This window comes from Ciconia boyciana, chromosome 2 (genome assembly GCF_034638445.1).
Source record: "Ciconia boyciana chromosome 2, ASM3463844v1, whole genome shotgun sequence".
In the NCBI taxonomy this organism is placed as follows: domain Eukaryota; kingdom Metazoa; phylum Chordata; class Aves; order Ciconiiformes; family Ciconiidae; genus Ciconia; species Ciconia boyciana.
Window position 1 is genome coordinate 97,128,629 of NC_132935.1, and position 274,991 is coordinate 97,403,619.

The 274,991-nt window shown below is 44.9% G+C and overlaps 10 protein-coding genes across 13 annotated transcripts; 6 read left to right on the plus strand and 4 right to left on the minus strand.

Annotated features, from left to right (window-relative positions):
- Window positions 1–18,983: 18,983 nt before the first annotated feature.
- On the minus strand, window positions 18,984–34,681 carry TFAP2A (transcription factor AP-2 alpha). The gene is given in 8 exon segments (XM_072851377.1): window positions 18,984–19,272; window positions 20,841–20,982; window positions 23,295–23,413; window positions 24,462–24,693; window positions 26,635–26,686; window positions 29,609–29,925; window positions 29,928–30,042; window positions 34,631–34,681. Coding segments are annotated over 8 exon segments (1,317 nt in total).
- A 24,766-nt stretch (window positions 34,682–59,447) lies between these two features.
- LOC140647235 (N-acetyllactosaminide beta-1,6-N-acetylglucosaminyl-transferase-like) lies at window positions 59,448–68,084 on the plus strand. Its single transcript, XM_072851598.1, has 2 exons — window positions 59,448–60,369; window positions 68,077–68,084. Exons 1-2 carry the CDS (start codon window positions 59,448–59,450, stop codon window positions 68,082–68,084), a joined length of 930 nt encoding a protein of 309 aa, XP_072707699.1.
- Window positions 68,085–70,785: 2,701 nt separating this feature from the next.
- LOC140647236 (N-acetyllactosaminide beta-1,6-N-acetylglucosaminyl-transferase-like) lies at window positions 70,786–79,230 on the plus strand. The gene is made up of 2 exons (XM_072851599.1): window positions 70,786–71,512; window positions 79,223–79,230. Exons 1-2 carry the CDS (start codon window positions 70,813–70,815, stop codon window positions 79,228–79,230), a joined length of 708 nt encoding a protein of 235 aa, XP_072707700.1. The 5' UTR covers window positions 70,786–70,812.
- A 2,701-nt stretch (window positions 79,231–81,931) lies between these two features.
- Window positions 81,932–89,081, plus strand: LOC140647013 (N-acetyllactosaminide beta-1,6-N-acetylglucosaminyl-transferase-like). The gene is made up of 3 exons (XM_072851378.1): window positions 81,932–82,658; window positions 87,627–87,719; window positions 88,891–89,081. Exons 1-3 carry the CDS (start codon window positions 81,959–81,961, stop codon window positions 89,079–89,081), a joined length of 984 nt encoding a protein of 327 aa, XP_072707479.1. The 5' UTR covers window positions 81,932–81,958.
- A 9,053-nt stretch (window positions 89,082–98,134) lies between these two features.
- LOC140647014 (transmembrane protein 14C-like) lies at window positions 98,135–102,057 on the plus strand. The gene is made up of 4 exons (XM_072851379.1): window positions 98,135–98,297; window positions 98,810–98,911; window positions 100,908–100,992; window positions 101,230–102,057. Exons 1-4 carry the CDS (start codon window positions 98,222–98,224, stop codon window positions 101,285–101,287), a joined length of 321 nt encoding a protein of 106 aa, XP_072707480.1. The 5' UTR covers window positions 98,135–98,221; the 3' UTR covers window positions 101,288–102,057.
- A 3,848-nt stretch (window positions 102,058–105,905) lies between these two features.
- MAK (male germ cell associated kinase) lies at window positions 105,906–134,317 on the minus strand. 3 transcript variants are annotated; one of them, XM_072851380.1, is made up of 14 exons: window positions 134,217–134,317; window positions 132,383–132,437; window positions 131,310–131,431; window positions 130,181–130,260; window positions 128,249–128,381; window positions 127,986–128,157; window positions 123,712–123,879; window positions 121,617–121,937; window positions 120,285–120,451; window positions 119,624–119,754; window positions 117,846–117,977; window positions 115,851–115,925; window positions 112,961–113,089; window positions 105,906–106,060 (listed from the first exon to the last, which is right to left on the minus strand). In XM_072851380.1, the coding sequence occupies exons 1-14, from the start codon at window positions 134,315–134,317 to the stop codon at window positions 105,906–105,908; spliced, it is 1,941 nt and encodes a 646-aa protein (XP_072707481.1). The 3 variants fall into 3 exon arrangements, with proteins under 3 accessions (XP_072707481.1, XP_072707482.1, XP_072707483.1); XM_072851381.1 differs by lacking the exon at window positions 115,851–115,925; XM_072851382.1 differs by lacking the exons at window positions 112,961–113,089; window positions 115,851–115,925.
- Window positions 134,318–147,121: 12,804 nt separating this feature from the next.
- GCM2 (glial cells missing transcription factor 2) lies at window positions 147,122–152,077 on the minus strand. The gene is made up of 5 exons (XM_072851383.1): window positions 152,036–152,077; window positions 150,445–150,697; window positions 149,936–150,048; window positions 148,201–148,326; window positions 147,122–148,003 (listed from the first exon to the last, which is right to left on the minus strand). The coding sequence occupies exons 1-5, from the start codon at window positions 152,075–152,077 to the stop codon at window positions 147,122–147,124; spliced, it is 1,416 nt and encodes a 471-aa protein (XP_072707484.1).
- A 3,815-nt stretch (window positions 152,078–155,892) lies between these two features.
- On the plus strand, window positions 155,893–182,446 carry SYCP2L (synaptonemal complex protein 2 like). Its single transcript, XM_072851385.1, has 32 exons — window positions 155,893–155,928; window positions 157,244–157,268; window positions 158,284–158,369; window positions 158,498–158,586; window positions 158,688–158,722; window positions 159,476–159,618; window positions 160,060–160,112; window positions 160,477–160,522; window positions 161,322–161,414; window positions 161,504–161,564; window positions 161,988–162,136; window positions 162,967–163,027; window positions 165,396–165,514; window positions 165,954–166,023; window positions 166,190–166,235; window positions 166,875–166,920; window positions 167,974–168,038; window positions 169,605–169,653; window positions 170,829–170,884; window positions 171,498–171,552; window positions 172,126–172,282; window positions 173,375–173,424; window positions 174,545–174,641; window positions 175,082–175,173; window positions 175,336–175,399; window positions 177,105–177,236; window positions 177,989–178,113; window positions 178,747–178,841; window positions 180,296–180,395; window positions 180,476–180,534; window positions 181,076–181,145; window positions 182,387–182,446. The coding sequence occupies exons 1-32, from the start codon at window positions 155,893–155,895 to the stop codon at window positions 182,444–182,446; spliced, it is 2,484 nt and encodes an 827-aa protein (XP_072707486.1).
- Window positions 182,447–192,460: 10,014 nt separating this feature from the next.
- Window positions 192,461–215,888, minus strand: ELOVL2 (ELOVL fatty acid elongase 2). Its single transcript, XM_072851386.1, has 7 exons — window positions 215,858–215,888; window positions 210,217–210,404; window positions 198,980–199,057; window positions 197,672–197,843; window positions 195,627–195,751; window positions 193,224–193,358; window positions 192,461–192,589 (listed from the first exon to the last, which is right to left on the minus strand). Exons 1-7 carry the CDS (start codon window positions 215,871–215,873, stop codon window positions 192,461–192,463), a joined length of 843 nt encoding a protein of 280 aa, XP_072707487.1. The 5' UTR covers window positions 215,874–215,888.
- Window positions 215,889–252,104: 36,216 nt separating this feature from the next.
- SMIM13 (small integral membrane protein 13) lies at window positions 252,105–265,870 on the plus strand. Of its 2 annotated transcripts, XR_012041042.1 has the most exons (3): window positions 252,105–252,586; window positions 261,860–262,148; window positions 263,061–265,722. XR_012041042.1 is itself a non-coding variant. In XM_072853267.1 (2 exons), exons 1-2 carry the CDS (start codon window positions 252,511–252,513, stop codon window positions 262,051–262,053), a joined length of 270 nt encoding a protein of 89 aa, XP_072709368.1. In that variant the 5' UTR covers window positions 252,106–252,510; the 3' UTR covers window positions 262,054–265,870. The 2 variants fall into 2 exon arrangements, 1 of the variants encoding a protein (XP_072709368.1); XM_072853267.1 differs by having other exon boundaries at window positions 252,106–252,586; window positions 261,860–265,870.
- Window positions 265,871–274,991: the final 9,121 nt, after the last annotated feature.

Below are 274,991 nucleotides of genomic sequence, written 5' to 3' on the forward strand. Positions count from 1 at the left end.
AATCTTCTCTCTCCAAGCAGGGCTGTGAGGGGCATGTAAATACTGCAAGCCACTGCTCTCCCCTGACTTGCAAAGCCTCTCCTTGCCTAGCTGACTTATCTGACTCACTCAGAACAAAATTTGGAGAAGAAGGACTGATCATGCCCTCACTTGCCTGGGAGGCATTGCTGAACCATCATCGGAAATGGCCTGATTGCTATGAACAAGGGGAAGCACATTTTGAAGAGGCCTAGGCAGGGATGCCAAGACATATCACGCTGCTCAGCTATGTTCAGAGTCCTTTTGTGGAAGTTCCCAGGAGGCGCTTAGGGACAGAATGAAGGGGCAACGGTTGAGGAGCCACAGGTCTGTCCACCACTCAGAGGACCCTACAGAAAAGGCCACCAGGATGCATTCTGCCAGCAAGATTCATGTCGAATACCAGAGACTGGGTCTGGGGGAGGCCATTGAGTTTAGGGACAAACAACCCCTTTGAGGAGCAGTGAGAGGAATGTGACACAGCCATGGAAGAAACGCAGCAGTAGATGCATGCAACCATCCCCACCCTGGACTCTGCCAGGGCGACAGCGAGGAGGGAATCTGAAGTGACAGTACCGCTTTCGCACTCAACAGGGTGAATCCAGGACACAGGCACAGCTTAAAATGTGACTTCCCCGTCACTTTGCGTTCAAACCTTGGTGTTATTTATAAGCAGGGTTGTGGGGTTTGCTTCCTTTCCTTGAGAATTTTTCCTTGTCATGAATTTTATCGGTAAAACCAGAAGAGAAGGATCTGTTGGTAAGGGTGCGAGGGATGACACTTATCCTCGGCAGCTCAACCTCTTTGTCCAGATCTCCAAATGCCGAGGCCTGGGAGTGGCTTTCCTGAAGTGAGGAGTCCCCCCAAACTCAACTCGTGCAGACTGTCCCATGTATCGTCATCTGCAGGATCCAGCTCCATCTGGCATTGTTAGATGCTCCCCTGACAAATGTAAGCTTGAATAGCATAGACTCAAAGTACCCTTTTTGTCTTTATTTTCTAACTTATACTTAGAAACAGGCCAGCGAGTATTTCTGGTAAAATTTTCACCTGCTTCCAAGTCAGTTAGGCTGATCTTAAGATAAGGACATAGACACACAGGGATCAGATTTTTAAAGCACAGAAGTACCTGAAAGTGCAGAGAGACACCTAGCTGTTTCCCATTGCTCTCAGTGCAGAACAACTGGGCACAGACTAGTGAATTTAATCCCAGTACCTCTATTCTGGAAAAATATGAAGAACAAACTGTAGATTACAGAAGGAACACGGTGCCTTTTTTTTCTCTGAAATGTCAACAGCTTGCAAGTCACGTTTTGCAACTTAATCCACACCAGACAGCCACATGTGTTGGGGACAATCTTAGTACAAGAGCCTGTGCTAATCAGTTATAATCGATTCTATTTCTCAAACAGACAACAAAAGCATGGTACTTGTGTACAGTGTTATGATCCCATCTCCTCCTACCTATTCCCTATGACAGAAGTTACAGAAGGGCGTGTAGGTCTCCCAGGTCCCAGCCTGGTTCCCAGTGTCCCCACCACCATCGCTTCCATCCCCATCCCAGCACACCCACCAAGCCATCAGGCTGGCCAAGAGGTGAATGAGCAGCCCCACTAAAACTGTGCCCATGCAGAACATGCCATGAGTGTTCACACTAATAAAAGTGAAATGTTGACAAGTTTGGGCCCTAAATATGTCAGCATTTATTCTTATGACTTAACTAATCATTGTGTATAATGTTGGTTAAGAAAATTTACACTTCCCAGTGAATAATGTATAAAACAAGACTCACATGAGGGCAAATTTTTACAAAAAAAAAAACAGTAAAATGCTTCAAAATTATACTGGCAACAGAACTGCAATCGGCATGGCACTTAAACACAATGTTAGTCAGGTATGAGCAAAATGAACCAGAAGGTTATTTTATTAGCCTGGGAAAGATGGTCAAGCTCCTTCCAGCTCTCATTTACCATTTCCTTTAAGGTTATGATGACGATAATTTTATTATTAGATTCAAATTCCTCCTGTTGTTTTTATCAGGAGAGTCCAACTGGCTTTACAATAGGGTAGTTACTTAAGTCACTCTCTCAAGGAATTAATTGTGTACAAAGCCACTGCTGCACTGAATCACTTTTATTTTCAAATCCATCTGTCCTGGCTATTTTTAATGTAGTCATCCTGATAAGAACTGCACCCACACCGCCACACCATGCCTCAGGCAAAGGGGACTAAGGAAACCACACCTCAGCTTCTCCAAAATCAGTGTTCTAGGCTGTGAGCTTCACTTAAAGCCTGTCTTTAGGAGACAGGCAGGGCACTGTGGGCACCCTCATAGCTTCCCGCTCAGCTCCTAAATCTCTTCGGCACCCTACCACAAAGAAAGCCATCACGGTGTTAGGGCTGTCTCACAGCACACGGGATGCTTGAAGCCCTGTCTGAAGTAGGGCTTCTCCCCTTGCAAGACCTGATAGCATACCTTCAATCAGCCCGGTGCAGGGGCCTGCACACCCTGGAGGGATGCATAGCAGTGTGCATTCCAGGGAGCATGTGGGGAGCACCCCTGCGATGCCAAATATTGGGGTTCAGCTCCCCTGTGTGCACTAGCCAAAGACCACTGCGGGATTAAGTAGCACGAACCTACACCTGCAAGCAGGAAAATGAGCTACGGCGTCCCTCCCTCTCCAGTCCTGCCAGCGCTCCCTGGAAAGGGCAGTGGGATCGCTCTGCAGGTGTTCGCTGAAAACAGCACATAAATGTTTCAAACGCCACTGCATAGGTGTCACTCCAAAGCCATAAAGAAAATGGAAGGTGGAGAGCCCCAGCTCAAGCCCTCAAATATCAGGTATTCTTCTCCCCCCTACATGATTTTACAGGCTGAGGAGTGATGTTAGCTGAAACCTCTGTTTGACAGCTTTTCCTCAAAAACTCAGCATGAAACCAGCCTCAGAAGTGTTAGCGATGTTGCCTGGAGAAGACCTCCTGGATTTACAGGCAGTAATTAATACTTAACCTTTAGCTCCAGTGAGGCAGCTGTGCTGCGGGGTTAGTAGGATTCACTGTGTTGGTAAACAATAATTGCACCGCACATACAGCCCTGAGCTGAGCACCCTACAATTATGGGGGAAGGTTTCCTGGGCCTCTTGCAAAGGCCCTCGGGTTAGGAAGGTCTCACCAGGCAAGCTGGAAAGACCCTTCTTCTCCCTGTGAGACAGACGCTAAGGCCAGGGTGGCCTGGGCAGCTGAAGCCCCTGAGGACAAGGCACAGACAGCACCTAAGAAAGAAGGATCCATTGGGCCACCCATGTCCTGCTGGTAGCAAGAGTGGGGGGTGCTCTCTGCTATGTCTTTATACACTGAAGCATATATTCAATACCTTGGGGCACTCCGAGTTGCTCCATCAGACCAGCTGAGGGGGGATAAACAGGACATTGAGCTCAGGTGTACTTTGCTCCCAGTGATTGCCATGGGATGAGAGAAGCACTGCTCCTCTCTCTCTGTTTTGACTTCCACCCCAATTATATCCTTTCTCTGGGGTGGGAGTACCATTCGTACATCTCCTCAACTGCTTTGGCTGAAGGAACCCCTTCCCATCGTCTGCCACACTGGTGGATGGGAATACCTTGGATGCAGCCCGAGATGCCTACAGGCACCGAGAAAGTCTCCTGCAAAGGTGGAAAAGGGTCTATGGAGAGCAGCGACGTGGGTCACTCTTCACAGAAGACCCATCTTCTTGACACCTGGCCAAGTCTGGCTCCTCTGGGAATAAAATAAACAAGCATTAGAAGAGGCTGTCTTCCATATGAGCCAAGGAAAAGACAGCTTGCCTACTGTTAAATATGAGTAATACCAGCCAAACATCAATACCAGCAAAACACCACTATGGATATTTATAAGGGGCCAAATCACAAAGTCATGAAGTCATTCATGAGTCACGGCTGTGAGGGCTTCATCTGACCCCCCTCATACTGCAGGCTGTCGTGTTTTACCACGTTACTTCTCTGTTGAGCCCAGCCACTTGGATTAGACTCGGTCACATCTTCTGTGCGGACATCCACTCCTCTGCCAAAATACAGAGAGGAACGGGACCCGCTCCTGCCCTCAGTAGCTTATTCAAGCGGTTGATCACCTGCATGTGCCTTATCTCACATTTGAATTTGTCTGGCTCCAGCTTCTGGCCTCCAGTTTTGGAGAAGGTCCTTTCTGTGCGAGGTATTTTCTCCCCGGGGAGGTATTGTCATGCAGGGCACTTGTTGCTCACCGCAGGCTTCCCCTCCCGGCCCCAAAGGCAGAAGCCGAGTCACAACCTGACACTAAGTAAACACCCCGGCTCCATTTGAATGGAAGGGGTGTCCAAGTGGCCTCCAAAAAAAATTTTCAAAAAAAGGAAAAAAAAAAAAAAAAAGGCTTGCAGGGCTCTGCCGTATTTGTTTTAGTCGCCCTTTGCTGTCTGGGGGAAGGGGAAAGGAGAGGACAAGGGCCCCTCAGCCCCCTTCTCCCAGCCCTGGCCGGGCGTGCGTCCATCCCACCCTCGCCCCTGCACCAGCTTTCGGCTTCCCTGGAGCTGAAGAGCGAATAAGACCTCTCGGATCTGGCCTCTAAGCTGATAATTGCAGCCCCTTCACTGGCACAAGGCGGCTCTCATGCCATTTTGACCCAAACTATGTCTTCTTTCTGTATATTTTTAATTAGGCTCAAGAATGCAGAAAAACCAGCGTGAGATCCTTTCATTCCCCTTTGTTTAATATCTGTTATTATGACATTAAGTGGAGGGTTTTGTTGTAGCGGAGAGTTCAAAATCCCCCTCGGTTCTGCTGCTGTAGCCATGGGTTCGTGTACATTAAAGTGGTCATTTTCGGATTAGCTCTTGCTTTCCCTTTGATGCGTATGAAACGCTGAGCCAGTTCGTCGGAGAAGGCATTTTACCTCTTTTGTTGCCCTTCCTCGCAACCAACGGCAGGGAGAGGACGAAAGCCCCCTGGCTCTCTCTTCAAATCAGAAAGGAATTTCCAAAGGGTTTAAAGCTTTAGTTGCCACTTCTGTCTGGGGTTGCCTGACCAAAAATAGATGGGGTTTGTTTTCAAAGGAGCAGGCGACGGGGAGCCTCGTATTTGCTGCTGCTCTCGTTGCTGTCGTCGTCGCTGGTGCGCCTGTTCCCTGGGAATTCAGGAATCCCGAGAGCAGAACCGGGGCTGAGCAGTGGCTCAGCTCAAAACTTTTCTCTGGGACACGCACGTTTTAGCGGTGGGAATCAGCATTTTGGGGCAATCACAGTCTTTTTTTTTTTTTCTCTTGTCTCTTCCTTTTGGGGCTTTTTCTTTTTTCCCTTTTCTTTTTGATTGGGCAGTTAATGGGAAGCAGAACGAAGGTTTGATTGAACAAACGCTAGATTTCACATACGCCTCACATTACACCGACAGCCCTATGATTTCTTTCCATCTACATAAGACCTACACTCTGCACGGTTATTTCTGCAGGATGTCGGATATTTTCTTCCGAGGAGAGAGCGTTTTCCAGCCTTGAGCCCTTCCCACCTTAACCATTCGTATCGTTACAACTAATCCTAAGGGCTCTCGATTAAAATAAAATTGTGTCAATTGGAAAAAAAATAGGGAAAAAAATAGTTAATGAGGAAAAAAAACCTAAATACACACGCACAACTTTTCTGCCAGCCTAGAGATCATCCCAAATACTCGCGTGAAAGTCAAAAAGCGGGGGAGGGGGAGAAGGTCGGGGGGAGGGGGTGTTTGTGTCAGCACCGCTCGGTGATGGGCTAACGCGCCCCAACGTGAAGTCACAGCCGCGGGGCATGTGAAGTCACCACTTCTGCAGGTGACAGGTGCTGCAGCGACCGAGACGCGGGGGAGCCGCTCCCGCTCCCCTCCCGCCCAAGGCATCAGCACCCGGGGAGCGGGGGCCGCCCGGCCGCCCCTGCAAACGCGGCTCCTCTGCTCGACATACAAAGAGGGAAGCAGGGCTCCTAAACATTCCTGATCCACCAGAATTACTTTTTACCTTGGGAAACCTGCTTCCTTCTTCTTCTGCTTTTTTTTTTTTTTTAGGCGCTAATACGTGCCTAATCAGCGAGATATGTTTTAATTTAAAAGCCAATAGACTGCGGCTGAACGACGCTACAGAAATCCGATGTAAGGATAATTTGGAGTATTCAAAACCGCTGAGTCAGCGGCGGAGCCCATCTCCATGGCTAGAATATTGTTGCTAACTCCTGCTGCTGTGTTTCGCTTACTGTTATACCGATTGTATCGTGTAATTATTGTTTGTTTTCCAAAAATGTAATTACTTTTTTCCCCCCCTTTGTTTCCTTTGCAACATTAAATCTGCCAAATGCCCGACTAAAGCAGCTCCAGAAAATAAAAAGAAAAAAAAAATTTTAAAAGCTAATGAAAGGGGAGGAGGTCTCTTTCTCTCTCTTTAGCCAAAGATTTTCTCTCTCAGACACCTTCTGGCATCGAGGATTTAATAAAAACACCGGCACGTGTAGAACAAAACCTTTGTAAACGCCCAGCCCGGTGTGAGGAAGGCATCGGCTCCCGGGCAGCCCCACGCGTTTCTCGGGTGGCTTTCCCTCCTCCCCGCGGGCACGGGGGCGGCGATTCCGCACAGAGCAATCTGCCAGGGGGTTAATAGTAATAGTAACAATAATAACGATAATAACAATAAAGCGGTTGAGCTGTTTCCAGCCTGGCGCTGGGGCCAGGCTGCACGGCGGACCGGGTGGCCCGGGGCCGGCGGGGTGGTCTGGGGGAGCCGGGGGGGAGGGTCCCCCCCTTCGCGCCCGCCTCCCCTCGCCGCAGGCACATGGCGGGGCGCGAAGTGGCTGCCCGCCGGCGGCCACCGTCCCCAGGCGGGAGGCGGCGGGGATGGGCGGGGATGCCGCCCCGCAGCCGGGAAAGCGGGTCCCCGCCCCGGCACCGGCCGCTCGGCGACAAGTTTGGCTCCCGGGCCGAGGAGAAGGGAGGATGGAGGATTCTGACCTCACGCCGAAACGTCGCCTTGCTCTTCTTGGGGGCAACTTTAAAGGGTCGGCCCGGCGGAGGGGGGCAGCCCGGGCGCAGAGAGGGAAGGGCCGGCGTGCCCAAATGCGGGGCGTCCCGCGGCTCTCGCAGCGCCGGAGATGTCCTGGCGAGAGTCGGAGGAGTGAAATGCCCGGACTGGTGTTCAGCAGTGCGCCAGGAGAGGTTACTCGCCTTTCCCTCTTCTTTAATGTATAGGATCCGGGAAGTGTGAAACCGTGTACGATCAGCTCTCCCCGTGAATTACACCTGCTTCAGTCAAAACGGGGCAGAAGGGTCAAGTGTCCCCCCCGCCAGCAAACCTCCCCTTGGCTTCCCCGGCGCTTTCCCCTGGGCAAGGGCTTGCAGAAAGCACCGGGGGACCGGGCAGCTGAAGGCACTTCTCACCGCACCAGAGATTGCTGCCCGGCTGATTTTGAGAAGGGGATGGAAAGGGTGGGAAGGCTCGCCCTCGCCTTGCCTGGGTGGGAGGATCAGCCGCGGTAACTCCTGTCCTCGGGAGCGTGGGGCTGGGGTTCCTCAGCACCGAGAAGCAGATAGTCCCTGAAACCGCAGATTTTATTTCTGGCAAACAATGCTCCCCCAGCCAGCGTTTGTGTGCGAGACAAGTAATTGTGCTCCCTTGCTTAAATAAATCATTGATGGGTGAAATTACACATGCTCACTTAAAATGTAATGTGATTAAGAGATTATGGGATCGCAGTTAATATGTTGCCTCACAGCTTCTGGACCCAATTCCTGACACCAGAAATCTATCAGCCACAACTGTCCCTCCGTGCGGGGAGGCGGCTCCTCCTGCCACCGGCAGCCGTGAGGGCTGGCCGGGGAAAGGAGGGGGTCTCCCGCCTCTGCTCCCCGCGGGGGCCAGGGAAGGTGAGAGGGAGCGTCAGGTTTGCGTTCAAATGGATAAATAACTTCTTGCTGTTGTTGTTGGGGGGGGCGGGGGGGGGAAGTTAAATGGAAAGGCAGGAGACGGGGTGGGGGGGGGAAGCGAGGGGCTGGGGCTGCGCCTGCAAGCTGATTACCTCTCATCTGAAAGCTGCTCCATTTCCTCACACATCGGGTAAGTCCTTTATCATGAAGTGGCACAAGCCCTGCCGGGGGCTATTGGTCGCCCCGAGGAAGGAGCCGGGATGGCAAGCGGGATCCTATCATCAGGCTGCATAATAACCCCAGGCTCGCCACAGCTGCGCTGTGACCCTTTGTGATGGAGCCGATAGCGCTCCCGTGAAATAATGTCCTCCTTTTGGGTGTGAAATCACCATGTTTATTAATTGAGCTAGACATGAGGGTTACCTTTTTCTTTCCAAGCCATGAAAATTTGTGATTCAGGGCAAATGGTTCCCCCTTCCCCCCCCAGGTTGTGTTGCCAAGGGGTTGAGAGAGCAGGACCAGCTGGGGAGAGGAGCTATTTTGGAGGGTCGAGCGGGACCGGGCTCCACGGCAAGTTCCACGCACAGACACCCCACGCCTCCCTCGGCCGCAAAAACAGCCCCCCCCACTCCGGGCGAGCACCGCGGGGAAATGCAAAACGCACCCCAAAAGGATGGAAGCCGGGGTGGGGAGGGATGCGCACTGCGCAGCCTGCCCGGGCCGCCCTGCGTGGGGATGCGCGGCATCCCCACGCAGGCACTGCGGGAGGTGGGTCATGCCGAAAGACTACGGCTCTTCTCTCTCCCCACGCACTTTTTTCTTTCCTTTTTTTTTTTTTTTTTGCGTTGCAATTAGGCTTGTAACGAGCTTATTGCAGTATGTGTTTCTGGGCCAATAATACTTGTATTTAACCTAATTAAAGCCGACCTTTTAAAAGATCTGAAATATAAACACGCCTTTTTTTTTTTTTCCTCCCCCCCCTCTCCTTTCCTACTCTGGTTTAGCAATTTAACGTTTGAATCTCTGGGCTGGAACATGTAACCTTTCACCAGAGCACGGAGAGAAGGAGGGAGGGAGGAAGGGAGGGGGGAAAGTAGCAAAAACCTGCGGATGAGGCGGAGGGACTGGCTTTGCCCGAGCATCCGCGACAGGCTTCCAGGTAGGCAGCTACCCCTACCCTCCCCCGCCTCCTGGGGCGAGATCCCCCCCTTCCTCCTCCTCCTCCTCCTCCTCCTCCGGTGGGCAGGGGGCAGCAGGCAGGGAGCAGGCCGGGTGCCCCCCAGGAGTCGGGGTAGGCACCGCTGCCCTGCCGGGGGCCAGGACCCACGCGGGAACACCCTGATCCCGGGGGGGGGGGGGGGAGAGAGAAGGGCATCTCCCTGCGCGCCGAGCAGCCGCGCGATTTTCAGCCGAGCGCTGCCTGCCGGGGAGCGGGCGCAGCTGCGTGGGGCCCGACACGAGCCTCCCACTGGAGACAGCGGCACTCCTGCCTGACTGCCGCTCCCCAGCCGGGGTGAGGCTGAGGCAAAGCCCCTGAAATAAGTCGGTAACGAGTGTGTGCATTAATGCCCTTTACGCCCATCACGTAGGAACTGATCGAGCCTATTTCCCGCGAAAGCCCATCCTCGCAGAATTTCAGAGAGTTTTTTTTCCGATCAATGGGAGATTTAAACTTTTTTTTTTTCCCCAGGGCAAACCCGAATATGCTAATTTTAAAAATTTTTTATTTTACTTTTTTTTAACTGGGTAATCAAAATTATCCCGGGATTTTTTTTTTCCCGCTGAATGACATTACAAAGAATTTTGTTAAAGAAAGCCAGACTAATTGCTGCCAGAAGAGCCTTTTCATAGAAAAGTCTGGTTTTCATAAGGCAGTTTCTGTGGGTGTTGCGGTTAAATCCAAACCTAGTGGAAAGGGGATTTTTTTTTTCTTTTCTTTTTTTTAAGGCGATTTTTCTCAGCAGCAGGAAAGCCCCACGCTTTAGTTAAAAAACTATTCAGGGACTCACGGGGCAAACGTTGCCAGGAGAAAACGCCGGCGCACTCCCCCGCCGCCGCACGTTTGCCGGGCGCTCTCCCCTCTCCCCCGCAGCAGCTTCCCCGGCGCCCTCGCCCCCCGCCCCGGCCGGCGCGTCCCGGCAAAGCCCCTCGCAGCCCCCGCGGCAGCTTCGCCCGGGTCGGGGCTCTGCCGGCTCCCTCGGAGCCTGGGGCGGGGAGGATGGAGGGGAGGCGGGGTGTGAGGTGCGGGCATCCCGGCGCTGCTCTCTTGGGAAAGCCTCGGTCCTCACCTGCGGCGACCCCAAAGAGCTGATGGGGGAGGCAGGACACACACCCCCCCCCCGCCCCCCCCCCGCCCGCCTGGCAGCCAGCCCGGCTCCCCAGCCCAGCAAGGCGGGCAGGTTAGCAGGCAGCCCCCCGCCTTAGGGAGCGCAGCGGCCTTCCCGGGAAAGGTGGGCCCGGGGTCGGCGGCGGGGCCAGCCCGGGGTGGGGGCCGGCCCCCATCAGCCATCCCAGGCAGCCGCGCAAAAACAAGAGGTGAGAAAGAGCTGAACCGTCCCGCGAGGACGTAAAGATCGCGCACATCTTTATCTTTCTTTTTTTTCCTTCCCTAATTTTAAGTCTCCCTCGGTTCACCATCCTGCCGTCCTCTCCTTTCACTCCCTCAGCTCGGGGCTCCTCGGAGGAATTTTTAACCCCCTTCGCAACATCCACGACCCCCTCGCCTGAAGGCGAAGGGAGGAAAAATAAGTAAAGAAAAGACGGAGCCCTTCCCTGCCGCGGGGCAGAGCCTGCCCCACGCTGCCCCTCCGAGGAGTCCGAGCCGGCCGGGGAGGGTCGGAGCATCCCTGCCCCTCTCCCGCGCCCAGCGGCTCTGTCCCGCCGGGCTGGGGCTCGCTCCGCCGGGCGAGGGGGGAAAAGCCGGGCTGGGGGCAGATTCCTGCGAACCCCCCCGCTCCCTCGGCCACGGAGAGTCGCGGGAGTTTTCCAGCCGCGAATCCGCAGCCCTTGCCCTGTCACCAGCAGCACGGCTACCGAGAGGCGGCGGTTTCACACACACCCTCCCAGCCCCTCTCCCTGCACCGGCGTGCTCGGTTCGGCTGGCTACGGGAGCTGCCCCTCTTCACCGCATCAGGGAAAAGAGCTCAACCACCCGCGGGATGGCTTTTCTTTTTTTTTTTTTTTTCTTTCCAGCAACAACAAACAACGTACTCAAACGCCTTCGCAGGCAGAGCAAACTCAGCCCGGTGCTGCTCGGTGGCCCTTTTGTTCCCGGTGGGGGGACGGGGGGCTCGGGCCGGCTCAGGCCCCGCCGGGGCTGCGGGGAGCCCGGTCCTCCCCTCCCTCCTCTCGCCGGAGCGGGGACGTGATAAAAGGAGACAGGGCTCTGAAAGGATTTGATTGAAATGGCGTGTGCCAAGCTGATGGGAGCCAGCGAGGGACAAAGCGCCGAGGAGCCATGGACACTCGAGCAATTATTCCTCCACGCTGAAGGTGGATTAGTGCAATGGAAAGAAGCATATGTTCGGCCTGGGGCGACACTCCCCCTGGCTGGGTTTAGAGAATGAGAGCGGAGAAAGAGGCTGAACCTGGAATATCAACTATCCGGGAGACAGCCCACCCCACCCCCTCTTCTCCCAGCCTCTCCAAAAGTCTCAGGGATGGAGAGATAAATACACACGCCCATAAAGATAAATAGATAGATACGCACATACACACCAACACCCATAAAGATAGATGCACGCACACCTCTACATACAGCCGCGCGTGCACACAGCTCTACGCACCGGCACACAGACAGGCAGGGAGAAAGAGTCGCCTTAGGTGAAAAACCTCCCCGGGTATGGCAATGTGAACAAATAAACAGCCGGCCTCTGAGAGGGTCGAGGCAGCAGCCAGTTCTGCTGGAGGCTCCAGTTTCCCCAGCCCTTTCCCAGGAAACTTTCCAAAAGCAGCTGCAGCAAGGGACAGGGTGATCTCCATCCCCCCTACCAGAGCCCTGTCCAGGCTCTTCTGGAGACACAAGGCAAAAACCTCAATTGCCTCTTTTCCATGTGATTTTCTTCTAAGCCACATCCACCTCCTGCTTTCTCTCCCTTTCCCCAGCTCCCTGCAAAACCCCATCCTTTCCACCAGGATAGCTTCAAGCTCTCACAAGGGCACGGGGATGGGAAGAAGCCCCAGTAGCCAGCCTGCCAGCCCTCACCCCAAACACCAGCACCCCAGGAGCAGCCTGCAGCTAGGCTCTGTAGCAATGGGACACCCATCAGCTTCTGGCCTGGGCCATCTACACCGGTACTAAGAGCCACAGACTCCAAAACCTGGGCAGGGATGGCAGGAGCACCTTTTTAGCACTATTATAGTGTAGCTCGTGAGGCCTAATGAGGAAAGACGTGCTGAGGCCAGGCACAGACCCTGCCTTCCCGCCCAGCGCTGCCCCACTGCCCTTCCCCTGCCTGGGCACACCAGCATGTGTCGCAGCATGGGCTGTCGCAGCTATCATCCAAGCCGCCCCGCTTGTACAGCAGAGTGATAACCTCCATCACGGGAGAGAGATGGCCACAGCATCAGAGGAGAGACAGGACAAGCACAGGGAGCAGCATCCAGCAGCCAGAGCGAGGGCAAGGAGGACAGGAGGACGTGCTGGAGGGAGGGGAGCCTGCCAGCAGGCTTAAAAGGGAGGGAGGGAGGGAGAAAGAGAGAAGGAAGAGGAACGCAGCTCTCCCTGTCTTCGGGGAGCCTCAAAAAATGCTCTGCTCTACAACCAGAAACATGCCCCAAATATTTCACACCTCCACTTCTTCAGCCTCAGCTTTGGGGATCAGGGTGGATCATACACAGAGAGGAGGGGGCCGGCTGTGCCCAAAGCAGCGTCGAGGCAGGAAGTCTTGCAGGATGAACGAGTGGGTAGGAACATAACCAAAAACATCGTGTAGAAGAAATATACATCCCTCGGCCTGCGAGTGTGACTGCAAAGCCCACACTCCTGCTAGAAAACAACTCTCTATTCAGAGCCCCTGCATCTGCTTCCAATAGAGTATTACAAAGGGAATTAACTATACCACAGGCAACAACAGCAATGGGGCTTGAGAGCATCTCTGGACAGGGAAGGGCTTCATGTAGATGCTGCAGATCTCCTATAGAAACTAGGATGTGTGCGTGTGTGAGTGCACAGCACACGCGAGCAATGACGTGGTGAAATAGCTCGCACTTCACACCCGGCAGTCCTCCACCTTCCTGCTCCGAACACAAGACGATTTCTTCCTCACCTAGGCTATGCTTTTCCAGTTTATCCTCCTTACCCTGGTTTGAAGGTGTCTGTGCAAATGAGCTCCAAGACTACGAACAGGACAATAACCATGGAGCTTGGAGTAACCTCAGGGCCCTGGTTTCGAGAGGGAGGGACTCACATACTTGCACAGGGAAACCACAGGCTTTGGGTGCAGGCACCTGCCTCGCAAAATCAGGGCCCAAAAGAAAAGTGCCACTGGGAACCAACGGGTCACTCCTACCCTCCCAGAAAGCTTTCGTTAGTCTTAGTGTGATTTCCACACTGCGTTCACTCAGTGACGGTGCTCTAACCACTCCGTTGGTTAGATAAAGACATTTTGGGCCACCAAAGTTGAACTCGGCATCAGAGAGACATGACTACAGTGGTTCTAAGAGGGAATAAAAGACCACAGATCTGTCACCCTTATATCTACAGCACCAGGCACGAGAACAGAGGAGTAACAGCTCAAGGACACAAATCTTTAACACCATCATAAGGTATATTTCTATTTACCCTGCCCGAAATATCAGCTGTTTCAGTCACCCAAGAAAGCCTAGAAACTTCAACTAGGAGAAGAGAAACAAGGCTGTTTTGCTATCTGGAAGCTGGTAAGGCTCCGCTAGTAGTGGCTCATGAAAGACTTTAACTTTTCCTCTGTTTCCAATTGCTTGCTTTAAACTACTTATTTTGGGGAGTTTGGGGTTACTAAACTAAATATTGCAAATAGACAGGCTGCAACCTATGCAGAATAAATGATTTAAGAACCGGGCTTGGCTGATTTCTTTTTTCCTCCATGTTGGAGATAAAAAGAAGGAACACATTCTAGTAATCCCTGCTCATTTTCACTGCCATTCTTGCACCTGTAACTCAAATAATGAAGCCATTTGTTATTTATATTGCACTTTCCCCTCCATTCTAGATTTCTAACGATCTGACCCTGTTTTATGGCCCTGACAAAGCCTGAAAACGGTGTGGACTTCCAATAATTGAACGATATAGGGAAAAATCTTTAGCTGGAATGAAGCAGATGTTAGCTTCATGCAGTCCCCTAACTTGATTATTCTTTGGACACGTTAGACAAGCATTAGTGATTGATAATGACGCTAATTAACCCCTTTCCTTTCCAAAACAGCAAACCAACGCCAGCAGGATTCTGCAAACAACACACACAAAGTACGGCGTATACCAATATCCGTTCAAAGTGGATCGGTGACACAACCTCATTGCCCAGCGCTCGACAAAAATCTTCTCCCACTGACACCAAGCCGGCCCCAAATCCGCTCTAAGAGTTAACAGCTCCCGCCGCTTGCAGGGCAAGGAGCAGAGACATAGCCCTTCCATTCAGAAAAGGTGCACGGGACAGAATCAGAGGCACCATTTATTTTTTACACTCCCGACCTTTCGCGTTTGATTATCGAGCCGGTTTAAATCACTCTGCCCTCACTAGCTGGGAAGGGCTTCACGTTGCTCCCCGTCAGAAGGGCGCTTGTTATTTTAGCTACACTTTGCAAACGCGAGGACTGACGCCCTGGGAATCTAGTCTGGGCTGAGACACGCACGTACCAGGAGGGAAAGGGAAGTGCACATTCTGGAATTTAAATGCGAGGCAGAAGACGAGTAAACAAACAAGGAGCTGATCTGATTACGCAGTCGAATTTATCATGGACAATAAAGAAATCGCCTTTAAATGTAAGGGTTTGGATAAATGAATACTCCTAGCAAGTGAATAAAATGTATTCAATTAACTAAAAACCCCGTGCACTTCTGAACTGAAGTGGAATCGACTGTAATTGATTTATTTGAAACCAGAGGTTAAGGACTGAATTAGCTAAGTACAACTGGGTATTTCAAGCCACTGACTTCTCAAATGTCAAATCCCTTCTATTTTAAATATTATTTCAGCTGCGGGGCATTGCTGTCCTGATGGCTGTTCCACCAGTTAAATCTCAAATTATATTAATATTCGATTTTTGGAGGGTGGGGTAAATCACGGTACAAAGAGGAGGGCTGTCCTTGTTCATGGTGAAAGAGCACCGAGCTGTATTTAGGTTCACATGTAGGAATGAGCTTAGTGTGGCAGCAACGGTCTAACATTCAGCCACTGCTCACCCTCATTTCAGCCAATCTGGGGGAAAAAAATAACGGCAGATTTTTGTTTAGTGTATAAAAGCATGACCTAGAATTTCACTGCTGCGCCTTGATCACAACGTTAAAAACGCATCCAAAGAAAGCTAAAGTAATTAGCACGTTTTCGTAACTGCATATTGGTCACAGCAGAAGAGGCTGAACCGAAGCTAGTCTGATTTCCATTATCGCCTGCAAAATCCTTCCTTAGAAATAATAGTAATAAAGAAATCTATGCAAGGTCATTTCATTTCTGTTTTCTGGTGGCTTGCTAATGCAGCAGCAGGATACTTAAAATGTGCTCTCCTAGCATAAAGTACCTAATTATATCTTTAAAACATTATTTATTATGACCTTATAATGTTCTAGCATAAGACTGCTTTATACATTGCCCAGTATAAAACGATTATATTGGGTACAGGTTTCAAAAAGTAACAAGCATCTGTAAATCCAGATATGAATGAATGGTATTTAATAAGATTGTTTTCGTTTAAAAATGAGTATTTATGTGTTGCTGTAGAAAGAGCAGCAATGTAGTGCTGTTTATGAATGCTATTGTGCCTGAGGTTAGGATCCCACACGCAATCTGAGATGCAGCCAAGAAAAACAGCCCTGATAGACAATGCTTCACTTCACCTGCTACAATACTGTGCATTTCATTTATGTCAAGAATATGTACAGTTAGGGTTCATTCACCTCATTATTTTGTTACATCTACTTTACAGTTAACCAGTCTCTCTTGGAAATAATAAATAACTGTTTTTAAAACAATTGCAGCTTTGCATTCAAAAGATCCACTTTCAATTTATAGGAAAAAAAATATTCACCATTTTTATAAACTGGCTGGCTCTCGAAAATAGAATTTAGACTCCACCAACTCTCTTTCTGCTTGGCAAGATTGATTTTACACTGCCGTCCATAAGTAGATTACCAAAGCAAAATGAAACATCTTGGGCTTTATCTAATGCTTTGCTTCACCAGCCCTACCAAACGTCAAAATATATGAGCAAATGTTAATTCTCTTTGCAGCTTTATTGTAAACACCTCCCTCTTAACCTCCTCAATTTCTGCCTGAGCAAAAAGGAAAAGAAAGGGTGGGGGGGAGAGGGGGGGGGGAGAGAGAGTGTGTCAGGGAGAGAAGGAAAGAGAAAGAGAGAAAAATCAGCCACCACCACCAAAATATCATCAGCACTTCAAGGAGACCATCTCTTTAAAATGCCTTTACATTCTAAACTGCATTAGCCTCCCTCCCTATGATATAATATAATCCAGCCTGATCCTGACTTCACCTACCCCCTGGGCCAAAGAAAATATATTCAAAGTCTGAATTCTCACATGTTTTTACAGCCCATCTTCAAGACATACACTCCATTTTTTTTTAAAGCAAACTTCCCTATTTTACAACTGGTTTCCACAAGAAGAAACGCAAGATAAAAATTGCAGTCCCTTATAAACTGACACAACCACCTCAAAATGTCAATCTGTGCATTCCACTAAAACACGAACCATCAATCAGAAATAATCTGTCTCCTGCAAGATTTCACTAAAGTTCACAACCGTGAGATGATTTTGTTGGCATCGACTACGGAGCTTTTCTTTTTTCTTGAGGGGGAGGGAGTACACAGCTCTGACTCACCAGTATATAATTTTTTTTCATAGCACCTAATTTTCGGTATTTGCTCAGTAATGATTCTTTTTAAAATGTCCTTCTCGAGATAATGTGTTTTTTTTTAATCTCCGCTCTCCGTTAGGACAACTACATGTAGAAAATTTTATAGGCTTATAATTCTGCACGCTATATATAAACATAAATAAAAACCTAGAGGTCAACATAAATAAAATAAAACTTTATTTTTTAAATAAAATTATGTTTTGGTTAAAGAAAAGATAGTGTGTCATTTTGTTAGTAGTACAGACAATTTTTTATCCAAAAGAATACATTGTGCTTTATTGTGTCATTTGTCTGAATACAGACTCAGTGGAATATCTAAATGATACCCTGCTCTGAACTCCAAGTTGAAAGTAAGTTTTTATTATACTTGAGGGAAACAATGGGTTCAGCTGCTTATTGCAAGGAGCAATTGTCAAGGGAGAGTTAAACTCAATTACTGTAACCATACTGAATAAAAAATACTGCCAAGAACAAAAATACGCCTGGGTAAAGACAGCCACTGAATAAAAAAATCGACATAAAGCGTATCAAATATTTATTTATCTGGGCAACAAAGGACTATGATACATTGATAGGCATGGAAACTACTGCCGGCACAACTCAATACAATACAACTATAACTGCTTCCAATATGGCCAGTGGAAATACAGGATACCAGGTGGTCCCGAATGTTTGAAGTTCTTTGGAAAAAAAGAAAAAAAGAAAAAAAGGAGAAAAAGAAAAACAACAGAAAGGGAGAAAGAAAAAAAAAGAGGGGGGGGGGGAAGGAAAGAAAAGCTAAATCTTGTTTTAAAAGACAATATTAATTTATTGCTCTGATGGTGCTTTCGGGAGAAGGACAGTGGATGAAAATAACTTCTTTCATTTTCCACAATACATAAGGGTTGTAAAACCACTAACATGTTTAAAAACCTTGCCAGGGTCCGACATCACTTTATTTTATCTTCAACGAGAAACTAAATGTCATACTAATTATATATAAAAATTCATGGTTTTTTATTTGTTCAGCTGCTTCATTGTCGCCTTTAACATGCTACAACAGGGCTAAAAATGATGAATCCCAGAGAAAAAACCCCAAAAAACCTCTGATATCTAAATAAGTACCATGAACCACATGATGAACTAAGAGGGGAAGATTTAAAACCCACTAAACAAGAGGTAAACGAGATCACCAGATAAATAAAAAAAGGCTTAAAACAGACTCACCATATTTACAATTCCCATTAAATTACACATAAATAAATATATACATACATGAACACTGATTCCCTTATATAATAACCGTGAATCGTGTTGCAATAGAAAGTTCAAGTTGGTCGCTTTACCTTGGACAGGAAAAAGTTCTACAACTGAAGATATGACATGGAACTGCTTGTGTTTTGTGTTCAAGTTTATTCACAATACTGATAAAATGTCATCAGTCCTTTTTGCCTTTTGTTTGTTTGCTGTTGTTGCTGCTGTTGTACTTTTTTCGCTTTTTTTCGTTTTTAATATGGCTACAATCTTAACTGAAGTTTATGTAAGGGAAGGTGGTGATTCAGTCCGGTGAAGCTCATAGAATTTTTTAAGTATTATTTATTTCTTTTTGGTTTTTTTTTAATTTTTTATATATTTTTAGAAAAAAAAGTCCTTTTTTGTTTTGTTTTTGTTTTTTTTTTTCCTCCTTTTGTTTTATTTAAAAAAAAGTTCACAAACTCAAGACAGAACTTTTTTTTTCTTTGCTGGCTCCGTCCCCCTGTTCTGTTCTCTTAGGCTCCAAACTGGGATAAAACGATGGTGGCAGCGGGGAAAGGGGGGGAAGTTAAGAGGGAGCAAATGGAAATGTGGATGCTGGGAAGGGGTGTGGGGAGAGGGCAGAGCAGTCCTGCAGAGTCAGAGAACAGGACTGGCAGAAGGACGCTCATTCTGTTGCTGTAGCCTGGGGTGCTGGGTGCAGGGGAGAAGGAGGAGGGAGATGAATGGATCGATGGGCTATGAGGGGGAAGGGGGGGGATCCTCACTTTCGGTGCTTCTCCTCTTTGTCTCCGCTTTTGGTGCTGTTGTCTGTGTGGCTGTTGGGATTGTTGCTGAGGTACATTTTGTCCATGGCCTTGAGCGCCTCGGTGAGATAGTTCTGCAGGGCGGTGACGGCAGCACACACCGCCGGGCTCCCGAAGCCGTGCGAGATGAGGTTGAAGTGGGTCAGGCAGCTCTGGATGCCCGGCTCCAAAATGGGGTTGGGCCGCGAGTTCCCCAGGGGAGATCGGTCCTGAGCCAGCAGGTCGGTGAACTCTTTACAGATCTGTCTGTAGCACAAATGGAGCAGAGAGACAGAGGGAGGGAGGCAGGGAGGGAGGGGAAGAGAGAGGGAGAGAAATGAACCATCACTGGCGGCAGCAAAGCCTGTGCATGCTCCCTGCTAGATTGCACAAGCCCCTGGATCAAGGGGGCCGCTGCCCCCGAGTGCACACACGTTCTCTCGCCTCTCCCTCTCCTCTCTACACATCCTTCCCCCTGATTCTCACACTTCCCTGGCACGCACAAACCTCTTCACCTCGCATGCACACATGACTGTGCACACGTATCACGCCCCGGCCCCAGCCAACAGACAGACAAATAACAGGCACACAGATACACACGCACCTCCCGCCTACCCCGCTGATCCCCGTATTGCAGCCCCCCGCACCCTCCCCACAAACACACATCCCTGCCCAGCTGGGTTTTGGAGCAGACAGGCAGTTTAAAGTTCCCCAGCAAGGCAGAAGGGAATAGATGGGGCGCGATATCCCAAGGGCGGTTCAGGGATTTATCCACGTCTTGGAAGATCCTTTTTTATTGGAACTGGAGAGAGGCATGGGCCTCTTCCTTCACAAGGCTAAAACACGCCTCCGTGTCGGGAAGAAAGAGTGAGGGCAGAGAGGGGAATCGAGGCTTTAAATTAGGGTATTCTGAAACATTTATATATGTACATCTATATCTCCAAATCCAAAGGGACCTTCCCACAGAGGGGAAGGCTGACGCGAACTGGGGTCTGGAAATTTCCTTCCAGGGAGGTGGGAAGAGAGGATATGAGGGCACGGTGCAGAAGTTAGGTTATATCATCCACTTGCTGCACAAATGGTTGGGGAAATAACACACCTTATAGCAAGAGAGCTCAGAGGCGTGTTGAAACAGTCTGTATTCTAAAACCCGCGTTAATGTCTTCCAGCCATAAAGCAGCTCCCATCTTCTGCCTGCGCCCTCTGGCACTGTGCCCTTTGGTGACACCTCCATTGGTAATTAAGGGCTACTAAACAACCCTTTTAATTTCCAGCAAACATATCAAAACAATCATTTTCTTTTCACGCACCACCTGGAAGTCTAGTCAGCCCCACCAATGATAAACTCCGCTAGCATTTTAACTGCGTACAGATTGTCATTTAAAATATATTTTTAATATCCCTATATTCACTAAGTAACAGAGCTGCTTAGGCAGAAAGAACCATTGCCGATTGTAATGAACTGAAATCAGTTTAATGTGCCAGTTTTATTTTACTGTCAATGGGAAGCCTTCCCCTTCTACCTAAACTGATAAGCTAAGTGAAAAGGCCCAGAAAATGTTTCACTCTGAAGAATTACTGCTTTTTCTTTAACTAAACATCCACCCACAATTTTCACGACTCGCTTTCAAGGTAATCTGCACAAACTGTCTTGATGGAAACCAAGCTGGGTTACAGAGTTCTCCTATAGCAGGAGAGCAAATATACCCCCTCACAATTTGCCAAACCATCAGCCACTGGCCAAGTGGCAAACGCTCACAAATAAAAGCCCCCAAACCGGGTTTGTCGCCCTCCCCTCGCTTCTGAGCAACATGCCAGAAAGGTAAATGTCTTACTTTGTAGCTAGAAGCATGTTTTTTCTTGTGACTTGCTCGTTTGGATCGGAATGTTGTCGGTTGAGAAATTCAGCTACTGCTTTGGCAGGAAATTCTGTCTCACAAACGTACCCAAAATCTCTAGCTAGATGTACTGCTTCTCCTGAAAAGGGAGGCACGGGTGGGGATGGGAGGGAAACACACAGCTCATCAGTACACATCGCACAGAGGCAAAAATCCATTAGGAAAAAAAAGCACTACATTCTACTTGGGCTTTTCTTCTAAAAGGCTTGGACTTTTTTTCTTTGAAAAAGGTAGGGTAAGAAATGCTAATCACATCTTATCTTGCAGGAGTTTTCTTTGCTTCAGTCGAGGGCAATGCAAATGTGTATTTTCATGACAATCGTTACACGTGAAATCTCGCATAAGAATTTTTTAAAGTTTACATTGACTACCAGATACTTTTAGACAGGCAGGCTCCATCCACCTAAAATGTGTGCTCAGATTTACATATCCATACCTGTACACAGCCACTTACATACACTTCGTTCACAGCTATTCTGGAAATGTTTGTTTGCCTCAGCCATGTCTCTATATTCTTTTGCAATGCATCAATGATTAATATTGATCATAATTACTCCTAGAGCTCTTCTAAATAAAATGCATTAAACAGCTAAGTGTTTAAAATTTAACTTGATCGCATATAATTATATGTTCACCCCCAAACGATTAACCATGAGAATTTTAGGGTCATTCCACCGAGTCTGTCTGTTTTGTTGATTTTCAAATCTTTGGTTTTAATTTCCTGAACCAGTTGGTTTTTACTGCAGGGCTTCCTGCCATTAGCTCTAGCTCCGGAAGAACGCATGCGCCAATTAGAGCTTCAAAGCCTCAGTCCAGTGAGCTTGTTTCCATAAAATGGAGCGGATCATAAACAATAACAGTACTCTAGAAACTGCCTCATCGCTACAGGACTCAAAGCCCCAGCAATGTTTATACTATCATCCCCCCAAAATTAGCCACCATTGCTATGTTATCTGGAGATTGGGCCTCTGTTTTTTGTTTTGTTTTTTTTTTTTTAAATCATTCTTTTAAAGCCATTGTATGTGAAAGCCAAACAGAACAGTAGATTACCATAAAACCTTCTCCATATTCATTAACATCACAAACAATGTGAAGCATCTACCAAATCTAGACTTTTTACAAGTTTTCCCCTCGTGATTTTTTACTACAGCGCATCGATGCAGTTGCAAAGCCTTTTCAAAAACATGAAGACGCAGTAATTTTCACGCAGTATAAATATAGTGTGGCCACTAATCCTGATGTTTAAAAAAATGAAGCGTGGCATTGTGCAGCGCTTCTTTCCCCATCCCTTTGAACATGAAACATTTCTCGCAGAATGCAAAGCGACAAGAAAACAAAGCAACAAATTCCCTCCTACACAACCAAACTTAAGCTAAACCTGCGCAGCCTGGGCTGAGCTTAAAAGCACTCTGCAGACTGAACCGGTCTAAAATGCAGTTGAACCCGTAAGTGAGGGGAAAGGAGGAGGATCTATTTGCTGGCCTTGGGCTTACTTTGTGCCAGTCAGTGTGACACAGCAACTGCTTCAAAACTAAATGACTGCTAACTCTTGAGCTTCCCACCTCCCGGTTCTGACAGCATAGGGCATCCCAAGGCGTTATAAGTTAAGTTGCACCTTTTCTGGACAGAGCAAAGTAGAGGGGAACGATACAGCCGAGGGAACATGTGTTCTGAAAATGAGAACCAAAAGGGAGTGGGGGGTGGTGGTGGTGCTACTTTGAGGCTTTCAGGACACCATTAATTCATGGCTGAGGTCAAGGATTCCCAAATTAATTCAGGAAGTAATGGTCACGCATTTCTCAAATGCAGATGTCAGAAAACTTAAATGATTTACTGTTATGTGGCTGCGGGCTGGGAGGGAGAACAAACTTAAAGTAGCTGCAGTTTCTGACATTTAAAATTGCTTGGCTGTCCACCTGTGGCAGAAGGATGGCAGTGAAGCATGAGAGGCTCTGCTCCCCGCAACTTCCAACTCGACACTCAGGGGGTCTCTTACGGGGCTGAGCCCACAGCCCCCATTCGCAGGGATCCTTCCCATGCTGCTCCCAATGAGATCCGCTTACTCTGGGGAGAGATTACTCACTTGAACAAGGGAGCAAGATGGGGCCCCGAAAACGTCTAGCTCAGAGACTTAAAAGCAAATAAATGGTAGAATGCAATGCTGAGTCTGCAGGACTCACACAAGCCCGTTTCAGGTTAAAACAAAAATAAAAGGCATGCAATTAATGTTTTTTTTCTGAGGCATAGAAAATAATGCTCTTCCAATTTCCAACAAGCAGCACTGACTCGGGGGAAAAAAAAAAAACAACCCAACACCAAGTCTTCTCCCGTTAGGCAAAAGCAACAGGCACATTTTTTAAATGAGCCCTCCCGGCTCTTTGAGTCACTTACCCTCCACGAGCGACGTGAGCAAGGTAACGTTAGCAGCTTTACGCCTCCCGGCTGGCAGGTTTAATCCTATTTTGTCCAGTTTCTCCCTCAGAGATCTCCCTCCGTTTTTAGACTTCGCCCTGCTCCGCACAGAAAGGCATTGAGAAACAAGGCTGGTGGGGGGCACCCGCTCCCAGATCCCCCAAAATGTCGCCTTCCCGTGGAGGGGAGTAAGGGGTTTGGGGGGATGGGGACGCTTGTGGCGGGGGCTGAAGAGTGAGCGTTGCTGAAAGCTGGGTTTCAGACATAGAGAGGGGCTTTGGGTGGCTCCATGTCTAGGGAACAGAGGCCCTCACTAAGGTCCGGGTCAGCCCCCAGGCCGGTGGGGAGCTCTGGGCACGTCATGGCCAGGGCTGGACCCCTGAGGCAGTCGCCTGAGCTCCCAAGGCACCAGGGACCCGGGGGCAGCTTCTCCCCACAGCCCACGGGCAGCAGCCCAGGCGTTACGGGAGGAGGCCGATTTGTAAGGCCGGCAGCCCCCATGACTGCCACGGAGCATGATTGCCCTCACACTGATCCCTGCGTGGCACATCTGCGGCTTTTCGGCAGAGCCGGACCGAGCCGGGCCGTGGAGGTGGGAACTGGCTTAATTAATCCTGGATGTTATTCCCTGCCCGGGCGCTGTGTAATTGCCTGGGTGAGGTCGCAGGCCCAGGGCGGCGGGCAGCAGGGTTGGGTGCCAGTGGCGGAGCACCCGCCGGTAACCTCCCCGCTCCTGGGGTGCGTGTGTGGAGGAGGGGTTCATCGCCGTGACGGGACACCGTGGCCCGGGGCCACACACACGGGCCGTGCTGGGCCCTCGGCCCGGGGCGCGGGGGCCACACAAGGCTGCGCGTTGCCATGGCTACAGTGCCCCCCCCCGCCCCCCGCCGCCGCCGCCTCGCAGCGCTGCCCCTGCGGCCGCGCGCGCCCCGACCCCTAGCGGCGGGCGCCGCGCGCGCCCCCCCCCCGCCGCCCCGCGTGGGCTCTCCTCATCCTCCTCATCCTCCTCATCCTCCTTCTTCTTCTTCTTCTCCCGCCCGCCCGCCCGGCCCGGCCCGGCCCGGCCCAGCCCGGCCCGGTGGCAGCGGGCGTTATTCGCCGCCGCCGCCGCCACCCCGCCTCCTGCGTTCGTTCCCCGCCCCTCACCTCCGGAGCACTCCGCCCAGCAGGGAGGCGTTGAGGCACTCGGGCGGCGAGAGGCGTCTCTGCACTTCCGCCACCGTGACCTTGTACTTGGAGGTGGAGCTGAGCAGCGAGAGGCGGCCCGGCACCGAGCAGAAGACCTCGTTGGGGTTCACCACCCCGCCGAAGAGCGTGTCCTTGTTGATGGGGATGGAGGAGACGGCGTTGTTGTTAGACTTGGAGAGGGACACGGGGCCTGCAGGGAGGGAGGAGCAGGGAGGTGAGGGTGAGGAGCGGGGGGGGAGCCGGGGAGGGGGAACCCGCCGCCACCGGGCACCCGGGCCGCTCGCTGCGGCCAGCCCCGGCCCCGCACCGCCTACGGGGCAGGGGGGGGAGCGGGGGCAGGCGAGGGCAGGGCGGCCGGCGGGGCTGCGGCGGGGCCAGCCCTCCGCTCGCCGGGAGGAGCAGGGAGAGAGCGGGGCAACCCTCGTCCCGCAGCAAAGACATCGGAGAAGAACCCGGCGGCCTCCCGCGCTGCCCGGCCGCCCCAGCCCGCAGCGGGCGCACGCCGTCGGGGGGCTGATGGCTGTTCGTTAAAGCACGGCGGCACCGGCCGCGTTAGACACCACGGGCAAGGCCGGCGCGCAACCGGCGCCGCCGGCAGCCTCGCCCGCGGAGGGCAGGCCGTGCCCGGGGGAGCCACGCAGCCGGCGGGCCGGGCGTCGGTGCAGCGCGGCGATAGGCGCTGGGGTACCGGCAGGCTCCCCCGGGGACGGCGGCGTTCCTCCCGCCCCGCCGCCCTCCCAGCGCGCAGCTTCTGGGGTGGAAAAGCCGTACGGCAGCGAGGAGCCGGTGCCCGGGCGGCGGAGCCCGCCCCGCCGGCGGCCGGCGCCGGTCGCTCCCCACAATAAAGCCTGGTCCCTCCCCGGGCGGGCCGCCCCTGGCCGCCGGCGGCGGGCGGGGAGGCGCCGGGCCGTGCCGCCGTTCGGCATGCGGTGCCCGCCGGCCCCGGGTCCCGGCCGGGTCCGCCGCGGGCGTGCGGCCGCCTTCCCCTTCTCCTCCGCCCTAGCCCGGCGCTCTTGGCGGGCGCAGTCCGAGGGAGCGGGGGGCTCTCTCCGTTTTGGATAGATCACTTGTGACGTTAATAGCTCTGGGAAGGCTAATAGATACAACAGGAGTTAAACGAACTCTTGAGATTACTAATAAAAGAGCCAATTATCATGTCGACTTGGAAAGAGCATCTCTTAAGATTTATCCCTTGCACATCTAATTTGACGTGACAAAGGCTTCACAGACGGGGGGGGGAAATGAAACTTTGAGCTCGCTGGCTGTACAGCGATTAGGGCTGGAGAGGAGGGCGGCTCTGCACAGCACCTTGCTCCGCTGGCGGCCGGGCACCCCAATTCCAGGCGGGCTGCGCAGCCGGGGCACCCCTCTGAGCAGGCGGCAGCTAACTACGCGTTCAGCCCCGCGAGTTTTACTCCAGCAGCAGCTCCCTGCACAGGATCCAAAGGCAAACCCACCGCTTTACACCGAGAACCTCCTTTGCAAGCTGCCCTGTGCCACCCTTCCCGATCCTTCGGTCATCCGAAGAGAAAGACGGGAAAAGAGAGCCGAGTGAAAACGCGCCGTAAAGATTTCGCACGATTTGGGGAACAGTTTCCAAGCAATTCAATTCCAAGCGAAGCAAGCGCACAAAGCCAACGAAAAACAACCCGCCCTGACGGACAGCCATCAGTTTGCAGAAACTCGCCCCTTGTTCTCCAGCAGCCCACCTCATCACCGCCGTCATTTAAATAAGAAAACCCGAAGAAGGAGGAACAACGTTTTCTCTTTCACAGCCCGGTTTCCCACCAACGCTTAAGCCAGATGCAAGGGGCAACCCTCCCACACCGAATTGTTTGCTAATGCGCTCCAATACCCGCTCGGATTTTCGAGATCATCTGCTAACATTTTTCCTCCTGAACGACAACAATAATTAAAATACCCGGCAAACGTGGCCGTTTAAGGAGCGGGTTGGACAGATTTCAACCCGCATCGCCCGTTTGCGTTCTCTGCCTCCAACCTTTCGGCCAAAAGCCCGTGCCAGGGGAAGGAGCCCGGGGCCGGGGCGGGGGGGGGGAGGCCGGTAAGTCCTCCCTGCGAGTAGTCCCCAGCCTGTGACGACATGTTTGGTATGCGCAAGGAAACGGCTTACCTTTCTTAATTACAGTTTGATCTGGGATGTTAATACCGGGGTCTTCTACGTGCTGCAACAAAAGGAACAGGCAGGGATGTAAATGTACAACCGCAACAAAAGGCGGGGAGGGCTGGGGTGCGGGAGAAGTTGTGTCCCCCCTCCCCGGGCACGGTGCGGGGAGGGAAACAACAGATCCTGCGGCGGGAGGGGGGGGGACACGGGATTTGGGGGGATTTCCTTTATCGGGAGGAATCCTGCATCCCTCCCGGCTCTTCCCTCGTTCCCCAAGAAGAAGAAAAAAAAGAATAAATCGCCCCCAGACCCCCGGGGCTTGCCGGCCGAGCCCGGCACCCGAGTGGCCTCCGGCTTCGGCAGGCTCCCTCCTCCCCGGGAAGCAGCCCCGGCCCGGCCCGGCCCGGCCCTTCCCGCCGCTGCGCCCGCTCCCGCGCCCGCGGGAGGGAAAGCACAAAGGCGGGGGTACCGGGGGGCCCGGCGGGAGGCCCCACGCCGCGCCACGCACCCCGGGGTCCCCCACTATTGTCCCCTCGCAGGTTCCGCGGTCGCGGCTACAGCTGGGGTTGGCGCGGCGGAGCCACGACGTGATTAGAAAGTCAAATGAAATCGTGTTTTCTAATTCCCAAAACTGACAGGCAATATAATGTCTGGCTGTGTTTACAAATTAACACCAGTGCTGCTGAGATAGAAGATTTCGCAATCGTTACAAAACCCAGGCATTACCATTTAAAAAACTATTACTTCCTTCTCTAGTCTTTGTCCAACAATAATACTGATTCTAACATTTTCCATTCTGTCTTGGATTTATGCTCCTGTTAATTGTGCCTGATCTCAATGATTCCGGGTGGATGGTACTAAGTTGCTTTATTACAGGTTTTATTATACTCAATGCTCTCATTTGTAACTTGCCTAAAGTGCTTCTGGATTTAAGTATAATTAAATTGAGAAATGTTCAGAAATGACTACTGCTGCAGTTCTTGTGTTTTAACTATATGGGGAAATATGATCCCTTTATGCATGCACCCTAAACCCATAAAGTAAATGTACTGTGGCATAATACTTTTATTTGTGTTATTTCTACGCATATTCCATACAGGGAGGACTGTTAAGTTTAAAATCCCACAGAGATATTTATGATTAAATAATTTTCACCGTCTACTTGATTTTCTTAAATATTTAGCAGTCATTTTTATTAAAGGTTAACTGTTGCAGCAACGGAAAAATTCAAAAATTACCCTTTCCCGACCCAGATTTCTGTGAAGGATTTTTTTTTTTTTAATAACTAGATAAAATACTCTTAAAAGATACATCCTCTTGTTTTTATGCTTTCCTTCATGCAGCCTGCTGATTCAGTTTTACAGAGAAAAAAAAAATGGCTGGGCTGGTTTAAGGATTTAAAACAGATGGCATTCGGTTTTCATGAAGTATAGCAATGCTATTAATTCATAGATCCCTGAAAGGCAAATCAAATGATTTGTACTTAAAATATCTGCAGAGGAGGCTTCCCGAATCAGCCCACTGCCACAGAGCACGACTGAGGAGGGAGAATTCAAGAGAACATTTTAGGTCACGTTCCTCCTACAGCAATCAGGGGCTCGCAGTCAACGAATTAGTTTATTCTTACTATTGCCTCCATGTTATTTTATATCAAGTTTAAAGAATCGACCTGCTTTTAACGGATCCAAATTGCTTACTAAATCCTCCACTTTGGGAAATGTATGCGTTTATTGCAAAACTGCTAAACGTAACCAGCAATTTTCTGTGGCTAATTTAGCCAGATGAGGGCTGTAATAAATTCACTATTTTCCCCGAGTATAATTTACAAAAGATTTCAAAATGACCCCCAAAAATAGGTAAGTTCATCTGAACATTATCCTTGCAACACGAAACTGTACTCATTAAACTGTCAGCGAAGATATTGTTGTAATATTTGATCCTGTAATTTGGGATGGCATTTCAGCAAAAATCACATCCAGATACCACAGTTCCCTCCTCCTCTTTCCTCCTGCAAGTCAAGCAGCTTCGGTCCCTCAGCACGAGCTCTGTGGGCTTTAATAAATTTATTGCCACGTTCCAATTCCATTTTCGGGGAGAAACCCAGAAAGATGAACTTTGATCACGACCTATCACGGTGCATAAGGCCACTTTCCTAACCGAACAATAGCCCTAGCTTGCCTCGTAAATAGCCCGTGCGCTAATGTCATGCTTAATTAGAAATCTTTTTTTTAATCTGTATTTATCGATAACAGAATTAGGTCCCCCAAACAATGCATCCTCCAATGGGCTCCCAACCTTTAATTTAATATAGGGTGTAGCAGGTCTGGCTCGAATTTGATAACCTATAGCTAATGATTTATGAGGTCATCCCTTTGCACCGCTGCTAAAAGAAGGTGGCAGCGTTTTAATATACCTCTTCCCTGATTTGTCAATTAATTCCTTTAGAGAAGAGGATCTGCCCGTATCCTCTTACAACTTCAGATGTCGTTATCCCACATGCCAATGCCGTAATCACGGGAAACCGATTTTTCCTTCTTAGGCCACTTTCACCCACTTTTTTTTTCCCCCCTTCCCCCTTTACGTTTGCCTGGGAGGACATTTAATGAGATCTCGCGTTTCAGACTCGTGTTTTTCCCAAGGCAGCGAGAAATCCCTGCATGCACGGCCCTGTGGTGATATTATATATTCTTCCAATCGTAACAGCTTATTGTCATTGAGAAGGAAAGATATTGTTAACGATGACAGTCATTTGATTTATTTATATTTTAGCGGGCGCGTTAGCGGGGAGGCGTCGCGCAGGGACGAGCTGCAAGAACCTATTGTTCTAGGTGGGGGCTTCGCCTTTCTCGGGGGGGGGGTCTCTTCTTCCCTCCCCCTTTTTTTTGCGGGGGTCCCCCTCCCTCCCCCCGAAGTTCGGCTCCCGCGGGGAGGGGGAGGGGGGAGAGGGGCGAGCGGGGCCCGGAGTGGCCCCTTTGCTTACCGGCACGTCCTCGATGGCGTGGGGGATGGAGTGGAGGGGCAGGTCGGCCAGCCCCGAGCCCAGCCCGTGCGGGGCGTGCAGCAGGTCGTCGTGCCGCCGGTAGTCCCTGCGTGGGTCGAGCCCCGAGAGCTGGTGGGGCAAACCCCGGTGCGTGTGGAGCAGCCCCGTCTCCTGGCTCTGCCTCTGTCCCGGCCATCCTGGGTGCTGGGGCTGCGGCTGGGCATGGAGGGGGTTGAGGCTGTAGGGGTCGTTCACGTGGGAGTAGGGGTCCTGAGACTGGGGGTAGATGGGCTGGTAAGGGGGGGGGAAGTAGGGGGCTGGAAGTCGGCGTTGGGGGTGTGGGAGAGCGGCGGGGCGCTGGTGTAGGGAGACTGACCCACGGTCCCCAACTGGGGTAGCCGGGCTGTCCCGTTGCTGGTACTGTCGTGGCGCTCCTGAGGTGGGGGGCGGCGGGGGGGGGAGAGGGAGGGGGAGGGGGAAGGAGGGGGAGAAAAGAAAAACAAAGATAAAATCAAACTGTTTCTCCTCAAAATTGGCTGGCGAATTTCACCTATCGGGCAAAGATGGGCAATTCGTCCGCTCCAAGGCGGAGGAGAGCAGACCTGGGGATTTCTCTGCCTCTGATTTCCCCTCGCACACAGTTAAGGGCAGTCTCTCTTTTATGATAATAATAATAATGATAATAATAATAATAATAATAATAATAGCCATAATTACAACAGGACTGCTTATAATAATTAATAAAACATTGCGGCGATACAGCGTGGATTCCCAACAGATCGCACCCCGGCATTTCAGGAGCAGTATTTCCCGTAAATAAAAAGAACAATTCGTAAGCGGGCATTATTAAAATAATAATTCTACCACGACCCAAAATCCTCCCGCTGGCCCCGGACAGAACCGAGACAAACACTGTCGCTGGGATTACCGATAAGGCATCCCAAGAAAACCCTGGAAAACCCAAGCCCACTGCCATTTTGTTACCAGAAGACGCCGAAATAGGCTCTAAACAAACCGGTCGTTCCCCCCGCGAGTTTTACAAACGCTTCGGGGCGAAGGCACTGCCACGGTCCCCCACCGACGGGGAGAGCCGCCCCGGTGCCCGGGCGAGCTCCCCGCTCGCCAGCGGGCGACTTCGGAGCGGCGGGGGCGGCGGCGGCGGCCGGGGAAGCGGAGGAATGCTCGGGCAGCCGGGGGGAAGCCGCCCCGAGCCCCGCCGCACCGACGGGCGAGCGGCACCGAACGGCGCCCGGGCGTTTCGGCAGGGCTCTGCCGGCTCCCGCGGCCGGGGAGAAGAGCCCACAGGTACGCCCGGGGAAAAAGGCATGGCCTCCACGGGGGAGGATTCCAGGGAAAGAGCCACGGTCCCGAAAAAGGGAAACGAGAAAGCTGAAAATATCCCGTTTGCAGGTGGCAAGGTGAAGGAATCGAAGCGGTGGGGTCCAAGCAAAGCCTTTTGCCGTTCGCTCGAAGCAGACCAAAAAGAAAAAAAAAAAGGGGGGGGGGCAGAAAAAAGAAAGAGAGAAGGCGGGGGGGGGGGGGGGAGGTAAATCACCGAATTTATAAAAATGAAGGAAAGGAAAAAAAGCCCTCTCCAGAAAGCTGGGTGCGAAACCCCGACCGCCACCGCCACCGCCACCGCCGACAACAATAGCAACACCCAGCACACACCAAACCCCCTCCGAGAGAAACGTGAAGCAACTCACCATAGCCGAAAAACTGTGTACTAACATCTGCGAAGAGTCGGGGGTTACAAGTCAAGGTAGAAAAAAAACAAAAGGCAGAGGAAAGGGACCGGCGGAGCGCGCAGCCCCCGGCGGAGCCCCGCGGGTGCGGGCGCGGCGCGGGCGCGGAGGGAGCGCGGCCGGAGCCCGGCGCTAGGCGCGGGCGGCGGGACCGGGGCGCCGGGGCTGCTCCTGCACCGCGGGCGCGCCACTATAATCCATCAGAACTTGCACCGATCTCTGCTGCCCTTCATCGGGTGTTGCCAAGGCGAGCTCTCTATCCTGGCGTGGTGTGAGGAGTCAAAGTTGGTTGCTTTTTTTTTTTTTTTTGCCTTTTTTGGTTTTGTTTTGCGCGCTTTTTTCGCCTTTTTTTGGTTTTGTTTTTAGCGTGTGTGTGTGTTTGTTTCTTAATCCTTTTTTTTTCCTCTGTCTCTTTCTTTCTTTTTCTCCTTTGACTTAGCTGCTGCTTCACTTGAGCTCCTAATAACAGATCTGCTGCCTTCCTGGAGACTCCTAATAGCAGATATTCATGACTATTAATATTACACGAATACTTAATAAGGGAAGAATGGCTGGAAATCGAGCGTGAAGCGAGAAGGCAACTCAAGGCAGAGCCTGTTCTAAATGACGTCCATTGAATGAAGAATCAGTGTATCTAATCAGAGATGGGGGAGAGGGAGAGGGAGAGAGAGACAAAAAGGGAGAGAGAGGGAGCGGGAGAGAGAGAGGGGGGACATGCTGCTGCGTCTGACGAATCACAGGAAAGGGGCAACATTTTAAAAGGTTGCAGGGCATGCAAAAGTGAAAGAGAAAGAGATCCGGCGAGAGGGAGAGGGTGGGAGCCAGGAGGGGGTGCGGGGGAGAGACGGGCAGAAGGAGAGAGGGAGGGGCGCGGGATCCCCCTTCCTCCCCTTCCCCTCGCTTCCCTTCCCTTCCCTCCCTCCCTCCCTCCCTCCCCCCGCCGCCGCCCCCCTGCCCCCAGCCCCGCCGTCCTTCGCGGGCGCACCTCGGGCTGCGGCTGCTGCGCGTAGCCGGCCTCAAAGCCCAGGGAGAAGAGCGGCTGCTGGCTCCCCGCTTGGCTCTTGCCTCCCTCGGCCGCGCCGCCGCCGCCGCCTTTGCGCGGGGTGGGCTCCGCGGGGCCGCCCGCCGCCGCCGCCCCGTCCATGCCTCGACGGCGCCCCGCCGAGGGGCTCCCCGCGCCGCTGCCCCCGCGGCGGCCGCCCCGCGCCGCCGAGCCGGCTCGCCTCCGTGGCCTGCGTCCCGGAAACCGGCTGGGAAAGTTTTTTTGGGTGTCTCCCCTTCTGGGTGTCAGCCCTCCTCCGCCTCCTCCGCTTCGAGCCCAGCGCCGAGGCCGGCGGGCGCCCGGGGCGGGGGGGCTGGGGAGCCCAAGGAGCATCCGCCGGGCTCCCCGCGGCCCCCCTCTCGCAGGATCCGGGAAAAGACGGGGGGAAAAGGCAGGAGGCGGCGAGGCGGGGAGGGAAGGAGGGCGGGAGGGACGCGGGGGGGAGAGGGCGCCGGGAAAAGAGGCAAGGCGAGCGCTTCTCCCGGCCCAGACAAGCCGGGGCTCCGGCGCAACCCGTCGGACTGGCTTTGCAACTCCCAAACAACTCCCTCAAGCCGGCACCGCTCCGCTCGCCGCCGCTGCCCCGCCGCAGCCTCCGCGCCGCCGGCGCCCGGCCCCGCGCTCCGCCCGCCTGCTCCCGGCCCCCCGGGCGCCGAGCGCGGCTGGCCGGGCTTTTACTCCGCTTCCCCTTCCCTTTTTTTTTCTTTTAAAGGCAGGTCCTATCCCCGTCAAGGTACAGCCGCCCTCCTTTCCGTCCTCTCTACAAGCGCCGCGCATCCGCTCCCGAGGAAAAGCGGGACCGCACGGGCACGCACAGCAGCCGGCGGGCTCCGGCGGAGCGGCCGCGGCTCCCGCCGTGTTCGGTAGCACCTCGCTGCAAAGTCCCATCAGCGCAAGGCGACAAAAGCCGTTTGCCATGAAATCCGCACGTGTGCACGCTTGAACACCGGTCCTGGGAGGAGGGAGGGGGAGAGGCACGCTTTCCTCCCGAAATCCAGCAGAGGAATATGTACATTGGGTTTTTTCCGGCTTAAAAAAAAATATATATATAAAACACCCCTGACACCTCATTCCTAGAAATCAAGCATCCGCCAGCGAGTGGGTCTAAGAGCTCAGCTCCCGCACCGGGAGGCAGCTTTATCCCAAACTCCTCGTTCCGGGACTAAGCCACCAAATCATTTAGCCGGCGGTGAGTCTGGCGAGTCCTCCGTCCCTTTCCTAAGCTACAGCATCGCCCAAAGCAGCGGCAGGGTCGGAAGGGAGCGTGGCCCCCCCTTCGCCCCGCAGGCATGCATGTCGGCAAGGCTTCGCCGAGGCTGGGGGTACCTTCCCGCGTGGGTCATGACCAAAAAACTGCGTTCATTTGCAAAGTTGAGTCCTTTATTGCGCGGTTTAAACGCACTGCACAGGCAACTTTTGCGAAACGGGTGACAATAGTATTCGTTGGTTTGAGACTAGGCATGGGTCCGGGGCATCGCTCTTCTTTTTCCTCTTCTCCTTTTTGTCAGATTAAAAGACACTCGCCTCTTTCTAAACGTACGGATGCACGCACAGACACATAGAGAGATGCGCGCCCACAGTCTGTGCTGAACGGCTCCAAAACCAAATTAGGTGGATTTAAATTTTTTTTTCAAGCGGTTAAAACATTGCTCAAAGCCGTGGGAGCGTGGCCCTGAAAATTAGGAGGCTGGGGGAACACCACTCCCAAAGCCGTGATTTCAGTTCGCCAGCTGACCCCTGCAAATTTGTGCAGCTCCGTATGATCAACCCGCAGCTGCATCGAAAAGGCTGAATTTAAGCGTCGGTCCTGAGCCAATTTATTGGGATGCCTCGGGTACCTGGCGTGTAAGAATAATTCTCTTCCCTTTGTCTCTTTGCCCTTTCATTCACTCATTCATCCGTCCATTCATTCAGCCATCCATCCATCCATCCATCCATCCATATGGATGAGTGTAGCATCCTACAGAGCCTTATCTACGGAGGATCTACCTATAGACCAGACTGCTGCTGGGTCCTGTTTGCCTTTCCTCACACACTTCCGACAAAGCCAGGTTTCCACAAGCCCCGAAGTTCCTGGGGAAGGACCCCAGCCCCTCTCCAGCCGCAGGACCGCAAGGAAGCCTGGCGAAGGAGCAGAAGTTTTCCTAAACGAAATTGAGAGACGGAGGGATGCTGCAGGCTCCCGCTCGCAGCTGCGGGGCCGGGGGCTCTGCCCCGGCCGGGGGAAGCGCTTACCTCACATTCCTCATACTTGATATTATCCGTCAGTTTCCAAAGCATTTTCATGGATTGGCGTGAGAGAGAGGGTTTGGTTCTCCCTGCCTTTCCCTACGCTGGCGGTGCCGGGGCGGCGTGGGGAGCGCGGTGGCGGCGGCTCTGCAGCGCTGCCGTCCGCGCTCGGAGATCTCCCTCTAATGGTGGAAACTTTTCCCTTTCCCGGCTCTTTACCCGCAGCCCAATCGCCTCATTAGCATATCAACAACAGCCCAATTGCTCGCCAGCACAACAACCTGCAGCGATGGACACAGGTAGAACGGACCCACGAGCAAAAAAAAAAAAAAAAAAAAAGGAAAGAAAGAAAAAAAAGAGGTTTTCTCCAACCCGCCGAGCCCCAGCGCGGGGTGGGGGTGGGGGGGCAGGGGGGCAGCGGGCCCTGCCTGCCTGCCGCCTGCCTGCGGGCGGGCGGGCGAGCGGGGCTCGCTGGCCGCCGCTCCCCCCGCGCCTCTGCCTGCCAGCGGGGAGGAAAGTGGCCAGCGAAATCAAAAAGGCGACCGTCCCTTCATCTGCAAAGAGTTTGGGGCTAGCCATGAAGCCACCCCCTTTTCTCCCCCCCCTTCCCCCCCCCGATGTTTAAAGAAACCAAAGCGAGGAGAAACGAGACTCGGGTCTTGCTCTAGCGAGGTTATTGTCTGCGGAGGCTTCTGTTGCCCTCTGGATTTGATGTGATCTTTTTGGTGGAGATTTGAAAAGCTTCTTTCTTTTGTCAACTGTTTTGTTCCTCTCGGCTCTGTTGGCTATTGGTCTTCAAAAAAAAAAACAAACCCAAAACCAAACCCCAAACGAACCCCACATAACCTCCCAGATAGAAGTGGGCGAGCAGTAATGCGAATGCAGCAGGAGCCAAAGAGTCTTGTGCAAGCACTTGAGCAAAGGGGCAAAACAATGACCGTAATAAAACTTTGGTACTTTCTTAGGTGGAGCGCTTCGTTTGCTTAACAATGTGCCGCTAAGCGAGCGCTCAGCCCGCCCTCCTGGGGGGTTGCTTGTCCACCCTTCTGCTCTTTTATTTCCCCGGGTGCCCAGCCTTCATCCATCCACCGAAAGGCTTCGTTTTCCCCGACTTTCTTCTTTTTTTTTCTCCCCCCTCACTCATCCCACGCCGCTCCTAACGGCGAGGCATCCTCCTCTCCGTGGGGCCGGCGTGTCGGGCCTGGCGCGGCTGCCCACGCCTGCCGGGCCCCCGGGCGTGCCCCGGAGCCGGGCATCCCCGCGGATGGGGGGCGGGGGGGGCAGCACCCAGCTGCCCCGCCGCTCCCCGAAACTTCCCTCTGCCGACCGCAAAACCTGCCCTGTCGGCCTGGGAGACCCTCCCGGGGCCACCCCCCGGCGCCGGGGCAAAATTTACTGCCTCCAGGAGCAAACGGCCCCTCCGCTCCCCGGGGAAGCCGCCGTGGGCCCTCGGGGGGCCCGGCACACGCGTCCCCACGCCGGGAAAGGCGGCGAAGCCTCCAGGCTCCCGGGCCTGCTCCTTCACACACACACATCTAAATCCCAAAACGGATTTTTTTCTTTTCCCCCTTTCCCCTTCCCCCCTCCCCCACCCCCCCGATGCTCTTTTTCACCAGCGCTTTTGTCTGCGAGTGGCAGGAGAGTAAATTGTTGTTTTTACTCCCATTGAGGTTCAAATGGAGCTGGCAGATTAAGCCTAGTTAATGCCCGGGGGGGGGAGGAGATGAGAAAAAGAGGAGGGGAGGCGGGTAACGAAGGGGCCCATCGTGCCTGAGCGCCGTCCTGGCGGAGCCGGGCAGGGCGGGAGAGCCTCCCACCCGGGACAGCCTCCCACCCGCGGCCGCCCGGGACTCCCGTGGGTGAAAGGCCCGGCCCTTGTCCCTCCTGCCCCCTAGCCCCGGGCCGGCGGGGGTGCGGGGGTAGAAGGCGGCTTTCCCCGAGAGACCCGCACGGGGCAGTGGAAGGCGGCTCCTGCGTGACCCACGGCGGGTCCGCCCGGCCCGGCCCGGCCCCTCCGGCCAGGCACGGCGTGGGGGGGCCCCAGCTCCAGGGAACGGGAGCAAGGAGGGCCGGGGTGTAAGGGGAAAGTCGGGAATAGATTTCAAGGCAGATAGCCCGTAAGTGCGATTACGTAAGAGCTGACTTCAGTGCAAAAAAAAAATTTAAAAATCCTCTTTTGATCGCTTCTCCGCACCGACCCGATCAAAAGACGCCAGTTCTAACTGTAAAAATAATTTAAAAGATGTTTTTGATTACTGCGTTTTCTTCCTTTTTTTTTTGCAGACGACTTACTGCTACCGCAAAAAAAAAAAAATTAAATCAGGCAGTCAGGAGAGAGACTTACTCGAGAGATTTGAAAAGTTGGGAGCAGAAAAAGAAGCTAGGCTCCCATCTTGAACTGGCCTGTCCTGGAAAAAAAAGCCGGTTTCGGCAATAAAAGCCCGGGCGTTTGAACAGGACGGTTCGTCTTCCCTGCCATGAGCCGGCACACCGCGGCGATCCGGCCCGAGCGGAGGGAGGTCGGGAGGCTGTCGGGGCTTCCAGGTGTCTCCCGGTGTGAGAGCCGCCGCGACTCCACACGTGTCGGCTCGCCCGTGGTGCGGGTGGGTCCCCCCGGGTCCGCGGGGCCAGGCGAGGGCCCGGCGGGCCGCGTTTTCCCCGCCTGGCCGCTTTCGCTGGTGGGTGCTGCTTTTCCCTTCAGCGCATCCCCGCGGGAATGCTTTCCACGGGCGCTCCCGGCGCGTCTACTGCCGGCTGGGACCCGGCAGCGTTATTTTTCCACGGGACGGGCTCGGGTGGGAGCTCACCGCGACCTTTCAGCTCCCGCGGCCCGTTTCCGAAGCGCGGCGGGCCCACGCCGCGCGGCCCCGGACCACGCCGGCGGGCGCTGCCCCGCGTGGGGGCCCGGCGCGCTGCGGGGGCAGCCCCAGGGCTCCGCGGCGGGACAGCCGCCACCAGCCCCGGGCAGAGGGACGGCGGCCGGGCACACGCCGCCCTTCGCCGGCCCACGCTGCCGGGCGGCTCACCCCGGGCCGGGACAGCCCCGGCGGCGGCCGCGGCGGAGCAGCCCTCGCCCCTCCCGGCCCCGGCCCGCCGCTCTCTACCTGTTGCAGCCGGGCCTCGCCGGTGGCCGGGGGCAGCTCCCAGCCCGGGGAGCCGCAAAATCGCTAACCCCGGCGCCAGGTTTGCCCCCGCTCCCTGCCGCCCCGTCACCCGCCCCGCTCCAGCCCGGCCTCCCGTCCCAAAATAACGATAAGCCCCCCCCAGGGCGGGAGGGTCGCCTTACCTGCCAGTCCCCCATTTTGGCAAGGATAGACATCCTGGCTGCGGGCTCCGGATCCCCAGGTCCCTGCCGGTCATGGACTGCGAGGGCAAGCCACCCGCCCGGGATGCCTGTGGGTAAATCCTCCCCTTACCTGCGCCGGGACTCTCTCACCTGGCCATAAAGAGCTGGGTGCTCCCTGCCCGCGCCTGCGCGCTGCCTCCGCGCTGCCTGCGCGCTGCCCCCCGCCACCGCACTCCCACGGCGCCCGGCCCGGCCCGGCCCCGCCGCCCCCCCGGGGGGGCACCGCCGCCAGCCCCCGGGGAGCCTCCGGGCACGCCCCGGGCGCGGTGCGGCCGCCGGGCAGCTGCCCCCTTCGCTGCCCCCCAGCCCCCAGCGGGGGGGGGGTGCCTGCGGCGGGGTGGGGACGGGCGAGCCCCCCGGCCTCACCTCCCCGGGGGCCGGTAGGTTTCCTCGGGGGCAAGTTGCCAGCGAGTGCGTGCGCGTAGCAGTAACAACAATAATAATAATAGCCCCAAAAGACAAAGCACCGAGGGGGGCTGAACTAGCCCGGGTAGGTAACGGAGGCACTGCAAGTGGCCGGGGAACCCAGGGGAAAACAAAGAGCCCCCCAAGTGCAGACGGTCCTCCCAGCCCGTGGCCAGGCGGGGGCGGGCGGCAGCCCCGGGGGACGCGGCACCCGGGGTGGCAGCGCCCGTCGGGCCGGGGTCTGTCCCGCTGGGCTGCGCGGGAGCGGCGCGGGGTGAGGGATGCTGCGGTCCCCCGGGGGAAGCCGGCCTGCCCCAGTCCGTGGCCCTTGGACCTCTGGGTGTCCGCACCCCTTGTCCCCGCCCGTGTTTTTTTCCCTCGGGGATTCAAGTGCCGAAGCGCCCTGGGAACTTGCCAGGGTGTAGCGCAGCTCTGATTTCACGCCCCAAAACAGAGGGAGCACGGCCCCTGCCTCAGCTGCAGGGGCTGGGCACGGGGGGAGTGGGGGGAAGCAGTACTCCAGCTACAGGATTTTGGGGAGGGATGCAGTTAGTTTCCGCTTTGCAGCTGCACAGCAAGCCGTTTGCATTTCAGAGACAGAGGAATGTGGCATCGTGTCCCAGGTGTGGGTCACTTTGAGACCTCCTAAAAGCCGGGGCGCATTGCCCCCCACCTATGAGGCTGTGCTGGGTCGGGTCCTGGGGTCCTGGGCTGGTCTCAGCCTCCAGTAGAGGGAAGGGGAACGCACCCCCTTGCCCCACCCTAACAGCCTGGGGACAAGGACCTTGCAGAAGGGAGGTCAGGCCCTGTCTCCAGGCAGGTGGGAAGGGGGAGGCGAGAGCCGGCACCCGCAGCCATTCGGCCCCGGGGGAACGCCGGGGCCGCGGGCAGTTGAAGCCTCGGCTCCCGCGGGGCTCCGCTTCGCATCCCCCGCCCCAGCGAGCCGGGGTCGCCGGGGACCGGGCCCCCTCCGCGGGGACCGGCGGCTCCCGCGCAGCGGCGGGGCGGGGCGCGGTCAATGGGCCATGCGAGGCGCGCTTCGCCCCGCCGCTCCCAGCGCCTGCCCGCGGTGTACAGTTAGCGTCAAATTACAGCAATTAGCCGGGCACCGGAATTTAATTACCCAGCCCTGCCCCTTCCCCACCTCCCCGGTCCCGGGGAGGCTCCTGCTCGGGGCAGACGCGGAGAACGGCAGCCCCGTGCGAAACGGGAGAGGGACGGGGAAGATGCGCGAAGATTTCGTGGCTCTGGGACTCTGCCGCCTCTCCTTTGCCCGCTTCGCGGCCGCCCTGCCCCGCCGAGCCCTCTCGGGAGACGGCAATTTTGGCCCCGTAACGATTATTTCAAATGCTACTTTCTGTTATTATTATTATTGTTATTTTGCGGGGAGGGGTGAGGAATTAATCGGGTTTGAAGTTGGCCTTCGGCGAAACGTTCCCGGTAAACTTGGGTGCCACGTTTCTGTTGTCCTCCCGGTGGGATCCTTCCCTTCTCCCTGCCTCCATCGCTCCCCACGCAGGGTTAAATCTCCCCGGTCAGGACCCGGCTCCCGCAGCCCGGCTCTGCCCCGCGGTACTTGGCAGAGAGGCGGCCCCAGCACAGCCCGCCTGCGGGGCGGCAGCCGGGCTTTTGGGGCTATGGGGCAGCCCTGGCTCGCATCGGGCTCACCCCTGCGCTTTTTTTTAGCCCAGGGGAGGAGGGCATGGGCTGGGCGTGCTGCAGAGCCCGGGGTTGTGGGGTGCTCCTTTTCCCCTCCCCGGGGCGCTTGGTGGCCGCACTTCGGGGGTTAATTCGGCTTCCCTGGTCCGGGCGTTCCGAGAACTCCTTTCCCTCGCAGCCTTGAGGGCAAATCCGGCACGTAAAGGTGTAGGGGAGCTGAAGCCACCGCACCTTGGGCTACTGTCATCCCTGAGGTGTCTTCCTCGTCCTGCCTGCCCTGCCGCCTGCCTCCGCCCCGTGCGAAGGGAAGATGAGGCTGAGGAAACTTCCCTCCCCAGACAAAACAGTCTCTTTTAAAGCAAAGACACCTGCAGCACCCACCGCCCCCGCTTTGTCACACCGGCTGGTTCACAGCTCGGCAGTGATTTTGGCAGGTGGATCGGAGAGAGTCACCGCAGAGCTCCATCCCCTCTGATTTATTTGTGAAGGACGCGCGGGCAGCAGACGGAGCAAAGCTCTGCCCGCTCCCCTTCGCCTCCACCGGCAGCACCCCTTTGGCTAAACCCCGCCACGCATCTCTTCCCAGCCAGGAAGCGGGGAGAAGAGATGCTCTTGGGGGGCTTTCCCCTGCCTGCCATCAAGTTTCCCCAGCCGGTCTGAGTTACCGACGGGTCCTTGCACCCCTGAGCAGGGAGTATCCCCACTTGCCCGCCGGATCTTTCCTTCTCCCTCCTGCCTGCGCTGTCTGCAACCGGGGCGAGCCCGCAGGAGCGGTGGGATAAACCCGGCTCCCGATGTTCTGCGAGGAGTTTAGGGCTGGTTATTCCTCGCGCTGCTGCGCGGCTGCTTTCCACCGGCTCGCTGCCACATAAATCTCTTTTTTGGGTTTTTTTGTTTGTTTGTTTGTTTTTTTAAATTCATGTTTGGCAGTGGCCAGCCAGCGCCAGGGCCGGCAGAGGCGCAGCTCCGCGCCGTCCCGGGGCGGGCGCTCCGCGGGGGGACGCGGGGCTGCGGGCGGCAGCGGGTGGGCTTGCTCCCCGGCGGGGCGGGAGGGAGCCTCCCCCGTCCTCTGCCCAGGCTGAGCTGCTGGTGTCGGTGTTTTCGGAGGGAGAAAGGAGAGGTTAAGGTTGGTGTGGGTCTGCCTCGGCTTGACGGGGGCGGGGGGAGGCGGGGCAGTGGCCGCCCCCGGGATGAGGGTCGCCTCCGCCCTGGGGACGAGGCGCCTTCCCGGGCGCAGGTTTGCGCAGAGGGGGGAGCAGAAGGAAAGAGGCAAAACCCGGCAGGACGTAAAAAAAGACCAACCCAACACCCCAAACCCTACAAAACAAAGACAAAAAGGGGAAAAAAAAGAAGAAAATAGACACCCCCCGCCCTTCCTCGCCTCGCACTTTGTGGTCCAATATGATTCAGTTAGTTTTGGGAGGCCGGTGCCGGAGTAGGGGGGCTGCTGCGTCTCGGGTGTTAGCGGAGAGGCTTTTCCTCGGTTGATCTGGGGGTTTGTGTCTTGTTTTTATGCCCTGCCGCGGGGGAGCCGGCTCCCGGGGTGGAGCAGCCTCAACCCTCTCCCCGGCGGATCCGGGGAAGTCCTTTCCATGCGCGACTTGGGATGGGGTGCAGGAGAGAAAAGAGAGGGGAAGAGAAGAAATCCGTCCGCTTCCACCTGCGACTGGCCTGCCCACGGTGCTGTCTCCCGGCTGCTCATTTTAGCAGAGTTTGTTTTCCTTCAAGCCCGTTTCCCACGGGAGAGAAGCTCACCGAGCGCAACAGGTCGCTTCGGCCGCTCCCGGCACCTCACGAAACTGATGCCGCTTCCCCCCCTTCCCCCTCCCGCTCCCCCCCGTCGCGGCTTTGCTCCGGGGCACGCTTTGGAGGGGGGTACAAGGGGTCCCGCCCGCGGGGCGTCACGCGTGGAGCAGGCGCCGGGACGCGGCGTGGCCGGCGCCCCTGCGCAGCCCCCGCGGAGGAGCAGGGGGAAGAGGATGAAGATGAGGATGAAGGATGAGGATGCTGTGGCCCTGGGTACCGCACTGCGGTACCTCTCCGCGCCTCCCCTGCTGCCCCCCTTGCCCAGAGACCCCCGGGGCCCCGGCCGGGCGCTTTGAAGCCCCAGGGTGTTGTCAGGGGGCTGATCAGTTTGGAAATCAGCTCTGCATATAAATAGCTTTTTTTTTTTCCCAATGCCAAATGAAGGGCCAGGAGGGGTGTGTGAGTGCAACTTTTTGGAAGGGAATTGAAAACTTTTTTTTTTGGGGGGGGGAGGAGAAAAAGCAAAGTTTTTCCAAGGAGCACGTGGGTCTCGCCTGCTCCTTTAATATTTATTTGCTAAACTAACTACACTAAAGCAACTAAACAAGCAAAACCGGGAAGTAATTGAGAGTTAAACCTGAGCGCACACTGCGGTACCAATGCAATCCAGCTACTGAGGGCTAGTCGGTGTTTGCATGATCAACCACATGGTTCAAATTCCCATGCTATAGACGTCCTATGGAAATGTAACAGGTACATTCTGCTTCACCAGATACCTCTTTCTCAACCTAGGCCCTTTAGGGCTAGGCACTGTCATTGCCACCTCCAGAAAATGAGCTCCTAAAAAGACCATCTCTATGAATAAAGCATCAGTGGGGTAAAACTCTGTGCCTCAGTGGTTTTTTTTGATTACCTGGGGAGCAGTTGTATGGTCTCAAATGTAAATGTTTGTGAGGAAATCGTCTCTTTTGCAGAGCACAAGAGCTAAAGCCACCAAGCACTTTTGCCTTTAGAAAAAGAAATCTACCCACTATCAGAATGCCAAGATCAGATTATTTGTTTATTCCGACCTAGCCACTTTTTCTGTCGCACATTTAATTTCCTAAACAGAAAAAACCCACCCAGTTTTAATAAAATAGTTGCATTTCCAGCTCGGACATAAAATTGGAGTATTTTCTGGGCAATTCTGACTGCTCATATGTCCTCCAAAAAAGCTTTTGCATTTGCTTTAGAAACACAGGCATCTATTTTGGCAACAATCTCATAGCTGCAGTAGATTGCAGTTTTACCGACTGTGCCACCCAAATATAATTACAAATAAGTTTTCTTTGATGTTTATTTTTAATTTTTCATCAATGAAGTTGTCAGATGAAATCCAGAAAACAGTGTGCTGCCTAAGGTCCTTCAGCGTGACTTGCCTGATCAAAGCATTACTGCTAATAGAAATGTTCTAGGAAGGGCTGCTTTTCTTTAGGCAAAGCTTCCCTGACTTCACTCCCCCCCTGCCCTAAAATCCACTGATGCAACTGCACATATCCACCCAACTGCACATATCATGAGTACGAAACATGAAGTTACGCTCTAGCGTTAAGTCTCTACACAGGGAGTTTTGCTTGGATTAAGATTTCGAAACTGAGCCCATAATAAGATATGCCATAAAACCTCAAACAACCCTCCTCCCCCAGGGGTATTTATCTTACACATTTAATTGCCCAGTAAAATAAGTTCTGTATGTGTACACTTATATGGAAGGATTTTGATCTGGTAATTTCAGTGTATCTTCTGATCTGTAGCAGCTTAGAATGAGTCTGTACTAACATCCTTAGAAACTGTGGAGAAGCAGAAACTGTGCCCTGCTAAATAACGCCTATTCAGCTGCTAAATATTTACACATAGGCAGGAATGAGCTTTCCTTGTAATGCTATCTCTTAACTATATATTAGCATTCAAGAAGAAAAACAAATACAAGTCATTTAAGCATGGGCCAAATCCCTGCTTCTGCTAAAGCAAATAACAGAGCTCCACTGACTTGCATGTAGCAGAATGGGGCTCCTTCATGTTACCTTCATGTCATATTAACACCGTTGTTTTCATAATGACTTCCCTCTCAAAGCACTCGCTACTGTATAATAAGTTTCAACAAACCCTCGAGAGGTGCAGTGTTATTAGTTTATCTGCTTTACAGATAAGTAAACTGATGCAAGGGGAAGATAAGGAATTTCCCCAAGGTCTTGCAGCTGGTTTGCTGGAGATCAAGGAAAGGAAAGGAAAGGAAACCGAGAATCGGGACTGAACTAACCACCAGACCAGTATCCGCTCCTCCTACTGCTGGTGACAACATGTCCCATAGCCAGGAAAGCGATATTAAGAGGAGCAGCAGGTGATCAGGATCTCTATAAACCAGGTCATTTCCAGTCAGGTGCCTAACTGTGCTCTTTGATAGCTAAACTTGGGCACCCATGTTTGGAACTCTCAGCTTCTCTAAACGATACTTTGGTGTTGCATCCATCCCGGCATGATATGATATATTGGAAGTGGAATTTCATTCTTTAGTGCATTGAATAAAGCACCCTAATAATTCCAAGACATGTTTAAAAAACAAAGCCTAGTATTACCCACAGCAGAGTTTAAATAAAATCTACTTTGATATGTCTATGCTAACATTAGAACTGCTGTCTGCAAGGCATATATTTAAAGTGTCGAATAATTACAAAAAGCCGTATTACTGGAAAATGACTGTTGGAGGCTCTGATGTCCAAAACAATATTAATCTGCACAAAAAAACTCTAAGTGATTTTTTTTTAACAAGAAACTTCCAAAGCTGTAGTCTTTAATCTAGCCCAGCTTGCATGCAGCTGCAATACATTTAGCCTTTAACATTAGCTCTAGCCATTGTCCTAGCACATGCCTACACCCCACGACACTTTATGGTATTAAAAGCAATGCTGTATGGCTAGAGCAACTTGTCACTAAGATATATCACTTGGCGGAGAGCAAAACAAAGCAAAACAGTGAACAGCATGGCTTTTTTTCCATGGCAGCCTATACTATGGGTCTAGTTTGCTTGGCTCAGTTGTATTTATGTAGTGTTTTATACCAACATGTCCTGCCTGCCTCCCTGACAGCCATGGAGTAAAACCTCTGGAACTGAGTGAAAGAGCAGGCCATGCACTGGATAATCCGGTATAATCGTTCCATATAACCATTGAAGGAATACCAACCCGCTATGCGTATAATCTAATGGCAGTCAAGAGCTGATGTAATTGCTCTTATGCTAGCCTCCTCCCTATGTCAAAGGGAAACGAGGGTGCGGTTGGAAGATGGAGGTTATGGCTGACGTGCACCCACATTACAGCCATCCTGGGGATTTTCACCTTGGTGTCCACTACAGCAGCTGCAGACACCACCACGCCAGATTCAGCTCATAAGGACAAACCGACCGGACAGAGATTCAGACCGTCATCATCACACCCAGGAAAGCAGTTACTCAGACACTGGACAGCAAACTTTTTATTTTCCAAAGGGTGGTACTACCATACTGATGCAACGGAGCTTTTCCAAATTCAGCTGGGAAATCTGTTCAGAGCAAGTTTGGGGCCATGCTTGCGAGCGCTGTGCAAGAAGGACAAAGCGATGCATCAGCCTCCCACGGGAGTTCGGCCCCCCACTCCCGAGCGCACACCATCCCTCCTTCGGCAGCAGCTCCGCAGGACTCCCCTTGGGAGAGGCGCAGGGTTAGTAGCAGCCAGCAGCCACCTAGCCTGTTTACACCAGGCAAGTTTAAGCGATTGCGAAGCCCCAGCGCGTTTGCAAATGAAATCAGGCCCGGGCTGATAAGCTGCTCCCTTAACACTACCCGCTCCGGGGCAGAGCCCTCTGACTTGACGGGGTGAGGAGCCTGCCCCGAAAGGAGCTATGCAGAAAAAGGCTCAGGCTTAGGTTTCTTTTCCTAAGTCTTTGGCGCCCCTGTGTGTCTCCTTCTTGGGAAATTCAGTGGCAGAACAACCCCAGACTTTTCTTCCTTTAACCTAGCACCAGAAGCACCGCGCTTGAACGTGGGAGAGCTCTGCAAGGGCAGCCTGGAGAACGCTGCCCAACAGCCTGACCCTAATTTGAGCTCTGCAGTTTCCCCTCCTTACCTATCCTCCTTTAAATGCCGGAATTGCCCTCTTTGGCAACTTCATCCAAAGTGACTAATGTTTCTAAAGCATCACTTCCTGGAGTCATGACATTTATCATCAACTTTTCTACACCCCTGTATCTCCCAGCGTGCATGAGGTGCAGACTGGAAAAAGCCTTAAAGACAAGAAGGAAAAATAAAGCGTTTGAAGTATCTTAGGCTCTCAAGGGGTCAGATTTACAAATTGGACAGGCAATATGGTACTTATGGGAAATACACATCTATACTTCTGCATCGGGATTGCAATACAAGCCCCTCTGTTCTTCAAAGGTGAAGGCAGAAGCAGAGGAGATTCAGCATAAAAACTTAGGAAAATCCTAAGAGGAACGGTAAATATTTTTCTCTGGGGCAGGTGGCATTATTTATCTCATATCTTCAAGATAACTGGGACACAAAGGAATGAAAAGAGTTGCCTAAGGGTACAGGGATGTGGCGAGACAGCTGGACAAAGAGGAAGGAAACCCATCCAGCCTGAGTTCTGGCAAGATTTACTCTGTCGGATGTCCTGGTATAAATGGGCTCTGCAGAAGTGAGTCTCCTAAGTCTTTGCCCCCTTTCCTGTCTTCCAGCTGTCAGTACTTATTTCAAAACATGTAAGAGATGTGCGTGTCTGAGGGGTGCGGTGTTTATTTGGGGCTATTCAGAAAACACGCACACACACTCTACAAAGTGTCACTGGAAAAATATGGCATGCAAATGCAGACAGGCTATCACTTGCCCCAGAGTCAGCATCACCTGCTTCACACTTAACCTCACTAACCTGGAATGGGCCCTCCTCTCCTGACACCCTTCCCTGCCTTTAGACAGATGGCCTCAGCTGTAGGCGATGTAGATGTAGGCCTGCCCTGCCTATATTTATGGTGGGTGGTTGCCCTGCCTTTGTCTCCCAGCTGGAGTGCCTTTTACCAGCTCTTCCATGACAGCTTCCCTTGTCGCCCGTAGATCTGGCCCCTAAGGCCACAGCTCCCCGTGCCAGGGGAAGCTGTCCCAAAAGGCATCTCTCACCTCCCCTTCCCTCACTTCTTGTTGTTTCCCCCCTTCCCCTCCCCTCACACAGTATCGGGTTGCCTCACTAAAGCTCTCGGTAAAGGACACTGCTGAAGTCAGCCAGCCAACTTAAAATGACCTTGGAGAGAAAAGGGAGGGGGGTGTTTAAATCAGGGGACTCGTCCTGCCTAAAGACCCAAGACATCTGCCTTGCTGCCCACCTCCCTGCTGGATATGGGCATGTCTTAACCCCTGCCCAGTCTTGCAACATGCTACAGGTTGAGTTTCAAAATGTGTGAACAAGCTACTTCTTAATCTTCTTTTAGACCCATTAAGGAACCTGAGCTTTGTTAATAGTCCTGTGTTCATGTGGAGCCTCCCCAGGAGGAAAGCCTTTCCCTGTGTTCCTGGGAACCCTGCTCCCAGCAGCACCAATGGTGGGAGGATGGTCTTCACGTCAACAGGGTGAAGCTCTTTTGCTTACCTCCATTTTGTGCTCTTCCTGCACAGGGGGAAAGTGGTGCTTCTTCATTTGGGGAAGGCCAGCGTTGATTGGAAAAGCTGGTGGATAATCGAGTGGGTGAGTGTGGGGTCAAACTCAACCTTGCAATTGTATGAAATTGAAGGAGAAGTGTTTCTATATTTTTGCATTACAGCAGGGCCCATTAGCTAAATAGGGGATCTATCCCACTTGTGAGGGAGCACAGCACAAATATAGCTCCTAAGGGCTGTAAGCCCCAGCTACCTACACTAATGGGTCATGCATTGGCTTGGCCCGGTTTACAGGCTGTTGATTGAGCATAAGAATTTAGAGCAGGAACAAAAAAATGGTCCCATAAATAGGCTGTCTGCATTTTAAACTAAATTAGCCCCACAGTGAATGGCCTCCTCTACCGAATTACAGTATGACTGAGCCTGCGCTGGGGATTGAAAGGGATTCATGTGGCTGGTTAAGAGCAGCATTATTAAGATTATTATTGGGGGCTGGATCAGGCCCAATATGAATGCAGTTATTCAGGACCTTTGAGCTACAATTATGTGTGACAGAAGAAGCTTAAGTAGCTGATGGCAGAGAGTATTTGGCCTTTACGGCCATGTAACTCACATGCAAGCAGACAGGGCTTAGGGCACTGACAGACGGGTTGTGGTGAAGCTTGCTGTGCTGGTTGAAGATGTTTCCATCTCCAGCCGCTCACTCCAATAAAAGCGCTGGCAGAAGGGAATTCGTTCCTGAGCCTCAGTCGCTCGGGGGAGAAGCTCAGCACCTCAGGCTGTGGTTTCACACCTCAGAGAGTTCAATGACAATAGCAGCCTTCAGGGATTCACACCCTCTTCCTCAGCCTCCTGTCAACTTTTTGCAGGCCTGCTGGACCGATTCAGTTCATTAAAGAAAAAAAGGCAGGGGGATTATCCTCTCCTCCAAATTTAAGCAGATCAGTTCCTGATTATAGTCTGGCTCAAACTCTCCAGTCCATGGAGCTGAAGGTGTAGGATAGGGACAGCCAGTGATGCTGAGGACAGCCACCCATTTGGAAACCAGGACCTTACCTTAAACTGCTGCTGAGGGTGTTTTTCTCCTGCCTCTTCCATTCCTGTGCCTGGAAAGCGGCTTGGCTCCTGCCCGCAGCCCTTCTGGAGGACAGGAGCACTTGCCCTTGCAGGCAATCTCTTCTGGCTGGACTGTGCCCTGCAAGCAAGGAGACAGAAAAGCATGTATGAAATCAGAGCAGAAGCAGCATGGAAAAGAGTGTTTGGAACAGCACGCAATTTCGCATGCGTTTTCATCTCCAAGTTCGTCCCAGCCGGTTTACGCACAGCAGAAAACACTACCTCTTTATAATGGGTGACTACCTACAATTTATTGGAACTGAGCTGTTGCTAAACACATGGAGTAGCGATGTATTAACACATTGTAAAAGGCTGTTTGATCACCATGGGATTCCAGATGAGCTAACAACAGAAAATAAGCCGTGATTCACAAATGACTCATTTCAGCATTTCTCTTTGATGCAGCAGTTCAAGCAAGCCCTGTCTATGCACATTCAAATGAGTTCACTGAATAGTCATTGAGCCCAGCAATGCCATGCTTACAAAGTCGTTTTTACAAAGTCTAAGTACAGTTTTTAAGTATAGAAATTGGGCAATTTCTAGCAGGCTGTGCCAATGCGTGACTCTTACTCACTCCTGCCGGCAACCCCTTCCTACGCTTAAAACCTCGACACCAACTCTTAGTTTTCCATGACTCAAGTCCTCCAGATCCGGGGGTCCTGAGAAATCACCCCCCCCGTCAGCGGTGCATCTCCTGTCAGGTTGGAAGCAACAGCAAAAGGTGCGATGTCCCAGCGCGACGCGTTTCCCACGGACCCGGCACGACGGTGCCCGCTCCTGCCTTGCCCCTGCCCGTACCCTGCCTGTATCCTGCCCGGCTACCGGCGCTGCCAACCCTCCTCCTCCTCCTCCTCCTCCTCCTCCTCCTCATCCCGGTCTCCGCTACCGGCCGCGAAACCTCGGCGATACTTTAGTCAGCATTGCCATCCAGTGGCACAGGGGACAAATGACAGCGGAGAGGCTTGCCGGTAAGAGGGGGGCCCTCCTTCGTTACTTTAAACGCTATACCCGGCGATAAGGCGGCTCGACAGGTTGGCCCAAACTTGGGCAACAACCTAATGGCTGGGTGTAATACATCATTTATGGATAGCTTGCAACATCGCCGTTCAGCACCAGCTTGCTGTTAACCGGGATGTTGGGGTGAAGCGGGTGAACATTTAACGTAACCAGGGGATGGTGCGCTAACTGAAGGGTACCCGGCCTGTTTCAGAGAATGGCTGCCCGTGGATCCTAAATCCCACTTGTATTTGGAGTTGGGTGGGGTTTTTGTTGGGTTTTGTTTGTTTGTTTGTTTGTGGTATAGGGTTTTTGTGCTTCAGTAGGTAGAGGTCTGCTTTATTATGGCTTTATAGATTGCAGAGCTGAGTAAAACAACTGGTCTTTCTAATGCACTCGCCTGGCCATAGAATTTTTTTCTGTGATGTTACTAGCCAGGATGTTCCCCAAAACATCAAGCATTAAGTAACCAGTGCAGAAGACTACTGGGAAAAATAATCTTCAAAAATATAGGGTCATTCTCTTCCCAAGAAAACTTGCAATGTTTACACTGATCTGGTCTGGGCTTTGGAACATATCTATCACCCACCCGCTCTTCATGGTTTGGCCATGCTGCCATTTCTTGTTGCCCAGAGGGAAATCCTCTGGATCAACTGGGTCGCAAAGGACCAAAGCCCAACCCAAAGGAGCCAATGACATTTTCCACTACTAATCGGATGAGAAAACCCAAAAACCAGCTGCTTGGCTTTAAGTGGTTGCATAACACGAGTCAAAAGGACTGTTTTCTTTTTTGCAAAAGCTGGATAGACGGGACAGCACAGAGGTTACTCTGCAAGCCCCAAAACAGCTGCTGGCTCCACATTGTGAAGCAGGTCCTGCTGCCACAGTGGAGATCATCACCACAGGACAGAAGGTGCTGGCTGGTGAATGCCAAGGACAGACTGCTTGGGGACAGTATGATGGCCTGCAACAGTTTTGCCACAAAGAGCTGATATGTGACCCCAGCACCTATGCAACCGAAACCAGGATGGAATACGTGATACTTGAAACCAGGCAGCCAAAAGGAAGAAGACCACTCTCCTGGTGTCCCCGTGGAAGCAGTCAATTCCCAGCAGAAAGTGAGAACCTGCAGTGGCTTCAGCCATAGCTCCCCAGCTGGCCACACAGTTTTCCTCTAAAAGACATCAGTGTGGCAACAGCAGGACTGGCTGAAGGAAGAGGGAGCAAGAACCCACCTTTGCAAGAGAAAGGTAAAGCAGGGGGACGCTGACAGACATGGTGTGCTTTTATACCCAATCGAATAGTGTGTAAAACACCACAAATTTCATGCTGTACACACAGTGGCATCGCTAGAGCTCAGTCCCTGAGCAGGCTGGATATTAAATTGATCAAACTGGTAATGAAAGTGGGAATTACTCCATCTCAGCCGACACAAGGCAGGTGACCTTATTAAAAAATATGCCAGTGTATTTAATGGGGTAGGGCAGTTTCTTGGGGAATTCATGATTAATGTGGCTATAACTCTGGAGATCCCACAGCTGATGCCCCTGGAAGAAGTCTTACTTCCACTATGAGATGTCCTGGCTGAAATTTTTGAGATGGGACTAGCTGAATACAGGCGCATGAATTCAGCCACTGTTTTCTGACAGAGAAGCCAAGTCACTTAAGAGCTGCTGCACTGATTAAAGGACATGGTGGCCTCACGTTGGACGTGGCAAGCTGGGTATGTAAGAAACCTCAGAGCCTGCTGAGGGATGCAATGTGCCTCTCTGTGGTCTGTTCAGGCTAACCACCAGGAGCAACTCGAACTCCCATACTGTTTAGTCATCACTGCAACAACAGAAGCCACTGTCCGAGACGCTGACTGCGTGTAATGTCCTGAGCAAGACCTGACTTGGAGAAACTTCAGTATCCACTGACAACCAATGGCCTGGAGCAAGGCAGCGTTTGCAGCTGCCTTGAGCTGTATGCATGTATATGAAAAGGATCTGAGAGTGAAAAAAGCAACTGTCTGCACACCTCTGAGAGGGAGCAGGAACTTAGGAGGGTCATAACAACCCAGCCCAGTACTGTGTCCTCAGCAGGTGCCAGAAGCTGAGGCCTATGGAATAGCAAAGGAGCAAGGCAAGCAAATGTGGCACTTCTCCTGACACCCTTCCAGCCTCTAACCATTTGCAGACCAGAGTCTTCCTGAGATGGACGTGGTTGCTGTGTATCCAAAAATGGTCCTCTCTCTCATGAGCTTACCCAGCCACTTCTTGAACAGAGACCACAGAGCAGAGATTTAGGAGTAAAGTAGCCTGTTTTCTTCTGCTTGCTGTAGGTACGGGGAAAAGAGGCCTTTGTGCACATTCTTTGCAAATAAAAAGGAGTATAGCAAAACCTAACCTAAATACAGACTTGGAGTTCAGGCCAAGGAGCGTTATCAGTGTGAGCAACAGGCAAGAAGCTGTAAGTAGTTCCCAAACAGAGAAATTGAGCCAAACTGGAAGAAAAGAAACAGACACTTGCAGAATTTTGAGCCTGCAGAGTGGAACTGCAGTTCAAGGCAGGACCCAGGCACGCTGCAAAAGGACGGTCCCAGAAAGCACAGTGAAATAACTTGTTACAGGACAGAAAACCCACACCAGGGTACCAGCTGCCAGGTATGTATGGTAACTGGGGAACCTAATAAGAAAACCCTGGCCTGGGAGAGGCAGTTTAGCAGGAAGGGACCAGACAAGATGAGGCTGGCTGCAGGAGATGAGGAATGCGATGTTGTGCAAGGCAGGAGATTTCCAGTAGTTTTCTAGCCTCTTTACAACCTTCCAGTGATCCAATATGGCGAGACTAGATTGTCCCAGCTTCGGTAATGCCATCAGGGTCTGTCTTCGACCTTGTGGTGACTGGTGATTGCGGCCACTGCCCTTCCCGTAAGAGAGCCATAAAAAGTTTTTGTGTAAGTAGTAGAACAAGGGACCAAAACATAAGCATCGGCCTCCACCCAAAGCAAAAGCAAACAGGAAGGTGCTTGGCAATTTGAAACACCCGGGAGTGGAGTTTGGGGCTTTTGCTGAGTGCTGTTTTGGGTGTGCGTACATCAGCAGCTCTAGAAGATAATCAGGAAAAGGCCATGGAAATGCACATGAAAACTTAATAGAGCCCGAAGCAGGGCTGGTTCTGAAAAGGGTGACAGTGGTTAATTGGTATAAATGGCAAGGACAGGGGAAAAAGACTGTCTTCACAGCAGGACAGTGGTGATTTTAAGTGCAAGTTTGGGTCTTACACAATGTGAGGCAGATGGATCACCAACACAGATTGCTTTGCCCAGATTGTTGGTTATACAAAGAGGACATTTTGGCATACAGTAAAGCCTCTGAAGGGAAAAAAGAGGCAATAGAAGCTAATCTTAGACTAAACCTTAAGAAAAACATTGTACTTTGGGCTACAAAAGGCAGCACTTCTGTTGGCAGGAAGAAAACTGCAGCTGCACAGTACTGGCCAACTTCTTCCCCAGTCTGGCAGCCAGCGTTTGTCACTAGTCACAAGTTACTTCTGTCAGTGGCTTGTCATTACTCACTAAGAACCTGGCAGGCTCTAATGGTCATGGATGTCTAACATTATCTTCCAAGCAGACCTGGAGTGCAGTGTGATGGGGACACTTTCAATCCTAAAGCCCTTTGGGAGACTCCGGAGCCCTACAAATGAGGTGGCACCTCACTGCTGCTTACAGCCTGGTGGGGTGGGAAAGAGACTTTTTCAAGGCAAGTCCTGGCTTGGTTCTACCTAAGCCTAATAAAATGTCTGTCCCAGCCTCTGTCCCTCCCCTTTAAGGACAACAGATACCTACCACAGCCCTCTGAAAGAGGATCCTGATAATTCACTGAAAGAAAACTAAGCAAAGAGATGGAACAGGCATCAAGCTACTTTGTGTTCTGATGAGAAAAGACATGAGAGATTAAATAATTGTAAATAGGTAAACAGTTACAGATTTATCATTTATTAAATGATTTTTCTTTATGCTTAGGATGAATCACAAAAGTATCATACAAATGCTTTTCCTTCTAGAGTGGTCCAGGACTATGCTGAGCTTGCCAAAATTGCAATGCTAATGGTAAGTAGCAGAGATGACGAGCATATTTCTAAGTGATTACAAAGTCCTTTGTTAACAGTTCCTAGACGTAATAGGATCCCCAGCCCAGCTACAGCCAATCTAAGAGATACTGTAATACAGACAATCATAGGAAAGAGAGCTGGAAAAGACCTAGAAAATTACCAGGTCTGGACCAGTATGACCTGCAAAACTGCTGAAAGAGCCACGCCTAACCTGTTCATGAAAACCATCAGCGGGAAAATTCCAGCCTCTCCAGGCAATCTAATCCACATTTATCTGTTTATCACTACAAAGCTTTCCTAATGTCTGATCTTCACCTCTCCTGATGTTATCTAAGATGATTACTTCTTGTCCTATGCACAGAGAACATGGAGAATCAGCTACTCCCTTCCTATTTGCATCTGGATTTGCTTCTGGTTTTCCTTTTTTGCACATTTGAAGACTTTCTGCCTATCTCCTTTTTTTTAATGACAAAATAACCATATATATTTTTCAGTCACCCCTGACAGGTGATGTTTTCTAGGTCCCTACGGACTCTCTGCTCACTTCCTACCTGGCAACAAATTATATTGCCAGAATAAAGAGCATGATAATGCTAAACGTTTAGTGGAGCCATTAGAAATAAAGGGAGTGATCCATGTGGCTGCTCGCTCTCTCTGCCATAGCCAGACAGCCGTACCAGCAGGCAAGGCTGTGGTTAGCTTTGCTTGGCAGAGCAGGTCACTCCCAGCCTGCAGATGGAGTTGCTTTACTCCTCGAGCTGCTGAGGCACCTGCAGCTGGGAACGGGCCCTTGGCCACGCAGAGACCGGGCTGCAGGGACACTGCCCTGACCCGGCACCTCCCTAAGGGTCTGCCCCCAGCTGCCCCACTTCACCCACTGAGGGGGTTCATGTTCAGAAAGTTAGCAAGTGCCCAAATGTTTGCATAATCCAGTGTAAGCTACCTGTGGACACTCCTCCAGTGCAAGTAATAGCTGCATGTGCACATTTTTACTTTACTGTACACTAATGTTTACATTAATCTGCAGCAAGAAAACAGATCTCTCTCCATGCCTCGACTACACCAGTGTCACCTATAAAATCCAGTCATATTTAACAGAAGAAAACAAACCTCACCACCACAGCCTGCCTGTCCTCTATTAGGGCATGTTTAATTATGTCTTGCTTTCTCTGCGCAGGAGGATAAATGAGTAGGGAAGAGAACGCCATGCTGTTGCTCCTGAGCAGCTGATGAGGAGTAGTTTGCACAGAGGTGAGTACGTGTCCCTGTTGGAAATTAATTGGAGAAGGGAGCAGTAGAGTGCTCTGCTTTGGACCAGGAGCAAGTCTGACTTGCAAAATGCGCTCTGCTAGAGATTAGGCAGTTTACCTATTCCTGAAACCTTTATATCTAAAAGTCTACGGCAAATTCAGGCAATTCAGACAAATTCAGTTCCCACAGTGTCAGAGGCTCTGCGCCTGGAGCTTGAGAGCACGGCAAGACAAAAGCGGATGGGATGGTGTATTGTCTGGCCCCTGCTGTTTGTGCAGACGGATGTGCTCACTGACGGCGTATGATTAGATTACTCGATGATTTTACTGGACCATGTGAGCTGAGCTAGCGTTTGTCTTGATGTGTCATTTCATCTCTCCTCCCATTGCTGCGAGTGCTGCTGCGTTGTGACTGTCCGGTGTCAGTGTGTCTGCCTGGGAGCTCCTGTTTCAGGTAGGCTTGTATTTTCTTCTCTTTGAATAGCCAGATTATGGCTGGCTGGGAAGTGCAGGAATGCCAGGGGCTGCTCTGAACAGGAAAAAAAGGGAGGGCAGAAGAGAAGAGATAGGAATAAACTTTACCTGCTCTTGTGCTAAGACTGCTTTCTCTTTCTATATATATGTATATACCCTCCAACTCAGGCAGGGCATGTGAGTAAGGCACGTCTTAGAGAAGATTGCTTCCAGGCAGGGCTGCTCCAAGAGGGGAGTTCTGGGGAGACCATGCACGTTGCATGGCATCCCAGAGCAGCACAGGACCAAGGCAGATTCATCTTAGTGCAAGAAGGTGTGAGGGAGGAGGAGATCCTTTACTTGGGCACAAAACAGTGGACTGTGGCTACCTGCATTTCCTAACCAGAAAAACCACACTGAGGAGAAATTGTTTGCTTGCAACGGCCTTGCTGTGATTTTAACAACAGTGCAAATGCAAACTGACAGCTTTGCATGCGAGGGTCACGAAAAGGAATGTCATGATACAGATGGTTTTGTCCTAACAATAGAATAGAAAATGCCAAGTGACTCCAAATAGACATGAAATGTATAACGTTTGTCGCTACTGACCGAGGCCAAACAGGAACTCAAAACCGCTGTGCAAAGCCTGTGCATCTTGCTTTTTAATTAGCTGACAAGTTAGCTGAAACCAATTACCTGTATTGATTAAGACCAGAAGCAGTGACTGAGTACTAACTATATTCCTAAGATAACAGCCTCGTTGTCTGGAAAGGTCTGTTCCCATTCATCCACAGGGAAGCCATTTCAATTGCTAATCCTACTGGGGAGTGTGTTTCCACTCCAGGAGCCACACCAAAAGCTTCTCTCATACTAAAACCAGAATTGCTACAATGCAGGTCCAGGGAACAATAAAAAGGAGCTGCACTGCAAGTCTCTCTCAGCAGCAGTTTTAGTTCTACCAGCACAGACCCCTCTTACGCGGCCTATGCACGGTAAATTTGATCTTCTCTTATCTTTTGTCCAGTAACTCTGGTTTTGCACTCAAAATATGCTGAGGTCCAGTACAAACCACAACAGGAGAAGCCATGGGCATCATGAGGTCTCCTGCCACCTTGCTGCTTTTTCACTGACATTTGCCATAATATGGTTCAGATTTACATCTAGATTTGGCTTCTCCCTGCATCTGAACTTCAGATGAGTCTGTAAAATCTACAACTCACCAATACCTGAGAAAGAGTTTTTCCATTGAGGTGGCTCATGTGATTTGTACACTCTATTTCTTTGTTTCCCTACTCTTATTTTTTTTAAATTATTTGTGTGTGTGTGTGTGTGTGATTTCTGCCTATAATCCAAGGCATGGATCTTATTTCACAAGGTAGAACTATTAAAAAAAAAACCCCAAACCCAAAGGTTTTGAGAGCTTGGTTTTCCACATCAATCATTTGCATGCATGTTTTCAGGTTTTTAAATACTAACCGTGCCAGAGAATTGAGGCACTAGGATTAAGAAGTAGCACCAAGCATGCAGCCTTCTTTCCCCGAAGGCTAGCAGTACCAAAAGATCATGGTTATTCTGGATTGCTGCAAGGGTGTTGCAGCAAAGTCTGTGCAAGGAAAAAAAAACAACCAAAAGACACCATGGAAAAGTTAAATCATGCATTTCACTCCTACAATGAGCAGGCCTATCTCTTGTATTTACATTTCTCTACATTTCTGCATGTAGCTTACTTGTTTGCTATGGACCATAGTAGTAATGCAAACTTCAACACCTAAGACAAAAGACTCTCCATGTATGCACACAGACACACACAAATGTATAAATATATAAATTTTAAGTTCTTAAAAGTTTTCCTATCTGTGTAGTAGGTTACACAGCGCCTAAAATAGTTTTAAAAGCATCTGGGCAGACAGTTTCAAAGGCATCCAAATGCCTTGGAGGATCTCAGCCTTTGATACTTTGGAAAAGCTACCTGTGCTCTCTGCCCCCAACTAAGACTTCCCCAAGGAAACCCCGGCTCCTGCAGGAATGCTGGCACCTGCCCCAGTTTTCCTCCTTCCACATTTTCCTAACTCCAGCTGGATGGAGGTCTCATGTTAAGACCATGGCACAGGGGAAGAAATGGTCTTGCAGCCAGCTGGCCCAGTGAGCAGGTGGGAAGATGTTGAACAAAATGGTCTACGGAGTGCACAGAGGACAGCAAGAGGCTGCTGGCTTTATCATCATCTGTGGCGATGGCAGTTTGTGTTACTGAGGTGTCAGGCAGTTGAGTGTTCTTCATTCCTGGATATAATTCACTGTAACAATCAAATTAGGAAGGAGCAGTGGTTTCAAGTGCTCTGGGCAGACCTGTGCACCTCAGGACAGCATTCACCAGTCACTGACCTGGGACACGTTTCCCCTTCATGCTGGTGTTTGCTGTGTATTTCTTTGCTGGACTTGGACAGTGGTCTCAGCTCAGCATCTGCCTATCTCTCTGAATCCCCTTTTAACAAGCTGTACTGTTGGGCTGTGGCAGCATTTTCCAGATGACTTCTCAGCAGCATCAGGCAAGTCTCCGTTACTCCCTGGGACTTAGCACACCTCTGTTCCAGCCCCTTGGCTCCACCGGAGCCGTCCTCCCTCTGAATGCACTGGTGCCCACGAAGAAGGCTGCACTGGATCTCCAGTGTGACCACAGCTGGCCCCACCTGTCCCCGCTGACACCCTGGTGACAAGCTGTTCTGCTGCTTGCCATCACTGGCTAAGCTTGACTGCCAGGTCTGTCCTGACTGGTGTCCCTCTTGGGGGACCGTGTAGCCACAAGTCCTTACAAAGTTTCTCCACTGCTCCTCTCCTCATTACAGCTTGTGACTGTACCTGATGCGTTGGAGCCACTGCTTGCAGCCTTCAGTCTGTTTGAACGGAGACTCCCAGAGAGTGTTTGGGGCCAGGACGGGAGGAAAGTGCAGCTTCTGGGAGGGACCTGCCAGCACCTGAGGTGGCTTGTCTGCATGAGCTGGAAGGTATGTGATGGCATTTCTGCTTTTGTAGCATGCTGGGCTGCCCAGTCAAAACACTTACGGGTGTAATCTTAGATCATCTGATAGTGCCTCAGCATTACTACATGTTGGAGCAAAATGACATGATGGTGGAAAAAGTTTATATGCTTCAAACATGCTGTCTCATGGCAGCAGATCCACATGAATAGACTCAGAGTAGGAAGAGGAAGAGTTAGCAAGTATTTCACTTTAGTCAGAGCCATGCCAGAAGCTCTCATTGTGTAAACATGTTGTTATACCAAATGCATGCATGGCTCTTACAAACAAGAATGTCTCATCAGAAAGCCTAAGGTTAGCTTAAGTAGTTTAAACAACAGGTTTCGCTAACCCACTTCCTTGTGATGGATGTAAGCCCAGAGCACAGCACATCCATGACACTTAGAATGAAACTATTTGGCAGATTTCAAATTTACAAATGAAGAAAACATTGCTGCAAAAACCTGATGGCTCTGATATAACTCTACACAGAGGAAAAAAGCTTCTCCTGCTTCTTATATGTGAGTGTTGGTGGCCTTACATGGTAGCACAGTGTGCTGAACAAGCCTTTCATAATTCTGAAGCAGTGATGACTGATAGACTTGGTTGGTTCAAAAAAAAGTTCCTATAAGTAAAAAAATAGAATGACACCAGAGGTAAATATGAGATTTTCCTGTAACAGCATGCACGCACAGTAAGTTTTACAGCTATATGATACATGCAGGGAGAGTAGGGAGGGAGCAGTTAAGAACATACCCATAAATTGAATTCAGGGACACGGTGAAATATGTAGTGCTGGCTGTTCATTGCCAAGCCAGTAATTGTGCAACGTGTCTGTTTAATCTTCAGGGTGCTGTGGAGCAGCTTCCATCTGCAAGTTGTTTGCCACTTATGCTGCTTCCATATCAACAATGACTATGAAACTATTATTATTGAAAGTACGAACACCAGCTGCATACTATTCATCAGACGGACGCATGCGTTGTCCAACAGGAAGCAAGCACAGCCAGCGAAACAAGATGTTTGTGGTGTCTGATCTGATCTCTTTGCAGTATTTCAAGTGAGCCTCTTTCTCTGAGCAGCAATGAATACACTCAGATACTGCTTCTTTGCTCTCCTGATTCTCAGTGTCTCACTTGCACTTGTTTTCTATGCTGTTAATTTGCCTGCACAAAAATCTCTTAGGAGGCTGAACTTCTCGGTGAATTCAACTTTAGTAGAAGCCTGTAAAGCACTTATTGAAGGTAAGGTGCCCTTTCTGAAGGAAAACACTTTAAAAACATCATTCAGAGAATCCAGTTGCACAGAGTACATCACGCAGAACCACTACATCATCCGCGCCCTCTCGGCCGAGGAGGCCGCCTTCCCCGTCGCCTACATCATGACCCTGCACAAGGAGTTCGAGACCTTCGAGCGGCTCTTCAGGGCGGTGTACATGCCGCAAAACGTCTACTGCATCCACGTGGATGCCAAGGCGCCGGCCCCCTTCCAGCAGGCGGTGCGGCGCCTGGTGGGCTGCTTCCCCAACGCCTTCCTCGCCTCCCGGGCGGAGCGGGTGGTCTACGGCGGCATCTCCCGCCTGCGGGCCGACCTCCACTGCATGAGAGACCTGCTGGCCTCGGCTGTGCCCTGGCGCTACCTGCTCAACACCTGCGGCCAGGACTTCCCCTTGAAGACCAACCGGGAGATCGTCCGGCTGCTGAAGGGCCTCGGGGGGAAGAACGTCACCCCTGGGGTGCTGCCACCCCCCCACATCACCGCCCGCACCAAATATGTGCACAAGGAGCAATTATACTCTTTCTTTTCTTTCATGCTGTGGACATTTGTGCGCAAGGCACCCCCGCCCCACAACATCACCATCTACTTCGGCTCCGCGTACGTGGCTGTCACCCGGCCTTTCGTGGAGTTCGTGCTGCATGACCAGCGTGCCATCGATCTGCTGGCCTGGTCCGAGGACACCTACAGCCCCGACGAGCACTTCTGGGTGACGCTCAACAGGATCCCAAGTGAGTACACCTTCACTTTTGTTTTCTGTAGATACACGCATGCATGCACAAGTGCACAAATGCACGCACACACACACAGACATACATCTGTAAGTCTGAGGCTGACTTTCACAAAGCCTAGATGAAAAACTTAATCGGATCATAATTGATATAAAAGGCTGATCTATCAAATAAGCTTACTTGCCCTTTTTGACCACTGAGGGAAGAGATGACTGCGCCGTGCAGAATGTGGGTTGCCATTCTGTGTCTGAACAGGAAGAAGCCCAAGGGACCTAAGTTCAAATTGAAATTCATGGACATTTCAGCTGATTTAAACCTTTTACCTGTAAAAATTAAGATTAAGAAAAGAGAAGGAATAAAGATTAAGATATGTAGGGTATGCAAGCATTGTAGCGAAGGTGTTTTTTACAAGATGTTCATTTTGCTGGTCGGAATTTTATTTTTCCACAAATAGAAGTCAATTCTTCCCTCTCTATCTATTACTCCAGAGCCAGAAAATCTGCGTTCAGGCTCAAATCTACTTCTAGTCTTCATGTGCTTTTCTGTGGGCACACACACATGCACACACACCAGCTCTCCTGTAACACCTGCAAAAACCCACGTACTCATAACTACTGCCTAAACTGTATTGTACAAGGTCAAGGATTTGTTCAGAGAAACAGAATCAGAGCCAGTATTTTCATCTTTACCTTATGCATTTACAATTAGTTTTACCTCGTTCCTACGAGTGGGAAAGGGTCAGAAGATGCACAGGACTTCTCCCCCATGCACATTGCTTTTAGAAGCACCTGGTAGGACTTTACTGCTCCTGACTCCCTAGAGCTTCACAGCAGCCCAAAGCAGGGATATGAGGAATGGAAGCAAGGATAAATTTATTCTCCTGTCTTTTTTTTCCTTTCCACCCTTGCCCTACTGTAAATTGTGAGAAACGAAAACAAGGAGCAGTAACAGAGAGGCAGAGCATGTCTACTTTAATCTAAGCAGCGGACTGTGGGTCCATTTTGCAAGGCCGGCCTGCTTTCAAATTATCACATAGCTCTCTCTGAGAATAGTGCTTGCTCTTCCCGTAACTGTATTTTATAACTGGCATGCACAAGTTGCACAAACGATTACTGATCGAGGTATTTATGGTATAATCATCAGCATACATTATTTGTAGCTAGCTGACTTTTCCAGGAAGCTGGTTGCTGTGATCTTATTGTAGTCCATTGCCTCAGAAGCAATAAACCTGGGACCAGATAAGTTCTTCACAATCAGAAAGCTTTAGATGGTTGCCATTTGTTGTACTGCACTGTGTAGCTTATGTAGGCTGTGTATTTAATTGTTTATTTCCATGATCATCACTGTGCGCTTTCCAGTGTTGCACATTGGCGTAACATTTTTTTGTGCTTGTTCTCTTTGCATCTGAAAAAGAGGAAACATTTCCACAACAGATGTTTCCTTCCTCTTCCTTTATTCCCTGCCATCACTTTAGGGTGAACAAAAGTGGCCACGCAGCTCTGACAGATGTACTCAGGACTCAGGGCTGCTGTTGTCCAAAATTTTGAATCCAAACTTGTAAGCGTAGCATGGAGTGCCTCATCTGAATGTATCTGAGTCAGATCCAGAGCTCTGAGCAACTCTGGGGCGAGAGGTCCCTCTCAGTGCATAGACTGTTAGCCTGGGACTTGGTTCCTGGCTCTATCAAAAACCTCTTGTCCAAGTTTGGCCAAGCCACTTCCTTTTAGCTTTTCATGCATACAAAGGGAGATAATAGTGTCAAGCAGTGGTCCAGCTGTTAGAACAAATAGTTGGAGGCCTCCAGGCAAGCCGAGAGATCATTTAAGGACCAGTTTGGATGTACAGCATATCATGAAAGAACTAAACCAAACAGATATTCGTAGTTTCAGACAGCCATGATAATCTCAGTTCAGATAAAAGATAAAAAAAGACTGTTTGGTCCCCAAATCTTAAAATAGCATGCTTATTACCCAGAGCCATGCAATGAAGAGCAAGATTTTTTTTTTAGCCCTCTAAAGGCTAGAGAATTTCAATTCCCTTTCAATTCCCATTCAGTTGGTTTCCAAATAACAGCCTTAACTTATCTTTGGTATTTATCTCAGGCCACTTATCTCCCACATGACTCCTGTGTGACAGAAAATTCTTGAAAGTCACTTTTCAGATAAAAGAAGCATGGGGAAATTAAGGGAAAGTATTTGCGAAGTATGTAGGTTTGAAGCGACTGGCCCTAAATCACTTCCCCTTGGTTGCACAAGAAGGTCACACCATCGCAGTGCAGGTTAGTGGCCACGTCCCAGGCCAGCAGCGTAGCCACTGGGCCACCTTTCCTCTCTCTGCTCATGTAGAGCAGAAAGCAGGTGCTGGTCACTGTGGGAGAGGTGTGCATCCACAGACCATGCTACTGAGTCCTTCAGGGCAGCCTTACTGAATCCTCTTCCAAGCCAAAATCCTGTCCCCACTTTCATGCAATAGGGTCACAGCATATGCATGACTTGGGCTACAGGCAGTCTCTAGTGATAATCCCCCAGGGTACGCACTGATACGTACATTGACATGCACACACGTTGGTCCACTAGTAACTTACACATTGTTCAAGTGGGAAAATAAAGGTCAGGAGAAGTAACAGCAGCATTTCTCCTTCAGAGACACCAACACGCTTTACAAGGGAGATCAGTGCTATTATTTCCCATTCACAGAAGCAGGCAGAAAGGGGAGAAATGACATTCCCAGTGTCTTAAACCAGGCCATGGGCAAAGCCAGCACTGGAGCACTGACACCTGACTCCCGGTCTAATGCACTGGATTAAATTGCTTTTGCAGAATTGGCTCATCTACAGAATAACAGAGTGTGGTTGCACTGTCACTTCTGCACCAGCCCCGTTCCTTTACTAAGGGTGAGGGTGCACAAGATGGCTGAGCGCTAAAAGCTCATTGTTGCCAAAACAGGAAATTTTCTCTTGCTCATCCCTTCCCACTCCCTTCTGCCCACAAGCCCTGTGACAGGAGCCTTGCCAGTTCAACTCACTAGTTCTGAAGAAAAACAGTCTACTTTTTCTGAGTCTGAGAATTGAATGGACTTGGTGAAGAATCTGTCCAGTACTGAAGTCAGCACAAATTAAAGCTGTGAGTGAACATGCAGATGTGAGCAAAAAGGAGAGGAAAATGGGAAGGAGAGGAGGAACAGGAGCCAGACCTTCCCCTTTCAGTGACAGTGAGCCATGCGCCTGGCTCAAGCCACCTTCTACAAGGCCACCTGCATACAGGCATTTTTTAACACCTGAGCTTGGAAAGGTAGGGCAGAAATGTTTAAAGGCATTACCCATGTTTTATCAGTATCAACAGTTTCTGTACAATTTTCCTCCCAGTACAGACAAGAGATGTATTTGGGGAATCCAACACTGCTAGTTGAACATATTTTTGTTATTGTATTTAAGACATATTTCTAGGAAATGAGGATATGGAGATACAAACTTTAACTTTAAAGTCCCATGGGTTAGATCAGTCTTACAAACTTTGCCTGTCTAAAACTCACATGCTCAGGTCTTTACGCTAAAGCTTTTACCTATAGGAAGTTCTCTCACATTGATCACAATGAAATAAGTCATAGCTTTGCCTGCTTTAATCTTCAAGATTATACCACCCTCCACCTGACAAGTTAGCTATAAGGAAATATTCAAGAGTGCATCCTCAAAACCAAAATAAATATGTTAAAAGGGCTAGCCCATAGTCTGAAGAACAAATGTCATCTGTGTGCCACAGGTAATTTACTGCAATATCCTGTAAAAATAGCATCTGTTTTCAACGTTGACCTTTCTGCTAGGTGCTGCTGGCACCAGGTTCATCTATAGAGATGATTCTTCTGTCTTAAATGGTCTGGGTTAACACCAGTCTGGAAAATGTAAAAGAGTTTATTTGAAATCAGTCCTTGCCCTGCATCACTACATAGTCCTACAAATGGCTGTGCTGGCAGGACTGAAGGGGCTTGGTGGTTATGGGAACAAACAGCCAGGGTGTTTCAGGGACAGGGAATAAATCTCCAGAGGCCAGCAGTACATATTTAGGTAAGAGGCTTATCTCCCAGAGCACTTTAACCACCATTCTCATTCCTTCTCTCAACACTGTGACTGAATGCACTTGTGCATCTGCAAAGCAAGTCTCTTTCCTACTTCCCTGAACCTGTTTTCCAAGTTTCTTGTTCAGGTTTCGTTTTAGATAATTTCTCTCAAATTCAGGCGTGCCAAGAAGGTCCTATTTTATCCAGAGCAGAGGGCTCATCATGCTGCTGTTACTATGTGAGGCCTTTCCCGCAGTCCCTCTTGACAGCCTCTTGGCAAGCTGGCCTCTGTCCTCTCTGCCCTGTTACAAAGAGAGTAGAACTGTTACTGCAGCCTGGGAAAGAAACCCATCCAAGGCATTGTCTCTTTTACCCTTCTTATCCTTCCCTTGTCCAGCTTCTCTGGGTGTACTCAGCTGTACTCAGGGTGACTTGCTTTACCGGGGTACATGCAACTGCTTCTGCCACGTGATGGGGACAGCAGTGTTTTAAGTCGCTGTCTTTAGCTTCAAAACCTAACCAACGTGCATGAGATGCCGTACCACTGAAAACTAAATGGGGTCTTAGCTATTTAGTCATCAACAGATGCTGGCAGAGCATCCTCTTCCCCACAGGGCCTCTGACCAGAACCAGCCCTGACGTGCCCTTCACTCTGTTCACTAGTGGATATGAAGGACCTCTCCGTTCCCAGGGCAGGAGTTGCTACATCTGGGGGCCATGGCTACAGCTGGATTTAGAAGTGAACTGCAGTCAAGACTCAAGAAATTGGGTGAAGAAGCAGAGAAGTCTGGGAACACTCTTCTGGGAGCACACTGGAAAGGCACAGTGGAGTGTTGCATTGCGATATCCAAGCTGGCCAAATACTACAAACAGTCTAGGCACAACAAGAAACTCAGCTGTCTCAAGGAGAAACTGGGTTTTGCAACTGCACTCTGATGCTTTTGGGGAAGGATTATTCTTAGCAGGGTGCTGTGCCCCCAGGGTTCACTGTGTGACTCCACGGAAATTGCATCAGCACAGCTGAGAGGCCTGTGCAGAGCCACGAACACGAGGAGCGAGAACTTTGGGAATATGCTTCATCTGGCATTGTCACTGAGGGAAACGGTTGAGGAATCGCCACCATGCAACTAGCTGGCATGCCTCCAGAAGGCATTGTGTTGCTGCACAGACAGAAGCACAGCGCTCTGGACGCAGGCTTTGCACAGACATGTTTGCTTTGCTGATTGTGGTTACACAATTAATGTTTTAGTTGGGAGCAGAAGCATGCTTCTGAATTGCTTTCCCTCCAACTGTTCCCTCCTACTGCACCCTAGTTTTATTACTCAGATAATGATCTTAGTGCACGAGGGCTGGATTCCTTCTCCAGTGGAACCAAACCAGGAGATGTGTATTAGCAGCACCTCTAGTGCACTGCAGCAGCTAAGGGGGACATAGGGATCTGAATCAGGGAACAGCCTGCACCACTGCCAAGCGCAGTGCTGGTCCTAAAGCTCACACTGGCAATTATGTGCCAGTAGAAGACTCCAAAATGCCAAGGGCTCATGTTGCATAAGTAGCTAGGTGATGCATGGTCTTCCACAGTCCGCCAGTCTGGTTGATCCTTCCTTATCTTTACAACATTTCTCCTGCCTCAATATTCTTTCCTTGCTCTCCATCTTTTGCCATTTCTCCCATGCTGAACTTCCTTGTTCAGCTGTCATTTGTTTTTCAATGTTCCCCTTTCCTATTGCTTTCCTTATTTCATGGTAAGTGCAGGAGATTGCAGGTTCTGGCACTCACCCAGGATCCTTGTTCTTGGAAATCACAAAAAGCCCTGCAAGAGAACACTCGCATCCAGGCACACTGCTTTTTCTACCTCACCCCAAACCCTGTACCAATGTCTCCAACTCAGATGCACGTACGGCAGGGGAGTGTGGGGACACACTAGGCTGCTGGGGGATCACTTGTCCAGGGCATCGGTCTCAGTTTTGCACAGATGCAATGAGTACTGCCAGTCCCATGGTAAGAGCTGTTAAATCCTTAGCAATCCCCTCAGGCTATGAGTTGCAAGAGAAAGTTTGCATGTAGCAACTGGCTATTACAGAAATCACCCACTCATTCCCTGCCCTGTACGAGTGCCCAGTTATGTTCTGGCAGGTGAGCCAGGCTGCAGATGCATCCTGCCATGCTGGAGCAGCCCTTCTAAGCTTCCATGAAAAGATGCTAACACGTGGTTCCTTTCTCTCCCCCAAAATGCTGGCGATGCAGCAATGGTGCCACGCTCAGCAATTCTTTGGTTCCTGTCACTGCAGAGTGCAATAGCAACAAGTCAGGGGTGGTCTGCCCTTGCACAGAGTGCAAGGTGGGTGGTTAGCACCCATGCCAGCCTTTAGCCACAGTAATGCACCTCTCTTTCCTGCTGTCATTCTGGCCAGCACAAAATTCACCCAGCCACCCACAGACAGTATGGTTCTGCCTCTGGGATGTGCCTCGGTCATACACATCCCTCCACAGAGATCATGAGTGGCGCTTGGCAGTCACGTGGTGTAAGGGAAGCTGGAGCTTTGCAGGGAAAGTGCCAAGGCAGAACCACTTTTATTCCTGGTTTCTGCAAGAAGCCTGCAGAATGGGGACCAGCTGTGGGTCATGTGTCCCGGGGGTGGGGGGAAGGAGCACCATGTCATTTTTGCTCTTGTGCCGGCCTGAAAGGGACATTGGGTACACAGCATGCCATCACTGCCTGCTGCAAAAGTAGACAAACGTTTGCCATCAGTGTGAACGTGAGGTAGTTGATTACCAGAAGGCATGGCCCACAGCATCCTGTGCAAGCCTGGAAAAGCAGACCACACTGTGATCTGAATGGGTAGATCACAGAACCACAGGGCCTCCAGCAGCTTCCTGTAGAGCACAGGCACCTGGGGACATCAACAACCTCAACCTCTTTGAGTGAGGTTCTTTCTCCCGTGGCTGCTAATCTGACATGGAAATTGGGAACCCATCCATGGAAGATGATTTTGCATTCTAGCTTGTGCCTGCTTTTCCAAGGATTCACCCAGCTGTGTGCCTACCACAATTTTAAGTGTTCTTGACGCAATTGCGTATTGTGTCTGTCAAAGTGCAAAGACTCAGAATCCCCTCATCTCTGAGCAGGATGAAGGTTGCTAACGCATTCGTTCATTTTGTCAATGATCAGGAAGGAATGAAAATGATGGATACTTTTGTTTGCAAGTGGAGTGTTAAACCACCCCCAAACTTTGAAAATATATCTGCTCCATCCTGATGGTAGTTCCTCAGTTGGGAGCTGACTGGTAGACAGAAAAATAAGGAAGACAGTTGGCATACAGTATGTCTCAGGTAATGGCAGGCATGTGGTGGGTAATGCTGTGAGTCAAGCTAGTACGCTCTCAAGATGGGAGTTGTCCTTGTTAAAATTTCACTGCAGTTTATCTGAAACAGTAGCTTCGCATCCAGGCGAGAGCTGGTGGCTCTCAAGGAACATCTCACTCACATGCCTTGGATGAGATACAAGAGGAATACCAGAAAATACTGAGTAGCGTTGCTAACACATTAATCAATCACATTAGCCAATTCCTTATTTCTAAGTTTTTATACGGCCACTTGCTTATACAAACACACCCGTTTTTTGTTTTTGTTTTTGTTTTTGTTTTTTTACAGATGTTTAGCATGCACTGAACTTCTCACTACAGCAACTTAATAATTCATAACTACTTTGGTAATTCTCCATCCCACTGTCATTTGTAGACAGGCTCTTGGAACAACCTTCTCTGCAACACGTGCATTATATTAATATGCACCACTGCGATTCTGTTCTGCCTGCTAAAATTGTTCCTTTTCCTTGTTCTAGAAAAAAAAAATTGTACCTATGTCTGCATTGTTATTCATATAACTAATCCTTGTTTTCTTGTTCCCATTCTCCATTATTTTGATGAGACTTCCTGATTGAGCAAGAACTTCTCATATGAATAAGCTATGAAAAAAATAGGGATTTTCCTGTGACTGTTATTGAGTCTCATGCCCGCAAAGCTGTTGTAATCTCATCATCAAAACCTCTTTTTGCAAAACCTGCTTAAGAGAAGGTGTGGCAACACAGTCGCAGCAATCACAAATACACCTTCTTCATGGCAGAATTTCCTGAAAAATTACTCTTGTCCTCTATCCACCATTCAGATATTATAGTTCATCTGAGAAGATATAACTTAAAATAGGGTTTCGTCCATGCAATCTGCAGTCATTGGAATTTAAACACTGCTTTTAATAGGAGCAATACTTTGCTTCACAACCAATTATTTGCTTCTCACTAAAACACTACTTAGTGACAACAGGACAAGGAAGGGTATGTCTTCAAGAAGTCTTTTTGAAAAGCCACAGCCTAACAAATGGACTTGCACTCCTTCACTTGATTCTCCTTTATCTTCACAACTATCAGACATTGGTGTAGTAGGCTTCAAACAGCACAACTCCTTGAAGAACAGAATCAGATGAGAGTAATTTAAGGAAGAATATTTTTCTTTCTAAATTCTGGCATCAGGTAACGTCTGTCACAACTCATGCACATAACCAGCTAAATGTCAGTCCAGCTGCAGTAAGAGAGACTTTTCTTGGTGTTCTCAGAGGCTGAGCTGCCAACAGCCCTTGTTTTTGTTAGGGGGGCACTCCAGTCAGGCCACCTGAACCTGTCCCCTCCTTTCACCTACGAGCAAATTCATCTGACCGACACCTATGCATGTTGAGAGACAAACCCTGACACCAGCACTCTGCCTGGGCAGCCGGGGTGGAAGCTGGAAGAACCATGCCTGAACGGGTGCCAGGGTGGGCACCGGCAGTTCCTGCAGAGCGGCTCTCCCGTTGGCTGTCCTCGGCACCCAGCGCGTCCCCACAGGTCCGGCTCACTCCTGCTCCAGGAAGCTGGTGTTTCCTGAACAGCCCTGTAGAGTTCAGCTCCTCTGATGCAGGACTGCAACCCTGCCAAAGACACTAGAGTTAGCTTATGGGTCAATAACAGCTCAGAAAAACCTCTTTCAAAACATACTGTCAAATGAAGCTACTAGAGCTGAGACCCTTTCCTTATTATCCGTCAGATGATTCAACACAGGAGGTGCAGTTTAGCTCTCTTATGACTGTCAGCAGCCTGATGGCTCAAGGAGATGGCATGCATTGCCTTAATCCAGACCACTGTCTTGAAAGAAGTAGTTTTAAATAAGCTGCTTTTTTTCCTGAGTTTTATTTCCTTCTCTGCGGGTTCTGAGGTCTGCTTTAAAGCTTGACAATTTTGAGTTTATTTTAGTTAACCCTCACCCCTCCACACACATTTTTGCATTCACGTACCCCACTGAAATGAAAATTTATGGTGGCAAAATACAAAATCGAGCCTTTGTACATTTTTAAGGAGGGGTGGTGGTTTTTTTCCGCCATTGTTTCAATTTCATCTTGAAAGAAAATCTCTTCTTCTGAGGACTCCCCCATGTCTTTACCAGCCACCTCCCTCACGTAGACAGGTGGGAGAACTTGTCTCACAGGACAAACAAGAAAACAGACAAACCAGGATTTCAGAGCAAATTGTTTTTGCATGCTGTCTTATGATCCTGGTCACACAAATTCTTGTTGCTGCACAGGGTTAAGAGGTGACCGTGTCCATCCTACCCACATTTGCTCATCAGCTTCTCTCCATCCTCCTAACTCTGACAGCTTAACTCTTTGATTTCTCCCTATTGCAGTTCTGTAAGATGACAAAAGTTGAAAAAAAAAACCAAAACCCAAACAAACCTAATTTACTGTTGGAGAACCTGGAAGGGACTCAAATAGATTGGATGAACATGGGAGTGAAGCCCTGCGTCCATGAGTGGGACTTCTCATGCAGCTAGGAGGGTTGCAAGTGCAGTGGCCACCACCAGAAGGCAGGGCCAGACTGCAGGGCGGACGTACCCTTGCCCCCAGCACTGCCAGCACCAGCCTGGGGGCTCGCTCTGGAAACGCGCCATGAAGGCGGCAGGCGCAGGGAGCACCCTGCGGCGCTGGGCCAGCTGTGGGCGGTGGCAGGACTGCCCTTCCCAAGCGTGGGAGGTGGCTTGCGGCAGTGTGTTTCATGGTCAGCCTTGCGTTTGTGTCCTCTCGGCGTGGGACTGCCTGGGAGGTGCCGGCCGGGCCAGGCGTGGGCCAAGGCTGGCAGTGTGGGCCATGCGGTGGCGGCGGTCAGTGGGGATGCTGGTGGCCGCCACGGTGCTGCTGGGCGCTGCCATGCTGCTGAGGCATGGCAGGCAGTGGGTGGCAAGTGGTGGGAGCTCCCTGGAGGCCATGGCGCTGGAGTGGGCGTGTGGCACACCGCCAGACAGGTGGGCCCCCCGCCTGCAGGGCAGGTGGCTGCGACCAGCGCCGGGGGAAGCGCCCTGCAGCATGTACGTGTCCCGCAGCCACTACATCAGCCGCGCCCTCTCGGCCGAGGAGGCCGCCTTCCCCGTCGCCTACATCATGACCCTGCACAAGGAGTTCGAGACCTTCGAGCGGCTCTTCAGGGCGGTGTACATGCCGCAAAACGTCTACTGCATCCACGTGGATGCCAAGGCGCCGGCCCCCTTCCAGCAGGCGGTGCGGCGCCTGGTGGGCTGCTTCCCCAACGCCTTCCTCGCCTCCCGGGCGGAGCGGGTGGTCTACGGCGGCATCTCCCGCCTGCGGGCCGACCTCCACTGCATGAGAGACCTGCTGGCCTCGGCTGTGCCCTGGCGCTACCTGCTCAACACCTGCGGCCAGGACTTCCCCTTGAAGACCAACCGGGAGATCGTCCGGCTGCTGAAGGGCCTCGGGGGGAAGAACGTCACCCCTGGGGTGCTGCCACCCCCCCACATCACCGCCCGCACCAAATATGTGCACAAGGAGCAATTATACTCTTTCTTTTCTTTCATGCTGTGGACATTTGTGCGCAAGGCACCCCCGCCCCACAACATCACCATCTACTTCGGCTCCGCGTACGTGGCTGTCACCCGGCCTTTCGTGGAGTTCGTGCTGCATGACCAGCGTGCCATCGATCTGCTGGCCTGGTCCGAGGACACCTACAGCCCCGACGAGCACTTCTGGGTGACGCTCAACAGGATCCCAAGTGAGTACACCTTCACTTTTGTTTTCTGTAGATACACGCATGCATGCACAAGTGCACAAATGCACGCACACACACACAGACATACATCTGTAAGTCTGAGGCTGACTTTCACAAAGCCTAGATGAAAAACTTAATCGGATCATAATTGATATAAAAGGCTGATCTATCAAATAAGCTTACTTGCCCTTTTTGACCACTGAGGGAAGAGATGACTGCGCCGTGCAGAATGTGGGTTGCCATTCTGTGTCTGAACAGGAAGAAGCCCAAGGGACCTAAGTTCAAATTGAAATTCATGGACATTTCAGCTGATTTAAACCTTTTACCTGTAAAAATTAAGATTAAGAAAAGAGAAGGAATAAAGATTAAGATATGTAGGGTATGCAAGCATTGTAGCGAAGGTGTTTTTTACAAGATGTTCATTTTGCTGGTCGGAATTTTATTTTTCCACAAATAGAAGTCAATTCTTCCCTCTCTATCTATTACTCCAGAGCCAGAAAATCTGCGTTCAGGCTCAAATCTACTTCTAGTCTTCATGTGCTTTTCTGTGGGCACACACACATGCACACACACCAGCTCTCCTGTAACACCTGCAAAAAACCCACGTACTCATAACTACTGCCTAAACTGTATTGTACAAGGTCAAGGATTTGTTCAGAGAAACAGAATCAGAGCCAGTATTTTCATCTTTACCTTATGCATTTACAATTAGTTTTACCTCGTTCCTACGAGTGGGAAAGGGTCAGAAGATGCACAGGACTTCTCCCCCATGCACATTGCTTTTAGAAGCACCTGGTAGGACTTTACTGCTCCTGACTCCCTAGAGCTTCACAGCAGCCCAAAGCAGGGATATGAGGAATGGAAGCAAGGATAAATTTATTCTCCTGTCTTTTTTTTCCTTTCCACCCTTGCCCTACTGTAAATTGTGAGAAACGAAAACAAGGAGCAGTAACAGAGAGGCAGAGCATGTCTACTTTAATCTAAGCAGCGGACTGTGGGTCCATTTTGCAAGGCCGGCCTGCTTTCAAATTATCACATAGCTCTCTCTGAGAATAGTGCTTGCTCTTCCCGTAACTGTATTTTATAACTGGCATGCACAAGTTGCACAAACGATTACTGATCGAGGTATTTATGGTATAATCATCAGCATACATTATTTGTAGCTAGCTGACTTTTCCAGGAAGCTGGTTGCTGTGATCTTATTGTAGTCCATTGCCTCAGAAGCAATAAACCTGGGACCAGATAAGTTCTTCACAATCAGAAAGCTTTAGATGGTTGCCATTTGTTGTACTGCACTGTGTAGCTTATGTAGGCTGTGTATTTAATTGTTTATTTCCATGATCATCACTGTGCGCTTTCCAGTGTTGCACATTGGCGTAACATTTTTTTGTGCTTGTTCTCTTTGCATCTGAAAAAGAGGAAACATTTCCACAACAGATGTTTCCTTCCTCTTCCTTTATTCCCTGCCATCACTTTAGGGTGAACAAAAGTGGCCACGCAGCTCTGACAGATGTACTCAGGACTCAGGGCTGCTGTTGTCCAAAATTTTGAATCCAAACTTGTAAGCGTAGCATGGAGTGCCTCATCTGAATGTATCTGAGTCAGATCCAGAGCTCTGAGCAACTCTGGGGCGAGAGGTCCCTCTCAGTGCATAGACTGTTAGCCTGGGACTTGGTTCCTGGCTCTATCAAAAACCTCTTGTCCAAGTTTGGCCAAGCCACTTCCTTTTAGCTTTTCATGCATACAAAGGGAGATAATAGTGTCAAGCAGTGGTCCAGCTGTTAGAACAAATAGTTGGAGGCCTCCAGGCAAGCCGAGAGATCATTTAAGGACCAGTTTGGATGTACAGCATATCATGAAAGAACTAAACCAAACAGATATTCGTAGTTTCAGACAGCCATGATAATCTCAGTTCAGATAAAAGATAAAAAAAGACTGTTTGGTCCCCAAATCTTAAAATAGCATGCTTATTACCCAGAGCCATGCAATGAAGAGCAAGATTTTTTTTTTAGCCCTCTAAAGGCTAGAGAATTTCAATTCCCTTTCAATTCCCATTCAGTTGGTTTCCAAATAACAGCCTTAACTTATCTTTGGTATTTATCTCAGGCCACTTATCTCCCACATGACTCCTGTGTGACAGAAAATTCTTGAAAGTCACTTTTCAGATAAAAGAAGCATGGGGAAATTAAGGGAAAGTATTTGCGAAGTATGTAGGTTTGAAGCGACTGGCCCTAAATCACTTCCCCTTGGTTGCACAAGAAGGTCACACCATCGCAGTGCAGGTTAGTGGCCACGTCCCAGGCCAGCAGCGTAGCCACTGGGCCACCTTTCCTCTCTCTGCTCATGTAGAGCAGAAAGCAGGTGCTGGTCACTGTGGGAGAGGTGTGCATCCACAGACCATGCTACTGAGTCCTTCAGGGCAGCCTTACTGAATCCTCTTCCAAGCCAAAATCCTGTCCCCACTTTCATGCAATAGGGTCACAGCATATGCATGACTTGGGCTACAGGCAGTCTCTAGTGATAATCCCCCAGGGTACGCACTGATACGTACATTGACATGCACACACGTTGGTCCACTAGTAACTTACACATTGTTCAAGTGGGAAAATAAAGGTCAGGAGAAGTAACAGCAGCATTTCTCCTTCAGAGACACCAACACGCTTTACAAGGGAGATCAGTGCTATTATTTCCCATTCACAGAAGCAGGCAGAAAGGGGAGAAATGACATTCCCAGTGTCTTAAACCAGGCCATGGGCAAAGCCAGCACTGGAGCACTGACACCTGACTCCCGGTCTAATGCACTGGATTAAATTGCTTTTGCAGAATTGGCTCATCTACAGAATAACAGAGTGTGGTTGCACTGTCACTTCTGCACCAGCCCCGTTCCTTTACTAAGGGTGAGGGTGCACAAGATGGCTGAGCGCTAAAAGCTCATTGTTGCCAAAACAGGAAATTTTCTCTTGCTCATCCCTTCCCACTCCCTTCTGCCCACAAGCCCTGTGACAGGAGCCTTGCCAGTTCAACTCACTAGTTCTGAAGAAAAACAGTCTACTTTTTTTCTGAGTCTGAGAATTGAATGGACTTGGTGAAGAATCTGTCCAGTACTGAAGTCAGCACAAATTAAAGCTGTGAGTGAACATGCAGATGTGAGCAAAAAGGAGAGGAAAATGGGAAGGAGAGGAGGAACAGGAGCCAGACCTTCCCCTTTCAGTGACAGTGAGCCATGCGCCTGGCTCAAGCCACCTTCTACAAGGCCACCTGCATACAGGCATTTTTTTAACACCTGAGCTTGGAAAGGTAGGGCAGAAATGTTTAAAGGCATTACCCATGTTTTATCAGTATCAACAGTTTCTGTACAATTTTCCTCCCAGTACAGACAAGAGATGTATTTGGGGAATCCAACACTGCTAGTTGAACATATTTTTGTTATTGTATTTAAGACATATTTCTAGGAAATGAGGATATGGAGATACAAACTTTAACTTTAAAGTCCCATGGGTTAGATCAGTCTTACAAACTTTGCCTGTCTAAAACTCACATGCTCAGGTCTTTACGCTAAAGCTTTTACCTATAGGAAGTTCTCTCACATTGATCACAATGAAATAAGTCATAGCTTTGCCTGCTTTAATCTTCAAGATTATACCACCCTCCACCTGACAAGTTAGCTATAAGGAAATATTCAAGAGTGCATCCTCAAAACCAAAATAAATATGTTAAAAGGGCTAGCCCATAGTCTGAAGAACAAATGTCATCTGTGTGCCACAGGTAATTTACTGCAATATCCTGTAAAAATAGCATCTGTTTTCAACGTTGACCTTTCTGCTAGGTGCTGCTGGCACCAGGTTCATCTATAGAGATGATTCTTCTGTCTTAAATGGTCTGGGTTAACACCAGTCTGGAAAATGTAAAAGAGTTTATTTGAAATCAGTCCTTGCCCTGCATCACTACATAGTCCTACAAATGGCTGTGCTGGCAGGACTGAAGGGGCTTGGTGGTTATGGGAACAAACAGCCAGGGTGTTTCAGGGACAGGGAATAAATCTCCAGAGGCCAGCAGTACATATTTAGGTAAGAGGCTTATCTCCCAGAGCACTTTAACCACCATTCTCATTCCTTCTCTCAACACTGTGACTGAATGCACTTGTGCATCTGCAAAGCAAGTCTCTTTCCTACTTCCCTGAACCTGTTTTCCAAGTTTCTTGTTCAGGTTTCGTTTTAGATAATTTCTCTCAAATTCAGGCGTGCCAAGAAGGTCCTATTTTATCCAGAGCAGAGGGCTCATCATGCTGCTGTTACTATGTGAGGCCTTTCCCGCAGTCCCTCTTGACAGCCTCTTGGCAAGCTGGCCTCTGTCCTCTCTGCCCTGTTACAAAGAGAGTAGAACTGTTACTGCAGCCTGGGAAAGAAACCCATCCAAGGCATTGTCTCTTTTACCCTTCTTATCCTTCCCTTGTCCAGCTTCTCTGGGTGTACTCAGCTGTACTCAGGGTGACTTGCTTTACCGGGGTACATGCAACTGCTTCTGCCACGTGATGGGGACAGCAGTGTTTTAAGTCGCTGTCTTTAGCTTCAAAACCTAACCAACGTGCATGAGATGCCGTACCACTGAAAACTAAATGGGGTCTTAGCTATTTAGTCATCAACAGATGCTGGCAGAGCATCCTCTTCCCCACAGGGCCTCTGACCAGAACCAGCCCTGACGTGCCCTTCACTCTGTTCACTAGTGGATATGAAGGACCTCTCCGTTCCCAGGGCAGGAGTTGCTACATCTGGGGGCCATGGCTACAGCTGGATTTAGAAGTGAACTGCAGTCAAGACTCAAGAAATTGGGTGAAGAAGCAGAGAAGTCTGGGAACACTCTTCTGGGAGCACACTGGAAAGGCACAGTGGAGTGTTGCATTGCGATATCCAAGCTGGCCAAATACTACAAACAGTCTAGGCACAACAAGAAACTCAGCTGTCTCAAGGAGAAACTGGGTTTTGCAACTGCACTCTGATGCTTTTGGGGAAGGATTATTCTTAGCAGGGTGCTGTGCCCCCAGGGTTCACTGTGTGACTCCACGGAAATTGCATCAGCACAGCTGAGAGGCCTGTGCAGAGCCACGAACACGAGGAGCGAGAACTTTGGGAATATGCTTCATCTGGCATTGTCACTGAGGGAAACGGTTGAGGAATCGCCACCATGCAACTAGCTGGCATGCCTCCAGAAGGCATTGTGTTGCTGCACAGACAGAAGCACAGCGCTCTGGACGCAGGCTTTGCACAGACATGTTTGCTTTGCTGATTGTGGTTACACAATTAATGTTTTAGTTGGGAGCAGAAGCATGCTTCTGAATTGCTTTCCTCCAACTGTTCCCTCCTACTGCACCCTAGTTTTATTACTCAGATAATGATCTTAGTGCACGAGGGCTGGATTCCTTCTCCAGTGGAACCAAACCAGGAGATGTGTATTAGCAGCACCTCTAGTGCACTGCAGCAGCTAAGGGGGACATAGGGATCTGAATCAGGGAACAGCCTGCACCACTGCCAAGCGCAGTGCTGGTCCTAAAGCTCACACTGGCAATTATGTGCCAGTAGAAGACTCCAAAATGCCAAGGGCTCATGTTGCATAAGTAGCTAGGTGATGCATGGTCTTCCACAGTCCGCCAGTCTGGTTGATCCTTCCTTATCTTTACAACATTTCTCCTGCCTCAATATTCTTTCCTTGCTCTCCATCTTTTGCCATTTCTCCCATGCTGAACTTCCTTGTTCAGCTGTCATTTGTTTTTCAATGTTCCCCTTTCCTATTGCTTTCCTTATTTCATGGTAAGTGCAGGAGATTGCAGGTTCTGGCACTCACCCAGGATCCTTGTTCTTGGAAATCACAAAAAGCCCTGCAAGAGAACACTCGCATCCAGGCACACTGCTTTTTCTACCTCACCCCAAACCCTGTACCAATGTCTCCAACTCAGATGCACGTACGGCAGGGGAGTGTGGGGACACACTAGGCTGCTGGGGGATCACTTGTCCAGGGCATCGGTCTCAGTTTTGCACAGATGCAATGAGTACTGCCAGTCCCATGGTAAGAGCTGTTAAATCCTTAGCAATCCCCTCAGGCTATGAGTTGCAAGAGAAAGTTTGCATGTAGCAACTGGCTATTACAGAAATCACCCACTCATTCCCTGCCCTGTACGAGTGCCCAGTTATGTTCTGGCAGGTGAGCCAGGCTGCAGATGCATCCTGCCATGCTGGAGCAGCCCTTCTAAGCTTCCATGAAAAGATGCTAACACGTGGTTCCTTTCTCTCCCCCAAAATGCTGGCGATGCAGCAATGGTGCCACGCTCAGCAATTCTTTGGTTCCTGTCACTGCAGAGTGCAATAGCAACAAGTCAGGGGTGGTCTGCCCTTGCACAGAGTGCAAGGTGGGTGGTTAGCACCCATGCCAGCCTTTAGCCACAGTAATGCACCTCTCTTTCCTGCTGTCATTCTGGCCAGCACAAAATTCACCCAGCCACCCACAGACAGTATGGTTCTGCCTCTGGGATGTGCCTCGGTCATACACATCCCTCCACAGAGATCATGAGTGGCGCTTGGCAGTCACGTGGTGTAAGGGAAGCTGGAGCTTTGCAGGGAAAGTGCCAAGGCAGAACCACTTTTATTCCTGGTTTCTGCAAGAAGCCTGCAGAATGGGGACCAGCTGTGGGTCATGTGTCCCGGGGGTGGGGGGAAGGAGCACCATGTCATTTTTGCTCTTGTGCCGGCCTGAAAGGGACATTGGGTACACAGCATGCCATCACTGCCTGCTGCAAAAGTAGACAAACGTTTGCCATCAGTGTGAACGTGAGGTAGTTGATTACCAGAAGGCATGGCCCACAGCATCCTGTGCAAGCCTGGAAAAGCAGACCACACTGTGATCTGAATGGGTAGATCACAGAACCACAGGGCCTCCAGCAGCTTCCTGTAGAGCACAGGCACCTGGGGACATCAACAACCTCAACCTCTTTGAGTGAGGTTCTTTCTCCCGTGGCTGCTAATCTGACATGGAAATTGGGAACCCATCCATGGAAGATGATTTTGCATTCTAGCTTGTGCCTGCTTTTCCAAGGATTCACCCAGCTGTGTGCCTACCACAATTTTAAGTGTTCTTGACGCAATTGCGTATTGTGTCTGTCAAAGTGCAAAGACTCAGAATCCCCTCATCTCTGAGCAGGATGAAGGTTGCTAACGCATTCGTTCATTTTGTCAATGATCAGGAAGGAATGAAAATGATGGATACTTTTGTTTGCAAGTGGAGTGTTAAACCACCCCCAAACTTTGAAAATATATCTGCTCCATCCTGATGGTAGTTCCTCAGTTGGGAGCTGACTGGTAGACAGAAAAATAAGGAAGACAGTTGGCATACAGTATGTCTCAGGTAATGGCAGGCATGTGGTGGGTAATGCTGTGAGTCAAGCTAGTACGCTCTCAAGATGGGAGTTGTCCTTGTTAAAATTTCACTGCAGTTTATCTGAAACAGTAGCTTCGCATCCAGGCGAGAGCTGGTGGCTCTCAAGGAACATCTCACTCACATGCCTTGGATGAGATACAAGAGGAATACCAGAAAATACTGAGTAGCGTTGCTAACACATTAATCAATCACATTAGCCAATTCCTTATTTCTAAGTTTTTATACGGCCACTTGCTTATACAAACACACCCGTTTTTTGTTTTTGTTTTTGTTTTTGTTTTTTTACAGATGTTTAGCATGCACTGAACTTCTCACTACAGCAACTTAATAATTCATAACTACTTTGGTAATTCTCCATCCCACTGTCATTTGTAGACAGGCTCTTGGAACAACCTTCTCTGCAACACGTGCATTATATTAATATGCACCACTGCGATTCTGTTCTGCCTGCTAAAATTGTTCCTTTTCCTTGTTCTAGAAAAAAAAAATTGTACCTATGTCTGCATTGTTATTCATATAACTAATCCTTGTTTTCTTGTTCCCATTCTCCATTATTTTGATGAGACTTCCTGATTGAGCAAGAACTTCTCATATGAATAAGCTATGAAAAAAATAGGGATTTTCCTGTGACTGTTATTGAGTCTCATGCCCGCAAAGCTGTTGTAATCTCATCATCAAAACCTCTTTTTGCAAAACCTGCTTAAGAGAAGGTGTGGCAACACAGTCGCAGCAATCACAAATACACCTTCTTCATGGCAGAATTTCCTGAAAAATTACTCTTGTCCTCTATCCACCATTCAGATATTATAGTTCATCTGAGAAGATATAACTTAAAATAGGGTTTCGTCCATGCAATCTGCAGTCATTGGAATTTAAACACTGCTTTTAATAGGAGCAATACTTTGCTTCACAACCAATTATTTGCTTCTCACTAAAACACTACTTAGTGACAACAGGACAAGGAAGGGTATGTCTTCAAGAAGTCTTTTTGAAAAGCCACAGCCTAACAAATGGACTTGCACTCCTTCACTTGATTCTCCTTTATCTTCACAACTATCAGACATTGGTGTAGTAGGCTTCAAACAGCACAACTCCTTGAAGAACAGAATCAGATGAGAGTAATTTAAGGAAGAATATTTTTCTTTCTAAATTCTGGCATCAGGTAACGTCTGTCACAACTCATGCACATAACCAGCTAAATGTCAGTCCAGCTGCAGTAAGAGAGACTTTTCTTGGTGTTCTCAGAGGCTGAGCTGCCAACAGCCCTTGTTTTTGTTAGGGGGGCACTCCAGTCAGGCCACCTGAACCTGTCCCCTCCTTTCACCTACGAGCAAATTCATCTGACCGACACCTATGCATGTTGAGAGACAAACCCTGACACCAGCACTCTGCCTGGGCAGCCGGGGTGGAAGCTGGAAGAACCATGCCTGAACGGGTGCCAGGGTGGGCACCGGCAGTTCCTGCAGAGCGGCTCTCCCGTTGGCTGTCCTCGGCACCCAGCGCGTCCCCACAGGTCCGGCTCACTCCTGCTCCAGGAAGCTGGTGTTTCCTGAACAGCCCTGTAGAGTTCAGCTCCTCTGATGCAGGACTGCAACCCTGCCAAAGACACTAGAGTTAGCTTATGGGTCAATAACAGCTCAGAAAAACCTCTTTCAAAACATACTGTCAAATGAAGCTACTAGAGCTGAGACCCTTTCCTTATTATCCGTCAGATGATTCAACACAGGAGGTGCAGTTTAGCTCTCTTATGACTGTCAGCAGCCTGATGGCTCAAGGAGATGGCATGCATTGCCTTAATCCAGACCACTGTCTTGAAAGAAGTAGTTTTAAATAAGCTGCTTTTTTTCCTGAGTTTTATTTCCTTCTCTGCGGGTTCTGAGGTCTGCTTTAAAGCTTGACAATTTTGAGTTTATTTTAGTTAACCCTCACCCCTCCACACACATTTTTGCATTCACGTACCCCACTGAAATGAAAATTTATGGTGGCAAAATACAAAATCGAGCCTTTGTACATTTTTAAGGAGGGGTGGTGGTTTTTTTCCGCCATTGTTTCAATTTCATCTTGAAAGAAAATCTCTTCTTCTGAGGACTCCCCCATGTCTTTACCAGCCACCTCCCTCACGTAGACAGGTGGGAGAACTTGTCTCACAGGACAAACAAGAAAACAGACAAACCAGGATTTCAGAGCAAATTGTTTTTGCATGCTGTCTTATGATCCTGGTCACACAAATTCTTGTTGCTGCACAGGGTTAAGAGGTGACCGTGTCCATCCTACCCACATTTGCTCATCAGCTTCTCTCCATCCTCCTAACTCTGACAGCTTAACTCTTTGATTTCTCCCTATTGCAGTTCTGTAAGATGACAAAAGTTGAAAAAAAAAACCAAAACCCAAACAAACCTAATTTACTGTTGGAGAACCTGGAAGGGACTCAAATAGATTGGATGAACATGGGAGTGAAGCCCTGCGTCCATGAGTGGGACTTCTCATGCAGCTAGGAGGGTTGCAAGTGCAGTGGCCACCACCAGAAGGCAGGGCCAGACTGCAGGGCGGACGTACCCTTGCCCCCAGCACTGCCAGCACCAGCCTGGGGGCTCGCTCTGGAAACGCGCCATGAAGGCGGCAGGCGCAGGGAGCACCCTGCGGCGCTGGGCCAGCTGTGGGCGGTGGCAGGACTGCCCTTCCCAAGCGTGGGAGGTGGCTTGCGGCAGTGTGTTTCATGGTCAGCCTTGCGTTTGTGTCCTCTCGGCGTGGGACTGCCTGGGAGGTGCCGGCCGGGCCAGGCGTGGGCCAAGGCTGGCAGTGTGGGCCATGCGGTGGCGGCGGTCAGTGGGGATGCTGGTGGCCGCCACGGTGCTGCTGGGCGCTGCCATGCTGCTGAGGCATGGCAGGCAGTGGGTGGCAAGTGGTGGGAGCTCCCTGGAGGCCATGGCGCTGGAGTGGGCGTGTGGCACACCGCCAGACAGGTGGGCCCCCCGCCTGCAGGGCAGGTGGCTGCGACCAGCGCCGGGGGAAGCGCCCTGCAGCATGTACGTGTCCCGCAGCCACTACATCAGCCGCGCCCTCTCGGCCGAGGAGGCCGCCTTCCCCGTCGCCTACATCATGACCCTGCACAAGGAGTTCGAGACCTTCGAGCGGCTCTTCAGGGCAGTGTACATGCCGCAAAACGTCTACTGCATCCACGTGGACGCCAAGGCGCCGGCCCCCTTCCAGCAGGCGGTGCGGCGCCTGGTGGGCTGCTTCCCCAACGCCTTCCTCGCCTCCCGGGCGGAGCGGGTGGTCTACGGCGGCATCTCCCGCCTGCGGGCCGACCTCCACTGCATGAGAGACCTGCTGGCCTCGGCTGTGCCCTGGCGCTACCTGCTCAACACCTGCGGCCAGGACTTCCCCTTGAAGACCAACCGGGAGATCGTCTGGCTGCTGAAGGGCCTCGGGGGGAAGAACGTCACCCCTGGGGTGCTGCCACCCCCCCACATCACCGCCCGCACCAAATACGTGCACAGGGAGGGGGCCGGGCACAACGCCTCGGGGCTGGTCTTCCCCCGGCTGCGCAAGGCGCCCCCGCCCCACAACATCACCATCTACTTCGGCTCCGCGTACGTGGCTGTCACCCGGCCTTTCGTGGAGTTTGTGCTGCGTGACCAGCGTGCCATCGATCTGCTGGCCTGGTCCGAGGACACCTACAGCCCCGATGAGCACTTCTGGGTGACGCTCAACAGGATCCCAGGTAGGACATCAGGTCCGGGGAGGGCACGGGGGTCCCCACCCCAGGCATCTGCTGCCCCGGCACCTGCTGCCACGTGGCTGTTGCATGGTGCCAGCTCTTTGTGGTGGCCACCATGGCCCACCTCTCCATGGAGGTGTTTCCAGGTGTGGTGCTTGGTGGTGCCCACCAGTTGCTTGTCGCCACTCCTGTTGTTTCACATGGAGAAACAATCAGGCAGGTGACAGCCTGTGTTGGCAGCACTAGTGGCAAGTGAGGAAGGTGTACCGAGCCTTCTTGGGTTTGATGTCCTGGACATTTAACCATTTGGCTGAGCTGTCTTCTGGGGGCAACAGCACCTGTGACTGGGTAAGGGAGGTCCCAGGGGTGGTGGGCTTTGCCGTGTGATGGGTTGAGGGATGCTGCATGCCTTCCTGCTTAGCAGCAGCTGCCCTGCCCTATGAAGACCCAGGGATGCAGCTTGGCATCCACTCTCTTTGGCCATATGTCTCACTAGTCCCATGTGTGCCTCCTTGTACCATCTTGCTTCTCCAAAAGCCACCAAAAGGGGTTGTGAATTTCCTCTCACACACTGGTGGGCTGCACGCCTGCACTCGCAGGGGAGAGGGCATGCGTTTGCCCGCCTATACGTGGCCCAGCCCAAGCCCTGCATGTTTCCCAAACATAAATACATGGCCCCAAAGTCCAGCAAAAGTTATGGTTGATTTCAATCAGGTCTTGCAGATTAATATTCCCAAGGGTGATGTGTACACCATTTCAGGCAGATTTCTGAAGTACAAACTCCTGTGCACCAGCTTATAAAGTGCAGGAGAAAAGCTTGGATCACTTGGTGGCACAGAAGTGTAAAGAAGTTGTCCCCTTCCCTAGCGAGAGATGCCAACAAGGAAGCACAGGCTGCTTCAGGGGACAGGTAGAGACTAGCCTGTTGGCAGCTAGGTTTTAACCAGTGCGTTGGTTTGATCCTGGAATCACAGGTACGGGACTTGGAAGGTCAAGGGAAATCAGGCAGCCTTTTATGCTGCAAGATTTCCAGCCCAATATCGGTTTATGTGTGTGTTACAGAAATGCCAACGCAGTGACTCATTTTGCGTAAGCTGCCTGTGTTTGTCTTCATAATACATGGTAGCCGTGCAAGGAGGAAAGGGAGTGGGCTGCCTTTTGGAGCCAACCCTTTGGAGCCAACGCATACAGATCAACTCTCAGTGGAATTCCAATGGCAAAAAAACAGGAATAGCTTCGCAGAGAAGCAGGTTGTCTTGCCTTTGTCCTGTGAATGAGGCCCAGGCTCTGAAGCAGTGTTTTTCCTGCCTCCAAACCTCCACCACCAAGGGAAGACATGAAATTAAAGGCATCAGAGGGGCTGGCCTGTCTTTCTAGTCACTTGTGCCTGTCTTCACACCCTTCACCCCCAAGCGGTGCAGTTCTGCTGGTGGCTGTTTCTAAGACCTGGTGGCAGCAAACTCATTTCCAGGGCAGTGCTCAGTACTGCTGCCCGCAAGCTGGCTCTTCCACCCTCCTTGTTTTCGGAGACAAAACTCTGCTAACCTCGATGGAGTGGGAGACGAGAGCTGGACGAAAGTAGAGTGAGCAACTCATGCCAAAGTTTATATTAACTTTCACCATCAGCACTGCTTTTCAGACAAACTGCATTTATAAGAACAGGACCTCAGAACAGCTTCTGAATCTGAAATCAGTCGCTCAAACAAATATTTAACGGAAAATGTGGTAAATCAAATTTTTTTTGCAGTGCTGAGCTACACTTTCGCCCACTCTTTAATTAACTTACAAAAATGTCTAGTTTACTCAATCTGGGGGATGGTGAATAATGTGAAGTCAGTAGTTTTATATTCCTGGAAGGCAGTGCCTTCCAGTGTTTTTGTGGATGTCCTGGGGTTGTTCCTGTTTTGTCAGTCATCCTTCTGCTTTCCCACTGTGTCAGCATTTTCCAAGTCTTTCCGCACACTACATTTACTGCCATCTGTTATGAACAGGTTTTTAATTTGGGATAGTAATGCATGTCCCAGGCCATTTAAAGTGTTTATCCCCTGCCATCACTGCCTCTTTTTGTCTTTTATAAAGTGCTATCTTTAGCTTAATGCTTTCTGCAGAAGAGTAACGTTTTCTGAATTTTCCCCAGGACAAAACCACACTTTTTGGCATGTTATTTTATTTGATAATGGCCCAATATACAGAGGGGGAGAAATAAAGTCATGAAGTTCTGGTTATAGCTGCCACATATCTCTGTTTATGGCAAAGTGGTATGGTGGTTCTGCTGTTGGTTCATACAGTCTTTTTGCATCTGAGATAAAAGTCATGACTCGGTATTTGCAAACAACCATCCTTACTTACCAGGAACAAGCTATCCTTAGAAACACAGAGCAAAGCAAGCAAACAGAAAAAAACCCTTACGTTTAACCTTTCTCCCATCCCATTTCTCAAAAAAACCCAACCCCAACCCCACCCCCCCCGACATTATACAGTGCCTTTAGGGTCTCATTTGTCCTTCACTGCGCTTCTCTTCAAGCTCACAAGCAAAATAGTTGTTGGGTTATGGTAACTGTAGAGGTACTTTACTTGTTGCCATCTAGGAAAGGAACGGGAAAAAAAAATAGTAACAAAATCTTACTTTGCTTTCACCTTTATCTTTTACAAAACACCAAGGTTAGGATGATGACACACTCTCAGCTACTGTTTCGGCACCGAGGGCTTCCTGCGTGTGCTGCAATCACCAGCTGAAATTGTGCTTTACAGAACTGCTGGCAAATCACCCCGGTTAGGGTTGTGGTTAACCAGCAAAATAAATAGCATATATTAATACACATTTTAAATGAAGTTATGAAAATCAGGAAGAAGGGATAATTAGCCTTAAAGAAAGAGAGAGGTCAGAACTGGAAATTAAAATGTCACTTTTATTTTAGTTAAAATCATATTTGAAGGGCTTAGGTTCCCTGTCTTTGCACAGGTCCCACAACTCCTAACCAGTGCTATTATGCATTTCATACAAGCTCTAAAAGGCTTTGTTCTCATCTCATTGTAAATCAAGGAAAATGGCTATCTTTTCAGTATACAGAGTTAGTACAAACGACAGATAATAATGCAAGCGTTATGAAGATGTTTTCATAAAAAGCTGCATGGTTCCCCCCCTGCCACTCGTACAAGTGTTTCCTTCAGAAGGAAAACGGGAGGAAGTAGGAGTAACAGGCTTTAAATATCCCTACTAAAAATCTGGAAAAAAAACCCTTGAACATGTTTATCTGTTAAAACAGCTTAACTTTTGCACCAGCTATGATTAGGCTGTTACCATGGGTTATTAGTATGTATTCATAGTAATAATACTTGACACTGTTATCACTATCGGACTCCCCACCCCCTGTGTGTACAACAGAGATTGACAAAAATCGCAGAGTTTTGCTACCGAGGAGGGCTATCTGCTACGGGGGGCTCTGGGATAGGGGCTAAGCTTCAGTGGTGCATGAGTGGCACAGAGCAGCGATGCTGCAGCGTGCCTTGTCACCCCCTCGGCTCCAGCCTCCCGCTGCGTCGGGGAGCGCAGGGAGCGGCTGGGTTGGTACAAATCCTCTCCTCCCCGGTCACCGGCACCAGTCAGTGCTGGCGCTTCTGCTGCAGTTGTTAAAAAGCTTGAGTCCCAGGTACTCCCCAGCGGTAACGCTGCAGTAATTCTTTGCATTTGAGAAAGTCAGGCTTTTCCTTTGCTTTCAGCTTTGTCAGGAGAAAGCAGAAATAACGTCTGTGTTTTTGCACCTGCTGGCATGCATGTTGGCTCCCCACACGTTGCCTGTTCTGCCTTTTGATAGCTCAGGTACAGCATCGGTCATTGCTTGCTAGGCAGGAAAGAATAAAAGATGGTTATTTTTTTCCAAGCGGGCAAATAAGTTGTATACAAGTGTTTGTGCTATAGTGAGAAATTGGGGCTTTTCCAGCTTTTCTTAGTGAAAAGGTTTGTATATCGAGTGGCAATTACACAGTCCATATCGTTTTGTTCTTCAACAACTGATTGAGCCAATAAGAAAGATAAAATTTGCTGAAAGGGAGGAGTTCATAGAAAGCTTTTATTATTTTTTACCTTTGCTTTTTTTTTTTTTCCATATTCTGAAGACAGTTTTAGGAAGGACTTCAATAAATGTCTTTCACCGAATTGAATATGATAGTGCAGTACAGATCAGGCACGGAGGTTTCCCTAGCTCTACTTTCCTGATCAGCTCTTGCTTTCAAAGGCAAAGACTTCATCCCATGGCAATGGTCTGTTATGGTTATTGCCTTGTGCTGAAGATACTGAAATTCCCTTGACTGACAGCAGTTGCCTACATGTTGCCTGTTTACTCTTCAGCAAATACCAACCACTGAATGTTCAGCATTTCCCCCTTAATTACTTAAAATGGATGTTTGCCAGGTTATAGCAGGACTTGATAATTTACTGATGAGGAGAGGGCCTCTTACCAGTTTATCTCCTAGATAGGTCCTGTGATCTGCCTAGACTTATATGTATTATTATATAACATTATAGGCTATAATTGAGTTTCAACAGCTCCATCCAGTTATACCATGCTTGAATTTGTTCTGTTAGTCTCTTTTCTTTAAAAAAAAAAAGACAGGATTTACCACTAAATTAATATAAAGGTATTATGTGTCGGTGGCCCAGTGTTCAAATAGCCTTTGGCAGTGCTGGTTGGGAAGGTTACATGAGTGATCGTACATGCATGCAGTATCATACTGAGGCTGTTGCAAAAGAGGGATTTTTATTTCTCAAGTGAAATGTTTAGGTCTCTTGGGCTAACATCTGTTTTACGTCATGATGGCTGCTTTCAATGAAGAAACATTGGCATCTGTTGATGCATATTTCTAAGTATTTCATCCCAGTTCTGTGGAGCAAGGTCTCAGAGAGTGGACATAAACCTGAACACAGAGCTGTTAAAAGGACTAATTATTTGATTTTCTGTTACCTAATTGCAGGCGTCCCGGGCTCCATGCCCAACGCATCATGGGAAGGTGACCTGAAAGCAGTGAAGTGGATTGATATGGAAGACAGACATGGAGGTTGTCATGGTAATATGTACATTTTTCTCCATTTCTTCTTCCTGTTCATATAGTGAAAAACACTCGACTGTTGTTCCTGTACTCCTACAGCCTCTAATCATAGTGTTAGACAGTCTTTAGACAGCACTTCATTGGAGAGAAGAGATTAAAAAGGAGTCATGTCCTTCATAGTCCATATGTGAATAATAGCAGCCACATAAACAGTGAGAAAGCTGGAGCAGTTGCTTCTTCATCAGGAATTTTATAGCATATATCAGCCTTGGAAAGGGGGATATTTGGCAGCGCTTAGGGCTCACATGAGTTAGCTGACTATCTTCTTGAAGGCCTTGGGGGGAATTTTCTTGCAGGTGGGTGGGAATAGCCCACGTGTATGTCCCACGCTGGGACGCAGATGTGCTAGAGCCAGCAGCAGTGTGCAGGGCAGGTGTCCTGTGTGAACTTGGACAAATCCCAGCTCTCAGTTGGGCACCGATGCCTGCTAGAGCCACAGCTAAGGAGCTGCGGGCTGTTGATGATGGTTGAGCTTTGAGTTTTCCTATGTCACATTACTTCATGACGTGACATTAGCAGTAGATAATCTTCTGTATGGCACATTTAATTTTTCAGTCACTGGTTTGTCCATTGTGTACTGCTACTACTTCTGACATACCCAAGTGGGATGAGAAAGGGAATGCCAAAATGCTAATGATACACATTTTATTTCAAGAATTCTTAATCCATAACATAGTTATTTGTGTTGAGGAGAAAAATTTTGAGAACTTCAGTCAGCTTCAGTTACAGCAGTTTCACATTGGCATAACAACATTGAAACCAGTGAAATTACACCAATATCACCCAGAATTATTTAGTGGAAAATCTAGTATGAGTAAAAGTATCGGTTCCTCTTCACTGACAGAAGGAAATTCCCCTTTGCTGTGTTTCAGCCTTGTCTGAGAAAGAGTCTCAAGTTGTAACACTTCTTTTCTGTGCTATCGCCTTGTTTTGCTCATTAATTATTCTGAAGTAACTTTCTTCATTTCATCCCATTATTCATACTTATTCCCATTGCATGTCCACTAGGTCTTTTAGCATGTTTGTTGTGTAGGAAATTATTTATAGTGGCTTTGCAGATAAAACTTCTCAAAAAGAATGATTTGGATCCTTGATTCTGACATTGCTTTTCTTCTTTTTCTTTTGGCAGGCCATTACGTCAGAGGCATTTGTGTATATGGAACAGGTGACCTCAAGTGGCTTTTTAACTCCACCTGTATGTTTGCGAATAAGTTTGAGCTTAAAACATACCCCCTGACTGTGGAGTGCCTGGAGCTGAGACATCGGCAGAGAACCTTGTCCCAGAGTGAGGTCCAGGTGGAACCCAACTGGTATTTTTAGCTAGCAAAACCCCAGGCTACAACATCAATAAAAGCGGTCAAGAGAATAGCAGCAGCAATCTTAATTTCTGCTGTGCCAGAAGCATAAACTCATGAGATGGGTTTCTTTAGGATGTTCTGTAGATGCAGCTTGGGTCAGCTTGTCTCACTCTGCCTGCAAATCTCACCTTCCACTTAGCACCCGGAGACCAAAGCGCGAGAGATCCAAAAAGAGACACCAGGGCAAAGCTCCTCTTGCAGCTGGAGGAGCTTTGCACTTTTGCCATTTTTAATGGGCTGTTTTCCAGCCCCAACTTTTGTCTTGGTACACTGTCATTGCTATCTTTTTCTATAAAAATATAAACAGAGTCAAGCATCCCTGGCGCTTTGCGTGTCTAAAAGACAAGTGTGCACATTTGGTAAGCAAAAAGGTAATGAGACACAGCCAGCAAGATCTTAAAAGCAGGAACCCAACTGCTGGCTATACATACAGATACCGTTTTGTCAAAGATACTGATATTTAGTGCAGAGAACTGACAGAAAAGTACTGGAAATGGAATAAAGATACTGCACTTCCCAGATCTTACCTGCCCTTTAAATATCTGTCGGGACAAGGTTTGTAAGAGAAAACAGCATCTTCTACTAGATCAATGGGTGTGGTTAGAAAAATCAGATAGGCTTTCAGGCACAGGAGCCCTTCTCCATGTCTGAAAAACAGGGGCTTGCATATTTGTCTTACTTGGCCAGCTAACAGAACTGGAAAAAATTAAAAAACTGTACACACAGATTTTGGCCCACCAGTGTCCTTAGATCATCATATGTAAGGACGCAGCGGGAGAGAGGGAAAGCGGGGAAGGAAGTAGCAATATAAATATTTTCAGGACTGAAAGAACAGTAACTTGAGCTTTGGCAGTAACTCAGTAATTGGGTCATATTTTGATATGGCAGAAGCCTTCTTCCCAAGTTTACTTCCTTTCATCTTCATATAATGGTTAATGCACGTACTTAACCTTGGGGTTCACTTCCTCACAGCCCTATTTTTATTCCCCAATAACAGCCACTAGAGGGAGGCCATCAAATAGCTCAGCAGATTTTCCCTTCCAAGGCTACATAACCCTTTCAAGCACACAAAATCTCAACAGACTAGGCGTGCCACAGAGAAAAATCAGTGCTCGGGAATATTTTAGTATGGCAAACAGAAGGAACCAGTTACGGGTATCGGTCATTGTGTAAAAAACAAAGCAAGGAAGCAAAACTATGAATGCTTCTTCCTGTAGCTATGACGGTTGTATTTATGCAGCATTTTAGCAACACTGTTGAGTGACCTAGTCAGCAGCCCGGAGGCAGTATAAATCGGGATGCCTGAATCTAAGGAGAGTGTGTTCTGCTCTCCTGTCTCTCTTCTGAACAAGCGATGATGGCTCAAAAAGTACCTCTTGAATAACAGCAATTTACCACCAACTTTATTAAACCATTGCTAATTTCAGGGTCTTTTAACAAACTGGGTTGCAAACTGCAGCAGTTCAGAAATGACAACGCATCATATTTAGATGTCCTGAAGCATGGCTGGTAACCCCCAGGGAAGGTTCTGAACAGGCAGGATCTGCCTCAGTCAGCTTATTCTGCATTTATAGCTGCCAACACCTAATAACGCAGATCCCTGCAGAAAGGCACCGAGAATTTACCTCCAGAGCAGAACTTTTGTGGAAATCCTGTTCAGTTTTTTGGGGAGGGGAGAAGAAGAGGGCTTGGCTAACTTGCTGCCATGGTAGTAGCTGAAGAGAGAAGTATTTTGGAGAGAGTCATTCTTTTAAAGAGGGAGTTTTAGGGTGTCCAACTTGAGAGGTCTGGAACCAGCCCCCTTTGTTTTATCAAGCTGAATATTCCCCAGATTGAAACATCCCAAATAAAATAAAGGCATTCTCACCATTTTCTGTGAATATTTAAAGTAGCACAGAGTACAAACAAGATTACTTTTCATTGTTCAGACTCTGCAGGCAAATGGCAAAATATCACTCAACAGCAGAAGCAGTAAGCTAAGCAGTTTGAAACTATGTCTATAAAAGGGCTAGTGTACTCTGAGCCTGAACAAATATAGGTATTTTAAAACTGGGTTTTATTACCTAAACAGGTAATTTGCAGTAAGAACCCAGAAAAAACAGCTGGTTAGTCTGTTGAGAGACCTCACTTTCTGTCCAGCCATGATTTAGAGGGTTGTTTTTTTTCATGAATGCTACTCCATGTTATGTTTTTCTGGAAGTCAATTAACTTGTTTTCATTGGGGTGCAACACCTGCCTCATCAGCCTCTTCTTTTTTTTTTTAAGAAAGAACATTACAGTTAATCACCGTTTGCAAAGTGATGTGGAATGAAAAAAGGGAACAGAACAACTTCTGGCAGCCAGGCTCAAGAAATGCATCTGAATGAATGTGCCCTAACAGTATTAGCAGTACTTTGGAATAGCAGTAAAAGACAGGGAGAGATGAAAAACTGGAGGAGGTGGCTGGTAAGAAGGACTTTAAGGAGAGTTAGGCTCCTGAGCACAACAGTAACAATAGTGATTCAGTTCAGCAACTGCGGTGCATCTCCATAGAGGGAGCTTGCTCTCTGAGTAACGCACGTCTGTACCTCCTTGTTTTCTACAGTTATGACAAGGGTGGGGAAAAAAGTAAACTCTTTCCCAGTGCAACTTGTAGCTGCCTTTCTGAATCAGTATGAACAGCGGAGCAAAGTTTTCAGTTCTGTTCAGTCGCTCACTCAGAAGCTGACCGTGACGAGGCACGTAAAGAACTTGCTCTCTCTAACGGGATTTCCAAGTAAGTCAGACTTTCCATTGAAGTCAGTTTGACTTGCTTAGACAACCCACTGGATGCCTTTCTGCTTATTGAGCTCCTAAAGGCTTTTATATGCCTCGCCCAAGGAGCCAAAATATCCCTGTAAAATTTAAGGCATGTGCAACTGCAGACTTTTGACTTTGAGGACAGTGAAACAAGCACGGGAACAGGCTGTGCAGGGAGGCCGTGCAGTCTCCATTCTTGGAAGGGCTCAGGACCCCACTGGACAAAGCTCTGAAGTCATGACAAGTACATCTGCACAGGCTGTCATCACTTTGGGATTAGGATTCATGCCTGTGAATGAAAATCATCAGTCCCCTTTCCTCAGCCTTTGTGTACTCCTAACATTAAGGACATTTTTATATACTGTATGATGCTGTATGAGCAGCTCCATGACCCTGCAAACTTCTGTGCCTGTTCTAGATACTGCAATATTTTTCCTTCATTCCCTAGCACCTCAGATGTTCAAAATACTAAAAATGAGTGAGAGAAGGAGGATGCATTCCTCTTTTGTCACTCCATACGTGAGGTAGGAAGGAGAGGACATTTGGAGGAGCACTTCTGCACCTTCTTTCAGTGGAGGGAAGAGACATCACTATGGCTTCACCCCTTGCTTGCTGTTGTCTAAGCCTAGGACGAATCTTGGACTCATCATCGGGATTTGTTTAACTGGTCTATTAATGCAAAGAGGCAGTTATGCAAGACATGGAGTACTCTTGCTATGTGGCTGTACAGCATAGTAGTTGGGCTTGCAATGGGATGTATGAGCTGAGAGGCCTGGTGCTTGTTAAGTCTCAAATTAAGTGGAACTTTCTCCCACAGGGTTTTAAAGCATCTGTTGGGAGTGAGAGCTGAGAGTTTCTTCCCAAACTTTCATCTTCCTAAGACACACTGTTTCTTCACGTCCAGTATGCACCGTCAGGTGCTCGTTTTCCACCCCACAGAGCAAGCACCGTGAAGTTAATACAGCAGCTGAGACACTACTTAGCTCCCAGGGCCTGATCCAAGTCAGCAGAAAGGGCTGCAGATCAGGCTGAGCTGGCGCAGTCAGTGCTCAGCATGGGGTGATGAGCAGAGCTGCTGTAGACGGAGACCCTGTGGCCATGCATTCCCCAGAGCCAGCCAACATCAGCAGGAGCTGCAGTTTCAGGCTTACACGACGTGCGTGGCCTCAAGGTCTGTTCCCTGTTGTGAATAACTTGCAGGGTTCACGCTATTTCTCTTTCAGCTGAACACACCCAAATACTTCCAAAAATCCCCCATCCCTAGGGAGATGTATGCTCTGTGTGTACCTGCAACATCGGAGGTGTGCGCAGAAGCCAAAAATGTCCGGTAGCACGATGTGCCAGGCTGCAGAAATTGTGAAAGAGTTCCCGGGAGCACAGTTGTGAGAGTGGGTCCAAGAAAAGCAAGATACAGTGCTGTGCCTCATAATTTTCACTGCAGGGCTCAAGCCTGCTATTGCAAACCAGGCATCTGCGCAAATGCTAGGGCGGTGGTCTAGAGGCCTGAATTAAATTCCCTGGCAGCAGGTCCACAAGCAGGATATTTTGAAGAGAAGGGAGGGCAAGTCTTAGGCCTAGCTCATGGCTCGATGTCTGGCAGCAGTGCTGCAAAAGCCAGCCTAAACCAGCAGCCTCCCAGCCCTTCCATTCCTACTCCTGCTAGATTTTTCCACGTCCTAGCTGTATCAGTTCCTCTACCAAGAAGCCAAGCAGTACTTGTGTCAGCCCAAAAGAAGGGGTGGCAGAGATGATCCCAGGATTAGGAGCCAGGCAGCTGCTCAAGTTGAGTCTAGTGACAAAAAGAAAAAAAGGGAAAAAAAAAGGAAAAATAAAAAAAGAGAGGTTTACCAAGGTATCCTTTTAACTTCACTTAAGGAACGAAAGGAAAGCAATGTGGATATATTCATGTTTTCAGTTTTACCACTACTATTAGGCATCACCTTAGAGATCATATAGTAGCCAACTAATATGGGTCCAATATTGGACTCCCCCCCAAATGAATAACAGAAATGGTATAAAAGAAAGGAGAGATGACACTGAAGTTGCAGAACAGAGCAAAAGCCAAGCACACTCTAATGGGCTTGTGGTCTGCTTTGCTTTGCTCTCTTGCAATATCCCACTCCTCTGTTAAAGTATACTGCCTTGTCCTGCAAACCGTGTCTCACTTAATTTGTGGGCACCGCAGCTACCACAAACCCACCATTCTGGCACCCACAACTGCAAGACTGAAGCTTTGATGCACATGAATAAATCATTGCATAGCCACAGGAGGCATAAAACTAAAGTAGCCAGTAGGACTGTCTTTCTCACTGGCTTCTGAGTCAGCTGCTGGCTTCTAATCCAGTTAAAGCATGAAAGACTCTGGTCGGCCTGACTTCTGTGAGCTGTGAAGTCAGCAATTATGTCAGCAACACCAAACAATGAATTAAGTAGAAGCTGCAGGTGCTGCAAACATCACGGAGGATGGTGTCAAGATCTGCCCGTTAGCACACACTGACTCAGAGGTCAAGATGCTGTGTTACACCGTGACGTGCAGGAATACAACATCCTCAGCTTCCACCAGGAACCAGCCTATTGACATACAAACATCTAACTAACACAACATCTTGTCATAAGGCTTAAAAAAAGTTTTACTGGCATTGCTCCACATCAGAGAGGCACTTTTGCTGATCCTTTGCAAATAAATTCATTCTTAATGGATTTGAATGAAGATGGATTTGCATTGCTCCAGATCCACAGTGCCACCCTATAGCTACGGTTTTCCTTACCATTTGCTTCCTCTCCCCACACCAGAGAAGCCAGGGATGATTCATACCTTTGCTAAGGACCATCCAAGAAATGGTCATTGCCTAGCACATCCTGCTGGCTCATGGCTGGTCACTGCCAGCAGAAATTTTAAGGTGGCACCGTGGCGGTTTGCGATGTGAGCTGAAGGCTCACTCGCAGGAATGATAAACAACTGGCTGGTGTCTGAATGTCATTTTTGGGAGGGGCACCTGAAGCGGCTGGAAATAGGCACTAGAAGTAGGCCTAGAAATAGGCACTCAAGGCAAAACAATGGCATCAAGTAGGTAACAGGTAAACCTTACTATCTGATCTGATTAGGTGTGTCAAACCAAAAGCAAAGGTCCTGCTTTAAACAAAGGAGCCAGACTGGTTTTGATCAGCAAGTCATTGCAGACAGTCATTAGCACCATATTGGCTAGATGTTTCAAGCTCCACTGCAAACCCTGTGTGCCTAAAACACAAATATTGGCAGCGCATCTAATAGCACAGAAATGCAAACCAAGCTGTCTCCACAAAAGACGGCAAGCTTCTGCAGATGTGATCCATAGTCTTAGCCTTTTCCATGCTCCCATTAAGGGCAGTAGAGGAGGTCTTAAGAGGATATATGGAGCTCAGAGCAAGGGGGACCGGAGAACATGGGGAAGGCGAGGACAACTGAAAAGATAGAGAAAACCTTAGGACGAAAGTGGGGAGGAGGTAGGAGAAGGAAAACAAAGAAGGGAAAAGGAAAACACAGCACATGAGAGAATGAACTGAGAATGTGAAGAGCTGATAAGCTAAATAGGATAAAAATACTGTTTTGGTAAGTGTCATTCATTCAGTGTAAGCCTTCTTTTCCACATAACCTGGAGCAAACTGCTGGTTTGCCACAGAGCTCATAAAACTGCAATAGGTGGCCCTTTTTGGTTTTGTTTTGTTTGTTTAGTGAAAGCCTGACAACTGTATTAACTTTCTCTTGGTCAAAATATGTTTGTGCTAGTCCTTTAACCATTCATATACAACAGAACAAAGATGCAGCCTGCACACCTCTTCTTCAGAGTCTTTTATAGAAGCAAGCGTGGAGGAAAGTTCATTGCCTTGTGAGGGAATTGGTCTGACCATAGTTTGAAGCGTGCAAGCTTCAGATCTTCTGATTTTTTTTCCTTGCAAATATATTCAGGCCCAAGCATAGCTACCACCAGTAGTGCAGTTGGGGAAAAAAACCCCACAAAGCAGAAAGCATGATCGACCAGTCATTTGTGTTGTGCTACAGGCAAGCCTTGAAACTTGCCAAGTTCGGTAAACCTTTGGGTACACATTAATGAACGCGCTCTGCCAGGGGTCAGAAGGTAATTTGTTTCTTGTGTCAGGTGGCCCTCATGATATTTTCCTTTCTGTAAAATACATAAAAGATGTTGTCACAAGCACAAACCTCAGTGCTCAGTTCTCAAAACACAGCTGGGAAGAAAGGAGGCAGAGATCAGCCAGAAAACTTGCACCAACCTCATGGAGTTTGTGTCACACCGAATCATGGCCCTGCTGAAGTTGGAAGGGACCTCTGGAGACTACCAAGTCCACCCCTCCTTTCTCAAAGCACAGTCAACTTGCTCAGGGCTGTGTCCAGTTAGGTTTTGAATATCTCCACAGATGGAGGCTCCACAGCCTCCCTGAGCACCTCTTCCAGCATTTGGCTGCCTTCACAGTGAAAACTATTTTACTGAAGTTTAAATGGAATTTCCTGTATTTCAGCTTGTGCCCATTGCCCCTTGTCCAGTCACCATTGAGAAGACCCTGTCTCCGTCTTCTTTATTTTTCTCCATCAGATATTTACACACATTGGTACGATGCCCCTGAGCCTCCTCTCCTCCAGGCTAAACAGTCCCAGCTCTCTCAACCACTTCTTGTATGAAAGATGCTCCGAGCTGTTAATGATCTTCATAGCCGTTTGCTGGACCTGCTTCAGTATGTCCCTGTCTGCCTTGCACTGGGGAGCCCAGGCCTGGACCCAGCACTCCAGCTGTGTCTCACCACAGAGCAGACGTGAAAGATCACCTCCCTCGACCTGCCTAATGCAGCTCAGGGTGCCATCTACCTTCTTTACTGCAAGGGCATGTTGCTGCCTCATGGGCAACTTCTTGTGACACCCTGGGACCCCCAGGACCTTTCCTGCAAAGCTGCTCTCCAGCCGATCGGTCCCAGGCACCTCTGCAGCTCCAGACCGGGAGAGCTGCACCCTCCCTCAGGAGCGGGGACTGCATCCAGTGCAGTGCCCAGGCAGCCTCTCCATGTGGTGCCGGGAATTGTGCCCTGGAGCACATCACCGCCATCGCTCCACACGTGCACACTGTTGTCAGCAGAGCTTCCGCGGAATCCAGATGTCTTCTTTTGACATCTATATAGGGCTTACGTAGCAAGGTTGCGGTAGCGGGGGGCTGCAAGGGTGGCTTCTGTGAGAAGACACCGGGAGCTGCCCTCATGCTGGACAGAGACAGCTCCAGATGGCTCCAGGAGAGATCCACCGCTGGCCAAAGCTGAGCCCATCAGCAATGCTGCTGGCACCTCTGTAGTAACATAGTTAAGAAAGGGTAAAAACACTGCGCAGCAGCAGCTGCTGAGAGAGAGGAGTGAGAAAACATGAGAAAAACAGCCCTGCAGACACCCAGCTCGGAGCAGGAGGGGAGGAGGAGCAGGGATTCCCTGGCAGCCCCTGGAGAAGACCGTGGTGATGCAGGCTGTCCCCTGCAACCCACGGAGGACCACGGGGGAGCAGATATCCACCTGCAGCCCGTGGAGGACCCCACGCTGCAGCAGGTGGACATGTCCTGAAGGAAGCTGCAGCCTGTGGAGAGGAGAGGAGCCCACGCAGGAGCAGGTTTGCTGGCAGGACCTGTGGCCCTGTGGGGGACCCACACTGGAGCAGTCTGTCCATGAAGGACTGTACCCCACGGAAAGGACCCACGCTGGGGCAGTTTGTGAAGTGCAACCCGTGGGAAGGACCCACGCTGCAGCGGTTTGTGAAGGGCTGTCTCCCGTGGGAGGGGCTGCGCGCTGGGTAAGGGAACTGCGGGGGGAGGAAGGAGCAGCGGAGATGAGGCATCACGGACTGACCGCAACCCCCACGCCCCATCCCCTGGGGAGTCCGAGCGATGCTGAGCCTGGGAAGAAGGGGAGGAGGTGGTTTTGGTTTGGTTTATTTCCCACTTTCCTCCTCTGTTATTAATTGGCAATAAATGGAGTCAATCCCCCGAAGCCGAGCCTGTTGTGCCCGTGTCGGGAACGGGTGAGTGATCTTCACTCCCGCGGCACCGCAGGACGGGACGTGCTGCAGCCCGCGCACCCAGCCCGCCTCCTCGGAGGGGCTGCGGCGGGGCTGCCCCCCCAAAATGCCCCTCAGCCCCGGCGCCGGCAAGGCGGCGGGCGGCCGCCCAGAGGAGCGGCCTCCCCCCGGGTGCCCGTCACGGCCGGCGGGCGGGACCTCCGGGAGAGGCGGTGCCGCCGCGGGGAGGGCGGCCCAAGGTCGGAGCGGGGCGGCGGGGCCAGGCCCGGCGCTGCCCGCAGATGGAGTACGACTGGCTGGGCTTCGGCTACGCGGCGCTGGTGGCGGCGGGCGGCGTCGTCGGCTACGCCAAGGCAGGTGGGTGCCGGCGGCGGCGGGGGCCTGTCCCGCTCCTGCCCGCAGGCAGGCCTCCGCTCCGCCCGCCCCGGCCCCGGCCCCGGCCCCGGCCCCGGCCCGGCGGCGGGTGTCCGAGCGCTTCGGGAGGGAGGGCTGCGTCGCTGCCGGGCCGGCCTCGGGCTTAAGTCGCGCCCTGGGAGGTGCGGGGTGTCTGCCGACCCCTGAGCGCCCCGCGGGGGGCTGCCGCCTCGGCCGGGGCCGCGGGAAGCTCGGCCGCAGGTCCTGGTCCGCGGCGGGGAGGGACCCCGGCAGCCGTGCTGAATCCTTGCTGCATGGAACCGGTGCTCGGCTGAGGTCTGCAAAGTCGCTTACTAATAAAAAGCCCCACTCCAATGTCTTTTGTTTGGTTAGGTTGGGTTTGTGACTTTTTTTTTTTAGTAGCGAATGTGAGCTTACAGGTGCTTTTGTTTGGTTTGCAGACTTGCTTTCTATGTGTTCTTTCACTAACTGCTTTATCTTTCATTTCATTCAAGGCAGCGTCCCTTCTCTAGCAGCTGGCCTTCTCTTTGGTGGCTTAGCAGGAATAGGTGCCTACCAGCGCTCCAACGATCCCAAGAATGTGTGGCTTTCCCTCGGTAAGTTTGCTCGGCACCCAAGTACTAAGCGTTACTGGTAGCAGTGGGAATAGTAAGCTTTTTTCTAGCACGTTGTGGCCTATCTGTGCCCTTTTATTTATACAAATGTTGTAAGTGGTGGCAGGACCTCCTGCCCGCAGCCAGGAGGTATTTGTGTAAGAGCACGGTACCAGGTTCTAAGACCTAGGCTGTCCTTCTGGAAACCAGAGGTGGGGAGAAATACCTGTCTCCTCTGCCAGACGAGATACCGTGTTCAACTAAGGTAGGCACAGGAAACGTACGTGAAAAACGTTTGGCTGTGAAGCAGCATTTTTAGTCTGTGGTCATGGAGTAGGCATTTTAGCAATAGTGAAAGCACTGTGACAAGCAGGATGTGGCCTTATGGAATATTGCTTTGGACGAGCATCTCAGAAGAGCAGTATGTGTTTTAATGCATCATATGCTGTGGAAGAAACAGTCTGAAGTATATAAAAGAAAGGAGGGAACGATCTCTTCTCCTTGCTTATGGTAGATGGGACAAGAAGTTGTGGGCTTAGCTTGCAGTTAACCCTTCAGGTGAAGGAGAAGATAAAATGACAGTGGAAAGCATTATGAAGCACTGGAAGAGATCAGGTGAACCTCAGGGACTTCCATCACTGCAGGACTTTAATAACTGGTTAGACCAGTATCTGTCAGGAATTGATCTAGGTTAGCCTAGGTGATCTAGGAATTGCACTAGGTTAGCCTAGGTGGCCTCTTGAGGTTCCTTCTAGTTCTGTAACTACGCCATAGTATTATTAGTGTTATGATACTATAGCATTACAGTGATTTAAGACTACTTAAAACGAATGGGACTTGATCACATAATGTGCTGAAAGGCTTTGTGAAGGCCCTGGTAGATACTGCAGAGGACCAAACTGCCTTGTCAGTAAGGAATGAAATGTAAAACACAGCTCAGTAAGAAGCAAAGTTTCCACTTGCAAACTTTCTCTTCCACTCTGGCGTGCCGTGGGAGTGGCTGTGCATCTCCAGCACGAGTTTTTAGGCAGTGTCATGACAGAAAGATGAGCAGCTTCCTCATATCCTGATGCGGTGCATGTGGTGCAAGTGGACCTCTTAAAAGGGTGTTGTGTCCCAGTTTAGTACAATTCTTTATTCGTCCATTCCTCCTCGGCCCTGCTGCGATACGCTGTTGCGGCTCCTGCAACCTTTAGGTTGGTCACAGTACATCAAGGGTAGAAATCCAGAAAAAGAACCTGGACAGAGTATCTTTAGAATACCTTTTGCCCTGTCTGATGCAAACAAACTTGAAGCTTTGGAGAAAGGTATACAACACCTCCACCTGCCTTTCTTCTTCGAAGAAACAATGGCCCTGTAACTTTTATGTGAATATTGATGGGATTTTTTTTTCCAGATTTAGAGATTATATCATTTGGAGTAATGTTTAAAATGATAGTCGCTCTTTCAGTTTGATCCCTTAGATTGCTTTCTGTTTGCTAATTCATATTTTCAGGTGGGGTTGTTTTATTTCTAGTTGTAGTATTTAGTGCCACCTTCCAGTTCAGAATGTCACAGAGAAACGGGAACTGTAATAATATTTGCCTCCCACATAGCGAACTTTGTCACCGCCCCAGCTTCCTGGCAGTTTTGAGCCTATATGTATTCAGGGAAATAATCATTCTTCTGCAAGTAGGGAGAAACTGAGGGGAGAGTTAGTGATCTGCCCAGAGGATTGGAGGTTGTGGGCGATTAGACAGTGGTCTCAACCCTGATGAGATCTACTCGCTTCTAACGAGCAGTGGAGTATGGCTACCAAAGCTGCCGAGAACCTTGCAACAGCTCTGCTGCTTAACAAAAATAAGTAAAATGTTTGTGTACGCTTCCTTGAGGAGAGGAGGGAGGCATTCCTGTCTGTAGACATAGGCCTGTTTGGTTGGCACTGCTAAATGTCCAAGCGTTGCAGTGCTGCGCTGGTGTTTCTATTTCAAATAGATCTGACTGGGCTTCTTTTCAACAGTGGCGTCTGGAACCTTGTCTGCTGTTATGGGAATGAGATTTTACAACTCCAGAAAAGCAATGCCTGGGATAATTGCTGGTGCCAGGTAGTCACCTGTCTTTTGTTCTTGTCTGTATTTTTGAATAGGCATTTTATTTAACTTATTTGTGGATTATATTGTTTTAAAAATGTTATGTGGTAAGTTCTATGAAAAATGAAATCTTATGGTGGAGTTCAGCTAAATGAAATCATGTCAATGTTTTCTTCCTTCTTGTTCTTTATGGGATTTTTGCCTCCCCCCCCCCCCCTTTTTTTTTTTTATAACAACTATTCTGTTCAACAGTTTACTGATGGTTGGACGGCTTGGACTGCAGATCATGGAAAAGCCTCTTAAGCCATAAGTCTGCGTCAAGTCACTTGAAGATACGTGATTGAGAAGCCTGAAAATGCAACTGCCTAAATGTGCTACACAAAAGTGGAAAAGGCACGGCTGTCTGTGCATTGTATTTTTCATATCCTAACGTACGTGGGTTGTGTTTTTAAAGGACCGACATCAAGAGCCCTTGTTATGTCTTCCAAAATGGTATTTGTCTTAACATTTTCTGCACTGTGAAGTAAGAAAATATGAGTATAGCATTAGTTTAGCTTCTGGTCCTGCAACTTACTGTAGGCAAAGACCTCTTGGCACTTGTATACAGTCAGTTGCAGGATTGAAGCTCAAATGTACATCTGGACTTGTCATTCTAAAATAATCTATACCTCTAAAACAAGGCGAGAGGAGTTGCCAATTTGTCCCTAGTAATTAATATAACAGACATGCTTATTATGTTACCTCTCCCCTTCCACTTCCCTGCCAGTTTCTCTCGTCATCATGTTTGTCAGTCAGGGCCTTTGTTCTCCCAGCACTGTGCGTTAGAACCTGGTCCCACAAAACACAATCATGGAGCAGGCTGTCAAGGTTCTGCTGTAATGCAATGAATGTGAACCTGTTACTTGCAATCGCTTGTAAGCAAAAGTGCCCAGCTAAATGTAATTTGTTTCACTTTTACAGATATTATTAATAAATCAAAAATATACTTTATTAGATAATGCTGAATTGTAGGCATAGCTCTTGCATTTAGTGAGAATTAAAATCTTATTCTAAATAAACCAACAAATTATTATTACAAACTTTTGCGTTCTACACAACTATTTTTTTTTCTTTAATTGTTCATCTGGGTTGGTACAGTTTGGTGCCTTTCCTGCAGGGTGTCTGGATATATTTGTGAACACGGATTGTATAAATTACCTCTATTCTATTCCCTGAATCTAGTGACTTGTAATTACTAAAAATCCCATGAACTGGGCGGAAGTGTAGAGAACAAAAGCATACAGACCATATATTCAGACAAGTGTTACATTAAAATTTTTTTTTTTTTTCTTTTCCTGAGAGGAATCATCTGTTTCAGATTTGAAAAATGCTCTATGAAAGTTTATTTAAAGACTGAAGTGCTCAGTTGATTGGTCTTTGTCCTCAGTTGGTTCCCTTGATGCCCAAAATAATTCTAAATATCAACCTGCCATGCAGAAGTAATCCTGGGAGCTACACATGGATGGTAATATATCCCTTCTCTGGCGTCATTTAACTTACATCCCTTTCTGCACAGACCCTGAGCTTCGATTTCCTCAACCTTTCTTCTTTAGTGGCTGGTATGGGGAGAGATAGAAGCAGTGGGATTGATCTGTTAGATTGGTGAGACTCTGGAGTTGCTCAGAGTTCTCCAAATATCAGGCTAGTACCTTAGCAGGGGGGTGACATCTTGTGGTCTTCCTTCCTTCCTTCCTTCCTTCCTTCCTTCCTTCCTTCCTTCCTTCCTTGTTGCAGCAGAACAGGCAGGGCAGGGACCTCACACTGCCTGAGCAGGAGGCACAGAGCTAGTCCGGTGGCAGTAGCCAGGCTCTGCCAGCAGTGCAGTGGTTTGCCAGGCAAGTCGCAGTGATGGGGCAGGGCTGCGGTCAAGCCAGGATGCCAAGTCACCAGCCCGGGTTCCAGATTGGCAGGGACGCGGCCAGGCACGGGAACAGCTGCCGCACAGCTCCGGCAAGGGCAGGAGTCACAGCAGCCTGGTCCCAGGCCACACAATTTGGGTCAGAGCTGGCTTGAGCACAGACAGCGAGAGCTCTTGGGGGGGAACTGTACTGAGAGCACCTTCCTAGAGCCCTTACTCATCAGCCTGCGGAGTTCAGCTTCAGGTGCTTGCCCATATTTACTTTTCCCTCTTACCTCCCTGCATAGAAACAAGGGGTGCGCAGGACAGCAGTGGTTTGTTTATAAATCATCCTTTTTAGTGCCTAATCCCAGGCCGTGGACCCAGTATCGGTAGGCAGGTGTCTGAATGTCTGTGCTCTAGCTTGAAAAGGTTAATAAGCCAGGCATGAGCATTTAAGACACTTCTTTTTAAACTACTGTACGGGTTATTTGCTTCTTCATATTGCTTTTGAAGCAGTTTATCTTCTGTGGAAGTAAGGTGCAAACATAAATGCATCTCCTGCAATAAACTGAGAACAGTCACAATCCAGTAGTTTTCTAATTGTATAATGCTAGTCTCAAATCAGGTATCTTGTGAATTTGGGCTGCAATTGTCCTTTAATGGAATGAGGACAATAGAAAGCAGAGAATTGGACTGATAAGCTTTTAAACGCTTAGACCAAAGTGTTAAGCCTTGCTGCTGTTTCATGAGCTTTGGAAAGCAGTAGCTTGAATTGAGAACTGCTGGTAGAACCCTTGCTACCACTTTTCATGTTCAGGAGAAACAGTAGTAATCCAGACAAAGGGAGAGAAAAGCTTGAGCCTTATATACTTTTTACCCCCTTGGAACTTTATCAGCATATACTACATTTCTTGAGCATTAGATGGCATTTCTGTACTAACAGTTCAACGTGTATCAATGAATTGGAGTTAAAATGACTGTACAAAGCCTATTAGCCTCTTATTACTGTTTTTCCTTGCTGTTTACAAAGAGAATTTCTTAACACTTGTCATGCATTGATTATGGACAGGTAAAGGCCGTTATGGTTACGTCAAAGCTGTTTCAATGTTAATTAGCATATGGTAAGGACAGCATGTTTCTTCTAGCCATATTTAGTGCCATAAATAGTACCTTTTTATTTTTCTGCTCTAGGTGACTTATGAACATGGGAGCTATGGACACGTTATTAGTTAATTCCTCGACCAGACTGTGATTTTAACTAAGTCACTGGCATCTTGTACTAGAGATGAGTGATTAATTTCTCTTGTTTTCTAATTATAAAACCAGTGCATTTATGCCTGTTATAGAAAGTCCGAGGTTGTCCTTCGTTGCCATAGCCAGTCACAGATATATTCTACAGATAAATTAAGATGCATTTAAATAGCATAGGGACATCTGTTAATACTAAGGGAATGACAAATACTTAAGCCTAGACCAATGGCAATTGAATTAAAGTCTCTAGTGCATTACTAACCAGATATCCCTGTCCCTATATAGCTCTTCCAGTATTAAAGTGGCATTTTCTTTAGGTGCAATTTTTGTAACAAAATATTTGACTTTTTGGTACAACTGGTTTAGATTAAATTGATTTCCAGTAAATTAACATAACCCATATATTATGGCACATTAGGTCAACAACAGGAATTGAAATTTTTATATGCCATTGTAAAAGCTATACAAATACATTTCTTTTTTAGAATGCTTAAAGTAATCATTAACAACTTTACATCTTTAAAGAACATACTCATTTTGCACTTTAAAATGGCAGGTTTAATGTAACTACTAAGTCTAAAGCATCTATTCTAAATGCATTTGTTAACAGAAGTAGCCTAGCTCAACATCCTAAAAATAATGTATTGTACATTGCAAGGTCCTTTGGGGGATATTACTGTAAAACTTAGCATAGAAGCCAGGGAAGGTACTGAATGAGCATATAAACAGTGAGGTATTGCGTTATTAAAGTTTGTGTGTGTTTTTAGGGACCTAAGTTGGCCTTTAAGATCTAAACCAGAAAGCAACGTCTTTGAAGAACAGCTCAATATCCTCCCTCATGTAGCTTATTCAACTTCCGTAGTTTAGTTTGATCACCCAAAAAAGACAAGCAGAAACAGGACTTTACTGATAATTTATGCCTTTTTGGCTAATTCACCCTTAAAATTACTGACAGACTGCAGTGATTCAAGCTCCTTAAAATGTCACTGTGACACTCCCTTGACAGGACAGATATAAATCTCCACAGATCTTCGACCAAATATGGTCATAAGTTACTTTTAACAGTCAAATCTAATTTTTAGGCTTCACTACAGCTTGGCGAGGTAAGTCTAGCATTCAGTACTTGTTTAACTATTGTCCAATATTGCTATATCATTCTGTAGCCATATATGGGCCAAGTTTTTAGACGTTCCTTGTGTAGTATTTATCAGTGGATTGCTTATGTCCTGCTACAAGGAGTTAAGTTCTCATTGCTATCATGAATATTTGCACATTACAGGCCCTAAGTAACTCTTAGGTACAAGTGAGTTCTGAAATGCATGTATGAGAGCGTGGTGTTCTTCACAAAGCCTGATCTGTGATTTCACTCTCATCTTTCTGGTAAGGAACCAGCCTAATACCTGAAAGCCTGGTGCTGCTCTGCTTTAGCCCTGCTTCTAACTGCTTGTGTACTTGAAAGCAAGCATGTCCCAATAGTGGACGTTGCATTGGGCGAACCACCATAACAGTTGTTTTAAGAGTACGAGGATAGGAGATCCATCTATAGAAAAACGTCGAGTGAAATCTACTTCTCAGTAGTTTTGGCAATACGTGTTATACAATACTTCAATAAATCCTACTTTATAGTCAGTATTTTACATGGTACTATGTGTCTTATACAGATAATAGAACACAAGGTCTTTTTTTCTTCTTTACTATTGCATAGTCTTAGGAAAAGTGAGAGCAAATAGGCATTTCAGGTTTCCAGTGCAGGAGAACTGAACATAGCTCACACCATATCTATATAGGATGGCATTTTCTATCTGTTTCCTCCGTATTTGGCCACCCAGTCTGTTCTTCCATGTACCGGCTGAATTGTTGGTGGGCGAGTTAAAATAGTCATGTGTTTTGCCGCTGAATTGAAAGTAGGACCCGGTAACTGAGCACGAGCAGCTTTGGTTTTCCAGGAATAATCTGAAAGGAACAAGAACTCAGAATTAGTTACGACTCAAGTGGTTATTTCACTCCTTCACAGATAAAAGAATGAGAGCTTAAAGATGACTTGTGGTACTCAAGGATGCCAGCACAGCAGGATGCTTTGGTCTCTGATATGCTGTCTATGCTTGTTTTCAGATAAGGTTAATGTTTCCTGTACTTTGTGTATCTTATTAGTAATTCTCATCTACTGGATACTTGTTTTGCAACAACCCCTTGAGAAAACATTGAGACTGAAATTAAGTGGAAAAACTCTTGTGTATGTCTACAACTGTGTATCTCCTCCTACAAAACGGCTACAGAATGGAAGTATTCTTTCCTCTATCTCAAATATTTGAAAAAGCATGTAAGATTGCTAAACTTATTAAAACCCAAACAGCCTAGACTGAAGGACAGCTTCTGGAGACCCTCTTGTTCCTTTTGAGATTATGCCTTTTATTCCCCTCCTGCTTAGCTGAGAACTACCTGGTGGCGAGTCTTCTTCGTCTCCATTTCCTCTTTCTCTATCAATTTCGTAGTATCTGTTCCAAGTCCTCGGTTTTTTTTATCTCTTATATTGGCACCCACCTCTCTCAGGCACCAGTAGTAGTGCACTACTATATTCCCAGCCTTCCTACTCAGATTTCCCCTTTCTGCATTTCAGATGGTCACTACTTCCTCAAGCTTCATGTGATTAAAGTAATTGCCCTGGTGCAGGGGTTGTCTGCTCATGGTTTTTCTTAATTTTCACCACCAATTCTGACATTTTCCCAAGCCTTTAAAGTCAGTCATTTGGGACCTCTCATATATAAGAAGAAATCCTATTAGGATTTGTATATATAAGAAATAGATATACTCCTGCTATACCTTACCATTGTTTCCTTAGCATTCCTAAAGTACGCCCTACCCCTTCCATTCCTACTTTGGTAGTTTAGTCTTCTTTTACTAGGTATTACTGATACTTTTTTAATTTAACATGTTATGGATAAAATACTTTTTGTGGGTGCGTGCCTACATATCATTCTGTTTCTTATGGAAAACCACCTATTTTTGGTGGAATTTTTCAACAGTGCGTTGAACCCATTCAGGAACAAGTGAGGATCAAGACATTTAAAAAGGAGGAATCTCAAGGAACTGAAACTGGGGGTCAGGTCTCCACCTCTTTTGAAAACTAATACTGTTCTTTTTATTGTAGGCTGGCATTCCCTATCTTTCATCAGCAAGTATGATTCCAGCCTACCCTCTCTTGGCAATGAAGGTCACTTTTCTCAGGTCTTGGTATTGCATTTTCCTCAGAGAAATTGATCTTTTATACTACATGAAATTATTTAAATTATGGCATTAAAAAACTTAACAAATGAAGAGAGCAAAACCAATTGAAAGCGTAACTTATTTCAGTTTGGATAATACAAAGCAAAGGGCCACCAAAAATGTTAATGTTCAAATATTGACAGATAGGAGATAAAAACCTGCCATTTGCTTCATCCTTATCTCTCTTCCCAAGTCTGCAGAGTTTAGGCTAAATATGAGGGGTTTAAGCAATAGGATTCTTGCTCTTCTCCAGGACATGGAAGAGTCTCTTAATTGACCTCCATCTGCCAGCCTTTCTGACTTTTACTACACATTTTCCATTTCTAATTACAGATTAACAGTGAATTTATTTCCCTTTGGATCACGGTAGGTAATTCCTTTTCATTCTCGCTATTCACAGCAGTCTAGAGATAGTTGCAGATTTTGTCCTCCTGTGAACTTCTTGATCCACACACTGTAACAAATCAAAACTCTCGCTGTTGTGTTTCAGTGGTGAGTTGATAAGACAATAAAGTGCCGCTCCAGCCTTCCCTGGTGGGTTTCTGATCAACTCAGACTCAGAATATGCATACATCCAAGTGTATCTTATATATGTGTGCCATCTCCTTCCTTCCCTCCCTCCCTCTCTCCTTCTCAGAAGTCACTTGCAAGTTCCTAAGGGGAACAGGTAACTCAAAAGAGCAAGTCAGCAAAAAGACAACATTATTAAGCAGGACCATATCAGATTGGTCTGCCATAGGCCCTTTAGTTAAACAATTCACGATTAGTATAGGGCCTTGCTATTTCATCTGAAGGAACTAGAGAAGCATGCTCTTGAGTTTCGGACAACAGCTCTAAATCTTCACTCACAAACCAGTTTATTTTGCATCCTGAGCGCTTCTGTTCATCTTCTCTGAATCAGAAACATACCGACAAAGAAGGTGCTCAGAATGTCATCCTTACCACAGAGGATCCAAGGTAACAGTTACATTCAGAACAGAGTTCACATTATTTTTAACTGATGAATGGAACAGTCTTTTAATGTGTTTGTTATCATTACTGTATCATAACTGTTAAGAACTGGCCATTTGCATTCTCTTGTTTGGCTTTTACCTTCTATAATGTAGCAACATTGAAAGTTTAACTTCACAAAGCACTCTTGTGATATTTCATGGATACAAGAGTAGTGTCATCTCAGTATCCACAGACTTACATAGCCAACATAGTGAGATGAAGACACAGTGAAAACCTACCTTACATGACCACTGCAGAAACCACAGGCCAACTAGATAGGGCCAGTAAATAAGAGAGCAAATAATTTTAATTTACTGCTTATACCATATGTGTAACATTACTTGTGAATTTACTAAGTCACTTGATGAAGGGTCTTTGCCTTTTTTGAAATTGTTGAGGCCACTGTAAGCATCGATCAGCATCATTCAATTGCATTAAGTGACATTGAGCTGATCAAAGACCCACACAAGACAGCCCCAAGCTACATGAAGGTCACTGTCAAGAAAATTCCTCCAAATCCACTCAAATATAAGGCTTTTTTTAAAACCTGAATTTATCTATTTTGCATAGTTACTAGTTGGTACCAATTCCTACTAGTCACATAAACCATGGATTTATATTTGTGTCCAATTTACATGACCATTTACTGTAGAGTTGTGGAGTTACATATTTTTACAGTTCTGGTTAGCCCTTCACCACTAATGAACAGTAGTTTAGCAAACAGTCCAAACCTTCAGTGGCAGGGAAGAATACTGAAAGGAACAGGGAAACTCACCTGCTCAACACGTGGCTCAGAGGCTGGTGCCATCGGTGGAATTTTGGTTTTTTTGATCATGGGGATGTTTATACAGCACAAGGCCTGCTGGTGACGGATGGAGTTCAGCTATCTCAAAGGGGGGAAAGGATTCTTGCTCATGAGTTGGCGGGGCTCCTCAAGAGGCCTTTAAACTAGGTTTGAAGCGGGAAGGGGATGTTACCAGGCTCACTAGAGAGGAGCCTAAGGGTGGCATGCCAAGGTTGGGAGTGAAATTAATAGCCCAGCTCAAGTGCATCTACACCAATGCACACAGCATGGGCAACAAACAGGAGGAGCTGGAAGCCATTGTGCAGGATAGCTATGACTTAGTTGCCATCACAGAAATGTGGTGGGATGACTCTCATGACTGGAGTGCTGCAATGGATGGTTATAAGCTCTTCAGAAGGGATAGGCAAGGAAGGAGAGGTGGTGGGGTGGCTCTGTATGTTAGGGAGCGTTTCGATTGTGTGGAACTCAGCGATTATGATGATAAGGTTAAGTGCTTACGGGTAAGGATGAGGGGGAAGGCTAACAAGGCAGATATCCTGCTGGGTGTCTGTTATAGACCGCCCAACCAGGATGAAGAGGCAGATGAAGAAGCAGCTGGCAGAAGTCTCACAATCGCTAGCCCTTGTTGTCCTGGGGGACTTCAGCTTACTGGATGTCTGCTGGAAATACAACACAGCAGAGAGGAAACAGTCTAGGAGGTTCCTGAAATGTGTGGAAGATAACTTCCTGACACAGCTGGTAAGTAAGTCTACCAGGGGAGGTACCTCACTTGACCTGCTGTTTACAAAGAGAGAAGGACTGGTGGGAGATGTGGTGGCTGGAGGCCGTCTTGGGCTTAGCGACCATGATATGATAGAGTTCTCAATTCATGGTGAAATAAGGAGGGGAGTGAACAAAACCACTACCATGGACTTCTGGAGGACTTCTGTTCAGGACACTGGTTGAGAGAGTCCCTTGGGAGACAGTCCTGAAGGGCAAAGGGGTCCAGGAAGGCTGGGCATTCTCCAAGGAAGTCTTAAAGGCGCAGGAGCAGGCTGTCCCCATGTGCCGTAAGATGAACCGGCGAGGAAGACGACCAGCCTGGCTGAACAGGGAGCTTTTGCTGGGACTCAGGAAAAAAAGGAGAGTTTACCACTTTTGGAAGAAGGGGCAGGCAACTCAAGAAGAGTACAGGGATCTCATCAAGTCATGCAGAGAGAAAATTAGAAAGGCAAAAGCCCAGCTAGAACTCAATCTGGCCACTGTTGTAAGAGATAATAAAAAATGTTTTTACAAATACATTAACAACAAAAAGAGAGCCAAGGAGAATCTCCCTCCTTTATTGGATGTGGGGGGGGAACACTGCCACCAACGATGAGGAAAACGCGGAGGTACTCAGTGCCTTCTTTGCCTCAGTCTTTAAGAGTCAGACCAGTTATCCCCAGGGTATTCAGCCCCCTGAGCTGGAAGACAGGGATGGAGAGCAGAGTAAACCCCCCATAATCTAGGAGGAAGCAGTTAACGACCTGCTATGCCACCTGGATGCTCACAAGTCTACGGGGCCGGATGGGATCCACCTGAGAGTACTGAGGGAGCTGGCGGAGGAGATTGCCGAGCCACTCTCCATCATTTGACAGCAGTCCTGGTTAACAGGGGAGGTCCCAGATGACTGGAGGCTTGCCAATGTGATGCCCGTCTACAAGAAGATCCGGAGGACTACCGGCCTGTCAGCCTGACCTTGGTAGCGGGGAAAATTATGGAGCAGTTCATCTTGAGTGTGCTCAACAGGCATGTGCAGGGGATCAGGCCCAGCCAGCATGGGTTCATGAAAGGCTGGTCCTGCTTGACCAACCTGATCTCCTTCTATGACAAGGTGACCTGCCTAGTGGATGAGGAAAGGCTATGGATGTTGTCTACCTGGACTTTAGAAAAGCCTTTAACACTGTCTCCCACAGCATTCTCCTAGAGAAGCTGGCAGCTCATGGCTTAGGCGGGGGTACTCTTTGCTGGATGGAAGTGATCCAGCCAAAAAACTGGCTGGATGGCTGAGCCCAGAGAGTTGTGGTGAACAGAGTTAAATTTGATTGGCAGCTGGTCACAAGCAGTGTTCCCCATGTTGGAAAATAAGTGAGGAACATGTAAAGAATAAAGTTCAAAGGGTCAACCAAGAAGGAACAAAAGAAACCCCAAGAATATCCTAGTGAAACTGGATCTTCTAGCATGTGATATTTAACACTGGAGAAAATTAAGCCTTAAAAGGAAGAATGACCCTGAATTAATGACCTGAAAAGCATGGTTTTGGGGTCCACGACCACCAGTGACCACCAGAGGACCCCCATGTGAAAAACTGAGCATGCGTTATGCTGAACCATCATTATGTAAGATAATAATTAACATAGTCCCACCTAGTAGTGTGAAAACCTATGCATGTGAGAAGATACACTGTATAAATGAACCTAGATCTGTGTAAACTGGTATGCACGTTAGGCGGAAGGATCCCCTGTGCATCCAGTGCTGCAAAAAAGAGAATGCCTGCTTCTTAATGCTACATTGGTGTTAAGAGGTTTATTCCTGATTCCGGTGACACCCAGGGCTCAGTTTTCGGGCCAGTCTTGTTTAATATCTTTATCAATGACCTGGATGAGGGGACTGAGTGTGCCCTCAGGAAGTTTGCAGACGACACCAAATTGGGCGGGAGTGTTGATCTGCTTGAGGGTAGGAAGGCTCTGCAGAGGGACCTGGACAGGCTGGATCAATGGGCCAAGGCCAATTGTATGGGGTTTAACAAGGCCAAGTGTAAGGTCCTGCACCTGGGTCACAACAACCCCATGCAACACTACAGGCTTGGGGAAGAGTGGCTGGAAAGCTGCCTGGTGGAAAAGGACCTGGGGGTGCTGGTTGACAGCCGGCTGAACATGAGCCAGTAGTGTGCCCAGGTGGCCAAGAAGGCCAATAGCATCCTGGCTTGTATCAAAAATAGTGTGGCCAGCAGGACTAGGGAAGTGGCTGTCCCCCTGTACTCGGCACTGGTGAGGCCGCACCTCGAATACTGTGTTCAGTTTTGGGCCCCTCACTACAAGAAGGACATCGAATTGCTGGAGAGTGTCCAGAGAAGGGCAAGGAAGCTGGTGAAGGGTCTGGAGCACAAGTCTTGTGAGGAGCGGCTGAGGGAACTGGGGTTGTTTAGCCTGGAGAAAAGGAGGCTGAGGGGAGACCTTATTGCTCTCTACAACTACCTGAAAGGAGGTTGTAGTGAGGTGGGGGTCGGTCTCTTCTCCCAGGTAAAAATGATAGGACGAGAGGAAATGGCCTCAAGTTGCATCAGGAGAGGTTTAGATTGGATATTAGGAAAAATTTCTTTACTGAAAGGGTTATCAAGCATTGGAACAGGCTGCCCAGAAAGGTGGTGGAGTCACCATCCCTGGAGGAGTTCAAAAAATGTGTAGACGTGGCACTTTGGGACATGGTTTAGTAGGCATGGAGGTGTTAGGGTGATGGTTGGACTAGATGATCTTAGAGGTCTTTTCCATCCTTAATGATTCTATGTTTCTATGATTCTAGAATTACAAAACATTTGCACCTTTATTTTCTCTTTTACCTAACAAATAATTGTAGCAATAGTTTCTCTGGGTATCAGGACTGCCTCTAGACACCTACATTCAATTCACTTACATTAAGAACAATTTATGCCTAAGAAGTTTATTTACAAAACATGAGGAAAATTTACTAAGGGCTAATAAATCTTTTAGGAAGCATGGGAAATGAACATTTCTCTTTGTCTCAGGTATGTATAGTAAAAGGATGTTTTTTACCTGATACAGGTGCACCAAGAGGAGCTAGCTGTATCCGTTGTCCAGCTGATCCAACTTCTTTTTTATGAAAGGAAGGGATATATACTCCTGATGGGTTGTAAGCAGCACCACTTACAAAGCCAGGATTTCCTGTTGACATTACAGAGTTTTAGTATTTTCAGTTGCATTCAGAAAACCGTACCTACTTTTTATAGTCACTTCAAAATATATTTGCAATACCACGAGAGTAAGTATGAGTGTTCTTTAAAAACTCCCTAGTGTTTGTCTGTTGAAAAAAAGTATATATTCATTCTTTGCCTTGTATATTAGTTGGACCCTTTACAGCACTTAACAGACTTGCTAAGTTGCAGATCCAGTACATCTGATCTGCAGTTCAGCACGCATAAAGACAACAGAGCAGGATGAACATTTCATTAGTACTTTCATTAAACTTGGACCACAGAGAAATTTTACACTGAGTTTTAGAGAAAGGCAGGATCTTACCTTTTACTTACAGCTACTTGCTTTACTGGAAGCCGGTTTAAGCACTTCAGTATTTGAAAACTAGCACTCAACAGTACCCTGGTGCTCAACATGTTTGGCCTAAATCTGTCTAAAATAATGGAACCAAACTTCTCTTGTGGGAAGTGGTGCACCACTTGAAGTTGACTTTGCCAGTTCCACAGTTGAAGGCCTGCTATAAAAGTCAGACCCAATTACCCTCTTTCTTTAACCCCGGTTACAATTTTATTGTGCCTAGTTTTGGTCCAGATCTTTCTTTAAAGCACTGCTACCTTGGGAAGGCTGACATAGCCATCCTCATTTGGAAGCTGAGAAACATTGTGCATTTACACACAAAATTAGTACTGAAATTATTGTCCAATGGCAGAGGGATCTGTTACAATATTTAGACCCCTGCTCCAAGAAAATGTCTTACCTTCTCCATGTCTGTCATCACTTGGGACAGTGTTAAGACTGTGTTGGCACAATGTCCAGAGAGATACTTTTCTCTAGTGGTGTGGTTCTGTATTCAGTAGTATCAAACTTGTGAACTACAAGGCCATACACAGTAGTTTTAATTTGACCTTTATCAAGTGTGAGCATTTTTATCATCTTAATAATCAGCATGGTTTCAATGCATTGAAACACAGTAAAACACAGAATATCTGATCTGACAGTTTTTCTGTCTCCTAAATCTCTGGCCTCAGTGCAATCCCAAAATGTTCCTCTTCACACAAACACTCCCAGTCCTCTGTGATAATTTCAGCGCTCAGAGCTGTGTATCTATAAGCTGGAAAATTGGTAATCTACAAACTCAAAAAGGTATCCTCAGCTAATTACAGCTGTGTTGGGTCATTGCATACCTCCCTGTTCAGGAGCACTAACAAAAAGCATTCAGCTAACTCAGTTTTGCCAGTCTCCCCAAACTGTCACTTCTATCAGTCCCGCAAATAGTTGGGTCTCCATGTGGCTTCCCTGTGTCCAGCTGATGCCAGTCTCCAGCATAGTAAAGAATGATACAAAGGTCCTTGTGAAAAATACAACTTTAATAAAGTATTATAATAAAATTTAACTTTCTTGTAGTCTTTAAGTTGTTCTTCCTTTCCAGGAATTTGCCTGAAAAACAAAAGCAACAGTTTTAGTGGTTTGTTCACCTGCCTGTGCACATACACACACATTCTCTTATTCCCCCAGTTCCTAGTTATTTCACTGGGAGTGGGTCATAGCTGTGACAGCTCAGTAGCATTGCTTAAAATTCTAAGGTCTGAAGATAAGAACATGAGAGGCCTCAATTAATATAACCTCAAAAAGACTACTTCTGTCTGCTTCTTACCTACAGCTCAGCAAAGCTGCCTATCTGTCAAAAATTGCTCAACCATTTTTTGGTTCTCCTTACCTCTAAATGTCCAATGTCCTTTATGAACCCTTTTACAGGAAATGGAAGAGCGCAGCCAGGAGGAGCAGTCTGGGTGAAACAGAGGTCTGGAGGGATGATCTTTTGTTGGATGAGAACAAGGGAAGGAGGAAAAAAAAGGTTCAATATAAAATAACAATAACTACAAGTAAAAAAAAAAATCCTGTTGAAAAGCACAGTTCCTTACCTCTGACCACTGCTGTACAAAAGAAGGGGTTCTTGCTACAGAAGTATTCATCCATCAGGCATCCAGGAGGTCTGGCAGCACGTGTATAGACAAGCACTCATGGCCATGGTGTCAGCAAGCGTAAGCGTGGCCCAGGCTGTACCCCCTACCTCAAACAATATATACCTGATTCTTCATAAAGGATAAAGTCATTGAATCGTTTGAGCTGCGTAGTGAGTTCAAAAAACCCTATGAATAGTTGCAATGAGACATAGCACACAGGCAGTACACACCAGAGGGGCCAGAAACTGGGAGAGAGGTGAAACATTCCAGCAGCTTTACAATGCTCGCAGTGAACAGTGTGTTTAGACACAAACTAGGCTGCCTGGAAACCTGAGCTTCCACCCTCTTACCCTAAGGTAACTCCACCAAAATCTATGCAATCACAGCACTGTAAAATCAGTGCAACAGACAGAGAATCAGAATGCAGTCAGTAGTGCAAGTCCCAAGTGCTATCATGAACAGGCAGTCCTTCAGGAGAGATGCACATGCTTCTTTAGGATCGCTTCTTCACCATTATCCAGCAACAGTGCAATGACATGCTGTGGATTATAATTAGGGTAATAAAATATTCTCTGTCTTTTAAAGCACATTAAGCGCCAAGAGTCCAGAAGTCACAATGAAGAGAGCAAGGTTTGACAAACAGATTACAACTGAAAATGAAGTATATGATCATCTGGAATCTGCATTATAAGTGCAATTTTTAGAAGAAAATGTAAAACATAAACATGAAATGTGCAAAGAACAAGGCTATAATTGCTATAAATTACCTTTTGGATCCTCTAATTTTTCATTCACCCTTTCTTTGCATGATAGCTTTTCAATAGGTATAATTAAGTTCTCATCTGTAGACAAGGAAAATGAAAGGAAGAAGAAAAGGGGAAGACAGAACTTTAGAAAAAGTTTATGAAGAACCTGGCTAGGTGATGTAAAAGAAATGAGAGAAAACAAAGCCGGAAAGAATAAATATCTGACATTTTTGTAATTATAATGTGTCATTCCTATGTTTTCTCAAGCAGGAAATGTTACTCTAACAAGTTACTTTACAAGGTCCTTTCTAATAATGGAATGAAAATGTGATTTACCAACAATGCAATCACACTCCAGTCACACAAATACATAAATCACAAGCTTAAGCACTCAGGCGTATCTGCAAAGTTGACTGATCATAACCTTAATTCTTCATAAATAAAGCATTTGTAACTATTTGCTCTTATCTTATTTCACCTTAGGGCAATGTTGTGGATGAGGAAAAAAAAAGCACTTAAATAAACTAAACTTAGTTATTTAAACAGTAAACAGCACAGACAGTGTCAACTTTCAATTCTGTCAATATGAAAAAAGAAAACATACATAATTTACATGTGTTGTATTTCCGTGATCGGTGCCCCAGCTATCCTGGTTTCATGTGTGTCTGTCTTAAATGTTGTTGCCTCCCCAGTATATGAAACATCACACGCAATTTAAGATACTGATGGAAATAATACCAAATATTTTCGAACATACAAAATAATCACTTTTAGATTTTTTTTCTTTAAACTTTTGGTAGATACCCAAAGTAAGCCAGTAAGACAAAAGCAGGATTTTTACCATTAGCATTCATCTTAATTTTATTTTCAGTGCAATTCCGTAGGTAGATGTCTAGCTTATTGGTGCATACTTTTGGAAACAGCTCTTTGCCTTTTTATGTCTAATTCCCTTGCAAGACTATTTTATGAATATATTAATTAATTCTGAGGCACTCAGATACTATATTTCAGAAAACAAAAAGGTACATACCATGATTACTTAAAAAGGTCCGTTCCATTCCATCAAAATTCTGCTAGGTACTGTTATTTTTCCACTTCCTAAAATCTTTCACATAATTTCAGATGAACAACTTAGAGCTCACCTGACTTTCAGAGGGAAAATCAGATTTGTTGACACTGCAGAATGGCTACGAAAGTTCTATTAAAAAGGGATGCAGCATCTGCATGTAAACAAACCTTCTGTACCAGCATGTAAGGCTAGGTGGTTTATTGGCATTAAAGTATTCGGGAGTGACTCATGCGAGCTGGACAATGGCAGCAAAGTTGTTAACAAAGTAACCTCCCGTAACAGGGCTATGGGACTGTGTACTTAAAGTATAGGGCTTGGTGGTCAGAAGATAGATTTTAGTCTTGAGTCTGATGCTTTCCTCAGTGAAATCTTAGATAAGCTATTTAACTAGTCTTGGTCTTCACTCTATAAAATGCTGATAATAAGTGTTCTTCACCAAACGTAGTACCAAAAGGCACCTTACTGCAAGTTCCTTGCTGAAAATAAGGGGACTTTCATGCAGCAAAGTATTTAGGACAAGGCGCGTAGATTGTTAAAAGACATGTTTAGAATATTAGGCCATACTTTTATTACCTGAGCACACCACCCACCATCTTGTTTTCATATGTGAGACTACTGTTTGATAGAGTTCCACAGCACCCTGACCAGGCAGTAATGAGGTCAAACTATTTGCTTAAATTAACACAGTAAAATAATGGTCTAAGAGGATTACGGACAAAATTTATCTTGACAGAACTTTATAACAGGGGCTGGTCTATACTTCCTTTATGCTCTGAAAGAAAAATACATAGTTTAGATATGAAGAAGTTGTTATTTTGAGTCTGTCGTTAAAACAAAAAAAATGTTAGCTAAGCCTGACAACAGAAGTTAAACCAGATGGTCTTAACGAAATTAATTAAATAAAGTATGGTGAGATATAATGTGGCCACTTTTAATTACATTTTTACCTGTAGTATTTCTGTTGAAAGTCACTCCTCCTCCAGTATGTGCCAGTGGTTTAGAAAACAACTGGTTGTTCCAGGTTCCATGTGATCCTTCTTTACTGACTGCTACTAAAGAGGCACTCTTAGGGTTTACACCTTAGAAAACAAATTATGGAAAATGTTATAAATATCAAATTTCAAACATAATTCAACCAATGAAAAATGGACATTTCTAGAATGGTAAAACAACACTGAATTATTTGTGGTATAATGTAAACACCATTAATGTAAAAGAACAAGGCCTATTGATTAGGTTAGATTTTTCAGCCAAACCATGAAAACCAGAGACACTGATTTAAGAACAATTCTCTTCATGCTTTCGAGAGAACTTTTAAAAGCCTTTTTAGTACAGTTACTTGGTTTCTATAAAACCATAATCTCATTATTGATATTTTTGACTCTCAAACAACTAACACAAATTAAAAATACCTATAAAAAACTAGGGTTCTCAAGGCTGAAAATAAACAATTTCTTCAAGGGATAAGTTAAAAAGTAGGACAAAGAGGTGCTTGTTACTTCAGCGTGTTACAAGCATTACAAGAGTTAATGGGATTACACAGCATGGAAGCAGCTCCCAGATCTAGCGGTAACAGAACTAAAATAATATAGATAAACAACAAGTATGATTCTTGGAGCTATTATTCTCTTAAGAGCTCATATTAATTATTTTTTACATCTATGCCTTTCTCATTGAAAACTCCACTAAAACCAGAGAGATGTTAGAAGAAAAAAAAAATTTAAAAAAGATAAGAAATATAGATGAACTTTCCATTTTTTGTTTTTCCTTTTGGACTTAAACTCCTGAGTCTCTGGGCATCCTATTTAACATTCAAGAAGGGATTTCATATTCAGAAGTCATCATTGGCCTAATGAATTCCTGAGAAATTAGTGATACATTGTAACAAAACAACTGACAATCAGGAATTCCTCTGTGAGCCACCTAAATTCTCCTATGTGGATTACAGTAGAAGTCATGATACACGCACTGTAATCAGGCAAACCATCATGGCAATAAAGAAAACACACTAAGTGAGACACCAAGGCAATCATTTGATTATAGAATATATTCAGAATACTAACTGAAGCAAATATTCCCTTTTCTTTCTCCTCCTTCCCATTCTTATTCCTATCAATTACATAATTTCATGTTATTTTCCTGATAAAACCACTCAGATTTAGACTAAGCTATCTATTTATTTTTAAGGAGGATGACTGCCTTGGGAAGGGAAGTGAGTGGGTGAATTCCTACTAGTGCAAGTGACTGATATTTCTAAACACTTCCTACCAAGAAGGGTAACTCTGCTTATCAGAACTTTAAGATAAAAAAAATCCAAACCTCCTGATACTGCAAAACTGAGAACTACGCACTATATGTTTATATACGGGTAGTTTCTTTAGTCCTCAGATACACTTGCTTATGGTCAATCAGGATATATTCCTAGGAATCCAAGAAATCTGGGATTCCTATTATTGTGGGTTTTATATGTTACTTGTCGTAAGAGGGCCTATGAACTTTCATGGTGTACAAACAGTGTTGAGCTCCCTTCCATGTTTACGTAGCCAGGACCTTCTGCATCTGTTGTGATGAAGTATGTTATGGGAAAGGCATTTAGTCCAAAACTTGAAAATCTAGCCTGGTTATGAAAAGTGAAATTACCCAGTGTGATATCTAAAGTTTTAATGTACTGTACATAGATTGTTCACAGCTTGTATTTTCCGTATGTATTGACTTTTACCCTTACCAGGTAGATATCTTGATTGTCTTAGATAGTACTGTTTTGCTGATGTGTTTGATCTTCCAGAATCATTTCTCATCAGAACCTTATTTTCCCCTCCTGGCTGGATACAGCATGAAGCTTTTGGTTCTGGCACACTGAAAAATCAAAATGTTCAAACAATGTGACCAACAACTCCAGCTCAGAATACCACAAGCTGACCCTAGCCTGAAGAGTATAGTGCTCTTCTCTTAACCTGCCTTCATCAGTAAAATTTATTCCCACAGAAAGTAACAGCCAAATCTCATACCTCATGAGAGTTTGACCTGGGACTTCAAAGAAAAAAAAGTGTATCCAACACTACTGAATAAAAGCAAATGTGGATAACTATAGCAGATCTTTCCCTAACTTAACTGACGAAGGAAATGAAGTTAGTATATCTGATTTTAGTAAAACAGTTTCTTAATAACACAACGAACACCTAAACCATACAGTGCCTGAAAACAAATTTGATTCAGTTTGGATATTACTGGTGCTCTATCAACACCACACCCAAAGCTCATACAGCTCTTTGCATTCTTGCAGACTTTTGGTGACTTAAATTTTAGCAGATTTGACTCAATTAATCTATAAATCTACTGGAAACTGTTTACTAAAAAAATTGTGATTTTATAATTATAGGACTTACCTAAAAAGACATTCCTTGTTTTTCTTTTCTTTTAACAGTGCAATGCTAGGCTTCTTTGAACATGACATTCCAAATTCAGTGTCATCCAAGTCATCCCAGCTATCCACAGTCTTTACCAAAGTCTGACCCCATCGTCTTCTGCAGCTTTTAGGACCTGCTGCACCATTCTGAAGGCTACTAGCTGCTTGTTTCTATTATAAATGGGAAAAAAAAGCTTCAATTCCATTCTAAAATTTTGTATTTTGTATCTAGTTCACTTCCTGACTACAGCTTAAGAACTTTGAGGGAATTTTTCCCATTGTGTTGTGCCTACTTTGGTCATAGTCCTAGAATGATTTTAAGCACAAAACATAACAATAATGCTGGCAGGTATTCTGAGTGTAGCTTTTTCTGGACTGTCATCCTTAAATTGCTCAAATCTATCTGAAGTAGTGAAGTTAACCTTCTATTTGCAGACCCAGTTCAGTGCTCAGTCTCTACTACTGCTATCTTGCTGAACTCCTGCTCTCAACAGCGGTAGATGAACAGTGGTCAAGAAGTAGGGCACAGTGGTGCAGAACATTCACAGCAATCACGCTCAGGGTTTATGAGTGCCAATTGCCATGGCCCCAAAATAAATACAGCAAATAACAGAAGTTAGTCAGGGCTTCCCTTAACATTCTCTTCCAAAGAAATTATTAGATTTTAAAGCTGTCCTTTCATCTGACTGTAGTTTGCTTTCCAGTATTTTCTGAATACCTGTTATTTTTAACATACTTTATATCGTAGTTCAGTGGAAAGCAAAAAGAAGATTGTAAACCAAAGCTTAATATTAATCTTGCTAAAAATCTTACAAGCTTAGGAACTGGATGAAGTGTCAAGTTCCATGTGATTACAAGTGTTGCTCACTTTGCAGCTATCTACTAGTAGCCAACAGGTGGTAGTCAGAGAACTACTGTCATAAACAAGACTCTGAGCTTTCTCAGGTATTTTCCTGCTTAGGGCAAGGAAAGTTCTCCCTTTCCACTTCTCTGTTGTATACTAGCAATATTTTTAATATTTTTGTGAATTGTTTCTCAAAGGTCAATAAACCATAGTTGTCATAACTACATTACTGCATAAGCATGCCAGTAAAGGCTATTATAAATGAACATAGATTGTTGTTACAAGCAATCTATTCTTCTGATTTGCTGTAAAATTTCAATAAGTGGCCAGTTATATCCTTAATTACTCCCTAATTATCTATCTGTATTTCTTCCAATAAAAAGTATGACAATTTTCAAGGGAACGCCTGGTTGAATCTACTAAGAACTTTTAATAAAACCACCTAAGTATTTATTGAAGACAACTTACTGGCGATGAGTTTTTATTGATAGTTGGAAAAAATGGTTGTGCCTGTGGCTGCTGCTGTTTTGGTACTTGCTGGTTAGCTGTATTCTGAGGCAATTGAATTTGCTGGAGAGGCTGGTGGTTAACCTTTGACAAGGGCTGTGGCTGTGTTTTGTCAGGTATATTGGGTGAAGACAGAGCTTCTGGCTTGGATATAGCTTCCAGTTTAGGTAAAGCTGGCTTTGGCTCTATTGGCTGAGCTGGTTTAACAGGAGTCTGCTTCTCCAGATACTGTGGAGGAGGTCCTAAAAGTTGGCCAACTTGAAAGTAAGGGTACTTCAAAGCCTGAAGAAGATACAACATGCTAATTTTACTTAAAAAAATTGACTTTAGTAACATTATCAAGGATCTAAGCACGTTTCTGAAGCATTTGAGCAAGCTCTACAGCACAAATGCAAGATGGATGAATACTGAGATCATATGTAAACACTGTATATTGATAACTGTCAGTTCTGTATCTTAAACTCTTGCCATCATATAATTTAGTAAGATGGATCCACTTGTACATGTTACAGCAGTCATGTCCTTTCTTTCCCTCCTTTACTTCTAGGTTTTGTGGAGTCTGTGTTTTGAGGTACATTTTACATTCAACACCATTCTATATTCATGCAGAAACAGATTTCAATCTTAAAATACAAAGTCTCTGCTACCTTTACCACATGCTTTATTACATGTTTCCACTGCTAACTATGTTTTGGCAACTTGATGAACAGCCTTTTTTTTAATTTAAAAAACAAAAAAACAGAAGTGTGATGATTGCCATTTAATATTAATGTATGGGTTTTACAATTAGAGGATGTTAACAAACAAAGTTTCTCCTTCATTTTCTTATCACCAGCTTTCCCTGTTTTTGTTTTGCTTTGAAGTACATTCACTGTGCTTTCTGTGCCTTCATGGTGTTTATTAGGAAACTACAGTGTCTGTCTTCAGGCAGATGTGTATTTAATTCTTTTTCTCTGACATTTTCATGTCCACCGCCAGACACACAGCATGGACATACCTTACTAACACAGCTCCTCCTATGGCACACTCTGCTACTCCTTCTGGGTAGGATCCTACTCTTTGTTAGTTTTCAAAGAGATGTTTTGCCTCAGCTGCACTTGAGAATTGCTGCCTTTGTACACATTTCCATGTATGTACATTAAACTCTCCCTTTTGGCTGTGGATTACACAACTGCTGCAGCTGCTTCCTTGGCAACTCACTTGGGCAAAAGCTGGTTATTTGCTTTCATAAAGCACCATGCAGTATTCTGTGTAGAGATATATAGCACCGAACTACAATTAGATGTCAGTGTCTGTAACAATAGATATGCTTTAGAAAGTGGAGAGAAATGGTTGCTCTACTTGGTACCATCTGCTTAACCACTTCTGAATCACTTACATTACATCCGCCTAGGATAAGTTGCATTATGCCTTTTTTCTTTCCTAATTGTATTCCCCTTTTATACCTTCTAAATAGGATTGCATTAGGTATGAATACTCCAAAAAATCAGTAGAATGTAACCATCTTTGGTACTTGAAATATATTTTTTAAAATTAACTTGGAGAAAAACTGTGACCTTTATGACCTATTGGTATGTCCTTCACAAAGTTCCTTCCTTATCACTTAGTACAGTCTATGTCCTGTCTCCAAGTAAAAATAATCCTTAGCTCTTCCATACTGCATTCCATCTGCAGCTTCACAAAAAGCAAAGCTTAATTTTCAATATTCCCCTTCATACAGATGGGGGAGGAGAAAGGCAGCGGCAGAAGTGACTGATAGTTACAATTCAGGAAACTTGCAGCTCAGATTTTTCTCTGTCCTATACAGAGAAAGTTTTAGAATATGCCAATACAGAAGACAACATTGCAGAAATAACTAAAGAGTTTATGATGTCTGCTGAGCCAGGTTTGGAATTTTCTCTCCTCACTACTCAGTCTCATTCCCACCAAAGCGTTCAAAATGAGGAGACGTTTCTCTGGCCATCAGTATTATGACAATCAATTGGTTTCTGTATCTACAATTTTTTAACAATGCAAGAAAATTCAGTCTTATACTTAATCATTCAGGTGCTCAGACCTGACTTGCTGTAGGTCTCTTCTTTGGATTCCAGTTCAGCATATCACTCATAAGCTGTATTGCTTCATTGCTTGCATTTGGGATGAGAGTTTTTAGGCTTATAGGGACACATTGTGGGAAACGAAAATTCATGGCAGAAGCAAGGTGGTATCCTTCTGGCCAGTCACTCTGTTTCAAAGGAAAGAAAAATGAGTACCAAAAAAGAACAAAGGCTATATACCTTTGAGGTATTAGATCAAATTTAATTTTATGCAGCTTGAGTCACGCTTGGTCTGCGTAGCTCCTTCCTATGTAGTGGAAAACAGGCATTCCTATTTTCCATTACAGTTGTTACACCACCAGTGAACACAGCATCAGCTTCCAATGACAGCCCTTCTCAAGCTCTCCTGTAGGTAAAGGTGGAACTGCCATTGCAGATACCACACTTGGACATAATCTATCTGAATGAGAAGAGAGTGCAGCAGTACCAGGAGCAGTATCGAACATCCCATCTACCACAGAAATGAGCTCAAACAGATGACTTCAACATCCCTTCTGAATGGGAATATTAGAGATGAGGCCCTTCCACCCAGCATACCATAGTTGTGTAACCATGATGCAGCCTATACAATACACCACTGATTCCACCATTAAGATAGTCAATGATTAAATTACAGTTAGACACTACTGCAACAGAAAAGAGCCATGACTGCCAGATGAAATTTTTTTTTTTTGAGTGTTTAACTTTCCAAAAGTAAACCCTGAAGTCCTTAGCTGCTTCATAATTGCATTGTTTGAATACAGAATCACAGGATTATCAAAGACCTCAAGAGATGGTCTAGTCCATGCCCTTGTCCTTTCCGGACAGGTATTAGTCTCAAAAAGCTTCCAGTTTCCAGCACTCCACAACCACTCTAAACAGTCTATTCCAGAGCTTAATTCTCCTCAAGATTAGAAAAACGTAGGTTTCTCTTGCGACAATACAAGACCGTTGCTGAGTGTGCTATCATCCATGGATACCAAGAAGGACTATTTCTTTCTTCTCTCTAGAACAGCCTTTTTATACATTAGAAGGCATATTTCTTCTGCTTTCTTCCAATCTTCCTTTCTATAGGCTAAAGAAACCCAAACAATTGAATTCCTGGGTCTAGGCTTTTTAAGTTTTTCTTCTTCTCTGGACTCTGATTTTTCTCCCTTGAAAGGCAAAACTTATAACTGGATATAATATAGCAAGTTGAACAGAAAGATTAGTTCATACGTCAATGGACAATACTCCTTTCTCTACACACTGGTATGGTATTTGTCTTCGTTGCAACAAAATACTGTTGACATACAATGCACTATATAGCTCCTATATCCTCTTCTACAGATGTGTTAGCTGGATAGTTATCCCCAAATATTTATGCAGCTGATTATTCTTGCCTAAGTACAGCACCGTACACACTACTAAAGAAATTTTTTTAAAGCTACATCTCTAATTTTATAAGAAACTCTGAATTCTAATCTTGTCTTCTAACATACTCAAGCCTTTCCAGCCTGCTATCTACCAACTAAAGAAGTAAAATCTATTCCATCAGAAGGCCTTTAATACAATCCATCTTTCATTCTGAATGCGAACCAGTAAAGCTTACTCTCTAAATAAGGCTTTCAAAACAGTTATGCACTTATCATGCAGTTTGTTTATAGAAATATGCTGATGACATTGTTATAAGGGACAGTGTCAGGAGCCTTACTGAAGACAATGTATGATATTAGTGCTTCTCCTCTATCCACAAAGCTCGTTACACTGCTACAGGAGTAAATTGGGTTGATTTGATAGAATTTGGTCTTAGGATACCATGTTAGCTATCACTCGTTTTTTTATGTACATCAACAACTTACAGTTTTAGCTCTGTTAACAGAGTCTATGGTAATCAAAGAACTCAAACATAATTATAAACCAACTTTGGTTAAAATAAGTCTCATGACTTCAAGTGACTTCCTATTCCACCTCAGAGAATAATTTGTTCATTTAAATTAATAGAGGTAGACTCTTTCCTCCTCTGCTGCACCTCCCTCCTTTACTGGTGACATTCTGTCTGCCAGAGGTAGTGATAAAGGAACAATTTAGAAAGAAGTAGCAAGGGCTGAGTGTTGAACTGGTGAAGTACAGGGATAGTGTGAAAATAGTACCAGTGCAAAAATGAAAAATACGTTTCAATTTATAAAAAAATTAATTTGGAATTATTTAAAGTGCCATTGCCAACCTTCAACTAATGAAAATGCATTTCATTAATCTCTCCTTTTCACATCGTCACCAGCTTTTTCATTAAATTGGCATACTCCTAGTGCACCATCACACCAGTACTTGAATGGTGCAACTTGCTTTATTTTATAAATAAATTATTTATAAATAAATTTTATAATTATTTATAAATAAATTTTATAAATAAAGCAACATTTTATAAATAAAGCAACTTAATTTATAAAATAAAGCAAAATAGTTGTCTGTCACTATTTAAAAAATCCAAGCTCACAGAAGTCATTAGTATGGTATTATGGACTTAAACAAAGGAAGGCAAATTGGGATTAAGATAGCTTCTGGGCATAATTCCTGTAATTCCTTATTGCAGGATAATGGAATAAATGAAATTGTATGTCTGAAAAAAATACTATTTATAAAACTATCTGCAAAACCAGACTATTAAAATAACTGCTGGTGTTTTTCAGGATGCAGAACAGTACTTCACTTGTAACATATGCATCATTTATCATGATAATTCCTCTCATAATATTTAAGTACTCTTCTTACAAGGTGATCTCCCTGAAGAATGCCTTAGCATTGTTGTAAGGAGATAAAATTCCCAAGTCTGCCCAGCAGATGACAGGGGCACAAAGGAACCAATTACAGGTTCCTGATCCTAGAGGGCTGATTTACAGTGTCTCTAACCCTGAGGGTCTTTAGAAGAGGCTACAGTTTTCTCTGAAATACTCAGCTGGTAATGCTCCCTGCTTTCCCAAGCAATCAGCTTGCTAGTCAGGGAATGACAGAGTGGGAACAGTCATGATTTGCTTCTGTTCAACTACTTGTAAGGTTACAGAAAAACCACAGCAGCCAGCTCAGCACTGTGCACCTACACACAATGAAAATCTCTGTCTGATCTCCCTGCACTTCCAGAACTTGTTTATGCTATACATTGAAAATGTTCCAAAAGCTACTGTGTTGCTCTCTTTCACAGATATTCTTAATATACATCAAAATGTTCTTCTTACTATCCTAGACTTGTGAGCTGCTCAAGGAACTTAACATCTGTGTTTGAAAACTCAAGTCTTAAAATACTGCTCATATTACACATTATTTCTGATAATGTCACAATTGTCATAGCAAGCACTGTTTTACACATCATAGCAATTTTCACTTAGTCCTCTAGACTAAATTTTCTCTACCACAACATATCATCTATAACTCTCCACCTCTGACCTTTTACTCTCTGCTCTGTCATGAGTTTGCACCTGTTTCTCAGTATGTTCTCTTGGATGTTTTCCCACCACTTCAAGCTCTGCATGTTCCTAGCTAAGCTTAATCTATTTCTGTTTTATGTTTTTTGTTCCCCACTTCTCTATTGATAACACCTCCTTTACTGGACAAGAATTATGCTTTATTTTATATCAGTAGAACACCAATGAAATTGATGTTTTTCTCTCCCACCCTTAGGTTTTCCAGATCTAGAGATTCTGTGTTCAGTCAGTTATTTCACAAAGTTCTGTTTGCGCCCATAAAGTACTGATATACATCTGCCATCTCTTATTCTCCAAAAAATACATATATTATATGGTCTCTTTTCAGTTTATTCAAAATTTTAAAGGTAAACTTATTCTCTTCTTTCATGTTCATGTATCCATTTGCTAAAATAACTTTTTAACTGAAGGAAATATAATTGCATACATTTTTGTATGCACTACCCAAACCTTCCTTGCTGTGGCAAAATGAAACCCTAAGAGACTTCCAATTTTCTTTCCAATATGCATAGCTTTAAATAACTAAATTAAACAATTTTATCTAGCTTTCATCAGAGAGCAAGGCTACTCATAACAGTATGATATCCAATGGATGCTAATATACAACAAAAGACTAGCATTACATGCCTTAATGGAAGCTTAAAGAAATACCGCTGACAAAACCTTAAGTCTGCAGGAAACTTACTAAAACAATAATTTATATATATGTTCTGAAAGAGAGATAACATTCAATGTTTTATAATAACTTTATTTAACTTTTTAAAATACTATTCTCTGAATTTTTCTAAAAGTCTTACCTTCTTCGGAGTCCCCAATACTTGGCAAATTTTGAAGATTTCATCTACTTCACTTGTGCCTGGGAAAAGAGGTCTTAGTGTGTATAATTCAGCCATTATGCTGCCAACTGCCCACATATCAATAGGTGAGCTGTAAATAGACGATCTTAGCAAAACTTCAGGAGCTCGGTACCTATGAGGATGGAAAGAAATAATAGATAAATTAAAATTGTAAGAGAAAGGTAATTAGTTAAGATAATGTATTTATTTCTTAACATACTTACCACCTGGTAGAAACATAATCTGTATAAGGTGGCTGAGATCTTAGTTCTCTAGCCAAACCAAAATCTGCTATTTTCACAAGTTCTGGTCCAATACAGAGAAGGTTTTCAGGCTTCATATCTCTATGAAAAAATCCTATAGAAGACCAGACAGAAAAGAATGGTGAATTATTGTGTCATCACTTCTTAAACAGCAACCTCTAACAGAGTAATCCAAAATTTGCTTTAGGATGTTTTGGAATAATATATCTTTTTTATTTTTTAAATTCAAAATAAATGAATGGTAACCCTCACCCCAAGAAGCACACACATTTTCCCTCCAGTGATTATTACACCAGGTGTTCTTAAATTAACAAATGTAAACTGTCATTAACACACTAAGGAAAATGAATTGGCTCTTGCAGCAATATCAAGTAACAAACCAATTTCAGAATGAAATCTTTTGTGAAAACTACAACTGCTGTGTCAGTTTTGGATAATGGAAAACTGAGCATCTGACATACTTACTTGATTTATAAAATTCCTTGAACGATTTTTAACTAGTTTATTTATCATTGTGACAACAATTTGCAGACAGAGACATATAAAAGATATCAAAATTCTGCTCAGGAATGGTAATATTAGTAATGCAGGCACATAAAGTTTCTTTAATGCTTACTGTTGGCTTGACCACCTATATACCTGGACAATGGTTAAGTTGCTAAGCAAATCAATTCTGCTGTTTAACGGGTATACACAATTTGTTGTAATATAAATCAATTTGATTGAAATTCACTTGCTACAATAAAACATTCAATTTCTGCATGCAGAAACTGACAACCACTGTAAGAAATTGGCTGAAATTATTAGTGAAATGTAAATGTTCAAATTTATCATACCCATCATTCCCAAACACTTATGGTCAAAACAAAATATTAATATTGTAACTTAGAAATGACAGTTTTTCTTAAATTCTAATTTTCTCCTTTATTTCATGTAGCAATGAGGAAGGAAAAGAGGATGCTAATAATCAGAGAACAGTATATGATCTTGATCAGAAAGACATAAAATGGCAATTTCTGGGTATTTGATAATACTGAACAGAACTAATTATTTATTTGAATTCATCAACAGGCCTTGCCAGGGTACATGAAAGCCAGAGATCACTGGGAACATTGTTATTTAATTTTCAGCTAATATTTTATTGCCTGTGGAAAGTTTTAGGGATTCCAATGTGATGTGAAGGGCAAGTACAAAATAAAAGAGTTGAGCAAGAAAGTAAATTACTACTTTTTTAAATGCAAAGGCCCTTAATACAAGTATTTCAGAATGCAGTTTGCAGACAGATTCTAAACATGAGAATTAAAAGTTTTGTAAATGCTGTGAAACTTTCTGTTGTTGTTGTGAACACACAGCACCTCTTATTTAGACTGTGCTTGTAATTGCTAGAGAAGTCCCATATCTTAAAAATATTTAAATCCAGGTTGTATTCGATAAGGAGACTGTTTGAATTTCTTAGTGAACAAGTTATTTTAATATTTTTTTAGATGTAGGGTATCATATTAGTTGTAGTATCTCAAGCAGCAGAAACTGCCATCTGTAAAGTATCGATGCTCCTTAAATAAATCTTTTTGAGGAAACAGAAATGCATAGTATAGCACAGCATATGGGTTTCTTTAGTTTGTTTATTTGTCTGGCAACTAAGGTGGAAAAAAGTACTGAATAGCGTATGAAAAATATCCAATGCTTTCAAAAAGAAAGAGGAATATCTGATTATAGAACAACAAAGTGTAACTTCAGGTATGGTTTAAAAATGCATCATACTTGAAGCAGATAAAAATATCTAGCAAAGGCTATTAATTATCTCTAATAAAAATATTCTTATTCCTGTTATTACTGTGCATTATCTTATTTTCTAAAAAAGTGCTACACAGTTAACTCTAGTATGAAACCTACCGTGTTTATGGATAAAAGCTAGCCCTTGTAATATCTGATACATCATGTTTCTGACGACTGACTCAGGGAACAACTTGTTTCTGTGAAGAAACAGATTAACAACTTCACATTAAAAAAAAAAGTATTTTCAGAACATATGTATTTCTTTATTTTGCACAACAGATCATGAAAACAGATCCCTCAAGCCTTGCCCACAAAGTAAGGCAGATGCAACTGGCTCTCATCTCAAAACTTGCTTGCTGCCAGGCCTTACTTTCACTCATTAAGTGCTGCAGAGGGACTTCCCTGCAGGGAGGTTCATGGTCCTCTCTGCAGAAGCTGGTTGGCCGGTAGTGTGCTTGACCGGATGAACATGGAATGCACAGTAATGTAGCACAGAAGAGACCGCACAGCGCAGCACTGTGGTAGGTGCGTTACCCAGTGGTACCCTTAAGGGAACCCTGATTGTGAGCAATGCTTCTCAGCTGTAGGGTAATATTGTGCTAATATCACTAGCAGCTATCTCAGGATGTGAACCTAAGAGCTTTCCACATTAGGAGATAAAGGTGCATGACAATGTCTGAACGAAACACACATTAAAGGCAAAAGAATTCAGCAAAGAAAAATGTTATTGAAAAGGCAGGTCCTATTCCAAAGTCCACCTTGCAAGCCTTGCTATGTACTGTTTGTCCAAGATTGCAACATCACACAGTTAGTCCATATATAGGTCTTTCTTATGAGCATGCACACACGCACATGCAGATGACCATCCCCACCTTAAGCCAAATCCACAAGCAAAAGCAGAACAAACAGTGTTTATCCAATCCTTCCTATATTAAAGTGAAGGCTAATAAAGAAAACAAAAAAGTATTTGGAATTTCTCTCATGGCTCTACACACCAAAGACATGCAAACTATCGTGTTAACAACTGAACAAACTGTTATTTCTAAAAGCATTACAATATGCAATATTGTAATGCAGAGCAATGCAGAATTCTACCCTCAGATAAGCAGGTGCAGCAACTCCTGTTCCCATCAGTGGGGCTGCAAGAAGAGCCAAAAACAGAAATTCCACTGTGTTCTTCAAGATAGCATAAGAATCATTAAATAAAGCATGATAGCACACTATTTGTTCTGTGAAAAAGACGTACCTGTCCTTCATTAACTGATAGAGATTTTCCTTCATGTATTCAAATACAAAGTAAAGGTGGTCATTTTCTCGTATGACTTCTTTCAGTTTTATTACATTGGCATGATTTAGCTTTTTCAGAGACTGGAATAGAGCAAAATATGGCTTCATATAACTTGACAGTGACTTTGATTCCTTATCAGAACTACATTTTTAACATGTAAAAGTTTCTATCACAGAATTTACAAAACATGTCCATCTGATAGTCCGTATTTATCTTGTAATCTCTGTTTCAAAGAACAGCAAAATAGCATTTTAAATTAATTACAAAATTAAAGCAGCAACCATATTAATAGTAGCTTAAAACTTTTATTTATAGGGATTACATCATAGCTGGGGTGAAGATTAACACAAAAACCTAATTCCCTACAATGAAAGACAGTCCTGAAGCTGTTACAGCTCTTGCTCACAGAACTGAGTAAGAAAACCCAGCAATTTTTTTGTTATGAAACTTTCATGAACAAGGATTCTGTTATAGGTGCTCTTTTTGGAGATACTGATTACATGCAATCTCCAATAAGCTAAACCTAAATTACAGATACGCAACTCCTTTGTTAAGGAGTTTTGTATATACAGAAGATCAGATGCCCGAAACATGGGATGACTTGGAATTTAAACCCAGGATTTCAAGTGTTATTCTATCATTTGGCTAGCCAAAACTCTCAGTGATTTCTACAAATGCCCCAAATACAAGATGTAAGGACTGGATATACACCTAGAAATCTGCCAGTAAAATGAAAGAGCAGGATGGTAAAACACAGAAGCACAGACACACACAAAATCAATTTCTTTATCTTCTCTCAAAGACAAGAGGCTTGGCTATGAGACATGGCCACTGCTTGAGAATAGTGGGATATTCCACAAAGCAGCAGAAGCTGTAGGACTGCCAGCAGCCCATGGTTTTGTGGAATCTGTCGTCCTCGTTTAAAGAGTTCACAGAGTTTGGCCTTATGCTTGGACATTGTGGATGCCCTTTCCCTTCATGCAAACCTAACCAGACACCTATTTTTAAATATGGTATGTACACCACTTTACCTTGACTTCTCTCAAATTCATACATTCATCCCATGAATAGAACTTTCTTTTCATTCTGAAATACAAGTCCGAGAGAAAGTATTTTCAGTGAACAGTACAGAATGCTTTTAGAACAAAAAAATCTAAACGTTATTTTCCAAGTGTAGCATTAGCTATATTTTGAACTCAATTTAAAACATTCTAGAATACCCATCAGCAACATAATTAAAACCAAACTCAACTCTTAGAATTGCTAGAAATTTAAGTGTTTGATGATTAATCACTGCAAACATATTTTTAGAGGAGTAGTTAGCCAGAAGGACCATGATACTCCAAGGTATTTACAAAAACATCAGGGACACAAAATCCCTTTGTATCATTTGAACTGTGCTCTTAATAACAAGGAAAGCAACAGTGATGCCGCACATAAAACATGGATATTTCAAACCAGAAAAATCACCTCTCTGTGCCCAAGTTTCACATTCTAGGAAAACAAGAAAATTGTATTTTTGAAATCTGCAAAGTATCTTGACTGCTTAGCATTATAATTAAGCATCTGACTTGATCAGTCATTTTTACAAACCTGTTCCAAGGTATTAAATACCAAATAAAAATGGTTTCATTTTTTCAAGCAATACTCATACATACAATAGTCTCTAAACTAATCGTTATATATAACAGCGTAATACATTTATTTGTAAGTCTTGCATAGGTACAAACACGGATATTCGGTGTTGCTCAGATCTTGGGATGGGGTTGTGAATGTCATGTTATTTGCCATGTTTCTGTAAAGTTCTAGCGCCTACAGCGAAGAGATTTAAACCCAAGATTTTCATTTAAAATAGACATATCTTCAACCAAAACTGTCTCCCCCCAAATCCCAAACTTAAAAAAAATCACACAAAAGAATTCCAGATCCTGAAATCATGAGAATGAAAAACACGGCCCACAAAATGTTGTTCCTTTTGCCTAAAAATAATGAAAATAATCAATTGCAGATTTTTTTTTTCAGCTTAGATTAATATTAACAACTTAGGTAATAGTACTAGCAGTATATGGAGAAACCTGAAATCCACAGAAATTCTTAAAACAAAAGTAGTCAATTATATTACAATTATCTTTCTGCAGTAAATCCATAAATGGAGAAAAAAAAAATCTCAGCAACATACAATTTCTGGTATTTCAACTTACGCTTTACATCCTGCTTGCAATTCTATAGGAATACAAGGGGAACTTCCCCACTCCTCTAGTACAATTTTTGTTGTTTTGTAATAATCCTTTTTAGGCAAGTATGACAACGCTGATGATTATGCGCAACACAACTTTATTAGATCCAAGGAGAGAGCCTTTATTTACCTGACCAGATTGTTACCTGGTATTTATCATTGTAGCAATATCTGAAACTTAGCACAGTACCTAAAATGATTTGGGGGTGGGGGGTGGGAAGGTATTTCAATCTACCCATTAAGATGGGTATTCTTACAATCCATATAAATAAACAAACTCCCTAATTAGTCAACTGCACATTCAGTTTTACTTTTCCTTTGGTGTTAGCCTAACAACATTTTTAGAAGGAAGCACGTTCGAACTGAACAAAAGCAGCATGCAATTTTATAAGCCAAGATAAATCAGTAACTTATACAAACTGATGTGTCTCTATTGATCTATTAGCTGAAGTCTGACCCATGATCACCTTGTTAAGCATCTTAATTTAAAAAAATTAATTTTATTATGTTAATTTCCTTAAAAAGGGACATTTTTTTCTATTCTACACAGATAGCAGAAAACAATAAAGTTAAAAGTGAAAATCTCTAAGCTTTTGCAAGTACCTTTACAGAATTTAGATGTAACATACCTTTTGATAGCCACAAGTTCTCCTGACTCGTTGCTCTTCCCCATCAACACACTGCCATAGGTGCCATCACCTAGTTGTTTCATGATTGTGTAACGGTTCATTTTTTTAAAGACCTGGATAGCAAAAAGCTTATGAAATTCTAAACGTCTTCTGTTTTATTAAAGGATTCTATGCTCTTTTATTTTCTTAGAGAAATCTTCTTCCAGACTGTTTTACATTGGTGGACGTCTTCTCATAACGAAGCAGGATATTCACTAGTCTCCTCCAAATTACAGCTACTTTGAGATCCGGATATAAAGTTTGAGAGAGAGAGAAGAACATCATCATTCTCACATAGATCCTTAAAAAAAAAAAGAATAGGGAAATATGTAATTTTACAGTATTTTAGGAAAGAGACACTCTACTGTTTGTATCTAACAATGACAATCCCCAGATCTGTATGTGTTCTTTAAATAGAGCACTTCAATGTAACTAGTTCCTTTAAATCCTTCAAACCACAGAAGGTGCCTAGTCCAGGATTAGGGTTAGAGTAAACTGGGACCGGAGAGTCAAGATTACTGTCATAATTCCCTAGAACCAGAGAAGCGTGTTTAAGGCTGGTGTCCTCTAATGGAACTCCTTAATTTGCAGACAGCAGCAGGTTCTTAATCTGTAGTGAAGGCAGAGCTGAAGTTTGGGAAAACAGACAGGAGAATCCAAATTTTGCACAGGCTGCTATGGTAAACCTAGGGTCTCAATGCTGTGTTTTGGATTAGTAGTGCAAGCAGGCTCGCTACGCTTAAAGTTAGTGAGGAAAGGAGGTGAAGAAGCAAGATAAACGCTGCATTCTTCGCCAAGGTAAATTGAGTTGTTATAAATGTACTTGGCTATCTTGCTCTGAAGTTCACAGAATTCTTAGTCTATATCCACAGTTAGGATTAGGCACAGTAATGGCTGCAGAGTCAAGTTTATTGTTCAGTTTTACAAGGCCTGCAGAGAAAAGTATAGAGCTCACGTGCATTGGTATGGACAACTAGATCTGAACTGTCATTTGGAAAAGAATTCACATTAAGCAATGTTGAATCTTCATCTCTGAACATATGTAAACCTTAATTTGAATCCTGATCCAAACTTGAATCTGAACCCTAGCTTTCATTCTATGCAATACTATCTGCCACCAACACTTCAGATGAAGGCCAGTTCCCACAGGTCCTATGCACAAATCCTAATTCTAACCTTAGCACCGGTTGCCTACTAGACGCAATCCTAAAAACTGGTGTTAAGGCACTTATGCAAACCTGCAGTACTCATCCACTTATTTATGCAGGCCTAGGAAAAACTAACAACAAATCACTGTACCATTTACTCACCGTAACCCAAATGCTTAAACACGAACAAACCATTGACTGTTAACTGAATTACAGCATTATCTCTGCTTTTTGCCTCTGCTGTCTGAAAATGCAAAATAAAGCTCAAATCAACTGGCATCCACTGTCAGCCTACCTCTATAGGAGATGCAGAATTCAGCATGCAACTCTGTAGTCCTTACCCTTATGCCAGAATTAGCTACAGGCTGGTAAGGCTGTCCAAACAGATTAAGGAACTCAAATTCAGCTGGTAACAAGCCTCAGGCCTGAGATTTACAGGCCTGGCAAAATTCAGCAATAAAATTGGCCTCTTGCAAGCGTGAATGCAGCATTCTCGAGTAGACTAGCTTGCTGTGTAAAGGAAACATCTGCCTGAACAATACACAGCTGTTTCTAAGCTGTTACTACTTGAAATTCTGCTTCCTTGGAGAAGGCGTAGTGTGCACCTTGTTACTCACTGTTGCTTCTGTTACCAGGGGGGAATCTTACATCAGCTGTCAAGATGCCAGTAACAAGTGACTGAGTGGACACCTCAATTTATAATCTTTGCACCAGACAACCACCAGTTTAGCAGTGAAAAATATAAAGAAGTTTTTATCCATCCCCCCCAAAAGCCATTGCTACAGTAAAATAAGATTGCTGGTTAATAGCATATTCTGTAACAAAGCTAAAAACCAGATTTAACAAAAAGTAACAGTCATAGACAATTAAAATTATGACTGGGTTTTAAATTGGACTTTCGTATATTTAAGCCTATTGCTTTTCTCAGAATTCAGCTTTACATCTTATTCCCCAAAGTGCCTGCATGCACTCTAGTCTTTAATAGCTTGAATAATGCCATTTCTTCAACAAGACTATTTCTTGACTCTAGTAATAAGCAGATGATCAAGTGTTTATGCCAAGTTAAGATACATACTAACTACTCATATCTTGCAAGTTATCAATTGTTAGGTTTTTTATATATGTATATTAAAAAAACCAAACCAAAAACTTTCTGACAGTATTCTAATACACATTTTAAAACACAGCATCTGCATCTAAAGCATCAGCAATGATAAACTGTGTGTGCACATTTTGTGTATAGGTATACATAGACACATAACATCAAGTGAAGTTAAATGTAACAGGATTTGGGTGCCTGCGTTTCTCTGTTTCAACAAATATCATTGCACATTGTTTAAGACATGGTTTTTCAGGGGCATTCAGCAATATCTGCCAAAGATGGCCCTAGCCTGAACTCCTAGAGTTACATACTTTAAAAATTTGGAGAACTCACATGCATTTCATGCCCAACCTTTTGCTCTCTAACAAAATGAACCAAAATACCAAGATGAAAACCTTTGTATTTGCAATAAACAGACCCAGATCTAGACACAAACCTCAAGTTTTGACCTTTAAGTCCTCTAATTTTGCTGCCGAAATCCTATCAGCTTTCCAAGTCATTTTTGGAGTATAAATTAATCACGTGTTTTTACAATTATTCCTTTTGTCCAATTCTATTATTTCAGCATGTGCACTTGAAACAGCATCACATAAAGTGTTTCTTCCCTCCAGAAGTCCTATGTAATGTAACACATCACAGACACAATTGTGCATTTTGTCTGTTCTGTAATATATTTTATTGCCTTATTCCTTTTCTGCTGTATACTGTAATTTTTAGGGTATGAAAATACTTAAGTAAAGTACAGAAATGTCATTACATTCCTACAATAGTCAAATGGAAGTGTCAAAATTGCTCTGTGAAAATGCACAGAACCTGACAACAATATCTATGTACCATCATACATACCGCATACATTCACCACCACACTGATGCATGATAGGCCATTCCACCAATGGCTCTCATGAAAGAGTTGTCTTGGTCACTTACAGTTAAGAAAAAAGGCAAACGAGGGAACTCTTACAGTGAGACATCATCAACTGAAAACTAACCAAACACAGAGAAAAAATGGACCACAGGTATCACACTTAACTCTAAGCTCTTCTCCAACACTTTCGAGAATTCATCCTTCATACAGAAGTATCTAAAAAAATTGATAGAGTTCTGTGGACAACTAAACAGTCAATTTTATGGCAGTGCTATGGCATGGAGTAGTCTGTAAGAAATGCTGGAGGGTGACAGAAGTTTGCTGACCAAGAAGTACAGCACTGGATCCTGCAAGACTCTAACCGCCACTGTCCACCAAGTGCTTGTATTTATCAGCCTGGTGTGACATCAGGGTCAGGGGCTTCTTTTGCTCTTACTGGAATTGCAGAGCATGATGAGTCAGAATACAAATGCTCTAGAGATTCACATGTCACTACAACAGACTTTTGCACACTTCGTACTTTGTACCACATGTACCCAGCTCAGGTGTGCAACTTTTTTCTCTGTGGTCTCTGTTTTTTTCAAATTTGCAGTTCAGTTTTCTCTTTTGTACCAACCTGGGGAAAAGCAAGGGCTCAGTCTAGCTTTTCTGTTTAACACAAGCCTGTGAAGTGGCCTTTCCCATCCTAAAGCTTATATGACATTATTTCCTCAGTGATATGAAGCTCTAAAAAGTAAAATTGTCATAATAGTCAGCTACCAAACTGAAAAGAGAAATCCTACTGTAAACAACAGCTTGTTTTATATTCTTAAGACATGCTGCCCATAATCTCTTCACACAGGATTAAGGAAGGATTAAAGCAGGGGACAAATAGAGGACAAAATACAATAGCTTGAAAGAATCTAGTAATTTGTGTAAATTTAGAGAATCTGAACAAGTACTAAATAATTTAAGCAATTTTTCACTTTCACTATATTACTGGTGTTTTAAGCACTAGCAACAACTTTAAATTATTTTAGATGTCCGAATTACATTTCAAAATGTAATGAATGACAGCAAATCATCTGCATTTCTGCTGTACAAGTATTATGCATTACCAAAAGTTTTACATTTGCATGCTAAACAGGCTACTCTCAAATTAAAATACAAACTAGGACATATGACCCAATAAAGACCTCCCACACAGATAAGCTTACACTTACAACCCAATTCCACCAACCTGTTTACAGTAACTGCTGAAATCACCAAAGCAGTTCACAGAGCATGTTCCTACTCTCAATGATCAAAACTGGCAGTATTGCACAGTACAGAATGCACGCTGATACAAATTTCAAAAGTTAAAAAAAACCCCAACCACAAACCAACAAGCAAATTGTTGCTACAAGAACCTTCTTTGTAGTGACTGTATATTACTAGGGCTGACAGTAATCAGGTCCCATGACAGTCAGACCCAGTTCTTGAGATTAACTACAAATCCATTACTCTAATCAAAGACCAGCAGTTATTTAAAAGCATGACTGCTCAGCTGCAAGCAAGAAGTTAATAACATTGACAACAAATATTTGTACTTTCAAATATACTGCCTTAAATAAGTTTTTTAAAAAAGCCTCTTCAAAAGTCTAATATGTTGTTTCACTTATTTGTACCAGGCATTTGGGACAGGGCATATCAAACAGCAGGAACTCCAGTTTGCTGGAAATATTTTCCCTCATTTTGTTCCAAACCAGCTTTGGTTTCAAACTAAAATGATCCACACCAACTTTTTCAGGATGTTTCCACAGTGACCTGCCTGGATGCTGCCGCCCCGTGCCAGCAAGGTTACCTCTTCCCACCCCCGTGAAACCTCTCCCCGCTATGCAACGAGCAGCGCAGCGAGTTGCAGGACAGTAATGGTTTCGGTGAGACCTGCTGCCGGACTTCCAAGTCTCCAGCCTCGGGCGGTGTCCAGAAGGAACACACACCACTCATCTTTCAACATCTCCGCACCACTGTAAGTGTCAATAAACGCCCGTCCCCATGCCAATTTTACTTTCGCCTTATGACATTCAGTTATCTCCCAAGAGCGTGCAGTTACCTCCCTTAATGCATGCTCACGGGGCAAAGGGGAGCACAAGTCTCCTCTCACCCAGGCTGTGAAACTCAAGACCGCCTGGCCTGGAAGTTTCACCCTGGTTCTCACAAATAAAAATTCACCCCCTCTCATTAACTCTGAACACGTCAGGCTGCCAAGGCCTGGACCTGCCTTACCAGAGCCAAAGCAGGCAGGATCGCCATCTCCACACGCTGCACCTCTGATCCAAACAGAGCTTTTGCCCCTGAGCCCAGCACTGAAGAGCGGGCTAGCTCCTCATACACGCGAGGAAAGGCCACTAGCGACCCGGCCCATCTCAAATCAGCCGGGAGCCTGGGAGAAGCCGTCCTGTCCAGGGACGGACGACGGACCCTGCCCTACTCCCGCTCCAGCCTAAACCGGCAGCTCCTCCTTCCTGGCGGGACCCTGGGGCCGCCCCCGCCCCAAACGGCCCGGCCCCGGACAGGCGGAACGCGAACACGAACAGACACCCGCTCCGGACGCCCACCGTCCCCGCTGGGGACCCAACCCCTCCCCACCGCCACCGAGCGCGGCCGCCCACTCACTGCGGTGACAGCCGGGCGGTGACAGCCGGGCCGCCCCCACCGCCGGGCCGCCCCCACCGCCGGGCCGCCCCCACCGCCGGGCCGCCCCCACCGCCGGGCCGCCCCCACCGCCGGGCCGCCCCCACCGCCGGGCCGCGCTCCCTCGTCGCCGGGGCGACGGCGCGGGGCCGCGGGGGAGGGGCCTGCCGCTGACCCCGCCCCTCTCGCCGAGGTCACGTGGCGCAGCGGGCGGGCGGGCCCTGCCAGGTGCGGGCGCAGGCGTGTGCGTGCGTGGGCGGAGGGGCGTGCGTGTGCCCACGCGTGCGCGTTTGCGTGGCGCGGAGGGGAGGCTGCAGGCGTGTGCGTGTGCGTGGGTGGGCACAAGGGTGTGCGTGTGGCTCGTCGAGGGCGTCGAGGCGTCTGGGCGCGCCGGTGCCGTTCAAGGGGAGGTGTTCGAAGCGGAGCGGCAGGCAGGGAGGTGGAAGGCGGCGGCGAGGCGGCCACGCTCTGCGGGAGGGCGAGGGCCAGGGCAGGAGCGGTGGCCAGGCAGGGGCCGTGTCACGTGCTGCCTGAAGGGGACACCGTGACCCGCCAGCTCGTCTCGAGGCTGTCCTTGCTATCGTTACCGTTAACGGTGGCGATAATGATGTATTAAATACAGCCACCAGCTAAGCCACCCCGTGCTTGGGATTTGTTCAGAAAGTCCGAGCTGGAATATTCGTAGCTGTAATGAAGTCTGAAGGCTTTTTTGGGTTCCCCCCCCCCCCCCCCCGCGTTTTCCTTTTATTTATTGTAAGCAGTTTATTAAAATGTGCGTTGCTTATGTAGATGCAGGGGGGAACCTTTGAATGCTATGTATGTATTCTAATATATATATTTCTGTTACGAAGTTTATTCTCAGTCCTTTGTAACGCGCATTTCTCCAGCGTGTACAGAAGGCACGGTTAATAAAAATTACATATTTAGTGTCCGAGTCCACGAGTAACTTTGGCAGTGGAGTCCCATTTTAAGCTTTAATTCTCAACATGAGTTTGAACTTCCTATGTTTTAATGTTTTTGAGAGCGAGGGGCAAGAAAAGGAGGAGATCTTTTCAACACAGTAATTACTAGTGGCACCGTGGAGGGAAAGGCAGAAAATGGGTTTAGAAATTCAGATTCATATCTGCTGCACCAAGCTGGCGGCTCAGGCTTGCTGAGCAAAAATGGGAGGCTGTCTTAATTATACCTCCCCCTGCCCCCCCAGTTCCTCATTAACTGGCGTGGTAGCTTTGTGATGGTTTAAGCAGCGTTGACAGATTAATTGCTCCTACCTCAAGTCAACTGGGTGGAACGTGGGGCTATGGGAATCGGTTTTCTGGAATCCAAAGGATTCAACTACTCACACGCAGTGTACTGAAATGAAAGTACAAGAAAAACAACATTATATTTTCTGAAACAGAATATGCCATTTCCTTTATTGAAATAAAACATTGGAGGTGCCTCCCGGGTACAATGAAGCTCAAAGGTGAGACGTGGACGTGAGAAGGGAGAAGGTACCATCACCCCCACGGGCAGGATTCAGGCAGAGATTCAATAGGAGTTGATCATATGTAGCAAAGCATTTAACCATGCGTTCACCCGTAAGGATGTGTTTGAACACTACTACATGTATACATTACGTGCGTAGAAGTACCTCTCCACCATCAGTGGAAACGATGCAGCAGTTGCCCTGTGATGTCCCCTCCCTGCCCTCATGTCCCTTCTTCTCCGTCTCTTCAGCTTCAGTCTTGTCCCACGGCTGCCCTTCTTTCCCAGTGAGATGGGCTCCCTCCTCCTCCTCTGGTGCTGCCACCCAATTTCCACAGCTATCCCTCCGGCTACCTTCCCCTCCAGGGCCGTGGGGCTGACAGAAGGTTTCCTGGGATCTTGCTGTGCTTGTGAGCCTGAGTGTTAGTGGGCTGTAAGACTGGTTCGTGAAACTGTAATCCCTTCTCCCAAGAGATTCGACTGTGGAAGGGAAGGAGGCTACAGCTGCTTTCATGCTCTTATCTGGGAAGTCCCTATAACACTGTTCTTGGTTGCTTCTGGGGCATTTCTAGTCTAATTACAGTCTAATTACTTATAAGAGATCTGGCACAAGCAGGGGATCTAATGTTTAAACAATTTCAATATTATTTTTGCACAGGTGCAGCACTTAAGTCTGTATTCTGTTACCAGGACCTTGTGTCTGTCAATTGTTGGTACTTTCTGTAACGCTCCCCGACATTTCACGTGCACGAAGACAGAAAGGCTGTAGACAGAACTTGCCAGTGTTTACGCCAAACTGCAACATGGTGCGGAGTTGCAGGACAAGCACTGCAACCCAGTCACTTAACACTTCATTTTGTCATGAAGACATGAGAGAGGTGCTGTGCTGTGCTCTTGCTATGAACCAGGAAACCGAAGGAAAGGCAACGGGCTGGAACAAAGAGACCCAGGAGCTGCAGCGATGTTTGTAAGCCTTGCGAAAGGACCTCCAAGGCCATCCTCATGCACCTGCTTCCCTGCTCATTTTACACACCACCACAAGCAGACCCACTGCTAATTTTCTGTTGAAAGAACGCTCTTTGGTTGTGGTCCTTAAAGGTGTCGATGCTTTGCTCAAATGCCAGCCTCAGTACCAGAAACCGGCTTTTCCCAAACACCATCACAGCAAATGACAGCATGCATGTTGAAGCTAATAGGGGTTGTGTAAACTTCACTTGGTTTCTGTTTGTTTGAATGAGTTTGAGCCAAACGAGTGACGTTTCTGGGTGATACTTACTCGCCCCTGTACCATCCCACTGATCCTCGTGTTGCACAGGGACTCTTGCGAGCCCACGGAGGTGTCGTGTTGAAATGCACTCTCTGTTTTGCACAATCACAACCGTAGCGCTGCATAAACAGTAACTGGCTTGCCCTCCCTTTGCTCGTGACAGGCAGATATTTACACAGCTAGAACACCGAAGGCAGTTATCCAGACATGGGACACCACCATACACTGGTCTCATTACTTCTCAGGCAGAGGGGTTTTAACAGGCCTGGACTAACTTTTCACTCTGTGTGTTGGGAGGAACTATTCCAACATTAAAGGTCCCCTTTCTTCCCTTTTTATCTGCATGTGACCACTACTGATAAGGGTGGGAATGACATGAACTTTCCTAAACGTGTAATCCAGCTCTTCAGAAGACCTCCTGCATCTCTAGAAATGCATCGTGCATCCTGCTAAATGGTTGTCTCTCAAGAAGCACGATCCACTTTTGTGAATGGGAGCAGCTCGGTTGTGTTAGATAGCTTCCCCCAAAAAGACACCAAGAAAACCCCTAGAAATCCAGAAAAAATCCCAGAAAACCCCCAGGAGAGAAAGAAAAAAAGTCTCAGAAATCACATTCTGCTCTGTTGCATCATCAGTGTCCATACGGTAGCTCTAGTTTCCCCCCATAGAGCTCGGAGGAAAGCTTGCCTCTGTCTTTAAAGATGATAGTCTGTACCCCAAATGAGGAGATCAACTACCTCAAGCCCAGTAACCCCAAAAGAGACAAGTTTCTGTGTGCCTTGTTTGTAGCATTTAGTGTATTTGAAAAGCCCAGAGGTGACCTGCTTTCGGAGGAGGAGAAAAGGCTAGGCAAATTGCTCAGACTCTCACCGGAGGTCTTCGGTGGGACTAGGTGGACACACGTGGCCGTGGAGCGGGACAGCATGCCAGGCTCCATCCTCCCAGCAGGAGGAGATGGGACCACGAAGTGATGCCCACGTGTAGTTGCACCCCTCGGATGTGTGACATACGGCTGCATTCGGTGGGTACACGGTTGAAAAACATTTGTCACGTGGCCTCTTGTCTCTGGGAGGCACCCATTCTACACTTGAGCTTTTAAACTTTGCCATTAAGAGGCTGCTGTTTTGGTACAAAGAGCAGCCTCAGCGTGGGGACAGATGGTGCTTTACCTCAGTAGGGCCCTTGTAGTCCATATGAAGCCAGAGCCACAGGTGGCTGAGGTTTGAAAGCACCTTTTTCCCCCCTCCCTCTGTGACTTTGCCATAACAACTGGTATTTGTTAGATGAAGACGTCTGCCGCAGTACAGGATGCAGGCTGGCGAGGGGCTCCTCTCATGTGCTCGAGGCAGGACGAGAAACTGCCCTTGAAGGGGATGATTAATGGAAGAGAAGCTGCTTAGTCAGGGACCAAAGGGAACGCGTCTTTCTTCAGGATGCTGCTTTGCTTGAGAAACACGCTTTTAAAGTCAATCCTGCAGCTATATAAACCAACAAGGAGGCTTTCAATTTCAGCTTTTTTGTTACAGAAGCTCGTGCTGCCTTTACAGTTATATATTTTGGAGAGAAAACTATGTACAGCACTAGACTTATCCATCTGGTCTTTTATCTGAAAAAGGTAACATACAGATATCTTGTCCCAGACACTTGTGCGTGAAAGGGAGCAAGTGAAGAAAGACTGCAATAACCTTCAGAGTGGTTTTATTTGTTCTAGTGCTACAGATGATGCGGTGAGGCAATTGCTACCGTAGCTTTTTACTGTACTTAAACACCTGTCAGGTTTATTAGAATTAAGTCCACACCCAAAAAGTAGCATCTTAACACAATTGGCTGCATTTTCTTAACTGATGCACAAAGTTCTGCTTAAAAGGCTGTGTTTAAGAGCATAGCATAATGATTTAAGCATACAGCTACAATGACAAGTTTTATACCAGTAATATTAACAGCACAAAACCCCCACAGCTTGTCTTAATGTTTTAATACACTTGAAGCTTGAGTTGTGGTTGTTTAACTCCTCTAAAATCAATACAAAAGTGGAGCAACTTACAGCTTTAAAATTTTCTTTGACTTTTGATTCTGCTGTGAATCTTTCCAGATTTTTTAGTCATTTTGTTTGGTCTTATTCCCCTCAAATATGTTTCTTTTTCTCTTAAATTTAGAAGGCTGTAAATCTTAATTTTTATTCTACGTGCCAAATGCCTTAATATGATTTGGAGTACAGATGAGAAATCTCGGTTCTGTCAAACGGGCATAGTGTTATATATTCCTAAACTCTAAAACTTTGCATCAGTCTTTCTGGGTGGTAACTTGGGGGGTTTTTTGGTGGGTTGGTTTGTTTGTTTGTTTGTTTGTTTGGTTTGTTTTTTTTAAGGTTAGTATATGGGCTAATTATCAAACTGATGTTGCTCACCTGAATCTGTTCTTGTCAGTAATTTAAAACCTGGTAGAAGAATTGCCATGAGAGTTTAACAAGAGCCAAGTGAGGTATACAGCAAATATCCTAAAAGACAAGGTAAGCTTGCTGCAGATGAATTCATTTAGTCTTTTTGTAAATTCCAGCTTCACATGGCTTGAATTTTTAAAATGCTGAACAATCCACTGCTGAAACAGGATGCTATTAGCTAAATTCCGTTGGGGCTCAATTTCACATTATCAGAGTGCACACATTGTTTTCATAAAAATACAAAAAGAAAGAAAATAAACTACACCAGAAATAATGATTTTACAAACTCAGGTATTTGTACACCATACTTTACAAGTAAGATTTGTTTAGCAGTTTGATGATAGCATTACAAAGTTCTGTATGTCAAAGCCAACTAGTCAGCTGCTCATGTTAGTTTACATGGTGCTTTGCTTTTAACCGTGATTTCGTGTTTATTGAAAGGCTACAGTAGTATACTGTTACTCAAAGCATAGCAAAAATATACAAAAGCCAGATTTTCCAAAATATTTGAATGTCCAAAAAGTTAAAGATACTTGGTGACTTAATAATAAATTCTGTCACCCTGACCAATCCCCTGGGTCTGCGTAGCTCCCTTGCTCAGCACACATGGTTTGGGTATGGGTTCCATTCCCCAGTACTAAGCAGCTTTCAAAGTACCTAAGTCTTAAACGAGCAGTGCTCCTCTATTTCTTCTTCTTCCTGGTGTACCGGAGAATTAGTTCAATTAGCTAGGAATTTGGGGATGCAAGTCCTTACGTTTCCTTTGTTTAGCTCAGGGTGTCTGGAAATTTCGTTTTCTGACCTCTCAGTTTGTTGGTTGCTTCATTTCCAGGAGAACAGTGCTGTCATGGGGAGTTATGACTGCAGAGAGAAAAATGACTAGGAAAGTCCCTTGGAGGAAGGAGAAGGATCTAATGGAGATGCAGTGCAGAAAGGCAATGAGGGAAGGTGCATTCAACGCTGACCTGTACTGCTAAGCAGCTAGGATGTTGCATTTTTAGACAGGATGGAGTTGTTATTCGTGGGTAAAGCAAGTTTCTGCAGTAATACCTGCCCAGTATTGGTCTGACCAGCTTGCCAGACCCCTTCAGACAAAAAGCAGTTTCACTGCAAATAGTCTTCAGGACCATATATGCAACCCTGACACCCACGCGATGCTGGGCATGCTTGGTGAGGGTCACCTGAGCCCTCTTGCCTCCAGGTCGAGTGTTGCAGGGGGTCGGTTCCCGGTGGTGGTGGGGCTATGCCTGGGCTTTCCCTTTTGCATAGAAAGGCTGGACAGTCTGTAGTCTTGATGCAGGGGATCAAAAGGCAACATGAAGTGAGCATGTAGATTTTTCATTTCTCATTTCAGAGAAACCTAGCTGGTCTTTCCATTCATCAAATGGATCACAGCAGGTGAACAGACAAGTCAGGTGAATTATTCAGCAAATTGTCTTGCTTTCATTTATTTTATTTCTTTCATTTTCTGTCATTTCTTTCAGTTGACTATAATCTATAGCCACTTTCCTTCATCTTTTTTTCCATTACCTGGTAAGCATTTTCTTTTTTACAGATGGAGCATTTTCTCTCAAAGCTAGAGGCATCTGGCAGGAGTTGTGGCTACAAGCGGATTGCATCCCTCGTCAGAGGAGGCTGTTGACTTCCAGAGGTGCCGTGCCTCCACCCTGCCTTTGCCCAGATGTGTTTGGACTCAGCTCCTTGTGCCGTTTTAGAGATTAGGTGGGGCTGGTTTGGAATTTTGTGCAAAATATGCTTCACTCAGCACAGCTCCAGAAAGGCACTTTGGGGGGATAAACTGTTGTGATGTACTGCTTCCTCACCTCTCCTCAAATCCCAAACCACCGGGCTTAGCATGTACATGGTCAGCACGAGAATGTATTTTCCCATTTTCATGTATTTGCCATTTAGGCAACATTTAGTCAATAATCAGCACTCTCAAACCTTAAAGTCTGTCCTTCGTGCTCAGTATAGCTGTTCCCCAGCGGTGGCCCATACCGATAGGTCTCCACGGTCTCGGCTGGTTCGGACTTCGTGGGGACCGGGTCATGCTGGTAGAGCAACGCTGACTTTATCATCCCAAAGTCTTCCTGAATCTTCATCCCTGAATAGATAGCACCCGAGACGTTTTCTGCCACGTGGGTATAGCTCTGAAGATTTTTCATATCGCAGAGGTTGTCACTGTATTTCAGTGCGGACGGCTTGTAGGCCTGGTAGGACACCTTGGTGGTGGTTGTAATGACGGTTTGCAATGGCGGGGCTATGGGAGAGGGGCTGGAACCATACCTGCAGGGGTAGTCCCCACCGTAGTAAGGGTGGTTAGCGCTCGTTTGCATCTGTCCGTAGTCACTCCGGTCTCCGCTGCCAGTTTTCCCCCAAGCTGGTTTCAGTCCGTAATGTCTGCCAGGGTTATCAAAGCTCTTCTCATGGGCGGTCATGGCGTTGTAGTGAGATCCATTCAAACTGATGGGGTCAGCATCGATGGCAGGACTTGTCAGATCTTTGTAAAATGTTGGGTAAGGGTTGGAGCTTATAAAGGTAGGAACTCCAAAGTCGTAGCTGCACGGCCTGGGCATGTAGATCCTTGGATTGGGGCACTTTGGGTACGGTGATAGCTGGTCCTCTTGGAAGCTGGCTGAGTCGTAAGAGGCTTTGTAGAGGTCAGCGTTTTGCAGCGAAGGGTAAGACTGGGCTGGAATTGAAAAATTGGTGTCTGTGATGATACCGACCCTTTCTGGGCCATCCACGCAGGGCAGATTTTGTAGGTTATTGGCGTAACCGCCGCTATCGTCGTACCTTCCAGCCTGACAAGGACAAGTAGATCTTTGAGATTCGGGAATGGATCCTGCCCGCACACACGTATATGTCTCAACACTTGCGCTATTGCTCATTTCAGCCCCAGATGAACAGGCGTAGTGTGGTGTAAAGCTTTGTTTTGCCCTGGGATCCCTAGTACATGCTTATGACACCTTTTTAATTGACTAAAAAAATCTTGACTTACCTCTGAGTTTAGAGTTCTCTTTTTCTGGGAATGGTGAGAAAAGGACATTTGCTTCTTAATTGCACTTCGTCTTGCCTCTGCCTCCAATTTGCTCTCTGGCCTGGGGTGGTCATGGACTCCTTTAGCCTAAATTAGGTTTAACAAAGAATTAGATGTGAACTGGAAGGAGATAAGAGAAAATGCAATAGTAGAATGAGAGGTAGCCACAGCATGGTCTGTGGTTTGGCACAAGAAAACGGGGAGGAGAAACTAAACAACAAGGAGGGATTAAATTTAAAAATAAATAAAATAAATCGTGATTTGCAGGTAGCTAGAAGAAATAAAAGTGAGGGAGAAGTCAGTGAGGGCTGCAAGGCTGGATGATGAAGGAGCAAAGGTGTTACCTATGTTTGTGACATTCAGGAGTAGCTGATTAGAACCAAGGGAAAAAAAAGATTATAAATTTAGTTTGGTTGATTTTCTGCAGTCCAGGATCTCAGTTCTGCTTTATAACAGCCATCACTAAACCAGCATAAATAGGCTTTAAAGAGGTTTAATGCCACCAGATGACAAATATTCTCTACTCTAAAGACAGTAAACACCTTCTTCAAGAGGACTGGAAAGCATACCCTGGGGAAAGCCATCCAGAGATGCTCTGCTATTGAAACATCCGTGGATATGCAGAACTATGTATCCAAAGCTATACTGATATATGATAAAACAATATATTCTACATGTCCTTACACATTACATTTCCCTAAATGGATCTCCATATAGTCCCTAATATGAAGTGGGAAACTTAAAATTGCTTTTAAAATACTGTTCTTTCTCCAGTAGAAATTAACTTCTAAGTGAGGATTTATTGACTATTTTGATGGTAAAAATCTTCAATTTTCACATGTCTGTAACAGAATATCTGAATAATAGTAATACTACTAATAATAATAAAAAAAACTCAACAGGTGAGAATTTGGAATGTGGCCAGTTTTGCTCCATCTCTGACTGGAGAACAGAATTCACTGCAGTGTGGGTCAGGGAAAAAAAAAGAAATCATCCAGCAGAGAATGTAATCTCATAGAACAGAAGCTTTTTGTGAATTTTGTGTCCTAATGTTGCTAAAAAAGAACAAATCAACATGAAATTGCAAATTTTAGTTTTCTAAATTTCCTTTTTTCTGGCAAGTTTTAAAATTATCTTAAAATTCAAAGGTTATTTTCACATGAAATAGAATTTTCACATGAAATAGAATTTTCACATGAAATAGAATTTTCACATGAAATAGAATTTTCACATGAAATAGAATTTTCACATTTCAACTTGTGCAATTTAAGTAAGGCTTTCCTTTCCCCATTTATTTATTTTAATAGAAAATAAATATTAGGTCCTTGGTGAGATTCAGATATCAGACACGCCAGGGTGCAGGACAACTTTTGTGTTCATACTTGTGTACTGTGAACAGGAGAATTTTAGACATCTACAATGATGTTATAGTTAAAATTGATTATAGTTAACCCTCAAGTACTGCTTTTAAAAAGACACCCAGGTGTTATTGTTTTATTTGTTCTTGCCATGTTTGTACTACAGAGGAATTCAGTCATGGACCAGAACTCCACCATGCTCACCATTACACAAAAAAAAAAAAAAGAAAAAAGGGGAGGGGGGAAGAAATCTCTCTATATATGTGTATAGATATAGTTTTTGTGTATAGGTATAATTTGTGTGTGTGTGTGCGCGCATGTGTATGCATGCTTTTTACCTGGAAAAATATGGCTTTGCCATCAAGCCTCCAGAAGTTAGTGACTGGATAGCCACTGTGTCCTCGGCAGGGAATCAGCTCAAGGGCTGAGTTACAGTTTGGGCAGGCTTTCTCTGTGAATAGAGGTAAAGAAACTACTGAAGACACTGTTAAAGGTGAGGTGTTGTCTGAGAGTAAACAGAGCTCAAGAGAATATGATCAGCCTTCACTGAAATTCAGATTAAAATATGACGTTCAAGGAAACGCAACGTAGACTGCCAAGCGTAACCAAATGGTATGGACTAGACCTGCATCTTGATATAAATGCTAATGAGTTAAAGGATTGTAGATCCATTTCCCCTCAAATATTTGCAGACAGGCGTTGAAATTTGGAACTAAATACATTCATCACACTCTGCAATGACGCCTTAGTCTGCATGCAAGTAAGGGTGATCCCAGTTCAGAAATCAGGCCCAGCTGAAAGAAATGGGGTCCCTTGGGCATCCCAGCTCTCCTTGGGCACCCCTCACTTTGCTGCTTCTGCCGAGCCTTGTCACATATGGCGGGGCGAAGCTGCAGCCTGGCTCCGCCGGGCAGAGCACAGCTCCTGGCGCACACCACCACCCCCAGGCAGGACTTCTTGAGGATCTGGCAGTTGTGGTTGTTGGTGTTGCGCATGGCCCAGCCGCTGAGGTGTCTCTGCGCGTTCTTCTCCTCGCTGGAGTAGATGAACCGCACGTAGCCGTCGGGCCATTCCTGGAAGGCATCGAAGTGCTTGGGCTCCTGCGGCAGGGCAAGCGGGGTTGAGGGAGCAAGGCAGCAGGGAGGAGAGCAAGAAAATATTAGCAGGGTATTGCAACCTGATGGTTTTGCCCTGTTACAAAATACATAATGGGGAAAAAAAAGGGGCTTTTTCTATGATCACCCAAGCAGCAGAAAAAAAATTATTGAAAGAATAGCTTATTCAGAAATGCTCTATGAAAGGGGAAAGGCAGTCTGAGCTTCCATGTTTCTCAAGAAAGTCAGGATCCTTTCCTCTTTTGCATCATGATCCGTAATAACATGGTCTGTTGTCACAGATGCCTCCTTGCAGTGAGGTTACCCAGCCATGAAAGGTCAGCCTTGTTACCAGAACTTAATGAGTGGTCTACCACTGATGTGCCTGGACAGGACAGAAGCTGCCCCGCTCATACTTGCTATTAAGTTCTCCTCATTGTGGGATTGTGCACCTGCAGGCTGGAAACTAGAAGTTTTAGCTAAGGAATGGTTTCTTAAAGTGTGTCTAATGTAAGTTGAATAAGGCTTCTACCAAAAAATTAAAATAAAGAAAATTGCCATTGCAAATATACTTCCAATATATGTATAGGAGTTTGGAGAAAGAACATTTCAATTTGGGATGTTGCTGGCTTTCTGGAGTTCTGTACCAAAATGTAATTACCAGAACAATTAAAGAATGAGTAAGATTTTAAACTCCAGATATTTACAGTGCAAGTAAAGAATTCCTGCAATGCTCATTTAGCATACATACGTACCACATGCGAGCAGTCCTGGTGAATGCGGGTAAACTACCAGCATTTACAGCATTAAGCCATTCTATAATCGCATGGGCGATTATTAGTAAAATTAAATAAACTCCAAGATGAAAAAAGTTGTGAATTAACAATGCATTTGGAGCTCACTAGTAGCAAAAAAAGTGGAAGTCTCATTGATAGTAAAACATCACATCAACAGACAAAATATTTAGATGGCTTTAATTATATTAGCAGAAAATAGTCAATCCAAGCTTCTTGTTGACATTTCTTTAAGTGAGGAACAAGGGAGAAGAAAACTGGCTGAACGGCGGAGCTGAAGATTGTTTTAGAAGTTCATAACACAGCTGGCCAAAGCTGTGTCTCAAATCCATATTTTTAGTTACAAGTCATTTTGTAAGGACTGCTGCAGCCCATCAGGACCCATGTAACTATATTTGAAAAGGTGCGGGGGAAGTAAACTAGCCATGAAAAAAACGAAGCTTGGCTCAGAGGCAAGATTTTTCCCCTGACACCCCAGCCGCCCGGCCCCACGTTGCAGCCACTCGGGGACTTTTCTACCGCGCCCCCCACCACCCACCCTGCCCGGTACCTGCGGCAGCTTGGGGTCGTTGATGTCCCAGGTGAGCTTCATGCCGGGGGGCGGCGGCGGGCGGCGACTCCCGCTTTTTTATGCGGTCGGGGTGTCCCGGGAGGGGTGGGCTCCCGGCCGGCCCCGCAGGCGGGGCAGCAGCACCGTCGTCCCCCCCCACCCCCGCCGGGCAGGGTCTGCTCCCCCTCCGCCCCCCCAAGCGGGCTCCGCTGCCGGTAGCTGGAGGTGGGGGCAGCCGAGGGGGTCTTGCCCGAATCCCCCCCTAGCACGGGGTTGGGGTGGGGTGACCTCTGCAAATTTGAGCGGGGTCTGGCAGTCTACCCCGGCAGCAGCAGGGCTCTGCCCCTCGTTCCCGCGGAGGGTGGCAGGACCGGAGGGTGCCCATCTCCAGGCGCAGCTCTGCCCCGTCGGGATGCCCCTAATGTTTGATTTCGAGCTGCCCGCAGCTTGAAAAGCTCCTGGGAGTCAAAGGGGCTGGACAAATAACTTGCTCTTCCCTAAATGCAGGCGTACAGCCGCGCTTTAGACTTAGATATAAACGAATTCAGTGCTATTAAGCGTGTTCTCCGTTCTGTGCTGTGCTCTGTGACACAAGGTTTAAAACACAAAACCAGAGTCAGTGCCATCTTATCCATCGGCATGTTTTAACTTACTAGAAAGTTACAGGTAACATTTTTTCTACCTTCTTCTTTTAGGAAAAAAATAGCCGATGGGGCTTTGGGGGAGGAGAAAAAAAGAGTTTGCTTTTAGTTCTCAGAAACAGAAAGAACAAAAAATAAAGTATGCATAATATGATAGAGACGGAATCGTTGAACGGCTAGTGCTGCTGCAATCGTCTAAACGATCCCACCTGTTCTGGCAGATTTTTGCATTCGCTTCCACCCCCTCTAAAAATGTTCTGAACTTTACCCTTAGCTTTGCAAAATAAAAATCATCCTGTAGCTGAAAAGGCTAGCTGTGGCTCCCCCCGATAGAGAGCAGCCCCCGCTGGGCCGTGGGGCCCCCCTTTTGTACCCTCCTGCTCGGACGGGGTGCCAGCCGCCAGCACCCGGCTGCGGGGGGCCCTTCCGAGCCGCCGCCCGCCGCACAGGTGCGGCTCTTCACCGCAGGTGTAAAACTCGGCTTTTTTCCCCTGGGTTTTCTTCTCCCTCCCCTCCCCTCCCTTCTACCAGAGCCCGGGATAGAGTTAGGCGTGCTGAGGAAAGGAGAGCGCTTGGAGCCGTGGGAAACGCTGGCGAGCGTCTCTCCTCCACCCCAAACGCGGGTTTATCCAGCTGGCTGCGGTCGTGCGAGGGTCGTGGGGAAGGGGGGGTAAAGCGGCCCCAGCACCTTCCCCCCGCCCCGGCTCCCGGGCCGCCCCCCGCCGCGGAGCCGCAGCCCGGACCCGCCGCGCCATGGCTCGGGTAAGCGCCGCTCCCCGCGGCGGGGAACCGGCGGCCGGGGCGGGGAGGGGGGTGCACAGCGTGATGCCCCGGGGGACACCCGCGGGGCCCCGCTACGGCTTCTCGTGGTCCCGGCTTTGGTAAACCTCCAGCTTGGGAGCGCGGGGTGATTTTGAAGCTTTCCTTAGGAAATAAGGAAGGAAAACCAGCCTTTTGGCAGAGAGAGGGCGAGTAAACGGTCTGCAGCTCTTGGGCAGAAAAAGCGGGTTTTCTCTGTTTTTCTTTTCTCTCCCTTTTCTTTTTAAAGGAAGAAAAAAGTGAAGAACGGAGTAGAGAGGCGAATGGCAACATGGCAGCCAGAGCAGAAGACTATGTAAATATATTTTAAATGCATCCTTAGCTTTATTTTACAAATAGTTGTATATATTTAACAGTGCATTCTTAAATGGACATGGCATGATCTAGAATTTTTAGTAATTTAATGTCATGTGGGAAGTGCAGCAGACCCCTTAATCTCTTCTTTAGTAAGTGGGAAGAAATTATTGTAATAGTTGCGGGACATGGTAAGAATTACAAAGTGAGGGCACTGAAGGAGTTGCTTATTTCTTTACTCGGTATCCTTTAAGATTACTTAGTTTCGAAGGTCCTGTCTCTTTTGGAGATTAAGGCTGACATTTCACCTTCAGATGTAACAGTAAAATGAAGGTAGAGAAACAAACGAAGTAAAAACAAATAAACAAAAAGCCTACAACTTTTCAAATTACAAGTATTTTCTCATAATCAGTGCTGCAACGATTCAAATGCCCGCTTATTTTAATCGCTAGCTGTTTGCTTCCCCTCCCTCCGCAGCTCGAATCGCTTCTCACCGATGCTTTTAAGGGAAAGGGATTTCAGAAAATAAGCGAACTGCTTCAGGAGAGAGAAATAGAGCCTCCCCAGAAATACAGCAAATCTCTCTTCAACCAGCTAGATAAAGCACTGAAAAAAGCAAGTACCATAAATAATCTTAACCACCTTCATGCCCGGCTCCACGGATATCAGACTAATAAAGCGCGATGCTCTGTGTTTCTGTAGGAGCTGGAGAAGAATGAATTCCAGAATGTTTCGCTGCTGCTGAAATGTATTCAGCTCTACTTTAAAAGTGATCTTCAAGAAGGGACGAGTTTGTTTATTGAGCAACGACTGGTAGAAAAGATGAGTACAATACTATATATACAAGTTACTAATGTGATTTAAGGTTGCTTGCATCAGGAAAAGAACTCCAAGGAAGTGAGAACTAGAGGATGGCTTGCTGGCCATGCAGAAGCAAAATATTTTTTTTAACATATTGTATGAGCTGAGTGGGAGAAAACGTTTGCTTTCATTGTATTACTTTCAGTACAGCAGCTAACATCATGGCTTCACTTATCACCTGACTTAATGGGTTTGTGGGCTTTTTTTTTAAGCTGACAATGGAGGGAGAAGATGAGTTTTGATGACTCCCATCTGTGAAACGATATAGAATTTCTAAATACATTTTAAGTGCTCCAGCAAAACATGATTTTAGTACTAGAATTGATGAGCAGTTTGTGCTTTTAGAATTTTAAAAGCTGACATGCTCTTTATGAAGGTCCCTTTCTAGATGCGTAGTAAACCAGATGGATTTAATCTGCAATTGTATTTTATCTCCTAATGGCACAATACTGATTTCAGCTGGTAATACTTGTAGTAGCAGAAATGCACGTGAGCTGAAGAGGGCTAATACCTGGATCTAATGTAGCTAGGAGGGAGCAGTTAACACTTGCTCTCTGGTAGCAGGGTTGTACCAAGGAGTCCTCAGTCCAAAATGTTGTAATCCTGCCTTGTAATTATGCTTTTCAGGGATACAGTTGCTCGAAATTCCTGTATGGAGAGATTATTAATGAAGTTTCACCAATCTGAGCTCTGTACCTCCAGTTTTCTAGATTTCTAGTTAGCCATAGGCATGTGATGCTATGCAGTATGTTTAATGACATAAAGTATTAAAATAATGACTTTGAAAAAGCTTGATGAATTTTTAAAATCTTATTTCACTGTGAATTGATGTTCTCTAGAAATTTCCATAGGAGTTACGATGCCGCTAGCACTGTGCATTGTGTCAAGGTGGTGCTGAGCACCAAGAGTGGGTGTCTCGAGATGAGAAAGGAGGACAAAAGCGGGGTGGGGGGGGAATAAGCCCTGCTGAGTGGGTGTGAGGGTGGCACTTCTCATGTCCTCCTAGCAAAATTTGAGCTCCTTAATGCCATGTAGCTTTTGACACAGTACATGACTCTGAAGTTCAAGGACTAAAAAAAGCTGTCTGTATGCATAAGATTTCCTGCATATATATCTAGTTTAAGGATTATTAGCTGCTCTTCCCTGGTTTTAACTGATTCTTTTAACTTTCACCTGGTATCGTGGTTTGAAAGAGCAAGAGCGTTTGTGAACCTCATCGACCCAAATGAGAATAAATTTTTGATGTTACTTTTTGAAGACTTCTTTGACTCTGCATTGGTATGTATGTGTATTTAGGGGGCAGAAGGGTTGCCTTTATTAGATAAGAAAGCCATTGTTCACAAACAGCTTTCTGTTAAAAAAAAAAGTTATGCAGACCTTGTGCTCTAAGACTGAGCCTGGGACGCAGCTCAGGTGGTGGAGATGGGCAGTGCCCAGGGGTCTGCTCTGGGCTGGCATTAGGCTGAGGTTTGATGCACCTGGGAGAAGCTGCTGTGGGGCTGGCACAGGGCTGCAGTGTTTTCTTGTTTGCTAACATGAAGCCAAGTGTTTGTTTTTGCAGGAAAATATGCAAGAAGTTCTGATGCATTTTGTGAACAAAAGCTTTTGTGCTGAAGGCCTTGTTTAAAAACCCAAGTTACTGCCCATGAGCTGCACCTTATGTGCAAATGTGTTTGCCAAGGTGATCCTGGCCATTTGTTCCTACAGTGTTTGAAGCAGCTGATTTACTGTTAAAGAATAAACTGAACTGCTTACAATTCTCATTTAGGTTTCTATTTTAAATATTCATAACTTTAAAGGTATTGGAGGCCTAGTGATGTAAATTTTCAGTAGGAAGAATGCTTTTGGCTTCTTTCCCCAAGCTGTTCCCTCAATCTTGTCTGTAGCTTGCAGTAACTATGTCGCTTTGTGCATCAGAATTTATTTGAATACTTATGACTCTTTTTAGGAGAATTGGTAAAAGATATTTGAGCAAAATCAGATTTTCTTCTTTCTCTACTAATCACATTGAAATTATATGAAATACTCTATAAATTATTAATTTGTCAAAATTTGATTTCTTTGTCTTCCTGGTCCATTTATTCCATATACTTTCACTGTGGAGGACGATGTATTGTTTTATTTGGGTTGTGGTTTTTTTTATTAATTATTACTTTTAATTTTCCTCAATGGACTTTTACACTCTTCAGATATCATATGTTATGATATCTAGTACTGTAGTGTGTGAACATAAAATGTGTTTTTACATAGGCCCATATGTGCAATAAAAGTAACAAAGTGATGCCATGATGTGGGTTTTCCAGGGAACCTGAGGGCACTGCATTCTCGGATGCTGCTGAAATCCCTGGGGGAAGTGGGTGCTTTGCTCCCTTTACCCTCCCTGCATAATGCCAACCTGTATGATCGGGGTGACCATATGTGATATACCTGTATCAGGTGGCACTGCTCTTCCCGATGTGGGTACAGTAATGTTTTGTGTTATTTTAGCCCCTGAAAGGTGTGACAGCGGGGGCATAAGTGCCTCAGCACTTTGAGTACTGCTGTTCTTGGATTGTGGTGTGTTAACGAAGGCTTCCTTTACTTTTTCCATCAGGTGATTTGCAGGTGTAGTAATGAAGGTCAGTATTGTTTTTCCTTCTATTCCTTGATATCCTGAATCTCAGTCTCGGGAGCACGTTTCTTAATTCTGCTTGAACTCTATCATCTTTCTCTTCTTCCCTCCACTCCCGACCTCCCCTTCCTTCTCTCTGCAGTGTTTTCTTCAAATCCTCCTGCTAATTTCCCTTCAGTTAACTTTCATTAACATTTACATTGGAGCACAAAACCTTTTACTATTTCTCTTCATTTGCTTGTTTTGAATATGCTGAGAAAAAAAAATCTAGCTGTGGTATCTTGTTTAAATGGTTGGCATCAATGGTCAGAGTAAATGATGCTTCTGACAGGACTTGAGCCTAGACAGTCTGCTCTTGCACATCTTTTCCTAGCGGCTTCTGATATTATTCCCTTGCTGAAGGCAACCACTGCCACAGAATAACGTGGTAACTCCTTCACCCATCCTAACCAGGCAGAGGGATGTCTGTCTGTCTCTTTCATTTCAGCAGCAAGATTTTGTCTGTGGCTGCAGCTGGCTTTCCATTAGGGCAGGGGAGCAGGTGCTTCCAGAAAGAGCAAGTATCCATGGGCCCAGACATCCAGGCTCACAAGTCATGTAAAAATGAAGCATTACATTGTGGGCCAGATAACTTGAGCTTATTTGTCCTTGTAGCTTATTCTAGTAGGAGCAGAGTGGGCATGAATGCGTTGTGGTTAATACTCTAGTGGTTTGCTCTGTTGACACTGTCAAAAGCTGTATGTTACAGATTTACTTGTTGTGGTTAGTAAGTAGCTTCTGCTTTCTATACCTATTTAAATAGTTATCCAGGTCAGCAGTTAAAGTATCTGGAGCTTTTTTTACAGAGAAGCTACAAGTCCCCTTTTCTGTCTAGGATTAGATAGTTGTGAGCTTTGTTTAAAACTGAATCCTCAGCAGGGATATTTTTACTCCTTCAACACCACAAACTGTAGTTGCTTCAACTGTCTTTCGTACAGACACCAGCTCATTGCTAGCTGTAACCTTTCAAATGATTTTTCTAGGGAAGAAAGAGCTGGTGAATTTATTTTTACCTGAACTAGGGCATCTAGTGACAGAAGCAAATATCTGCTGCGCTCTGCGGCAGGAGGTAAGACTCCTACTAGGAGAAGAAAATAGATATGTGCGCACACAAGTGCATGTAATTAGATAAATGTGAAAAATATGTTACTGAATTCTTTCCCTTCCTATTCTGCCCCTTCCTCTCTGGGGGGACAGGCTTTGAGGACCCTCAATTCTATACTCGACAGCGTCCCGCGGGAGGAGAGAAAGAAATTCCCTCTGTCTGAAGAGATGTGCTCGCTCACGTAAGTGGTTTTCCTTCCAACTCTTGTTGCAGGGAAGACGGTGTTTAGCTACAAGAGTTAAAGTTATTTCCACTTTAATTTGTTGCATTATGTTGTTTCAGGAAAGACCTTGCAAAAACTATACTGGAGGTTGGTGGTAAGAAGTACTTAGTGGTTATTCTTATGAAGCTGGGGTTCTCCAGCTTTACTTCATCTGCTTATTTATTATAGTTGAATTATAATTTAAATTATTTCCTTGTAGATAGTTGATTTTTTGGGGGGAAAAATCAGATGGTATGTTAAGAAAATATTAATAAAAAATTGTTAGATGCAACAATGCATTAATTCTTTCTGGTTAGTATTAGTAATTCTTATTAGTTAATAAGAAGAGCTAAACTGATGTATGTAGAAAGGCAATTAGATCAGCTTTATGTACGTGTTTACAAAGTATGCTTGCTGTTAGTCTTTTAAAACATAAAATAAATTTTAACTACTTTCCCACGGTGTGGACAAACTTCAGTTAATAAGGTTTATAGCCTCTTGAATGAAATCTTGTTTTTCTCCTAGCAGTAACACTTTCTAGGGCATTACCGTGGTATGTGAAATGTAACTTAACTGTAGTGAGTTAGAGATGAGGCTTTGTGCTCATCCTCTCCCTGATCCCTAAGAACATCTCCTGACGCATGTGTGTTGTGGTTATCAGTGCTCTGCACCTCAACCTCGCTGAGCTGGGGGGAGCTGAGGGTGCCTGGAGCTAACGCTTGGCTGTTACCCTCCACTGTTTTCCTAGGTGAACCTGAAGCTAGCTGATGAATACGACTGTATAGTATATTTGCGCAAGAGTAGCAATGCTGTAACCCTCTGTTATGCTGGGGTGGATATTTATCCTGTGCTTATGTTTACCATGTAGATTATGACCTTCAGGTTGCCCTTTCAGAAGCACTTTGTAGGTTAATGACAAAAAAATGGAGGGATGACCTTGTTCACCACTGGTTTGAAGATAACTATCTTGCTGAAGCTTTCAAAGAGATCAAGGATAGAGAATTTGAGACGGTGAGGGTCCTTATTTTGAAAACAACATACTTGACAAGTCTGTATAGGGGCTAGTTTTGTTTGAGTTCAGTCAGGATGTCCTTGTAAGAAGTTCCTACAAACTGATTTTATAAATACACAAAGTTAGTTATTTGTGGATGGTGTTTTTTTTTAATCTGGCAAATATAGAATGGCATATTGCTAAAATAGCTTTTACTTCCAAGTTATTTTACTTCTAAAGCATAAATAAGTTAATTTTCGTGGTTTATGTTTGGAGGCTTCCTGGTCATAAGTTGGGTCGCACGATTTGTAGCAACTTGAGTGTTTCTTCCCAGTGGCCTTTGGCAACACGCTGACTAGTTAAAAGCTTACAACTGGAGTAGAGGTTACGCAGCCCAATAGAATAACTCTTTGCAAAGGAAATGTAGCCTGTTTTTTAATAAGATGTCATTTGCCTTGAAGGACTGCAGAAAATTTCTTAACCAGCTAAATGAAAGGCTTGGGGATGAAAGAAGGTAAGCTGTGAACCAACAACTAAACTGATGCCTTCATTACTGCAGAGGGGAAGAACTAGGACTGTAAACTGACTTGGGTTATATTAAAAAAAAAAAAAAGGATTTACATCACATGTGAATAATTAAATTCTTAAAGAGACTTTATTCATTTTAATGGTGGTTCTTTTGAAAGTAAAATCAATGAAGACAATGCATCACTACTAAAATGCTATATTCTCTAAGCTTCTCCAAGCTTAACTTACTTCTAGGAATTTATAAATTATTCTTTGAACACTAAGATTAGCAACCAATCTTAATGATTTTACCTTTCATAAAGTCGGACTCTGATGTTGAATGCATCATGTGAAGTCTGCTTTTCTTCCAGAGTCTATTCATTCCCTTGCATATCTGCTTTTGCTGACATGAACGAGGTAATAGTCCTTAGCATGGTGGCACCTTCCCTACAGTGTTACCGCTGTTAAAATGTTACTTTCTGTGGTGTGTGTGTGTGGTGTGGTTTTTTTTTTCCCTCCCTGTTTTTCATTAAAAGAGCCTAATTTTCTGGAGTGTAGAGTGTAACCTTCTATTCTAGTTAGCAAGTTTGCTTGTTTGTTGCTTAGCTCCCAACTTACTGCTGCTGACTTTGCTTTTGCATCAGCCAAATGATAGAGGCAGTGCTTCTCTTCACGGTGATGACAGAAGAAAGGAAACAGGAGGACAGGACAACTCTGATTCCTCCGGCAGAGCTGCTGCCAGACTGCCAGAAAACAAGATTAGCCTGATGCCCGTGTAGGAGAGGTCATAGTCGCAGTTACAGATCCTGCAGATTGCTTTACTGGTCTTTAAGTAAATGTATTTGTGGCACTGTTCCTGACAGTTGTATCGAATCAAACCCAAGTCAACGGAAGCCAGTTCCACTGCTTCTGCTTGTTTCAAGTGCTCAGAAACACAGAAAACTTTCACAGGATCTTTCCTGCCACAAACATGCGAGCATTTGTGTATTGCCTTTCCTTGGGCTGATGTAGAGCCACGTCCGACTTTGTGGGTATGGTTGGGTGAGCGGTAGGTTGACAATTCGCAGGTTGATCCCAGCTCTTATTTCTGTAAGGTAGGCATATGTGTACACACATGTAGCACAACCTTCTCCAATTTTGTCTTGTTAAAGAAAACTGAGCCAGCAGTTGTGGGTTTTTTTCTGGGAACGGCAGCACTGCTGTTGTGCTTCCTCAGGTGAAGAAGCCATCAGATGAGAAGCTGGAGGAGTTCTGGATCGACTTCAACACCGGCAGCCAGAGTGTGACTTTCTACGTGGACAGTAACGAGGTAACAGCAAAGCCCACGAGGCCTTGGGTTAGCCTAACGCCGCAGGTGCTCGCTCAGCCCTTCTGATGTGGTGGCTTTGGTTTTCAAAGGGTGCTCTTTGGGACTCGGTGAGGCTGGCGAAAGAAGCAGTCAGCAGTTATAGCCTGAAGGGTAAGGCTTTCAAACCAGCATTATCCTCTGTTTGGCTGTGGGTCCACAAGATGCAGGGGGCCAACCTAAAATCTCACCCATCACTGAAGAGAGTTCCCATGTCTTCCCCTCTCCCTGTCATGCACTTTGGTCACCTTGCACTAGCTCTGCTTGTTGGACTGTCTGAGGGCCCGTTTAGCACAATAACCTACCCTCCCTACCCAAGCAGGACAAGTTGAGGGGTCAGTTTATAGATGTGCTAGGGACTGTTTTAAAATACTTTAAAAAAAACCAAAACAAAACAAAAACCCACAAAAAACACAAAACCAAAAACCAAACAACCCTTCCCCCCCCCCCCCCCCAACAAACACTTACTCAAATGTTTTTGGGGTGATAGACTGAATGTCTTGTTCTAAAATGGATCTAACTGCTTTTTTTACACAGAGCATGATGGAGAAAAGATTGTTAAAATTTACATGAAGATTCCTGCTACTTTTAACAAAACAGAAGCAACAAAAATCAAAATATCTTTCAGTGCTGAGTTTGAAATCTTAAGTATACTTAGAAAAGTCCTGGGAGATGAAAAAATGATGGTAAGCTCTTAGTGTGAGGTTTTTTTCTTTTCTAAATTATATTTTACTTGATATATACTGGGCAAAAACATTCAGTGCAGTTTTTTGGGGGTTTTTTATGTCTGTTTGTTATATATTTGTCTCCCCGTGAAGATTTGTGACTCTCTGTATAGATGTTCTTAGCTTTGGCCTGAAAGAGAGATTAGAGACTTCAGGAAAGAAGTTTCAAGGGACTCAAACTTATGGTTTAGATGCTGGAAGGTTAAACTGGTTTGATCAATTCAGTGTGCTATGATGACTTTTGCTGAGTTTCTGAAGTAGGAAATGAAACCTATGGCATATAATTGCCTAATTTGAAGTGTAAATATGCTCTTACACCAGCTCAAAGTGTTACATTGTACAGGATGAGCAAATTGTGACATGAGAACCTGGAGAAAAGGGATGCTGCAAGACACAAATCTTAGATTGACTTTGTAGATAGTACTTCTAGATTAAAAGTAGAGTACTTTTAAAACCTCAATTTTTTTATAAGCTAATGTAAAAACATGGGGGATGTGGTGTTTTGGTTTTTTTGGTAAAAGTTAATATGGTTAATTTTTTTATAATCATGACTTATCCACAGACTATGGGGTTTGCAGAAAATCTCGTGTGACAGTAAACAGCCATAGCACAGTGGCTGTCATTTATCCTTGCAGAAGCAGAGATCTTTCCAAATGGTCAACTCAGCTGGCATCCAATGATTTGCTGCTGGCGATTAACAACTGTTAGTTTTGTTATTAAGTAGCTGACTTTAGATAAAGACTCTGCTTTTCGTAAGGTCACTTTCATGTGAAATTAATTTGCACGAACAGATAAATATGGCTGAAGAGGAGTCTGTCCATGCTGGGAAGCAAGCCAGGCAGAATGAAGCAGGTGATTTTTTAAAAAAATTATTATTGTTATTTCATGAAATTTAAATTGTTCAGTTTTAAAATGAGTATCTTCACTTGCAGTCCACAGCTTGCAGTTAACCGCATTAAAAAAAAACAACCAACCAACCCCCAAGCTCAATCTTCCACTGTTTGTATCTTGTGAGCTTGGTAACTGGTGTTCGTGGTGGACGCTGAGTCCCTCTAGCCCAGGGAGTGAGGATGGGGTGCCGTGGCCATGTGCTGCTGGGATTGCATGGGCAGGGGAACTGCTCATGGGATCCATGCGCTTGCAGGTAGCCTGGCAAGACACATCCCGGCTGCTGGCTGACCTCTGACATGCAAAGAGTGTGCAGTAGTGTTTCTCCACCTGCAGATGTGATGTGGTGGGATGCACCCATCTATCCTCCCTTGCTTGCCCATGCATGGTTCCTGGTTTGGCTGTGCTGTGCAGGTGCCTGTGGGAGATTCCCTGCAGGAGGGGACAGTGGCATCTGTGTGTCCATGGAAGCACAGGTCCTCTGATGGACCTGCGCTTGCACCTTGGCACTTAATGCGCTCTCCTCTGTGCTGCGGGGTGCGTGCGGTGGGGCAGTCTCTACCAAGGCTTCCTGCAGGGAGGCGACTTCTGTTTCTTCTCAACAAGGTGATGTGATAGAGAATGGTGTGCTCCGGTCCCCTTACCCCACACAGAGTGGATGATGCCCTGGAGATGCCTGGGGCTGTTGTGGAAGTGCAGCCAGGGGAGCAGAAACGCTCACCCTGCAGTCCCTGTTTGTAGAGAGATGAGCAGCAGCACAGCTCCTCTCTGCAGGAGATGACCCACTGCCATATGCAGAGGCATCACGGGTGCTGCCATAAATATCTTGTGTTGCAGGGCTTGCTCTGCCTGTGCCCCAACTACAAGCGTAACTGCATGCCTTGCAGTAGGAAAGGCTCTTAACTGGGCCTGGGATAGCCATTAGTTCCTTCTTACCGGCCGACGGCTAATGCTTTGTGTTTCTTTGAATTGAGCACATTGAAGTTTCCATGATCAAATGGTGTCACTTCCTGTGCTGCCCGTGAACATCTGCAAGATGTCTCTTTCCAGGATCTTTTGGCTGAGTTTAAATTTGTTCCAAATGATAGATGTCAAGGGAATGTGGAGCCTGAAGCACAGGCATAATGCTTGGGTGCCTTACCCAAAGGAAGGTCCAAGCCCAGCAATGGTCCAAGGGGAAGAGAAAGGAGCTCCTTCTTTTTCCTCTATCCTGCTCTGAAGTTCTGTAAATCCCCACCAAGGCTGTGACACAGTTTGAGAAAAAGTTGCTTTCAGCACAAAAGCAAAAGAGGTGCACACGATCAAAATTGGTTTTAAATAGGAAATGTTTCCTTGGCTCAATTTCAGTATCAGTGTTTGGGAGGTGGTTTTTTTCTGTATAGTGGCCTTTTCTGTTTGAAGGCTGGGATATGTCCTTGCTGCAAAACCGGTTGTATTCCAGTTTTTTAAAGTCATTACTTTTTGTGTAGATTATTCCTTGGTGTAACTTACTTAACAGATATCTCCACATATTCCAAGATGATGAGCTCTCATGTCTCTTTCTACTGCTACCACCCACAGTCTTGGAAATCAATCACAAGTTTGAAGAGCCCTTAGGCTAGGTAGCATTCTTTCTGTGCTGATGTTAAAAGCAAATTTTTACTTCCCTCTTAGTTACTGTGCATTTCAGATTTCTCCAGGTTGAATACTCGAAAGAGCTACTTCCAGCTCTAGATGTCTGAGGCAGTAACTTCTTCAGTAGTCCTTCCCATTTTCCTCCAGTTACAACCCAAAATGAGCTAGAATGGAAGTCCTCCAGATTCTGGAGGTGCAGGTGAGGGAGAAAGTCCTTCATCAGCGCCCACTGTGAAGCAGGCACAGAGGTACAAGGTGGGCACTACTACTTGAAGCAATCAAGGAGTACAAAGGGCAGAAGGTAGTTCATCTGTAGCGAAACAACTTTTGCAGTGCCCAGTGGAGATTCAGTGGAGGGAAATGGAGATGGTGGAAGAATCCCACTGGTATGTTGCTTCAGCCAGACACAAAGGGTTGTTCATGACTTTTAGCTCTGGAAGACAAGGTAGCAATAAGATGATAAATTTCTATGTATTCATATAGTACGAGGGGCTTAGAAGGGGTAGGCTTGAGATGCTGTTCATTTAGCGTTGCAATTCTGTACTGGGTCATTTGGAGATGTTTGATGTTTTTGTTCTATTAAACATGATCTTGAGATGTTTGCACCTAACAGTACAACTTATACTTTTATGCACGTGTGTAAGAATAGAAAGGGGGTGGTGGTGTGTGTGTCTTCAATTACTGCAATGACATTCTCACCCCGATTGCTGTTCTGCAGTGATACCTGAGTCCACTAATTCACAGAGGAGGAAAGATCCTTCAAACTCTGAAAACATGGAGACTCTAACAGACAACTTAGCCTCTCAGCACAGCCAGCAGTTAACAGGCACCACAGCAGTAAGTGTTTGGTGTGTGGTGAAACTGTCCTTGTGCCCCTTTTTCCCCATCCTCCAGTCTGCTTTTTTATAGGTGTGGTTAAAACCTTCTTTCAAAGAAAACTAGTTTGTACCCAGATCCAACAATGTTTTCAAACTCCATCTTGTATTGGTAGGAAGTCAGCCCAAATACTTGCCTCCAGAGCTGCAATTTTGGAAAAACCGCTTTAAAAAGAAAGAAAAAATTTTACTCCCTCTTATAAGGGGATGGTGGGATGCTCTTGGTGAGAAGCTCATAGTATCGCTTATACGCAACCTAAAATGTTTTTATGTGTGGCTAATGATGAACCTGTCATCCAGCTGTTGCCACAGGCTAGCACTGAAAATCTCTCTTCCTAGAAGAACCCACTTCTTTATTGGTCATATACATGCTCTGTTCATGGTTTCATGTCTCTGAGCAGAAAATGGTTAACTCTGGTACCGCCGTGATTACAGTGAGCCAGCAGACTGACGTGGAAGATGCTAACCAAGGCTCAGGTCAGGCATGGCTCCCTTCAATTCCTTAAGTCTGACACAATTAAATGTCACCCAGGTGGCATGGTGAAGGCTCTGCTTTTGTGGGCCTTACAGCAAAAGCAGATAAAGTGTTTCATAGTAGGTCCAGAGGGTGAAGCTGTAGTTTCCTTGCCTCCTTCAGCAAAAAAGTCTAAAACTCCATCTCCAAGGACAAAAGCTAAGCCTGGGTGAGTGTCTTGCAGACAAAAAGTTGCAAGGTGGTTTTTTTTCGAGTGTGTTTTGTTTTGTTTTCCCTCCCCTGGAGTTTTAATGCATGTGATTTTTGAGGTTTATTCCATCAATTATTAAATGGAAAAAAAGATTCTGTTTTGCCACCCTGGCTAGCAAGGCTGGTTGCCCAGAGTTACAGCACTTTGGAGCTGCAGAACAGTGATGTTTGGTTACTGGCTTGGCTGCTACTTTGGTGTGACTTTTCTTTCTCATAATTGATTTAATCCAAATACAAGATGAGCATACAGCTGTATTACAGAGAGTTTAACTTCAGCTGTGTAACTGGAGCTCACCAGATACGTAGCTATTCACAATGAGGACCATGACTTTTGTGCAAGATGTGAATTTGAGTTCACCTTGGCATTAGTAATTCATTTTTTTCAGAGCTTTGCAGGACAGCATTTCTTATAGTTAACAAGTTGGACTTCTGTAGAGCTACTGATTAGCTTTCTTCCCTACACACCTTTTAAACCACTGCTTTGATGCTAATTGGTGCAAGTTTTTTTTCCTTGTAGTACTTCACAAACTGACTCTTTGGGCTTTAAATGAACAGCCCCTCAGCACTGCATTCTCCTCATGTGTCCTCTTGTCCCCAGTGAGAAGCCCCTAGAAGAAGAACCTGTGGCAGAGTCAACACCAAAGGTATGCTTGCCTTGAGGCCCACCTGAGTGAAGAGATATGGGGCAGGGAAGAGATACTTCAGTGGAGTTGCAGAAGAAAGCTAGGATGGGTTGACCCACTCCTGCCCTTGGGCAGTGTCCTGAGCCCATGTAGTGTCATACCTGATGTACTGTGCCATTTAGCACCAGGAATGAGCTGCAGAGGCAACAGCTGCCAACCTCATTCTAGTGTGGCCCAACCAAGCAATTCAAGCTCGGCTGAGTTTATTCAGTGTATGTACCCCTGGCAGCGGTGTGCTGTGCTTGTGTCCAGGAGCACGGTGTGTGGGCAACCAGCCTGGCCCTGTGTGGGACAAACTCTCATGTCGCAAGACTTACACGGAGTCTGCAAGAGCAAAGGCTTGCTTCCTGAAAGGAAGCAAGTCTTGGAAGTCTACAGACGTGTTTATTCAGTTTTGTATCCAAGCTCTAATGATCCTCCCACACTAGATCTGTCTCTCTGCTCCTGGCATAGGAGCCTGCTATCTGGGTAAATTAACAACAAGTAACTAAGAGCCATCTGTAGTTGTGTTTCTTTAGACAACTTGAGCACTTGGAAATTGCTATTGATGTGTCCAGATATAAATAATAATTTAAAAAAATCTATGCACTACACGAGAAATCAAATTCCCAAAGCAATAGTTTTAATTTGGAGTAGGTACTTAGGTTGTATAAGAATCACATTTTAGGCTTATTCTTGGGTTTACATTTCCAGGTACTAGGTTTAGATTTTTTAAAATTATTTTTTAACTGACAGGTCAAAGGCTTGGTAACACTTGCCCACTGCACAATGAATTCAAAGCTTTTGAACTACTTCTTGCTGTATCCTCATGCCCTTGCCCCCCCAGTTTCAGCTCTGGGAGTCCCATACTTTCTGGTAGGAAAGAACTGCAGGAAACAGTTGCACCTGGACAGTTGTTGTGATAGGAGGAACAAAATTTCCTGGCATGCCTTATCTCTGCTTTTAGCAGCCTCTAGGATAAGAACATGACTTTGCATATTGTAGTTTTAGATCCTGCAACCCTTTTCTTTTCAGAATGATGCTACTTGGGAAAAAAGAAACAGAAAAACAAGTTTGGCTAAGCAGAGGACTGAAGGCAGGTATGACACGCGAGGACTGGTGTACCAGGTGATTTTAGACCATTTCTAGCATTAATGGGGGGAGGGAGTGCTCATGGGGTGGGCTGTCTGAACAGAACAGACAGCAAAACAAGCAGGAGGCTATGAAGGGTCATACCTTGTCTTGCTGGGAACCTTTGGGTCCCCAAAGCGATAAATACTTCAGAAGCTAACTCTAGTCTGCCAAAAATGCCCTCACCTCTGTGATACTATGTCACGTTGGCTTTTCCATTTTTCCTCACCCAACCGTAATCCTCCCATCCTGCAGTGAGTTGAGTTATGAGTGGCAGCTTGTTTCACAAATACCTAAGCTTTTTCCGATGTTGTCCCAGTTCTTTGGCATCGTGCATCCTAGAGTTTCAGGACGGTCTCTTTCTCAGTTTGTCCCCCTCCCTCACCTGTATACATCCATCTGCTCACGTTCAAAGCTAGTGGCACTGCGGGCAGAAGCCCTTGAGGGTTTGAGGGCCGTATGCAGTCTGTGGCACTGGAAGTCTGTCTTGTTGCACCCTCCTCCTGCGCTCTCTGCCAAGTGTTGTGTGCAAGTTAACATCTGCTGCTGGGCAGGAGAGCAAATGAACTGTACGCAAGGATCTCTGCTGTGGTTTTGTCTGTTCCAGGGCTTCCTTGGGTGTCCTGCTTCGGTCTACTGACTCTTAGCTTAAAAAAACCCCCAAGTGTTTAGATGAATTTTGTGGTTGATTGTAGATAAGAATGTAAAAACTTGAGGCAGGTCTTCATCATTACTACAAGTTCTGTGTTTTAAGAGCAAATAACTCGATGCAGCAAATACTGGCTGTAAAACAGGAGCGTCAGTGTAGAAGTTAGAGGTGGAGAAGAACTTCTTAGTTTGGTCATCCTGCTCCCTCTAGTGTTTCATATGAAAATGAGGGTTTCTTTCTTTGGGGAAGCTTTAACGAGGAGCTCAGTTGTATAGTCTTCCTATTCTTTCACTAGCAAGAAGGGGAGGGTGTAGTGTACATTGAGCAATAATTGTAGGATTTGGAGAAGGAAATAAAGGTACAGTTAAGTTTAAATGTTGAAAGACATGAAAAAAAATTTAGATGCATACAGAGAAGTGATTAGAGAACAAACAGTAAATGTTAGAATTTTCAAAAGGGAATTAAATGGTTTTTTCCTCTTAAATACTTCTGAAATTATCTTTCCATTCGTGGTTTCTTCCTACCACGTACTATTATTGGTGATGTGGAAACAAAATGTCCACTAAATAAACAGGGATAGGCTAACTTGCATCTTCTGAATATTTATCTTAAAATTAAAAATTTACAATTGAAAGAGTGAGAATCAAGACAGACAATAATAGAGACTAAGTAGGAAAGGAACAAGTGGTGTTGTTTTGGTTTTTTTAGAAGCTGAGAAAACAGCATTTTTAGTCATATAAAGTATCTGAGTATTTGCTGTATAATGGAGTTCATAGGGGAGGGGAGCAGAAACAGACCACGTTATTCCCCCCCATATTTTTAGTGAAGTTCTATAGGGTGACTCTTCCCTATTGTATGTCACTGCCACATATATGTTGTCTTGCAGGAAGGAAACCTATGACTTTGAAAACTCAGACTCTGCAAGTCATGAAAAGGTAAAGTTGAGACAGAAGCTGTTAGATGTGCAAAGGTCCCAGCTCAGCAGCTAACAGAGTAGTAACAAAGCAGGGGATATCTCTTACTGCAGAAATACAGTAAGGATGGACACACTGTTACAGCAAAACAGACAACTGGGAATCTGAGGGTCCTGTATTTCTGTATGTGCTATACATGGAAATATTTTTTGGAGCAAGGAGAGTGCTCATCACTTCTTGAATCTTGTGGTGTGTACTGTATGGTAAAACCAGCTGCAATAGGAATTTGAGATGTTGCTTGAGTGAGGCTGTGGGATATCTTCGCAATTGAAGGCCAACTTCTGTTTGCATTTTACTGAATATTGAAAGCAGATTGCTGAGCACCCTTCGCTTTGTACTCCTAGGCTAAACCAGAAGAGACTGAAATCCATTTCAAGCCATGCTTGGCGTGTTGGGAATCCATGGTTAAAGCCAGTCATTGCAAAACTTTTGTTGGAAATTCAGCTTGACTTATATTTGCAGATCGTTAGAAAAATTGAATAAAAATGAGTCACTCCGCTTTGAAACTTTGAGCAGTGTGGGTTTTCCCAGGAAGCTGAAAACTTGCTCCTGATGGCTCCTGTCCGGGTGGCTCCACAGTACAAACCCTTTGGCTTTCAGCCTCTTCCCTGGTGCAGGTGCTGTCACTGCTGCCGGTTAATTCGGAGGCGATGGGTGCTTAACGGGACACCCCAAATTTCTGTTATAAACTGGACACCGTCCAGTCCTTGCTACTGCCACTGGGTGTCAGCATAAAACCCTGCTTCACGGTACCCTGCTTCACGGTACCCTGCCCAGGGTCCCAGCAGCCCCGTCCAAAGGCTGTCCAGGGACTGCGCTGCGTTTACAGCTCGCTGCTACTGGTGGTGGTAGTGCTTAAAATGACATTTCTTATGACGTTAGTGCTTAAAACGAGCGTTCTTCACAAAGCAAGGAAAACGGAAAGTAACTCCGTTTAAGACGACAAAAGTTTGTCTGTTATAATTTATGACACTGTTTCAATCAACAAATCCCACTCCATTAAAAAAGTTGAATTTCCATGCTGGACTCATAATTCATTCCACCTCTAGCCCTTTTCAGTCCTCATACATTTTAATTTTGTAGTTTTTTTTACAGGGTTATTGAACTTTTAAGACAAATACCTGCTTCTGTTTTAGGTCGCTGAAGCCAAAGGAAAGATTCTTGGCCAGAAAGTTTCTCCACAAAATCAGAGGTACAGGATTATACATGCAATATTTATGAACTTTTTGCTCTGTGAAAGAAGAGTTCATTGCCTTAGTTAAGCTTTTTTTAAGTTGGGATCGAAAAGGCTGTGTGATGTTTCTAATAAAATAGTTCCTTGCTTAGCTGCCACAGTATCTGTGGATGTTATCAATACTAATATTTAAACAGTACATGAGAGGGTGAATAATGACTCCTGTCCACTTTGACAATAATAAGACTTTAACTCTAAAACGTCCCCCTTCCCTGATCATATGCCTAAATTACTGATTTAATTTTTGAAAAATGCTTAAAACCTCTGCCTTGCTTTGGCCCCCTCCCAGTTATTGCAAGCTGCCAGGGACTTGCCACCTCTCAGTATGTAGCCTATTTTTTTTTTCTTTTAAAAGTTTCTAATTTCCAGGTATCCCCAGATTGCTACTTTCAGAAACCAACCAAAGAAGAAAAACTTGGGTAATGACTGCGCATTAACAGTTTGGTTCTCCAGCTGATCTCTTAAGGAGCCCCCTGCCATTGCTATTTGGCTGTGCCCCTTCTGCACTGCTGTGATGTGCTATTGCAGCATCTGCTAGTCTAACTCTGGTCTTTCTTGGGTTACTTGGCAGGAGTTATGAAATAAGAAACAAGAACGAGGAATCAAACAAGCTCGAGAGAAGGCTGGTAAGTCGTCCGTACTTTTTCATCCCTAGAGCCTTTGATTGCTGTGTGTATCCACCTGTATGAATCAGTTGCACCCTTAAAGAGACTGAAGTTTAAGGCTTACCCAGTGCGGAGGCAGAGGAATGTGAGCCTGGGGGCCTCAAAATAACCCGCTTGCGGCTACTGAAAGCAGTGCTCAGGGTGCACCAGGACTGCCAGACCAGCAAGGGAATGTCTGTGTTCATTTTTTTAGCTCACTGTGCTCTTGGCTGCAGCTCGGGCATGCTGAGGCTTTCCTCCTTGCGAGAGCTTTTTATCTGGATGCAGGAGGGAGGGAGAGATGAGGACAGAGGATGCTGCAAACCCCACAAGGCAAAGAGCAAGCCACCTGCCTTTTGGTGTTTTTATACTGCTGGTTTTATAGTTAACTGTTGCTGTTCTGGCAGATTTCACAGGTTAAAATACTTCAAGTATTGCACTGTGGGGAGGAAGAAATGGAATGATTTGGTAGTAAATGAAGGGGAATGGCTGGGAGGCTTCTGGGTGGATGGAGGGAGCTGACTGAGCAGAATTTACTCTTAGTAGTGTCTTTAGTCCGGTTACAGGAAACATCTCTTCTCTGAAAGCAACAATGAAAATACAAGCACTGGTCAGAGTGAAAAAAGCTGGATCCTCGAGTCTCAGAAACGGTCATTGCCAAAATCTCTTGACTATACCCGGAAAAGACCCAGGGTGAGAAGTAAATTAAAAGGTAAGCTTGGTCCCCTGTTGACACTTAGCTGTGCACGACATACTGTACTGCAGATAAGGAAATGGCCGATGGTGGTTTGAGAAGGAGGATTTGGGTGAGTCCTGAACTGAGTAGGAGAGAGCAAGGTCGAGGCCAGCAGGAAGGGGTGGCCCGTGGAGGAGGTGCATCGCACATCCTCGTGCTGGAAGAACCGAGCTCCTGTCCTCTTTCCTCTGGTGAATGTACTGGGGTTCAAATGTCTAGGTGGAAATTGGGCACCTAAATGTCTGCCTGCGTGCAGTCCTCTGTGTAATGGGGCTGAAGAGCCCATGGGTGCTGAGCTGATGGCTGTGTTGGTGCTCTTGAACACAAGAGGAGGAAGATCTCTCTCAAGCTGCCATACCTCCTCCCTCCAACTTTCTCTCCTCATCTCTCCAGAAATACAGTTGACTTGGGGAATAAACCTTGAAAAACCACACAGTTTGCAGACCATGGCACGCTGCTTCCCTATCTATATGCTGACAGGCCAGTTGTCCTCTGAGTGATTTACAAAATCCGATGTGATAATCTCTGATAGCATCCTCTGCTCAGGCCTGACCAACAGCAAACCTCCCTTGTGGCTGTGCTCCATGGCTGTTGGCTGCTGGGACCTCCAAATTAAAACTAAATTGCCCTCAAAGAGTTGGAATGTCTCTGTCCCTCTTGTGGAGGATGAGCCTTGCTCAGGTAGCTGTTGGTTTCTGTAGGGATGAAAAAGCAAAGGAAAGTTGAAGGAGAAATTATGCTTTATACTGTGTTTCCATGGGAGGAGTTGTTCTCACTCCAGTGCCAGACCACGTGCCCTGGCTGGGACTTGGGGACCATCAGACAAGCTGATGAGCCTGCCCCTTTTTTGGCAACCACTCCGGATGCAACGAGTTGTGTACGTTTGCATCATTTAGAAGCTTTGTTAGAAAGGGGTTTTGAAGTTTAATGCAAGTGTTGTGAAGTTTTCTCTTGTAAATGCCTAGAAAACCAAACTCAAAACTGGATTGCTTAGCTGCGATACAAACCTTAACTAGGTAAGGCATGCAGTTACATTGTCAGTAACCAGGTAAGCTTTTCTCCTTGCAGTGCTTCCAGTGTCTTCCCCGAGTAGCGGCAGTGACTACCAGACAAAGAAGGTAAGGAGGTGTCATGCTTTGATGCCTCAGATGTAAAAACATCACATGTGCAAAACGTGTACAAATGAGTTGCAACTAAATAAACTGGTGTATTCTTTCTTCTCAAATGTTCTGATGGACAAATTTTCCTATTAAGTGTTGCTGAGACTCTGTTGGTCTACTAGAGGCTGGGGAAACAAGGAGGTCTTAGGAAAACATGTGAAACTTCATAGAAACAACTGTGCGTGATCCCTAAGCAAGTTGTTCCAAGACTATAATATTTACCTGTGATAGATGGAAACTTGGGTAGGAATTGGCATGCTTGATGTGACACCTGCCTTGGCTGGTGGTCACTCCAACAGGAAGGAATTTGGCTCTAGGGGCATGCCAAGAGCTAGAGCTGCCTATCCCAATACCTGCAGAAATCCCAGCTAGGTCCTACCAGGCTGTGCCCCCATGCTGTCCTCTGCCCTGTCCTCCCAGCAGATGCCTTGGGAAAGTTCATGTTCTCTGCATTTTGTTGGCAATTTTCAGGGTTTTTATTCCAAGTGCTATGTTCATGCACTGTCCTTCTCTGCTTTCAGCTATGGCTCTGGGAAAACTAACCATGGATTATACTGATGGGGGAATTAGTGGACCAGACATACACTAAACAAAATAAAATACAGTTTAGCAATGCCAAACTTTTCCAGTGCCCAGCCCAGGTAGTGCTGTCTATCAAATGTTTTGGAAAGGTCCCCACATAAATACAGAAAGTTTGGGGAAAAAACTCTCAAGAACTGGTAGTTCCATTAAAAGCTTTTATTTCCCCCTGGAAACCTTTTGTTTTCCCTCTTGACTAAAATGCTTTGATTTTGCTTATGAAAAACTTAATCCACTATACAACTCTAATGGCTAAAGGAAGAACTTATGCATGCATTGAACTTCAGGGCACAGATCTCCTTCAGTGCTGGAGAGCTATTCATATGTTAGGCATATTTCAAGTGTATCTCTGCTCTTAGTGTGTTTAAAAACCAAACCAAACAAAAAAACCTCCCCCCCCCCCCCCCCAAAAAAAAAAAAAACCAAACAAACAACCCAAACCCCTACTTCTGTAGTAATGTTTAAATAAAATACATGCTTAGACTTGGTTTTGTTTTAGCAGGAAGCATCAAGGCAAAGAGCTCAAAAGGAGATGCTAAGGAAAAAAAGCACATCCAGCTCCAAGGGAGACGATTTGCCTACAGCGGATCTTGCTGGTATTTCTTTTTTAATCTTCTTCAATGCATCAGAAACGTTTTGATATGTGTGGGTGTATGTTTTCTAGGTAGTTTTTCTGGTGTGTGTTTGTGGGTGGTTTAATATTTTGCCTTTTTCCTTCATGTTTTCTTCATAAGCATTCTGCCTTGTGATATTTCTTGTAATAGCTATGAGGGCTTGATAAGTGTTTGTAGATAAAGTCTCTTGAGCAGGGAAGACATTAGCTGGGGCTAAAGAGAGGTGAAGGAATTGAACTTAACTGTCAGCCAGAAATAAAACAGCCTTTGGACTCTGAGCCACTGTCTCTTCCCTGTGTGAAGAGATAAAGGAGAGGGTGGTGGCTTCTTTTTTTTTCTGCGTATGTCATTAAATTGAGGTTTCTAGTCAATACAGGATTCAACCTCTATTGCCTGTGTCGTTTGGCTGATCTCTCGTGCAGATCAAATACTCTCAGAGGAGCTCGAAGGGGGTCCCCTGTCACTTGATGCGTCTACCAAGGGCTATTCCGGTGATGAGGAGAAGGCCACGCAGGTGCAGTACACAGTGCTTAAACTCCTAATCTGCTGTCAAGCTACTTCTCATTTAAACCCAATGCATCATGTCGCTTTGCTTCCTATAACTAGACAAGTCCCTGGCAGCTTGTCTGCAGTGTAGGATGGATACCTTCTTACTTTGTTGTCCTTCTCTCCTTAGAAGTTTCATGATGCATCTGACAAACTGTCAAGAGAAGAAGAAAGTTTTAAGCGGAAGGACTCAGGTTTGTCAGTCTCGATAACATGGAAGAGCCATTTAAAAAGTAGAAAGGGGTGTTGATGGAGTTGTCATTTTCTTTCAAAGACAAGTAGGCACTGAGCTTTTTGATATTTGAAGGATACTTTTTGCATAAGAAATATCTTCCATTTCTCTGTTTTGTATATTGTGACAGGCTATGGCAAGACATTCCTGAGTTCATCACTAACTCAAATCCTGCCCTTGATCACAGGGGAACTACTAGTGTACCTATTAGGAGCTGGGGATTTACAAACCCAGTGACCCAAGAGAAAATATGTGAAATAAGTAAAAGAGGCCAGAAAATTAATTTTTAACGATTTGAAAGTGCAATGCAACTTCATTTTAAAAAATAAGCATTTCTGAAAGTTGTTGACTTTCTTTATACCTAAGAATATAGATGTGGACCATCATTATAAGCATTTGGTAAATGGTGACTTGTATTACTGTTGTAGCTTTTTTTAGGTAAGTAACATTTAAGGACCTTTCTTTAATGAAACAGAACTTGCACAAACTAAGTCAAAACTGCAGCACAGTCTTTGTGATTGGAAACAACTTAACCTCAAGAAAGTCGAGCAGCAATGAGCTGTCTTCATCCTAATGTTCCTGATGCTGATGTAGTTCTGAGAGAGACTGTCTTAAAGTTATCGTTGTGACTATGAACCAAGTCACTGAAGCTTTGGTCTCGGACAAAAGCATTCCCTTTTCATGAGTTGGCTATGTTTGTGTTCCCAATATGTCTCTTATCTGTTCAGCACTTGCAGAATATACCTTCACTGCACCAACATATCTGCTTAATTTTGGGGGAAGATAAGTGCTGAGGACTTAATTTTTATCACTGCTTATTGTACAGTCTTACAGTGGGAGAGGAGTTGATACCATGTGAAGGCAGAAACAGGGTTATGTTCAGAAGTTTCAGGTGTGGTATGTGACTGCATTTGAGCACTTGCTCCGTGAATCCTCAGTCTACTTCAGTGTGCTCCTTGTGGTCCGACTGTCCCCCTTGTCCTGGGCTCCACCACCTTCCTGCTTTCTGCCCTACGGAGACTCCAGAGAGGTGGTTGGTCAAACACAGACACCTCACTGAGCTCAGAAAAGTGGACAGTGAGACAAAGGGATTATTTTTTTGCAAGTTTTCCTTAAAATACAGGCTGTAGCCTCCCTCACCGTGTTCCGAAGGGTTTTCTGGGGTTAAAAGTAATTGTATGGCAACTCTAGTGAAGCTGAAGAAAAGAAGGCTGTTATGGGTGTGAACAGTTTTTCTCTCTCCTATGTATTTATGCAATTTTTTTTTAAGCGGTAGCTGAAATTAGCTGAGGAACAAATGAGCACAAACAAATTGTGAGCTTGGGCTGGAAAAGAGAAGGGGAAGAAGCTGGGTAAGAGTTTTCTTTCTGGTTAGAATAGTGGGCCAAGAAATGAAGTTACCTTTAAGACGGAGATATTGTAGCTTTCCAGTTACCTGCATAGCACTAGGCAGTCTAGCTGCCTGCTCTTGCGAGGGAAGAGACTTGCTGGTGAAATCTTGCCCTGTCCTGTAAGTGTGATGCCAGACCCTAAAATGAAGTTGCCTGCTTTTCTGCAGGATTGGTAATTCCAGTGGTGGTTTTCGCTTGAGTAGCTGGTAGGTACTGCCACATACCTTATGCAAAAAGAACAGGTCTGTTCTGAAACATTTTCTGTTCTCTTTTTAGATATATTAAGCAGCACTATCATAAAAAAGCCTAAATTTTCCAGTTGGGAAACAAGTCATTTGTCCTCTGACACTTCCTATAAACCAAGGAAACTTTTTGATTCAGTAGAGAAGGAAGCAGAGATTCAAACAGGTAAATCAGGTTGGCAATTAAGGTGAAGTGTTTAAATGCTTTCAGCTTTTCTTTTTGGATGGTAGAAATCACAATCACATGGAAGCTTCAAGAGAGGTATCTGTAGGGAGGATACCTTTTCCAAAAGTCAAAATGTAGCAGAAGACATGTATTGCAGCACTGCCATTGGATACCACATATGTAGAGGTGTGAATAAGGAAATTTGGGTTCCCTAACCACAGTCGTCCAGTTGGGAAGCCCCTCAATGATGCCAGCACTCTAGTGTTTCTGAATAGTGGTTGTCCAGAGCTATTAAAAAACAAAAAACCAAAAAAAACCCCAAAACCTGAAAAAAGCATGTAGATAATGGTCAAAGTAACTGCAAAACGCTGCTAACTCCGAACAGAAGGGGGTTAGGCTTTCCTTGCAATAAGTAAGTAGAAGACAGGAAAAGAGTGGCCTGACTCTTTTTTTTTTTTTTTTTTAAATTGTGCTTTGCTTTTGCTTCATTACCTATAAATATGCTGCTCTCTGCATTTGGCTAGTATCGTGCCTCTTCGTCCATGCAAGTCTTCCTCTTCTAACAAGTCTTTCTTAGTGCATTTTGGGGCAGTTTCCCTCCTGTTTGTGAGTTCTAGAAGAGCAAGACTGAAATTTGAGTGCTCTAACAAATGTTGTTGTTCACATGAATGATGAACCTTTCAGTAGTACGAGGGTTTACATTCCAGTAAGCCCTCCAGCACGGTACTAACTGGGCATATGCTTTCTCCTAGGTCAGGAAATGGATGACGGTGTGGATGATGCATTTTTTTCCAAGATGCTGCGTGAAGACTTCAGTGATTCAGGGGTGATTACTGCATTCGAAAGCTTTATCGGCCAACTAAAGAAATTGTTCTGGGTAATGTGCACTCTTTTAACATGTGTGCTGTGTGTGGCATTTTGTCATAGTAAATTACCTTTTTTATCACCAGGGGAGTTAGTATAAATATTCCATCTATATTTTGTGCCCAAGAGCAGATTTGTACTGGATCAGTACTTTGTATTGTGCAACTGTGATTTTTTTTTTGAGATGGTGTTAGGTGTTTACACTAAATTTTTAGCACTAGTCCTTGAATCAAGGCTAGAGGTGGTCGCATTTACAAATCAGTTATGATTAAAATGTACACAGTTTGCGTTAATGCTGGTCTGAAGTGGTGCTAACAAAGACCTGGTTTTGTGCAGTTAAGTGTGTTGGAGTATGGGTGAAGTTTGCTTCTTTGCTGGCAGGATGGCATGACTTTGACCTGAAGTCACATGGGTTACACAGAAGTCTGTTGGTGTAACTAGTGTGGTTGAATGAAATCAGTTTGTATTTGCAGTACCCTGTCTACATGTCATCTCACTTCAGTTTAAATTTGACTTAAGATGGTTTCTGCTAAGCTGAAAGGCAGCCCGCGGAGGGTTTTGCCTTCCAGGGAAAGGTTTTGCAAACTAGACTTCTAGGTTTTGGCTTGGGCCATTGCCTATATCTAATGGCATGCCCCGTGTTTAGTCACGGTACAAAAGGATGGAGACCAGCGCGCAGAACGCCCTGAGGTCCTCAGAGAAGAACGTGTCTGCCCTGCTGAACCAGATACATGAGTGCAGGTAAGCCGTCTGAAAACAGCTTTAGCTTTGTCTAAATTTTGATATGAAAAGAAATGCCTCTTCGTAAGTGAACCTGACAGTAAGCTACTGCGCTCATAGTTTAGAAGGCAAAATAGTTTGTGTATGTGTGTCTTTTCCTTTGCTGTAAGAAGAGTTTCAGAAGTATAGGTCCTGTGATTTATCCTACTTTTCCTGTAAGAGGAGAGTGGCTGGATTAATTAATGCAAAGCAAGCTTGAGTTAGGAGCAGTTGATGAAGCAGTCCTTAGACTGTCTTGTGATTGTCATTAGTGTTCACAAATCTGTTTAAAGACCCTCTTGCTACACTCAGCAGCTTCTGTTTCTACACGTTTTAAGAAAGAAGCCAGACTCTGATTTACTTAATGAAGTGGGGGAGAAGAAAAGTAAGGGGTCTGTTATAGACCCATTTCTGCTGATTGTTTCCATGTGCATGGAATAAATGCCAGCTAGTGGACTTTACAGGTGCTCTCCAGATAGGGCTTTAAGCAGGTCATTTTACTTTATGGTTGTCAAATTTCTCAGATAGGAGCTAAATAAAAAAATCAATTATAATAGTTATGGATTTCTTATAAGCGAAATACAAGCACAGCCTGAGATATGAGTGAGTCTATTGGGCCTCCATATCTACTACACATTGAGTTTGCAGGATTAAGATCAAATGTAGTATGAAATATAGCCTTTAAAGTGCAAAATCCCTGGTATCAATAGGATCTCTACGAGCAGAATTTGCTTGTTGTTAAGGTACATGGAGAAGTTCGTGTTCCAAAAACAAAATCAGGGAACGTTTTGGGGTGGAAGATAGAGTTGATGGTGGTGAGCTGCTGCCATGCTTTGATGTTATTAACTAAGTAACCTGGAGCCAACCAGAGCCATGGGATACTGGGGACAGAGCTGTGCCAAATCTGCCCTACCCCAGAAGCGTAGCTTCTAAAGTCACCAGGTGATGGCTTGGCATCCCACTGCCAGGGGAAATGTGGCAAACCCAAGCGAATAAGAGTGTTGCTGGTTAAGGCTTAGAAATCACTGGTATCCTGTGGCAACACTGTATGTGTCTATCAAACCCATGGTAGGAAAACCCATCAGAGGCTATTTGTGCTAAGATGCTGTCTTCAGCTTGGGAAATCTCTGTTGAAATCCCTGGAGGCTGGGAGAGTATGCAGGGCAAGTACTGCACTGGGAACCCTGTTGTATGTGCTGTCCTGGGCCTCCGTTATGGCTGCTATTTGAGACAGGCTATTTAGCTAAATGCATCTTCAGTTTGACCTGGTACAGCTATTCACATGCTCTGACATACCTGAGAACAAAACTGGCCCATGTAGTTCAGCAAGGACATTTGCTTCTGCCTAAAGGCAGGTTTGGTCCCGAAGGGATTGTCATCTGCCTTGTGCTACTGCACATTAAAGTGTCAAACTTGTTTCTGTTCTCCATCACTAGGCTGAGTAAGCTGGAGAGCTTCCAGAAGATTGTTGTTGAAGAGCTTGCCAGCCTTGAGAAGGAAACTCAAATCTTGGCAAACATGGAGAAGGATGCGGTGGTGGGTACAACTTCTCGTGTGCTAGCCCGCAGAGGTACCCCTTCCCAAGTAACAGGGGTTTTCTTTGGGGCTCTTTTTAGGACTTCTGGAATGCGCAGTTGCTCAAACTGAATTCTTTCTGCAACCAGCAAAAGCAAAGGTACGTCTCTACCAGCTGTCCTGCGTGCTCACAAGTTCTCTGATGGTCAAAGAGGGCACTAGTTAGGCTGGTGGTACCCTCGCTGGTATATCAGGAAGTATTCTGAACCCAGTATGGCATCTCTACTTGGTGTCCATTGATGGAGCCTTTTCAGCCTCGTGAGGGTTTTGAATAGGGACTAGAGTGCAATGAGGGACTCTCTGCGTGGGAAGTTGCGTGATTGGACTTGAAGATCTTAAAGGTCTCTTCCAACCTAAATGATTCTATGATTCTAGAAGTTGTGCAGGACAGGCACATATGTTAAAAGACCTGTACCAGGATCTGGAACAAGGTGCACCCTCTGGTCATGTCTGTATCTAGGGGTCAGAGGAGGTGGAAGGAGGTGATCACGTCCTATATAAAAGATGCTGTTGGTGCAAATGCTGGGCAAAAAGCTGCAAAAGGGGGAATCCTCCGTTTCATTTTTATTGATAAATATCTTTGTTCATCAGTAAGTACTAACACTTCACAGACAAACTAGCCAAGCTCACTTTTCTTCCAGAATTCAGTCTGTTGATTCAGCCCTGGGTGAAACAGCAAAGAGTTTTACCGACACTATGCAGGATACAATGGTACGTGCAGTATGCAGGCAGCTCTGTATGGGTGGTGGACTCCAAGCTGTAACCTGACTGATAAGTGTTGGAAGTGAAAAAATGAAACTGAAGTCCTGGGAGGGGAAACCTTCGGTTAGCTGATCTGTGGGGCTGGTTCTCTGTGGGACCCCTGGTCCTGATGTATGGAAAGCGTCGAGAAAGCAGCATTTGCCCTGTTAGGGACTAGGGAATGTGGTAAAAAAGCACTTGCCTAGGAAGAAGGTAAGGACAAGGACCATCAGGTAGTGATGCTTCTCCTGGGTCTATATCTCGGGGATTCCTTCATCCCGAGGCTGGTTTCTGTGTAGTTAGTGACCCTTAATGCAGTTCTCTTCTGTCACTTTGTCCTACTTGCCCTTGGAATTGTGCATCCATGACATCCTGTGGCTAGGAGCTCTGCAGCCTAACAACACCTTGCATGCTTTCTCATCTGCTTTTTGGGTCTAGCAACATCTAGTCTTTATGCATCCAAGTTTGATTTCCAAAACACAAATTTGTTAATTTACCTTTATATCCCAGTGAAATATTCTGCTTAAGTTCTTAAACTCTTCAGAGTCTGATCACTAATTTATGCCCTTGTTTTAATTTGTAGATTAAGCTGAATACTTTAACGTTGACACAGTGCTTAGTTTCCATCTTGTCCACCCCATCACATGTGCCTGTGTTTTTGCTACTGCTGTTGTTCCAGCTTTTATGCGCAGACCTAATGGCTTTGGGGTTTTAGCGTTCCTGCAATAACTGATGGATTACTACGATGTGTGCAATGCCATGTGTCTGCACTGCACAGAGCTGAAGAAAGCTCCCTGTGTTGAAGGAACAACCACGCCTGTTGTCACTACAGTAGACTGGTCCTGGGATTTTTAGAAAAGATGCTGAAAACCGAGGGCTTGTTTCTTTCAGCTGTTAAAGCTGGAATCCTGAGCCTTTCCCTAGGGAAAAGTTTCCGTTACGAGCGCAGAGTTGCTTAGGGACATAGGGCTTTCCCTTACCAGAGGTGCTCCTGATGAAGGACGCCTTTAAAGAGGGGCAGGGCTGAGGAAGGAGCAATCATATCATGGGAGCTGCTCATCCTGCAGCACCTTGTTCCAGGGTGGGTGCTTGAGAATTAAAAGCTGAATCTAAATGTGCTTTCAGTATCTCTACAGTTTCTTTTCTTATGCAATGTAAATGTTTGTATAAACTTTTGAAATATTTTCATTATCTTTTTTCCTTCCTTGCAGTATGAACTCCCAATGAAGAAGGCAGTAGAAAACAACGTGTTGACTCTTCCTTCTGACTAGCAAACCCCTGAATTCATTAGAGCTCTTAACATTTGAGCACCTTATGCAGCGTAGAGAAGACAGTCCTGTGAAGGTTGTTAATCTATTTTAAATGGAAAGGGGAAAAAAGGGGAGGAAAATAACATTGATATTGAGCTTTTTTTGCTTAAAAAGAATATATGCTCCTGAGTGGTCCAGTTTTGACCCCTGTGGTGATAACATCAGCAAAAAAGCAAGATAAGTCCATTAAATATCAAAGAAATAGAAAATGAACTAAATATGATTTAGCCACCAAACTGATGCAAGTACTGGCTTTCTTTGGGTATTCTGCTAATGCCTTTATCAAATGTAAAAGCATTTAATGATTGATTCTAAGTAAAATATTGTTTGCATAGGATAACAATCTCCTCATTTCTTTTGAATTGATGCCCTGTGTGTGCCTGTGGAAAGGTACTCTAGAGTCCTGTATACCCTGTGTGGGATGTGTTAGGGGTAGCTTCTTGTGTGCATCCGGCACTGTGGGAACTGCTGGCTTGAAACCAGAGCCACTCAATTCTGGATTGCAGAGATAAAAGCACAGAGGGATATACTGGATATTGGCCAGATGCCTGATGGCAAACTGGAGACTGTGGAGGGCAAGAAACTTGGAGCATTGCAGAGAAAATGGCAAGCGAAGCTGGAGAAGTTTTTCAGTGAATACTGGCTTCTAGGAGAGTTCAAAGCACAGTGAACAATGTTAGGATTAGATAAACTAGCATCAAAGGTTTCTTGAAAGAGAGTAGCAGATAAACCATGCTATTTAACACTTTCTTCTTCAACAGATTTCCCTAAATCATGGTTGCTCTTCACAACTGCCTTTAATGCTGTGGCAGACTTCACATGTGCTAGTGCATCTTAATGGATTTGTGGGAACATGGCACGTTTCCAAGCTCTGTCTTTCTGCCTACTTATCTTATAAAACTGACCTCAGATTGCTGTGTGGGTTGGAGTAGCGGGAATCATTCCCTGCACACAATGTACCTTCATGGCAAAAGCCCACTTCTGCCAGGGTTTGTTTCACCACTTAATGTCTTTTGGGGTCTGAAACTGTTCCTTTTTGAGAATATTATGCAGGGTAGTGCAACAACAAGAAGCTGCTGTTACCATCACGTAATCACTTTCTGGAGATTATGTTTATTCCTTTAGCTTAAGTAGTCCTGACTGGAGTTGGCATGAGTCGGGACTCCACCTTCATCCATGTCAAGGGGTGGCTGGCGCTCTCTTTCTGGGCTGGTTTAAAAGAAAAGACTGCCCTTCCCAAAGCTCCAGATCCACCAGTCTGCTCTCTCCTATTCACAATGTGAAGGGCTGAAGCTGTGATTTTGCATCCACTACCTTGCACTTATTTCTTTGAGGGCTGGCCCTGGTGACCCGACTACACTGCATCTTCCTGCTGCTCTTCAGTGTCTTTTCAGTTGCTGTTTGAATCCAGTCTCAAACCACTTGGCCAAAATGGCTGTGTCTTTTGGGAGATGAAGCTTGTAACCTCTGTAAGCAGCTCTGCTTGTGCCTGGTAAAGCTGTTTAGTTTTGCAGCCCAGTAACAGAGTTTTCAGCATGCTTTGTGTCCCACTGGTGTGGTGATATGCTGTGGTTGCACCAGCAGTGTCATTAACCAAAACAGGCTTTAAGATATCAGCCTGAGTGATCTGAGCATCCCTTCCTATTGCCTTGGCTGTACCAGGTCAAAAATAGAAAACCGTTTGGGGCTTTTACTACCTGAGTAATAATGCCAAGGTCCTGGACCTAGGAGTGTAGTAAGGGCTTGAACTGCCCTGTTGCTTGTTATCGTAACCCAGAGTTCACACTAGTGAGTGTGAAGGGATGCTTTGTGCAATGTTGCTCCCAGTCCGAAGTACCAAGGTGAGCCTTCTAGTAGTTCCCAGGTAAATGTCTACATCCCATGGGTTTTTTCCGCATGACCTGGCCAAACATGATGGATGCAACCAGGCCTAACAAGGTGCTTGATGTGAAGCAGACCTAAGAATTGAGAGGGGATTTCCACTCTGCAGCTGCTCTTGTATACTGAATTCTGCAAACCCACGGAAACAGTGTTGACAACATGCATCCCTGGGACATGTGTCGTCATCTTCAGGGTGGAGGTTGCCTTGGCTGGTTTAGGCTTGCTCACCTCCATCTCCAAGGAGCTCACTGCCCAAAAGGAAGGATTGAAATAGGAAGAGGGTGAGATGCGATGGCTGTCTCCGGTTTGAGGATTGTTTTTATTTCTTAATTTTTTTTCAAACTATGACAATAATGGTTGATCTTCCATCTCTGAGATGTTTGATGGCTTCATTGCTCTCCAAGTTAGAGCTGCTAAGCATTTAAGCTTTGTCAGCACAGTGGCGTAGATGTGTAGCAAGTCTTGTTTTGCTATGTTTCCCCACCCTTCATGTGTGTTGGCAGAATGCTCTCTTGGCAATTCCTGTGACTATAAAACATTTTTTCACCCAAGTATCTTTGCTAGACAATTTACAGAAACAAGACTGATGCACACTGTATCTCTTGCTGTTGAATACCTGTGTAACCTGTTGCTACAAAGCCTGGAAGGTGGGTGTTGGGCACTTCAGAGGGCATGGATAAAGGAGAAATCAGGATCTCTTACTTACTAAAAATTATCATAATGTTGTATGCACCTACGCTTGCTTTTAACTGTTTTATTGGAAAAGTCTGAACCCTAAAAGGCTGCTTCTAGTGATGGGTATGGGAGAGCAGAAAGGGATGCCATACAGCTTAGATACCTCTTACCCCTGTGTTGCTTTTTCTATCCCTTCATATAAAATGCTTTACCTATTGAGAAGGTCAGTGAGTTCTAGCTTGGTAACCTGTGAACTGCCCAAGCTGGGAGGACACGCTGGAAGTTTTGGCCTTTCTTAATGGTCTTTCCATCTGTAGTCAGTAGCAGTTGTGTTTAGAGACAGCATCTGGGGCAGGAATGACTTTCTGATCTTGGACAGCCCATCTCGTACCACTTCCTGCACTGTTGGGGCAGTTCAACATGTTTGACCTGAAACACCCTGAAGGTCTTAAGTCCCTTTGGCTTCTGTAGATGACATCTTGGCAACGCAGACCTGTAACTGGGTTACCCTAACATTTCCTTTGGGAAGGTAGGTAGTTGACCTTGGCAGGTTTCTTTTGGCTGCTCACGTATGCTCTTTTAAGTGTTATTTATCCAGCTATTTATTTTTTTCCTTTCAGTGTAAATAGATAAAGCTCAATTTTCAACCTGTTCTTCTGAGCCAGAAGAACAAAGATGATGTGAGTGCTGAAGTGCAAAAACCATGCATCAGTACCTAGAAAAAGAAATGGGAAATATAAAGTGCAGGTTAAGGACAACTTTATGTATTTAAGCTCTCAACCAGTTTAATATTAAACCCTGTGATAACTCCTGCTATCTTTATGCCATATCTCTTTCGGGGGATGATGCTGTGCCAAGTGCTTGTTTACCTACACATTCTGTGTCAATGTAATGGTCCATCCAAGGTCTAGAGGGCTACTGTTACCTAGCGGCAGGGCTATGTGAAGGCAAAAGGGGTGTTCTCTGTGGCTGGAAAGGGGCAGAGTGACCGGAGGAACTGTGTGTTTGTGTTTGCCCTGGCCTGCGGTCGGCTCGCCCTGCTCTCAGTAAGGTGTGATGTAGGCTGGAGTGTGCTGGGACAGGTCCCGCTTCTGCAAGTGGCAGGGCTGTGTCTAAAAGAATGGTGCACTGGAAAATAGACACGTGTCCATAGGAACAGCTGAGAGAGAAACCCTGTAAAGCTGGGCCTTGGCACATGTCAGCAGCCTGATTTCTCTCCTTTAATTCCAGTGTTCCTGGAAGGGCCTTTAGTAAAGCTTCATTCCTTCCTCTTCGTTCCTTGGGAGGCTACTAATATCCAAAACCAGTGAATCAAACTCAATAGCTTTTGCTCTTCTGCTTTACTTCCCTGTTCTCGCACACACACTCTCTGGTGAGCCCAAAACAGCAGGGTCGAGTGTTTGCACATCATCTCCCTGTTTGTGTTTTCAATATGAAAGAAATGATATTTTTTGAGATTGTTTTCAGTTGGGACCTGATGGTAGAAAACTGAGACAAGAGAACAACGGAGGAATCAATCTGAGAATCAAAAGATGACCTGATAGGTAAATACGAGCTTTGAACAAGCAAGTTATTGCAACCTTTGCTTTGTTCAGAAAACAAGTTTTTACAGGTAATGGGGCTGTGTATGGAGAGCTAGGAGTTCCTAGCTACAGTACTGTGTGACAGGAAAAAAAGGGCAAATTGGCTTGGTAGTTCGGTCCGGTTTAAAATTAAGTCAGAAGAGATGCCATGTATATGGCGTTTCAATGGACATAATATCTAAGTCTAGAAACTGCAAATTGGTCACAGGTGGGATTGTTAAACATAACTCCCAGTGGTATCATCTTGGAGAACAGCCCTTGTTCTTGACAATCGTGACTCCTTGTAGTGATAACTAGCTAGGCATTAGACTGTAGAGCTATCCTTCTTGTGCCTCGGCTTCTGATATTGCAGTCTTTACAAAACTGCTAGCTATCAGCCTGACTCACCTGAAGGAGTAATCTTACCTTGGAGCCAGCTACAGTGGCAGAGATATTTTGTGATGAGTGTCTTATTTCACAGTAAATGAATTGGAAGTATTTTTTAATGTTGTGCTGGTGCATATTTGGCTGCTTCAGCCTTCATTTGTGAAGGTAGGAAGTGCTGCTGGACTTGTTTCGTGCTGGATATTTGTGGCTGAAGGAAGCTTAAAGCACCAATGGGACTTGGTGTCTTGTGGGTGAATATAGCTGTTCCCTTCTGCTTGCTTTGATTTTTTTCCTTCAGAAATTCAGATGAGAGGTGGGCTCAGCCAAATCGAAGGAAACTCCTTTGCAAATGGGGAAGTTACTTATGTACCTTGTAAAGGTATCTAAGCCTCTTTAAAGTATATGTAGGAGAAATACTGATTTAATTGACTGGCTTGTTTTGGACTAGAGTAGATTTCAGCACTCGTTGCCAACACAGTTCACAAACAACAGAAATCTAGGAAAACAATTGTAGCAAACTGTTACGGAGATCGTGAGTGACATCAGAAGTGCTGCAGGGCACCTCTGTGCAGTATTTGGTCCCTTCACCAATCTGTGATCTCTGTTTGACCTATGCTGACACCAAGGGACTTATTTATCTGAGAGTCTTTAGGCTTGCTGTGGATATAAGTGCGTTTCCTAGGCTCGGGTACTCTGTAGGACAGAGGTGCTGCTGGCAGCATAAAGCTCTTGTTGCATCCATTCAGAGGAAAGGCAGTGCCCCGAAAGCACATTAGATGGGTACTGCCATCATGTTTGGAGTATTGCCGGAAGATGAGCTTGGTAAAACACAATGCTTGTTTTTTTCCATACAACAAATGTTCCTTAGTGAAGGCAGGCACTGTTCGGTTGTGATTTTGCTTGTTGGGCTGGATGAGGTGCTTCCTCCTCTCTCGTTCCCCTGGAGTGGTCCAAGCATGCTATCAAGTGAAAATATGCCTGACAAACTTCATTTTCAGCTGATAGAATGTGAAATTTCTTTCTAAACTATTTAAGGACTGGCAGTCCTCGCAAAGAAGTCAAATACAGAGAGACTGCTGCTTGTCATGAATATAGCCTGAAGTGCCCCATGAACCATATAGGTGCTAGAATCCCTTCTCAGCATATATGTTGGTAGGAGCAGCTTTCAGACTGGATCTTCTTTACCACTATCAGCTGTTACAGCTCTTATCTCTTTCCACGAATAACACCAACTTTTTCCATCTATGGTGCTAGACACCATCTCTGCGTGGTAACATCCAGTACAGGGCTTTACAGCAGCACTCGGAACTGCTCTAGCTGAGTTTGAGATTGTTTTTTATGAGGGTTTGACCGTGAGAGAAGCAACGGACTTACTGCCTATTTGAGAGTATGGTAACCATGGAGCACCTCTGCTTTAATGTTGTCCATTTCAGTACCTTAACACTTTTCAGGTTTCCCTTAGTGGCTGGAGCCAGATGTCAAGGATTCCTTTGCATGCTGTTTCTGCATTTGATGGACTGGAAACTATTGGCAAGCTAAACAGTTCAATCCAGAAATGCTTTTTCAGTGGGATTCTCTTTGTGAAGGGGAAGGTTGCTGTATGATTTTATTTTTCTTGCTGCCCAAGTGATTAGCTCCCTCAGGTGGTACGTGGAGAAACCCGACTTCCATTCTCTTTGGCGAAAAAACCTAAACCCTATATTGCTCATCTTTCGGGAGATGTGTGTCAATTACAAGCCTCTCATAGCTGCGAAATCTGCACAGGATTCACTGCAAATTCACATACTTCTTTCTAGGCTGTGTTGACTGCTGATTTATTTGCTTATTTCTGTCAGGTAGAACTCCCAAATGAGATATTTTAAAGCCTTTATATAGCAGAAACAGCAGGCACAAGAAGCTGCGTTGCCAGTAAGGAAGTCTGGACTGACTGACAGAATTCCACGTCTTGGCAAATAATGGGTAAACCAGGTCACTTGCCCCAGCTAGGTATGTTTGGGTGGAGAGCTGATGTTCTGTAAACTGTATCTCCACCATGTCTCAACTGTGATGCTCCAGTTATGTTTCACTGCGCCCTCATGCTGTTGTGCACAGCAAAATCTAGAGATGTTTTTGGTGTTGTGCGTGGGGCACTACAGAGTGCATTAAATTAAACATGAATAAAAACTGGGAGTCAAACTCAGTTGAACTAATGAGTAGGATGCAATGGTCTTCCTCTCGTGCAGTATTTGGAAATTTTCCTCCATCGAAGTCAAGACTGCTGTTTTTACCCATTTATAATAGATGAATCAAAAGGATCTCACCAGCCTAAATCTGCAAGGCAAGAGAGCCTGGGAACAGGGAGCAGAGCCACACAGGATAATTTTAACAAGTCTGGCTGGACTGAAGTTTGGGCTGAAAGTGTTTTTATCTCCACTGGAAAAGGCAAACTCAGCATGAGGTATTCACATCATCCACTTCACGCATCTGAAATAAAACCCGGCAGCAAAAGTGTGAGCCTGTATTGCCTGTAGAGCCACTGTTAAGAAGCAGGACTGCCTGGGAGGGACAGGGACGTTCAGTCTGCTAAAGAAAGGTATCTCAAGTAGAAAGTGTAAACGTGCTGTGTCTGCATGCTGTAGAAAACTGTTTCCTACCTAATTAGTGTGCGTGTGCCTGAGTGCGATATGCAGCAATGCCACCTGCCTGGTCAATGAGGAGGCCAGAGCACAGCCAACAGTTGTACAAAAAACATAGGGGAGCTTTACATTGGTGTGCATGGAATTGGTGTGTGAATTTGTTTCCCAATCTGAAGTTGGATGTCCTAAGAGCTTTCTGAAAAAGTTTCACAACAAAAGTGGTCTTATAGTCACTTCCCAGCAATTTGATGCCTTAAATAAAGGGGAGTGGAGACAGCCTGATAGTAAAATTTGTTTATTTACAGTGTTATGTATTACAGGAAAATCAGTTTAAAAAGTCAATGCTCCTCTTTCTTCAAAGTTGCAGCATTTTGAAGATGTTAAGACAGATCCAAAGAGTTTAAAACGTACCTGATTCCAGCCTTCCTGGTCCGTCTGGATCTGCAAGGTGAGACCATCTTAGTTTTTTCCTTTTTTTTTTATTTTTTCCTCAGCCCTTTGAGTTTCAAGTAAGGCATTTATTTATTTCTTTTTCTTTTGAATGAGGTTTCAACAAAACAAAAGACAATATCTGTGGGTTTGGTTGCTGTAGTAAACTTTAACACTTAGCATGCTGACATTGTCCACCTTCATAGTCAAATGTATGCTTTGCCATCAAAAGGTTATGGACTCCACTCAGCCTAAAATCCATGCTGGGCCACACGACCATTTTGTTGCCTGCCTTAGATGAATGGTTCAGCTAGCTGCCTTGTATGCTATCTTGTCAAAAGTGTTTGAGTATTGCAGTTAGTTTGGTTACCCAGTCCACGATGATGCAGTTTAGTAGACAGGCTGCTCAAATGTACTGCCTGTGCTGCACCATTGTGGGGATGTTGGTTTTCTGCTGGAGCAGAAAGGCTTTGTCCACGTTGTAACAGAGCAGGAACTGGCTGGAGGCAGATGGGATCCAATGGGGCTTTCAAGCACAAATTTAAACTCTGACCCGAGACACCTTTCGCCATGCCACTTTCTCCTCTTGCTTTTGCTGGACAAAACAGTCTGTTCTTCTCCCATCCTGTACCACTTCCTCAGCCCCTTTCCTTCTTATCCATGAGCCCTCATGGCTGCAGTCTCTCAGGCTGCTCCCAGCTAGGCTGGCTGCCCTGCACCTGCACCGCTCCCTGGGACAAACCTCCCTGCCTCTGCACCTGCAGTCTCCAAGACCCCCTGATGACAGACCATCTAGAGGGGATAACTGACCCGGGAGGCAGAGAAGAATTGGAGGAGCAGGATTTGGGACAGTCTCTTCTCCGTGTGGGCCTTCTGCAGCTGCTCGGTCCCTCTGTGCTGGCTGCGCAGGTGGTTTGTCACCTTCCTGCCCTGGGACCCCGTGGGGTGACGGGAGGGAGGGGACACGGTCCCTTTACAGGACTGCTTCGGTCCGGGGGCTTGCTGGGCTGGGAAGACTCCGAAAGGTGTTTATATTGAGAGAATTTATGCACACCAGATTAGAAGAGACCAGAACTACTCCACTGTGAAAAAGGGAGAGGAAAAAGTCTGTGTCCACTTTTAGTAGAGATTTTTGAAGTGGGCTAAATGAGAAAAGGGTGAGGGCAGATCCCCAAAGCTAACTTTGGGTATTCCTCATTTCTAACCATTTAAGTGGGAGGTAAATGCAGCTAACTGAAGCGGAGAGGATGGTGACTGGCTGTTGTAAGAGAGACACCGTTACAGCTGCAGACAGCAAATATCTCCTCGCTTTCCCTACAGAGGATTGTGCCTCAGTCCCATCTGTTTCTCCAGTCAGATACCAGTCTGAATATGGCCCACCTAGCACAGAAATTCCTGTATGAAGTGCTTTGTTCATTGCTGAATTCACTTTTAAGATTTTCTGTGTCTTCTAGTCTATTAATATGTGGCATGTCAGTTTGCTTCAAATTAGCAGTGTTTGTATAGGGTTAACTTTGTGCACATTTACACTCAAAGGATTTATCTTCATTAAGTTGTTGAGCTTCTATTTCTTTCAAAATCCATTTACTCAGGACTACTATTAATTTAGCACATCCAAAGTGACTTGTTTTGCTCTGACTAGAGCTCAAAACCCCATATCATCATGTGATATCATGTATTCTAAATACTATACTGGGCAGTCCCAGGTGCTACCAGTCCAGCCCCCTGAAATAGCAAGTGTCTGCCAGCCTTCGTGGTGTTTGAGTCAGGTTGCATGTGCATAAAGCAAGTGAGCCCAGGGCATGTCTGCAAACTATGGGATGGTGCACCTGGGCTCTGCCCGCTGTTACGTCCTTCCCCAGGGCTCCCACAGGACCAAAGGGATGGTTGCACCTTGCTGGTGTCCATGGGAGAGAGTGTGCTTTGGGGAACGGCTGGAAAGAAGCAGAGAGGGGTATGGTGATGGAAAAGGTATGGTTCTCACTTCCCCCCCTGCCCCCCCTTCCTTTTCCTGACCGTGGCCACAGTTTAGCTGAATGTGTTGGGTGCACTGCAAAGCCTTGCCTCACGACCTCTCGTGTGCACAGAAAGTGCTCACCACGTTAGTCTGAACAGAGTCCTAACCTTTTGAAGGCATTGATGGATTTATCCATGAAGTGTCTTATAAGGCGTTTTTGTGTCAGCATTAGAGATCAGAAAGGTTTTCTTTTTCATATGAGAAAGATCTTGGCTGCCTTTGTTCTGATGGTGATCTCTGACAGGACAAGTCATTCTACTTGTTTTGTTAAAACCTAAATAACAGTACATTAACAAGTGTATGGTACAAAGAACTGATAAACGTAATCAAATAGGTTTAAGCTAAAGCTTGCAATCCAGTCTTTTTTGTTCTTTTTTTTGAAAAAAAAAAATCATAGGAAATACTGTACTTATTGTGCTTTCTTATTGTTCAGGAGTCCATTGGCAGCAGCAAAGTAGTCCTTATGGAAACCGTTCTTGATTTCTGTTGTGACAGGGGTTTCCTTTATAGCTGTTCTTGAAGGTGCTTTCCGATATGTCTATAAAAGCAAAATCCAAAGTAAATACTTGGATTTATTTAGTGCCCCCTAAACACTACTTATGGTTAACTGTAAAATGGAGCTGTCTGGTGTTTCTTGATGCAGGTGTATACATTTGTGTTAGACTGCGTTAAGGGAACTGTATTATTTTCACTGCTGTGGGTGATAATACCTTACTAGTATTACTGTAATACTTCTTGATGTTAAAAGAGATTTTAAGCCCTTTTCACTGGAAGCTCTATGTATGCAGGCAGGCTGGAGCAGTCCCTGCTAAAAAAGGTTGAAATAAACAATGCAAAGGCAGAGCTGCTTGTTTCTTTTTTCCAAGGTGGGGGGAAGACTCAAAGTTGCCCAACAGAGCAAATTCAGACCTCCTAAGTCCTGAAGGCGACACCTGACTTGCTATACAAATGCAGAAGAGCTGAGCTGCAATGGGGAGGTCATCATTACTGAATAACTCTCTCTTGAAGAGACATCACTGTATCTATCATTCTTAACTGACATATGTATTTCAATACAAACATTATAAGTATTAATGCTCATTCTACATGTGAAGTCATCAAGACTGCTATCCAAAATGTTAATTTTTTTTTTCCCCCCACCCGTGTCAGAGAATTCTTGGAAGACTGCTTACCTTAATGTAGAAGTTTATGAAGAGAATGACCAGTGTGGCCATGTAGGAGGACTGGAACATGAGGCAGCCAAATGGGAATCCACATGGCTTCACAGCTGCGCTGAGTGTGTGCACAATAGTGAGCAGAAATTGGATCTTGTGGAGGAAAGATCATGCATGAATATTTGCTGAGAAAGGGTCAGTGCCAGCTAAATCAGATATAACAATGTCACCTAGTCCTGCTCTTTGAACATTTGAGTATTCTTGAAAACTATCCCTTTCTGAATCTGTGAATGTATTGTGAGGGTTAACTTAAAATGGCGCTCTTATGAAATTAAAAAAAACATAAGGGGTCAGAGATTTCTAAAAATATTAGTTTAGAGGCCTAGTTGGCAAAATGAAAGCACTTCTTTTTTAATAGGGGTTGTTCTATCCCCCAGACCATGTTGTGCTGGGTACAGCATTGTCTCTGTTACTGGGCAGAAACTTGAGAGAATTCTGAAGACTCCAGGCAATAACTTTAGAAGTCTGACCAAAAATGGAAATCCCAGGTCCGAGGAGAAGCTCGAGTAGGCTTGTGTTTGCATTAATGGAGTTAAGATGGGGACAAATGAACCAAAATGATATGGAGAAGGAATTGCAGAAGGCTATCTGTATTTAGGACTGTGAACCACAGCCCATGCTGGTACATCTAATTCTCCCCAGCCAGCTGAGCATGCCGTCAATCCAGTGTGCTGAGGTGCATTTCAAACAGGGCAGCGTGTTTCAACAGCAGGGATGGTCTCAGCTCAGAGAAGAAGCATTTGCCAAACACATTTCTACACAGGTGTTTTTAAGATCACTGCAAAGATCTGAACTCCCAAATAATATGAACTGGTGCGAGATAAAAAAGTGAAAGGAACTTTATTTTGCATCAAGCCTTATCTTGTTGATAGAAGCTTTTGATGTGGCTCAGCTCTTTGGGTACAGCAACAGCCGGAGTAAACTTTTAGAAGTTGGACAACTTCTGTCTTGTCTAAGAGTTTGTTTACATCATTTTGCATTTTGTAGTTGTACCACAGTGTGGTGGCTTAACCTTGGCTGGCTGCCAGGTGCCTACCCAGCTGCTCTCTCAATTCCTCTCCTCAGAGTAGGGGGAGAAAATGAGATGAAAAAACTTGTGGGTTGAGATAAGGGCAGGGAGGGTAACTGGCAAAACTTACCAATTACCATCACAGGCAAAACAGACTTGACTTCAGGAAGATTAATTTAATTTATTGCCAATTAATAACGGAGAAGGATAGTGAGAAACAAAACTAAAACCATCTTCCCCTAAGCCCCTGTTTCTTCCCAGGCTCAACTTCACTTCTGACTCTTCTACCTCCTTCTCCTAAGTGGTACAGGGGAATGGGGGTTGCAGTTAGTCCATATTGCTTTGGCTCTGCTGCTCCGTCTTCCTCATGCTCTTCCCCTGCTCCAGTGTGGTGTCCTTCCCATGGGAGACAGTCCTGCATGAACTGCTTCACTGTGGGTCCTTCCCATGGGCTGCAGTTCTTCAAGAACTTCTCCAACATGGGTCCTTTCTATGGGCTGCAGTTCTTGAAGAACTGCTCCAGTGTGGGTTCTTTCCATGGGCTGTAGTCCTTCAGAAATGGACTGCTCCAGCGTGGGTCTCTCCCAGGCCACAGGTCCTGCCAGGAAACTTGCTCCTGTGTGGGCTCTTCTCCACAGGCTGCAGCTCCTATCAGGAGCCTGCTTCTGCATGGGATCCTCCATAGGCTGTAGCTTCCCTTGGGACATGTCCACTTGCTGCAGCATGGGCTCCTGCACGGGCTGCAGGTGGATATCTGCTCCACCATGGACCTCCATGGGCTGCAGGGGGACAGCCTGCCTCACCATGGTCTTCTCCACAGGCTGCAGGGGAATCTCTGCTCCTCCTCCTCTCCTTGTGCTCTGACCTGGGTGTCTGCAGGGCTGTTTCTCTCACATTTTCTCACTCCTCTCTCTCAGCTGCTGTGCAGCATTTTTTACCCTTTATTAAATATATCACAGACGTGCCCCCAGCTCTGCTGATGGCCTCAGCTTTGGCCAGTGGTGGGTCTGTCTTGGAGCCGGTTGGAGCTGGCTCTGTCAGACAGGTTTTTTAATAACTTTTTAATCAGTCCATTTGCCATGATTAAGCAGTGTCCATTTTCTACACAAGAGAAACAATAATGGAATTTTATGGACTGTAGAGTTTCTACTGTATTGTAGAGAATATTTCTGAGCGCCATTTCCTTCATTAAGTTATACAAGCTGTACTAGTGACTTGTTCTGTATGATACCTTTGTTATATTTTAATTCCAACTGGCTTAATTCTGCAAATGACAATATTTATCTATCATTCAACTCTGGTATTTTGAAGGATTTCTGGTTATTAAAAATGAGATTAAAATAGATATATACCAATTGTGCCTGTGTGAGGTATTTCTTCCACCACAGATACTTGCGCATAGAAGGGATGACTGACAGTCCATAATAAGAATACATGAGCACGTGGATAAAGCTATTCAACGTGGGTCCAAAGAAACCTATAAAAATCCAACAAGGGAAACATTTTATACACCAACTGCTAAAAAGTTAATGAAGATAATATTGTTAGCAATGCCTCCTGCATATGGTAAGTCTTCCCTCTGTGCTTATCCTTTGCTAAAGACATTCCTGATGCGAAGAGGTGCTGTCCTAGGGACAACTGACAAACTGAATGATACTTCCTACGGGGTTTTTCTCATGCTGAATTTTGTATTTTCATCCCGTGTTTTTCATTTTCTCCACTTTCCTTTACTGTTCTGTAGTTTACAGGCTATTGCTTTTGTTCCCCTCCCAAACATTATTTGCATGAGTCTCCCCATCATCGCTGTAAGCTTTAGACACCGCTGTGGGTGACTGTGCTGCTGGTACTGCAGCTTAGTGCCCGGGGAGGCACCCGCCCTCCTGCCTGATGCAGTAGTAAGGGCTTTACTCGGAATTAAACTAGCCTCGTGTGGCTGTGTTTGAGCACTGCTCTCATTTTCTTCAGTGGCTCTTCTGCTAGATGCAGATTTCCAGAACTTCACCCCAGATAATACCTTGCTACTCTAATTAGCTACACATGGTAAATACTAATTCTAGAGCAAACAAGTTATCCTCTCTACCTTATGGACTATCGAGAAGTAGCAGCACTACTCTCTGCTGTATGCTTGTGTGTTTGATGGCAGTGCTTGACAACTACAAGATGGTCTCACCAATAGTTTTGAGTTTTCCACTGATTAATTACTTAATAATTACCGATTAATTACTTAGCTGCTGATTTTTCTACTCTGTTCATTATAATAGTGCAAAGCTATTACAAAGCGTGGGGAATATGTTCAGACACAATAGAAAGCACAAACCCCTGCCAATTTGTTTACATCTCTGTAGAAATAGCTCATAATTGCTATGAAATCTTTGCTCTCTGCTTCTACCTAGAACAGTGATTTACACTGATTTTGTGCTGTCCATAGTAAGTGCCAACAAATGTGAATTCTGCTTTTTGTTCTGAAAAACACTTGCAACAAGTTACTTTACAAAATATTACAGTGGACTGAGGTGACTCCCTTTAATAGGTCAAAGTAAGAAAACTGATTGTCTTCTCAACTCTGATAACAATGCCACAGGAAGCCTCCAGCTCTATGAAGCCCTGGAAAAGTGTGCATGTTGTGGGACACCTGAAGTAGTCCTCTGCTGTTTGGACTTAGTATACAAATGCCAAGTGACCAGCCTGTGGCACCGTACATCTTCCCCCACCTCACCAGGGGAGATGATGATAATTACAATATCCTCCTAAGAGACAAGTCATTTACTGTTGTGAAATATATTGAACCCAAAACACAATAAGGCAGAGGATGCTGCTACTTCTGCTATTCCAATATGAAATGAAACCTATATCAATCACTTCTGGCTGTCCAGTAGTTCTACTACTTGAATGAGATGTATTCTCATTTAAGACAAACTGGTATTTTAATTAGCAATTATGTAAGTAAAGTATCTTACTAAAGCAGAATGTCAGATTGATGCATACAGGAGTCAAACTTGTAAAAATGCTATTGAGTTAATTTGTCGTGATTGGCACTGACTTTACTAGGGTCATGATTTCCTCCTACATCTGCTTTTGGAGTAGGTCTTGTATGTGATCACTCTTGTGTACTACTCGGCAGTGTTATTCTGGCTAAAAGTGGTTTGAAGAGAAGTAAATATGAGGGGTTGTGGCAGCTAAGTGGAAAATCTAGGGCCTAACAATCAGATTTTTTTTTTTTCCCTGAACTTTTAACCATGCTTTTAATTTTACTGTGATCTGCAGGTGTGTTGGCAGTTCTGAAAGGCTATGAAAGTTAATGATGCTGTCCATGATACACTTGCTTTGCATGGTGATGTGATTCTCCTCCAGCAACAGGTGACTTATACCCCAGGTGATGAAGCGAACACAGACTTACTTTGCCCACAAGGTATCCAGTTCAGAACACACCACCAAATGTTAAACATAGTGGCATGGTGATACACATGAAGGAAGGTGATCTGGCTGCTTTTCTTTCTCAGTACAAAGAAGATAGTGTCCATGAATTCAATTACTTTGGAAAAATAATACCACCACAGCACCTTGGCTACCTGTACAAGCAAGAACAAAGGAGGAGATCAATATCAGTCCATAAAAGGGCTTAAATATTGCTGTACTTCATCAGTCCCTAGGCATGTAACTTTCCAAAAGGCATTAATGTCTTACTGAAGGAGGAGCACAAGCTCTGGCTTCAATTTTATTTCCTTGCTGAATGAAGCAGTTTAGAAAAAACACATAATTTTTAATGTGACTATAATATAATAAAATATACAATTATCTAAATATAACTTAAGAAATACAAACTTTGAGGAGGAAGGATTTTCTAATTGTTCTGTTTTTTTCAATACAGTTGTGGGGGGTTTTTATGTTTAGGTTTTTTTAAGGGTGCTACCATTTATACTTTCTGCTGACACATTTTGCTGGCAGCTTCTTCTTTTTAAATAATCCAAATTCAACACCTGACACAATGGAAAATACCTTCTAGAGTTGAGACACTTAATCGGAGCTCAGGATATGTCCCAGGACAGTTGAAGACAGTTAGTTAAAATAGAAAGGGGGAAAACACCTTGTTGATGGGAAAAGGTATTTAACTGACCTTTTCCTTGGCATAACACAGACAAATTTTGAGGGTTGGAGAAAATTATATAAGTTAACTAATCTTTCTGCCCTTGAGCTCTAACGTTATCTGGAAAGTAAGCCTGACATGGGGAATGGCAGAGGGTTAATTGCTATGGTGTAGAAATAAGGGCTGAAACTAGAGATGAGCCAAGTCAGCAAAATGCCTCTGCGGTTTTCCAGAGTTTAGAGTTGGGCTTAAATCCATTTCCAGCTACAGCCCAACAAGTGTTGCATTTTAGATGATCAATTTTTTGTTCCAAGTTTTTAAATTATCCATATTCTCTGTTTTAATAGTCAGGTAATGCTGTTTTGATCACAGATCTTGATATATGGCTTTTCAAAATACTCCCTGTCATGCTTTCTACAGCAAGGGTGCATCTGTATTGCATCAGAAAGATAACACTTCTTGTTTGCTACCAGCTGTTAGGGAACTTGATTTAAAACCCTCATGTTAAGGATGTCATCAGTAACATCCTTATAAATGCCGTGAACACAGAAGTGTTGCACAGAAGACGCAGAGGGAAGGGCTGCCGCGGATGCTGGGGGCTGAGCCATTGCTGTCTCTCACCCGGATGTCGGCCTCCCCTGCGCTGTGGAGGTTCTGGCACTGCAAGTTGTAGCCTCCTTCCCATGTGGCAAGGATGAGCTGGAACAGAAAACACAGCAATTATGTTCATGAACAGATGTAGCAGTTTGCTTTTACCCCTGCGGTTGTTCTCTGTTTATTGAAAAAAGCAGCACAGAAGTATGGTAGGTTCCTAATCCTTCCATGAACCGATGCTCCCAAACCAGAAAACTTGCTAATATCTTGTGTTTTGAAATGCAAAAGGCATCAGGTTGTGTTGGAGATATACACTGAAATGGCATACCTTTTACGTTTCTCTAGCTTTAGAGCCTTCAAGGCATCCATTAAAATTTCTTGTTACTTAGTGCAGTGATCCTGATCCTCACTCCAAAGCTCATGCTTGAATATTGTATCTCTGTCCTGAAGCAGTATGAACAGAGCTTAACATAGCTCCTTGGGCAAAACAGTCCTTCAGAAAAATTCCCTGAGGCCAAGCAAGCAAACAAGTAGTGCAATGGGAGAAATATTTCCTAATGCCATACACGTGTCTCTTTATCCTACACTGTTAGATGCAGGGGGAAGTAGAGAGCGGGCATAGTGCTGAATGGAAACATGAATTGGACACAAGCAATTTCTTAGATTTAGTGCATATCATACTGGGAAGCAGACAAAGCAATGAAATGTCAGGCTACCACACTGTGATGGAGCAGAAGGTTTCTAAAAAGCCATGTGGTGGCTTTTGATGTGGAATACTTTTATAGTAATGACCACCTAAAGCATTCAACAGCCCTTTTAGAAAAGGGAGCATAATCTGTTGTCTATAAATTCTATGTAGAGTCCATTGATTTTTAAAAAGGTCTTATTCTTGAATGTGTGAAAAGTGGTTTTTGGGGCCAAACTGACCAATTCGTGTTCTGGGGTCTGTTTCCTTCTAAACAGAGGTTGCAGTGACTGATGGTGGGAGAAATACACCAAAGTGTTACGCTGTAGGCAGAATTGCAAGATGCTGTGAGAAGGGGGTTGCTTTCAACTCTGGCACTACATTCACAGGGAAAGTGCGTATCAGTGTCTGTACAGACTTTTCCCTCCACTTCAGACTGAAAAGTAGTCTCCTGCGTTGAATGTGTGACAGTCTATACAAAAATGAAGCAGAGAGGTTCTTGGTGATAAATCTGAATTAATTACTAGAGTAAATACATGAAAAAAATTAAAAGATTATCGATAATATTATCTGGAGAACTAGCAAATAGCCTAGCATGCTTATTATAAATTCATGTTAAAAAGCAATAAAACCTGGAGAGCCAGGGTCTTCTATTATTTTTCCTCTGAATTGCAATTCTGTGATTGTCCCTGTAATTCGAACATAGCTGGTGTATGTGGCCAAACTAACCCATAGAGATTGCAGAGAGAGATGAAAAGACAATAAACGCGTGTTTTGCAGATAACTACTATATAACAACCAAAGCAAACACACTCCTTTTTGGAACAGCCCGTGTTTTGGTGGATTCGCTTACGGTGTGTGCCAGAGGTCACCAAACCAAACAGGATGGGACCGGAGTCTAAAAACAGGAGAAACCACAAAAACGCAGCTAGAGATCCTCATAGAAATGCTCAGTGCAGCTGAGATCACAACTTGTCTTGCCAAGCTGGCCTCTGACTGCTCTACTTTGCAAGCTAATTTTCAAGATTTCTGGCTAAGTTCCTAATAAAAAATTAGTGGAGAAACTTGGAAGGCAGAGAGTACTTTTTTGGGATCCTGGTGATCCTAGGCCATGATTTCCATGTTGGCTATCAATGATGTGGAAGGTAAGCAGCTTACCCAGTGGTACCAAATGAGCCAGCTGCATATCCGGAACAGAAGCTGGTACCTTGACACAAGATGTTCAGTTACTAGGTCTCTCTTTCTCTGATACCAAACTCATACGTTATTTGTACTGTTTCAGTTATGTTCCCTTTCACATGCTGAGCACTCTCATGACTCTGCAGAGCTGATGGTATTAATTAATCATGCAGAGATGGTGCAAGTACAGGATGTATTAAAGATATGAGAAGTCCCCTCTCTCTTTCAAAATACAAATTATCTCTCTCTAGAAAACAATTCTTTGAATGCTTTGCATTCTTGGCAGCCTATCCTGAAAATATTATTAATGCATGCATTGTTTGAAGCTACTTGGAAAAACAGATCACGTAAAGAGGAAAGTGCTGCCTTGTGAAAAATTTCTGCGAAGTAGCAACATCCTGTTAATCAGCAGAGTTTTCATATTTTGCTGTCACCCTAATGTTGCTCTTAATAGATTCCAATTTTTACACCAATAAGTGACCTTTATGCGTCTACTCGAGTATAAACAGCATGAGGATTCACAACAGTTGCTTTGCTGCAGCAGTCTAACTCATGCCTTTTTTTTTTTTTTCCAAAGGGGAATCACATTGCTCAGGAATGAGAGCTGGTTCCTCTGTCAGAAATCTCAGCGGGGGGTGGGGGGGCAGCAGGTGCCAGACTAGCAGACTAAGCACCGAGAGCCCGGACCCAGGGGCCTGTGTCCTGCTCATTTCAAGCTTTCAGCCTCAAAAATCTCACAGCTGTAGCTTGTTCCTGCATCTGTTCTCTACAGGTAGGCTAGAAAGGAAAGCAATGTGATTTTCTGAATGGATATTCCTGTTTCTACTGACTGGGGTTTCTCTGTGCTCTTTGATTGTAGAAAAAGCTCTATGCATGTTGGGCTTTCTCAGACAGAAAATACCTGGAAGCAACAAGGTATAGGAAGACAGAGGGTGAGGCACCAGCATCTGGCTACATCTGGCTGGCGACTGGTCACCGGTGGTGTTCCTCAGGGTTCACTTCTAGGGCTAGTTCTGTTCAATATCTTTATCAACAGTCTGGCTGCAGGAGTTGAATGCACCAATAGCAAGTTTGCTGATGATACCAAACTGGGAGGTGGTGTTGACTCTCTTGAGGAGGCCTTGCAGAGGGATCTAGACAGATTGGCGCATTGGGCTATGACTAATGGGACTAAATTAACAAGTTGAAATGTCAGATTCTGCACCTAGGACAGAGAAATGCCAGGCACAAGTATAAATTGGGAGAGGAGTGGCTGGAGAGCAGCCCTGCAGAAAGGGATCTGGGGGTGCTGGTTGACAGAGGCTCGATATGAGTCAGCAGTGTGCCCTGGCAGCCAAGAGGGCAAACTGCATCCTGGGGTGCATCAAACACAGCATAACCAGCTAGTCAAAAGAGGTGATTATCCTGCTGTATTTAGCGTTGGTGTGGTCTCACCTCGAGTACTCTGTGCAGTTCTGGGCCCCACAATTTAAGAAGGATGTGAAGGTCCTTGAATGCACTCAGAGGAGGGCTACAAGGCTGGTGACAGGGCTGGAAGGAATGTCTATGAGGAGCAGCTGAGGAGTTTGGACTTGTCTGGTTTGGAGAAAAGAAGGCTGAGGGGTGACCTTGTTGCTCTCTACAGCTTCCTGAGGAGGGGAAGCGGAGAGGGAGGTGCTGAGCTCTTCTCCCTGGTATCCAGTGATAGGACACGTGGGAATGGTTCAAAGCTGCGTCAAGGGAGGTTTAGACTGGACATTAAGAAGCATTTCTTTACCAAGAGGGTGGTCAAACACTGGAACAGGCTTCCTAGAGAGGTGGTCGTTGATGGCCCAAGCCTGTCTAAGAGGCATTTGGACAATGCCCTTAACAACACGCTTTATCTTTTGGTTGGCCCTGAACTGGTCAGGCAGTTGGACCAGATGATCATTGTAGGTCCCTTCTAACTGAAATAGTCTATCCGGTCTATTGTCTGTCTATCCAGAAACAGTTCTGAAGGTGAAGCCAAAAACTAATAATGGAATTAGTATTCAAATAATTGAAATTCATCTCAAAAGTTCAGACTGGGAGGATGAGCTCTAGTGTCCTTGTGGAAAAAACGGAGCAAGAAGCCTCTTGACATTATTATGCATATGATGTTTTACTGGATTTTCTCTGGAATTCCAGCCTTCAGGGTAATTAAAACAACTTGGTCTGACCGCTATTCTCAAGCAATAGATGTCTTGCTAAATAAAGTAAGGAGACTAATCTACATAGTGGAAAGAAGGGTCTAACTTGCAGCGCTGTGAATCACCTATTTCCCTCGGCCGTAGGAGGAGATTTTTGTTAGTCCTCGTGAATGGCAGCTCCTCCCTGGATCTGTAGACTTGGACAAAACAGTCCTAAAAGCAGTTATCTGCTGCCCACATGCAAAGGAAAAGGAGTCTAAGCAAACACTCAGGACGGTGTCTCAGGAAGGAGAGAGGAATGACTTTGTTTTCTGTGCATTTTTTATTTTAAGTGATTTTTAGAATGAAATGCCTCAGAAGATTATCAGTGTCTAAAAATAGAGGCCAGATATTCATAAAGTCACCTGACTTTCCTGTTTTAGTTTTTAAAGGGAGAAATCAGCTCCTTGACTGTAACATGGCTCAGTTCCACAAGCATGCAACATCTGAATTGTCTTCCTATCCCCAAGAGGCTGGGGTGAAGGCATGCCACAATGTTACTGAGGCTATTGTGGTTTTACATAATAAGTAGATGGATAGAGGAAGGTACCATTAATCATCCTTGATTTATCCTTAAATCAGTTTTAAACAATACCTAGAAAGCTTTCAGGCAGGTTTTCTGTCTAGGACATTCAACTATAAAATCATCTGTGAATAGTATTTGTTGAAGAACATCTCTCTATGTAGGTTGCCTATTTTCAGACGAGCCTCCAAGAATTGTGGTATAATCCCAGATTTCAGATGGATAGCTGAGATGCAGAACAGCCTGCATTTCCATATTGCTGCTCTTGTGTCTTGAAGATCTTAAATAAGCTGTAGTCTGCCAAGACCATAAACCCCATAGGGAAGCAGTGTGGGCTAGATTGTTCAGGCCAGGACTGGGGGATTCCAGGAGCCTAGTCTCAGCCCTGCCACTTGGTCAGTGCCTTGGTTTCCCCAAATGTAACTGTTTAGCAGTGGTGTTGTGCCGAACAAGAAACAGGTGCTGAATAGGAAATACCTCATAAGATTTTTCACAATTAAAATATTTTGTTGTCCCTCTTTATGATGCAGTTGAGAGATTTTTCATGGGGACAGAAATGTAAAGAGCATGCTTTGGGCTACTCCTTGGTGAGGCTCTCCACGGGCCTAGTTAGAGGTCCGATAATTGCATGCATGGTGTCCCCTCAAAAAGATTGGGTAATTCTGTAATATACTGACTGTGGTTTGCTATCCTGACCTGCAATATGTACAGCTGGACTCCATGTTGGATCTCTCATCCTGCTGGAGCACCCTAACTAGAAGGATACTGGTTATTCCGGAGCAGAGGAAGTAAGCGGTGGTCTTATTTTGAGGTCGGAAAGTTCATATCACAGTAACAAAAATAAGAGCCCCTTCCCATATGAAGTTTTTATAAATGTCTGAATTTTTTTTTGTCAACAAAAACTCTTTCAAATGTAAAGCCACGTTGCTGAGAAACTCCCAGCCGGTTCCATTTAATACCCCTTAAGTAAATGGGAGACTGCTAGAAGGATTAGTGAACTAATGACTTCAAAATGACTCTAACTTAGTTGTGAATGGTAATTCCTCTGCGTGTTGCTGTTGTCTGGGATAGTGGAAGAGGCTAAAAGAAATCCCTCCTAGGCTTATTTTTGATGAATCTTTGATTACATCTCCTATTCTGAATAGCTCCCGTATGTTACTTTGTGGTACCCATGATGGTATCAGAAACTTTGCACATGTGAAAAACCTCATCATATGAATTTTTACTCTTGATTTCCAATCAAGTTCTACTGAATTCTACTTGAATGTGCAGGTGAGATCCAGAGCACTGTCTTTTTGATGAACAGGCTAAATGTTCTACTTAAATGTGGAGCTCAAAGGTCAGTAGGAAAGACATGGAGAACTCAGAGGATGAAAACTGAGAAGTGAGGACAACGTGTCCAGTTAGAATAACTGCAGGCAAGGACGACAAAGTCAGCTCCTCAGCTCTCCAAACAAATTATGTGATTAAGATAGAAGAACACCTGGGAATTTAACTCTATTCAGACAAAGTTCTTACTTGCTTGAAAAAGTTGTTTGCTTTTGTCCTTACATTTCACTGCTTTAAACTGCACTCTCAGTGACCTTTTGCTGTCTAGCTTTTTTTCCTCACTTCTCCCTTCTTCCAAATGATAGAAAGTACACCTGATCTCTTCTGGTTTCTCACTTTGTTCTTTTCCTTTTACTCCCCTAAGGTTAAGACAGTCTTTCTGTCCTAATTAAAGAATTACTTCAAAGGAAGCCTTCACCGCAAGCACCAGCCCTTATGGATCTAGAATAATTCCTTACTTGTCTGCTAAATTTACATTCACTAACTTCTGAACAATTAATGAAGGAGTAAACAATCATTTATTACAATCTTAACAAAAAAAAAATTATGTTGAAGTTGGATTTCTATAGTAAAATTCCAGGACAATTCAAATCAGCTCAAATCAGCTTAAAAATGTCTTTTTACCTTTCCTTATCACCTGCACTGTTAAAATTTAGACCTTGTGCTACTCAAGCTCTGTCTTTTTAACACTTGCACAATTAGGAAGCAAATCTTTCTGATGTCAGCCATTATAATGATGGAATAAAACAGGGTTTAAGTGCTCCTTCTATTTTTGGTTTGTTCCTTTCATTTGCCCACTGTTACCCAAATCCAGGCATTATACCGGACTTTCTAGTAATCTGTGAGATGTAATCCCAATTGCAACGTGTAGGGCTAAAAACGCTGGCTGGTGGCGCTGATCGTGCCAGTATTGTGCTTCTGACCTTTCCCTGCTATCAGGGGATACAGAGAAGGCAATTCTGGTACTCCTGGGAATCCTCACATTGTCTTGGCACCTATGGATCTGCAAGTCATGACTACAATCCAGAAACTGGACTTGCTGTGGGGTGAATTTTCAGTTCCTAGAAACAGGTAATGTGAAGGTAACTCTTTTTTTTTTTTTTTTTTTTTTTTAAAACCCTGTAAGGTAAAAGACTTTTCTTCTGGCTTCACTAAAAAGGTTAATGCACTGGGCTTGCAATACCTGTGCAGTTCTGCTCTTTCCCCTTTGCTCTGAATCGAGGGGTCCTCACATGCAAGTCCTGCTTCCCCACATGGATGTGGTTGCTTGCTTACAAATCCTATGGATTTGTAATAAGTCTGTGAAGCTACCTGGGGGTACAGGCAGCTTTGAGACATTATGCCACCCTTATGCTAATAACATATTAGATCTCCTTTTTAATCTGACCCAGATGGTGCTACTGTCCTTGTTTTCTTAGTGCCTGATCAACAAAAGGACTTGGGTGAGAGCTTGATGACTAGCTGAGACTTAATTTAAATAGGGCAGAGGTGATACTTACTGCTGGGGAAAGCAGCCTAAGACTGTGGTAGAGATTATGTCTTTTCCTATTAATGAGAGAGAGTATCCTCACCTGAGTAATTTCACAATTCAGAGATCAGCATTGGTCTCTTGTTTCCAGTTTTAATTTATCATTGGAGTTGTGACAGTTTTATCCTGTGGTGACCTTCAAAACCTTATCTTGGCCTCTGGCGCCTCAGATTGCATCCCTGGAGTGTGGTTTGTGAGCTGACTTGCACATGAAATAATTTTAAAATATGCAAAGACCTGATAGCTTTTCACAGTAAGCTGGTTTTCTGCTCATAGTTGGTACTTCTAGGATCTTAGGCAGAGATTTGTGTAAAGGTATATTTTTCTTCAGTGAGATTGTTTTGAATTTTTTATTAAAATAAAAAAGTGGTGGTTTTTCTTTATGCGGATTTTTGGCAATGTTACTAGAAATTGTTGGGTCACTAGACCTGATCTGGGTCTATGAACACTTAATGGTACAGAAGAGTACGCAACCAATAACAAACATCTGACGAAGGTTTCTCTTGTAGTGGCAAGGGTGGAGGGAATTTTCTGGCCCGTTGGTAGTGCACCTGCAGCCTGCCTAATTTAAGCACAGGACTTGTGTCTAAGCTTCAGGTACTTGAAAAAGCCATGCTCCAAAACCAAGTGCCCCACTTCTCCATCATATTCAAAGGTAAGTGCCTTTGACGACTTCAAGAAAATCCATTTGCCTAACTCAGAAGTCTAAATTAAGGTCTAATAAAGTGCCCTTCTGGGATGCCTTCAAAGGGGATGCTAACTCTTTCTTGACACAGAAATTTTAAGATATCTCAGTAGGATGAGGGCAGCTGGGCAGAGCTGTTTTTCTGTAGACCTTGTCCTTCGGGGGTAGTAGGGGTATCTGACCTTATGCTAATGGCACACCTTAGAGCTGTCCTGGAGCTGTTCCTCCAAGCACTTTAGGGATCGGTTGACCTCAAAGCTCATGGAGCTAAAATCAGCTCCCAGATACTTCATGCCCATGGTGCAGTGCATTGAGCTCTGTCTCAAAAGAGGAATCTGTCCTTGGAGATTTAAGTAAAGCCCTTTTGTTATGACTCCTTGCTATAACCTTTGTCTTCTTGCCTTGAGGTTGTACAAATCAAGTGTAGTCAAGGGACAGCTAAACTAGGTGAGGAGATGAATTGCAGCACAGGTACCCCCATCAGCTGGTTTACCAGGTTTCTCGTTAAAGCCATCATGTGGGACAGCCTGCATTTAGAGATACACCCTTTCTTTTGAATGAGATGTTTTTCTTTTGAATGTCTAAGAACCACCCACTCCATTCTGGAGCTATCACAAGAAAAGTTGTGTAGCACCTTATAAACAAAACCAAGAAGAGATAAGAACAACAATGCCAATAACTGGGGTGGGGTTTTTTGGTGGTTTCTCTCTATAATAGAGCTGCTTATTTTGTGATTTATCTCTGTTGCAGAGACCAGAGGGGTTCAGGTGCAGTGGGAGGATGGAGGAATAAGACAACTGTTATAGATGTCTCTAACTAGGAATTAATTCTGAATCATACTCACTGGAGGGATCATCTGTGTTTACATAAGAAACGACTGTGCAGAATGCTCTAAATATAGGTAACTCTTGCCTTAAAGAGCTTACTGTCCATAATAGACAGAGAGAATAAGGGCCAGAGAGAAGCTTTGGAAATGAGACATTTTGAAATGTTGAGTTGCCGTAACTTATTCAGTACTGAAGATGATTTCTGCTCTCCCATTTGCCTGTTTTCCTTCAGCAGGGATGTGCAAGCTACCTCAGGCAGGTCTTGCAAGTCTTAGCTTCTATTCTGCTCCTTCACAGAAGAAGCTGTGATAGGAACCAGGCAAGTAGACTATGGAAAAATACAGAGCTGCCATTATGGAAGAGTGTTTTGTACAGTGTAAAACCAGCCTGGCTGACAGTCCAGAGCTAGGAGTGAAATCTACAGTAAAACAGCTGGCAGTGCAGATCAGTCGTGATGTCCCCCAGGTTCCTGAAAAATGCAGAATGTGGAGCTACGAGCCACTGCCAGCCATGGCTAGCTGCAGTCTGGGAGGCATAAATCAGCATCCACCAGCTACAGAATCAAGGTCTAAAGGGACTAATCTGAGGACTAACGCAACTCAGCGATTGTCTGCAGCAGTTAGCTTCAGGAAGGACAGGGCAGTGAGGCAACTGAACGGGAGCTGGCTCAACACTATTCCTGCAATGATGTGAAGGTGGCAAAACCCAAGTTTGCTTCACTGATGTGAGACCTGCTAAAATTTTCTTTGTTCATTCATTTACTTGTGGCAGGCCAAATCAGCCTGCAACTGGAGGGAAGGGAGCAGTATTTTTTTTCTATTCAGTTAATCCTTTTTGCTGAGTCCTGCTACTGAAGACAGTTATCTGTATACCTTCAAGCAAAATGGGGATTTAAACATCAAAGTGCTAATTCAAATTTTGGAGGACAATCAGTATGGAGTCATCAAACCGTCCAGCAATTGTGCTGGTTTCTCCTTTGCTCTGGGCCTGATCCTGCACTCTGACACCCACAGCAACCCCTGAAGCCAGCTGGAGCTTTGACCAGGACTGAAGCTCTGTGTAGCACAATCAGTCCTTTGCACAAACCTAAACTGCTGTTCAGCCTTTTGACCAGGCCAGTCACCTGGTGTTTAGCTCAGATTAATTTAAAACTTGAAAACTTTGGGGTCCTGTTTGGCTTCTGCAAAGTTTCTTGTCCAGCTGACAGAACAGTCAGTCCTTGTTTTTCTCATGAAAACTGCTGTTGTGGCTGGGAGCCCAGGGAGCAAGAAATGCTGTGAGGCTGTGCAGGCAAGGCAGCAATGTCAGCTCACAGCTCCGCAGGTCACACCATGGTATGAAGCACATCCTTCAGCCAGGGCTTCTCGTGCCTGGGGTCACTTTTTAAGCCAAGTCAGAAAATGTTTTGTGGCTTTTGTCTTTTAGTATTTGGTTTTTAGGGCCACAAGTGATGGATGTTAACACTTTAATATTAAAGTACCTCAATTATCACAAGGCTGAGAATGGGGAGCTCCCAAATAATATCAAAATAGGAACTTTTGGCTTCTGCTCCCCACAGGGGAGGTGAAAACACACGTCTTTGCTGAGGAGCACTGTTTGAGTCCTCTGCTGTTGCAAAATTGTCAGATGCATTCAAACCTCTCTTTTGGTTCTGAACGGATCCTGATTTCTGTGAGCATGTTCCTTCCTGATAAGTACTTGGGAAATAATCTGTGTGACCATATTCAGCCTCCAAGTCCCACAGCCCTTCCTTTTGGCTGAAGTGGCAAGTTTTTAACATCTGTCTCTTACTGCCTGACTATATGAGCAAAGCTTCTTGGTCAGGAGAGCAGAAAAAGAAAGTTGAATTCCCAATATCATAAATAAATTAGTATTTACTTTTATCTATAAATCTGTTCACGTTTAAGCATGGGCATTTGTACATAGAAAAATAATTCTTGTCTTGACATAGACACTCATACGAATAAAACCCAATCCATGGGCATATTCATGGGTGCTGAAGAATGAGGTGTAGGCATGTTTGAGCTGAGCGACTGCTGCAGATTCAAATCCATGCTTGTAGATAGACACTGTCCTGGTAGTAGCCAGCTGTCCCCAGGTGTGGACTGTAGCTCAGGAAGGACAGTTAAAACATGCCGAGATCTAAGCTGAGAAGGTACTGTACAACTCGCTGTCCAGTTGCTAAGGGACTCTTCTTGATCTTAAATTTGCTTTGCTGTTGATGTTAAATTTCCTAGCAAAACTATCTGTTGCTAAGATATTTCTGCTAAAAACTGTATATTGCTTACCCTTCTCAGCCGCGCTGCATGGAAGAACACTTACCTCTATGAGCATGTACAAGGAGAGCAGTGTAATCCCAAGGTTATATACGATGAGGTGAACCCTGAGAGAGAAAGGAGGCCTGTCCTTCATGAACTTGTTGCCCAGCCATATGCAGAGTAAGTATGCTCCAGTAAGGAAAAATGTGGGAAGGTAAGAGTCCAAAAGGAACCATCCTCTAACCCTGGCATCTGAAAAGAAACACATGCAGCAGGCAGTTAGAAGGCTATGCTAAAGTATTGTTAAAATAAGGCAGATCACATCATGAAAAAAGTCTGCTGAAAGTGTGAGAGGGAATCTGCCATGCTTTGCTCGCAAGAGCTATCCATTGCTTTTACCTCCTCAAAACTGCATACTAAGTCAGAGAATGTGTGCTGAAAACTGCATGGAATTCCCTAATAATTTAATGTCACTTAAATCTCCTCATTTTAACAGGAAAGAGAAAATGAAAAGAACACATTCCTATATGCTTTTTAAAGTTTAGTTTAATGTTTTCACTTAATATTTAATTAAATCATACCTTAACCTGCTCAATGGACAGTTTGCAGATAGTATTAAATACCAAGTATGCATGTAAAGTTGTCAGTTCATGTATTATTTTAATTCTGCATTTGCCATAGAAGTATGAAGGTATATAATACTTGCTAGAAAACATGTATACAAGGGGAGGATTTTTCAAAAACATTAAATATGAAAAACAAATGGCAAATGTTTACTTTGATGGGTATCAAAGATATTTGGCAAGGCAAGGGCTCTCCCATTTGCCTTGTCCCAAAATTAAATATTAAGGTCAAATCCTGCTTGCCTTATTCACACAAGTAATCCCATTGGCAGTAATCAGATAGTTCAGTGTATATGAGCAAAGCCTAATCCTATATGCCAGTCTGGAGGCACTGCTTCGTTGTCCTATGAGCAACTGGATGTCCTGAGTGAAAGGAGTGTGGTTTTTTGGGTTTGGTTCCCACCCACCCCCGCCCCAAGACTGAGCAAAATTTAGAGTTAATTTTCCAGAGCAACAATCTTCAGACATTTATCTATGAAAAGAACAAGGGTCATCATGCCTAGTTTTTCAAAAAGGTTACTCTAAATCTGTCATGATTTATGGAGTAAGTGAAGAAATAAGTCAGTGAGAAGCTATTGTGCAGGTCACAGTAGTTCTTCTCTTAGAAACTGTTTTAAATTACTTAGTTTATTTTTTTACAAAGACCAAGATTATGTTAATTGTAAAAGAAGAAAAGGTATTCACAGTGCATGAAAAAACATTTTACTATTTTTCCACCTGTGTTGAATTTGGAAAGGACTGGGCAATGGATGATGCAAAAACCAAAGGTGCCCAAGCACTTAACAAACTGTTGCCAACTGCAATTTTGCTGTACTGTATTCTTTCCAACTATTCTTTCCTCAAATATATGCATACAGGTATACGTAAAATTAGATTTTAAGTGAGTTAGAGTAACCTGCTTATGAACAGGCTATGAACATCAGCTTTCTTTCTCATTAGTCTTGCTCCACTTCCCACCTTGCTTCCATTGCAGTGGCTGTAACGCTCATCTATTAGATTTGGGGTCCACATGGGGTGTTAGCTCATTGCAGGAAAGACTTTCAACCAGACCTAAGTTACTGTGGAAGTCCAGTGCTCTCCTGGTTTTGACTCTCCCTTCGGTGGACTCCCAGACACCTCTAGGAGAGGTGTAGGATTAAAGCAGTCAGGACAGCACAACCTTCTGTGACAAAGCACCATCCTTCCTTTACGGTGGCCTTGCTTTGCTGTGCATTACCAAGCTAGAACACCTGTTTTCTGTATTCAGATCTCAATGTCTATTTAAGATCACCCCAGTGTGAGAGTAAAACACTTCCAACAGCCCTCTTAAAGTTCACAAGCCGTGTGTGAAGCTCTGGAATGGATGTTTTTGGGGGGTTTCTACTCCCATGTGGGTTCTAAACAGGAGTCATAGGACAGGTAAAGGTTGTGTGTGTAAGTGTTGATCTAGTGTATGTTTAGGGAGCACAAGATTTAATTTATTTAATTGGTATCCTAAATGAAGATGTAGAAAGCAGTTATGTCAGCAAGGCTGCTATCTAAAGAAGGGTCTCCCCATCCAAGGGTTGCAACACTTGGTACATAAAGGTTACTCGTACAAAGGCCAACTGGCAGCAGTAGATAACAGAACAGCATGTTTGCTCAAAGAGAAAAAGTAATTGGAAGAGATGAGAATACAAATTAAACTAAACAGCATTAAATGCTGCCCCAGTATGCCATCAGAAAGTTTTCACTCCGCTGTGAGTGGCCACAAGCATGTGGGCTGATCCATACGAAAGCAGAACTCGTCTGCTTGTTCAGGTCAGCATGTCGAGTATTTTGAAGATCTATATGATTTCCATTTCAAGAGAAATTATTAAAATGTGTACCCTAACTGATTATTTTCCACCCCGACCTTGGTACCTTGAAGGGTAAGACAGTTATTGGCAGAAAGTGGTTTATAAATGGCAGCCAAGGAATGTGACTATTTTGTTTCCACTTACATTTATCCCTGAATGACAGGAAGAGGGATGTTTTTATGTGTCAGGAAGGGAGAGGAAAGGGGGCGTATTTCAGAAAAAGTTATCAGAAGGAGAGATAAAAAGTATTTCTGTTGACTGACAGTTCGATCTCCATGTTCAAGTACTATAAAGGTATGCTGTCAATAGGAGAAAGGATTATTTTTACGATGTTGAACCCACACAGCATCTGAATTTGAGATCAAGGCAGTGAATAAAGTCACAGTGTGAAAGCTCTGGACTACAGCAAGGGAAGGAGCAGGCGCCCACAAGCTCTGATCGCTCTGTGAATAAGCTCATTCACGGTCAGTGGCCATGATGTGCCAGACCCTTGGGGTGAAATCTTGGCCCCTTTGAAATGGGTGGCAGGCCTCCCAGGCTTTTTAAAGGTATCAGGCTTTTATCAGTGGCGTTTAGAAACATTTTGATTCAGGTTTCTGTATAGCTTTGGCCAGCTGGCATCTGAGGAGATTCAGACCTTTTTAGGTGCAGAGGGTAGATGGTTTTGCACCAATGCCTTGCTACTGTTCATACTCAATCGAGGAGAGGAGGAGTGCTTATTACTTTATCGTATCTTTATTAAAATATATCTATTCTTGATTACCTCTGTTTCTTCCACAGATAAAACAAGCAACCAATTAACTAGATTCGGCTCCTGCAATTCAATATTCCTTAATTTTGTGTAACACCAAACAATACTCTGCATGTGAAGGCGACCCTGGAAAAATGCGCTCTTAGAAAACAATATAGCCATTTCACTGTTTCTCATTTTGCCTTGAGCCTAGATAATCTCCTATCCAGAATAATATGGACCGACACCAAATTGTAAGACCACTTCTTATTAAGAGATGTAACTGATGGGCATGTATGTGGCTTCTATTCCCTGATTCAAAGGACTTGGTCTGCTAGTTCAAAAGCAAACATTGAGGTAAATTTGTGTACAAAGTCCAGGTGACACCAGTGAACAAAGGCACAAAATATGCCAACATGTGAATCAAATTCAGATCTTTGATAGTATGCCCCTTATTCTAGTAGTGCAGTACTGCAGCTTGTGTTAACCTGGTACTACCAATGTGAGCAGAGATTGTCTCTGGGAACTAGCGTGTGGCTTTCTGTCTCTTCTCGTGCCCTCAGCCACATCTGGTAATGATGACTAAAACCAGTATAGTGATACCAGTATTTCAGGAGTTACTACCTAAAATATAAACCATAAACATGGGATTGATTTTTTAAAAAATAGAGCACTGTTATCTATCCTTTTAAGGCATCTGGCTGCTGAATGAAGTGTGCACTGTGGATGAAAACTGGTGGAGAGAAAGAAGGGGAACGGTTTGTTGGTTTTAGACATTTGGGGAAGCTCCCAAGAATTCATTAGATTTTCCTTTGTGGGGTCATTCTGTCCAATTTAAAACGGTTTGCAGTTTATTGTGTATTATTTACGTGTGTAGCCATATTGGAGGGAGCTATGTTAATCACGAAATGTATGATACTGTGTCATTATACCACCAGTTAAATTAAAAATCATAGTGAAGAGGCACGAACAAACAAATGCTTCTTCAGCATTGATGTCTGGAGAGGGATGGTGATGCACTTGACAAGTAATACAAATAATACTTGTTTAACTAAAGTGCTTTCTAAAAGCCTAACGGAATCTGTGTCGTATTCTGCATTGGATTAACTACAGTTTGTTCCTTTAAACAATTTATTCTGGACCAATGAGGAAAGGAACGAAGAACGTCATGACCATTTGGAAAAAAAAATAGTAGTACTTTTATGTTTGTGATCACATTTCTTTGTTAATATTAAATTGGACTATTGTAGAAGCCATTAATAAAACTTATTCTGTTTTAATCACTTCTGCTGCAGTTCCCAAGCTGTTCAGTGTTTCTTCACCAGAAATCTTTCTTTCAAGCTTCACATCTACTGCAGAGATGATGGAAAAGATTTTGTAGCCATCCATCCAGCTAAGACAAATGAGAATTTCTTGGTTTTAAGAATGCTACAGCTTGCTTTCCCTTGTCCTCCTAATTAAGCAAGAACTGTTTCTGGGATTTGGAGGACATCATTGCAACAAAATGAGAATACATAAGCATACATCCATCCACACAGGCAGCAGTTCTGGGTTTAACCACGGGGAAAACTTTGCAAGGCTGTTCCTGAAGTTGAATGTTTAAGCCCAGCAGCAAGGTGGCCTTACAGGGACCTTCTCTAATGACTGCCTGCTGTCTAAGCTCCTGTCTCGCCCCTTTCCTCTAATTGCTTGGCTCTCTTAGCTCTCACTTTGATGCTGTGCCCTCACCTTGCCGTAGCTGTAGCCTTTCTCTTTCTGCAGTCCTACTTCAGGGGGGGGGGGTTTGTTTTTTGGGTTTTTTGACTATTGCTTGTTTCAGTCCTAACAAAGCATGAGGCGCCTCCAGGCTACAGTTATTCAAGTTATTCTTGTCTAAACTGTTCTAGAAAGCAAGAATAGGAAGTAGAAAGATGCATTTGTTCTCCCACCCTGTCTATTGGTTTACTGAAATTTTGGATGTGATCCTGCAGGGTGCTAAAAGCCCTTTCTTGCTTTTGCTCTGAGCATTCCTCTGAATTAGGCTATTTGATAGCTAGCTGGACCAAACAATAACTGGATTATGAATGAGAATCAGTCCCAAAACAGATCTTCCACTCTCAGAAAAAATCCAGGCTTTCAATTTTTTTAATCTACATTAGAATGTAAAACTGAAATCCCTTGATATTCTCAGAAACAGAGGACTCTCAAATCTAGTAATTTTTTTTTTAAGTTTCAGAAAAAAAATTCAGTTTCATTTCTTTTCACCTTCAGTATAATCTGTGATTGGTTTTAATTTGTATTACAGATAATAAACAGTCAAAACAAAAATCTATTGGCTTTCTATAAATGCAGTGCATTGATAGATTTCCTACAATAATGGTGTGTTCCTACAATAATGGTGTGTTCCTGCAAATACTGTGATTCTGCCTAGTCCACAGTTTTCAATGAAAATTATTCAGATAGAAGATTTTGACTGCTTCTATTTATTAGAATATTTTTGAGTGGTAATCTGGATAGGTATTATTTCCTAAAATGGCTAAAGGTGGAGCAGCTTACCTCGAGGTCCAAACATATAGTCCACAAATGCATTTACTTCCCGGTCAAAAGCTTTCAGGTGCTCCTGAAAAATATAAAAAGGATATATGACAAAGACATTATCTCATGGCTCACATAGAGAATACAATTAAAAAAAATCCAACAAACTGGCAAAGAGCATGTCATGCTCAAGTATTTCCAAAGTACACAACATCATGTCTACTAAAAAACCCAAACCTCTTTAAAAATTAATTTAGGGCGGATTGTGGTCTAGATAACAATAGAGGCCTTGTTACTGGAAACTGCCCAAACTGGAACACTTTAGGAAGGGAAATTAAGGTTTTACAAATTAAAAAGAACAAGTATCACAGCAAACCCATCTGTGATGGATGTAATTTTCACTCTAATAAAGATGATTTTTTGTTTGTTTTTGTTATGTTTCCTCAACTGAAATAATTTTTTTTTTGTAGAGAGGAGCTGGCAATTCCTTTGGTAAGCTTCACAAAGCTGCCTGCTTGCAACCAGCCTAGTGACAGCGCATCAGCTGAGTATCTTGATGCTTTACTCTTAAAGGAAACCTTTGGAGTGAGCTGACTGAGATTTCTCTAAATCAGGCACTGAGTCCTAAAAAAAGTCTGCAGGAGAACCCAGACCTCCAGTAATGAAGTTCAGGCTGTGTAGGAAGGGAGGAAGAGGAGGGCTATGTTACAGAGACACTATGTTCTGAGGTCTAAGTCAATGAAGCTGCTAAGCTGGCAAGCTTGGCAAGTTTGTGTCTGTTTGTGGCCGAGTTGGGAGCTAAGCCTTGATCGACACAGCCCTTCCGTCAGTTGGATGTGGTGGCCTCTCCAAAATACTTCTTCCCAGACTCCGGTTCTGGGCAGTAGCTTCCTGCATGCCAGTGCCTGAACAACTCTTTGCCACAAGCCTGAGGTCAGCCAGGTTCTTCCTCTGCTCCTTCCGACAATGCCCTGCTGTGCTTGATGAATTAATTTCAGCACTGAGCAAATGCAGCCAAGCTGAGGAGAAAGACACAGAGTGGCGCTGAGCATCTCCACAGGGCAAGAGCTGCCAAGGGCTGTGTGCGCCTTTCAATGCCAGATATCTCCACACCAGCCTGGGCTGCAGTCACCATTACCAGATCTGCCTCGTCAAGAACCACGTTTGCACCCTGGCAGGTCCAGCCCTGGCCTCTGCATTCCCCTGCTGGGGCTGGGTTGTGGTCTGGGCAGGGAGAAGCTCCTGGCACTCCCAAGCCCCTTATGTTTCTTCCCCTCTTATGTTTTGGTCCTCAGGATGTTCAAAGTGGACAGATTTTGTGTGAATACATGGCAGCAAGAGGTTTTGCAGCATCCCAGGCTGTAAAGGGCTGTCTCTGCAAGATGCTGCTGTGTTCATATTATGTTAAAGAAAAACCCAACAAAACCCCTGAAACTAAAAGTATATATATATTTTTTTAACAAAAAATAAAGGACTTGCTCTGAAAAAAGAGAGAATGAAACTGATGATTCATGATACAAAAAGATTTCTCATACTTCACAGCAGTGAGGAAACTAAACTAGCTTTTAGGAAAGGGTCCTGACTACTGCCCCTGGAGAAAGGCATTTTCTCAATTTCAGACAATTTCCTCACCACCCTAAGGGTGGCTTCTGTCATAGGAGGTGGCTCCATTTCCAGATGCGGGACCTGTGCAAAAGATCTGCTTCCATTTTTACATCTTTGAGCTATGCAGTTTTTCTGCTACTATTTCATGATGAAGGTACTGCCATTTGGGGAATGCCACACTGCTGTTTGTCTGTGATGTGCCCACCTGCTGCGTTAATTTGAAACAGAGCTACTCCTGTGCTTGATGGTTTTGTGGTTAGGCTTAACAGACTGCTTTGGAAAAAATACTTTAATGGATTCAAGTTACTTGTAGGAATGAGCATGCAAAGCTACTTGTTTTCATGCTTACATTATATAAACAAATCTTACGGCAAGAACAAAATAATGAACCATGTATATTCCTTTTATATTAAAATACTGTAGACAAATCTACTCTCAGCTGCATTGGAATGGAAATTAGGGACTGAATTCTTCTAACAGATGGAGGAACTAGAATTGTAGAATAATTATTAAGGAGAAAGAGCAGAATGAAGACTTAAAAAAAATAATAGAATCACAGAATCATTTAGGTTGGAAAAGACCTTTAAGATCATCAAGTCCAACCGTAACCCTAACACTGCCAAGTTCACCACTAAACCATATCCCTAAGCGTCACGTCTACACGTCTTTTAAATACCTCCAGGGGTGGTGACTCAACCGCTCCCCTGGGCAGCCTGTTCCAATGCTTGACAACCCTTTTGGTGAAGAAATTTTCCCTAATATCCAATCTGAACCTCCCCTGGTGCAACTTGAGGCCATTTCCTCTCGTCCTATCACTTGTTACCTGGGAGAAGAGACCGACCCCCACCTCTCTACAACCTCCTTTCAGGTAGTTGTAGAGAGCGATAAGGTCTCCCCTCAGCCTCCTTTTCTCCAGGCTAAACAACCCCAGTTCCCTCAGCCGCTCCTCATAAGACTTGTGCTCCAGACCCTTCACCAGCTTCCTTGCCCTTCTCTGGACATGCTCCAGCACCTCAGTGTCCTTCTTGTAGTGAGGGGCCCAAAACTGAACACAGTATTCGACTGTGGCCTCACCAGTGCTGCGTACAGGGGGACAATCACTTCCCTAGTCCTCCTGGCCACATTATTTCTGATACAAGCCGGGATGCTGTTGGCCTTCTTGGCCACCTGGATGCACTGCTGGCTCATATTCAGCCGGCTGTTGACCAACACAAATGGAAATAAGTGAATAAGTAGCATGGTGCACATATGTGAATTACTGTTTTCATGCTGATTCCACTTAAAACACAATTTCAAGATCAGCAGGTATAGAAAAAAAATCACTTCTCATTCTATGCTTATATAGCTTTGTTAGTGTTGGTCTTCACTGAGAGACCAATGTCTACTGGTTTCCTAATAGTTTTACTAAAAGTAGTGTAAGCTATGCAAAAATTATGTACATGCTATCTAAACAGTGCAGGTATCAAAATACCTTTGATTTGTCCAAAATACCTTTGATTTCTCAAAATACCAATGATCTGTCTTTAGGCATTATCTACTGCCTGCTGAAAACACTGCCTCAAGTGATTTAAATTTCCCTTTATATACCTATAAAAACCAGTCTAGCTAGATCCAATATAAACATGAAAAAACACCTTTCTTTTACAGAAGCAAGTGGATGCTTGTCCCTGTCCGCTATTATTCCCAGTGACAATCTTCAAAAATCTCCCAACTATTACTTTAGTGAATTAATGCCACACTCTAGAAACAAGGAGTTTATAGCCAAAGTAACTTGCTTGATCTTTTGGGACCAGGAATGACCACCAATGGGCTAGGGAGCCCACCGAAAGTCCTAGGTCCTAGTGGCTGCAGTCACAAACCCTTCAGAAGGAGAATTTGCCCACAGTCACGGCGTCTCTGTAACCCGTGTTAGTCTAAGGATGGGTATTCTAAAATTAATGGCTCCTTGAAATTCAGAGACAGCAATACCAGGCTTTTCTGAGCTAGGATGAGGAACCCATATTCAAAATGTTCTTCATGTGCGTAAAGTACTGTTACAGACAATAACTGTGATTAAAAGGCAAATAAAAGGCAATTATTAAATATACGCATACATGCTGAGGTATGTTTGTGATGCTTTTTGTTTGATTATGTGAATTTTAAATAGCTTTCTGAAATAAACTTCCTACAGATGAGTAAACTGCATTTAATCTTACTTATGCTATCTGGAAACCTTTTGTATTAGTGGTTTTCTTTCATGCAAAAGCCTTGAATGTCATTCAGTATCTCAAAAATCCAAGATAATTTGTTGCTTGTTCTTACACAGCCATACAGGAATTATAATACTCTGTATACAAAGAGATCTAATTTCAGGCTTCAAACAAAAAACAGAAATAGGTGCCAGCCTCTGCTCTCCAATACAGCTCCTGGAAGTAAATGTGATATTTGAAACGACCATGATAGAAAATACTTATATTAACTGTATGTTAATAAAACTGTATTTTAACTTTGATTTTTATTATTTAGATGGCAACTTTTCTTTAATTCCCTGAATTTCTGCTCCGTAAATAGTCAGTGACTAAGCAGTACTGGACTTAATCTGAATTTATCAGCATGTTTAAAGAAACTAATTTTAGATGCCTGCACATATTTGAATATACAAATATTAAAGAAGTATTGGAAAACTGTAGTGTTGGCTCCAGAATGACTGGAACAGGGGATGAAATGAAGCAAAGGGAAGTCAAAGTTAAGCCTCAGGACTGTGACGTAACTGCTCATAAAATTAATTTTTTAGCTTTTTATTGCTTGGAGCATTTAAATTTAATCTGGAACAAAGATGTACAATGGGGGACAACTTTTCACCCACAGATTGTTTCAGACCACCTTTTAGGTCTTTGTCATCTTTATCTTCTATGATTTGTGTGTTACATTTGTAGGGGAAATATGTATATAATAATCCCTAAAGAAAGCACTTTTTTAGGGATTATTATACACAAATAACAGAGAAAGATGAAGCTGAAGGCAGAAAGGTGAGGCAGAGGTTGCTATGTATTGTGTCACTATAACAAGGGGGATAGTCAATGAAATTGGGAGACAGGACATCCAGAAGTTGACAATAAACTGTTGCTTTATGTAATTTATAATTAATATATGGAACTCAGTGCTAGATAATCTCACTGAGAGTAGGAACAAGCTGGAGTGAGCTCATGAGAGAAACAGACAACTAGCTGGGCGATGAGACTGCCGCTACGGCCCATGGATGCACAGGGAGGGAGGGAGGGAAGGAAAAACATTAGCTAGAAGGGACATTATCTCAGACCTTTTTTAGCATTTCAGATTAATTGTTTCAAGAAACAGAAACTGGACTCCTTATTTGATATGGTATTTTCTGTGTCCCCTGTTCTGGGCCATTCTTTCAACCCCGAGGGTTGACCAAGATTAGGGGCTAGCTACATTACAAAGGCTTAATCAGCACGGCTATATTGCCAGAGCTCCCAGTAGAAACACAGCACTCTGACTGTGGTAAACTGGGCTGGCTAAAGGGCTTTTTTGCCAATGTCAGATGCATTCACTTGGGATATTTTTGCTAGCGTAGCAATCTCACTGCCTGATTCCTTCCTAACAAGCAGCATTGCGAAGCCAGCAGACTTTGTAACTGGATCTATCCTAAGAAGGCACGTAATTTGGTGTGACAGAAGTGACTGAAGCTAAGCAGTACTGCAGCAAGGGAAGCTGTGCTAGTGGTTTGGGTCCAGTGAGGTGTCCATATAATCTGTGAACAATGTTTGGTAATGCTTCTATTTTGTGGAAGATAACTGAGAATAGCTGATAGAAAGAACACTGATGACTCCATCTAAAGATATAGTTATTATGAGTTCCAAGAGAAGAGAGATCTGTATCTTTGTTTTGGAAACGCAGGTTGTATAATACATTTTAATTTAATACAAAAATCTCTGTTTGAAAAATACAGTATGGTAGAAGGCTATTTTACAAACAAAAGAAGGCTATTCCAGCTTTAGCACAGAAAATAAAAAATGAATGGTCTTCATATATTTCTCTTCCTATTTCCTTTCTTCTAAAAGCTTTCACAATAAACTGTAAGCGCTCCAGGAGAGATAGATGTTGTTATTCTGGTCAGTAAGTTATTTAAAAGGCTTCAAGAACAGCTTTGAAGGTAACAAAGAATAGCACTGCTTATACTTGAGAAGCACATAGTATTTCTAAAAGATTTCAGTAAGAGCCATGTCTAGTCTGAAAACAATTTATTTGATTTTCAATGTTTTTCAACCAGATTATATTTTATTCCTATTATTTTCTCATACTATGCAATAGATGCTCCATTCCAATGCTAAAGCTTGCATGCATATGTGCAATGTCTGTCATTTTCCAGTTGATTATTACCAAATTCAGCACTTTTTGTGACAAAAAGGGCAATATCTTTGCAGCTGAGGGTTATTTTTGCATGTATTTGGAAATTACTGACTGCAGGTTGGCATCCTGTGCAAGGCTGGTAGCTTGCAGGCCTGCCTGTTATCTGACAAAGTCAGTGGGGGAGCTGATTCATCAAATAGGCTGGTTTTCTCTAGAGGGGATTGAGAACAGCTGTTTGAACAGTGATTACAGCCAAAAGTGCTGAACACCTTCTCCTGTGCTGATTTAGTCACTGCAGAGAAAGCTGAGTTGATGATGGTGTTACTGAGGGTGAAAAGATAAGGGGGAGGTGGCTGCAGAGGAAAGGGAGGCTCACAGATTTTGCCTCAGTAGCTGCTCAGGTTACACTACCTGCAAGAAAATGCTATGTTTTCAGTAGCTTCCTCAATAAGAAGACCAGCTAGCAATTTCTGATATGAAAAATTAATGGAAGGATCTAAAGTTTGGTAAGCATAGAAAGACACAGCTGAATGTAGCCAGAGGTTTTTATCTTCAGCAGTTACTGCATTTGGACTGTCTAGGTGGCTTGACTTTGAACAATAGATAAGATTTTTTTTTTTCCTGAAATACATAGTTTCTCCTATGTTCTTGAAATGTTGAAGTGAGGGCACTTGTGTCTAAAGGTTCTCTTATTTTATTGCTGTGCAGAGAAATTCACCATGTGGTTTAGCAATGCCTGCAGGAAAGGGGTAGGCTGCCAGCAATACCTGCACCAAGCCTGAAGCAGAACATTTGACTTGCCTAAGTTACCAAGAGCATGTTAAAAGATGCTACTTATATAGGCAAACTGAGTTTCTTCAATTTCATCTTGATTTTTAGTTCTGCATTCTCTCTACTTGAACATATCCTGTAAGGAAGAGTTGAATCTTCAAAGAGGTCAGGGGTGTAGTGTTGTGGTGCGTGATGCTGAGGTGTCTTGATGAGCTCCACAGTCCTGAGTGAGATGTCCAAGCTCCCTACGCAAGGCACAAGACCTGGCTACTTGGCTCCCTGTGCTGTGCAGACAGATGGGCTTGGAGAGGGTATGGGAGCTCCTGTTCTGGAGGGTGGTACCTAAGCAGCTGGCTGCCTCCCCCTGCTTGTAACTTACAGCCAGTGACTGTTTCGGAGCTGGGTACCTATACAAGTCTGTCTTATCTTGGCTGTGTTTGCAAGGGGAAAGCAGTACCTGTGTACAAGCAGCAGCCAGCGTGCCAGATGCTCCTGTGATACCAGTGTTCACACCTGCCCTCCGTCTAATCTGTCAGTGGGCTTTCAGCTGGTATTCTCCATCTGCCCTGAGCCTTAGACTAGCAGTTAACTCTGGAATTTATTTTTCTTCATTTCTTCTACTGCAGCTCTTGTCTCCCTAAGAAGTACTTCAGTATATGTCTGAGCAGGGACTAGAATCCAGGCATTGAGATGAATTACTTCAGCTCCAATCTTTCCCCTTTCTTTGATGCTAGTGATGGCTGACTACGCTCAGAAATTTAGCAGGACGTGCCAGCCCAAATGGTTAGGGAAGTCCTAAAAAGATGTGAGATACAAGTTCAAGTTAGGTAGAAGAGCAGTTTGAAGCTGGTCTCCCACACAACAGGTGAGGGTTGTATGCATAGAATTAATGGGAATGATAAGGTAGTTAGTTTGGCAGCATAGCAAGTACCTAGTTTTGGTCTGTATGTGGCAATCACAAGCCCATGAATAGAAAACCATGCCCTGCAGGGGAGGGAGGGCAAGGAAGGCATGGCTCAAGAATGCTCCCGGGGCTTAGGAGCTCAGACCAATATAGTTATATACAGAAACACAGGTGCTGTTACTACTGGAAACATGAACAGTTAGAGAATTTAGGAGCCTCCAACATCATGTGGCAGCTGGGTTCTAAATTTTGGGCATAGGTACCCTGAAAAACAAGTTCAGTGATTGAAGGAATAAACCCAACAAACAGCCCTGTGCAGCATCTAGTTCTCCCTTGACATCCACCCCTGCTTTGCCAGCATTTTTGTAGGGCTCAGTAGTTTCCTAGCATATGTGCTTCAACCAAGCAAAAATCTAGCGTCATGATGCTGATATGTGTCAGATTTAAACTGCAGTTTTGAAAAGGAAACCAGAAAAATGGCACTTCAAAGCATAAATGCTAGCCTGTTGGGGTTTTTTTTTGTTTTCTTTGACTTAATGTTAGCCCTTTGCTGTATTTTTATTTTCAAAGCCATTCTGCTTTACCTCTAGAAACAAAAGCATCACTCCAACTGCTGCTTCTATCCTGCAGTTGCAGTCAGTTTAAAAAAAACCCCAAAACCAACAAAAACAAAAAAACCCCAAACTGGTTAGTATTTTGTTCATTAATTACCTTTACTACAAACTGCCTTTTATTAGGCCTGTGCTTGTAGCAAAATCTTAAAATGAACAGGAATCTCTCTGTGAGACCCATGAAGAGGATTCAGAAAAAATATTCCTTGCTCCAGTCTGGAATGAGGATGACAGCATTTGTTCCTGTTAGTGTTTGAAAATAAGGACAATAGTATGTCATCCTGTACTGTAAAATTGCATCCTCAGCATGCCCGTGCCCTGTAGCAGACTGCAAGGACTGGTGTTAGGGATCTGCTGTACAGGGAACCCCTCCTACCTCTTCTTTTCTAGTATTTTTTTGGGGGGGTATTGCTGGGTTCCAAAGGCACCCTGCATAATGCCTTCAGTGATGCTATGTAGACTACTGGGTCTCAGGCTAATTTTACAGGGAAAGGTAATTTGCTATCAGATCTCTTCTTTACCCTCATGCTGCCTGATACCAAGGGGAGTGGAGTTCAATGTGCTGCCTCCCACAGCTTGTCTGTGAGTCCCAGTGTGCTGAGGTCTGTGGAAGGTATCTGCACATCTCTCTGAGGGGAACAGGTTTCTTTGGGGCCTGATGAAAAGAGCTAAAATCCCCAAAGACAAAAAGAAATGTTGTAAATATCTTGGTCACTCAACTCTAATATGTTTCCTTTTAGTTTCCCTTTCGCAGATAATTTAGCCTAGCCTGTCAGTATTGTTGGCCTTAAGGAAGCTTAGATAGTAGAATTGCTAACGAGCGTTCTTTATTTGAAGGAACCGTATGGTCTTTCCCCCTCCTAACAATAATCATTAGAGTAAGAATGCTTTGCCTGTGTTAAATCCTTGGTTAGCTGAGATAGTTGCCATGTAGACAGATAAAAAGGAATTCTTCAGGCCCTGTGTCCCTGGAAAGGGCTGATAAGGAGAAGCTGCACAAGAACCAACTGGTTTTTGGATATGCAAGGAAGGTATGAGCAAGACAAAGATGGACCAAGCATGCGTAATGACAAAGTTCAGTTAGCGGTCAGAGTGATGAAGACTACCGACTTCCTCCAACGACCACCAGAGGATCCCTAACGACCACCTAAGGACTTAAGTACGCATGCGTCAGAGACACTTACATATATTAATGAGTTCCAAGAAACCTCATGTTTATATAAATTAATCTTATGAATATGTATGATTTTGCAACATGTAACCTCTGCGATCTTGCTTGTTTGTCGGAGCACTTACGGTGGAGTGATCCCCAGTGCTGCCCAGCACTGTAATAAAGGATGCCTGCTTAATAGTAACTCCGTTGCTATTGAGTTTTATTTCGGGAGCACTCTCGCCTGCTGGGAGATTTGGATTTTAAAGGGTAGTCTCCACGAATTTTGCTTCACTGAAGGTTTAGAGGTGTGCCCATTATACATTTAAGTAGTGGTAGTCTTGAAATCTACTTTTTCCTTGGAGTATGGGCAGGCAGCAGGTCCTAAACATGCTCTGTTGTAAGGAAGGGTGAGGCTCTTCAATTAGTTTCTCCCACCAGCTACTCCTGAATGTTCAGGAATAGTATTTCAGAGTGCCTCTTTTTTCTGTATCAGTTTTCTTCATTATTTCATTTAATCCCAAGATCATACTCAATATTAAAATAGTCTCTGTCTGGCAGAGTTGATTGCAACAGTTCAGAAATCTTTCCTTTTGATGATAACCCTCTGTTCTTCAGGGAGTTAGAAACTGGTCTTTTGGCTAATGTGCACCTAAACCAAGTTTCCCTGTGGTTTCCATGTACCTCTAGTGACTAATGCCACCTTTATGCAGTTCCACTTGTGCTGATGGTACTTTTTGTGAGTTTCCCTGCCAAACCAGGCTGGAATATTAAGGCACTAGGAACTGTGGACCCATAAAGCATCCCTCCTCGTTGCCTAGGGTGGAAAAACAGCAGAGAGTTTCAAACCAACAGCTCCCATGGGCAGATCTAGAGGCTTCCACAGAAAAGAGTAAGGCCAGAAGGGGCTTACCACAGACCTGCCCTGAGTTAATTCCCATTTTCTGCTAAAGCAGCTAGTAGCAGAAAGCCAACCCCATCCTTCGGTATCTGTTCCCGTGTTATCTTCAGTATTTTAAATAAAAGTGCTTTCCTTCAGGTGAAAGGGAAGCAGATGGTTTTGAGGCTTGAAGGTTGAGAAACTTCCACGTCCTCCTCTGTGGAGTGTGAGTTTGGGTGGCCTACATAAGAGTGAGAGGACATGGCTCTTAACCACCCTCTGCTTAGGCACTTATGGCTCTCTGGATATTATTCACAGAGAGCATTAAGAGAAATGGTGGCCTACTAAAGGCAGATCCTTTGCTGTGCCACCCACGTGGCATTTGTACCCCTTCACAGCGAGGAAGTAGAGCCCTTTGGTGAGCTTGCTCATTGCCGCCCAAATCAGCTGTGCAAGGGGCTCCCTTTCTTCACATGGACTGAAAGGGGTGCCTGATGCAATTTGCTGTTGGTAGTGATGCACCTTCACCACTGAGTTTAATACAAATGAGTGGATCGGGGTGCTAGGAGCAGATGAGGGCTTAGTGATGGGAGAAGCAGCATGTTCACCCATCTGCCTTCTGCATCTTGGCCCTGTTTCCAGCCACACTCAGGTCATAGTGGAAACACCCACACGCAGAGCTGTGCAGCTACAGCGTTCCTCTGACAGGGGGAGTTTGAAATACAGCAACAACCGCAAGCCCCAGGTTAACGTGCTGAATGCTAACAGAAAGCTAGCAGGACATATCAAAACCAAGTTGAAACATATCAAAAACAAGTTATCTCTGAGGTTCAGCCTTTGAGAGGTCAGCACCTTTGATTTCTGCACCGAGACCTGTTGTTACTGGTGTTTACTGGTGCACCTGCCCTTTCTGGGAATGGCCTCTGATGGAGCAAGAAGGAAAACACTTCTTGGGCTTGGCCTCCCTGCCTGCAGAGGTTGGTCCTGGAGCGGAATGGGGCACACACCTGCTTCAGGTTTCTGAGCTCCAGGCAAGGCTTCAGCTGGTCACCTCAGGATGGGAGACTGACCCAAAGAGACCAACTGTACTTGGTCTTTCACACAACACGCCTGCACTCCATCCTGCTCACAGTCGTAACCACAGCGCAGACGCACACCCCACGTCAGCTGCAATCCAGCTCATCCTTACTTATAGCTACAATATCCACCCTCAGAGCTGACTCTTTTCCTTGGTTTTTACAGGCATGAATCTATAGGCAACCCTTGCTGCTGCTGTGATGCTTCTCTAAAACAAAAGCTTATGGAATTATAAAATTTTCTTGTTCATGAGGTGGTTTTGGAAAATGCAATAGATGATAACCCAATGCAATGAAAGGAAAAAAATTAAATTTACTTTTGGGCTTTCCTAACATTCACCTTTCTAAAAAATTCTCGTATAAAATGAAGATCAAACTGTAAAAGCTTTGTGTGTGTGTTTTCATTCTCTCTTCCTAACTAACAAAAAATACCCTGCTTTTTTTTTCCTTCCCCCTCCAAAACACTGGGTTTTAACTCCTGATACTATCAGGCTTCACTAACTATCATAGTTCTTATGTCTCTCTGAAAATGCAAGGTTCTAGCTGTACTGAAGTAGAATAGCAAGTTCTGCCTTGTACTGCTAAATTTATAATAATACATGAAGAAAAACCAAAACCAGCATGTACCGCTTTAGTGCAGTTGTATTTGCAGAGGGAGTTGTGCAGCATTTTACTTAGTATAAAACTCCTGAAACCGGATTGCCTGGCTGTGGGGGTTGCCATCAGAAGCGGGCACTTTGTGAGCACCTCAGTTCTGCACAGCAGACCTTCACAGCCAGGAGACTCCGGAGAAACACTCTTCTCTCAAGCTTTGTTAGTTGATGGTTGATGGTTGGTGTGTTCCTGTAGGAAATGGGAGTTTGAGTTGTTTTCAACTGAGGAGCCAACATACTCCAGGCTTTTCACTTCTGGAGAAATGGCACTAATATGTAGGCTTTTTCTGCTTTGGGATTTTTAGTTTTGTTTAACAAAAGGTCTCTTTTCACTTGGTTTTGTTGTCCTGCTCCATGCTATGCACGCTCATCCCACACATGGGAATAAGGACCTAGGTGGAGAAATATCTGCTTTATGGCTTCCGTCAGGACTCAAATCAGGCTGAAGCACCATCAGCGCCAAAAGTGAGTAAGCCCTAAGAGGCAGAACAATTTTTTCAAAAAACATTGGAAGTAATTGAGCTATTTCAGACATCAGGCCTTTTTTCTGGACTATTCAACCTGCTAGGAGTCATAGAAAATATTACTTTCTCACATAAAATAAGGTAAGCCTTATTTCACCAGCCACGGTACTGTCATATCATATATCATTGTGAGACAAACTGTTCTTACAAAATTAATCAGCTGTTTATTTTTTTTAAGTACAAGGAAAAGGAATTTGGAAGGTTTTTTGCACTACAATTTCATGGGATGGTATGAAAGTGATTTAAGAACCAATTAATATTTATTTGGTTTCCAAAAATCTCTTAATAATTTAGGTACTTGAAAGCATTCAGCCTATTGCAGATTTTTTCATCGTTTTATCTTGTAAAAGGCTGAGTGGTTGCATGGTCTCCAGGATGAAAGATTCCCTTTCTGGAATCACTGCTTGCAGGATTTTCCTTCTACAATTTCCAAACTTTTTTTGCTCTGTTCTTTATAATCATGTTAAGTAATCGCTAAAATAAAATATGGCAATGGAAGTGCTCAAAATAGAACTTGTCTGGCCTTAAAAGAAGAGCGGAAAGGAAGGGTGGCTGCTGTGGCCCAATTTGCGGTATGTGTTGCTCATGCACACTCCTGAGAACCGTATCTTTATAATTCACCCTCTTGCTTGTTATCAGAATTTCAAGATGAAACTGTCACCAAAGCAGATCAGTGCAATCCTTTTAAAAGTAATCCTGCTCAATTCTACCTGCTACACAGGGGAACATCAGCTTAACTTGTAATTAAAGAAGATTTCTCTAGGGAGACCTTAGATGTGGCCTGTCAGTTCCCAAGAAAATGGTAGCAATTATTGACCTCATTTTTCCTTTGCTCTAACAATCAGATTTAAAACGACAGTATGACCTGAGATGGAGCATAATTCCTGTCAGTGACGACGTGACAAGACCGCACAACTGCAAGGGAATAAACAAAAAGGAAATGAGTCAAAAATGAAAGGGTAAATAAAAATTGTGCTTCCTTCTAAAAGCCGGAGTGAATAAATCAATTCCTCAGGCAAAGCAACAATCCTTAGGAACTAGTCCTGGCTTGAATAAGAGAAAGTTTCCTTTGGAGCAGTGTCGTGGTTTAACCCCAGCTGGCAACTAAGCCCCACGCAGCTGCTCGCTCACTCCCCCCCGGTGGGATGGGGGAAAGAATCAGAAGAGCAAAAGTGAGAAAACGCCTGGGTTGAGATAAAGACAGTTTAACTGGTAAAGCAAAAGCCGCGCACACAAGCAAAGCAAAACAAGGAATTTATTCACTACATCCCATGGGCAGGCAGGTGTTCAGCCATCTCCAGGAAAGCAGGGCTCCATCACGCATAACGGGTACTTGGGAAGACAAACGCCACCACTCTGAACGTCCCCCCCTTCCTTCTTCTTCCCCCAGCTTTATATGCTGAGCATGATGACATACGGTATGGGATATCCCTCTGGTCAGCTGGGGTCAGCTGTCCCAGCTGTGTCCCCTCCCAGCTTCTTGTGCACCCCCAGCCTACTCGCTGGTGGGGTGGGGTGAGGAGCAGAAAAGGCCTTGACTCTGTGTAAGCACTGCTCAGCAGTAACGAAAACATCCCTGTGTTATCAACTCTGTTTCCAGCACAAATCCAAAACATAGCCCCATACAGGCTACTATGAAGAAAATTAACTCTATCCCAGCCAAAACCAGCACAAGCAGGAAGGTCCTTAAGTTACAAGCAAAGAACCCCAGTGAGGTTTTTACAGGGAGTTTACAGTTGCTTCCTTAATTGTCTTGTTGACCAGCTCTTGTTGACTTTACAAGGGGTTGGGAAGACAGATCAGTATCAGAATTAATTTTACATGAGCAATACGAAAGCCTGCACTGTTTAACATACCTGCTTCCAAACAACTAGGCTTGGTAAAGGATGTCTAACGAAACTACGTAATGAAGAAGCAGTGTATCACTTCTCATTATATAAGAGCAAGACAGCCAGCTGCACTTTGAGAAGCATGGGAAAATAATTCTACCAGAGCAAGGGAGGGTAATTACCCTTTTAAGGCTTTGGATTTACTAGATGATTCAGTTTTGGAACAGAATATTCCCCAAAGATGTGCCTGGGTATGCAGCATCTGCCTAACATGTGCCATGTATGCAACTACACAGTTTTTGCAGCAAAAAGCTTGCATCCTAAATTTAGACCCATACAATGAATAAACAAGATGGGGACAGGGAACAAATGAAATGGTAGGGGAGAATTACAGCTACAAGTTTACAAGGCAGTTCAGTTTTCTCAGTATGCCATACCTTGATAATTTTGTTTTCCTTGCTATTTGCAGACAGATTTTGTTGCTGCTGAGAAGCTGATTTTGTAAGTTAGTATAATGCATGCAGGGCTTTATTTTGTACTTGGCGTACATGTTTGGCCATTTTTCTGGAGAAAGCAATAGAGACAAACAGACAACATATCCTTTCCAGTACTGTGAAAATCTCTTAATTTTCTACTGTAACAAACTTCAAGATCTGAGATGAATAGAAGATCCTAAGCCTCTGCACAGGATCTCATGGCTTGTTGGACAATGAACCTTAAAAAAAAAAAATCCCCAAAAGCAAGAGCTCTGGTTTTCCCACAATCCTGGCAGCGCAGGGAGACAAAGGGCACTCTGTGCTGAAGAAGTAGGTTTCTTGGTTGCCGTCCCAGATGTCTGCAACGTTAACACTGTGTCCCCACGGCGGGGATTAATGTGCAAGGGACTGCCTGCCCCTCCTGTTACAGGCAGGGAGGATCAAAAAGGATTTTCTAAAATGTGTTCCCTGAGCGGGGCTCTCCCCAACTCAACAGTTTTGCCTGACTTTCTTATAGAGCTCGTACTAGTGCTGCGGGGCACTCGCCTGCTGGGGGTTGACAAGGCAGGAGTATTTGAAAACCCGCATGGGTAGCATTTCTAGTTCCTCCAGGCAGACAGAAAAGTAGGGCTGTGGGGTTCTCTCTTTAAAATACAATAAATGAGATTAAAATAAAATATAAAAATATAAACATATAAAAAATAAAATAAAGCCCTACAGCCTTCTCTTTATATCTTATACTCTTTGGCAGACAATTGTCAGCAGACCTTCAGAAAACTGTAAGTCAGAAACTCAACTTACAAAATATTAACTCATTAATTGCTTAATTAAGACTTTGTCCTACAATGCTAATTCCCTTTAAAGAAGATTAAACACAGCCTGTGAAGCATGTAACAAAAATGAAAGACATTGAGAGCTGTTGGCAAAACTGACAGCTATATACATATGTGTAATTAATACCTGTTTTCAAACCAAACCAATAACCAATTCACTAGTCCGCAGGTAGGGGGGAAAACAGGCCTCTAATATATATAATGCTAAAGGTACTGTACATAAGAAAATGATGAAATGCAGCACATTTTGTTTGCATCATCTGACTGTGTACTGTATATATAGTCAATGTATTATGAATTTCTGAAGTTCACTACTATTAATTTCATGCTTCTAAAGTATTTTAAAATTGTCATAGCTACTGAATGTGTGCAGAAGAATATTTTAGTATAAAAACTTCTAGGAGCAAACAATTATAGCATAGGATACCTTAGTTTTTCAGAGAAAGTAATGATCCTGAAAATACTTTCATCTTCATGAGCAAAACCATCTCCAGTTGATGCAGTTATTAAACTGCACTGAGCTTCTTATTAAACATAAATAAAACCCAAATCAGAGCTAGAGAGCTGTTGTGTTTTAGGCACCATGAGAGTCGCTGTGCTGGCTGCAGAGTTGGCTTCTCAGCTGTGCTTCCTTTGGGCTGGGAACACCATCTCAGACCTCTTGGCAGTGCTGATTGTATGACTGCTACATACTTCTGTTAAAGTATGTAGATTGAAACTAAAGTATTTGGATTGAAACTATCCAAATAGGAGCTCTTAAAATAAGTTATGCAAAGCTCAATGTGAGGAGCTGTGCAGGACAGTGACCTGCAGCAAAGGGATGGTGCTGTGTGACTGGGAGCGGTAATCTCGTCTACTCGCACAGCTGGAACAGGAGCAGACAGATGTTTGCATCCTTGGTAGGCTTTTGTAGTAATTTCTTTAGTATAGATCCCCCAAACCAAACTCCCTCCATCCTGCATTTTTACTGAACTAAAACACTAAGTTCTTGTTTTCATAAAATTATATGCTCTAGAGGTTAGTCATGCTTTCAAGCTTTTCACTGCCACAGTAAAACTAGAATTATATTTAAAAGGAGTACCTGTAAGTTAAGATTATTACTGACCTGTGTAAAGTCAGAAAACCCAGAAAGGAACAAAGTGGGATTAAAACCCACAAAAACATATCTATAATAATGCCTATGTGTTTGCTTTGTTTCCCAAATCCTCTACTGAATGCCTTGTTTAATCCTTATGTAAAGCTACTGAGATGAATTCTGCCCAGCTGTATTTCCTTTGTGGAAAACTGTACCTATAAACATATAGGCGATCTGGGCTAACTACCTTCCCAAAGGCACAATGCATGAAAATCTACCCTGATATACCCTGTGTAACCTGCTCAAGTTATTGAATTATACAAGGTACAAACCAGGACATACTTCCATTCCCTTGCCCTGTGGGAATGGACCTGGAAGAAGCAGGAGATTTATGAGGGGGAGTGTTCATTGCATAATTATAACCCAACATGTATGGGTAAATGCTCTGCTGGCTGCTGAAGAGACCAGCAAAGCTCCACACGGGTGTAATGGTCCACTTGGCCAGACTCACTGGACCCACTGCCAGGAGTGGAGCCTTTGTATTTTCATTTCTCTTCAAAACTTGGAATGAAGGAATCTGGCAAAGTAGTTCAGTGCTGCAGGTTAACGTATGTGTGTGCGTGTGTTCTTTCCATCGCTCTCCATTCAGAGACTGGTAAGACAGGTCACGTTATAGCCTGCTTTAGCCACAGCCTTAAAAGTAATGGCACTCAATTTACAGATTTGTTCTTGTTCTTATAGTTTGGGTGAAGTAAATCCGCTTGTGTTTATTTGCCCATTAGGGAAATGGGTTGTTCTTGTTTTGCAGTCATTTGCTGTACCATTTCTTGCCTAGTTGCTGCCCAAACACGTAGACCCTTTCCTGAACTATTCGTAGGGATACAACTGGAAAAAGGGGAAGAAAAAGAATGGAAGAGGAGGAGGTGTTTGTAGTATGCTGTTCTGGATTAGAGAGTCCAGATCCCAGCTTCTAAGGTTTCAGTCTTAATCTTCCAACACATGCAAAGCCTTTCAATTTCACTTCGAGGTCATTACCCACGTACAAAACAGTCTAACTGCTGTGTGAGGAATGCAGGTACAAAACTCAGTAGAGGAAGCTTTTCAATTAGGTAGTTAAGAGTATAATTCACTCTGGGAAAGAAACCTGAGGTTTTAGGTCAAAATATCTGCTTATAAAATCTAAAGTCTGTACATTAAACTTAAAATCAAACAGATTTCAAGCTTATGAATTTTAATAGACATTTATCTTCTAATTTATCATTTGATGCTACATATCATTTACAAGTAACTGCTGATTTAAAGAAGAAAAATAAAACCAGAAAAATTCTAAAGGATGAGCATGTCACAATATCTAATATTATGGAAAGAAAACAGGACCAGAAGATATTCAGTGCTTCAGTGGGTATGCTGGTCGTGCAATACATTTTGTGTCTTCATGATTATGTCCAGTATTAGAAGATCGGCTTTCTCGGTAGAGGCTTTTCACACAGCTTTCTTCATCATTCAGGGAGATCATCTGATAGGATCAGCCTAAGCTGACCTGTCAAATCAAGTGTCATGGAAGTCGGGAATTTCCACGTGACATTACATCTACATGAGAAAGCTGCACAGCAGTGCCTGTCACGCCCGTCTGGACTGATTTAATTATTAATTAATTCTTAGAGCAAACAGCCATTATAAAGGTAGACATCATGTGGAAAAGTACTGGGTCCCTCGATGGTTAAGTATCGACGAGGTTCAGCACTGCCCTGTAGTGTACAGATAGCGGACAGGAGGAAAACAGAGTTGCTGGCAAGGTCAGCTTGAACTGCCTGAGGCCTGATAAACATCACAGGCACTGATCAGGTACCTCTTTCCAGAAAATGAATATCCTCAGGAGCTCGGGTTTCCAACAAGCGAAGCAGATGCTCCAAGCCTCTTTAGTTTTACTACTGTTTCAAAGAAGGAGAAGCATCACTTACTTTGCGTTAAATGTGTGTTGTTGGGAATAACTACTTGAAGAGATGACAATTTCTTCCAAGTAAATGTAATAAATACACTTGTTTTACAGGACAAGTTAGAAGTAGCACTGATGGCACCTGCAGCTGATTTAAGTGTCACTACAGATATCCCTAAAGACAGATAAAATGGGAAGCTTCCCTCCTCAAAAAAAAAAAAAAAAGAAAAAAGGGAAGAAAAACTAACAGACACAGGAAGCAGACAAACAATAATTATTTGCCAGCAAAATGTGTTGTCTGACTGTCTGGCAGAAGTGGCAAAGGTAATGGTAGTAAATCTAGTTATTAAATATCGTAGAGAATTAAGGTGTTACAGAAAAAAGGCAGCAACAAGAGACTTACTGCTGGAAAACAGACTATAGCAAGAAATACACATCTCTGTTTAAGTCTGTGCGGTCTGTAAATGTGGTGAGGGTGCAAACGTGTGATAGCCGTGAGAGGTAAGTAAGCAAGTAAAATAAAAGAACTGCAAGTATTCCTGGTTTTAAAGAAAATCCATCTACTTGAAATTATTTCTTTTAGCAAGATGCTAAGGGGTGATGTCTGAAGATGTCCTTTGGTACTTTTCCCAGCTAGGTGTAAGCACTGTGTTATTTGAGGGCTCTAATTGAATTGAATGCTTCCTTCATTCTCACTATGCACGTTTCTCCTTCGTAATTTAGACTTCAGTTACCTGCAGCATTAACCTGAAGATCTGATCAACTGAATGTTGATCAAAATATATCCCAAACTGGCTTACTGAGTCAAGTGCAAGATCATTTCAGGTAACAAATTCTTAAACCTCTTCTAATTCTGGGTTGATGAATGAAGCATCATAGGTGTTTAATGACCTCACTTTGCCTTGTGCAACACAGATGCCCATGTTGCAGTGAGCGCTTTGTTATTCAGCTCAGTATTGTTAATTTATGTGACATCATTATTTCAACAATATTGTATCCTCTTCACTTAAATAACCTCCTTATTGCATCCAGTGAGAACTGCTGAGAATCGCATTGGCATCAATGCCTTATTAATGCTGTTCCTATTTGGAGGAGGAGCACTGAGGGGTGGGGGGACACCTTTGTAAAAGAAGCAAGAGCACATGAACCCCCAAATTTGCTGAAGACTAGGGGACTGGTATGGGTATCTTGTTTTCAACTGATCAGGATGTTTCTTAACCTACTGAGTGCTCAGGAGTTGTTGAGTAGTTTTGAGTGCTTGCAGCATGCATGCTGAGTTTCAGCAAGACCTAAGGTTTAATGAGCCAGAATTTTGAAATACTTACACTCCCTTAAACTCATGAAAACACACCTGGAGGCAAAATGGGATAGTGCTGTGTTGTTTCTCCCTTCTACACCCGTCCTCGTGACATTGTTCTCTGGCTTGGTTTTCAAATTTGCACCCTTCCATCAAAACACTTTCTGATCTGAATTCTGCCATCTCCCAAAGGTGTCTGGCAAACAGAAGGAAATTACTTCCTGCTTGATGAAAATAAATTATTTAGTGAAAAAAATTGTATTAAATGTAGTCCTGAGGGGACATTTCAGTGATACCCGATTTGAAATAACATTATGCTGGTAATTTAGTAAATGTAAAAGGGGGAAAAAGTGGTGCTTCCCCTCTAGGGTAAGCTATGGGGGATATTTTTGAGGTTTTCTTTTACTCATTGTAAGCAAAATAACTCTCATCTAGTCTTTTATCTTTCAAGGTTTTTGCACATGCTATTAAAATGCAGGCTTACAAAGTCTCCAGCAGTAAGAATAACTGCATTAAAAACAAAAGGTTCTCAATATTGCTTTTCACTGAAATGGAGAGCTACTGGTATTTTGCAGAGGAATAAAGCTAAATGCTACCTTTTCTATTTCCCTGCACAAATTCCCTATTTTTGAGCCAAGCTTCAAACGTGTTTCAGCACCAAGAAATCACAAGCTGTACCTCAGCTTTCAAAGGGGAGCATGAACATCCTGTCATGCTTTTGACACTATCAGAAAAATAAAAAAAAATCTTAGAGAGGATATGTAACTAACCTTCTGCCAGAAAAGAGAGCCCTGGGAACTGAAGAGAATGCCATAAAACCAGAGACATGATATACCTTGACTTGTCTGGTTTTGGGGATGGACTGATTCAGTGCTACCTTCTCGTGGCTCTTAATCATCAAGCTTCCAGATAAAGCCAGTAGCTCCAATATTTGAAGAGGCAGAATTTCCAAGGCTGCTTTTGAGGGTGGATCCAGAGTCTTCTGGATCCTTTTTCAATGGAAGGACCTGATTTTTGGGAGGAGATTTGGATTTCTTAAGTAACTCACATAAAATAAGGTGTCTACTCTTTGGAGAGTGATGATAACTGCTGAAATTGAAGCCACCTGCATATTGGCAGGTTGGAAGACAACTCCCATTTCTGCTTTCAGCAGCAGTAGAAGGTAGGAAGAAGAAAGGAATCTATAAACACTTTGCAAATCTGAACTGGTTTTTGATATGCTTCTTTTCTGATGTCTTTCATTTTTCTTTTTCTTCCATAAACTTGAAAAGATGAAGGTTTTGTCTGGCGTCATGCATAGCTTTCTGTCAATATTAAAAGATACATCTCAGAAGGAAGTCTAGTCAAGCTAAGAAGGTACTTCGAGGTAAGAAGGGCTGATTTTAAGGTTTGAAGCCACAGTTCAGTCTCTGGTGTAACAGCAAAGTAACACTGAAATGCTACTTTAGGAAGGCATGTAATCGTAATAGCTGAGAGGACAGATCCAGCTGTTCCTATAAGCATTGCACAGGATATTTTTCATACTAGGAAAGCTTCTGAATTTGGGAAGGAGGATAATTTTGAGTTTTAATAGTTTGATAGTTTGAGTTTAAAAAATTGACAATTTTAAACTACTTAGTACATAAAGAGATTTGAATAACAGATTGACAAGCATATAAATATGAAAATAGACTTCATGGTTTTTCCCCCTGGAATTGCATGGACTATTGACAAACACTGAAAAAATTAAACTGTCTACACAATAAAACACTGCTCTGCCACAAATACCAACTTCTAGCAGATGCAGAACTTGCATGATCTCACACCTGACCTTTTAAACTGCAATAGAAGTAACTTGGCTGGCTGCACACAGCAATCAGAGAGAAAGCGGGTGTGGATGGTGTTATTCAGAGCCACCTTACCAAAATACGTGCCAATTCCCTGACATGGAAATCACCCTTGACAACTTTGCCAACCATTTATTCCCTGCCAGTTTGAAGGCACATTGCTTGTTGGAACGGTTTTATCCATGCTCACAGCAAAATGCAAGAAATAAAGTATTTTTTTACTTCAAGCTGGCTGTGAAAATGCGTGTGTAACATAGGGAAATGAAGAAACAGAATCTGATTCCTGTTTTCCAATGTGTCACTTCAGAACACAAAACAACATTTGAAGAGGAAAATATCTTCTTGTTCTGTTAACTGGTCCTTAACTTTTTTTCTTCCATTTCTCCCTTAAATCCCTGAGGGCAAAAATCTGGATTTCAAATGCTAATTCATGTTTTGGACTTCAGTCATGATTAAAGAAGACTGGGTGAGGAGAGGAAAGGAAATGACGCTTGGTTTCCAAGTTTAATAAGGAAGACAAAAAGAGAGTACGGAAGTTCTCTTACGTCTCCTCCTCCAAAACAGTTCTAAGTTTACCTCTTTTAAAACCTTAGATCAGACTAATGAACTCCAAAGAGGGGCTTCTTAAAAGTGTATGGAACCCCAATAACAGAGCACAGCCTGCTGGCACAGGATAAGAGGGTGCACAAGCTAATTAGCTCCCTTCCTCTGTTAACCCCCACAGTAGGTATCCTAGAGTTTAATCCACACATAACTGGAATTTGAAAGCCCAAAACTCTTAAACCCATTATACCATGGAAACACCCAGACTGATGCTTTTCTCAAAACAAAATAAAAATGCTAATGACTGTGCTGCATGGTAAGGGCCTAATGACACATAAATGTCTGTAAACTGCACCATTTATTGTCACATAGGGGAAGTAAAAACAGCTGTAGACTTTCCTTCATGTCCCTAAGTTACTCCCCCTGTTAGGTTGCTGTACCACATTGTCTTTGCTAGCTGCAAAGTGTCATGAATAGCAACTACGGACTAGCATACATTAGGGGGCCTTTAAGGGCTAGGGAAAGAATGGTTTCGTTGAGCTTCCTTATGCTTGGTTTTAGGACATTTATTTAAAACTTGGCCACCCTACTTCCAACTTCCATTTTTTGCTGTGTTTGGCTTTCAAATAATGACACAGGATATGAAGTGCTTCTTGTTTCATTTCCGTATCTGTCTTTCTTAGGGGAAAAAATCAAAATGTCTCCCAACAGCGATGAAAACAATCTTAATTTTTTATTCTCTATTTACACACCTTCATGTAGGAATTTCTGCCACATGGGGCTTGATTTCCTTCAGTTTGGGACATCTGACCTTTACTATTTTATCATGGTCAGTTTTGACTGAAGAGGAGGAAATGCAATGCAGTTTAAAGTCATTAGCTGGAAGAACTTAATATTTTTTAAAAATCACTCAGTAGTTGTTAGATTGACATCTAATCAGCACACTTTCAGTATTAATGCCAATCTCATGTTAATTACCATATTATTGAAGATGTAGGAAGTAAAGTGTTCCCTCTTACCCTCCTAGATGTGAGCATGACTAGCCCTCAAAAACTAAAGTGGGTTTTGCTGTTTCTTAGGTAGATAAGAAGCCCCACAGAAGACGTAAGTATTCATTTTCTTTCATATTGAACTCTCCTTGTCAGCTGTGCAACAGTCCTGTGGGTAAATACGCAGTCACTCAGACGTTGCGGCCCATGTATTTAGCATATGATAAGGCGAGTCATGGGGGGTGCATGCAGATAATGGATTTATAAGCTCAGCTGTTGCCAGGCGCTTACAAATTGGCTGATAAATTTGATATGCTTTAAGTCTCACGCGTGGCATGCATAAAGCGGCAGAGCTGGAGGCCCCAGTTTCACAAGGTGTTTCTTCCCTGGTGCAGCTGGGCAAGCCTTCTGGTGCCCTTCCACCACTGCCTCACAAGGCAGACTCATCCCAACAGCTTTCTGGCTCTGAACAACCAGTGGTACGCTTAGTTTCATCCCCCTAATTTCCCTCCCTTCTCCTCTACCTTCTTTAATTACAAGTCAGGCTGCACTTGTGACATGCTACTTTATCACTGCATATGGACTTCAGACTCAATTTGTATGAGATTTGTTTCTAAATGCCTATCAATGCCTCAGCTTCTAAATCAGTTTTACAGGCAGCGATTAACAAAAACTCTCATATAGCATGGCATGCAAACATCAGGCAAAATTCCTACCTGATGTGTTTCTGTTGATTTACACTTGAAGCTGGCTTAAATCAGGGAATAAACCAGCCCTTTATATTTACATTAATCTGGAGTTTACTAATACCTAAAGAAAATACTACCGCAGGTTTTTGGTTTTTTTTCTCCCCCAACTTTTAACTGAGTCAGAGGTTCAATTTTAAAGTGTTTGCGTCTGATTAACTTTTTTCTTTAATAAAATCAAGAGATGTTATTAAACTAAATGAATGAAAAATCAAGTGCCTGATGAACAACAGGAGTCTGTTTCTTTTCACAGGTCAGAGTGCTTGTAATGAAGAAACAATGATCAGTCTTAAAGAATCAAAGGCTCTTTTGAGACATGAAAGGAATCAACACCAAGGCCAGCATGCCAGTTTTATAAGCAGGTATCTATAAGTCACTATGCAAATGAAACACTGGACTCTTACTTCAAGTCCTGGAGGTTTTTTCTAATCAACCCCTTGTCACTGTATCATGTGCAAATAGCTTCAGCGCATCTTCTTGAGTTCCTATGCAAGTACTTATGTCCCTTTGTTTGTTCTATATGCTGTTTCTGAGCATGTTTTCTCATAGTTTATTAATTCTGTATCAGCTGGCACAACCCTGGGTTGCTGCCGTGGTTCTGGATGGCAGGGCTGCTGCAGTCTGCTACCTTTTCACTCTGATGGAGCTTGAGAGATCTTGTTGGCAGTGGGTGCTGTAGCACTGGCTCCTGTGTCAGTCATAGATTTGTGCTGGATTGATCTCTGTCTACAGAAAATCTTCTCTTCCAGTTTGTGTGTCAATGTCCAGGAACTCCAAAGGAAGGGGCTGGAACATTTCCTTTGCAATACTCTTCTTCAGGCGATGCTCAGGGCAATTAACAAATACTAATGGATAATGATGCAGGGTTTTCTTTTGGTTACTGCCAACAAAGAAGAGAGATTTGTTGCTGTCTAGGGCCCTTTCTGTATGTCCTGCAAGCGATGTATGCCCACATCAAGCATCATGCCCTGATATGGTGGTCATAATGCTTATGAATACTTAGAAGGTTTAGGTGTCTTTCTTCATTGATTTCAGATTACACCAGTTATCAGTGTCTCTTAGGGAATTTAAAAAATATTCTAGCTCCTGTCTATATAACCCCTCTGCAACTGGATTATTGTAGAGGTACAGATACTTGAACCTATTAAATACAGCTTCGCACCATCCTCATGTTTATGCTTACCTTAGTGTTACCTAGCCTCTTTGTAAGCATTAGTTGCCATGCACTGTGCAAGGTTATACACTCTCTTACTCTGTAAAAGTGGGATTTGACCCCATGGAAAATACACTGACAAATCAAAATTTATAATCGGTTTAAAGTTCAACGGTGCAGCCAAATCCTGAGCCAGTGTAATTTGACCTAGATTCACTGAAGTAAGTAGAGCTGCAATGAACTACATAAACAGAAGAACCGTCCCACTGTGGTTGCCCTCATATGGTGGGGATGACAAGGAAACGCTTAAAGCCTGATGAAGGCAGCAGTTTGCTGCTTCAGCAAAATGAAGTTTCAAAGAACATGTTTCCTTACACTACTTGTGACAAATAATAGTGGTTTAACACCCAGGATGCTGAGGAAACTCTCTCAGTTGAGTTGAAAGGACACTAGCAACATACACCTGCTTATTTCTATGCCACTCGAGAAGGGAGCGCTAAAATACTGTTCCCACTACTTGGCCCAGAAATCTGCGTTTGTCATTCATTTGCTCCTGATACCTTTGGTAGTATCCTCCTGTGTCCGTGTGTCCCCCCGCCCCCACGCTCCAGGTCCACCCAGACATTGATGTGCCCTAACTTTTAACCTTTCATTAGTGTCATTGCAGCAGTTTTCATCAAAAGTTCAATTTTATTTTCGGTAGCTAATGCTCCGAGGACACTCTTTAAAAACTTTTAGAGCCAAAGCAACCTTCAGCCTTTAGGACATTTTAAGGATTTTCCCATATCAGTCATCCTCCCCCCCAGAATGCCTGTACGTGTGAGTAACAAGGCTTGTGAAACCTCAGCAACTTTGCAACACTAAGGTTATCGAAGAGACAGAAGAGCAAAATTTGCTAATAGAAACCCATGCGTAGCTCTGAATGGTGACTTCTGGATATTGCTGCCAGCTGTTTCAAGAATAATTTCAGGTTCATTAAAGAGCTCTAAGAAGCAGAAATAATAGGTGAAGGATAGGTCTCAGCTATCATTTCCATTAGCACAAATACAGAGTTGCCAATGCCTATGTTACCGATGATTTTTTCCTCGATTTGCACCAGTGTAACTGACTTCATCTCAGTCCTGGAAGGAGTCAAAATGAAATATTTTAACTGGTTCAGGCAATTTTAACTTTCTTTCCAGTTGACTCAGCACTTCTGAGCACCTGGATGTTAGCTGTACCAGTAATAATAGATAAATAATGCACATTACCTTCTGTAACACCATGTATCTTTGCAACTGCCTTCATTATATCATATGGAAGACATTATCAATGGCTGGTATTAACTTGGGCTTTGTGCAGTTATGGTAATTTAGTCATATATTTTGTATTTATGTCCCACACTACATGATAAGAAATAGGAGATAAGAAATAGTGGAGAGTCATTCTGGGGGTCCTAGACAGCATAAAGGACTGCACCATTTCTGGTCTTTTTCCATAGGGTCTTTTCCTAGTTATCATCCCAAGTCTGAGTTGATTGCAAACACATTAAATAGGAGAAATAGAATCAAACTGACAGCAGATGGATACGTGACTGTTAGGAAGAGGACTCAAGTTAATTCATGGAAAGACTATTTTAATATTATTCATGTCTGAATCGGGGGGGATTTCAAATTGATTTTTATGCAAGGAAGGCAGAATTTACTGTATATGATACAAAGACATTTGAAAAAAAGTATTTTTGTTGTTAAATCATATGAAAGAAAAACTAGGTTCTGTTGTTAATCATGTCCCAAGCTTCTGATATGACAAGCTTGGACAAGTTATTCGGCCCCACTGTACCTCAAACTTTAAGGCTGCAAAATACCTGTATGCTACTGTCCTACTTTGTAAGGTCAGCGTTGCACTTAATGCATTACTGTTTATAAACAGGATGAGCTCCTTCGGGGAAGTTACTATGACCGCAAAGACACGATGTGCTATGGGGAAATGCTCCTACTCACTAAATAGGTGACTGCATTGTTCCGCTTTAACTCTCTTAAATGCTAAAGCAGAGTCTAAAACTCTATTGTTCATTCATTACACGGAAACAGAGAAAGTGTGCCACTACTTGTAGATTGTATGACTAACACAAGAGCTTCTATTAACATACCGCCGGGAATAATCTGTTTATGTAACACGCTCAAGCGCACCTCGAAATAGAGAAGCATGTACCCGCCTGGAGCGGGGAAGGGCACGGGAAATAGAAGAGCATGCACCCGCCTGGAGCGGGGAAGGGCACGGGAAATAGAAGAGCATGCACCCGCCTGGAGCGGGGAAGGGCACGGGAAATAGAGAAGCATGCACCCGCCTGGAGCGGGGAAGGGCACGGGAAATAGAGAAGCATGCACCCGCCTGGAGCGGGGAAGGGCATGGGGCTGCGGGTGCACCGCATGCTGGGGCACTGGATGCAGGGGGCCGCACATCACTTGCTCCCGCCACCCACCACCCCGTTCCTCCATGCGCCCGTCCTCGCACGCCTCTCGGCTCCCCGCGTTGCACGGGTGTGCTCGGGGCTCCCTCCCGTCCCCCCGCCGCCGCCTGACCCGCCGTGGGGTGTGGGGGGGGGCAGCTGAGGGCACGCTCCCCGCTAAAGCACTCCCCAAATCTGACCCGTAGCAGCGGCGGGGGAGCAGTGCCTGCGAGGGAGGAAGGCGGGCAGCGCGGCCCCGCTTGCAGCCGGCCCCAGAGGAGCGGGGGGCAGGGAGGCGAGAAGAGCGGCGGCGGCTCGTTCGCAGTCAGCCCCGGGGGGGGAAGCAGGGCTGCGCTCAGCCCGGGGGGCAGAGGAGGGCAGGGTCGCCGGTGGCGGCGGGGGACGCTCACCATGGCGGCGGCGCGGCGGCCAGGCGCTGTCCAGGGTATCGCGGCTGCGCTCCGCTCTGCCCGCGCTGCCCGCCTCGCCCGCGCTATAAGGCGCCGCCTCCTCCCCGGCTCCGCCGCGCCCGCCCCCCCCGGCTGCCGGCGGCCACAGGGCGGGAGGGCCGGCTACCGGCTGCCGGCGGCCACAGGGCGGGAGGGCCGGCTACCGGCTGCCGGGGGCCACAGGGGGGGAGGGCCGGCTGCCGGCGGCCGCAGGGCGGGGGGGCCGGCTGCGGGCTGCCGGGGGCCGCAGGGCGGGGGGGCCGGCTACCGGCTGCCGGCGGCCGCAGGGCGGGGGGGCCGGCTGCCGGCGGCCGCAGGGCGGGGGGGCCGGCTACCGGCTGCCGGCGGCCACAGGGCGGGGGGGCCGGCTACCGGCGGCATGGCGGCGGCCGGGTGCGCTGGGCTCCTCTGGGTCCCCGCCGCGCAGCGGGAGGGGGAGGAGTGCAAAGAAAGGGGCTCGGAGGGCGGCGGTGAGCAAGCGCAGGGAGGTGGGGACGCGATAGCTGCGCAGGGGAAGGGGTTAGTGGCCCTCGGCAAAAGCGTCGCGACGATTCGAATCGGAGGGGTCTCCACTGACAGGGCAGTTTGGGAGTAGATGAGGGCACTCCCGACGTGTCTCTGTTGTACGTAACAGAGGGTTCGGTCGATAGCCCAGCGCTCGTATTTGCAGTTGAAGTTCTCCGACCTGAAGCCCTGAGTCTTCCGCGCACCATGCCAAAGCGAGATCAATGTCGCCCTACCACCTAACTGTGGCAGCTCGCTGGACACCTGTCTATTCGGAAGGAACTGATAAGCAAATGTTTATTTAGGTTGGCTAGGGAAGAAGCCAAAATCACACAGAGCAGCAGCTACTGACTCTGTTACAACTCTGCTGCTGATATAAACCAGAAAAAGGTCAGGGAAGAAGAGAGGCCTTGTGCTTGGTGGAACAAGCGCAAAATTTCATGGCTTCAAAACCGATTTTTTGTTCTGAATGCTAACAAAGCCTTGTATCTCCTATAAAACATTTATTTAAACTATCAAAGCTTATTGAAAATGTCCCGCTTCTTTTCCTGTTTTTAATAAGCAGTCTTTGCCATGTGAAATCAAAATAATCTTTTTAAAATATTAAAATTTTTCATTTTTATTTTATTTTCCAAATTAAAACTTGTAAAGAATGACATGTTCATACACGCACTCCCATTGCTGCCCTCTCAGTTCTGTCTGTTCACAGTTTTGTTGACCAGAGCTCAGAGAACAGTCTTTCCTGGTTTCAGTGGCACAAGCAGTGGAAATAAGCTCAGGGGACCATGTGTGGTGCAGGACAGGTAACATCTTCACCAACTAAAGTGTACTTGATGTATAGATGGGCTATATTTGTCCAAAAGGTAGCGCTGATGTTCTAAACCTCAAGCCTTCCTTCCTGCTAGGCTCTTTGTCCATGTACTACTTCACCCCTTGCTTTCCCTTGGATCTAGATGCAAGCATACTCCAAAGGCTGCGAGAATGGCTATCTTCCCAGGCTGCCGGCCTGCCTCCCCAGAAATGATACTGCCAGAAGCTTCACGTGAAAGCGTGTCCTCCCGTAACTTCTAGCCCACTTTTATAGACACAGACTTGTTTGCTTGAGCTTCCAAATTCTGGCGTGTTAGTCTACACTGCACTCCCGAGGCTGACCCGCCAGCCTTTCCTCTAATTCATCTTTTTGATAGGTTATCCATTTAATTCTTTCTGTGTTACTACAGACCATCTTGAAATATTGAAGAGAAATACTTTTTGATATCCATTCTGCCTCCAGAGAAGTTGTTCCCTAAGGAGAAAATTGCCCTCTTTGTCCAAGAGATTACTCTTTAGATGCTGTAAAGCAAGGAGCAGTTTGGAAGCTGACTGACAGAGAAACATGGTAGTGACTCCGTGATTTGGAATGCTTCAGCCTCACAATTTTTATTCAGTTTCTTTTTAGTCCAAACAGGCTGGAGTTCGTGTGTCAAGCCAAATCCAGACCTAAGAACATGGTAATACAAACCATTTTTTTCTTTATTCTTGCTTTTCTTTGTCTAAAACAGAAAGGAAACATATGTTCAAGTTTGGTAAAGATGTAACATTTCTTGAGTTCTAATTAGCTGCCTAATTTCTTGAGTTCCTTGTACCTGACACATCATACTAATACTAATTTATGTAGTTTCCTTCTATAGTAGCAATTTTATTTTTTATCAAAACAATAATGTCTCCAGTGAAGTCACACATAGGAAGCAAATAGGATTCTGGTGGCATCTAAAAGAAGCTGTAATAGTATTACGGATATTTTTAATACCTATCTAATGACCGGAATTTGGAGATTTAAGGGCTGTGGCAGGATTTGGATTCACCTGTTCTGTATGGAGGGCGATGCCATGTATTTAGTTGGATCCCGGGCACTGTGCACAGCAGACCTCTGCCATGCACGTTAGCTTTGAGTGGTTGCTGAACAGCATGTTCTGCTGAGAGGAAAGACAGAAAAATAAGTCAACATGTGGAAAAATGGAATTGCTTAGTTCCAGCTGAAATTCCCAGGGAACAAGGAGAGTAAGTGGAGGCAACTGAAACAGGACTTCATCCTGGGGCGATGCTGTTACACAACTACTGTTCACGGTGAAATACCACAGGGAGTTGGTATTTGAGTCCTGCTAGTGTAGGGGTTGTTGTAGGTTGGACCTCATCACAAGCTACCTAACTTACAGAGTCACAGACTGGTTGAGGTTGGAAGGGACCTCTGCAGGTCATCTGGTCCAACCCACCTGCTCAAGCAGGGCCACCTACAGCCGGTTGCCCGGGGCTGTGTCCAGTCAGGTTTTGCGTATCTCTCCAGCTTAGGAAAAGCACCTTTGAGTTGCAATGACTTCGGAGCTGCCAGGTCCCACTGGGTTTGCAGTTCAGCAGGAAACAGGCTGGACAAGGTACCACTGATCATCCAACTATTGGCGACTCTCAGCTCACGCTAAGTTTCAATCAGGATAAAGTTTTAGTTTGGGAAAGAAAAGTAAAATCAGCCTTGTCTCCCATTACCAATCACTGCTCTTGATCACGATCTCCTCCAAAACTTGGAATTTAAACTTGGGACCTGCCTGTTTCACTAAACTGTCGTGTCAGTATCATCTGTCCAACTCACTGGCAAAATGTCTCTTCTTTCCCTGAGCAGCTAGCTCAGATGAAAGAGGTTATCTTTCTTCTGTTATCCATTCATTTCCTAATTTTATTGGCACAGAACAATGGTTATGCACCTAAAGATCTCAGTTCTGCTAGTGACATCACAGGGAGTTACGAGGTTAATGTGACAGAATTTTTCTTAACTCTCAGTGAGTGCTTAAGAACCGTCAGTAATAAAACTGCGTTGAATCAAATCTGAGTAATCAGGCTAAAACAAAAGGATTTTGTAATTTATCAAAACAGATTTGAAAGTTTGTCTTGTTTTTCTCTGGTATGGTTAGCTCTTTCTATAATGTCATTTTTTTCTACGCTTTTCATTTTTGAAACTATAGCTGCTGTAATATGTCTGCACAGCTAAAGCTAAAACTTATATTAAATTGCCAGCTGCGAGCATGTAAAATAAAAACTAAGCCACAATAAACTTATGCTGGAGGAAGTACCGAGTTGAAAAATCGCGCAGCTTTGCAGTTTTTGTAATAAATATTATGTTTTAGCACCCTCTTTCGGAACAAAGTAATACTGCCGGTATTTACTCTTAAAGGCTTTGCTAAAGCTGGAATGCAATTGCAACGTGTCCAGGAAAAGTCCTTGGCTGCAGTCACAGATACAGTTTAGTCGGGTAGCTTGGTATTTTCTAAATTTACATAAATAGAATTTTCTCATCCCTCTTATCCTTATCATCTTTATATAAATAGTCCATATTGTTCATTTAAGTCAGCCAAGAACTGGGAAAAATTTTATGGCTCCGAACCAAAAACTGAAGCTGAGTTCTTACAAAAGACCATATTTAGATGCACTGCTCCTCATTGTCTGCACATCTCCTCTGAGGAGCCTGGTGGCGTTAACTTGCTGTGAATTGTGGATGGACCTGAATGACGTCTCTCATACCCGCTAGTATTTAGAGTTTGGGTAGCATATGGAGGTCCCAGTCTGGGATCATGGTCTTGCTGTGTTGAGACCTACACCAGAGTCCGTCCCCAAAGAGCTCAGTGTGATGCGTAAAGGTGTGACGCAGAGGGAAAGGGGTGGAAGGAAGCTGTTTCTCTGTACTCCTGCCCTGGGAAATAGCAATGTATTAATGCCAAAAGACAGGTAGTGTGAGGGAGGTCACCAAGTGTATTCTAAATAGAAGAAAGGGCTACGCTTTGCACCTTCCACATGAACTATCACTATCTGGCTAGCTTCGGGGTACAAGTGATAGGCAGTCAAGCTCCTATACATTGTTTTGGCTCCAGTAGTTGGTATGGTTGCCAGTTACCTTCAAAGACATTGTATGTGCCAAGAGAAGGATTAAAAAATTAGGACACCATAGAACAAAACCTGCCTGCATGACTTTAACTTGCTCTTCTTGTGCATATTCATTTTAATAAGCCTTATTTACAATAACAGCCTTTGGCAAGACTTGCTTCATCAATGCACAGTGTGGATGATAATAAGAAAACAGGAGGCCATGAATGATGCAAGGCTCTGGAAAAGGAGAAAAGATAATCTTGTTAAAGTGGCTGAAATTCCTTTTCAGGACTAGAATACGCTCCTTATATAACATAATTTCTGTGTGGTTATGGGAGATCATTTAAATGATCTTTTTTTCTACAGCTAGTCAATTATTTTATTCTTCCTTCTGCTGTCTGCCACAAGGTAACTGAGTGTAGATTTGTCAAAGTGCTGAGCGCTTACAGCTGCACCTGACATCAGTGAAAGCTGTGCTACGAATAAATTAAATGCAAGGGAAGCATGAGATTTTCCCCATGTACCAGCTGAAAAGGAGGCCAAAAGGGGCACATCCAAAATCAGTTGATACTTCAAATGTATATGTCAGCCTCAGTCTTCTCCCTGGTGAACGAGGGATAATAACATCCCTCACCTTGTCTTGCTACACAAACACAAGTTACCTGACTGCTGTGAAACAACTGGTTAGTCTAGATGCATCGGCTCTCACACCCTGAAAATAAGGCTTGTGCCCTCAGCAGCTGCATCTCTCTTTTTGTCACTAGTCTTTAGCTCTCTGATTTGCAGCACTGTGTGGCCTTTCTGCTCTGTGGAAGCATGTCAAATGCAGCTGCTTTGACCCAACCCATGGTCTGGTGTACTGTTTGGCAGAGGCCCTCTAAATGCCTGCTCACCAGTCTTGTGCTGCAGTCCCTTTGTTGCTTGGTGACCTGACCATCCTCTTTCCTCCACCCCCAAAACATATCTCAATGCGTACGTGGTCGTACACACTGAGAGAGAAGATGTGAAAAGTCTGAGCATCATAGGAAAAAGTATTAAATGTAGAATATTGATAGTATGCAGTGAGCAAGTGTGGCAAAATAATGGATAGAAGACCACAATGATATAATCAGTGAGTTTTTCCATCCTCTTCAGGGAACGGATGAGCTATATTCAATTCTGTAACTCCATATTGCACATATACATATAAGGAACTGGATAGAACAAACTTAGATTTGTATAAACAACCTTATTTCTCAACTTCGGTGATTAGAAAACCTCATCTGTCCAACACTAATCTTTTTTTCTTTTGGGTGATTTCACAAGCTTTTGAAAAATATCAATACCCACGTTGTAGCTCACATGCCAAATGCATCATCATTCATCTTGGTACAAGTTTCTGGCACATTAGCACATGAAATGATACCTAGTGGGACGGATGTGTATGTGTTCATATAATTTAACTTTGATGTGAAGAACAGTCTTAGATAAAATACATATAATACTATGTTCAGGTTTTTTCATTCAGATGGAAATCTGTATATATGTTTCAATTGACACAATGTGTTCCAAGTGGCCCAAATAAAAGGCTTTATTTCACATATTAGGAAAAGTAGGATAATGAAGATTGTATTCACCAAATGGTTGGAGGAGGAAGTGTTTCTCCTTTTATCTCATGGCTTGGTTAGAGTGTAACACCCAGTTACCCCTTGCCTATGCTTGTGGGGTTTGAACTTCTACCTGCTATTTAAGCGCTTCAGCCATTATTCTAGAAAGTCTTTTTTACTTCCTTGTTGTATGTTCTGAGGACAATTTCAGTAGTTCATCCATACTGGCCTTCAGCAGTCTCAGACCACCAAGACCAGAGGGAAAGCCTGGAGCAAGGAAGACTTACCCTCAGCAGAGGAGGACCAGGATACGGAGCACTTAAACTGGAAATACGTAAGTCCATGGGGCCTGACAGGTTGCGTCCATGGGTGCTAAGGGAGCTGCCTGAGTCATTGCAAGGGCACTCTCAACTATCTTTGAAACACAGTGGTGACTGGGAGAGGTTCCTGAAGACTGGATGAGATCAAGCATCACTCCTATCTTCAAGAAGGGCAAGAAGAAAGATCTGGAGAACTACAGGCCAGTGAACCTCACCTCAGTGCCTGGAAAGGTCATGGAGAAAATCCTCCTGGAAATCGTCTCCAAACACATGAAGGTCAAGAAGGTGATGGTGAGTAGTCAACATAGATGTACGAATGGGAAATCATGCCTAACTGACCTGGTGGTCTTGTACAACAGGGCGACTAGCTTGGTGGATGAGCTAGAGAAAGGGACACTTCCTTTACGTTCTAGAGAAAGGGATGCTTAAATAAATAAAATTAAGGTTTTCCAGTCTGAACATACATTGATTAAAAGACCCTCTACCTGTGCAATGTAATATGAGAAATTTAACTGTTACCTGTTTTCTTCATCTTTATTTCCCAGTATATTGCCTTGGATGGTATCATGTATATTTGATCATGTATATATGTTATTTCTCCAAGTTATTGAGAAATAACAGAAAAGACGTTTCAAATGAAATGATACTTGCAAACGACAAGTGGGTTAGGCAGTGTTAAACAGGGCTGGGAATGTTGGGAGAGAAAGCTAGGAATAGAAAGAGAAACTCTGGTTCCATTTGGTGAAGTGACAGCAAATTCAAGGCTCTGAACGGGGAACTGCATGTTCTAGTAATTTTGGTTTACAGGTCTCTTGAAAGGAGGGGGCATGTGGCATGCTCAATGAGCAGGAAAAATAAGGATTTTTAGCTTTACTTGAAAGGGGAGATTTTAAAATAATCCATAAAAGAAACAGAAAGGAGAACTGGATTAGCTTTTTCTGACATCTCACTGCAATGGTGACATCTTCGTGGGAAATTAGGCTAGTGGATTTAAAAACACACTTTCAGTAGTTTTAGAAACATTAACCAGAATTTCCTACACTACAAAGGAGAGTTATAACCTTATTCCAGTGCTGAAGGCAAAGTCCATATAAGAATCAAGATTATCTCACACTTATCTCACGATTCCTGGAAGTTAATATTTCCTCAGATTTCTCTTAGGAGGTAAAGACCAGCTTTGATGCATCGCTACAGTGTCAACAGAGGGCAAGAGCCAAGGTCATGCGGAATTTGAACCACACGGGAGTGGCACAGATGTAGAAACGCTGCCTTGGCTAAGGCCTGGTAACCCTGTCGTCCCCTTACCGATCAAGCAGGGGGAAGCAAGGCCAGCAATGACAAGAGGGAGAAAAAGGAACTAGAGGCCAGGTTGCCCCATCCTTATAAATCTAAATCACTGATCTAAACCACTGCACGGGAAGCAATCTCTCCTACGGACTTCCTGCTCTGCTCAGGGCTTCAGCCACGTATTTTACCACTCCGGCTGCCCCTCTCTTCTCCCCTCTGCCTCATGCAGCCGTTACAGCTGCGGCCCCTGGCCGAGCATCCGTCCAGCCCACCCTGCCTTCAGCGCTGCCTGTCCTGCTGAGGGACCGGCACCACTGCGGCGGTGAGCCGTTCCTCGGGCGGCCGGGCCCGCTCCGGAGCAGCCGCAGGCAGCCGCCCCTCAGCCTCCCCCGGGATAGGGGCGGCACACGCCCGCCCGAGGGGCAACGGCTGCCCGGGCCGTCGGGCGGCGCGGGGCACGCCGGGACTTGTGGTCCCCGTTGGCGGGGGCGCCCACCCGCTCCGGCCGCTGGGGCGGGAGGCGAACTACGACTCCCAGCATGCACCGTGCGCCGCCCTGCGTCACCACGGAGCGCTGGAAGGCCCACCCCCTCTCTCTGCCGCCGCTCTTCACGCCGGGTTGTTAAGCAGCGGGAGGAGACAGAGCTGGTGCTGCCGCCGGCTCGGCCCGGGTCCTCTCGGCTCCTCTCACCCTCCCGGCTGGGCCGCGGAGCTGCCCCCTCCCTTCTACGGGGGTAGCGGGCAGCGATGCGAGGCTCGGCCTCCTCCCCGTAGCCGCCGGCAGGCCTTTGCCCCTCGTCCCAGCCCCGCGGCGCCTGAGGCGGCCCGCTGAGGGGCCGGTCGAGCCCGACCGCCCCTGGTGCCTCTCCCGCGGGGCTGAGCGGGCCCTGACGGCTGCCGAGCGGCTGCTGCGGCAGGGAGGCGTCTTCGAGGAGGGCCCCCCGCTGTCGCCGCCGGAGAGGGGGAGCCGGTCGGCGCCATGTGGCAGAGCATCGGGCTGACCTTGCTGGTGATCGTGGCCACCCTGGCCTGCGTGCTGCTCTTCATGCTGTGCGGTGAGTCCCGCCCGCTCCCCTCGGCGGGGGGGTGAGGAGGTGCGGGAGGGGTGGCCTGGCTTCGGTATGCAGTGCCCGTGTCCCCCACCCTCACCCCCCCCCGCTTTCTCAATCTGTGGTGCTTCCTCTTTGCTCAGATTGACTGAAGGAAATGAAAGGGCACGATACCCCGGGGCGTGGGGGAGCGTGCGTGGTTCACAGCGCCCCCTTTTCTTTGTTTCCAAATAATTTTGAGCCTTGAAATGCTTCCAGAGCTTAATTCGGTGACTAATCTGTAGCTGACAGCCTTTTTAGTGAACGGACTACTGAGCAGTCACTCTGTGCAGCTTGTACATGGGTCTGAAATGTCAGTGAACGGAAGAAGTAAACTTCCTACTGGTACTCCTCAGCTTTTGACATCTGTTTCCTAGAATAGATTGAGAGCAGCTCTTGGGAGGTTTTTTTTCTTATGTGGATCCAAGACTTGCACCATTCTTTAATGCAGAGAGAAGGGTTGCTTCAGTGGGAAGCACGACTTGCAGGTGTGTTGGAGTTCTTGGAGGAATCAGCAGTGTAGTGCATGTGGGTGTTGTGATCAATATGCTGAACTTAGAGCTCTCAAAAAAAAAAACCACCCCAAAAAACACCACCACCAAACTCGAACTATGCCATAGGCTATGGAGAAAGGCTTGTGAGATAAAAAGCAAATGGCAGGTGGATTTATAAATGTTTTTTGAAAACCGAGGGAGCAAAGTGAAGAGTCATCTGACATTTAATACTAAAAAAAAATGTTAATTGTGGTCAAAACGGCAAAGCATTGTGAAAAGATTTTGCAATATCAAGGGACTGGATATGGGAGGTGAAACACAGTATTAACATGTATGGAGTAATATACATAAGTGTGAAATATGTGCATGCATAATTTATGTGTGGAAATATAATGGCTTCAAACTGCGCTGTTAGTATCCCAAAGAAAGGATTAGCTGAAGTAACTGCAAGCATTTCTCCAAAATATCTTGTTTAATGCTTTGTAGCAAGCAAATAGGCAAATCAAATATTAGAAGCTTAAAACAGAAAATGTCATTATATTGTTACAGGAATCTACTATGTGCCTGTGTCTCAGTGTATTTTCTTATTAAAGTGTATTACCTTATTTAAAAAAAAATCCTAGTTTCTTTTTAAAAGATAGGATGGTGAGAGCTATGTAATGATTTCTCTGTGAATAAATTCTAAATAGGTTAGATCTGTCTAGTCTGGAAAATAGATGACTAGAGGAAGGGTGATGGTTATAAAACTGAGTAGAATGAAAAAGGTGAACTGGGAATGGTGGTGAAATTTCAACATTTTGGAGGAATTGAAGTACATAAAGTTGAGTGATCAAGCAACAGGCTTTAAACAAAACTTTATTTTACACAAAGGGGAAATAAACTGCAAGCTCATTAACAAAGAATATTTTGGATGCTGAAACTTCTATCATTTAAAGTTCATGGAAGAAAGGTCAATGTCCTTAAGCCATAGTATTAATACTCTGGTAAGGATATTTCTGAAATACAGATAACTGGGACTGCAAGGGTCATGAGGGTGTACCTTGTATACTTTCCCTGGTCTTGTGCTCTTTTCCTCTGCGTCCTGTACTGTCCGTTGTTACAGACTAAACGGTGACTTCAGTGGATATTTATTCTGAGTGGTTTTTTTATTCATGTTTCTATATGCTTATTCGGTGTTGTCTGGCCACTTTTTCTCTTTTAGAAGATGAAACATGGTATTCCCTAGGGTTTTTATGTTTTCAGAGTATACATATGAGATCTTTAGTTACTCTCTTGCTGGAAGACTAAAATAATTTTAGAATAGAATATTTCAGTTGGAAGGGACCTACAACGATCATCTGGTCCAACTGCCTGACCAGTTCAGGGCCAACCAAAAGATAAAGCGTGTTGTTAAGGGCATTGTCCAAATGCCTCTTAGACAGGCTTGGGCCATCAATGACCACCTCTCTAGGAAGCCTGTTCCAGTGTTTGACCACCCTCTTGGTAAAGAAATGCTTCTTAATGTCCAGTCTAAACCTCCCCTGATGCAGCTTTGAACCATTCCCACGTGTCCTATCACTGGATACCAGGGAGAAGAGCTCAGCACCTCCCTCTCCGCTTCCCCTCCTCAGGAAGCTGTAGAGAGCAACAAGGTCACCCCTCAGCCTTCTTTTCTCCAAACCAGACAAGTCCAAACTCCTCAGCTGCTCCTCACAGACATTCCTTCCAGCCCTGTCACCAGCCTTGTAGCCCTCCTCTGAGTGCATTCAAGGACCTTCACATCCTTCTTAAATTGTGGGGCCCAGAACTGCACAGAGTACTCAAGGTGAGGCTGCACCAACACCAAATATAGCAGGATAATTCTGCTGTTCAGAATCGGAAACCAGGATCACTTTCTCCAGGCCTTTCTGCTTTTGTCTGTATGTGATAAATGGAATTGAAACACTAAGGATCTCTTTAACTTTGCCTGCTAACTTAAACATCTTTCTAGTGCTTTCTTTCTTAAAGAGAGCAAGAGTAATTAATAAATGACTTTAAGTGGCTTATAAATACTTAGCAGTTTGGAGTTCTGTATTGTACATTCAATTTGGATTCATTGAATACTTTGCTTTGAATCCTTCATTGTATTTTACTTTCAACAGTATCAGAGCTTATAAAATGATTGCTAAAAGTCACCTAGATTTCAAAAGTACTGAACACAGGAAGCTGACATGTTCATTGTTTTTTGGGGAGGATTTGAACTGTTACCCTGTTAGAAGTGACTGAATAGGATTTGATAGTGATTTACAGTCTTGGTAATGATTTTTTTAATCATACAGCATTTATTAATTAATATTGGTACAGTTCTAGTTCTTGTGTCATGATTATTATGGAACTTATTGAAGGAAACCAGTGTCAAGACTGCTACTAGAAAAAACTGAGTACAAGCTACTTCCAATTTGTTTATCTGTGCCAGTGATAGGCAGTTTCTTACCCACCTTCTTACTTACAGGTCTCTTCTTTACAGCCTGTTAGACTCCCACGGAGACAGAGTGCTATGTATGACAGGGTATGAGTAAATGCCAGCCAGTGAGACATACAAATTAATGGACAAACCTGACACAAGAATGGCTGGATATAAACTTGAGTAAACTTAATCTGATGATAAGAATATTTTACAGCCATCTGACTAGAGGTATTGAAACAGCCTTATGAAAAGGACTTACAGGGTCAAGAGCCTGAACAGCTGTAACTTCGACTTTTAGTGGCTTATAAAAGGATTCATGGTGAGAATGCTTGCAGAGAACAATGGACTTAAATATCCAGGAGACATCCTACGATCACAGGGTTTTCTGTTGCTTATCACAAATATGATGTGATAAGTGCTATCAAAATGTAAATAATGGGGAAAAAATTAATTTTATTTTTTCTGAAGTGAAAAGACAAAATTCAAAGCGCAAACTATCAGAAGTTATTTGGACCAGTTCTGCAGCCACACGAAAAGCAAATGTTTATGCCCGAATTAGGCATTTATGTCTGTAAAAGTACTTTGAATAAGTGACCTGATTTCTTTTTCTTTTAACCATTTCTGGATGCTTGAACTGCTACTTTCAATGTTAATCTGAGTTTGTTAGGAAGCACAGAAGGCTTGCAGCTAGCAGCATCTCTATTTGTAAACTGATCACATCTGACATAGAAACCATTGAGGGACTGTAAACATAGCAATTTTTCAGTTGCTCTTTTAAAAGTGGGATTAAGGTAACTTGCTTCCACTTTCTTATTCCCACCTTTTCTGATTTCCTTTCTTTGGTTTCTCTCTGGCGGTCTCATTGCTGCTTTTGTGTATTCCATGTTCCTCTGCAGATGAGAGGAATTCATGCATAGTTAAGGATAAAATATTAGCTGAGGTGAACTCTAGTACTGCTTACCGTGTATTTGTTTTATTTTCCCAATGTAGTAATGCATGGAGCCATGTGAAATGGCAGGAGTGCCTTCAGTGGAACAGATGGAACCGTTCATCTCATTTGGCAAGAGAGGCTAATGAGATGTGGTTTGAGAGACATGACCTTAAAACAAAAATCATGTAACTCAAAGTGCTGAAACCAGTGTGTTGTTTGCTTCACAACTCTGAATTCAGTTGCAGATGGGAAAACATTGGAGCTTTAAATTCTGCCTGAATAACTTTTTTTAATGCTTTATTTAAACAGTTTTGTAACTATCTTAAATGAGTGAATCTTGTAAAGATGAGGAAAGCCATGCTTGATTAGACCAGCAATAAAGAGAAAATACTCTTTAATTTTAAGTTGAGTTTTGAAACTGTTATAAATGGGAGATCGGAAGAGAGCGAGTTTCCTTGTGATCAGTCAGCAAGCAGCATGTGGTAGAGTGTTGCATTAAACAGGACGAGGTTTAAGGAGCTGTGCAGAACCAAGCACTGTGTCACCTGATGTCTTCTGTTATTCCAATATCAGAGTAGTCTGTGCCTCCTTCAGTCTGATTTTTCTCCATAGTGAAGCTATCCACTAGGGCAGTGTATTATCTACATCTTAAAAATGGCACAGCACTAATGTGACTTGTCTGTGGTCACAGAAGACATCTGACAGAGCTCAGAGTAGAACCCTGTTCTCCCAAATCTCAGGTTAGCATTTAGAGCTCCATGCTCTTTTTTTTTTCAGCTACAGCTGCGTAAGATTTTCTGTGATGGACACTTCAGCATTTAAATACAGGCAACACTCACCTTGGTAATAACCCAGTTCTAAATTAGTCTTCATGTGCTGGAGTAGTAGCATCCTATTTTCAAATCAGTAGGGACACAGAGGTAAAGTGATCTTGCAAGAATGCACAGGAAGTCTATAGTAGGGTCAGAAATAGAAGCCAGATCTTCAGGATCTGTCTTGTGCTGTTACTGCATCATCTTTCCTTTCTTGGTTTCATTTGTATTTCACATAAGCAAAATCAGGTTGCTTTACTCTAGCACTCCATATTAGCCTTGGGTTTTTTGATTTGTTTGCTCTTCCTGATTCAAATGGAAGAAGAAAATGTGCACCAATAAAGAAACCCCTCCCTCTGTTAGCTTTTGTGTACAAGCCAGTATAAGGTGAATAAAATACATGGACCTCACACTTATATCCCTCACCTCTTGAGAGGGAGTGACATTGTAGTCAGATCACTTTGTTTCTTCCCCCTTTACAAAGAACTAAGACCTGGTGTGGCAAATAACAGAAAAGGTAGCTTTAATGAAACATAGTCAAATCATAAAAACTGTTTAACATCCTGATATTATATAGATGTTACATACATCTATGTATGAGTCAGAAGAGGTTTTGACTTATGGTCCCATCTTCACAAAGACATTGCATCATGATTTAAAGAGGGGTTGACATACTGATTGCACAATGCCACATGTGGCTTAAATGTCTTTGGATGGCACCTGGCTGTGACATTTTAAGTGAGACAGTGGCTCCCAGCTTTTAGCACTAAACTCTGCAGAGGCTAGGAGCTGCTCTTTTGCCTAAATGCAAAATACTGTCTGTCTGTGGTAGGCAGGCTTTCCCTACTCTCTCTGGATTTGGGTATCTGCTACACCAAGAGCTGGAGCCCCCACTTTGCATTGTGATGATGTACTGTTGGACCTGGCTTACTTCTTTGAGAAGCAACTTCTTTCACCAATTAATGTAGAAATATTGTATATGATATTCTGCATGTCATCACTGCTTGTTTGAAGATGTATTGTGGGTATGCTATTTAACTTCCACAGATTTAATCAAGCTAAGGATGATTTGAAAAGGTAAATCAAATGGCTAAAGAAAATAAAGTAAGCACTGTAAGACTGATTCAAATCAAATATTTTGTGTGTGGTGAAGTTAAACCAGTAGGACTTCTTTGACAGCAGCTTGCCTGAACAAAGTGGAAGCATTTGAGATGCAAACCAGTGGTGTCAGTTACCTGTCCAGGAAGAGCTCTACAGCAAAACAGTTGCAAAACTAAACTGAGGTGCAAAGACAAGAATGCACGGAAATGCCCTTTTTCTTTTTTGTGTATTTTAAATTACTTTATTTTAAAAAATATACTATTATGTAGCTCAGTTCTTCAGTATGGCGTGATGTTGGGTGTTACCATTTTGCAATGTTCTTAAGAGGCTGTGAAATTAATAGAAAATGCATAGTCTTCTGATTCAGAAGTAACTCAGTACTGTGAATCTGCCTCCAGGCTTTGTCTCTGTGTGTGGTTTTGTTTAGTGGTGTATTTAGTTGATATTGTTGCTGGAGACAGTTTCTCTTACCCAGAATAACTTGTTCTTTAGTAGTCTGGTTATTTCCAAGGAAATTCTTATTTAAGTGTTTAGTAACAGTGATGTGACAGGGAGTCTCAGCTGAGGAGGCAGTCTTAACTTGATTCAGCCAAGTGTGTTTGTTTTGGGAGTTTATTTTTTAACTTTCCATCCAAACTGGCACTGTAACTTAGAGCAAGTGAAAGAAATAAATCTTTCTACTTTGATTACCTTATACTTAAATGTCTCTGGTACAGGCTGGGAGATGGTGTGAGGTTTTGAAACTCTAGTCTCCAAGCCTGGTTACTCTCCCACTATTATCATTGGCTAAGCCTGTTGTAATTTTCTTTTCAATGCACTGCATTGTTGTTCATTTCACCTGTCTATTATCATTGCTCTGGTGGTTTGTCGACTATAACCAGTCTTGTTGGCTGATTATTTACACTGTCTTGTTTGTCATCTTGAGCTAGAGAGCTCTGAAGTCTGTTTATGGTACTCAGTATTTTGGATACTCAGACCATTGTGCTCTAACTCAAACCAAACATTGAAAAAAATTAATACAGCTTTTCTTGAGAGTGTCTGAGAATGAAATGTGAATGTTCTTCAGTATTTTTTCTTCCCTCCCCCCACCCATAGTAATTCTGTGTGTTAAGTGGCCTGTTTGCAGTGATGGAGGAGGCATGTGGTCTGCTTTATCTAGCCTAAGTTAAAATACCTCCCTTAATGGGGTATTTATTTTTACCAAATATATTCAAGTCATGCTTCTGTAAAGTGCCCTATAACTCTTTTTTTGGGAAGGCCCTGAATATTTTTGGCTTACCCCCCCCCCCAGTGTATTCTCTGGAATTAATGTCTGTTTCACAGTAATTCACTTTGCAGGTGTTTTAGGTAGGATTTTAAACAAACAAACAAGAACCCAACCAAACAATTTGTGGCTGAGAGTTTCACACACACACAGATGCTTAAGTGGATTTAGTAGAATGTACTGCGTGCTTTTCATGCACTCCTAAACCTAATGTCCCAAATTTTGGCTCTGTCAACAAATTGAGGAGTTGAGGACATTTTTAAATGGCTTGTAATATTCTGCTTAGGTCTTACTTTCTTGCATTTCCTATATTCCCAGTTTCCTACATTTACTTGGAATATTTTATGCATTTTCTTTCTGATGGACTAGAAATGAGCATGGCTTTTGGAAATTTGATTACTTTTAATGATGTTTACACCCATGAGAAGAATGGATAGATTTATGGTCTTCAGAATGCACAAAGCATTGAAGCTTCCAGAGACCTGAAATACCCCTCAATGGAAACAACTTTCAAAGAGTTGCTACTTCAATTTTTACTACTCGATCTGAAAGAAAAAAAGGTGCCACAACCAAACATCTGCCATTGAGGTTTTTTTTTTCTAGGTGCAGGGGGATTTAAGGCATTTGTGGGACATCAGATTCAATTTAGTCACAAGTCATTTAAAGGTTTAGGTATTAATGGAAAAAGGAAATACTTGGTGTAGGCTTTAGGAATTAATTTAGATCATAAAAGGTTGTCATATAAAAGCTTTCCTCCAACTGTCCTCAGCAGCAGAGAAGTTACAGGCATTAAAAGTCTGCAGGATGTGAAAAGTATTCCAGGAGGGAGGGGAAGGGTGGGATCTCGTTTTGTTGTAAGCAACGGCCTGCTCATATTGGCATGACTCTGATTACAGAGGAGGAAGAATAATAGTGGTGCTGTGGTTACACAACTGCTACTTGTTAGTGTTTCTTCCCCTTCCCTAATATGTCCTGTTGTCCACACTCAAGTCTGTTTCTGCTGACAGCTGTGTATCTGGGAGGATGGGTTTCCCTAGCTCTGTAAAACAGGCCTCTTAATATTTGCATAGGTCAGCAGGATAGGCTTGAATAGCTAGCAAGACCTTCTGAACAGAGAATGGGAGTATTAATGTATAGCTCTACGCAAGACAGATGGTTTCTGGTGTTGCACTTCTAGCATATGTTTTCAAATAGCTGTTTAAATTTAATGCTGCTTAGCTGTGTATTTCACAGTCAAGTTACATTCCTATTTTATGGATGACAAAACTTGACTGGTTAGCTAGAGGGAAAGGGATATCACTAGCTCTCAGCTGGGTAAAACTCTAGTCTCTCTTGACCTAAATGCTTGGATAAAGGACACCTTTTTAAAAGAAAGATTCTGGTTTAGGTTTAAATATGTTTATATCTGCTTTTTTAAGTTCCTTGGCTACCTGTTATAGAAACACTTGAGAAGCTGGATCTTAAATATTTTTCAAGAGCTGTTCTAGAAATGTGACCATATCAACTCTTTACTTGCATAGTTTTGGGACCTGGAGCATTTTAGCGGTGGAGCAGAACACAAATTTATCAGACAATGTTAATTTTGCTTTAATGGGTTTTGGGCATGGTGAGGGAACACCTTGAATTTGGGGGATGTGGTCTTTTAGTGGACATAATAAGGAAGACCTTGTGCATTTCAGAATAAGATTTATTGTAAAACATGGTATTAATTTCAAGATCTCCACAAGTGTGCTTAATAGCAATTATGTAATGCAGCTTTTAAAATGTGATTTTTCAGAATTATGTGTTTGCTGAGTGAGGGTAGAAACCCTAGTGCTACACTATTACAGTGCCTGTGTAATGACTCCTGACTCCTCCTTTTAGGTATAACCACAGAAATTCCTTTTCTCCTGACAGTTAAGACCCTTATCTGTGCAGTGGTGATCACCCACCTACTGCTTGCTGTGGCAGTACAATTCAGAATGTGTAGGTCCTTGCCTGGAGCTTAAATGTTTGCTTCTGGATGAGGACAAATTTTATCAAGTCGAATTGGTATTTATAGGACTGTAGAAAGGAGTGGGTGTGTTGCAGAGGGGTGTTGGGGTTGAGAGTTGGCAATTAGAGTATGGGAGATGATAAAATTTTTTCTTGCTTCTCTGGTATACTTTTGCCTGAGAGATGACTATCAATTTGTATGAAGTAACTAAGCGGTACCTTTTTTCTTTCTCCTGCAGGCTGGTACGTGGTCTGGCAATTGTTTTTGTCTAAATTCAAATTCCTGAGAGAATTGATAGGTGACACAGGGTCCCAACAGGGAGACAACGAGCCTTCAGAGACTGAAGCTGAACAGGAGACTCCACCCTCTCCTCAGAGGGGTAGACAGAAATCTGCTCGACAGCGAAGGGCACCTACAGAAGACACAACTTAAAGTACTCCATTGAACTTCTGACTAACTATGAATGGTTAACACCTCTGCAGTGTGTCGTTCAGTGGTTTGATCTTACTGAAAAACTGACTTAAGAGGTAATGTTAATACCTGTGGACCTTTACTTCTGAACTACCAATGTATGCTACTTCAGTAGAGGTTCAGGGTGGGCTGCAGCAACAAGTCATAGAATACTGGAAGAAAGGAGGGGTGGAGAGAAATCTCCATCAGAAAAATGCTGAACTGCTGTAGCTCCTATCTCTGCACACAGATTAAAAACAGGTCCTGGACCATAGGCTTAGCCTTTGCATTAGTCTGAATATAGTAAACATTTCAGACTTGAAATGGTTTCTAAATTATTTTTTCTTTACAGCACTGTAACTACATATAGTGAAATTGAGTTTTATTTCCTTAGCTATATATGAATATATATTTTTTCTTCAACCTTGAGAATGCATATGAACTTGAAAAATGGTTGAAAGAATATCCTGCTTTAGAAAGTATTCTAAAGTGAGATTTTAGTTACGTTCTTATATCTATAAAAAGTATAAATGAAATATGAAAAATCAATAGTAGATGCACATGATTTGGAGGTTTTTATCTCCTTTTAAAAAAAAAAAGGCAAAAAATCAGGTGGTAAGACCTGTTTTCTTGGTTTTGACATAAGAAGGGTTAGAGGTTAAACAGTCCTGCTAGGTTTCTGTATGTTTCTCCTGAACCTTTTACTCTAAGTCCAACTTGTGTTGGAGAGGGGAAGGTTGCCTAGGTTATGTAGTCACTGTTTAGTATTCTGAAGTGTCATCTTTGGTTTTTGGATACTAAGCACTTCTCTAGTTTGTGTTGTACACCTTTACATCAGGTATATGGTACCTGACATAACTTCTTTCCTGGAACCAGTTAAGGCATTCTGACCAATTTGGTAGACATCACTGTAACACGTTGATAGTGTTATAGCAATGAATTTGGTACCTCATGTTTGGTGGAGGACTTACTGATTTTTTTTTTACCAGTAACAAGCAGTTGCTCCTGTTTTCTTTGAGAATGAGTTATACAGCTATTTTGACATTGCACTTCAGAATGAAGAGCTCCGCTTCTGTTTATCTAGCAACTCTGAAGATGGACGCATGAGATCTTTGGAAAGAGGAGGAACATGCATGTACCACCTCTGATGTGTGTATGAGAGAGAACTACCAACATGTCTTATCATGAACAGCTTCAGTTTTCTCTCAAAGCTTGGATATGTGGTGGTGTTTGGATCATTGTTCCCTGTATAAAAACTGTTAAACAGGACTACAAAATTGGTCTTGTACTTTGAGCTGTTAAGAAGTTTAAACTTACTACTTCCGAACTTGTGGTTTGGTTCATTTATATGGCTAAAAGCAGCAACATTTAGCTTTTTTGTGAAGTAGGCCTACATCTGGGAAAACAGCACTCTTAGTGCCTTTATGTTTTAATTTGTCATCTGTGAATACTGTTCAAAAGCTAATGAGAGCATTCACTTCATAAAATGATTTGGATGTTTCAGTATTAAAATATGTAAGATCAGCTCTGACCTTCCTTTGGAGTCTAAAAGTTTTTGCTTTGTTTACTAGCATGCATGTATAAGCATGCTTTGTATTACAGGGTTACATTTTCAAGCATGATTAGGCAGTGCTATGCACATATCCTTTAAACACACATAGAAATATTGATAGTCTCCTTCCTCTGTCCTGTCTGCTGGCAAGGGAATGTCTAATGATGTTGGGTTTTTTGATTAGTAAAATTCCCATTTATTCAAACTGAGCAAAAGCAATCAGATTCTCTGCTGCTTTCAGTTGTTTGCCTTGCACAACTTCATGTCACAATATTCTTGTGTCTGTATGTCTTTTCACATGATGAGACTTTCAGTTTAGCGGTGCTAACCAAGTACTGGTACATTCTTCTTAAGAAGCATCTTTAGCATCTTTGTCTTGAGCTTTGCTAATATGGGCTTACAAATAAAGATTATTTTTTTTTTAGTACTGACATAGGATACTGACACTCCACTGCATTTCACTTCTACCTAGATTTTAGTGCACAGAAGATGGTAAAAGGCTGATGCTTATAGTATCCCCGGCTGAGATAAGTAACAGTTAACTCAGTCTCTGCTTCTAGTAGCTGTGAAGAAATGTGAAGTTACAGCAATATACATAGCTAGTCAGGGTAGCTCTAAAGGTGCAAGAATCAAGACTCTGGAGCAAGTTAATGAAGGAAAAATCCATGTGGGTTTGAATGCTGACACTGATCAAATATGCAATAAGATGGACACGGAACCTCCGGGTAGCTCGTCTGCTCTAGCCAAACAACTTCCTTCTCCCTTCCTTGCTGTATGTAGGTGTACATTTCACTCCCCAAAGTTATTTTCAGTCTCTTTTTTAAACAGCTGATGCTATTTTTTTAATGTTGCTGTGACATAGCTGCCAATAATGCTGTCTGCCTAGTGTATAACTTTAATGATCTTATTAGTAGCAGGCCAAAGGTTTATATTATGTGGTTTGGAAGAATTTTGGAATGCTGATGTCTTCTGTCAATGCATAATTTTTCCTGAAGGAGTCTGTAGTAAAATCTTTGTACAGGGCACTTTATGCAAACCTGTAGAAGCAAAGCTGTACGTGTGAAAGCATACTCCTGATAAGACCTGGGTTGTGATTGCTGGCAGTCCAATATACTCATGTCTTTGAATATTTTTACCAATGTACTTCTGAAATATTACTGGTGGGTAAGCACTTAACTTTGAATTGACCCATTCAAGTCTGAAACCTTATGAAGGCAACAGGTTACACAGTTGGTCTTGTTTTGTTTAGTAGGATCTATTTTTAAAACTGTTTATTGCCTTATTGTTGTAGCCATTCTCTTGAATGTATTTTGGGTTCTTATTTTAAATATAGTCATATCACCTTTGTTGCAGGGGCTGTGTAACTTTGAATAAGCAGTAATTACCTATGTTGTATGTGACGGTTAATTGAAAACAGTTACTGTAATGAAGGCTGGAACAAATACAGTGTAGACTGGTGGAAAAAAATACAAAAGCTATTGCTAAAATTTGAGGAGTGTAAACCATTTTCTTCATGCTGAATTGCATAATTCAGACCTGTTAGGGAGCCACTAAGGTTATTATCGTGGTGATTTACTGTTTGCCCATGAGGCTAATTCTGTGCGGTTCATCCACTAAGCACTGCTGCTGTAGCTATTTGCAGTAAATGCCGTATACTGTGCTGCAATTTGTGAGCAACTTGCTGCTTAATATCAGGTTTTACACTGAACTAGACCTGTGTATGTAATTCTGTTTTGTTTGGAAATGACCAGCATAAAGAATGTGTTCAATGTGGTCATTTGCTTCTTCAGTGTTATGACACTGTACCTAAAGCTTCTGTGGTTGTCTGTTTTCATCGTTAACTGTTCTTTTAACTGACTGCACAGATGAAAAATAAAGTAACCAGACTTGATATGAATATTGGACCTGAGTGGTTTTCTGGCTTGTTTTGGAATGGGATTTTGCCTGTAGAATAAGACTTCTTGTTCGAGTGTGCAACACGACAAAAGAAGACTTGTCAAAAGTCACATTCTAGCTGGCATAATACCTACAGATGACTTCATCTTAAAGAACAGGTTAGTGTATATCTTGTAGAGCAGTAGTTATTAAAGGTGGTTTTTCTGCCTTATCCTTGAAAGTTGTCATTTTGTTTTAGCAGTTAAAAAAAGGCAAAACAAGCCCAACAAAAATCAAACCACCTCCTCCCTCCTTTGTTCTTGATACTTTTAAGATTGGTTGTAGACTTTGTAGTTTGTCTAAAAATAAGTATGTTGGTAAAGTAGGAAGTTCTTCTAGTTTGGAAATGGAGAGAAGGAAATGAGAATGTGCTTCATCCCTGATTGCTTCTGTTAGGTAAAATGCATAAATTGAATCCTGGGTTCTTTTATTGAAAAATTAGAGATTAAAAGAAGATTTTTGGAAAAAAAAAATAGAGATAAAATCTCTTTAATCTTGAGAGAACAAGCTGTTCTGCTGTTGTCCTACTCTTCTCACTTGTAAAAATGGGATAATAATGGAGTACAGTAAAATGCCATGGCTATATGTAACTTGAGCACTTGGGTCTTGTGACTTCAAAAAGTTTGAGTTGGGGGCGGGGGTGGTGGTGGTGGTGTCTGTTTGAGGGGTTGATATAAGTGAGAATGATGGATGATGGGCTACCGGTGTCAGATGCTTGTAAAACACTGTTCTACTTTGGTACTGATCCCAAGGAAACATGGTCTGTTCCAGTGGAATGAATAAAGGTGCCGTTGTACAACTCTGCTCTGCCCGAAGTTCCACCAAAGGCTGTTTTAACTGATACTGCTCCTTCCCTGTGGGCACTGGTGTGCTGTCCTCGGTGTTCTCCTGTGGCCTTGATCCCAGACAATGAAAATACACAATCTTTGTAGAACACAAGCGGTGTTTCACCTTGCTTGGGTAATACTTACATGAAAATTTTTATGTGGGATTATGCTGGAAGTTGGCAGCATAAATATGCCAGGTTTTATATTAAACCTTAAAGACATGTATGTTAGCTGTATTCTTCATGTAGATCAGAAGCTCTTATGTTTTGAGTGTCTCTGTGGGTGTTTTATAAAGTATTATCTCTGAAAGCTGGATAGAATGGAGACTTTTTCACACTGCTTCGTAGACTGCCTGTATAAAAGGGAAGAGATGTGTTTGCATCGGGTCTAGGGCTTATGGTCGCAGGTAGCAATGTTGGACTCTGCTTCAGGCAAGAGGCATGGCAAGATGGGCCTGTGGGAGGACAGAGCAGCATCATGGAGTGAACAGCAGAACTAACCAGCGCTAACGTTTGAGAGCTCTTGGGATGTGAAGTCACCTTTGGAGGAGGTACCACTGTGGAAGGCTGGGGCAGGAGCCCTCTTTCACCAGTACAACTCAAACAATTCAGAAGGCAAGTATCCTGGTTTTTATAAACGGGACCACTGAGATGAAATAGATTTCATGCTTGATTTTCCTGTATTTCCATTCACAGAGCTTTTCAGCTTCCACCAGGGAAAACAGTAACACAAATGCTCCTTTAACTTTGGTAGGAAAGAGACCCTAATATCTAGGGGGGATGGGACAGGGCATAATATGGTCACTTTGGGGTCGTTGTCAAAGTATTGCACACATACTGCTTGTGGTGTACCTCCCCCTGCTAGCATGCTTTGTGTGTTCTGCCACAGGGACTCATCCTGAATGCTGGCAGCATACTTGAACTCAGAAGGATAAGATGACGTGCATCCTGTATTGGGGAGCTGTGGCCTCAGAGGTACTTACCTGTGATTCCCTCATTCCTAGGTCTGTGTGGCTGTACAATTTGGGTGGCTGATTTCTACGCCCTATTAAAACTTCCAGCCTTCTATGCAGACAGCTGTGCTGTGCAGTGCAACCCATGACTGCAGAGTTTTGGAACCAGCACGTACATGTACCCTATGTCCTCAGAACTGCTGCAGCAGAGGATAGCTCGCTGAATGTAGTATCAATTTTCTCTTCTCTGTCCTAGAGGATTTGAATGTCTCATGGGGAGCTGAAAGCCTCCTATCAATAAATGCATTTGTTCACAAATAATGCTAGCTCTGGCTTGAAGCAAGTTTTGCTACTCCTCTGTGCTAGGTTGAACCACTGGAGCTACATTTCTATTACAGTATGTCTTGAACTTCCTAGCATGGTGCCCCACTCCTCATTTAAGGACCTAATCAGGAGCCTTCTGTTGTTCTGAGAACTTGCTTATTTTGAGTTACTGCAGTTCCTGTGTCTCGAATCATCCCTTCAATGCCAGCTGATCAGATGTTATCCTTTCCTGTGTTTAAACAGGCAATGTCCTTGCCATGGTAGAACATGTCAAAATAAGTCTCTTGTACACGAGTCGTTTCTGATGTGAGTGGTTTTGGCTTTTAAGAATGTAAAGAGTTGTTACTCTTGAGTCCTGTAAGACCCTGCATTGAGGGCGTCCTTGGAGAAACGGGAGATGCTGCCCGGGGATCTGAGCGGTTGTGAGAGGGCTGAGCTTGGTGTGGGGCGCTGGTGTCTGCAAGGTGTGAACAGGCAGCTCTAAGAGACGACACAGTTAGCTCGGGCACACCAGGTATGCAGCATCGACTGTGTTCTCTAAGGCTGCTAAACCCCCTGAAGCCTGCTTGGTTTCGTGGCTGGATGGCACCACATCTGCTGTGACTTCTGATCCTGGTACAACTTGACCCTTGTTTCTCCAGGAAGAGAACTGGTCTGGTCGACCTCTAGCACTCAGTGGGGTGGGGACACGTTCACAACCACTGGCACAGGTACTTCCCCATCGGAAAACGCTCATCCTTCCTGCAGAGTGACGCAGGGGGCATGCCAAGGCAGAAGGCAGGGAGCTGGGAACTTCACTCTGTGGCTGATTTGCAGGTCTTCTACTGACTTTCTGTGTTAGCCTCTTTATTTTCCAAAATCATGAGGTTTATTTAACAATTGCAAGGTTTACAAAGGATTTGGATACTGAGGGCAGACTTGATTTTGCTTTTCCTTGTCCTGATTTCCAGGATGTCCTCACGTTTCTCCTGAGTCCTGGAGTGATGGCATGGACAGGGGAAAGTGCTTATCCCTCGACTGGCTGCTTAAACAGGTGAATTGCTCACACTGCAGATCCAGTCCGAAACCCCAGAGGATTTGAGTATCAAAGATGGGTAGAAAGGGAGGACTGGGGCTGGCTTTTCACCACTAGATGGCACGGGCCTTCAAGCTTTGCCGGTAGAAGTCCACTTTGCAAGAGGAACATTGAGCATCCATCAGGGCCAATGCTGTTGAGCTCCTTTGCATTTGCTGTCACTGTTTTTTGTAATTCTATTGGGGTTTGGCGGGGTGGGGAAGTACAAGGGCAGCTCCTTGCAGGGGCTGAGCCTGGTTCTTGCTTGGCCGTATGCAGAAAAAAGCTGTGGGACACGTGGGATGCTATGTCTAGGGGGGCTTGCGCATTGCTCTGCAGCACAGGGGGAACACTGGATTTTGCTTTGTAAAGGAAAGTGAGCTCAAAAATTATCTGCCCTAAGAAGGGAGGTCTCAAACCTGCCAAGAGGGATCTGCTTTTCTTAACTCTCACCGTGCTTAAGAAAAAAAACACCAAAACACACCACTGCAGCACTTCTTCAGGTCTCAGGGTTACCAACATACTGTAACTTTGTGAACAGCAGCTTAATAAATGGGTTGGTTTTGTGGTTGTTTTTTTTTCCCCAGTCTAATCGCAAGGGCAAGCTGCCTGCCATCCAGATCTCTTCAAAACCAATTCACAACTCTGTGTCCTCATGCTTCTCATAGTTTCACTGCAGAGACGTGAGGTCAAATGCTACCCCACCAGAGCTGGTCTAAATCCTGCTGGTTACCGAGCAGGTGAAACAAAGGCTCATGATCAGCTCACTTTAAAATCTTCTCCCCAAGTCTAATATTAATATTAGATGAATAGTAGTCTAATATTAATATTAAAAACACAGTCTTAATAATCTAATATTAACATTAGACGTGGGGACAGAGAGCCTGTGTCACATTTTTTTGCAGTAAAGACAGAAATCCTTGAGAAAAGCAATGAGATAGATACAGTTGGAGTTATCCTGCTGATGAATCTGTATTCAGGCTACGGGAGAAGGAGGGGGCACTTTGTTGCACAAGGCTTTGGAGAAACCTGTTTTCCCTTTATTGAGCCCCTCGTTTATTACCTAGGAGTAACAGCGAGTCCCCATTAGCAGATCTAACATTTACACTTAGAGAGCTGCTGGCAATTTTTTGTTTTAATTTAATTCTTTTTTCAGTCTGTGTGGCTTGCCAGGGAAACAAAGCTCATCCTATCTGTGTGGGTGTGTGCCTGAAGAGTCCTTTGTCTGCTGTTTGGGTCTGGAGGGCTTCCTGCTCTTGTGTTAATGATTCCTAGCACTTGGTGAGACCATCTAACTCAAAACTGAGAATAAATGTGTTGGGATTAAAAAGTGGGCTGTCGGTAATCCCCTAGCAGCCCTGGGGCTGACGCTGGCTCTTATGCTGCAGCTCTGGCTGGTGGCAGGCAGCTCCATGGGGAGCAGGAGTGCTGCTGGGGGCATGGGATCACCGCTGGAAAGGACTTGCTTGCCCGTGCTCTGGACCACTGCAGCTGTGGCCACCTGCCTGCCCTGCGAGGGCTTGGGGAGGAAGAAGAAGCCTCAGCCCTATGGCCAGCAGGAAGAACAGCTGAAGCCAGCCTCCTGCGTGTGTGTTACTTAGGTCCTAAACCAGACAGGGCTTGTGTTTTTCTTGTCTGAACTCCACCCTGAGCCTGACTAGCCAGGATCCATCCATCACTCCAGTCCAACAATCACACCAGTTTTCCTCCCCTCTCCAATACCCTTCCTGTCAGTTCACCTTAGGCGAGATGTGCTCATCATCCACACTTTAACCAGGAGTGGAGGATGCTTCAAAAGTAATTGTGAGGGACAGCAGGGTGAGCCTGTCCTAGGCAAAGGAAGAAAGTATGCTGAGAGGAGGAGAGTGTGGGGCTGGCAGGGTTTGGTGTGTGCTTCCTACTCTGGGAAGAGGGCACAACAGACTGAGGACACTGTTTCAAGGTGCAGGTGCATGACAGGAGCAGTGTTTTTTCTAGGAATGTCAAGTACTTTAGTGGTGGCTGCAGCAACAAGTTTCTTGAGACGTCCCACATGTAGATAAACAAATGCACTTCATACAGCAGGTAATGAAAGCCTGCAACCTGCTGCCACAGGATGTCATGAAGGTATGTTTGTGAACCTGCAGATACAGGTTAAGGAAACAAAATTAGTGGAGACTACCCTTTAAAATCCAAATCTCCCAACAGGTGAATCGGAGTTTCAGAGTGCTCCCAAAATAAAACTCAATAGCAACGGAGTTACTATTAAGCAGGCATCCTTTATTACAGTGCTGGGCAGCACTGGGGATCACTCCACCGTAAGTGCTCCGACAAACAAGCAAGATCGCAGAGGTTACATGTTGCAAAATCATACATATTCATAAGATTAATTTATATAAACATGAGGTTTCTTGGAACTCATTAATATATGTAAGTGTCTCTGACGCATGCGTACTTAAGTCCTTAGGTGGTCGTTAGGGAACCTCTGGTGGTCGTTGGAGGAAGTCGGTAGTCTTCATCACTCTGACCGCTAACTGAACTTTGTCGTTACGCATGCTCGGTCCATCTTTGTCTTGCTCATACCTTCCTTGCATATCCAAAAACCAGTTGGTTCTTGTGCAGCTTCTCCATATCAGCCCTTTCCAGGGACACAGGGCCTGAAGAATTCCTTTTTATCTGTCTACATGGCAACTATCTCAGCTAACCAAGGATTTAACACAGGCAAAGCATTCTTACTCTAATGATTATTATTGGGGGGGGAAAGACCATATGTAGGTTTCCTTCAAATAAAGAACGCTCGTTAGCAATTCTACTATCTAAGCTTCCTTACTTAAGGCCAACAATACTGGCAAGCTAGGCTAAATTATCTGCAAAAGGGAAACTAAAAGGAAACATTGAGCAACCAAGATATTTACAACATTTCTTTTTGTCTTTGGGGATTTTAGCTCTTTTCAGTTAATGGAGACTTCCATGGGCAAATCAAGTTCATAGGATAATGAGAGGTACAGGCAGGGCTGTATTTCCTAACATCCCTGGTCCAACGATTGTGAGCACTAGGCAGTCGGGTTTGTGAGTTTATCCTGAACATACCCATCTGCCCCTGTTAGAAACAGACTGTGGGGCTATGTGGACCACAACCTGATCCAACAGGGCAGTTCTTACCTTCTTAAATGTTGGCAGGCTGATACCCAGAGATGCTCAGAGTTAAAAACCAAGGGAATATGGCACACACACATCCCCCCAACTAAAAAAGTCTCCAAAGTCCAGAATGAAGAAAAAATCCTTTGTTTTACAGCTAGCTGTCATGTTTCCTGCTACAAATGACCAGCAAGAGATCAGCATTCAGTGCAGCATGTGGGACGAGATTGCAGCCTTTCTTGCCCACCTGTGCCCATGGTCTGGGATGCTGGGCCCTGCCTTTGGGCTTTGTGCTGCAGTCAGCAGGTGTGAGACTGTCCCACCCTGCGTGTAGTTGTTTTCACCTGTGCAAGGAAGCGGTGAAAAGCTAATTAGTTCCTACTTGTGCAAAAGGTAGGGTTCAGAAAGCTTTCTTTTTTTTTTTTTAATTTGTGTTCTTTACCTAAAGTGCAAGGGCTAGAGACAAATCAGGCCTGGAGGACTTGCTGCTGTGTGCACAGAATGAGCTTTAAAAATAGATGTGTCTCAGCTGGTGATGGGGCCACAGCTGTGGCTTTTCTGTGCTGAAGGCTTGTGCCTTCATTGTTGTGTCTGTGGAAAAGAAGCATTGCTGAGGAAGGGAATGGAGAGCCTGCTGAAGTGCCTCTCCTGGGAGGCTATGGATACATTCAGGTACAAAACAATTATTTCACTTTTCTACTTGATTATTTTTCTAAAAGGTGGGAAACTGAGCAATGTTTGCAGTTTTATTCTCCGTTGCCTTGCATGGAAGCAGAAGTTGGCATTATCTGCTGAAGTTATTCCTTGTGAAGAGGGTTGGATGGGTTGCTCTAAAGATTTTGGTTTGCTGTGGAAGAGATGCCACAGGGTCCTGTGCTACTGCCCTAGTGTGGGATGCTGAGTGGACAAAGTTGTCTGTAGCAGGGATCCTCTGATAAGTAGCTGATGAGATGTAATTGGTCTATATGAAACATGTGAATTGTGGGATTACCCTCTATGCTAGCACAGCCTGAGGCAGATTCATCTGCTGGAAAACCAGTAAACTGCAGGAGTCTGGGTTGCATGGTGATGGTCTGGTATCTCATGCTGGCCTCCAAGTGGGTGCTTTTGTTTCCCCCAGTAGCAGTATCGTTGGTTTGTGGTACAGGAGCAGCTTGTGAGCATCTTGACGCTTTCCTGTCTGGTTAACTGCTAATGAGTACAGTGCCCAAATATGTGGCTCTTTATTCCTGTGTTGCCAGCTGCCCCTGCAGTGCATAGCACAGGCAGTTCCTTGCTGATACAAGGCTCTGCTTGTGTCATTAGATAAAGCATTGAGAATAAGCTCTCTGAGAGTTTGTTCCTAAATATTGTGAAGAGAAAAACAAAAATGTGTAAACACTGTAGAAGTGAAAACTCATTCAGCTGGATGTGCGTACGTACTGTGTAAGGTACAGGTTGTTTGCAATTGTGTCATCCTTGTCCCCGTATGAGGAAAAAAACCAGACAAAAATGGGATGGAGCATATGTGCTGCTAGTAGAGAAGCAGTCAGAGTAAATGAAAAAGATCTTTCACAAAACGTTTCTAACCAGTAAAAGAAAGCAGACTCACTTTGTCAGAAAATCATTTTGAAACCCATGCTTCAAAATTAGATGCTGTTCAATCGCATGAAGCTCCATTAGCCTTCCTTGGCGATTCAGCCCTTCCCGTGCCAAAGGACACCCATTGCAAATGTACAGCTACTTAGGCACACGCTCTCCCTGGAAATGAGTGGCTGAAGCTGTGTATTACGCTTTTCCAGCAAGGCAGGGATGTATGCAGGATTGCTTATTGAAGGGAAGCTAAACATGACCTAAACAACTGCCTCTGTCACCCTAAGAACATCTGCCTGATTTTCCTGTCCAGTCCTCTGTGTTTCTCTGCCCCAGTATGAGGAAAAGCAAACTAACGGAGGAGTGCCTGTAGGCTGGGAGCTGTGAGCTCCGAAGCAAGCCCTCTGTGACTGCCTGGGCTCTGTGCTGCCGCGAGCCCAGAGCTGGCAAGAAAACTGCTGGGAGAGTGGAGGCATGGAGGTGTGAGCTACCTGCATGCCCAGCTTTTCCCCTGTCTAGGACAGAGCACATTTTGGTTGATGGGACTTTAGGATCAGGTCTGATCCCAAAGCCTGGAGGCTGCCTGAGTGCAGGGGAAGGTGGCAGGACTGGGGGATTCCGCTCAGATGTGAGTTGCAACATTTGCAGGCTCTGGCTCCAGGGCTATTCTGACTTGCTGAACCCTCGGGACCAACGCTTTGATGGTACCGATACCAGCTTCAGGCTTGATGGGCCAGGAGGGACCCACAAGTTTCTAAGGTGTTTTAGTGTTCAGTTTGTGACTTGACCCATGTATGCGGCTGCACCGAGGCAGATGTAGGGTCTGTGGGTCGGATTCATCATGCTCAAAGTTTAGGAGCCCGTGATATCGTCATTTGCAGCTGCTTGTCTCAGTTGCCCTTGAAGACCTAAGGAGACCTAAACATTGGAGCCTGGAGAGGGTTTATCTCATCCTAAAGTAGATTTAATCACATGGCTTAGTCTTTAGTGAGTCTGTTTCTCTCTCTTCAGTTTAAATATCTCACATGCAAATGTCTCTGATGATCTCTCACGTGCAAATGTCTTTACTAGGTGAGGTAAATTGCATCCAGGGTGTCTCACGCTGGGAGCAGAGACGGGCTAATCCAAATTGAGGCACTTCTGAGCATCACCATCCCCACAGAGAAGAAAGGAGGGAGCAAGAAAGAGGCTTTCTCACTTGTGTATCTCTGTGTCTTCAGCAGCTTTACTCCTCGGATGGAGCTGGTGGTTCTGTGTACTGCCGGTGTCTGTGGGACATGTGGATTTCCACCTTTACTTCCCAGTGTAGGTCCCACATCCCCAGGGTGGGTCCCACATCCACCTACTTCTGTGTATGTACGCCGGTGAATGAGGTGTCCTGTGCAGTGCAGCCCTGCTCTAGGAACGTCCTTTTGGTCATCGTAGCAATTCCTATGGAAGAGATACAGGTTGCCAGCAGGGATGTGCTCATTCCTTAAGTAAACCTGCAAGTGGACAACCAAAAGCTGTGTCTTGAGCAGCGAGGCCTGAAAATAACTGCAGGTCAAGCACTGCAGAATGCATGTGCTTATTCTCATTTATCAAAAA

Coding starts and splice junctions, on each gene's coding strand:
- LOC140647014 (XM_072851379.1), top strand. CDS start 98,222: ATGGAGTACGACTGGCTGGGCTTCGGCTACGCGGCGCTGGTGGCGGCG. Junction 98,912..100,907: donor GAATGTGTGGCTTTCCCTCG/GTAAGTTTGCTC, acceptor TCTTTTCAACAG/TGGCGTCTGGAACCTTGTCT. Junction 100,993..101,229: donor GGGATAATTGCTGGTGCCAG/GTAGTCACCTGT, acceptor TCTGTTCAACAG/TTTACTGATGGTTGGACGGC.
- SYCP2L (XM_072851385.1), top strand. CDS start 155,893: ATGTTACTTTTTGAAGACTTCTTTGACTCTGCATTG. Junction 159,619..160,059: donor AGGATAGAGAATTTGAGACG/GTGAGGGTCCTT, acceptor TTTGCCTTGAAG/GACTGCAGAAAATTTCTTAA. Junction 160,113..160,476: donor AGGCTTGGGGATGAAAGAAG/GTAAGCTGTGAA, acceptor CTTTTCTTCCAG/AGTCTATTCATTCCCTTGCA.
- LOC140647236 (XM_072851599.1), top strand. CDS start 70,813: ATGTACGTGTCCCGCAGCCACTACATCAGCCGCGCCCTCTCGGCCGAG.
- GCM2 (XM_072851383.1), bottom strand. CDS start 152,077: ATGAAGCTCACCTGGGACATCAACGACCCCAAGCTGCCGCAG. Junction 150,049..150,444: donor GGCTCGGCAGAAGCAGCAAA/GTGAGGGGTGCC, acceptor CTCTATTCACAG/AGAAAGCCTGCCCAAACTGT. Junction 148,327..149,935: donor GCAAAGCCATATTTTTCCAG/GTAAAAAGCATG, acceptor AACCTAATTTAG/GCTAAAGGAGTCCATGACCA.
- ELOVL2 (XM_072851386.1), bottom strand. Junction 197,844..198,979: donor CAGGGGAGGCCGACATCCGG/GTGAGAGACAGC, acceptor TTGCTTGTACAG/GTAGCCAAGGTGCTGTGGTG. Junction 195,752..197,671: donor CTGGATACCTTGTGGGCAAA/GTAAGTCTGTGT, acceptor GGATTTTTATAG/GTTTCTTTGGACCCACGTTG.
- SMIM13 (XM_072853267.1), top strand. CDS start 252,511: ATGTGGCAGAGCATCGGGCTGACCTTGCTGGTGATCGTGGCCACCCTG. Junction 252,587..261,859: donor GCTGCTCTTCATGCTGTGCG/GTGAGTCCCGCC, acceptor TTTCTCCTGCAG/GCTGGTACGTGGTCTGGCAA.
- LOC140647013 (XM_072851378.1), top strand. CDS start 81,959: ATGTACGTGTCCCGCAGCCACTACATCAGCCGCGCCCTCTCGGCCGAG. Junction 82,659..87,626: donor GACGCTCAACAGGATCCCAG/GTAGGACATCAG, acceptor ACCTAATTGCAG/GCGTCCCGGGCTCCATGCCC. Junction 87,720..88,890: donor CAGACATGGAGGTTGTCATG/GTAATATGTACA, acceptor TTCTTTTGGCAG/GCCATTACGTCAGAGGCATT.
- LOC140647235 (XM_072851598.1), top strand. CDS start 59,448: ATGAATACACTCAGATACTGCTTCTTTGCTCTCCTGATTCTCAGTGTC.
- MAK (XM_072851380.1), bottom strand. CDS start 134,317: ATGAACCGTTACACAATCATGAAACAACTAGGTGATGGCACCTATGGC. Junction 131,432..132,382: donor TGAATTTGAGAGAAGTCAAG/GTAAAGTGGTGT, acceptor GCTCTATTCCAG/TCTCTGAAAAAGCTAAATCA. Junction 120,452..121,616: donor TCAATAAAAACTCATCGCCA/GTAAGTTGTCTT, acceptor AGTAGCCTTCAG/AATGGTGCAGCAGGTCCTAA.